Genomic DNA, 288358 nt, shown 5'->3' with positions numbered 1-288358 from the left:
GTGAAGGACAGGGAAGCCTGGTGTGCTGCAGTCCATGGGGTTGGTCACAGAGTCGGACAAGATGTAGCAACTGAACAACAACAAAAAGTAAAAACAAAACCAAACTTTCATTTGAAACATTTGCCTTGTTTCCACGTCATAAATACTCCCACCGTGGCCTATTTCCAGTCACAACCTGACATCACTGAATGCAGAGGAAATGCATAATCGAGTATTTCACCATACGGATTTGGTCGTAAATCACCCCAAGAGCTTACGTAACAGTAAAATGTAATAAAATAATTAGGAAGGGCTGAGCTTTGAGTATTACCTTTGTTTCTAATGTAATTTATTTAAAGTTTATATCATTTAATTTTTAAAATAAGCAGTATTTTAGCAAAATTCCTGAAAATCAGCTCTCCTGAGCTGATCTGAGCCAGTTTGCAACTCACCACTGCTGCTGCTGCTAAGTTGCTACAGTCATGTCCAACTCTGTGCGACCCCATAGACGGCAGCCCACCAGGATCCCCTGTCCCTGGGATTCTCCAGGCAAGAACACTGGAGTGGGTTGCTATTTCCTTCTCCAATGCATGAAAGTGAAAAGCGAAAGTGAAGTCGCTCAGTCGTGTCCAACTCAGTGACCCCATGGACTGCAGCCTACCAGGCTCCTCCATCCATGGGATTTTCCAGGCAAGAATACTGGAGTGGGGTGCCATTGCCTTCTCCTAACTCACCACTACTCCATACCAAAGAGCTAAGGCCACTGAGCTAAGGCTGGAGATGGAGGGCAGGACCAAGCCTCGAGAGGGAGATGCTGACAGGAGCTGATGAGATAACTCTCATGAAAAGACTTTCTGAGGCAGCTGTCAGGCAGACAGCAAAGCCTTACTGTGGGGTTTTCTTCCTGAAGTCAGCTGTCCACTGAGCATGAAGTGGCCACCTCTCTCAGCCCTCCCTGAAACCCTCCCTAGAGCTGGGAGCATGTGGATTTCCAGTCAGATTTCCCTGTCTAGCACCCTGTGAAGTCCATGACCCATAGAAGGCATCCAATGACTACTCACTGTGGAATGAATTACATGGCCCAGAATCCAAAGAGCTGGGTCTTGGGTCTGCCATTACAAGCTTCTGCAGATCTGTGGTTTCTGGGCTTCTGTTTCCCATGTATAGGAGTAGAGCATCAAGCCACATGACTCTGAAGGCTCTGCCAGGGTCCCAGGACTTTCTCTCCACAGCCTTTGGCTCTGACACCGCCCCCCCAAGTCTGGGGTCCTATCCTGGTTAACTCATCCCCAGGGCTTGACTTCATCATGGGGCCTGGAGTCTCCAACTTCTCATCGGTTGACCTTGGTGACACTGATGTAAGAGCTTCTGATACATAAAGTGAAGTCGCTTCAGTCATGTCTGACTCTTTGAGATCTCATGGACTGTAGCCCACCAGGCTCCTCTGTCCATGGGGATTCTCCAGGCAAGAATACTGGAGTGGGTTGCCATTTCCTTCTCCAGGGGATCTTACTGACACAGGGATCGAACCCAGGTCTCCCGCATTGCAGGCAGACTCTTTGCTCTCTGAGCCACCAGGGAAGACCCTAGCTAAGAACCCACGTGTCCCATCAATGGCAGGAATCCAGCTCCACGGACAGGATTTCCTCAGGGATTCCGGAGAGGGGTGAGGCTGTGTCACGAGGCTGGAGCAGCCTTAGGATGCCAGCTGCCAGGGCGCCTTGGTGCACATCAAGGAAACTTCCAGCCCCAGCTTCCTTCCTCTGCCTGCCAGGGAAGATGTCAAGGGGATAAGATCCCACGAGGAATCACGTATACACTAAAAGGAACTCCACTGAGGATTTTAAAAAGGTGAATTTTATGTTGGGTAGATTATACCTCAATTTAAAAAGCCTTTGAATACTTATGGAGGAAGGAGGAGAAGGGGAAGGAAAGGAGGAAGAGGAGGAGGGAGAGAGGGAAGAAAGGAGAAGAAATCCGAGTGACTCTTGTGGGTAGTGAGAAGGTACAAGAATGTTCCAGGATTCCCTGGACCAACCCCCATCTCAGGGATTTCCTTTCGGAATAGAAATTCAAATTGAAGGTGTTTTCTATTCCTTGGTTCAGTATGTTGGATAGTTAGGGTGCAGGTGCAACCCTAGTGCTGGGTCTTAAAAGAGAACAAGTCGGGGCGTGAGCCTCCCTAACCCTAAACCTAACCCTAGCGGGAGGTGATGTGGGGGAGGGGAGGCAAGGTGTCCCCAGTCCAGCCCCTCCAGGAGTCCCTTCCGATCCACCAGCTCTTGATTCTTCGCAGCTTTCAAACAAGGGTCAACTGGGGCCTCTGGGTTCACCCGTCAATCCAGAACCCCTTCTGGAAAAACCCCTTTTTTCTCTTTCATTTAGCAGAGACTGAGCTGGAATTTTCCATGAGGAACTTTGCCTCAGAAACTTAGGGAACCAAACAAGCCCAAAGGTTTTAGAAGAAAAAAAAAAAAACCTATTCTACCAGAGTGTAGCTTTCCACTGTGATCAAAGCACAGATTGAAGGTGGGGGAAGGGCTGGTGGGACCCCCTCCCCCCACCACATACTTCTTGCATCTTCACTTCCTGCCCTCCTCTGCGGCCTCCTTACCGCGCTGGGGGCCGGGGAGCCCAGCCCTGGGCCTCCTGTGAAGCCACATCCAGGCTGGGCACTGGAGGAAGAAGAATCCTGAGCAGCCTTCCTGGGTGCTAAAGTTCATCCCAGAATTTCAGAAGGACAGACCCAGTAGAAACTGTGTCCAGTAGCCAGATATCTCATCCTTCTAGTAGAAGTAGCCTGCCCAGGGTGCCCAGGTATCAGGGTGCCAGGCTTCTGTGGGGGCACAGAGCGGGCCGCCTGGCACTGGGCACCTGGGAAGCCAGACCCACCCAGGCCTTCCTGTGACTTCAGAGAGGACTCTCCCTGGAGCTGAGGGGAGAAACCCTCGTCCCCACTTGGAAGGGGAGAAACCCTTCCAGGAACCTTGGAAGGTGGTATGGCGTGTTGGGAGGAGAGGAACCTCACCCAGGACTCTGCCCTCCAGGGAGTGGAGGGTGTTTTGCCCTTGGTAGAGCTGGAGCTGCTGGATAGGGACCACGGAGCCTGAGGGCTGGCCACCCCTATGGATGAGACACCTAGAGGGGCGCTCACCCCAGGCCACCAGCTTCCTCAGCCTGCGATCACTGACCAAACTACACTCACGTTATACCCCCCACCCCTGAGTCTGGTCTCCCCACAGACAGCCTCACCCTGTGGATCTCTGAGTTTTGCTAAAAGTGCTCACAAGTGTCTGTGACTCAGTCCTGTGGTCTCCTTGGTGCTTGCACTCCTCACGCCTCTGGCAGTCCGAGGCCCCCGAAGGTCCTGAACCCACCATGACCTGTGCCTGTGACCTTGGGACGGCCCCCGGCATGTCTGACTACAGTCCTGAGAGCTGAGTGGCTCTGCTGGTGGCCTCTTGGTCCTCCCTCAGGGGATTCCTCAGCTGGCCTGGCCAGGCCACGAGTGCTGCAGCTCTGAGGGTACTGCTCTCTCAGTGTCTCTCTCTTTTACACACACACACACGTACACACACGCATTTACACATGCACACACATGCGCGCACACACACACACTACACACGCATGCACACACGTACACACACGCATTTACACATGTACACACATGCGCACACACACGCACACTACACACACATGTACACACACGTGCATATATGCACACACGCATACACACATACACATGTACATACATACACACATGGAAACACATAAACACACACAGCCATTTTCTCAAGGCCGGTGAGCAGGGTGATAAGACTGAGATTCCAGCCCCCCGACCTCGGCCCACCCCCCTGACCCAGGCACCTGGGTTTTACAGGGTCTGGCTCCGGCCACAGGCCACTCCCTCCCTCTCTCTCAGAACGTGCCCTGTGGTCTCTCTCAAGGGTTTTTCAGTTTGGCTTTGTCTGGGGGCACAATATTTCTTCCCTGGTGGCTCAGACGGTAAAGCGTCTGTCTGCAATACAGGAGACCCGGATTCGATGAATTTACCTCCATTTTTTGCCCAGGGAATTTGTTTTAGTCAACCTGTGAATTCATACATGGGACAGGGACTCATGAGGACTCCACACCCAGCAGCATACAAACTCCAGCCTGGATGCTGCAGGAGGGTGCCAAATACCCCCCACAGAAGTAGCCCCCCAGGTTCAGCTCCCCAGACGTTCTCAGAACCAGGCAGGGGAGACTGGGGTGTGAGGTCTTCTCTCTCCATTAGCATCTGAGCCTGCCCAAGTGCCCTGGGGTTTTAAGGAAATAGCCCACTAGCCATTTTCCTATACCTTTATTATTATTAAAACTTTGATATTGGTCTTGGGCTCTTGAAGCAGGGACATTAGTGGTTAAAAGAGACCTGTAGCAGCATCTGACCCCCCTCAAAGGACCGTGAAGCCACAGTGGTGCCTGCCCACGGAATCCTGTCCAGGCACTTTCTCACTACAGGCCTGAGGCAGGCTTGGTGGAGCCAGGCCACCAGAGGAGGAAGTGGAAGGAAAAGATAGAAGCCCACAGTGATGGTCCCTGACAAGCCCCTCCAGAAACCAAGGCTCCAGGGAGACTCCCCTCTGGAGGGCATGGCTCTTCATGGCCAGGGGCAGCTGGGGTCAGCAATCCAGTCCTGTCAGCCCCATGGGACACAGCAGGTCTACCTGTGGGACAGATCAGAGTGGCTTGGCAGAAATGTGCTTCCTCTGGATCAGAGATCCCCATCAGGTAGGGTCTGACTCTCAAATAGACCAGTCTGGCTCCCCTCAGAGATACTCTGAAACTTGCCTCAGAACTTGATTGGCGTGTGTGTGTGTGTGTGTGTGTCTATGTGTGTTAGTCTTTCAGTCGTGTCTGACTCTGTTGACCCTGTGGACTGTAGCCTACCAGGCTCCTCTGTTTCTGAGATTCTCCAGGCAAGAATACATGAGAGGGTTGCCATTTCCTTCTCCAGGGGATCTTCCTGACCTATGGATCAAACCTGGGTCTCCAGCATTGTAGGCAGATTCTTTACCATCTGAGACACCGGGGAAGCCCGGTTGGCACAATAGCTGAGTGCAAACTTTTATTTAAGGCTGGATCTTATCCCATCCCTGCTATGCCACCTTCTGGAGTCACCTTGGTTTTAGACCTGCTGGTACCCAGGATCTTGGTATCTTTTTTACACACAGTTGCCAAGTAATTGATACAGACATGAGCATCTTGGGTCCAGAGAAGGGGACTCCTGTGGGCTGGGCTGTGAGGAAGCATGGCCAATGAAGGTGGGCATGACTTTGGAAGGGGTAAGGGGGATATTCCAGGGAGAGGGACCATAACTCAGTCACCAAGATGAGGCATGCCTGGCCAGGTGAGGCATATCTCTGCCATGGACATCTACAGGAATTTCCATCTGGCCTGCAGGGACAATGTGTCTGACAATTTGGCCTTATCACAGAAGGGCACAAGATGGGCAGAGAAGGCCTGAGGCCAGCTCAGAGGACTGTGCGTACAGCAGTCATCATTCCAGCTGACAACCATCCACACCAAGGCATGCAAAGCATTTTCAGAGCACTTACACATGCCAGGAAGCACCCTGGGCTGTTTGAACATGTTATCTCGCCCAATCCTCATCACAGTTCTAAGGTATTATTATAGCCTTCATTTTACAGATGGTGAAACTGGGGTACAGAGTGGCACAGTAACTTGCCCAAGGATCTACCAGGAAACCCAGAAGTCTGGCGCTGGAGTGTAGCTGACCATGAAGCCACACTTCCCTCCATCTAGGGCCTGGGCAGTGGGTGGTGACGTGAGGAGCTGAGAGGAAATTCCTTGCTCTTGGGATGTTGGAGTGGATGCTTTCTACATGGATATTGTTTTGGGGGTGTGGGTGTTTTTTATTATTGAGTTAAAAGAAACCTTTATCCAGGATGCAAGTTGCTTACCATGTAATTTGTAAATACTTCCTTCTGCTATGGGGGTTGTTTTTCACTTTATTTTATGATCAGAGTCTACATGGATGTTTGATTCATTTCCAGTCAAGGGTTGACCCTGGAGTTGCAGGGAACTCCTAAACCAAGGGGAACAGTAGCATCTAGGGTTCACTGTAGTGCTTGGTACATAGTGTGATGTAATGACTGCTGGCAGTTCAGACACAGGCGGGGGGAGCTGGCACTGGGCCCAGACCAGGAAGATAGGGAGGCACTCACCAAAGCCCAGTTCCAGCCTGGGGGCAGTCCAACCCAGGTCCATTTGGACCCAGAGAGCCAGGCAGGTACTGGCTAGCCCAGGTGTACAGGCCAAGTTCCATCGTGGAAGGAGGACCAGAGGTCGGGGATGGGGTCAGGGGGGGTCCACTGTGTAGGTTGCTTTCTCCTTGGCTCTCAGGTTTGTTCCTGGATGGCAGTTAGGCTTGGAGAACATTTTCCAAGTGTGGCTCCCATGCCCCGACCTCCATCAGCATCAGCGCCATCTGATTCCAGAGCTGCACTCGGATTTCTGGGGGGAGCCCTGGAGCTTGAAAAACACTGGGTTCTAGGGGTTCATAATTCCCTGTTTTTTCCCCACTTTTCTTCCTCCCAGTAAATGCTGATTCTAGGAACATAGGAAGAAGAGTAGGTTGCAGAGGGAAGATAATGTTTGGCTTTAAAGGGGTTTGCAGACATGGTGCTAGTGGTAAAGAACCCGCCTGCCAATGCAGGAGATGTAAGAGATGTGGGTTCGATCCCTGAGTCAGGAAGATCCCCTAGAGGAGGGAATGGCAACTCACTCCAGTATTCTTGCCTGGAGAATCCCATCATTCTGGCGGGCTACAGTCCATGGGGTTGCAAAGAGTCAGACACAACTGAAGAAACTTAGCATGCATGCCCTTAATAAGCAGTGAGGTGGTAAAAGCTAGAATTCAGAGAATCCCAGGGACAGGGGAGCCTGTTGGGCTGCCGGAGCCGGACATGACTGACGCGACTTAGCAGCAGCAGCAGCAGCAGAGCTCAGAGAAGCCATTGGGCTGGGATGGGTCTAGAGATGTAAGCATGTAACTGCAAGAATGATTTGAAAAAATTGTATGTGATTTTGTCTTTTGTTTTCATGAGTCTACGACCTTTTCACACAGTCTGCCTAAGGCAGACGCATGTCTGGTTAGAGACAGAATTTGTTACAGAAGGATTGCCTAAAGAAAGGCCAGGTTGACATTCAACTTTTGACACTCGATATAGGAGGATGTGGCAGGACAAGAGTCTTCAAGCCAAGACAGTGTCTTGATGTAGGATTTGCCAGATGCTTTCAGTTCAGTTCAGTCGCTCAGTTGTGTCCAACTCTTTGCGACCCCATGAATTGCAGCACGCCAGGCCTCCCTGTCCATCACCAACTCCCGGAGTTTACTCAAACTCACGTCCGTTGAGTCGGCGATGCCATCCAGCCATCTCGTCCTCTGTCGTCCCCTTCTCCTCCCGCCCCCCAATCCCTCCTAGCATCAGAGTCTTTTCCAATGAGTCAACTCTTCGCATGAGGTGGCCAAAGTATTGGAGTTTCAGCTTTAGCATCAGTCCTCCCAGTGAACACCCAGGACTGATCTCCTTTAGAATGGACTAGTTGGATCTCCTTGCAGTCCAAGGGACTCTCAAGAGTCTTCTCCAACACCACAGTTCAAAAGCATCAATTCTTTGGCACTCAGCTTTCTTCACAATCCAACTCTCACATCCATACATGACCACTGGAAAAACCATAGCCTTGACTAGATGGACTTTTGTTGGCAAAGTAATGTCTCTGCTTTTGAATATGCTATCTAGGTTGGTCATAACTTTCCTTCCAAGGAGTAAGCGTCTTTTAATTCCATGGCTGCAGTCATCATCTGCAGTGATTTTGGAGCCCAGAAAAATAAAGTCTGACACTGTTTCCCCATCTATTTCCCATGATTTGATGGGACCAGATGCCATGATCTTAGTTTTCTGAACATTGAGCTTTAAGCCAACTTTTTCACTCTCCTCTTTCACTTTCATCAAGAGGCTTTTTAGTTCCTCTTCACTTTCTTCCATATTCCCTCTTTTCCATGCTGGCTCATCAACAGTGAGGCTCCTGCCTTGTCTCCAAGGCTCAGGTGGAAATCTAAAGGAACAGTAAATATGACAGAAGGGAGGTATAGGAAAGGCATGTCCTGCTGTCTTCTCCTTCCCTTAAGGAGACTTAAGGGAAGAAGAGAAGATGGGAGAGGTAGGATGGGGTGGGAGAACGAGGATTCCCCAGCCAGTGACAGTTAAGATAGGACCCTGTCATCCAATGACCTCGCCAGGCTCCATATGAGCAGAACTCAAGTGAGACAGCAGATAGTCAAGATCTGAGGCCATACAAGCATATGAGAGGCCAGCAAAGGGCATAGTCCTGGAGAGCAAGGGACCCTGCTGGAGAGCTGGGCCAGCATACCACAGGCCAAGGGCCTATTCTCCCAGCAGAAATAGACCAGGCTAGCTGAACAAGTGAGCATTTTAGACCAGGAAAGACTGGAGACACCTAACGGGCTTTTTGAGTTATCCCACCTGATTAAACTTCATCAGTGACAGGTCTCATTGAAAATTGCATTTTTGAAAATACTTTTTATTTGTTCATTTATGTATTTATGCTGCATTGGGTCTTCATTGCTGTGCGTGGGCTTTCTCTAGTTGTGGCGAGTGGGAGCTCCCCTGTAGTCGCAGTGTGCTGACTTCTCATTGCGGTGACTTCTCTTGCGGAACACAGGCTCTAGAACTCAGGATCAGTAGTTGTGGCACACAGGCTTCATTGCTCCTTGGCATGTGGGATCTTCCTGGACCAGGGATCAAACCCATGTCCCCTGCATTGGCAGGTGGGTTCTTAACTACTGGATCAATAGACAAGTCCAAAAATTCCATTTTTAATCCTGCACATCCAAGGGGTTCAGTTCAGTCACTCAGTCATGTCCGACTCTTTGGACCCCATGAACCACAGCACGCCAGGTCTCCCTGTCCATCACCAACTCCTGGAGTCCACCCAAACCCATGTCCATAGAGTTGATGATGCCATCCAGCCATCTTATCCTCTGTCGTCCCTTTCTCCTCCTGCCCTCAATCTTTCCTAGAATCAGGGTCTTTTCAATGAGTCAGCTCTTCACGTCAGGTGGCCAAAGTATTGGAGTTTCAGCCTCAACATCAGTCCTTCCAATGAACACTCAGGACTGGTCTCCTTTAGGATGGACTGGTTAGATCTCCTTGTGGTCCAAGAGACTCTCAAGAGTCTCCTCCAACACCACAGTTGAAAACCATCAATTCTTCGGAGCTCAGCTTTCTTTATAGTCCAACTCTCACATCCATACATGACCACAGGAAAAACCATAGCCTTGACTAGACGGACCTTTTTTGGCAAAGTAATGTCTCTGCTTTTTAATATGCTGTCTAAGTTGGTCATAACTTTCCTTCCAAGGAGTAAGCGTCTTTTAATTTCATGGCTGCAATCACCATCTGCAGTGATTTTGGAGCCCCCCAAAATAAAGTCAGCCACTGTTTCCACTGTTTCCCCATCTATCTGCCATGAAGTGATAGGACCAGATGCCATGACCTTAGTTTTCTGAATGTTGAGCTTTAAGCCAACTTTTCCACTCTCCTCTTTCATCAAGAGGCTCTTTAGTTCTTCTTCACTTTCTGCCATAAGGGTGATGTCATCTGCGTATCTGAGGTTATTGATATTTCTCCTGGCAATCTTGATTCCAGCTTGTGCTTCCTCCAGCCCAGCATTTCTCATGATATACTCTGCATAGAAGTTAAATAAGCAGGGTGACAATATACAGCCTTGATGAACTCCTTTTCCTATTTGGAACCAGTCTGTTGTTCCATGTCTAGTTCTAACTGTTGCTTCCTGACCTGCATATAGGTTTCTCAAGAGACAGGTCAGGTGGTCTGGTATGCCCATCTCTTTCAGAATTTTCCACAGTTTATTGTGATCCACACAGTCAAAGGCTTTGGCATAGTCAATAAAACAGAAAGAGATGTTTTTCTGGAACTCTCTTGCTTTTTGATGATCCAGCGGATGTTGGCAATTTGATCTCTGGTTCCTCTGCCTTTTCTAAAACCAGCTTGAATGTCTGGAAGTTCACGGTTCACTTATTGCTGAAGCCTGGCTTGGAGAATTTTGAGCATTACTTTACTAGCGTGTGAGATGAGTGCAATCGTGCAGTAGTTTGAGCATTCTTTGGCATTGCCTTTCTTTGGGATTGGAATGAAAACTGACCTTTTCCAGTCCTGTGGCCACTGCTGAGTTTTCCATATTTGTTGGCATATTGAGTGCAGCACTTTCACAGCATCATCTTTCAGGATTTGAAATAGCTCAACTGGAATTCCATCACCTCCACTAGCTTTGTTCGTAGTGATGTTTTATAAGGCCCACTTGACTTCACATTCCAGGATGTCTGGCTCTAGGTGAGTGATCACACCATCATTATTATCTGGGTCGTGAAGATCTTTTTTGTACAGTTCCTCTGTGTAATCTTGCCACCTCTTCTTAATATCTTCTGCTTCTGTTAGGGCACTACCATTTCTGTCCTTTATTGAGCCCATGAAATATTCCATTTGGATCATGTGGCTCAGATCATGAACTCCTTATTGCCAAATTCAGACTGAAATTGAAGAAAGTGGAGAAAACCACTAGACCATTCAGATATGACCTAAATCAAATCCCTTATGACTATACAGTGGAAGTGAGAAATAGATTTAAGGGACTAGGTCTGATAGAACCTAGTGCCTGATGAACTATGGATGGAGGTTTGTGACATTGTACAGGAGACAGGAATCAAGACCATCCCCAAGAAAAAGAAATGCAAAAAAGCAAAATGGCTATCTGAGCAGGCCTTACAAATAGCAGTGAAAAGAAGAGAAGCAAAAAGCAAAGGAGAAAAGGAAAGATATACCCATTTGAATGCAGAGTTCCAAAGAATAGCAAGGAGAGATAAGAAAGCCTTCCTCAGCAATCAATGCAAAGAAATAGAGGAAAACAACAGAATGGGAAAGACTAGAGATCTTTTCAAGAAAATTAGAGATACCAAGGGAATATTTCATGCAAAGACGGGCTCATCCAAGGGGTAGCATGAGTTAAATATCCAATTCCATGGAGGCATCATTAGGTGATAGTAGAAGTTCTGAGAATAATTGGATGTAGCTAAGGATTGTAAATAGAATGGAAACAGTGGGCTGAAGGAACAGAAAAGTGGTTAAAGATATGACAGAGAAATCAGAGAGAGGCTGGAATGCCTAGAAGTATGGGTTATAGGCTGATGATGTTGAACAGTGCAACTCAGTGTTGCAAAAGCAAGGGAGGATGGTCATTCGATCTGACCGTCAGGAGATCAAGATGACATTTCAGAGGCCAAGATGAGAGTAGTGATGGGAAAGAAAGGTAAATCACTGGTGTTAAGGAGTGATGAAATGAAAATAGCCGAGTCAGTGTTTCCTTTGAGGGAAACACTTCCTTTGTTAATGGGGTAGGCAAGTAAGAATACATCAGATGGCAATATGAGAGGATAGCGTGAATGGGAGGAAGTAAGAGGACCTGGGTGTGACTATAGGTAGAAAGAGGATACAGTCAATGCAAGAGGATTAAAGATGCTAGAAGAAAAAAACGAGGACACTGGAGTGATGGCTGAGCAGGACATTGTGTGGAGAAGATGAGAAAGGTGATCAGGAAAACAAGATGGAGAGATTGACGAGGTTAAAGAAGCAGGGACCTCTCTCTCCAGGAAGACAAGTGAAGACACAGGTGTTCTCAGATGGAGACGAGGGTTTATTAATACATGAGACATGTCCCCATCTCCATCTCCCTTTACTAACTAAAAAGCAAGGTCATCTGTAGATGAGGCCATCCAACTGGGGAGACATCAGTGACAAAGAAATGGGGGGGACAAGATGCACGGGAAATGCACCTGCCCGCCGGGTGCTTGGGCTTTGGCTTTAGGTCCACTTCTCAAGAGGAGGGGCAATGCTGATGAACTGGGTTAAGCTTCTGACAACTGCCAGTGAGAACAGTGGGATCTGAGAAATGGAGGAGCCAAAGGAAGTAGGGGCTTTCCTGAGAAGAATTTCTGAAGCTTTGTCAGCTTCACTCCTTGTTCACATAATTTTTATTAATCATTTTTACTCATTACCCAAATCATATTGCCAAAACAATCACAGGATTTCTCTTAAAGCAGGATTTCATTTTTCCATGTTTCTTCCTAGTCTTTAATCCTAATGGTTTTGTGACTTTTATGTGGTTCTAACCAGATCATAGATTTCAGCAGACTGTATTTTCTGAAAAACAGCCACAGCAGCATTTTGAGTCTTGCATGCTTGTTTGGAAACTGGTCCCTCTCCCATGACAAGGTAGTCTCTTTTCCTTCTCCTTTGAAACCACCAGATGGGACTTTGTGACTGTCTCCATGAATGGAGAAGGAGTTAATGCTGCATCATTACCAAAGCCAGGGCATGTAAGGTGAGTTGACTTCTGCCAGGCTCCCTCTCTGGGGACTGTTCACCCTGGGAGCCCAGATACCATGTTCTGAAAGAGCTCAGGCCACCTGTAGGTATTTCAGCCAAGAGATCCAGCTGAGGCCTCAGCTGATGGCCAGTGTCCATTGCCAGTCATGTGATCGAATGAGCCATCCAGATGTGTCCTGTTTGAATTCCTAATCCATAATAAATGGTTGTTTCATGCCACTAGGTTTCAGGGTAATTTTTTATGCAGTCATAGTAACGGGAACTTTGATAACTTCTGCATTTGTTAGCATGAGCATCTACTCAGGTTGCTTCATAATCATAATTATCATTTTATTGGCTGAAAAATATTTTGCATTGATGCAGAATAGCTAATGTAAATATGGTGCTATTCTTGGCTATTTAGACTGCTTCTCATTTTTTTACTACTTAGGTACTGATATAAAAAGTTGTTGCGTAGAGATTTTTCTTTTTCTTTGAGCTGCTTCACTGGGACAAATTCCCAGAAGTGAAATTACTTTTGGGTACAAACATTTTTATGACTCCACAAATGTACCACCAAATTGCTTCTCAAAACTGCAGCGATAGATTCTACACTCCATTGTATTTGGCAGTTTCAGTACATAAAACCACCTCAAATTCATTTTGAATTAAAGTGGGGTATAAATAACTGCATTAAAGAAAACCCTTTACTCTAACGCCATTAATTTAATCAGTGAAATTGTGTTTTATCACTGCTTTATAATTTGTATATCTTGGGTGAGTACTGAGGCTGAGATTTTGCTCAATTTAAAAATGGTTTTGCCGTATTTTAAAAATTGCAAAGAATTATTTTATACATAAAAAATCTTTGTATATTCTTTACCCAATAATGTATTTATAAGAGCACTTGAGATCACTGTTTCTTCAGCTGCAAGTCACAATTCATTAGTAGATTATGAAACTGATTAAGTGGCTTGTGACCAGCATTAAGGGCTTCCCAGCTGCTATTGGTGAAGAATCTGCCAGCCAATGCAGGAGACACAGGAAACACAGGTTCCATCCCTGGAGTAGGAAATGGCATCCCATTCCAGTATTCTTGCCTAGAAAGTTCTATGGGCAGAGGAGCCCGGCAGCTATAGTCTGGCATGCTGCAGTCCATGGGGTCACAAAGAGTCAGACACAACTTAGCAACTGAACAACAACAAAAAGAATAGAACAGAATAAAAATACAAGAAAATTACATAAAAATAAAAATGCCACTCCACACATGATGAGTTTCCTGTGTGTGAAAATTTTTGTTTTAATGTCCATAGTGGTAACGTTATGATGTAAAATGTTTTTTCTTAGCAGAGGAGGCGACCAAAGTGTTTTTAAAAATCGGCCTTATAAAACCATATTTATTAATCTCTTTTCACATTGACATGAACATTTCCAAAGCTATATCTTCTCTTTTTATTTTGAATTTTCTTCCTTTTTTACCACTTCAATTTTTTACGCACTCAGGCCCAGCAGTCTTCCGTCATTTCTTATTTCAGTTGAAAGCAGAAATTCATCTTGTTTCCACGAAGGTGATAAATGATCCATCCCATTTTTTTGTCAACTCAATTTATACTGAAGCATTCTCCAGACACCTCCGAACTTAAAAAAATTCATGTCGGCTCAGCAAAACCCGAATGAAATGCTTGGACACAAATGCTATTACGGAGTGGGCAAATCGAGAAGATGTGATAAACTTGAGAACGTGTAGCCCTGGTCTCACTTCCAGCTGTCAGAGTTTTCACTGCATCAGCAACATAAGTTCTGGCACAAATGCTACATTAGCACACGTGCTCACAATCACCCAAAGATAGCTACAGAATGGTGGAAGAAAGGTGAAGAGGAAGCAGAGCAGAAGATTCCAGAACACTCAGAAACACTCTGAATAATAGAGAGAGATGAGTTTGGGAACAGAATGGCTAGAGACTAATAAAATGATAATCATAATAATTGCTAGCCTGTATCACATACTGAGAGGCGCTGCTGCTGCTGCTAAGTCGCTTCAGTCGTGTCCGACTCTGTGCGACCCCATAGACAGCAGCCCACCAGGCTCCGCCATCCATGGGATTTTCCAGGCAAGAGCACTGGAATGGGTTGCCATTGCCTTCTCCGCTGAGTGGCGCTAGTGGTAAACAACTCGCTTGCCAATGCAGGAGAGTTAAGAGACTCGAGTTCAATACCTGGGCTTGGAAGATCCCCTGGAGAAGGGGATGGGAACCCACTCCAGTATTCTTGCCTGGAGAATTCCATGGACAGAAAAACCTGGTGGGCTTCATGTCCATAGGGTCTCAAATAGTTGGATACAAGTGAAGTGACTTAGCACACATGAACATCACATATTGACCAGGCTCATTGATTCCTCACCACCACCTATGAGGTTTATCATTATTTCCATTCTTCAGATGAGAAAAGTACAGTCCAGAAAGCTACATAACTTAGCCAGGGCTACGTGACTTAGCCGGGGCTACGTGACTTACCCAAGGCTACTTGGTTTGGTAATCAGTGCCCAAAATTTCAACTTCAAGCCCATGTTCTTGATCCTTGCCTCTCCTACAGGAGCCCTCTGTTGCAATCAAAGGAAAACGGTGAATGCCTGGGGAGAGATCCTTATAATTTAGGAGTCTTAAAGGAGCACGTCTACTGCTCACTATCCAGATTCCTCCTTCTCTGGAGAATGTCTTTCAAATAACTGGATCTTGTCACCTAGAAAAAAGGCTGCTTCTACCTTACACTGCGCTGGAGATAAACAAGACTAATCTGCCATGTTCCATCTGTTATTTTGCCGGTTTCCTTTCAGATAGTGAGATTTCCTAATGTTACAAAGTCTCAAAGTGAAGAACAAGGCTTGGAGCACAGACACAGCAGTCAGTGTACCTGTGGATTTGTGACTCAGCCCCACTTCCTTCTCGCTGTGTGATGCTGGCCAAGTTTTCCTCGTTTATAAGTGAGGATAATAATACCAATTGTTGTTGTTGTTTAGTCATTCAGTCTTGTCCGATTCTTTGCAACCCCATGGTCTGCAGCATGTCAACCTTCCCTGTCCTTCACTATCTCCCAGAATTTGTTCACACTCATGTCTATTGAGTCGGTGATGCCATCCAACCATCTAATCCTCTTGCCATTTCAACCCCTTCTCCTCCTGCCCTCAGTCTTTCTCAACATCAGGGTCAGTCCCTACCAATTAGGACAGACAGTGCTTGGTCCACAGTAAGGGGTACATTTGTATAATTTGTAATATATTTATATATTGTAATTATTTATTTTGAATTCAGTATACTTTATATTCCCTAGAGGAGGAAATGGCAACCCACTCCAGTATTCTTGCCTGGAGAATCCCATGGACAGGGGAGCCTGGTGGGCTATAACCCATAGGGTAACAAAGAGTCAGACATGACTGAGCAAAGGAGCTTGCATGCACGCATACTTTATATTAGTTATATTTTATGTTCTGGTTGGATTTTAGGAGATAATTTAACTTTATCAGCAGCATATTTATAGATAGGGTGAGTTTTTATGTTGATGTAAGTTACATTTAATCACATGGCATTTTCTTATCTAATTCCTTGGTTTCCAGAATGCATGCTATTTGGGTGGGGTGACCTTACATCTCAGTTTGCACTTGTCCGGACATAATTATTAATAGTGCCACCTTTCAACTCAAAAGTTGAAAGTGTCCTGGTTTACAAAATAAGTCACGTGGTCATCCTATTTGGAGAACTGCAGTTGTTCCTATATCTCTGGTCACTGCTATGTTATATGATCTGGGTCAGAAGCCCCAAAGCCTGGCATAAAATCAAGGGCAGCAATCCTAATCATTTTTCATGCCAGGACCCCTTGGCATCCTGCAGAAGCCTTTAGACCCCTGTCTAAGAATTCTTTAATACATAACATTAAATGTACAGGATTACCAAGAAATTCCATAATTTTGAAAGAATGCTAATCAAAATATTGAAAAAACAAATTTGTGATATAGTAACAAATATGTTTTAAAATTAATGATTAAGTAATATCAATAACCTCAGATATACAGATGACACCACCCTTGTGGTAGAAAGCAAAGAGGAACTAAAGAGTCTCTTGATGAAAGTGAAAGAGGAAAATGAAAAAGCCAGCTTAAAACTCAACATTCAAAAAACTAAGATCATGGCATCTGGTCCCACCACTTCATGGAAAATAGATAGGGAAACAATGGAAACATTGAGAGACTTTATTTTCTTGGGCTCCAAAATCATTGTAGATAGTGACTGCAGCCATGAAATTAAAAGACACTTCCTCCTTGGCAGAAAAGCTATGACAAACCTAGACAGCATATTAAAAAGCAGAAATGTTACTTTAACTGACAAAAGTCCGTCTAGTCAAAGCTATGGTTTTTCCAGTAGTCATGAATGGATGTGAGGGTTGAACCATATAGAAAACTAAAAATCGATGCTTTTGAACTGTGGTGTTGGAGAAGGCTCTTGAGAGTCCTTTGGACTGCAAGGAGATCAAACCAGTCAATCCTAAAGGAAATCAATCCTGAACATTCATTGGAAGGACTGATGCTGAAGCCGAAGCTCCAAATACTTTGGCCACCTGATGGGAAGAACTGACTCATTGAAAAAGACCCTGATGCTGGGAAAGGTTGAAGGCAGGAGGAGAAGGGGACGACAGAGGATGAGATGGTTGGATGGCATCACTGACTTGATGGACATGAGTTTGAGCAAACTCCATGAGATGATGATGGACAGGGAAGCCTGGCATGCTGCAGTCCATGGGGTCCCAAAGAGTTGGACATGACTGAGCAACTGAACTGAACTGAACTAAGTAATAGGATTAATGACAGGTGTAGTAAATATTATAATTTTATTTTGAGATATCTGTAACAATAGTGACATGATATAGAAATGCCTGTGATTTCTGTTGGCAACAAAATCATAGCTACCATTTCTGTTTGTTTTCTATATTCACAGTAGAGTGTAATTTTTTCCCCCATCCAAGTTCACAGACCTCTTGGATTCTATCCAGAGCTCCGTGGGCCCCACCTTAAGAACTCCTGGACTCAGGTGGATGTTTATGGCCAGCAGGAGGGATATAAATTGCACAAAGATCAGGAAGGAAAGAAGAGACTGTAAAAGTTGTGGGTGTGGTGATGGGGGAGAAAGCTGTGTGGGAGGTTGTCAGGATGTGGACAGATGGAATAAAAATGAATGTGGGTCTATGGCTTGTCATTTTTGACAGAATATGGGAAAGGTGAGCCTATTCAAGATATAGCCTGCTGGAAACAAGAATTTGCAGAATGGCTTGGAATGTGGACTTTGAAGTCTGACACCACTGGCTCTGAATCCAAACCCTGCCATTTAACAGCATGCATTTTGCTTGAGCTATTTATTTGTCCTGTGACTCAGTTTCTCCTCTGTTTAGGAATATTAATATTACTACAATTGATGCTTTTGAACTGTGGTGTTGGAGAAGACTCTTGAGAGTCCCTTGGACTGCAAGGAGATCCAACCAGTCCATTCTAAAGGAGATCAGTCCTGGGTGTTCATTGGAAGGACTGATGCTGAAGCTGAAACTCCAATATTTTGGCCACCTCATGCGAAGAGTTGACTCATTGGAAAAGACCCTGATGCTGGGAGGGATTGGGGGCAGGAGGAGAAGGGGACGACAGAGGATGAGATGGCTGGATGGCATCACTGACTCGATAGACGTGAGTTTGAGTGAACTCCGGGAGTTGGTGATGGACAGAGAGGCCTGGTGTGCTGCGATTCATGGGGTCGCAAAGAGTCAGACACGACTGAGCGACTGAACTGACTGACTGACTGACCTACCTCTCAGAATCACTTTGAGGATTAAATCAGATGATGTATGTAAAAAGCTTAGTATAGTGCCTGATACTCTTTTATAAGTTCCCCACTGACAGTATCGGCCAGAGTACTATGGCTATTGGGCATCCCAGGTGGCGCAGTGGTAAAGAATCTGCCTGCCAATGCAGGAGATGCAAGAAACACAAGTTTGACCCCTGGGTCGGGAAGATCTGTGGGAGGAGGAAATGGCAACCCACCCCAGTATTCTTGCAATTGTTCCTATGAAGGTCTACCGGCCAGCAGTAAACACGGGCTCCCCAGTCACCAGGGGTTATTAATACTAAAACATGTCTTGACTCATGTGTGGCCGTAGGGGGCAGCAAGCATCACACAACAGCCTAAGCTTAGGAAGAAAAGAAAATGCAGTGGGGAGTATGGATGGAGCCTTCCCTCTGCTCACAGGCAATGAACTAGAGGAACTAGTTTCCTTCCGAACCACCCACCCAGCTCCGTTTGGCCCACAGTGCCTAGAGGGGTGTCCAATCCTTGTTTTAGGATCAAGCCCACCCAGACCACTGAAGTACTGTCAGGAATGTTCTGGGGGAGGCTGCAGGCCAGCGATTGGGCTGAGAGCAGAGGTTTAGATGTGCCCCCATGCTATCCAAGCAGCATTTTAATATAACTGAGGGACATGGGTGCTGGGTCTGGGGAATTCTGGGTACAACATCAATTCACTCTCACATGAAAGTTGTTCAGTCGACTCCTTGCAACTCCAGGGACTATACAGTCCATGGAATTCTCCAGGCCAGAATACTGGAGCAGGTAGCCTTTCCCTTTGCCAGGCGATCTTCCCAACCCAGGGATCAAACCCAGGTCTCCCACACTGCAGGCGGATTCTTTACCAGCTGAGCCACAAAACTTCCACCTGTCCTCCAGGTAGTCCCAGGGGCATCAACAGGGCTACACAGGCTGTGCCCAACTTAGGAACATCAACCTAGAACATCCTTCCTTATTTCTCTGTGAGGAAGTTATTGCCTTATGTTACCCTGTACAGGAAATTGCCTGGAAACTTGTGAAATAGAGCTCCCATGCACACATAGAAAAAAGTCATCCCTACTATAGTAGCAGAAAGTTGGCAAGTTGTAGGCGCCAAGGTCTTATCTCTTTACCCTTTGCAACCTTTCTCCAGGATAGCCAAGAAAAGGGATGCAACTAAACAGGATGATGGTAGGAACATGGTATGTGAAATAGGCAAGCTGAAGTATCATTTGAAAATGCTTCCTCAGACTTTGTGGCTCAGTGGTAAAGAACCCGCCTGCCAGTGCAGGTGATTCAAGTTCAGTCCCTGGGTCGGGAAGATCCCCTGGAGAAGGAAATGGCAACCCACTCCAGTATTCTTGCCTGGGAAATCCCACGGACAGAGGAGCCTGGCAGGCAACAGTCCATGGGGGTCACAAAGCACAACTGAGCAACTGAACAAAAACAAAGCATAGAAAACAAACTTATGGTTACCAAAGGGGAAAGGGTGGGGGATAAATTAGGAAATTGGGATTAACAGAAAGACACTACTATGTACGATGTATATAGGCTTTCCCAGCCTGTAGGCTGCAGTCCATGGGGTCGCGAAGAGTCAGACACTGAGTGACTTCACTTTCACTTTTCACTTTCATGCACTGGAGAAGGAAATGGCAACGCACTCTAGTGTTCTTGCCTGGAGAATCCCAGGGATGGGGGAGCCTGGTGGGCTGCCGTCTATGGGGTCGCACGGAGTTGGACACGACTGAAGCGACTTAGCAGCAGCAGCAGCATACATACAGTAACAGTCCATGGGGTCGCAAAGAGTTGGACGCAACTGAACACCCATGCACTGCACTACTATATATAAAATGAACAAAAAGGACCAACTGTATAGCACAGGGAACTATATTTCAAACTCTAGTAATAACCTACAATGGAAAAGAATCTGAAAAAGAATATATATAACTGAATCACTTTGCTGTACACCTGAAACATTGTAAATCAACTTATACTTCAATAAAAATAGTAATTTTTAAAAAAAGGCTTCCCTCCTCCAAGTGACAGAAATCCGTTGTGGATCTATGCCTTGAGGATGGAGTGATCTCCCTCTCTGTGCCCCTTAGCACGTGCCACAGAGCTGAACATGAAATGAGGAATCTAAGAATTCCTACTGAAAGGTACTAAAATTGGGGAATGAGCAGAGAGACCCCAAGAGATACAATCTGGTTTTCCACAGAATGATTTTTAATCTTTGTGATCTTTTTTCCTAAGGTTCAGAACCCTTCTCCGCACATGAAATCTTAACAATTCCAACAAACAAAACAGATAAAAAGGAATTTGCTCCAGTTGAGGCGAGAAGGAGAGAGGAGACCTAGACACCCCTTCCCAACCCTCAGCCCAGGGGCACAAATCCAGACTTCCTCCAAATTCAGTTTGGACCCCTTGGCTTTGCACCCCACTTGGCTTTGCAGTCAGTCTAGCCTCTAGTCCAAATGAGGCCACAGATTGAGAGTTGGGGGTTTCCAAAATGATGTTTTCTGGCTAAGAGGACACCAGTGTAGGTGAGCTAGGGAAAAAAGAACACTGGATGAACAACCAAGACATGAGTTCTAATCCTGACTGTCCCACCCATTGGCTGGCTTGTCTTGATGGAGTCATTTGGTCCGTTCTGGACAAAGAAGGCTGTGACCATGTGACCTCTGAAAGCCCTAGCAGAGCGGACATGCTTGTCCAAACCTGCTGACTCATGGTGACTGAGAGGGAAGGCCACATAATTCTCCTCGGGTCCCAGGTCCAAGCTGGGGGCCTCTGCTGCCGACCCAGGAGAAGCCCTGCAGCAGGCGTTAAGTCCTCTGCTGTTCCCCCTCCTCGTCCTGCGCTGGGCCTCTGTGCTCTCCCTGCCGTACTGAGCCGGGGGGCCTGCCCCTGTGGTTTGTGTTCCTGTCTCTGCTCCTCCATGACCCTCGGCTCCAATCCACAGAAGCATGTCGACTTCTGTCTTGGGGCCTCAGGCTGACTTGCCCTCCAGGGTCCCAGCTTTAATCCATATACCCTGAGAATTCTCTTCCAAAATCTACTGTCTCTTGCCTGACCGTACCTCACTTTTCAGTACCACTGCAACGATTCCTGAACTGCAACTCTTGCATAGTTTGCTTATCACTAGTGAACGGCTGTGTTATCTACACAGCACAGAAAATCACAAACACGATAGGAGAGAACAGAAATTTCTAAAGGGTAATTCTATTAAAAGAATCTGATATCTTTTGCTCAATAACTGCAGTTTGGTACTCTAGGTTTTCGTGTGTAGAGTTAAGACAGCAACAGAAACAGTCATAAAAATTAGTTTCAGTGAAATTCAGTGGAAAGATCACAGAACGAGAAGGAGGAAACATTGACTAGATATTTGGCACATCAATGAATTTTTTCTGATTTAAGTTCATCTGCAAAATGAGAATTGTGGTGCATGTCTAACAGGTTTGTTGTAAGGATCACATGAGATCATGTGTTGATTCAGCAAACATTTACTTTTATTTGAAGTGCATATCCAAAAAGGTATATAAAATCTGTGTATATCACTTAAAGAAGCAAAATAAGCAAATATGTTCTAGAACCCATGTTAAGAAATCAGTGGTACATTAGAAGCCCTTGGTCTGTTCCTCCCTGATTGCAAAATTCACCCCAAATCCCACCCTTTATTTGGTCATAATTTTAGTTTTCATTTTTCCCCGAGACTGTCTTTTCCCCCCAGCTCTACTGAGATATCATTAATGTATAACTTGGGTTAAGTTTAAGGTGTACAATGTGATGATTCAATGTATGTATACATTGAGAAATACCTACCACAATAAGGTTAGCTAACATATCCTTCACCTCATGTAATTACCATTTTGTTGTTGTTACGGCGAGAACATTAAAGCTCTATTTTCTCTTTCAAGTATGCAATAGAGAATCATTAACTAGAGTCACCGTACTGTACATTATGTCCCCAGAACTAAAGGAAGTTTGTACCCTTCGACCAGCGTCTTCCCATCTCCCTCACCCCCGGTAACCACCACTCTACTCTCTGTGTCTACGAGTTCATTGTTTCCTGATTCCACATTAAGCAGACCATCTTCCTTTGTCTGACTTACTTCACTTAGCCTAATGCCCTCGAGGTCCATCCATGTTGTTCTAAATGTCAGGGTTTCCTTCCTTCTCATAGATGAATAGTATTCCATTAATGTATATTAATCTGGAGGAGGAAATGGCAATCCACTCCAGTATTCTTGCCTGGAAAATTCCATGGACAGAGGAACCTGATGGGCTGCATGGGATTGCAAAGAGTTGGACATGACTTAGCAACTGAGCCCAATGAACAGTGTATATTAACATACTGTTGAATCTGCCAGCCAATGCAGGAGATGTGGGTTTGATCCCTATATGGGAAGATCCCCTGGAGAAGGAAAATGGCAATCCACTCCAGTATTCTTGCCTAGAAAATCCCACGGACAGAGGAGCCTGGCAGATTACTATACATGGGGTCGCAAAGAGTCAGACATGACTTAGTGACTAAATAACAACAATAATTGATACATGAATATATTTAAATAATATATCAATAATCAATATCAATAAATATATTACTTTTTCCATTCAACCATTGGCTTTCCCTGGTGGCTCAGATGGTAAAGCGTCTGCCTACAATGCAGGAGACACAGGTTTGATCCCTGGGTCAGGAAGATCCTCTGGAGAAGGAAATGGCAACCCACTCTTGCCTGGAAAATCTCATGGATGGAAGAGCCTGGTAGGCTACAGTCCATGCAGTCATGAAGATTCGGACACAACCGAGCGACTCTACTTCTTCAACCATTGGTAGACACTTAGGCTGTTTCCATGTCTTGGCCATTAGGAATAAAGCTACAATGGACTTGAGTTAGCAGATATCTTTTTTTTTTTTTAATTTTATTATATTTTTAAACTTTACATAATTGTATTAGTTTTGCCAAATATCAAAATGAATCCGCCACAGGCATACATGTGTTCCCCATCCTGAACCCTCCTCCCTCCTCCCTCCCAGCAGATATCTTTTTGAGATAGTGATTTCATTTCCTTCAGGAAGTATACCAGAAACTAATAAAACATTATAAATCAACTGTATTTCAATAAATTTTTAAAAACTTGCATTGTGAGCTTTGACTGGTCTCTTCACCTCTCTGATCCTCAGAGATTTTTGTTGTTGTAAAACCAAAAGTTTGCTTGGCTGGAAATGCCAATCTGATCATATATTCTTTTGAAATATGTGCATGTTTGTTACTTCTGAGGGCTTCCCTGGTTCTACACAAGATGCAGTTCTAGGTTTGTAACTTGTGGGAGCCAGCCTCCATGGTGTCATTGGGGTTGACTTTTGGTGGAAATGATGGTGTCTGACTTCTGAGTTTAGATAGTGAAGACCTGTGGCTTCCCCTTTGTGCCCTCTTGGGTCACTCACATCAGGGAGAGTCAGCCACCATGTCATGAACAGCAGATTTATGGAAAGGGGCATGTGGGGAGAAACTAAGGCCTCCTGCCAATAGCCAGTACTGACTTGCCAGTGGTTGAGTGCACCATCTTGGAACTAGACCCTCCAGCCTCAGTCAAGCCTTAGCATGATGAGTCACAGCTGTTGTATTCACTGAGTGATTCCTCCATCCAAAACCACCCAGCTAAGCCCCTCTGAAATTCCTGGACTCTAGCAACTAACTGTGTGAAATAAATGTTAAATGTGAGGTTGCTCAGTTGTGTCCAACTCTTTGAGACCACATGGACTGTAGCCTACCACACTCCTCCGTACATGGGATTTTCCAGGCAAGAGTATTTGAGTGGGTTGCCATTTCCTTCTCCAGAGGGTCTTCCCGACCCAGGGATAGAACCCTGTTCTCCCTCATTGTAGGCAGAGGCTTTACCGTCTGAGCCACCAGGGAAGTCAAAGGAAAGTTGTTCCATCTTGTCTGACTCTTTGCGACCCCATGGACTGTATAGTTCAATGGAATTCTCCAGGCCAGAATACTGGAGTGGGTAGCCTTTCCCTTCTCCAGGGGATCTAGCTTCCCAAACCAGGGATCGAACCCAGGTCTCCCGCATTGCAGGCGGATTCTTTACCGGCTGAGCCACAGGGAAGCCCAAGAATACTGGAGTGGGTAGCCTATCCCTTCTCCAGAGGATCTTCCCGATCCAGGAATCAAACCAGGGTCTCCTGCATTGTAGGCGGATTCTTTACCGACGGAGCTAGAAATAAATATAGTTTGTTGTTTAAAACACACATACACAGAGTTGAATCCCAAGGCTTAGAAACTGTGTTCCAGGGCCCTCACGGCTGGGGCTGTGTGTAGGGGGGTAATAACTGATTTGGTTCCCAGACTCCTCCCTCACTTAAACCACAGCAGCTCTCTTCTTATCTAGTGTATATATTGAGGATAGAGAGAGGGTTTATTTTAGAGAAAGGAGCCTACTGCCAAAAACAGGTTGGAAAACCCTGGGTTATTTGATCTCCAATGCTCTGTGATTCCATCAGTACAGGGAAAAAAAAAAAAAAACTTCTTAAAACACGTGGGCAGCGTTTTCTTCAGGGCTCACTCTTCTTGCCAGGAAGCACAGTCCTTGAGGCTGGAAGCAGAAGTTCACAGTGTGCTGCTCACAGATAAAGGTACTAGGAGTGGCCCTTTCTGTACCTGAAGCTGGACTGAGTCCAGGCAGTGGAGAAAGAACTAGTCGTGCAGAGCAAACAGCCTCACTCTGGACACAGCTCCAACCCTTGGGGCACCATCCACAAACTGGGGAGGTGGGGTGCTGGGGGCTTGCTTCTGTTGCAAAATATAGTTACAGTAATAATAATGATATTAACAACATCATGTTAACATTAATTAACATGCTAAAGCTGAAACTCCAACATTTTGGCCACCTGATTAGAACTGACTCCTTGGAAAAGACCCTGATGCTGGGAAAGATTGAAGGTAGGAGGAGAAGTGGGCAACAGAGGATGAGATGGTTGAATGGCATCACCAACTCGATGGACATGAGTTTGAGCAAGCTCCGGGAGTTGGTGATGGACAGGGAAGCCTGGCGTGCTGCAGTCCATGGGGTCCCAAAGAGTTGGACATGACTGAGCGACTGAACTGAACAACATCAACGATGATGACTAGCATGTATCAAGGGCTGTGTGCAAAGCCTGGGAGGTAAATTTCACATTCACAGTCTTAATCCTCCTGACTGCTAGGAGGGCAGCACTTGTATGAATAGAGGTGAGTCATGGATTAGGAAGGACACAGCTGCAGTGAAGTCTCGGCACATCCAGGACTTCCTTGGTGGTCTGGTGGTAAAGAATCTGCCTGCCAATGCAGGGGACACAGGCTCCATCCCTGGTCTGGGAAGATCCCACGAGCTGCGGGGGAACTAAGCCCATGCACCACAACTCCTGAGCCTGCGCTCTAAGGCCTGTGAGCTGCAACTGGAGAACAGCCCCTGCCTGCCACAACTAGCGAAAACCCACGTGCAGCGACGAAGACTCAATGCAACCAAAAATGATAAAATAAATTTTAAAAATAATAAAGCCAACCTTATTTAAAAAATACAAAGACACTGTCTATATTTATACAACTCTGCTACCTCTCATGTATTTTGGGCCACTAGTCAGAACTAAGCAGCCCCTCTTTGGTCTAAAATACACTGATTTCACTCTAGGTTTTCACTGCTAGTTGTTATAAGCTCTTCATGTGTTAACTCAGTTGCACACACAGCTGCCGTCACCAAGTGCCCACTCTGTGCCCAGGCACGGTTCTAGGCACTGCGGACAGGAGGGCAAGGGAAACCAACACTGGTGCTCCCTTGGGCTTAGCTGGGAGTTGGGCTGGAGGACCTGAGAAGCCAAACTCTGGGGAGGAAAAGAAAAGAGGCTCGCCTTGGGGATCCTGAGCCCCACGTCTTCCTTGCAGCACAGCTGGAAAATGCCATCAAGGGTCAGAAAGACTAAGCGTGACCCAGAGCTGGACCCTAGGAGCCATGAACCCCCAGAGACAGCCCCTCGCCAAAGCCTTGCCGGGCTGAGCCCAACATTGACTCAGAAGCCCAACTTATTTCTCCTGGAGGGAGAACCCCCAGGACTCTGCCAGATGCTGCACTGAAACAGCTCATTTGGGAAGGATGTTGTGTTGAGAAACGTGAAATCCTAGACCTTCAACTATGCGGTCTGCATTCAACCTGCGCCACTATTGTTCAGGGCAGGTTTTCAAGCACGTCTTAATCACCCATGCGATTCAAATTCTGTTCCATCTTTCAGCTGGCCTCATTATCTGAACAATACTACTCTTTGCCTGGAACTTTGTTTTGGTCCAACTCTAAACCTGTGAATATATTTCAGGGCCCCAACAGAGCTCCACAAAGCAAAGACCTGCACCATTGTTCTGTAACTGCCACTAACTTGGCCTCTAAAGTGTCACTGCATTTGGGACCAGGGGTTTACCTGAGTCCTGAGGCTGGGCTGCAACCCGCCTGGGGATGGGTGAGAGGAGGGAGGTGGGGCGAGAAGCAGCATCTCTATCCATAGAGACCCTCTGGTGTCTATCAGCTTGGGTCTTATGCTGCAAATACTCTATTTCACCTTCAACATGCAGACCCAGCCGTTCATGATAGGTTTTGATCCCCCTCATCTGATCCCCCTCCTCAACCTCCACACCAGCCAAGTGAGAGTTCTTAGATACAATTGGAAAAGAAAAAAAAAAGTGAAGTTGCTCACTCCTGTCCAACTCTTGCGACCCCATGGACTGTAGCCTGCCAGGCTCCTCCACCCATGGAATTTTCCAGGCTAGAGTACTGGAGTGGGTTGCCATTTCCTTCTCTTGGGGATCTTCCCAGCCCAGGGATCGAACCCAGGTCTCCAACATTGCTGGCAGACTCTTTACCATCCGAGCCACCAGGGAAACCAGATACAAGTCGAGGTAGGTTAGAAAGTGGGAGGGGGACCAGCAGAGGGAATTTTATCTGGTTTGTGCTCCTGGCTGGCTTCTAAATGGTCTTGTTTTGAACGTGTTTTTAAGCAGGGACCTAGAAGGCAGGCATCTGATTTTAAATCTTACTAGCGATGACCCCAAAGCTTTCCCAGAGAGCACTTAAGCCAGCTCTTGCTACCTGGAGAAACAGGGTTTGCGAACTAGTTCTCAGAGGACTTGCCATAACCGTTTATAAAATGATAGTCTGCTCTTGGTGGCTGGGAAGATCCCTTGGAGGGCATGTGCACCCGCTTCAGTATTCTTGCCCAGAAAATTCCATGGACAAAGGAGCCTGGTGGGCTACAGTCCATGGGGTCACAAGAGTTGGACATGGCTGAGCGACACACACACAGTTCTTGGTGATTGGAGGGTGACGCAAGAGATTTGCAGTTCAACTTGGGATAAGGTGGGACCTGCCTACCAAGCAGGGGGAACACAGTGATGGGTAGGTTTCAGTAAGTGAGGGATCCAGGCGCAGGGCTGCCAGCTGGTGAGCTGGTGGGCCCCCCACCTGGATCCACCCCAGCCACTCAGGGGCCGGACTGTTCTCCTGCATCCCTGAGTGAGACCCAGCAACCAACGCTGCCGAACTAAATACTATCCATCTGACACATGGATCATCTGCAAAGCAGCTCTCACCGAATGAAAGTGGCTAGTCATCCAATTAACAGAGCCAGGAGCAAAGCAAAGCAACTTGTCTTTTTAAACTTGAAGTCAACACTTGTCTATCCAATCTCCTTCCTGGCCTTTGTTATTTTGATCAGTTAAGTTAGTGTTAGTCGCTCAGCCGGGTCTCCCTCTTTGTGACCCCCTGGATTGCAGCACTCCAGGCTTCCCTGTCCTTCGCTATCTCCTGCAGTTTGCTCAAATTCATGTCCATTGAGTCAATGATGCCATCCAACCATCTCATCCTCTGTTGTCCCCTTCTCCTCCTGCCTTAAATCTTTCCCAGCATCAGGGTCTTTTCCAATGAGTTGGCTCTCCTGAAAGCTTTCTTTCATTTCTATCACGGGAAGATATAGTGAGAAGGTAGCCATCTACTTGCCATAGAGGGCCCTCATAAGAACTCAACCACGCTGGCACCCTGATTTCTGACTTCAGACCTCTAGAACTGTGAGAAATACATTAAACCACCCAGTCTCTGGTTTTTTGTTATAGTGGCCCCAGCTACCGATTACTGCTGCTTTTCTTCCCTCTGCCCCAGACAAGGAGCTTCCTGAGAGCAGTCTCTCATGAATGGTGCTGTTTAGTAACCACAGGACTTTGGCCTTCACAAGTAGGAGAAAAAACCAAGTAAATCTGTGAAATTACAAACGGGTTTGTGTTCTGGTTCGGTCCTAGAGCTTTGGCTCTCAGCTTGGCTGCACAAGGGTCACCTTGGGGTCCTGCAAACTCCTGATGTCCTGGCTACACCTGCACCAATCAGATAAGTTTCCAGGGATGAGGACCAGCATGCTCGCGTTCAAAGCCCCCCGGGTGTCTGATGTGCAGTCAGATGTCCAGCCCCCTAAAGCCAAGTGGATGTGGTACTGAGGTCCTAAGTGCTAAGATGCCAAGTCTTTCCTCCTGTTGTGGAGCTGAGCTGTATGGTATCTGGGGAGGAAGGTCGAGGGGCACAGAAGGCAGTGTACTGTTTCAACAAACAGATACAAAACAGACAACATCAAACTCATAAGAGCACTTTTTATTTGAGGCAAAGAAAAGCCTAGCTGAAAGGATTACAGTTCCAAGCAATCAAAACCCCACTGTTAGAGGCACTATTCTGATTTTGTGAATTCAATTTAGAAAAGAGTATTTGGGTTGCATGTTCCCCAGATCCCCAGACTAGAAGGGCAAAGGAAAACTGAAGAGACTTCTACTAATCTACTGATTCTGCTCTTTGGACCCGACACCAAGCTGGCCGAGCCCTCGCGGGTTTGTCTAGAAGTTGCTGACCCACCACTGAGGGACACGGGCCAAATTACGCTACACACAAAAGAGCGAGGTGGGAGACGGCGGGTCACCTGGGCAAGGGCAGGCGCCCGCAGCTTCAGAACGCCTTCAGAACTCCTCGTGGAAGGGGTAATCCCTGTGGGAGGCACAGCTGTCAGGAGGAAACAGGAACACATTAGCCTTTCCTGGCTGAGACTGCTACCGTAACCAATTTCAAATAGAAACGATGTCTTGAGTGTTGTACATTAATGCGTATACACGGAATCTAGAAAAACGGAACTGATGAACCTGGTAGAACATGGATTTGTGGGTACAGCGGAGGAAAGTGAGGGTGGAACGAAGGGAGAAAGTAGCACTGACATATATATATACTATCATGTGTAAAACAAAAAGTCAGTAGGAAGTTGCTAAATAACACAGGGAGCCCAGCCTGGCGCTCTGTGATGACCTGGAGGGGTGGGGTTGGGGGAGGGCAGGGAGCCTCGAGGGAAGGGATATATATACACACAAAACTATGACTGATTCTTACTGGTGTACTGCACAAACCAACACAAAATTGTAAAACGATTTTCCACCAATTAAAAAACAAAGCAGACTCAGATACACAGAACACACATAACACAGCAAGTGCTTGGAACACAGGGGGCAAGAGGCCACTGTCATCTCCAGAAGTCTCCCAGGGCCAGTGGGAGCTGAAGTGAACAACTAAAGATTTGCTATAGGAAACACAGGGAGAGGGGACAGGCTGGACGTTGAGCTGGGGGTGGAAAGATACAAGAGTTGTTTGCCAAGGTTCACAGTCTTATGGCCTGTGTTGGAGGTATATAGTGTTGGAAAGCCTGGCTGGGAGGAGTGTGAAAGGCCTCAGGGTGAACCCTGCTTGGGGAAAACAGCTCTTTCCTAATCCATTACACATCAGTGGCCTCCAGCAGCTGCCCTGCCACATGCTGTGTCAGCAGCTGGAAGGAGAAAGGAAACTGAATGATGAGCGGTTCTCAAAGGAGAACAAGGATGGAACCTGGTGACTGATTCACTTCTCTTGTCTCTCTCCTTTGCCCACTAGATCAAACAAGCCTTTAATGTCTAAAGGGTCAGTGCCATTAACACATACAGGGACCTCAGAGAGGGCCAGTGGTAAACTCGCCTGTGGCCACAGCATGGCAGCCGCACGCTCACAGGCGAGAGTTGTTAATCAAGAAGCAAACCTGGGGACACCTGCCGGAGGAGTAGGGGGACCACCAGGGATGCCAGCTAGGAGCTGGAGGGAGAGAAAGGGCTGGAAAGACAGCTAGCACCCGGGCTGGCCTGAGGGAACACTCAAACTCTGCTTAGGATGGTAACTACCAGAGGGGACAGAGAAGAACGGTGAGGTCGGACAACACAAACAGGGACAGGCAAGTTCTTAGTCTCCGTGTAAAATGGGGAGAGTCTCCTTGAAAGCAGGAAATGTGTTTTAAACTTTCCTGAGTTAATGTAGTGGAACGAAAAGGAAAAAGAAAATAAAACCAAACCCTACTTCCTTGTCATCTCCTTCCAAACTACAAATCAGAGGGAACACAAGGAACCAGCTCATGTCTACTGGAGGGGTCTAGTGGCTCCAGTGTCAGAGCTGGGGTGCTGGTGGGCCCCGAGCACACAGTCTTCCGACCAAAACCCTCTCATGAGTCCTTATGGATAAAGAGTCACGGGGAAATTCTTCCAGGAAGGTGGGGCAGGAGCCACCTGGAATCATCTGGTTTCATATGAGCCACTTAATTTTGAAAAGGAAAAGTTAATATATCTAGATGGGTGGGACAGGGTAGGAGGGAGGGGATCTATATAGACATAGCTGATTTACTTCCTTGTACAGCAGAAACTAATGTAATGTTATGAAGCAACTATACCCCAGCTTAAAAAAAAAAAAAGGAGCTGTTTGGCCCCCAGGTTACTGCAGGTTAGGCCAACAGTGCACAGGGTGAGGAGAGACTAGGGCAGGGCGCCGGGCATTTCCCCGGAGCTGAGTGCAGCTCAGCTGACATGCTGTAAATGCTCCCTGCTGCACACGGAGAAGGCCAGGTAACATGAACAAGCCAAAGCTGCTGCATGAGCAGGACCTGGGTGGTAAGGCCTCCGGCAGTTATTCTTTCGTCTGCATCCCTCCAGGGGCTCTCCCGGCACTCACCTCACCAAGGCACAGGCCCTCCAGTCCCTGTTGTAGCTCAGCAAGGTGTTCATATCCTCCTTGTCCAGTTCAAAGTCAAAGACCTAAAAAGAAAACAAAACAGAAACCACAATCCGGTAAAGCTCTGTAAATAGCTATCCAACACAGGTAAGGGCTTCCCTGGTGACTCAGTGGCAAAGAATCTGCCTGCCCATGCAGGAGACTCAGGTTCGATCCCTGGGTCAGAAAGATCCCCGGGAGAAGGAAATGGCAACCCACTCCAGTATTCTTGCTTGGAGAATCCCATGGACAAAGGAGCCTGGGGGGCTACAGACCATGGGGTCGCAAAACAGTCAGACATGACTTAGCATCAACAAAATCCAACACAGAATATAAAAGCATATGATCAGCTCCAGGCAGGACCACTGGTGAGATGTTGCCTGCTATGCGGAGGAGCAGGAAGGTAGACTAAACTCAGAGAAAGTTTATTACATGGCCACTCAGAATGCACATGTTTTGTCTGGGTATGATACGAACGATGAAAACAGACCTTTGCCTTCCAGATCCTCCAGGCAAAATGATACTTCTTTTTTTTCCTATTTAGTTCACTTCAAAACCTCTGCCCAGGGAATTTCCTGGCAGGCCAGTGGTTAAGACTCTGTGCTTCCACTGCAGGGGGCGAGGGTTTGATCCCTAGTCAGGAAGCTAAGATCCCACATGCCATGTGGCCTGGAAGCTTAAAAATGAGGGAGGGGGATGTATGTACACCTATGGCTGATGTGTGGCAGAGACCAACACAATATTGTAAAGCAAGTATCCTCCAACTGGGCTTCCCTGATGGCTCAGATGGTAAAGAATCTGCTTGCAGTGTGGGAGACCAAGTATCGATCCCTGGGTCGGGAAGATCCCCTGGAGAAGGGCATGGCTACCCACTCCAGTATTCTTGCCTGGAAAATCCTATGGACAGAGGAATGTAGGAGGCTACTGTTCATTGGGTCGCAAAGGGTCAGAAAGGGTCGGACACGGCTGAGCAACTAACACATCCTCCAATTAAAAGTAAATAGGTTTGAAAAATAACAAAAGTGGGTCTTTAAAAAAAATTTTTAATGAAAATTTTTCCAACGCTTTGAAAAAATAAAACAGGAAACAAAAAAATCCATCTCTAGCAGAATATGTGGTTCTCATGCTGTTTTATCACTTTATCTATCTCCTCCACCCTGCCCAGGCCCCAGGTGGACAGCAGCTGGTGTTACAGCCGCAGCCTCCAACCAGTGGAACAGGAGTGATCAGTCGCTCTCCCTGGAAACAGAGTCACAGGAACCAGGGCTTGGGTGAAGACTGAGAGCTGCTTGCCTCAGGGTGAGCAGAGGCTCAGGGGCACTGGCACTGGGACCCTCCTGGTGAGCTCGTCTCCTGACCCGGCCCCCGACACTGGTGCGGGAGGCAGGCAGGTGGGCAGGAGGGGCTGTGGAGTCAGAAGGCCTCCTCGGCTCTGGCAGGTGCCCAGAGGACCGCACAGGACACCTCACTGGAGCCCTGCAAGGTCTCTGCAGGCCACGGAGCTGTCAGCACGGCAGTGTTTCCTGAGTGCACCAGGTGCTGTGTGCATCTTATTTCATCTTCGTGATAACCCTTGAAATAGGTTATCAATTTTACAGATGGGGAAACTGAGCCCTGATGCAAATCCGGGCAGCATCACTCAAGAGCAACATTTCTCAGGCAAATGACAAGTCCCAGCACAGGTGTGTGTGCGTACAACGAGGCCCAGGGCCCACCCTGGCACAGCACTGCCACCCACGAGGAACCAGTGTCCTGTGTCTACAGTGGGCTCCCTGTCTGAGCGGAGACGGCGGGGGGCCCACACTTGACCATCCAGAGGCCTGGTAAAAAGCTGGCCCCTCCTCCACCGAGGGGGCCCCGGGGCGACCAACCAGGGCTTACCTGGAAGTTCTCAGCAATGCGTTCAGGTGTCACTGACTTGGGGATCACGATCAGGTTCCTCTGTATGGGGAATCGGATCAGCACCTGTGCAAAGAGATGTCAAGGGCGTACGTCCATCAGGAGCTCTGCACTTTCCACTCGCCCAATCTGACCCCCAGCCCGGCCCACACCCTAAGAGAGAAACCCCAGAACTTCACAGTGAGGAGTCCAGCTCAGGGGTGATGCCTCACACCCTGCAAGGAGGAAGGGAGGCGCTCAGTCCCCCAGCCCAGCTCTCAGCCTCCGTGTCTCTCTGTATGTTACTCCCTGTCTAGGAGCTCCTGCTAGCCTTTGGGAGCACACAGCTGAGCCCTTCTGCAAGCAAAGATGGGCTTTCCTGAACAAGGGTGAGTGTGGACCCTCATAGTAGCCTTCAGAGGTAGCGGGGCAGGTCTGATCATCCCCAGCCCCATATGGTCTTCTAAGGGTCCTCTGTGCCCTTTCTACCACGCTTCAGGACCCAAGCCATACGTCTGGGGAGGGCTGACTGGGCTTGCTCCTCCAGGCTAACGGGAACCACCACAAATGCAGGAAGTTCTGGGAACAGTCACGAGAGCCTGGAAACGGCCGTACCTGGGCTGTGGTTTTATTGTGCTTGTCTGCAATCGCTTTGATCCTGGGGTCCTCCAGTATGGAAGGGTCCTCGGGCTTGGCCCTGGAGATAGACAGCAAGATGGTCTGCGTGAGCGACCACCGTCACCACTGCTCAAGGCAGCCATGACCCTAATCCTAAGGCCCATTGACCTCAGAGGGCAGCCCGCCAGTCTTCTCCTCAGAGCTCAGTTATAAACTTACAACCCTTTGAGGAAAAAAGGAGGCATCCTGCTACTAAAAATGCCAACCAGGAAACCCAACAGGAGGCTCCCAGGAGATCTGCTGATCACCTCGGAAGCACTCTCCTTGATGCTGAATTTTCCTTTTTCAGCCATTTCTAATCTCTGCCAACAGATAAGAGAACATGACCCCATGGAGACTCACCAGGGCCTGTCAGGAGAGCCGAGGGGACTATAGGCAGTCACCACAATGCCTTTGGAGTTGCAGTACTGGATTAACTTCTCCTGAGTGAGGTATGGGTGGCACTCGATCTGCAGATACACACAGGAGGGTTGATGCTGCCCATGGGCACGGGCCACACCGGAAGTCCTCCCTGGCTAAGACCCCTCCCTCCAGACAGAAAGTTATGGGCAACCCGCGTCCCATCTCCTGGCTGGGCGGTGACAACTCTTGCTTCCCAGCTAGTGTTCTTGACATTAAGGATCCTAGTCTTGTTACCATGGCCATGGGCCTCGAGGTTTTTTTCTGGCTTTGGCCATTTATCAACTGTGACAGGTCTGAGGATGTCAATGTCTGCACACAGCTCGTCTCAAGACTCTGAGTCATCACAAAACCCTTTCTCTCCTGCAAGTTTCACTCAGATGTGGCACCGTCTTTTCTGAGCCATAACTCAGGGTGTTATCCACACCAGGTGGTGTGGATAACAAGGAAGTGCTAGCATCAGAGTGTCACAGAACAGTCTCCCATGCACACCAGCTCCCCTGCTGACATTACCTGGTTAACCGCCGGCTTGTATTTTAAGCCAGGTTTGTTTAAGATCTTCTCCACTTGGAGATGGTTGAAGTTGGAGACTCCAATAGCTTTCACCAGCCCTTCGTCCACCAGCTCTTCCATGGCCTAGAAACCAAAGAGGGTCTGCTTGCTGCTGACATGTGCCCAGAAGGACAAGGACCAGAAGCACCTTTTGTACCAGCCAGCTTAACAGGTCATGCCCTTATTATTCAGTGCCAGCAAGTCAGATCTTTGGGAAGACAAGAGGCATCAAGACAAAAGCCAGGATGGCTTTAATGAGGCAGGAAGAGCCACAGCAGTGACAGAATAACAATCATGGTGAAAGAAATGGTGGAGCAGATCATTCACGCCTGGTCCCTTACGAGGAGGCCGGGGAGCCAGCAAGAAAGGGGAGGCCAAGCCAGGGGCCGCCTTACCGTCCAGGTATCCACGAAATCTTTCTCACTGGGAATCACGTTGCCGTCCTCATCCAATGGGAAGAAGTCCTTCCCAGGCTGCAGTAACAATCAAAAACAATCACAGACCTGCAGAGATCTGCTGGGGCAGACGCACTATGGAAAGCAAAGTTCTAAAACAATTACTCTAAGCTGTAACAGCTGTCTGTTTGCAGAGGATAATCAAGGGCAAATTCATATCATTGGGAAAAAGAAATAGCAGACAGCTCCTGAAGCCTCTAGACCCCTTTTCTATCAGATGGGTGGGCACTGACCATTGTGTGGAGATGGACAATTCTTGGTCAGTGAGATGAAGCCTGCCATGGATGCGGGTGTGTGGATAGCAGGGGACCCAGGGCCCATGTTCTGGCTAGACCCAAGCCTACAAAACCACCACCTCGCTGAGCCTTCCCAGCTTATTGTGAAAAAAACAAAGGATGTAAGTCAGGCCCAGATACACCACAGTGCAATAAAATAAGAGCTTCAGGGTAAAACCCACATGCTTTCACACTGGTTGATGAAGCAGAAAACTGAGCCTGTGGCTAGAATGGAGGCTAAGGATGGAATAACTCTAGAGTTCTTTTGTGTCAAGAGGTAGGTTGCCGAGGTTTATCAAGCTTCCACAGATGTCATGTGTATGGAATACGGGAAAACGCATGCATTAAGTGCAGGGTGCAGGCGTGTGTATATATATGTGTGTGTGTGTATGTGTGTGTGCGTGTGTGTATATATATGTGTGTGTGTGTGTATATGTGTGCGTGTGTATGTGTGTGTGCCTGTGTATATATGTGTGTGTGTGTGTATGTGAAGGTGCCTGAAGTGGTGGGGAGTGGTGGCAGCTGATGACGCTGCCTTATGGGCAGGAGTGTCACCTCAGCTGTGTTCACTGTTGCAAAGGTTGAAATTACCCAATTACCAAATAACAAAGAGTGGTGCTCCTCCAACTCTGAAATGTGCACGTGAGCCACCCTTGGTTTGGGTCAGAGGGCTGGGTGGGGCCCGAGGCGGACTTCTAACAAGCTCCAAGGCGAGGCCACTGCTGCTGGTCTAGGGACCGCACCTCGAGTGCAGCGGCAGGGACACACAAAGAGGGTCTACCCGCTTGCGACCTGCTAACAGCAGAGGGCGATGCCACTGGAGACCGCTGAGCCCCTACCTTGAAGCCTGTGGGCCAGTGGATGAGGTAGAGGTCCAGGTAGTCCAGCTTCAGGTCGCTGAGCGTCTTCTGGCAGGCACCTTTCACCAGGTCCTTGTCGTGATACGTGCACCACAGCTGAAGCCGGGGAGGGAACATGCCTTAGCCCGCAGGCCGGAAGCCAGATGGCTCGGGGACAGGGGACTCGCTTTCCGCACCCACAACCCACAGACTTCACCGTGATGCTGTCAACGGTGGGGACAGAGATTCTATTGCACACGTGAATCCTACGTTCCCAAAGGAAGGGAGGATAATCAGGTCAAGGAACCCTTTCAGGAGGACCAAACTGAAGGCACAAAATGCAACGGGCAGGTTGGCAAGCCAGCCCCAGGCCCTGAACATAGTTCCCACCAGGCTGGTCTTCGTGGGGCCAGCCTCACCCTCCCACCCGGTATCTCTTGGATACCACCAAGAGAGCTCGATCTGCAGAGGGGAACCAAGTCCTGTCCTCAGAGATAACCCTCTGGAAAGGGGATGCTAACCCATAGCCTCAGCCTCATCAGCAAGGGGCTCCAGCCAACGGGTCCCAGTGGAATGACCATCCAACAGACAGGCGAGCCCTGGAGCCCACATGGCCTTGGGTATGGCCTTGAGTCAACACCTTTGCCCAGGAAGAACTGCCTGCTGGGTGATAACCCTAGCCATGTTCAGAGACCCCAGAGTGTGGTCTTGGCCCCTAAACAGATGCTGCCCTGGATGAACATGGACGAGAACCCTCCCTTAGGCTCCCCTGCAGGGTGGGGTACCTTGCTGACGATGAAGAGGTCCTCACGCTTCACCACTTTCTCCTGCAGCTTTGCCTGGAGGGCCAAACCCACCTCGTTCTCATTCTGGTACACGTGGGCACAGTCAATGTGACGGTACCCAAGGTCGATTGCCACCTTCACAGCCTCCGTCACTTTGCCTGGAGGGGACTGAAAGAAACAGGAAATGGAAGACAAGGGGTAAGACCAAAAATGAAACAAAACACAGTCTGCACAGAAGCCAGGAGGAAGGGAACCCAGGCTTCTCAGCAGCTCTTGTTCCTTCAAGGCCCCCGCAAAGCCAGGCCACCCGAGGTGAGATGCCACAGTGCTTCACTTTAGGAAAATCTGACCACCCTTTACTAGCAGCACAGATCACCTTAACTAGATGGACCAAAGCCCCTCGCTTCCTTGTTTGTTCAGCATCTGTTGATTTACAAATCACTGTGGTGGTAGAGAAGACTCCTGAGAGTCCCTTGGACTGCAAGGAGATCCAACCAGTCCATCCTAAAGGAAATCAGTCCTGAATATTCATTGGAAGGACTGATGCTAAAGCTGAAGCTCCAATACTTTGACCACCTGATGCAAAGAACTGACTCACTGGAAAAGATCCTGATGCTGGTAAAGATTGAAGGCGGGAGGAGAAGGGGACAACAGAGGATGAAATGCTTGGATGGCATCACCAACTTGATGGACATGAGTTTAAGCAAGCTCTGGGAGTTGGTGATGGACAGAGAAAGCCTGGAGTGCTGCAGTCCATGGAGTCGTAAAGAGTTGGACATGACTGAGCGACTAAAGTGAACTGTATAAACAAAAGCCCCCACTATCTCAATCTATTAGGTTCCTAAGATAATGAGGGAAACCACTGCTTTCAAACAACTCAAAATACTTCAAAATCACTGTTAAATATTCATTCCAATTACTGTTTGGTTCACGAGTTTCGTCAATGAATGCCTATGACTTATTTTATCCTTTTACAAGTGGATTCTGGTATTGGTCATCACTTGTTTTTATGCAGTTTGGGGAGTATCAAAGTCAAAAACGACTGCTGCAGGTTCAAAGGCTTGTGCTCAAATCTCACTGTGCAGGAATCTGCTTTAAGAGGTGGAGGCGGGAGGTGGCCGCTCAAAGGCACTTAGCGGACAGAAAGGAGTTGACAGGAGGGGGAAATGGGATTCATGGAAGACCACCATATGGTTTGTGGTCAGAGCTGCATAAAGACTGAACGCTGCCCCTGCTTGGACCATGTGCACATCTGGGTGAGCAGGAAGGCACAGAAGCACCCCGCCATCCAGCACCCAGCCTGACTGCGCACACACCATCCGCACGACACTCCTGTTTGGACCAGAGAGGTGGAAAACAAACACATGCATGGGACTGTTGGGTGAATAGGGCGCGTTCCTCCGGAGAGCTGGGGTAGAAAAGAATGAGCAGGGAACTCCCCGGGGGCCGTGAGCAGCTGCAGACATCTGCTGTTTTGATATCAGCTGTTGCGAACAGAGGAAGGCGGAGGAATGCAAGACCGAGCCATGAGCTCGCTCGCCACCATGGAGGGAGCAGGGTGGGCAGACGGGCAATGCTGACCTCGGGTGTGACATCAGACATCTTCAGACGACCTGGCCATCGCCTAGGTCCCCGAAGGACCCAAGCTGTTCCTGCAGTCTTCCCCGCCCTTCACGGTGAGAAGAACAGGGCAGGGAACCTCAGCATAGCCAGAAATGCCACAGCGTCCCTGGGGCCCCCTGTCGCTGATGAGAGCAGGGCACACCCCTTCCCAGGAGAGAGAGCCAGGTGGAATGTAGAGACCCAGGAAGGGGACTCCAGCATGCCATCAACTTTCTTCAGGCTTGAAGGTACCCTGGCTGGACTTTCTCTGTGGGGCCCTGTACTGTGCTGGCCTAGCAGCTCACTGCCCTCAACCCCGGGCAGAGGGCTGGCACCTTTCCGAGGCCTGGCCACGCACTGCATCTGCCACAGTGACAGGTACAGGGCCCGAGATGTAATCCCAGCAGGCCCACAAGATTCCACCTTTGGACTTCAGCTGGCACTCTCAGGACACGGTTTCATTCTGCTGGCGACTCTGTGCGGGGAGCACGTGTGCCAGGAGGTGCTAGACGGAAGTGGGGTTTGAGGGGCAGATGAAGAGTGGAGGAGAGATAGCTCCTGGTCACGTGCTTCATAGCCCTGGATCTGGTACTCCTGACATCCTCTAAGTCAGTGACTCCCCACCCCCAACACATTTTCTTTCCTGCTTAAGATTAAATTGGTTATTTGGTTCCTTGGGACCAAAAGAGTGCCGAGTAGGATAATCAAGGCTGCTGAACAATGGACCCAAAACTGGGAAAAAAAAAAAAAAAGTTCTTATGATGCTTGTGTAGATGAGCCAAGGACAGAAATGACCTACAAGAGGTCACCAAGAAGCTGTGGCTCCCTGACCCTTGCCCGGACAGAGAAGACTGATTAGTTGGGAAGCAGGTGCTGAGAAGCTGAGTCCAAACTGCTTTCAAAGGACAATGAGGAGCAGAAGCAAGGACTGTTGGGCATTTACAAATTCAATACGTACAAGCTGTGGCAATCCATAAGAGGACTACAGCAAACGGATACTACATGCTGGCTTCCCCTCTCCAGAGACACCTTCGCAGTAATGGGAGGGAAGGCTGTGGGGGGCCTCCAGCCCTGTGTGCAGTGGGGACAACGGCTCTCACCTGTGCTGGGCAGGCCAGGACCAGCCCGGGGACAGGCATGAGGTTACTAGAAGGCTTGTGCCAGGGCAGGTCCTATCACAAATGGAACCTGACCCACGTGGTGTGCAGCGCACAATGGCTCGGAGAGAAAATAACAACAGCTCCCACTTATTATGGATCAGTCTTCACTAGTTTTTAGTATATCACTGAATTGCATCTCCACCACAACCCTGGTTATCTGTGATCTCTGGATTAGGGAACGAAGGTGTGGAGTTTACGAAACTGGCCCGTGATTAAGCAGTGAGAAAGAGATGTCGGGGTTTGAACCCTGGCACCAGGACCTGAGGGCCAGCCTTGGCTCAGAGGTCTGTCCTTGGAGGAAGGGAGATGCTGGTCAGGGAGAGGACAAGTCACCCGGGCTTGGAAAACCATCCTGAGATGAAAATGTACTGGAATCCACAAACTACGTTCAGTACTAATTACCCAGAACCCTCCCCCGAAGGAGGCTAAACTAACTTTCCTCATCACTAATGAAGCAGCCACTTTAAGATCTGGTGGGGGGCGGGGTAAGGCTCAATAAACTTGGGAATGCCAACACATGATTACACCATCTTCTCACCCCCTGGCCACACTGAAAACTGCAAACACAAGTCAGGGGTCCAGACTGAGACTTTGAAAAGAGGATAAGTCATGAAAATATGTTTCTATACATCTAACAGGAAATCCACAGAAAACCAGTAGAGGAAACACCCAAGTTATAAGTAACCAAATTATACAAATCATATAGGCGAAATCATGTTTGAAACTCACTTCTGCCACCAATCTGTCCTGTGACTTGGGCACATCTGCCCATGCCCATCCCCTCAGAACTTAGAGCTCTGAGCTTGAGCAGCAACTGGACAACATTCTAGCTGATGGTACCAAGTGACATCGCTGACACATCTCTACCCGAGACCCCCCAGTCAGTTCCACAAACTGGGCCTATTTCCTTTTCATGTAACACACGAGGCCAGGCAGTCCCAATTCGAATAATTACTATCCGTGTCTCTCTCTCTCCTCTCCTCTTAAAACCCAATCATCTTCCGCTCTGCATGGAGCTCGTGCAGCTAGTTACCTTAATATCCTTCCCTCTGTTCCCTCTGCAAGTCAGAAACAAACAAACAAACAACAAAAATACTCCAGCTCCAAACTTGGAGAAGGGAATGGCAATCCATTCCAGTATTCTTGCCTGGAGAATTCCATGGACAAAGGAACCTGGCAGGCTACAAAGTCCATCTAAAACAGTATCTCAGACATTGACTCCTTTGTAGTTTTAACATGCAGATGTCTGGAAAGAGAGGACTGTGTTCTTTCTGACTTTTTTAAAATATTTTCTTCAGTTAGCAGGTATCACTTTTGTAATGAAGAGGGGGGATAGGAATAAAGGAAATTTTACTTTGAGGGGAAAAAAACCTGGGTAAGAAGTTTAACAGTGTGCCAATGATAAACTTGGAGCAAAAAATAGGGAACCATAACTTCTGATGTAAACTGATAAAGAAACAGGGCGTCAACCTCTAAGGCCTTGAAAAGTAACACATCAGAAAAACGTTGTCACTGAAAAGCATTGTTTAACCTCTTCTGATTAAACCAGCTTCACTTCAGAGAAGCTCAACCTACATTTAAAAAAAAAAAACTAACCTTACTTTTTAATTATCGGTTTTGTTCAAAATATTAGTGATGTCATGATATGATTTTCTGCTTCTCATTGTATATAAAGCATTTCAACTACATGTATGCTAAACAGACATCTGTGACCTAATTTCTCAAAATGTATTCCAACTTCCAGTTAATTTATTTAGAATCTTCTGGAAAAGAAATTTGCAAACTTTTTCTGTTAAGTGGCCAGACAGAAAATATTTTAGGCCTTGTGGGCCAAACAGTCTCATCACACCTGTTCAACTCTGCTGCTGCAAAAACAATATGTAAAGGAGTGAGATGTGTTCTAATAAAACTTTGCTTATAAAAACGTGCTGCGGTTTACTAACTCTGGGGGTTGCTGGAAAAGCACACAAAGTAATGGGCATTAGGCAACAGTCCCTGTCTTGATTTGTCCTATTTACAAATAACATTCTCGTTTGCAATTAAGCACCTTAATAACCAAAAGGTGAGACTTCCTTGAGATTCAGTGGTTAAGACTCTGCTCTTCCAATAAAGGGGCACTGGTTCGATCCCTGGTCAGGGAACTAAGATCCCACATGTCATGTGATACAGCCCAAAAGCAGACAAACAGAAACCCTCCCAAAACAAAACAAAATAAAGGTATCCTGATATTGAACGTAAAGATATTCTGGAGACTGAAAGGGTTTATACCCTGCTCCAGTTTAATCAATGGACAATAAGGTCCGGGGAAACCTGAGCAAGCTGGGCCAGCTTGCCTGCCCTGTGCTTACACATGATGCCCGTATCCATCGATTTTGTACCAAGAAGTCTTCAAGTCTGCCACACTCATAAGACTCCAATAGAATAGGCATCTGGGAGAATCCAGAGAATGACAAAGTCTTTCACCTCAACAGAGGTGTTTTTATTGCTTGGTGCAGATAAGCCAACCTCATTTGGCTCATGTTCAATTACGCCCAAATCTACAGTTTAATAATGTAAAACATAATTTCATATGATAAAGAGCAGACTGCCGAAGAAGGATCTTTTTCATTGTCTTATCACATGAAAACAGTCCATTTTGGCTATTTTTTTACACCAAAGCTCACAACCAGGTCTGGCCACAAACACAAACCAACAAGAAAACTGAGATTAACTTTCTCTCCAGCTGTCCTAAATTACACCACTGTCTCCACTTGGTTGTAATGGGGGTGGCCCAGGGCTGGCCCTGCGCAGGCAGGACTTATTTAAGTATCTTTGCTCTTGAAGAGCTGCAGGTGGAGGCCTGCAGGGAGATGAAGTAGGTGAACAGAAAGACAAGCTACTGGTTTAGCTCCGACGTTTCTAGCCCAGGATCCCAGGCCGGCAAGAGCTTGGCCTCAGTTCTTTCTCAGCATTTTCTCCTAAAGGAAGTGTTCATCAACCTCAAAGAGGCAAAAACCGGTTTGTTGGGGGCAAAAACAAAAACACTTAGCTTATAAAATGTTCTGTGGCCTGTCAAAGGGTCACAAGACACACACAGATGTACTGTCTATCTGTGATGTTGAATTTTCATTGGGTGGGGGACATTTAGGGGGAAGTGTCTCAAAGGCTCGTGGGTGTGGGCAGAAGACGATGGAAAAGCAGCGGAGAAAACTGTCCTCTACTCCTAGGCTTGGAGTATGTAGGTAAGTTACAATGGCCATTTACCATCAAAAAGTTTCCAGCTAGTTCCACACATTTATCAGCAACAGGACACTGGTCAGCATCAGAAGTAATCTGTTTTAGCCGCTTCCTGGGAATACAATACCCGTGGCTTATTTATTGTCCACTGGGGAAGGCAAGCCTGCCAAGGGGAAATGGCCTCTAAGCCACATGGGCTTGGAGGCATAGGTGTTCTTCCAGGGGACTGAAACCGTCACCTCCAAGGAGAGGAAGGGGGAGTCTGAGGACCTTCAAAGTAACTGACTGGAGACTCCCAGAGCCCTGCCAAGGGTCCGAAGGATACAACAGAGCCACCATGATACGGAAGATGCATGGGAACCAAGAACTGCCCTCACTCCCAGGGCTTCCCCCAGTTCTCACAAAGATAAGCAAATGGTATTTGGGTCACCCCATTTTTGTCCGGCATCTGTGAAAATATATATTTTACACATACAGGGGAAAGGTATCAAACACTATTCATATACTTCTCCTTATAAAGAAGGAACTCTACTCCAAGCCCATACTTAAACCATTTATCTCCCTGTCACCTCCCCTACCATGCCTCTACAAGGTTCCAAACAACTTCAACTCCTCACCCACTGCCCCACATCTGAAATTATCTTACTTCTTCATATTAATTCAACATGTTATCCTCAGGATACCTACCATTTCCAGGCTCTGTGAGCAGTTCTGTAAATAGTTTGTGACCAAGTCAGTCGCTACCCTTACACTCAACGAACTTACTGGAGTGAATGATCTAAACACACCAATTTATAGAGCTATCTTAACTAAATATACATCCTTGGGAGTAGGTTTTAAGAGTTCAACCAAATGATAAAGCCCTAGTTTTAAATCAACTTTTACTCCTTATTTAACCCGAGAGTACTGATTTTGAAACAATGGACCTAAGGTCCCAGTTTTTAAAACCACAAACTTATAAGGCTCAGAGAGGTGGTGGTTTTGTTCCAGAGACACGTGTCTGTCTGTGTGCTGCCTCAGAAATTGTAATTTGCCACTGCCAAGGAAGTGTCTGTTCACATCCATTCCAAGAGAATAACCTGCGACAGACCGAATTTTACTTGGTACAATGGTCATAATTCAATTACACCCTTAGAGCCACCACTGGATTTTTGGAAGGAAACACAAGGCACATATAACTGATTCCTTTGTCCAAGAAATACTTTTCCTGGGAGGCAACTCCAGGACAGTGAACGTTTACAAGATTTCAGCTGCTGATGTTAGGGTACAGATAAATAGCATCTTCTGTCTCTTTCAGACCGTTTCAAGGTGCCTTTAATCTCTATAGTCTTTTCTTTTCTTAGTGTGCAAATGGCTAATGCCCAGTCCTATATTTAAAATTCCTGGAAAACCCGATTCATAGCCGTGGAATGTAATGTACAAAATACCCCAAGATAACTTATAAGCTGTTTAAAATTTGGGGGTTTTGCTTCGGCTTCCGTAACATCACTCGGTGCTCCCCAACTGTCAGATACTCAAGACTACCATTTTTACTCCTAACCTTTTCCTGGGGACGCTGTGAAGAGGTTCCAGAGGTGCCGAGGTTTCAGGAGGCAGTTTTAACTACCGATGCCAGCCCTCAGTTTTGCATGGGCGGGAACCTCCCCTCACCACCCGCACCCGCGCAGATTCCTTCGTCCAGCACAGGACACTCCGAGGGGCACGCCGGCCTCCGGGAGTTCAGCGACCAGCGCGTTTGGAGACAGTGTAAATAAAAAGGTCCTAGGCACACTCGTGCCGCCTAATTCAATTACCTGCAGACTCCAGGCTTACCTTGGGATCCTTATTCCTGAGGGAGCAAAGCCGGAAACGGTTAAGGATCAACTATTGCGAAGAAAGACAGAAGGCGCGGGGGCCCGCAGGTGCGGTTAGGCAGGGACGCCGGCGCCCCACGCCCCACGCCCCTTTTAGCTCTATCTCTGGGAACGCCCCTCCTAGACCTTCATCCACCGAGCCACAGCGACGGAGACATGGGAAAATTTCCCTTCGATCGGCGCCCCCTAGTTGCCTTTCCAGCTGAGATCGGATTCCAGCGGATCGCATGCACGAGGAGTTATGGGGTCGGCCACCCGCGAGCCGTTCTCAAGCACCCTTTCCCCACCCCACCGTAAGTCCCCCGGCCCGAGACCGAGGCGAGCGCCCCGCCCGCTTCAGCGCCCGGGCTCCCGAACCTCAGGCCCAGATCCTGCCGGTACCCGACCAGCCCAAGCGTGACTCCCTCGAGGCCTGGTGTTCTCCGCGGGGGGCACTGCTCAGGGTCACTCTCGGTCTCTTCCCGCCCCAGGCCGCGCCGAGCACTTAAGCGAACCCCGGAGCACGGTCGCCAGAGTACTTACCTTCCAGGTGCCCAGCCCCAAGATGGGCATCTTGGCGCCAGTGTAGAGCACGATGTGGTTGGCCATGATTGCTTGAGCTCTGCTGACCGGGATCAGAGAACCGTGCCGAGCAGGCTCAGCGCGGTTCTTTAAATAGCGGGTGAGGCAGGCCGAAGGGGCGGGTATGATGGGTGTCTGGCTCGGCAAGCGCAGCTTCTGATTGGCCGCCCCGGCAATCAGGATGCCGCACGTCTGTTAGCCCGGGGGGCTCTGCGAGGACGTGCCTCCTGCTAGGTCCTAGCGGCTCCGGATTCCTTTTGAGTAGGCGGTTTACCCACGCCCCCACGCCCCGCAGCGAGCTCCGCCAGCAGCTGTGGCGCGTGGAAACGCGAATGCGTTAGCAAAAGTAACAGAATTCCCATAAATAATAGCCTGGGAAGGAGTTTTGGTTTTTCTCTCTCCTTTTTTTTTTTTTTGAGAGCGCAAAAGGATAAGTTTATTGTTCAAGCCTATTAGCATGGTTTTTTGGGAATTTGACCAAAGCCAGGACTTTAATTTGTAGGAACACACTGGTGAGATGGTTGGCTGTCATCACCGACTCAATGGACATGAGTTTGAGTAAACTCCAGGAGTTGGCGATGGACAGGGAGGCCTGGCGTGCTGCAGTCCATGGGTCGCCAAGAGTCAGACACGACTGAACTACTGAACTGAACTGACTACTACTTCTGGAGTTTAGCGCCCTTTGCTCTTAGTAAGGTGCACCCCAGAGAAATGGTTTGTATCTTGTTGCAGAACATCAGCTTGAGATTTAGGTGAGCCTGAGTGAACTCCGGGAGTCGGTGATGGACAGGGAGGCCTGCCGTGCTGTGATTCATGGGGTCGTAAAGACTCGGACACGACTGAGCGACTGAACTGAACTGAACTGAGCCTGTAGAAGGAGGTAGCAACCCACTCCAGTCTTCTTGCCTGGAGAATCCCAGGGACGGAGGAGCCTGGTGGGCTGCCGTCTATGGGGTCACACAGAGTCAGACACGACTGAAGTGATTTAGCAGCAGCAGCAGCAGCCTGTATGTAGCCTCCTAGGGCTATCTTCACACTCCGCCCTAGATGTAAGCTGTTTGTACATAATGTAATTCAGCAACCCTTTCTCCTAAAGCCAGCCTCTCTTGAGGTTAGGAGTCCCTGATGAGCTTAATCTAAAACACGCAGAGGACATTGAATCTTTAGAAAGTAAGGCTCTATGGAAGCAGCACATTTCATACACAGTAACTTAGCAAAGCTCTCTAGATGAATAAGACAGAAACCCACAAAAGAAAAGATAACTTTAATATTGTAGCTTCAAGTATGCCAAATTAGGAGGAGTTAGATGAATTGGGCTTCCCAGGTGGCGCTAGTGGTAAAGAACTTGCCGGCAAAGCAGGAGACAAAAAAGATGTGGGTTCAGTCCCTGAGTGGGAAAGATCCCCTGGAGGAGGTCATGGCAACCCACTGCAATATTCTTGCCTGGAGAATCCCATGGACAGAGGAGCCTAGTAGGCTATATAGTCCATAGGGTCGCAAAGAGTTGGATATGACTGAAGGGACTTAGCAGCAGCAGGTAATGAGTTAATCAATCCTAATTGGCAGTCCTAACACATTCTTTCCCAGGATAACCAAAGGAAAGTTGCTGAAAGAGTTTTGTGGACAATTTTGGTTTCTTTTAAACAACCCCTTTCCATTATACCATACTCTACCTCAACCTTGCTCTTTCTGCTCTATCTCCCTTTAATATTTCCCCTAATTATGTGAGATCGGGAACTACATTTGCCTGGGGATGACTCAGAACCCAGACCTTTCTGAATTCCATTCTGGTAATTTTCCTTTCAGTGCCTTTTAAAAAGTGCCCTGCCCCCCCACCCCCACCCCCGCCCCCAGGAAAAAAATGTGTACAAAACAGACTGGGCCAGAGATTTTTCCATTTACTTTTACAGAAACTGTTGTGGGTAGGCAAATTCTGATACTATTTGTCCCCCAATAATAGCAATTTCATTTGAGCCCTACAGCTAGGAACCTGGTTTGTGATAAAATAGCAGTAGTCATACCACTCTTCATGCATGACTCTGTTGGCATAGAGGCTGCTGTCCTAAGGGCTAGTCTCATAGAGAAATTATACACCTGGAGTGAGCAGGTTGGTATACACAGAAGGGTCATCTGCTAGGGACATACATTCAATATGAATGGCTTGTTGTGGTTACTTTGATGATTGAGTTTAACAGTTGACTGCATTAAGGCATAACTGGCTAAAAATGGAGTATTCTGACTGGGCTAGCACATGTAAAAAGTCAGACCTGTGGATCTTCTATAGCAATGGCTGTACTATAGTGGGGACATACTGTTGTCATAATCACTTTACTGCTCTGTTACGTCTGTAATCTTTGTAAAATGCTGTGGTGCACATATCAAAATTATGTTTTAAAAAAAAACCGTCAATGGAATTCTTCTAAGAAACCTTCTAGTAATCCCTAGCAAGAGCAATAAGAACTTTAAAGGACTCTAAACCAATAATCCTGTCATGAGAACCAGTAATCTCATTCTGAGGGAATAATTTAGAAGGAAAACACGCATACCTGCACACAGACACCTCGCTATAAGTGTAGGGCTGGGACTGGGCAAGTGAGGCACTTAGGTGAAAAATTGCAGCCTGAATGTGGATACTTCCTTAATTTTTATACCCTTGGCATTTCACTTGAATCACCCTAGTCCACACACACACATGTATGTTTGAAAAACAGTTCTATACACACAATGGAAAACTATAAATGTCCAACAATAGCAAGAGACACGGTGTAGCTTAAGGGAAGACAGGGGTTTCCTGGTAGCTCAGTGGTAAAGAATCCACCTTGCAATGCAGTGACACTGGTTCAGTGCCTGGTCTGGGAAGATTCCACATGCCTCGGAGCAATTAAGCCCTAACGTGTGCGCCACAACTGCTGAGCCTGTGCTCTGGAGTTGGAGAGCCGCAAATGCTGAGCCTGAGAGCCACAGCTACGGAAGCCCACACACCCAGAGCCTGTGCTCTGCACCAAGAGAAGCCACTGCAATGAGAAGCCCATGCGTGGCAACAAAGAGTAGCCCCTGCTGTCTGCAACTAGAGAAAGCCCACGTGCAGCAACGAAGACCCACCACAGCCAAACAATAAAATTAACAAATCTTTAGAATGAAGACAATCTAGATATAGAGAAAAATATATATGAAATAACCCTAATGTTACCACAGAAAACAAAGTCATAGATAGGACATGGTTACAAACATGAAAAAAATAATGTGACATATGGATAAAACTAGGAAGAAGCCGAAAGTAAGGGTAATACTGTTTGTCAGATTATTTAATTAGTAAACATTTTTTTTATGCAATTAAAAGAATTTCCTATTAACTCTCCAATTTCTGTAGGATAAAACTGAAACTCTTTAGCTTGGCATTCAAGGTCCTGTGAAATCTGGTATAACTCTGTAAATATATGAGAAACTACCAAATTGTACACTTAAAATGGTGAATGTTATGGCATGTGAATTATATCTACGTAAAGCTGTGATCATCAAGCACACGGAAGTTACATGCGACCTGTCTGCACAGGTTAGTTGAGGTGAATGGAGGCAGTGGGCTCTAGTCACACCATCCCTCAAGGACCCAGGCTAGAGCTTCCACCACCTCGTTCACAGATTGCCCCAACCCAAGTCTTCAGGGTTTGCCTCAGGAGAGTCAAAGAGCACCGAACAATCACAAATGAGCGATGAATTGTTTAGGCCTGGAAGTGGCACACGTCCCTTCCATCTACAATCTTGGCCAGACCTAGTTGCAAGGTCCTATTTGTCTTCACTGAGATGGGCAAGCATCATCTTCTCGTGTGCAGAGGAGAACAGAATACAGTAGAATACAGTGATAAACAAAGTGTATTCCACGAGGACAAATAACTATTGAGCCCATATTATGTCTCAGGCACTGCTTCAGTCACTTTGTGAGTGCATACTTGTGTGCTAAGTCGCTTCAGTCGTGTCTGACTCTTTGTGACCCTATGAACTGCAGCCCGCCAGGCTCCTCTGTCCATGGGATTCACCAGGCAAGGGTACTAAAGTGGGTTGCCATGCCCTCCTCCAGGGGATCTTCCTGACCCAGGGTTCATACATTATATGCAGGTGCTGCTGCTGACAGGAATAATATAATAGCTCATTTCTGTGCCTGGCACTATTCTACAAACATTGTATGCATTAAATCATTTAATCTTCACAAGTATCTTCGCAGTGGGTAGTATTAGTCATGGATTTTACACATGAGGAAACTGAGGCATAGAGAAGGGGGGAAATATTGCTAAGGTCTCATAGCAAGTTGAGGGCTTCACAGGTGGTGCTAGTGGTAAAGAATCTGCCTGCCAGTGCAGGAGACACTAGAGACAAGGTTTTGATCCCTGGGTCCGGAAGATCCCCTGGAGGAGGAAACGGCAACCCATTCCAATATTCCTGCCTGAAAATTCCCATGGACAGAGAGGCCTGAAGGGCTTCTGTCCACGGACTCACAAAGAGTCTGGCATGACTAAGCATGAACGTGTAATAAGTGGCATGGTCAAGATTTAAACCCAAAGAGTTTGACTATAGCACCTGAACTCTTCACTGATACACAGGTGGCTTTCAAGTCATTTTACTGTGACTCACAGTAAGGAATAGATTGCATTTGTTGACTGAAAAAAAAAATGTACAACCTAAAAGTTGAGAATTATGTTTTATTTGGCAGACTTCCTAAGGATTTATGCCTGAGAGTCAGCCTCTTAGATTGCCCTGAGGGACTGCTCCTAAGGAAGAAGCTAGCATACTAGGAGTTTTTGCAACAAAGATCAGATGGAGAGATCAGTAAAAGATTACTGTTAATTAAAGGAAACCAGGTATCTCAAGCTAAGGAATTTAGCGATTTTCTTTGTATGGGAAGATGCAAGGCTCCGGCTCATTGAAATCATTCCTTTGATATGCACCTCAGCTATCTTTGGTCAGTATCCTGGTTTTTTTCCATCCTGAATCCCTTCAAGGTACACTGTTGAGGGGTGGCTGCAGGGGCTGATGGCTTGCTGGCCACAAATTCTTTTTTTTTTTTATCGATATGGCAGGTGAAAAAGCTGGCATATGTGTATATATAACAGAAACAAAAGACCTACAAAAAATTTCATCCTTATTATGTGTGGCATACTCTGATAGTGCATATTGTTTTATTTTTCTAGTATTGATTGCAACCATGATTCACTCCCAGTTCCGTGATGAATGATTTTGTGATCCACTCTTGGGTCATGGTCTCCAGTTTGGAAAACTCTGCCCTCCATCCACACCGTGGCCTCACCACGACTCCTCATTTCAGGTAGCAGGAGAACTGTGATAACCAGACTCTGAACACCTGACCAGAGCAGCACCCAGAGAAATCCACAGTGTGCGCATCCCCAACAGGCCAGCAAAGGTGTCTTTTATCCTTCGGTACCCTTGGAGGAGCAATCATCATTTTGGAATGAGAACACCTGAGACTGGCCCTCTAGAAATGGGAAGCAAGGAAAGGCAAAAGAGAAAGTGTGGAGGTCACAGGAAAAAGACAGAGACTTCAGCCCGTGTCAGGGAATGGGCTGGACGTAAGAGACTCAGGGAACTTGTCTGATGGAGGGCTCCTGTCAATACTTAATTGTGTTTGTTTGCAAATGAGGTTTAGATGGTAAACAGCATTGGAAGAACTGTCACTATTAACCTTCCTCATAGATATTGCAGGATAGCAAAAAAAAAAAGAGAGAAAGCGAGACAAACATCATGTCACCCTTAGCACAGTTCAATAAATTCTTGTGAATAGTAATATCCATGTGAGAAGTGAAGGTGTTAGTTGCTCACTTGTGTCCAACTCTTGGCGACCCCAGGGACTGTAGCCCACCAGGCTCCTCTGTCCATGGAATTTCCCAGGCAAGAATACTGGAGTTTGTAGCCATTCCCTTCTCCAGGGGATCTTCTCCCCAACCCAGGGATCGAGCCCAGGTCTCCTGTACGGCAGGCAAATTCATTACCATCTGAGCCACCAGGAAAGCCCAGTAATATCCATGGGTGCCTCCTGTGTATCAGGTGCTTCAAATTCATTTTCTGATTTGATCCGTATGGCCTCCTGGCCAAGACAACTGACTATATTCCTTTCTCATTTGGGGCATCAAAGAAACTTGAGGTTTGGTAATATTAATTTTGCAAGACCAACAAGTTAGTAAGTGGCCTTCTTTTAAAATTTTGATATTTTTGTTCATCATGGATTTTTTTGGCATTAATATAGGTTTTTAAAAATATTGCATTAAAATATAATCTATCTTGGTTACTAAAATTTTTGGTGCTCTCCTCCCCTTAAATTCTGTGTAGAGGCAAATTTCCCCCTCACCTCACATTGCCTAAGAGCATCCAAATAGGAAGGAACCAACTCCCAGAGGTGGGGTTACTGGCACAGAGCATTCATTATCCTCCCCGTGAGCATTCATGCTGTCTACACTCTTACAGTGCATGTGTGAGAGCACGTGAGGGCCTGTGCGGCCTTCAGCACAATTTCCCGTCCCTGCAGCTGTGACGCCACCCTTTTTCTTCGCCTCAAAAAGCCTAAGAGAAAGGAGACGAGTGAGGGAAGCACTGTAAGAAATGCCTAAGACATTAAAGAATTCTTTATCCTGGGGTGTGGTGGCTCTGTGGCTGAGAACCTCTGCTGCCCATGGCTTCTCTTTTCTGAGTGAGAGGACTCAGGATGCTTGTGGCAAAAGGAGAGACTTAACTCATACATCATTGCCAGCTGAGGGAATGAATGGGCCTCGTATGCAAATAAATGTCTCCTGCACTCCGATTTAGGAATGGATTACTAGTGAGATTGACGGGTCTCCTGAGGTGGGGATGGAGGGTATCAGGTCAGTGATTCTACAGAATTGATAACACAGGTGTTGGTATCTTCAGGAAGCGTGTCATTCCCCATGAGCATGGATTTGGATGAGGTGATTGATAACTTCCTGGCTGCCTGCCCCTGTTTCATCCTCAGTGCATACTTTTGCTCAGAAAATCTTCTAGAAGAAAAGGTTTCTGTGCACAGATAAAGCACACGCAGTATTAGCAAGTTTGGCATCTTTATGGGAGAGGTATATTCAGTCAAAACTTCATTCACTTATACTATAGGTATTTACTGAATATTTACTGTCAACCCACTCCAGGATTCTTTGCCTGGGAAATCCCATGGATAGAGGAGCCTGGCAGGCTACAGTCCATGGAGTAGCAGAGAGTTGGACACAACTGAGTGACTAACACTTTCACTTCACTTTCTATGCCAATAAGTTCTGTTTTAGGTTCTGTGATTACAAAGATAAACGGGACAGTCTCTGGTCATATGCAGCTTCCTCTCTAGCCTGGAAGAGATAGTAAACATACCTAAAAGCAAGCTAATGTAATATCCAGCTGCTGCTGCTAAGTCGCTTCAGTCGTGTCCAACTCTGCGAGACCCCATGGACGGCAGCCCACCAGGCCCCTCCGTCCACGGGATTTTCCAGGCAAGAGTACTGGAGTGGGTTGCCATTGCCTTCTCCAATATCCAGCTAGATAAGGATAAGCCATGTGATAAAAATAAAGGAGGTGATCAGGATAAAGAAGAGGGCTAGGTTGACAGTCTGGACAAGGAGGATGGAAAGTGAGGTGAGCCATGTGCATACTTAGAGAGACACATTCCAGCAGGTGAGAAGAAGCCTCCATGGACCTTGAGAGTGGTTGAGTTGTTTTGCGTATATGAGGAGGGGCAGAGAAGCAAGGAAAGATGGTGACTCTTCTTATTTGCTGAAGAAGACACCCCAAATACCTAGGCAGCAGTAGGAGCTTATCATTTAATGACACTCCTGCTATGTCTTCTGTACCTTTGTTTTGATGGTTTCAAGATGCTATAATTTGTGCTTTCCTTTACTTTGGTGGGGGCTTCCCAGGTGGCGCTAGTGGTAAAGAACCCGCCTGCCAACATGGGTTCAATGCCTGGGTTGGGAAGATCCCCTGGAGGTGGGCACGGCAACCCACTCCAGTATTCTTGCCTGCAAAATCCCATGGACAGTGGAAGGCTATAGTCCACGGGTTGCAAAGAGTTGGACGTGACTAAAGCCACACACATGCACATTACTTGGGTGGGCTGTTCCAGAATGTGCCAACCACCAGACCCCTAAAAACTTTGTTGATGTGGCATGCGTCCTGAGTCTTGGTGGGGTTTATTTCCCACCCTCTGGAGGACATGCTTCATTCTAAGGTCTCCAATGTACTAACCATTTCTTGCTGGGACAGTCCAATTAGTGTGCTGTGGTTGGTATAGTGAATCCATGGGGGATGTCCTGAGGTCCAGATATCTTTGGACTATGACAGAAGACAAAACAATTAACTTAATCCTGGGGAAAACCTGTAAATGCATACTATTGTCCGTTCTGTCTAAATGGAAAAAGCCTTTGATTCTCCTTATTGGTGGGAACAGAAAAACTCTTATTTGCCAGGTAAACATAAATGCAACAATTATTGCGATAGACCATGGAATCTAAGCTGGATAAAGAGGGAATCAAGGATGAAGGGATGTTGACTGTCTAGTGAAGGTGGAGGTGAGGGACAGAGAAATGAGATAAAATTAGTCGGTCAGAGGTCTTAATGGTGCCAAAGAATTGATGAAATATGAGTGTGAGAGGAAATAAATGGGATAAGAAGTATTGGTCAGGATTTGATGCTTAAATTTGAGATTTAATGGTAATAGGTTTATTGGTAAGTAACAGTTGGAGAAGGCAATGGCACCCCACTCCAGTACTCTTGCCTGGAAAATCCCATGGATGGAGGAGCCTGGTGGGCTGCAGTCCATGGGGTCTCGAAGAGTCGGACACGACTGAGCAACTTCTCTTTCACTTTTCACTTTCATGCATTGGAGAAGGAAATGGCAACCCACTCCACTGTTCTTGCCTGGAGAATCCCAGGGACGGGGGAGCCTGGTGGGCTGCCGTCTATGGGGTCGCACAGAGTCGGACATGACTGAAGCAACTTAGCAGCAACGGTAAAGAAGGGGAAATTTCATAACAATTGAAGGGGGTCAACTAACTGAGATATTAGAATTATGTGGATATTGAAGATTACCTAGAATAGTTACAGAAGCCCTAGAGAAATGTGGAAAAGTGACCCTGAGGTCAGTAGAAGGGATCATGGAGCTTACAATTTGATGCCATGTGCTGCACAGTATATGAGATGTTGAGAGAGGAAAAGAACTAAAAGCTGCAATATGCCAGGAGTGTATTTTCAATTTTAGGCTCAGTGGAATGAAGATTGGCAGAGGAAAAACGGCCCCCTCTTAAGAGAGCTCTGGGAGTTTGTGATGGACAGGGAAACCCCGGCCTGCAGCAGTCCATGAGTTCGCAAAGAATCGGAGGCGACTGAGCGACTGAACTGAACTGAACTGAACTGAACTGAAATTATCCCCACTGAACTGAACTGAACTGAAATTCTCCCCACTCCACACCGTCCCACCTCTTTCAAACTGCCTCAACCTCCAGGGCCAAGATCAGGGTGAGCTCAGGGAGGCATTCGCCTCAGGCTCGACGTTTCTCGCAGCGCCAAAAAAAAAAAAAAAAAAAAACCTCAGTAATCACGATGCATACCATTTTAACACTTGAAAAAAAAAAAAAAAGGAATAAATTCATTAACCAAATGGATATGATGATTTCATAGACTGATCACAAGGTTGAAAGAGTTAGAATGACGGGTAGGGAGTGCCTGGGGGTGGGGGAGGGCCCCACATTTCATTGTAATTTTTGAGGACTCTGCGAAAATCCTGAAAGAACTCTTGTCTGCTGCTGCAGGCATCATCAGTTTCATCAGAATCAGGGCTTTGAATGCCTGTTTGAATCACAAGATTTTGTTGAGAAATGGGAACACAGTCCCAAGAAACTCACGGACTTTGCAGAGGCAGCACATGCTGAAACTTGAGGCAGTTTTTTTTTTTCTTTTGTTAAAAGAAAAGGAAATCCCATTGTCAACACAATTCCCCAAGCTTCCACATTTATGAGAGTGAATGAGTTATAAATCTTTGTACATGTTAAAATGTTATTTCTGAGAAAGAAGTACATTTTTAATGCAATAAAAAACCATTATATATGTACAATTAGGAGAATATATTTTTGTGTGCATCTTTTCAGGGAAGGCTTCCAAGCTTCTTTTTTTTTTTTTTCCAAGCTTCTTTTAAGATCCTCATATAGTCTAGTCAAAGCTATGGGTTTTAGTCATGTATGGATGCGAGAGTTGGACTATAAAGAAAGCTGAGGGCCAAACTGCAGGGAGATCCAACCAGTCCATCCTAAAGGAAGTCAGTCCTGAATATTCATTGGAAGGACTGATGCTGAAACTGAAACTCCAATAGTTTGGCCACCTGATGCGAAGAACTGACTCAGTTGAAAAGACCTTGATGCTGGGAAATATTGAAGGCGGGAGGAGAAGGGGACGATAGAGAATGAGTTGGTTGGATGGCATCACCAACTCAATGGACATGAGTTTGAGTAAACTCCAGGACTTGGTGAAGGACAGGGAGGCCTGGTGTGCTGCAGTCCATGGGGTCCCAAAGAGTTGGACACGACTGAGTGACTGAACTGAACTGATGGATTTCTAACTTCCTCAAAAGTTAACAGAGGGCTTGTTGTTGTTCAGTCACTAAGTCATGTCCCACTCTTTTGTGACTCCTTGGAATGTAGCCTGCTAGGCTTCTCTGTCCATGGGATTTCCCAGGCAAGAACACTAGAGTGGGTTGTCATGCCCTCCTCCAGGGGATCTTCCCAGCACAAGGATCAAACCCGTGTCTCCTGCATTGGCAGGTGGATTCTTTACCACTGAGCCACGTGGGAAGTGCCCTTATAGAGGGCACTGTCCATAAAATGTAAAATGACTGATATTTACACTATAAATCCATTGACTGCAGCTTGTCTATACATACATGCAATTTGTTTCATATATATACATATGTACATGAAACTTCTTAAGGAAAAATGTTTTCTGAAATTCTGAGATTTGTTTCAATTATGAATGTAGAAAAATCACCAGCAGGTGTCACGTAACCAGGAAGGGTTAATTTTGAATTCACACTGGATCCTCTCTGTGACTTTAACCCTCATCTTGCTGCTTTTGTTATTATAGGCATACAGAATAGCCTGCTTCAGGGAGATAAACTGACCCTGCCCACCTGTGAAGGACTGTGACATTCTTAATTCTTTGTGCGGTAAATGGCGCAGAGCCCCTAGTCTGCTGCTTACCAGCGTGGCCTAGAAATTCACTTTTGGGGAGGCCAACATCAAAGATAGATGTGGCATCTTTGTTTGTTGATATGACAGGAGATATTCCATTTCACCACCACCCATGAAAATGACTGTTAAGGAAGTGAAACTGAGACATCCCCCTGCATGAAGCTCGCCATTCTAGGGACGTTTGTAAGGACTGAATAGTCTTCTTACTTTGTTTCCTCACCTTCCCCCATCTCTTATCCATAAAAGAACCTAGCATCTAGGTCCCAGCAAGATGGTTGTTTTGAGGTGCTAGCCTGCCATCTTCTTGGTCATTCGGCTCCTGAATAAAGTCCCTTCCTTGTCTTAACACCCCATCTTGGATTTATTGGCCTGTTGCACAGCGAGCAGAGCAAGCTTGAACTTGGTAACACAGGTTTTATAGGAAGTAAAATTATAGTTGAGAAAAGGTTCTAATTCCATGCCAATCAAGCGAAGGGAATTGAGTTTTCTAAGAGAACATTTGGTAAACCTAACAACTAAGTAAATTGTTAAGGGTATACCTTTCCTTCTTTTCCTTTCTGTAGCCTGGAATGTAGATATATGAGACCTGGAGCTCAAGCAGCCAGCTGGAATCATGAGACAGCCTGGATAAAGCAGCAGGAGAGAAGGAGCCTAGGTTCTTTTAATGGTGCAGCTGTCATGTCCGTCCTGGACTGTCTTCCTTCAGTCTTCTCTTTTGGGACTTCGCTGGGGGTCCAGTGATCAAGACACTGCATTTGCACTGCAGGGGCACGGGTCCCATCGCTGCCTGGGGAACTAAGATCCCACCTGCCCTACAGGGTGGTCAAAACAATAGGAAAAAAATCTTTTTCATGATAGAAAGATATCATGCTTATTTATGCTCCTGTTTGCCACAAACTCTGCACAGATGTTCTTACTTATGCGTCATACTCACCAAGAGGTGAGTATTGTTAAACCAGTTTTATAGATGAGGAAACGAAGACCTACAGAGGTTGAGTAGGTGGCAGGTTGAGTTATGCAGTCTGGTCCCAGAACCAGTGTTCTTACTCTGTGCCAGGCATCATTACAAGCCTATTAATATAAGTAATCCCCACAGGAAGCTCAGAAGACAGTTACTATTAATAATAATTCCCTCAATTTGTGAAAGAAGAAATTGAGGCATGGGAAGGTTAAAAGGTACCATAGATCACAGCGAGGAAGATGGAACCTGGTAGAAGGCAGGTATCTGACTCTGGGATTCGTGGCCAACACTCTGCAATACAGCCTTCCTTAGAGGGCTGCTTCTGTCCAGCGAACGAATATCAGTCATCTGGTCACCTGATTTACGGCCATGTACCCAGAGTTGACCCTGACTTAACTCTGGTATTGAAGAAGCATCAGCTTTGTAGCACTGCCAATGCCAAAACTACATATAGGCATTGATTTTTAAAAGGCTGAAATAAAAGTCAATATTTGCAAAAAAAAAAGAAAAAACTTTCTTCAGTAGTCATTTAAAAAAATCTCAAAGAGAGTTACCTTTGTAACAAAACCTAGAAAGATATTTACCCGGGGACTTCTCTTGGCAGTCAAGTAGAGTGGGTTTGATCTTGGTCAGGGAACTAAGATCCTGTTTGCTGCACAGTGTAGCCAAAACAGAAAAAAAAAAAAAAAGAGAGAGAGATTTACTCCAACCATAATCTGATTTAATGCACCCAAACACAAAAGTTGGATTTATCTATTACAAAAGTATCAGAACTTGCTTGACAATCACTTATCTGACGTTCAGAAAAAAATGGCATATTGCATGTTCCTAGCATGGAAATGCCTGTGCAATCAAAAGTCAAAGTAATCGTCAACATGTATTCATCACATTCTATTGGAGTCTAAGGGTGACTGCTTTTCACTTCGTGGGGTGAGAATAAATTGAGCCAGAGCTACAAGAATCAGATACATGGAACCCAAATATCAGCTTTGTTTCTGACAAGGCTGAGCTGGAGAACAGGGTTTGAACTTTGCAACCAGGCTCCACCATGTGCCCTCCCCTGAACTTCTGATTAAATGTTCCTACCAGAGCCATGCAAACCCGGACCACTGTGTCCAGAGGTTGGTCATTTACCTGGTGGAAAATGCATACAATCCAAAGACAGGTTTTCTCTGAGACACAAAGGGAGAGAGAGAAGATCTGGAAAAGGCTGCCCCAAACAGGCACAATTCAAATTCAGGAAAAGTCCTGGATTCACTGAAGAAGTCACTCCACCACCCACAAGGAAGAGTAAGTGAAGCTGGAGGAGGTGAAAGGGAACGAATGGTGTCTTGTCCTCTAAAAAAGTTCCCAGAGAGCAGGTTGTCCTACTTTATGGGGGCAGGGTAGAACCTAGAGAAATACAACAAACAGGTCCTGCTAAGATGACTCAAGTGAAAGGCAGTGTGTTAAGAGTTTTACACGACAAGGTGACGGGAAGCGAACTGGTCTGACTCTGGCTGCAGAAGCCCATATTGCATGGGTATTCCCAGTGCATGGAGAGCAGTCACCAGGGTCCATCTCGTCGAAGGAATGTCCCACGTGCGTCATTGTTCAATCACATTCTCTCTACCCTTAAAGTGGCTATCTGGGCAAAGATGTTCAAAAATGAAGGAGGAGTGTGTGAAGTCAGCTTCTCTGTGCAGCTATTGACACCCAGATTTTACTAATCCAGCCTGCAGGTGGGTATTAACGCTACCTTACAGGTGAGGTCTTTAAGGCTCAGAGGGGTTAAGGGACCTGCCCCTGACCATATAAAGCTAAATGGAGGATGGAACCCAGATGGAATACTTTAGAAAGTCCCTTTACTTTCTCTCTTATCTCACTGCCAAGGAGAAAATGATCTACGAAGAGCTTGAACCAGGTTGAGGAGTAGAACATGAATGATCTGTACCTTAAGACTTTTCAGGAAGAGTGTTTATAAGATCTATAAATAGAGAAGGCTCATGGTGAGGGATCTATGAATATGTAATAAGTTTATTAATAGAACTTCTTCCTTTTTCTAGCTGATTTAAGTGTTCAGAGCAGAAATTGCTTTCTCTTTCTTATGAAATCTTCAGAAAGAAAGCTCGTAACTATGTAATAGTCTTGAATACCAGGTAACTGGGAGAATGCGTATCTGTCAGCTGTGCATCTCGACAACTTTTTCTTGTGGTTAAAGGTTGGGGGCCTTGTGTTTCACAGTTACAAGTTCACAATGGGCCAAGAAGGGTTTAGGACAGGAAGTTTTGTGGAGCTGGAAGAGGTGATAATGACGGGTGACAGTGAAAGATGCAGGTAGACATCATTTGTCAGAACTTGAGTGGGGGCAGTTCTTTGATTTTTCTTTATTTAAAAATACACACTTCGAGTAACATTTAAATAATGATGGTTTATTAATTTAAGAAAGAGTTATGCTTTTGCAGGAAGCACATGCATTGCCATGGTTTTTGCTAGAGGCAGTTCATACTTTATCCTCTTTAATCCTTACAAGAAGCAGCAAAAGTAAGTTGCAATCTTTTTATTGTTTAGTACATGAAGATCCTTAGGCTCAAGAGATTAACTAAACTAAGTACTCAAGTCCAAAACCCAAACTCCTTTCAACATAAAAGAATACATTCCAACAACTAATATTCTTAAAATGCTATTGAGTTACAATGAGCAATTCACATATATTGTCCTCTTAAAAGTCTTTCCCAGACCCCTCTGAGCCAGGCTTTGTTATGCTCACTTTGCAGGTGAAAAAGCCAGAGCTCAGAAAAAGTTACTTCTTACTGACAGTAAATACCAGAGTTGGAATTCAAATGCAGGTCTTCTGACACACCATCTCAATTTCTTCCCAGGACAATGCCACTGAGATCAGAGACACATTCCTTTTCACCCACAGGGAGCCTTTCTGTTTGAGTCATGACCTCACAGACAGAACAAAGCTGGCTGCCTAAAGACAGACTGGGGGATTCTAATGCTTAGACTTTGAAAATCTAAATCTAAAAGTGATGAATAACACCATTATCTTAAAAAACACACACACACACCTTATGAACAATTATGGGTCGCAGCTCCAGAGTGCATCTACAGGGAACTAGAAGCTTTGGCAACCATCTCTGTATGAGTCAGTGTTCTAGTACAGAACCAATAGTGTGTATATATTTCTCCCAATAGATACATGCATACATATATACATACATATACAGACATGCATTCTTTCTGTCTCTCTCTGTCTTGCTGTCTCTGTTTCTCTCTGTCTGTCTGTCTGTCTCTCTCTATATATATATGTACACACACACATAGTCTTTCTTTTCCTCTTTCTATACATATCATATATATATATCATCTCTTTTAATCCTCACAAGAACCTGTAAAACTAGGCTATAATGTCCCTATATCTCTCTTTTTGCTCATTAGCAGGATGCTTTAGCAGGATCAATAGAGAGAATTTATATAGAGAGATCTCATTTAATCCTCACAAGGGTATCTATACATCAAGTATTTATATCTACATTTACCTAGATATAGATGTCCATGCATGGCTAAGTTGTTTTAATCATGTCCAGCTCTTTGTGACCCTGTGGACGGTAGCCCACCAGGTTCCTCTGTCCATAGAATTCTCCAGGCAAGAATACTGGAGTGGGTTGTCATGCCCTCCTCCAGGCGATCTTCCAGACCCAGGGATCAAACCCAGGTCTCTTATGTCTTGTGCATTGGCAGGCAGGTTCTTTACCACTCATGCCACCTGGGAAGCCCTAAAAGTAGATGAGAGGGGTTTATTATAAGGAATTGGCTTATGTGATTATGGAGACTGCATGGAAGTCCCAAGATCTACAGTCTGAAAGCTGGAGACTTGGGAGAGCTGGTGCTGTAGATTCCAGGCAGAGGACAAGACTGGCATCCCAGGTCCAGCATTCAGGTAGGTAGAATTCTTTCTTACTCTGCCCTTTTTTATTTTTCTACTCAGGTCTTTAACTGATTGGATGCAGCCCACCCTCATTTGGGAGGGCAATCTGCTTTACTCAGTCCACCAATTCAAATGTAATCTCTGGATGAGATTACCCAAAATAATGTTGATCAAATATCTGGGCACCCCATGGCCTAGTCAAGTTAAAATTGAATATAAAATTAATGATCGTGTTACCTAACCAATGACATTGACATTAAGAAAGAGAAGTGACATCTACCACATATAGCTCATGGCTCTTATGAGAGGCAGGCTGACTGGACAATCATTATATTTATAAAATCTAGACATTTGCACCAAGCCCATAAGTTCTTTTTCTCTCCCACTCTTACTCTTTGTTCTTTTCACACATCTCCTGTATTAAGCTGCCCCATAGTTCCACTTGGCAGCACTTGTCTGTCAACTGAATAAAAGGCACACAAAGTAAGAATTGTGAGTTAAGTTTGATTTGGTGTCCTTACTGACAACGAAGGGCTTCCCAGGTGGCGCTAGTGGTAAAGAACCCATCTGCCAATGCAGGAGACACAAGAGATGCGGGTTCAATCCCTGGGTGGGGAAGATCCCCTGGAGGAAGGCATGACAACCCACTCCAGTATTCCTGCTTGGAGAATCCCATGGACAGAGGAGCCTGGTGGGCTATACAGTCCATGGGATCGCCAACAGTCAAACGCCACTGAAGTGACTTAACACGCATGCACAGAGGACTGTAGTCCAGAGACAGCCTCTTAGATAGCCCTGAGGAACAGCTCTGAAGAATTAAGGGTGAAGCCAAGATAAATAGCAATTTTTTTCTTTTTTGCTGGGAAAAAACATGTAGCCAAACATCAAAAAGACTACTGTTAATTACAAAGAATAGGCATCACAAGTTAATGATTTTAGTGCTTTTTTATGTAAAGGGAAGATGTAAGAACCTAGGGTCATTTGACATTTTCCCTAGATACGCATCTTAACCATCTGGGGGCTGGTATATCCAAAGCACAGAATGCTTCCTGTTTTTCTCCATTCTGAATTCCTTTCAGGGCAACTGCAGTGGCTAATGGCTTGAACCTTGTAGAACTGGAATGGTAGGCAATGTTTTTTTCTTTACCTGTCCAACTAAAAACAAGTTTTACTGACAGCAACAGTTTGAAAAGTAAGGAAGTACTAGGGGCTGGGACCCAGAAGGCTTGAGTTTGGATTCTAGGTTTGCATCTTACTAGCTAAAATAAGATAGAACCGTAGTAATGTATAAATATTCAGCTTTTTAAAATACAGAAATGTCATGTGACTCAGAGAGAAAAAGGAACAAAATTATGCTATTTGCAGAGTTGTGGATGGACCTATAGTCTGTCATACAGCGTGAAGTAAGTCAGAAAGAGAAAAACAAATATTGTCTATTAACACATGTAGGTGGAATCTAGAAAAATGGTACAGATGAGCCTATTTGCAAAGCAGAAATATAGACACAGGCACAGAGAACAAACGTATGGACACCAAGGAGGGAAAGGGGGTGGGATAGATGGGGACACTGGGGGGTTGACAAATACATATTACTATGTTTAAAATAGATAACTATTGAGAATGGATTGTATAGAACAGGAAACTCTACTCAGTGCTCTGTGGTGACCTTACTAGGAAGGAAATCCAAAGAAGAGGGCTCTATATGTATACATGTGGCTGATCCCCTTTGCTGCATAGCAGAAACTAATACAACATTGTAAAGCAACTATACACCAGTCAAAAAATAAACACAATACAAAAATGTCAAGCTCATGTGGTTTAATGTAATAATGATATAGGAAGGGAGCGACACCTGCTATCCCGTGTAGCTCTTCCAAAGCCCACATTCTACTGATGAAGAGACAGAAGTTCGGAGAGTGTGACCAAGGCCACAGAGCTGTTGTGTGACTGAACTGAGATTTCTAAACAGGTTCTCCTTGTTTCCAGAGCCAACACTCTTCCAGGCTTCCCTTGCCCTTTATGTGTATCACTTAAGCATAGTAGGCCTCAGGCATTATCTTTTTATTTATCCTATGCAAGAAGAAACTCAGGGTTTTCTTTTTGTCCATCAGTATTAACAAAAGAGGAAAACCATACCAATTATCAGAATTCATAAGTAATGAAATAAAGGTTAAAGTAGGTCAGGCAGGCAATGAAAAGAGTAAAATCTGGCTGCATGCAAGAATCAGAAAGTATTACTTGTGAAAGTAATAATGATGAATATGAATGTGTGATGCCATCTGTATTTGAGCCATTGCATGCATGCTAATTTGCTTCAGTCGTGTCTGACTCTGTGCAACCCTATGGACTGTAGCCTGCCAGGCTCCTCTCTCCATGGAATTTTCCAGGCAAGAATACTGGAGTGGGTTGCCATGGCCTCCTCCAGGAGATCTTCCTGACCCAGGGATTGAACCCATCTCTTAGGTCTCTTGTATTGGCAGGCGGGTTCTTTACCACTAGAGCCACCTGGGAAGCCCAACTGAAGTTACTGAAAATAAGGGTGTCATTTTCAATGACTACAGTCTATAAATTGTTATAAACAATATAGAGGAATATTGGATTCCTTTCTAGGTTGTTATTTAGCTCTGTGTTTCACTCAGATTACAGCTTTCTTGTCTATATAGAAAATGGAGCTGAAGACCAATCTTCCCCCTCTCACTCGCTAGAAGAAGGAATTTTGCAAAGCAATGAGTGTAACATGAGAGGGAGACCTGACCTTCAGCCTCAATGGCTGGGACTGTATCCTTCCTGGAATTCAAGGCTTGGGGAATCCCAATGAAGGCCTGCCTCTGCCTTGGCCAGTCTATGGGTCCTTCCACTTGCGGTTGGCAGGGCAGTAAGGAGCCCTCTTCCCAATCCCATGTCTGCCCCAGCTGAGACAAAGCACCATAAAAAATGTATGTCTCCTCCCCTTGTACTCCCTAGACCCTCTTCCAAGGCTGCCCACATGGCAGCTACACTAAGCAGATGATACATAGCAGTTAGGGGCTCTGGAGGTTATGGATTCACAAGTACTAGAGACAGAACCCAGAACCCAGGAAGGCTGGCAGGGGTTCCCAGAGATGATGGTGGAAATGAGAGACATGGGAAAACCTTTTTTTTCTTCCATAATAAGAAACATCATGATCAACCTGGGAATGCCTTTCTTGCCTGACATGCCTCCCCAGCCTCAGGTAACTCTATGGAGGGAAAGAGCAGGGGGCCATTCATGGATCTCAGATCACATAAAATGGAGTCTACTCTCTGTCCTTGGATCGAGTCTTCTTTTTTTTACAAAAAAGATCTCCCGGACTTTATTGGACATTGTCAACAAATCTTTTTTTCCAAAAAAATAAAAAAAGTGCTACCAAATGGAAGGTTGAAAGAAATCATTTCGTCTAGAACCAGGACTCCTGGTAATGAAGCGTGGGTCCATTGTTCTGCCTGTGAAGATACACTTCCTTATAATTAACATAGGACTTGTCTTGTTTACCTGAATTCTTCCCGTTTGATACCCAGCGGGTGACTCCTTTACAATACTGGTCTAATTTTAACATTTTAAATGACTTCTTTCTTGGATCGATTCTTAACATCCAAAATCAATTGTCTATAGGAGGGAGATGTTTATTATACTTTAGGTGGAAAAAACAGAGTAATATTTCAAATATCTATTTTAAAATAAGATTCTATTTGTCTCCTGCCTGGAAACCAGAAGCAAGAGAAATACAGCTTGGACAGGGAGTTGCTCTCATGACACTTAAAGTTTAAACTGATTGGATGTTTTCCATTTCTCTCATGCATCTGCTTAGTCTGTAATGCAACAAGGAAACCACCACAGGGGTTGAAAACACAGCAAAACTATAGAGGTGTGTGTAGTGGCAGGCTTATGTCAAGCTAAATGAAACCAAACCAGTTCAACCAACATGAGTTGAACTGTGTACCAGCCACCTGCTTAAAGCAAAGGTACAGAACTGTGACATGACGGGGGAAGGGCAGGAAGAATGCAGAGGAGGGGGGATGGGAAAGTTTTCACAGAGTGGGTCTTATTTGGAGTAGGTTTTGAAGTTGAGCAACATCCCCAATGGCTCAGCAGGTAAAGTACCCGCTTGTAATGCAGGAGGCATGGGTTCAATCTCTGGGTTGGGAAGACCCTTTGGAGGAGGACATGGCAAACCACTCCAGTATTCTTGCTGGGAAAATCCCATGGACAGAGAAGCCTGGTAGGCTATGGCGCATGGGGTTGCAAAGAGTCAGACATTACTGAAGCAACTGAGCACACAGCATCATACAGAGAGTTTAGGAAGGACATTCTAAGAAATAGTTACCTTGACATTAATGAGGATGCTGAATCCAAAAAATGGCAAGTATCTTGGCATTGATAGTTGGGGAGGCATTGGGGAAAGAAAAGAGATGAGAATGTGGCCAGAAATGTAGACTGATCCAGACCATGAACATCTTGTTGTTCAGTCACTCAGTCGTGTCTCTTTGCGACCCCATGGACTCTAGCAAACCAGGCTTCCCTGTCCTTCACAGTCTCCCAGGACTTGTTCAAACTCATGTCCATTCAGTTGGTGATGCCATCCAACCATCTTATCCTCTGTCATCCCTTCTCCTCCTGCCTTCAATCTTTCCCAGCATCAGGGTCTTTTCCAGTGAGTCGGCTCTTTGAATCAGGTGGCCAAAATATTGGAGCTTCAGCTTCAGCATCAGTCCTTCCAACAAATATTCAGGATTGGTTTCCTTAAGGATCGACTGGTTTGATCTCCTTGCAGTCCAAGGACTCTCGAGTCTTCTCCAACACCACAATTCAAAAGCATCGATTCTTTGGTGCTCAGCTTTCTTTATAGTCCAACTCTCACATCCATACATGACTACTGGAAAAACCATAGCTTTGACTAGATGGACCTTTGTAGGTAAAGTAATATCTCTGCTTTTTAATATGCTTTCTACATTGGTTATCAGACCACCTGATCGGCCTCTTGAGAAACCTATATGCAGGTCAGGAAGCAACAATTAGAACTGGACATGGAACAACAGACTGGTTCCAAATAGGAAAAGGAGTACATCAAGGCTGTATATTGTCACCCTGCTTATTTAACTTATATGCAGTGTACATCATGAGAAATGCTGGGCTGGAAGAAGCACAAGCTGGAATCAAGATTGCTGGGAGAAATATCAATAACCTCAGATATGCAGATGACACCACCCTTACGGCAGAAAGTGAGGAGGAACTCAAAAGCCTCTTGATGAAAGTGAAAGAGGAGAGTGAAAAAGTTGGCTTAAAGCTCAACATTCAGAAAACTAAGATCATGGCATCTGGTCCCATCACTTCATAGCAAATAGATGGGGAAACAGTGGAAATAGTGTCAGACTTTATTTTTGGGGGCTCCAAAATCACTACAGATGGTGACTGCAGCCATGAAATCAAAAGATGCTTACTCCTTGGAAGGAACGTTATGACCAACCTAGATAGCATATTCAAAAGCAGAGACATTACTTTGCCAACAAAGGTCTGTCTAGTCAAGGCTGTTTTCCAGTGTTCATGTATGGATGTGAGAGTTGGACTGTGAAGAAAGCTGAGCGCCAAAGAATTGATGCTTTTGAACTGTGGTGTTGGAGAAGACTCTTGAGAGTCCCTTGGACTGCAAGGAGATCCAACTAGTTAAAGGAGATCAGCCCTGGGTGTTTTTTGGAAGGAGTGATGCGAAAGCTGAAACTCCAGTACTTTGGCCACCTCATGTGAAGAGTTGACTCATTGGAAAAGACTCTGATGCTGGGAGGGATTGGGGACAGGAGGAGAAGGGGACGACAGAGGATGAGATGGCTGGATGGCATCACTGACTCAATGGACGTGAGTTTGAGTGAACTCTGGGAGTTGGTGATGGACAGGGAGGCCTGGCGTGCAGCGATTCATGGGGTCACAAACTGTCGGACACGACTGAGCACTGAACTGAACTGAACATTGGTTATAGGTTTTCTTCCAAGGAGCAAATATCTTTTAATTTCATGCCTGCAGTTACCATCTGCAGTGATTTTGGAGCCCAGGAAAATAGTCTGTCACTGTTTCCATTGTTTCCCCTTCTATTTGCCATGAAATGATGGGACCGGATGCCATGATCTTGGTTTTTTGAATGCTGAGTTTTAAGCCAGCTTTTAACACTCTTCTCTTTCACCTTCATCAAGAAGCTCTTTAGTTCCTCTTCACTTTGTGCCATAAGTGTGGTGTCATCTGTGTATCTGAATTTATTGATATTTCTCCCGACAATCTTAATTCTGGCTTGTGCTTCATCCAGTCCAGCATTTCTCATGGTGTACTCTGCATATAAGTTAAATAAGCAGGGTGACAATATACAGCCTTGATGTACTCCTTTCCCAATTTGGAACCAGTCTGTTGTTCCATGTCCAGTTTTTTCTTAACCTGCACACAGATTTCTCAGGAGGCAAGTAAGGTGGTCTGGTATTCCCATTGCCTGAAGAGTTTGTCAAGGGCTTCAGTGTAGTCAATGAAGCGGAAGTAGATGTTTTTCTGGAACTCTCGTGCTTCTTCTATGATCCAACAGATGTTGGCAATTTGACCTCTGGTTCCTGTACCTTTTCTAAATCCAGCTTAAACATCTGGAAGCTCTTGGTTCACATACTGTTGAAGCCTGGCTTGGAGAATTTTGAGCATTACTTTGCTAGCAAGTGAAATGAGTGCAACTGTGCGGTAGTTTGTTTTATCCTCAAGATCTTGACCTTGCTGGATCCACCAGTCCTAGTCTGTTATCTCCTAATTCTTCCCTAATTCTAATCAAGCTCCACCTCTGCCTGCTTCTCCTTTAAGAGACCAGACATCAAGAGTCTCAATAAATATTCCAGTTTTGCCTGCCCCCCCGAGATGCTAATGAGACTCCCCAGAGGTAGCATTCTCCCTTACTTCTGTCCGGTCAGCATTCTCTTATCAGCAGATTGTTTTGGTATTATCTGGGGGACTAGCATTCCAAAGAAGAGTTTCCCTTAAATTAGTAGAAATATGAAGGTTTGAGCTGGAAAAGTTTATGTGGGAAGAACTTTTAAACAATTGAATTAATGGATGGGCAGCCTCACCAAGGAATTAGACCACAATAGTAGGAAAAAAATCAGATGACTAGGTAAAAAAAGAAAGTGAGAGATACATGGAAACAGGAATTTGCTAGCAACAAATGAGAAAAAGCAAATGAGTTTAGGAAGTTAGATCTTTTTGAGAAATGATTAGTCAACTTCATCTTTTACTAAACAAATATCGCAGTTATTATCTAATTACTAAGAATAAGCTGTGGGCTAGGCAATAAATTTGGCTTATTTTGAGAATAAAATGAATATTAAAGCAGTACTAAAAATTCCTGGTGGCTCAATGGTAAGAATCCACCTGCCAATGCAGGAGACACAGGTTCAATCCCTGGGCTGGGAAAATCCCCTGGAGAAGGAAATGGAAGTGTACTCCAGTGTTTTTGCGTGGGAAGTCCCATGGAAAGAGGAGCCTGGTGGGCTACAGTCCGTGGGGTCGCAAAAGAGTTGGACATGATTCAGCAATAAACAACAACAATGATTGAAAATTAGAGCAATGAATTTTGTTTGGCTATTGTGGAGAAGGCAATGGCACCCCACTCCAGTACTCTTGCCTGGAAAATCCCATGGACGGAGGAGCCTGGTGGGCTGCAGTCCATGGGGTCGCTAGGAGTCGGACACAACTGAGCGACTTCACTTTGACTTTTCACTTACATGCATTGAAGTAGGAAATGGCAGCCCACTCCAGTGTTCTTGCCTGGAGAATCCCAGGGACAGGGGAGCCTGGTGGGCTGCCGTCTATGGGGTCGCACAGAGTCGGACACGACTGAAGCAACTTAGCAGCAGCAGCATTGTGGCTTTGTAATATGGTACCACAAAAGCAAATATTTAGACTGATTGATTTAATAGGGTCAGTGGGATAAGCTTTTATTGTTTATAAATTGGCACAGTATTTTACTCTCAATCTGCCAGAAGTTTAACACATAGTGTGTAAGTACATGTTTTTGCAAATTTATAAAAATAGAAATGTTGCTTTGCATAAGAAAATGCATTCTCATAAATATAATCTGAAAATTTTTAGTGTTATGAAAACGTGTAAGTGTAAATTTAGTTTAAAAAAAACATAGTGCAAGCTGGAGTGTTCTTATTTAATTACAATTTTGACTTTGTATCTATCTCAACAGGTTTGAAGCATAGTTGTTATAAAGCTCATGTGGAACTGAAAAAAGTAGGGAAATTACTCAGAAATTAAAAATTCACTTTGCTATTAGATTTAGGAATCAAAAAATTACTCTTTGGACAACGTCAAATTTAAATTTCCTCATAACTGTGTCAACTTTGACATGACACAGTTGTGAATTTTTTTTTAGATAGATTCTTTGCAGACGAATCATTTGAGTTTTTAATAACCAACGATATGATGCTGTCAAGAGGATTGAACTTCTCCTGGTTGAAGATTGATAGATCTTGATTAGGGGGGGAAAAATGAACAGTCCTTTTGTATTTTGATGAATTCACCCGTGGATACTTTCTTCCAATCCACTCAGTCCTAACTGAAAGAGGAGCATCTGGCTTATTCATGTAGTATTAGTTCAATAAATTGGGTTGATGTTATTAGACAATAAAAGGGTTAAAGTGTGACTAGCATTGTGCAAGATGTTTCTAAGTGGTTCATGAGGCCAAAACTATTTCAATAATACTTCCAAGATAGCACTTTCCTTTTTTGACTGTCATTTTCTTATAAGCATATGGTGGAGTTGCCAGAGGCTATGTGACATGCAGCATTGCAACAGAGTGAATGCCCAAGATATGAGAATTCAACTGTCTTCTCTTAAAACATACATTACAGAGGTGGTAAAATAAAAAATAATGTTGCTCTTCTCTTTTGTATTGCAAAAGAGCCATTTTCACATAAAATATATGTATAATATGTAATGAGTTTACTATTGTTATTATTATAATTATCTCTGGCTAAATCCCGTGGCTTTTGGAATTCTAGTTCCCCCACCAGGGATTGAATCTGGGGCCAGGACAGTGAGAGCACTGAGTCCTAACCACTGAGCCACCAGGGAATTCCATATTATTGTTATTTTTAAATGAACTAATATATTAATATTTCTTAACTCTCTCAGTTCTAATTTTTAATATAGCAAAGATGAGTTAATATAGCCCACATTAAACTAGAGCTCTTCAGGGTCCTCAATAATTTTTAACAGTACAAAGGGGTCCTGAAACCAAACAGTTGGAGGACTCCTGCCACAGAGTTTTACTTCTACTCAGCATTCAATGAGGAATCATTTTCAGCAACCCTAATCGTTAGTCACCCAACCCGGGAAAAGATGCTGAATTCAGAGATTTGGGAGGCAGCTTGCCAATGTGCCAGACAATGGTATTGTCTTAACGTCTGTTTTGCACCCCATAGAACTCCTGGCAGCATCTTCTTTTTGGTCTTTGTGCTTGCAGCCTTGAAAGTTCCATATGACAGTTCTTCAAGTTCTGAAGACAGTACCATCTCTTGTACAGTTTGTCTCCAAGCGTATTCCTAGTCCTATCTCTTTTGCGTGTTCTCTGTCTGACTTGATTTCTAATCTGCTCGACAGCACACTTTGGTTTGTCCTGGTCTTAGCACACATAGGAAGAAAAGAGAACTTCTCTGGAAAGGATCTTGCCAGAGCCAAGTGCAATGAGGCAATAGCTTTCTTGATTGGTCATTCTATTGTTTCATACAATTTTTTTTCTTACTGAACTGCTGGAAGCAAACCATTTTTTAAATTATGAATTTCTCCAAGAATTAGGTACCTCCTATGCTGTATTTGGAGAAGGCAATGGCAACCCACTCCAGTACTCTTGCCTGGCAAATCCCATGAATGGAGGAGCCTGGTGGGCTGCCATCTATGGGGTCGCTAGAAAACACGACTGAGCGACTTCACTTTCACTTTTCACTTTCATGCATTGGAGAAGGAAATGGCAACCCACTCCAGTGTTCTTGCCTGGAGAATCCCAGGGACGGAGGAGCCTGGTGGGCTGCCATCTATGGGGTCGCACAGAGTCGGACACAACTGAAGCGACTTAGCAGCAGCAGCAGCAGCAGCATGCTGTGTTTGACCAACAGAGCCCTTAAACCCTAACCCTCATTCAGACATCATTGGATTTGGTCTCAAATTTTAGCATAGCATATGTTTTATCTTCCCTTAGATGAAAAGTGGCAAAACTTTATTCCACTAGTATTACTTTCTTCCATTTTTGAAATAAGGAATTGAAATATGAAGTTTTATTCTGTTTATTTTTTTATAAAACATTTTTATTGAAATATGGTTAATTTACAATATTGTGTTAATTTCGGCTGTACAGCAAAGTGTTCAGTTATATATACATATATGTATATGTATTCTTTTTAATATTATTTTCCATTACGGTCTATTAACAGGATATTGAATATAGTTCCCTGTGCTACACAGTAGGACCTTATTGCTTGTCCATGCTATATTTGATAGTTTGTATCTGCTAATCCCATACTTCCAATCTATCCCTCCCCAGCCCCCTCTCCCTGGGCAACCACAAATCTGTTACCTGTGTCTGTGAGTCTGTTTCTCTGTCATGGATTAGTTCATTTGTGACATATTTTGGATTCTCCATATAAGGATATCATATGGTATTTGATTTTTTCTGACTTACTTCACTTTGTATGATAATCTCCAGGTCCATCTATGTGGTTGCAAATGGCATTGTTTCATTCTCTTTATGGCTGAGTAGTATTCCATTGTGTTTCTGGGTCACATCTTTTTTATCCATTCATCTGTCAATGGGCATTTAGGTTGCTTCCATGTCTTGGCTATTGTAAATACTACTGCACTGAACCTTGAAGCACATGTATGTATAGCTTTTTTTGGGATATATGCCCAGAAATGGGACTGCTGGGTCATATGGCAACTCTAGTTTTAGTTTTTTGAGGAACCTCCACACTGTGTTCCATTGCAGCTGCACCAAATACATTCCCACCAGCAGTACAAAAGAGTTCCTTCTCCTTGGGGAGAATGCTTTAGTGAAAAAGATTGAGATGAGCATGGGAATCCATTAAAAGCAGTCCAGTGTGTGACAGTCTCCGGCTGGCAAGGGCTGCTTGGAATACTTATGCAAATTACACTTGATTTCTGGGATATGGGTTCTGCTGCTGCTGCTGCTAATTCGAGTCAGTAGTGTCCGACTCTGTGCGACCCCATAGACGGCAGCCCACCAGGCTCCCCTGTCCCTGGGATTCTCCAGGCAAGAACACTGGAGTGGGTTGCCATTTCCTTCTCCAATGCAGGAAAGTGAAAAGTGAAAGGGAAGTCGCTCAGTGTCTGACTCTTCGCAACCCCATGGATTGCAGCCTACCAGACACCTCCGCCCATGGGATTTTCCAGGCAAGAGTACTGGAGTGGGGTGCCATGGCCTTCTCCTGGGACATGGGTTCAGGAAGCTTTTTATCTGATCTAATGAATTCTTGTTTTCACAGAAAAAATCTAGAAATACTTGTGTGAGCATGGCCAAGGACTTTTTTTAGTTCCTTTTGGTAACTCTTCTGGGTTTTCTCACAGGGACATCCAGGACTGTCTGTTGGGACATGACTAAAATAAACTGAATGATCCCAGCTCATAGCAAGCGCCTATATATACCATGACTTCCCAAGTGACAGTAGTAGTAACGAATCTGCCTGTCAATGCAAGAGACTTAAGAGATGAGAGTTTGATCCTTGGGTCGGGAAGATTCCCTGGAGTAGGAAATGGCAACCCATTCCAGTATTCTTGCCTGGAAAATTCCATGGACAGAGGAGTCTGGCAGGTTACAGTCCACGGAGTTGCAAAGAGACAGACAAGACTGAGCACGCACACACACATATATACCATTGTATATGAATCATTCATTTAAATTTCACAGTAAACCTAGAAATTAAATATGACTATCCCCTCCTCACAGTTAACAGAGAAGGACATTTGGAGAAAGTCACACAGTAAGGTACAGCTAGGACTCTGAAGTCTTCATACGCAGCCACTCTGCTTTCAGTGTTTAAAGTACTTGATGTAAAGTATTCCTGTTTCTGAGATATGTGATTTTTAAACTTATTAAAGAATATAACAGTTGAAGATTTGAGAGGAATCCAAAATGGATCCTATTAGGCAGTCTGCCAAAAACAAAATTAAACATAACATTTTTTTTTAATCATTTATTTATTTATGGCTGCACTGGCTCCCCATTGCTGCATGCAGGCTTTCCCTAGCTGCGGCGAGCAGGGGCTACTCTCTAGATGCAGTGCTCCGGCTTCTCATTTCAGTGGCTTCTCTTGTTGCAGAGCGCAGGCTCTAGGGCGAATGTGGGTTCAGTAGTTGTAGCACATGGGCTTAGTTGCTCTGCGGCATGTGGAATCCTCCTGGACCAGGGATCTAACCCATGTCCCCTGCGTTGGCAGATGGACTCTTAACCACTGGACTACCAGGGAAGTCTAGGAATTGGATATGAATTTTAAAGCAAGTAAACCAGCCAAAAATTGAAGTTATATTAAAAAGAAAGTGAAAGTGAAAGTTGCTCAGTTGTGTCCGACTCTTTGAGACCCCATGGACTATACAGTCTATGGAATTCTCCCGGCCAGAATACTGGAGTGGGTAGCCTTTCCCTTCTCCAGAGGATCTTCCCAACCCAGGGATCAAACCCAGGTCTCCTGCATTGCAGGTGGATTCTTTACCAGCTGAGCCACCAGGGAAGCCCATATTAAAAAATAGAAAAGTTAAATAATAATGATAATTATGACCTACCTATTCAGTGCTTTTGGAAAGGGTAAAATCTGGAGTGGGAAGCAGTTTCACATATTTTCAGAATTATCTGAAATAATCTTCTTTTTAGGCAAATTGCCTGAAATGACTGTACCAGGAAAAAGTCTGTTATTGGCTTTTACCCCTGAAGAGAAAAATCTGTTATTGCCTCTATCTCCAAAGAGAATGCTAAACAAAGCATCTTACTTCACCCTCCTTCCCTGTTTTAATGTTAAGCACTGAATGTACTGTATAAGTATAGTTATCTTGACCCCTGGATGAATTTATCTCACAGGAATTATTAAATTAACCTTTTGGTCTCACTGGCTTTGTTGTAGGGCAAGTGAAAGTTATTTGGTGCAATCACCTGTCAAAGACAAAGTGTACAAACTCTTCAAAGTATCTCACAAGGGCCAGGTAGCAGAGGATAACCCTGTCTGTCCACTGAGTGGTGAAACTCAATAACTCAAGCTTTTAGATTGAAACTCCAGACTATATATATACATGTATGTGTGTGGGCTGCCCAGGTGGCTCAGTGGTAAAGAATCCACTTGCTAGTGCAGGAGACCCAGGTACGAACCCTGGGTTGAGAAAGCCCCCTGGAGAAGGAAGTAGCAACACCCCACTCCAGTACTCTTGCCTGGAAAATCCCATGGATGGAGGAGCCTGGTGGGCTGCAGTCCATGGGGTTGCAAAGAGTCAGACATGACTGAGCAACTTCCCTTTCACTTTTCACTTTCATGCATTGGAGAAGGAAATGGCAACCCACTCCACTGTTCTTGCCTGGAGAATCCCAGGGACGGGGGATCCTGGTGGGCTGCCGTCTATGGGGTCACACAGAGTCGGACACGACTGAAGTGACTTAGCAGCAGCCAGTATTCTTGCCTGGGGAATCCCACGGAGAGAGGAGTCTGATGGGCTACAGTCCATGGGGTTGCAAAGAGTCAGACATGACTGAGTGACTAAAGAACAACATGTATGTGCGCATGGTGTCAAAGAAAAATGCCCACCATGAGAGTTATGAGTTTAAGTTTTACTCAGGGACTTATTGAGGGCTATAGCCCAGGCGACAGCTTCTAGTAGCTATGAGGGAATTGCTCCAAAGAGGTAAAGAGAGAAGTCAATTTACATATGAGTGCTTTTTTGGGCCAGGAAATACATGTAGTCAAGTATTTTGTTGTTGTTTAGTTGCTAAGTTGTGTCCAACTCTTTGAGACCCCATGGACTGTAGCCTACCAGGCTCCTCTGTCTGTGGGATTTCCCAGACAAGAATACTGGAGTGGATTGTCATTCCCTTCTCCAGAGGATCTTCCCAACCCAGGGACTGAAAGTGTCTCCTGCATTGCAGGTGGATTCTTTACTGCTGTGCCACCAGAGAAGCTCACAGTAGGATATACATCTTGGTAAAAGATTATCGCTAATCACAAAGAACAGATACCTCAAGTCAAGGATTTTAGTGCTTTTCTATGTATAGGAAGATGCAAGAATCTAGAGTCATTGAAATTCTTCCTGACATACATTTAGCTATCTAAGCGCCTGTTTTTCCAGAGCACAGAGGGTCTGAGCCACTGTTTCTTCCTCTCAGGGTGCGCAATCTGGCGATTGCTGTGAACCTGACCCTTGTAGAAATGGAGTGTGAGTAAAAAGTAAACGCTCTTTGCTTTTCTATGTTCACAATAGCAGCTTTTGAAAAAAGTCTAGCTAGTGTGCTATATACTCTGCACATTTGGATAAATTACTCTGAAGAATAATCTCACACTAAAACTACAGTTGGTAATGTTTTAGTGAACCTGAAACTTTTTTCAAAAGTTGCACTGAGACTATGATAGATTCAAAATGTATACTTTAAACCCTAACGCTACCACTAAAAAAATATAACTTAGAGTTTCAGCTTACAATCTCATGAAGGAGATAGAATTCATAAAAGTCACTCAGTTCACCTAAAAGATGCAGGGAAAAAAAAAAAGAGAACAAAAACCATGAGACAAACAGAGAACAAACAGCAATCTAACTTCACCTCAATAGTTACATTAAATGAAGATGGTCTAAACATCCCTGTTAAACGGCAAAGATCATTAGATTGGATAAAAAAGCATAATGCAACTATATGCTGTTTATAAGAAGCATGCTAATTATAAGGAAGCAACTGAAAAAGGATGAGAATTATATTCCATGCTAACACAAATCAAAAGAAAGTATGAAGGGCTTTATTAACCAAACAAACTTGCCATCAGAGCAGATGATATTTCATGAATAAAGAAGGTTATTTCATAATAACAAACTATCAATTAATTAGGAAGATATAACAACACTGAACATTTATGTACCCAATAATAGACTTAAAATATGTGCAGCAAAAACTAATAGAACTGAAAAGTAAACAAATCTGTAATATAAGAGATTTCAATAGTTCTTTAGTAATAATTGTTAGCACAAGTAGAAAATCAGTAAGGATATATAAAACTCAAACAACACAATCAGTCAACTTGATCAAAAAAACATTTATATAATATTCCATCCAACAACAGCAGATATATATTCTTTTAAAATGCATATGGAATATTTACCAAGATAAACAGCAACCTTGTCCATAAAACAGGTCTCAATAAATTTAGGATTCACATCATACAAAGTATGATACACAACTTGATGTCGTGTATGTATGATACACGACAAAGTATGATACAAAGTGAAGTGAAGTCACTCAGTCGTGTCCGACTCTTTGCGACCCCATGGACTGTAGCCTACCAGGCTCCTCCCTCCATGGGATTCTCCAGACAAGAGTACTGGAGTGGGTTGCCATTTCCTTCTCCAGGGGATCTTCCCGATCCAGGGATTGAACCCGGGTCTCCTGCATTCCAGGCAGACGCTTTAACCTCTGAGCCACCAGGGAAGCCCATAGTATGATACAAATACACGACTGAGCGACTAAGCACCCACACTACAAGGACGGGCTTCCCGGGCAGCTCAGTAGGTAAAGCACCCACCTGCAGTGCAGATGTGGGTTCCATCCCGCATCTGGAAGATCCCCCAGAGGAGGACATGGCAACCCACCCCAGTATTCCTGCCTGGAGAATTCACGGACAGAGGAGCCTGGTGGGCTACAATCCACAGGGTTATAAAGAATCAGACGCAGCTGAAATGACCGAGCACACACGCACACACTATAAGGATAAAGCGTTTTCTACCCAAAGCCCTAATCTAGTTTTGCTCATGCAATTTATGTGTGTGAACGCTCAGTCGCTTCAGGCATGTCTGACCCTTTGTGACCCTGTGGATGGTAGCCTACCAGACTCCTCTGTCCAAGGCATTCTCCAGAGAGCAATACTGAAGTGGGTTGCTATGCTCTCTTCCAAGAGATCTTCCTGACCCAGGGATGGAACCCAAGTCTCCTGTATTGCAGGCAGATCCTTTACCACTAGGGGAAGCTCCATAATTAATGTGTGAAAAAAGTGTAAGTGTTAGTTACTCAGTTGTGTCCAGATCTTTGCAACCCATGGACTGTAGCCCACCAGGCTCCTCTGTCCATGGAATTCACCAGGCAAGAATGCTGTAGGTAGCCATTCACTTCTCAGGGGATCTTCCTGACCCAGGGATCGAACCTGGGTCTCCTGCAATACAGTCAGATTCTTTGCGGTCTGAGATGCCAAGGAAGCCCATAATGTATGTGATTATATCCTAAAGAGAGATGTTAGAATTACAGAAACTCCCTGCACTGATTATTTGCTTACTTGTCTAAGACAGCAGGGATGAGCTGCTTCTTTATTCTGTAGTAAACACGGGACTGTCTTCATTTCTTGACTCTTCTGTTAATCTCTGTCAGTTTTTGGATCATAGGAAACTATGTTCAGGCCTCTGAGACTGGGCCCACCCCGACCCAAGGAGCAGCTTGGTGGGCTGCAGAGGACATGATGGAGGCGCTCACTTCCTCTTTCCTGTGCCCTAATCACTCAAACATAGAAGCTTTGAGCCTTTATTCTACACCACAAACAATCCCCCATAAATTAAAACACATCACTGTCTTTGTGGACAGTGTCTCTTGAGTCTGGGCCAGTCTTCCCCAGGATGGGGGGGATACCCACACTTCTAGGGGTGTCCTGAGGTTTCTATCAGAAAGGCCTGCTCAGCATCTTGGATGATCTTAGTTTTCTGAATGTTGAGCTTTAAGCTAACTTTTTCACTCTCCTCTTTCACTTTCATCAAGAGGCTCTTTAGTTCCTTTTCACTTTCTGCCATAAGGGTGGTGTCATCTGCATATCTGAGGTTATCGGTATTTCTCCCAGCAATCTTGATTTCAGCTTGTGCTTCATCCAGTCCAGCATTTCGCATGATGTACTCTGCATAGAAGTTAAATACGCAGGGTGACAATATACAGCTTTGATGTACTCCTTTCCAGATTTGCAACCAGTCTGTTGTTCCATGTCCAATTCTAACTGTTGCTTTTTGACCTGCATACAGATTTCTGAGGAGGCAGGTCAGGTGGTCTGGTATTCCCATCTCTTTAAGAATTTTCCACAGTTTGTTGTGATACACACAAAGGCTTTGGCGTAGTCATTAAAGCAAAAGTAGATGTTTTTCTGGAACTCTCTTGCTTTTTTGATGATCCAGCAGAACTTTTGATGATCCAGTGGATGTTGGCTGCAGGTAATTGCCCCTCCGATAAGAACTCTTTTCACACACCCAACACTTAGTACCCCAGTGAAAAGCCACCAGGGAATCCCAGGTGGCTCAGTGGTAAAGAATCTGCTTGCCAGTGTAGGAGTTGCCAGAGATGTGGGTTGGATCCCTGTGTTAAGAAGATTCCCTGGAGAAGGAAATGGCAACGCACTGCAGTATTCTGGCCTGGGAAATCCCGTGGACAGAGGAGCCTGGTGGGGTAACAGTCCATGGAGTCCATGGAGTCGCAAGAGTTGGGCACGACTGAGCATGCATGCAAAAAACCTCTCCAGACATCCAGGAGAGGTCTGGCTCTAAGTCAGCCCCTAGCCACCGGTTACTCTGTATTTCTTTGAAGAACCGATAACTAGTCAGGGTGCATCTACTTGGACCCAGGTGCTGGCAGACGAAGCAGAGCCATCTTGTACATAATGTGCTGTGCTTGCCAGTGAAAATGACTTTGAACGTGGTGTACCAGGTGACTCATAAGATGAATGAGATAAAAATCAGAGTCAGTAGGACAGCCATGGAGATGCGGAACAGAACTTCAGAGCCAACCTGTGTCCATAAAGGGGCCCAGAGTTTTTATGTAAAAGCACTGGTGGTATATATTAACCTCAAGCATGTCCGCTGTTGAAGAAGGATCAGTTAACTGCCTTGCCAGCATCTTCCCAGCTTCCTTCTGTAAAGCCTTTAAAGATCACCTGGAAAGGTCTCTGGTCTCTTTCCCACTTGTGCTTGCCATGGAAACTGTACCATTCATTGCTTCACTTGTTGAGATAAAATGGACCGATTTCATGGTAGGCGGAGCTGAGTTGGGAGAATGGAACTGTACATGGTTCCTGCTCCTAGGAAGCTTCTGGCTAACAGCTTTTACCATGGCATGGGTGGTTTCATAATGCTATGAAAGCACAAAGTGTTTTCCACAAAGAACTCTGGGCTCATTCATTCCCCAAGGGCTGTACTTACTGTACTTGAGGTCCTGTCCCAGGCCCTCTGGGGGAGCAAAGAACACAAGGTCCTAGGTCTGTGCAAAAGAGCTTACAGTTGTGTTAGGGGCCACACAAAGGTGTCAGTGGGAGGCACAGAAGCAAAGGCGGTGGGTTTGTCATGGGTGTGTGGGGCTTTCCACGTGTCATGGCACACAGACCCTAAAACTACCTTTATTAACTTTTCTCTGATTTTCTTCCAGAAATTAGACTTGTTTCCAAGTCATGTGTTTACCCCAACAAATCTTAGGCTCAGAGAGCCAGTGTCTAGGGTTGCTGTGCAGATGGCAGTGAAAAGTGTCAATGACCATCCATCTCTGCGTGCTCAGTTGCATCCACCTGTTTGTGACCCCAGGGACTGTAGCCCACCAGGCTCCTCTGTCCATGGTGTTTTCCCGGCAAGAATACAGGATTTGGTTGCCATTGCCTTCTCAAATCCATCTCTGATCAATAATTCAGTGTTCACAGCGTCAGTGGTTTCCAATGTCAATATTTACCCAAGAACGCATCATCACCACTGTGACTAGAGTTTTGTGGCCCCTATATATTCCATTTTCTTTTTTGTTTGTAATATCGTCTGAGTGCTTACCCCAGGTCCAGACCTTTTCCAGGTGGGAACATTCAAAAGCAGGGGCCATAGGAAGAAGCAAGTACCCTTGAGATGAGTGACGAACTCAGGACCATATATACTCCCTTGGAATCCAACCTTCCCTGCAAATGGAGTAACAGATCCGAGTTACTTCTCAGACCTTCTTTAGCAATTCACTCTTCAAGAATTCAGCTCCGCTTCAGGCTTTTAAATGCAAATCGCCCAGAAGAACTTAGCTCCAGGACCCAAGGAGCATTTGTGACTCAGTGTGAATACATTTTCAACAGGTTTGATTGAAGAAAGGAGCAGAGCATCCATGGGGGCTAAGCTTGAGAGACCCAGAACGTGCAGGGAGGAACATGTAGGGAGGAGGGACTGGGAAACGATGCGTGAAGGTGGATCCTGCTAGAATCATGAGTTCATGTTATAATTGCTTCTTACTGTACAGGAAAGAAGGAAGTGTGCTGTGTTGAGGGCGCAGGGACACAGAGGGGGAGGGAAGAAGGGCAGGAAGATGTAAGGCAGGAAATAAGGAAGGAAGGGAGGTGGGAAGGAAGGAGGGGAAAAGGAAAAGAGGAAGGGAGGAGGGAAGAGGGGAAGGAAGGAAAGAGAGAGGAAGGAAGGAAGGAAGGAAGGGTTCCTATCTCACAGACACTCCAAGTCTGGACCTGGAGCAGGCTTGTTACCTGGGGCTTCCCTGGTAGCTCAGATGGTAAAGAATCTGCCTGCAGTGCAGGAGACCTGGGTTCGATCCCTGGGTTGGGAAGATCCCCTGGAGAAGGAAATGGCAACCCACTCCAGTATTTGCGCCTGAAAAATCCCATGGACAGAGGAGCCTGGTGGGCTCTACAGTCCATGGGTCTCAAGGGTCAGACACGACTTAGTGACTAAACCACACCCCTTCTCCAGCATGTACCCCCTTAAGGAGGGGAATTAGGGAATTCAAATGGTGGCTTTCTTCCTGTCCTGTGCTCTGTTTCTCCACCCCCCCCCCCCGCCCCCACCTCCTCTACCTCCCACCAAGGAAGAGGAAGGTTAGGTGATTAAGAGGAAAGTAAGGCAGGGCTGAGAGGTCTCTCAGAGAGACAGCAGTGAGGGATCCTGAAGAGAGATCTTAGTTTCCCACCCAAAGCTTCCCTAACGGCTCAGAGGGTAAAGAATCCGCCTGCCAATGCAGGAGACACAGGTTCGATCCCTGGGTTGGGAAGCCCCCCAGAGAAGGGAACGGCTACCCACTCCCAGTATTCTCGCCTGAAAAATCCCACGGACAGAGGAGTCTGGCGGACTACAGTCCAAATGGTCTTAAAGAGTTGGACATGACTGAGTGACTGAACATACACACAGCCTGGATGAAAACCAGGAATCCTGGCCACTAGAGCATCAGGGGCCAGAGGCTAGAAGCAAAGTGATCCTGGCTCTTTCCCCCATTTGAAAGCAAGAATGTTTCAAGGAGTCAAAAACTGTAAAAATGGATACAAAGTTTATTATTAGAGACATAGTACAACCTATGGGAGAGCATGCATAAAAGTGGTTTGTTTATTTAAGACAGAAGCTATGAGTGTCCTGAGTGATGGGTGTCCTGAATGAGGACACAGGAAAGAGGGGATTTAAATCGCTTATGTAGGACAGTTCTTTGACTCTTTGTTTGCGTGTGTGTGTACTAGGTCACTTCAGTCGTGTCAGACTCTTTGAGACCCTATGGACCAGAGTCCGTCAGGCTCCTCTGTCCTTGGGATTGTCTAGGCATGAACACTGGAGTGGGTTGCCATGCCCTCCTCCAGGGGATCTTCCCGACCCAGGAACTGAACCCTCATCTCTTACATCTCCTGCATGGGCAGGCGGGTGCTTTCCCACTAGCATCAGCTGGGAAGCTCCGGGTCTTGGTTTACTTTTGACCAATTATCTGGTTTCTTTTTTCACATCTGACTTGTCCTAGGACCCTCCCCAACTGATCTGTCCTAGGACCCTCCCCAACATGTGTGCGCAAATTTTTTCTAAGATGGATCCCAGTACAGCGGCCTGTGGGTACTTGTCCACTCTTATTATGGGGTGGGGTCCCTCCCTTTTTGAGCCCCAGAGAGTCTTCCTGCACATGTGCAGACAGGGAAGCTTTCCTTGACCTCAGAAGTAGCCACCTTATCTCTTTACTCTAGCAGAGCTCAGCTTCTGCCACTAGCTTTGTCCTTGGAGTGTCTGCGTAAAAGCAAAGCTTCAATTTTACCCCATTTGACAAACACCAGCTGTCCAGCCCAGGGGCTCATCTATCTCCTACCTCAAGAGGAGTAGGGGTGAAGAAGCCTGGGAGGCGTCAGAAGGTTTTTGCCTCTGTTATCTGAGCACAGCGTGTCTCATTCCCGTGGGAGCATCTTCCATCCCATGGTGCTTCCGGGAGGCTGAGTGGGTTCCCAGGCCAGCTCCCTGCACTCTTACAGCATCGGCATCAGCTCCCATGGTGGCAGTCATTCTTCCCAAAGAGCCCTGGAGCTGGGCACCCACATCCAAGGACCCATCTGACAGTCCTGGGGAAGCTCTCATTCACCCAAATAAATCTGAGGCCACGGCTCAAAAGCCCTTATTCTTCAGAAAGACAAAAGTGGAGTCACTTAGTCACGTCCAACTCTTTGCGACCCCATGGACTGTAGCCTACCAGGCTCTTCTGTCCATGGGATTTTCCAGGCAAGAATACTGGAGTGGTTTGCCATTGCTTTCTCCAGATCTTCCCGACCCAGGGATTGAACCCAGGTTTCCCACATTGTAGGCATATGCTTTATCGTCTGAGCCACCAGGGAGTCCAAAAGACAGAAAAATCTTTGCAAATCAAAAGACAGATTTGCAGAAAGACAAATCTCTCCCCAAAAAGCTCTTGACAAGCATTCACCCCTCAAGAGGAATTTGTTTCCAGTTTCCTTTCTCCTCCACAGCAAGCTAATGGCAGCTTTGGACTGGGAGAGGAAACTCTAGACAGAGCTCCTTCCTCAAAGAGGCACTGAGCAGCCGGGGAGAAGCCTGAGATACGAGACATGCTCCCTGTGGAGACATAAGAAAGAGGAAGGGGCTGGCTTATTTCTTTTCACTATTTCAAGGAATTAAATACCAAATATGAATACATAATGGAAACAGTGACAGACTTTGTTTTCCTGGGCTCCAAATTCACTGCAGATGGTGACTGCAGCCATGAAACTAAAAGATACTTGCTCCTTGGAAGGGAAGCTATGACCAACCTAGACAGCATATTAAAAAACAGACATTACTTTACTGACAAATGTCTGTCTAGTCAAAGCTATGGTTTTTCCAGTAGTCATGTATGGATGTGAGAGCTGGACCATAAAGAAAGCTGAGCACCGAAGAATTGATGCTTTGGAACTGTGGTGTTGGAGAAAACTCTTGAGAGTCCCCTGGACTGTAAGGAGATCCAACCAGTCCATCCTAAAGGAAATCAGTCCTGAATATTCATTGGAAGGACTGATGCTGAAGCTGAAACTCCAATACTTTGGCCACCTGATGCGAAGAGCTGACTTATTGGAAAAGACCCTGATGCTGGGAAAGATTGAAGGCAGGAGGAGAAGGGGACAAAGGATGAGATGGTTGGATGGCATCATTGACTCAATGGACATGAGTTTGCATAAACTCCGGGAGATGGTGAAGGACAGGGAGGCCTGGCGTGCTGCAGTGCATGGAGTTGCAAAGAGTTGGACACAGCTGAGCGACTGAACAGCTGCTGAGGTCCTGAAGAGGACATCTCACAGCTGCTCACCTCAGGCCCACTGCCTGGCCTCCTGCCTGAAACCAACGGGACACCCTCTGTGGTGCTGTGGGTGAAAGGGTGGGAGAGGGGAGGAAGGTTGGGGTCTAGGAATAGGGTGAGTTTCTGGGTGCCATGTGTCTGTAGAGAAGGGGTTGTTATCCTAGCACTTTTCAAACTTCCGTGTGAACATGAATCTCCTGGGAATCTGGTGAAAATGAAGATTCTGCCTTAGTGGAATCTGCCCCAAAGACAGATCCTTATTGGATCTGAGGTGGGGCCTGAAATTCTACATTTCTGATAAACTCCTACTTCAGGCTGTTGCTGCCAGGCCCCCAGCCATACTTTGAGAAATAAAAGAGGGACAAAAACAGGAGGTGGTGAGGATTTAAAGACAAAATTTTCCTGGGCTTGAGTTCCAGATTGCGTTTTATTTTTATTTTATTTTACCATTTCTAGTTTTTTTTTTTTTTGGCTGTGCTGGGTTTTGGTTGCTGCGTGGGCTTCTCACTGCAGCGGCTTCTCTTGGTGCCGAGCACAATTTCTAGGAACTCGGGCTTCAGTAGTTCCAGCTCTCGGGCTCAGTAATTGTGGCTCCCGGGCTCTAGAATATAGGCTCAGTAGTTGCAGTGCGCGGGCTTAGTTGCTTTGATGCATATGAAATCTTCCTGGATCAGGGATCAAACCTGTGTCTCCTGCATTGGCAGAGGGATTTTTTTTTTTTTTTTTTAACCACTGAGCCACCAGGGAAGCCCCAGATTGTGTTCATTTAAATGGCTTTTAATTGATACACTGGAGTAGGCTTTGTGAAAGTTAGTTTTTTCTCCCTGGAAACACCACCTGAGAACCAGTTTTGTATTACGTGTCTGGAAAGCCAGGTATGTAGGTATGTGCTGCCCTCTGCTGGTCATACTCTGGCATCGTCCATTCTGCTGGATGGGGCAGTTCTGGGTCAACGTTTAATAAAAGTCATTGGACTCACTCCAGACTCATAGTTTCATTCTGTAGCAAGCCTTTAGACAGCCGCGTTTTCAAACTTTAACACAGCTTGTTATTGCAGAGCTGGTTCTCCAGACTACATGTTAGATCTGTTAGGGGTTCTTTATGGCCATTTAGTACTGGGTGGTGTGTATGTTAGTGACTTTGAAGCTTTTTTTCATTTGTTGTTGATGTTCAGCCACTAGTCACCTCCAGCTCTTTGTAACCCCATGGACTGCAGCACGCCAGGCTTCCCTGTCCTTAACTATCTCCCAGAGTTTGCTCAAATTTGGTAACTCAACTGTTAAAGAATTCTCCTACAATGCAGGAGATCCCGGTTTGATTCCTGGGCTGGGAAGATCCCCTGAGAAGGCTATCCACTCCAGTATTCTAGGGCTTTCCTGGTGGCTCAGATGGTAAAGAATCTGCCGGCATGGCTGGAGACCTGGATTCAATCCCTGGGTTGGGAAGATCCCCTGGAGAAGGGAACGGCTACCCACTCCCATATTCTTGCCTGGAGAATCCCATGGACAGAGGAGCCTGGCAGGCGACAGTCTATGGGGTCACAAAGAGTCTGACATGACTAAGCGACTTTCACTTTTCACTTTTTTCAAGTCTATTGAGTCAGTGATGCCATCCAACCATCTCGTCGTCCGTCACTCTCTTTTCCTCCTTCCCTCAATCAGGAGACAAGAATAGCATTCCAAGCTCTTCTGGCAGGCAACCCCTCCTATCTGCTGAGAATGACCACAGCATTGTTATTTTTCATATAAAGAAACTGGGGGCTCAGAGAGGCTAAGTGATAGAACACACTGACCTTGGAAAAGCTGGCCCTGAAACTGTCAGAGCATCTGCCACCTCACATTTGCGTCCCAGGTCATGACTCTGGGAGAGGAGCCAGTCAGTCCCCTTCAAAAACAGGAGGGTGGTTCTTCAGAGCTCCACCAACCCCTCCTGCCCAATAAATCAGTTTGATCAGAAGGAGGGGAGAGAGGGCAATGGAGCAGCCTCTCCTAATACAGCTACTCTGGGAATAATCCGGCTCTGGCTGTCCCCAGGCTTTCCCCTTGTCGAGGACAAGGCCTGTAATGTCCACTGAGAAACCCTAGAACCGGGAACTTAAGCCCCAGGGCCTTACTCTATATTGAAGTCCTTATTGAATTTTTTACAATACTGTTTCTGTTTTACTTTTTTATCTTTTTGGCCATGAGGCATGTGGGATCTTAGTTCCCTGCCAGGAATCAAACCCACCACCCCTGCCTTGGAAGATGAGGTCTCAACCAGGGGACCAACAGACAAGTCCCTAGGACTTCCCTTTAAAGATTACTGTGAAAGACGGGGATGGAAGGCATCATGAGAAACTTCTACATGATGAAAACAGTATCCTTCCAATTTCTGTCTAATCCTTCCAATTCCTGACTCATCCTTCCAATTCCTGACTCATCCTTCCAATTCCTGTCTCATCCTTCCAATTCCTGTCTCATCCTTCCAATTTCTGTCTCATCCTTCCAATTTCTGTCTCATCCTTCCAATTCCTGTCTCATCCTTCCAATTCCTGACTCATCCTTCCAATTCCTGTCTCATCCTTCCAATTCCTGTCTCATCCTTCCAATTTCTGTCTCATCCTTCCAATTTCTGTCTCACAATGGAGGGCAGCTTCAGCTGTGATCTTAAGGTTTCTGCACGTAACCCACCTAATAGATTCACCAGAAGGCCACTCGGGGCCTGTTAGCTGATGGAGGGGAAAGGGCCAAAAAGAAAAGTACAAGGCAATGAATGGCTCCCAGCGGCCATAGAAAAAAAAGAAAGAGAACATTGATTGGTGGGAAAATACCCAAGAGGCCAGTTTTGCTCTGTCTTTTTCTACTTTATTGTTGTTTTTCAGTTGCTCAGTTGTGTCCAACTCTTTATGACCCCATGGACTGCAGCACACCAGGCTTCCCTGTCCTTCACCATCTCCTGGAGTTTGCTCAAACTCATGTCCATTGAGTCAGTGATGCCATCCCACCATCTCATCTTCTGTCATCCCCTTCTCCTCCTGCCCTCAATCTTTCCCAGCATCGGGGTCTTTTCTATTGAGTCTTCGCATCAGGTGGCTAAAGAACTGGAACTTCAGATTCAGCATCAGTCCTTCCAATGAATATTCAGGGTTGATTTCCTTTAGGATTGATTTGGGCTCCTTGCTGTCCAAGGGACTCTCAAGAGTCTTCTCCAAAACTATCTCATGCCTTCTCCTAGAATCATCACACTTTTCTTTTCCCATTTAGTGGATGATCTTCATGCATATTTAGAGACATCGAGACACAGAGAAAATGGACAAGCACCACTTCATTCTTCCCATGGTTACGCCCACCATCTCCCCGCTCTGCTGTCCTACACCCACAAGAAGCTTCCCTCTGGTTACAAAGGAGACATGACTGTGGTCCTGATGAGGACTTTCTAAGGAATGAGAAAACAACGATAGTTTAAGGCAGCAGTCCCCAAACTTTTTGGCACCAGGGACTGATTTCATGAAAGACACTTTTTCCACAGGGATGGGCGGGGATCGTTTCAGGATGATTCAGGGCCGTTACATTTATTGTGCACTTTATGTCTACTCTATGAGGTACCTTTGTGCACCTAGAGATTTCAGACCCCGCCCCTGGTTTAAGGAAATCAGTTCCCAGATTCTCATGGAGCCCCAGCGTTGTCTAAGCAGGTCACACAGGCATTCTTGCTCTGTAACCAGCCCTGGTGCTACACTCCTCTGGGGCCCTCACCAACACGAGGAGCAAATCATGCATATCATCACAGAGTTACATTTCTTATTTCGTAAGACTGTTCAGCCTGGAATTAACCCTAACAGCACAGCTTACCCCCAATCTGCACCCAAAGCCTTTTTATGATAAAACAAACACTCTTCGTTTGACAGTACCTATTTGTCTTGTAACATTGCCTAATCAGATAGACATCAAACGGTCCATACAGATTCCAAACATTTTTGATAGCCGGTGAAGGGTTACTTTAAACAAATAGCTGAAGCCTTCAGGGATTCAGGCACAAACTATCTTTTATTTTTGTAGTACATTTACAAATCTTTTACTTCCCTGATCTATAGCCATATGCACTTCATGCTATACATCTGTTGAATGATTAAGAACTATAATCAATCATTAATTAAATCAAATCTTCAGACCAATTCTCCATAGAGATAACATCCTTTGGGGGCTTTAATTCATTTTCCCAGTAAATGTGATTATCAGCATCAGTATTATGATGTCTCATTAGCTTCAATGACATTAATTTCATTTATTCTGCCTAAATTATGTTGCTGTTCAGTTGCTTTGTTGTATCCGACTCTGCGACCTCATGGACTGCAGCATACCAGGCTTCTCTTTCCATCACCAACTTCTGGAGCTTGCGCAAACTCATGTCCATTGAGTCAGTGATGCCATCCAACCATCTCATCCTCTGTTGTCCCCTTCCCCTCCTGCCTTCAATCTTTCCCAGCAACAGAGTCTTTTCCTAAATTAGAGCAACTAGTACTCTGGAGGTATAGTTACAACCTGAATCAGATATTATCACAATATAATTATTTTTTCCCTCTCAGCAAAATCTAACTTTGCATACAGTATGTGAATTACTTTCCAAATACTACTGGGATAAATGACTACAAACTTACTGGCTTAAAGCAATGCAGATTTGTTATATTCTACTTCTGTAGGTCGCACATTTGACATAGTTCTCATTGGGCTAAGAACAAGGTGCTGGCAGGGCTGCCTTCTTGTCTAGGGGCTCCAGAAGAGACCTTGTTTCCTTGCCTTTTCTAATTTCTGGAGGCTGCCTGCATCCTTAGCTCATGACCTCCTTCCTCCATCTTCAAAAGCCAGCAGTGCTAGGCTGAGTCCTTCTCATGTTGCCATCTCTGACTTTCTCCTCATCTCTCTTCCTAACCTCTTCCACTTACAGGGACCCATGCTATGACACTGAGCCCACCTGAATAATCCAGGATACTCTCCCCATTTTCTTGGGCTCCAAAATCACTGCAGATGGTGACTGCAGCCATGAAATTAAAAGACGCTTGCTCCTTGGAAGAAAAGCTGTGACCAACCTGGACAGCATATTAAAAAGCAGAGACATTACTTTGCCGACAAAAGTCCATATAGTCAAAGCTATGATTTTTCCAGTCGTCATGTATGGATGTGAGAGCTGAACCATAAAGATGCCTGAGCTCCAAAGAATTGATGCTTTTGAGCTGTGGTGTTGGAGAAGACTCTTGGGAGTCCCTTGGACTGTTGCTGCTGCTGCTGCTAAGTCACTTCAGTCGTGTCCGACTCTGTGCGACCCCATAGACGGCAGCCCACCAGGCTCCCCCGTCCCTGGGATTCTCCAGGCAAGAACACTGGAGTGGGTTGCCATTTCCTTCTCCAGTGCATGAAAGTGAAAAGTGAAAGTGAAGTCGCTCAGTCATGTCCGACTGTAGCGACCCCATGGACTGCAGCCTACCAGGCTCCTCTGCCCATGGGATTTTCCAGGCAAAAGTACTGGAGTGGGGTGCCATTGCCTTCTCCGTCCCTTGGACTACAAGGAGACAAAACAAAAGTCAATCATAAACGAAATCAGTCTTGAATATTCATTGGAAGGACTGATGCTAAAGCTGAAGCTCCAATACTTTGGCCACATGATGTGAAAAGCTGACTCATTAGAAAAGACCCTGATGCTGGGAAAGATTGAAGGCAGAAGGAGAAGGGGATGACAGAGGATGAGATGGTTGGATGGCATCACTGACTGAATGGACATGATTTTGAGCAAGCTCTGGGAGATTGTGAAGGATAGGGAAGCCTGGCATGCTGCAGTTCGTGCAGTCACAGGGAATTGGACACGACTTAGCTACTGAACAATAGCAAAGTTCATCTGGAAATTTAATTCCCCTGTGCTGTGTAACCTAACATATTCACAGGTTCCAGAGATTAGGGTGTGAATACCTTTGAGGGGCTCATTTTTTTCACCTACCATTCCCCATATATTATTTCTCAACAGAGTATGAACTTGAGGCCATTATAATCCTTTGTTATTCCAGGATTCAAAATATCTGAGTAAGGAATTAGAGAGTCTTGAGTACACAGCCAAATTCCTTTCCCCTGGGTATATGGCTTAAATAAATACTGCTTCCCAGTGAGAAAGGTCCAGAGCAGGGACCATGGGAAACACTCTAGTCCTGTTTAAAACGTGTCCAGTGGAAAGGGTAATAAAAAGGGAAGAGAAAGTCACTCAGTTATGTCTGATTCTTTGCAACTGTATAGTCCATGGAATTCTCTAGGCCAGAATACTGGAGTGGTTAGCCTTTCCCTTCTCCAGGGGATCTTCCCAATCCAGGAATCAAACCCAGGTCTCCCGCATTCTTTACCAGGTGAGCCACAAGGGAAGTCCAAGAATACTGGAGTGGGTAGACTATCCCTTCTCCAGAGGATCTTCCTGACCCAGGAATTGAACCTGGGTCTCCTGCATTGCAGGAGGATCCTTTACCAACTGAGCTATGAGGGAAGCCCGAGAGTAATAAAACAAGTACCTGTAAGAAGAGCGCCAGGTCCAGACAATAAGGATGAGTTTTGTAAACTTCCGAGGAACAGATCATTTTCATGTTGTATATATAGTCCCACAATATAGGGAAGAAAAAAGAGATATTGAGAGAAGCCAGCCAATTGTTTCATCAAACTAGCAAACCCAATAACAAATAACCACTCTTCAGTACACAGCACATTCCTACTGGCCCATGCAAGGCCTCTCAATTTGTCATCTGTTTCCACTTCCATTTTTCCCCTTTACCCTTCAACTGTGCTACACGCGCCCTGTCCCTTGTCATGGGCCAGTACTGTAATATAATTAATTACAACCTTGTAAAATGAGTTTTGATGCTTGTGCTTTTAAACTTTGTAAATAACGTGCTGTTAGCAAGAACAAAGAGTGTAGGGCAAGAAACAAAAACTATTGGCTAACCTCATGCATGAATTTAGGTACAAAATTCTATTATAACAACTTTTCTGCTACACACCTTGTTATTATGCTTGTTACTCATGCTATTATGTTCAGATGTCCAAGATACTGCTCAGCAAAAAAGTTTCCCCCGAAGTGCATGATATCTTCCAAAAATAAAGAAATAAAATGTGTCCAACTGCCATGAGTTGCAGGACGGGGAAAAGAATGGTTGGTACTCAGTCATGGTGCTGACCCTTGGAAAGAGGGTTTCAATAGGTTGCATTCCCCAATTAAATTGCATTCCCTTTTCATAGACGGGAGCAGGAGGAGCCTATACGTCTCTGTAAGTCCCTGTAAGTCCCCCAGGAGCATTCACTTGGGAGCTCTACCCTGAGCTCCCCTGGTCGTCGTGCCTGGGATGCCTCAGACGCCATTCACAGGAAGATATCTAATAACCCAGCGTGTGTGGACCTGCCAGTTCATTTTCAACGCTGGGTCTCGGTATGTTGTCTTCATAACCGCCCTTATTACAGGGCCCTTTTTATGAGTGCTGTGTTTTCATCACAGGTGACTTGCTACATTTTCCCTTCTCCCTGGAATAGGATGCCTTCTTGGTGCCCTATTTATGTTAAAATGTCTTATCCTACAATATGTCTTTACTCATGAAAAGTGCATTCTGGACTTGCCTGGTGGTACAGTGGATAAGAATCCGCCTTTCAACTCAGGGGATACAGGTTCGATCCCTGGTTCAGGAGGATCCCACATGCCATGGAGCAGCTAAGCCCATGCCCCACAACTACTGAAGCCCATGTGCCTAGAGCCTGTGCTCCAAAACAAGAGAAGCCAACACAATGAGAAGTTTGTGCACTGCAATGACAAAGAGTAGCCCCAAGTGACAAGTGAAATCATTCAGTCGTGTCTGACTCTTTGCAAACCCATGGGCTATAGTCCATGGAATTCTCCAGGTCAGAATACTAGAGTGGGTAGCCTTTCCATTCTCCAGTGGATCTTCCCAACCCAGGGACTGAACCCAGGTCTCCCTCATTGCAGGTGGATTCTTTACCAGCTAAGCCACAAAGGAAGCCCAAGAACACTAGAGTGGGTAGCCTATCCCTTCTCCAGGGGATCTTCCTGACCCAGGAATTGAACTGGGGTCTCCTGCACTGCAGGCACATTCTTTACCAACTGAGCTATGAGAGAAGCCCTTGCCTGCTGCAATTACAGAAAGCCTGCACAAAACAACGAAGACCTAGTGCAACCAAAAATAAAAATAAATTAATTAAAAAAAATTGGCCCATTTCTCCTGTCTCCGATTCTAATTCTCTCTTTTTCTTTTTGAAGATTTTTTTGATGTGGACCATTTTTTAAGTCTTTATTGAATTTGTCGCAACATTGAATTGAATTGAAGTCGCTCAGTCTTGTCCGACTCTTCGTGACCCCATGGACTATAGCCTGTCAGGCTCCTCCGTCCATGGGATTTTCCAGGCAAGAGTACTGGAGTGGGTTGCCATTTCCTTCTCCAGGAGATCTTCCCTACCCAGGGATCGAACCCAGTCTCCTGCATTGTGGGCGGACTCTTTATCCTCTACTTCTGGTTTATGTTTTGGTTCTTTGATCTTGAGGCATGTGGGATCTTAGCTCTATGACCAAGGATCGAATCTGCACCCTCTGCTTTGGAAGGTGAAGTCTTAACCACTGAACCGCTAGGAAAGTCCCCTCCTAATTTCCCTAAGGTCTGTTATTTTGAATGAGCCAAATGCTGTTTGATCCTCCAGACACGTTGCCGCTGGTGACTACTGTTTTAGTACAGTTAGGAAATAAAGCGAAGATGCCAAAAAGTTGAGTTCCTCAGGCTACGATCACAGGAGTAGCAATGACGGCTGAGTGAATTGTTTTGTGTGTCCTGCCGTGTTTCTCATAAGCATCCATAGTGAAATTTTGTCTTTTCATCCTGAGGCATGTGGGCCCGTCAAGTTACACCTAATTGTTTTCCTTTGTCAGTAACCCGAGAATGCTGATTGAACCTCTACCTCAGCATGGATTTCTTACCCACAACAGTTATTTTTATAAACGATATTCTGGCAGGTGAGACACGCAGTGGATAGACTTCTACCATTATATGCCAACACCTTACTTAAACCTTCATTATCACAATTAATGGTCCACATTAGCAGCACTCTGCATGTCTCCCTAAATTAATTCTATCTTTTCAGATAGCTCATTTTAAGGCTCAGGAAGAAATATATAGTGTACCCTTGCATCCAGTAAATCTGAAAGAGTATCTTGTCCACTCCTAGGCTATTTTACTCTCATGTTTGTAAAAGCCCTTGATTTCCACAGCCAGATGGGTTTCAAATGGTAAACAAGATGCAAAGGATCCAAAATGACAACGCAGGAATCTATGGGTTCTTGTAGAACAAGGACTCAATATAGAATAGCATTAAAGTAAGAATATCCATCACAGCCAAAGGCTGCCTCACAGCAAAGGATCTGGGGAGACTCTTGAGCTCCCATTTCTCCCTCACGGTAAGGGCTGTGCCAGGGCTTCCCTGGTGGCTCAGCGGTAAAGAATCCTTCTGCCAGTGCAGGAGATGCAGGTTCCATCCCTGGGTTGGGAAGATGCCCTGGAGAAGGAAATGGCAACCCACTCCAGTATTCCTGCCTGGGGAAATGGACAGAGGAGCCTGGCGGGCTACAGTCCATGGGATGGCAAAGAGCTGGATGCGACTTAGCGACTAAACAACAACAACAAAGGGCTGTACCAAGACATACTTTGTCTCTTGAATCAGGAACCACCAACTTATACATGAGCTTCCCTGGTGGCTCAGACGATAAAGCGTCTGTCTACAGTGTGAGAGACCTGGGTTCGATCCCTGGGTTGGGAAGATTCCCTGGAGAAGGAAATGGCAACCCACTCCAGTACTCTTGCCTTGAAAATCCCATGGATGGAGGAGCTTGGTGCAGGCTACTATCCATGGGGTTGCAAAGAGTCGGGCACGACAGAGCAACTTCACTTTCAACTTATATATGAATCCCGTGAAATGAGGGGGTCCAAATGGGATCTCAGTGTTCCTTATTCTTCACTGGCCATATCAGCATTTTCTTGCTTACCTCAGTTCAGTTCAGTTCAGTCACTTAGTCGTGTCTGACTCTTTTCGACCCCATGAATCGCAGCACACCAGGCCTCCCTGTCCATCACCAACTCCTGGAGTTCACTCAGACTCAAGTCCATCCAGTCAGTGATGCCATCCAGCCATCTCATCCTCTGTCGTCCCCTTCTCCTCTTGCCCTCAATCTCTCCCAGCATCAGAGTCTTTTCCAATGAGTCAACTCTTCACATGAGGTGGCCAAAGTACTGGAGTTTCAGCTTCAGCATCATTCCCTCCAAAGAAATCCCAGGGCTGATCTCCTTCAGAATGGACTGGTTGGATCTCCTTGCAGTCCAAGGGACTCTCAAGAGTCTTCTCCAACACCACAGTTCAAAAGCATCAATTCTTCGGCACTCAGCCTTCTTCACAGCCCAACTCTCACATCCATACATGACCACAGGAAAAACCATATCCTTGACTAGACAGACCTTTGTTGGCAAAGTAATGTCTCTGCTCTTGAATATGCTATCTAGGTTGGTCATAACTTTCCTTCCAAGGAGTAAGCCTCTTTTAATTTCATGGCTGAAATCACTATCTGCTGTGATTTTGGAGCCCAAAAAAATAAAGTCTGACACTGTTTCCACTGTTTCCCCATCTATTTCCCATGAAGTGATGGGACCGGATGCCATAATCTTCGTTTTCTGAATGTTGAGCTTTAAGCCAACTTTTTCACTCTCCACTTTCACTTTCATCAAGAGGCTTTTGAGTTCCTCTTCACTTTCTGCCATAAGGGTGGTGTCATCTGCATATCTGAGGTTATTGATATTTCTCCCAGCAATCTTGATTCCAGCTTGTGCTTCTTCCAGCCCAGAATTTCTCATGATGTACTCTGCATATAAGTTAAATAAACAGGGTGACAATATACAGCCTTGACGTACTCCTTTTCCTATTTGGAACCAGTCTGTTGTTCCATGTCCAGTTCTAACTGTTGCTTCCTGACCTGCATACAAATTTCTCAAGAGGCAGGTCAGGTGGTCTGGTATTCCCATCTCTTTCAGAATTTTCCACAGTTTATTGTGATCCACACAGTCAAAGGCTTTGGCATAGTCAAGAAAGCAGAAATAGATGTTTTTCTGGAACTCTCTTGCTTTTCCATGATCTAGCAGATGTTGGCAATTTGATCTCTGGTTCCTCTGCCTTTTCTAAAACCAGCTTTAACATCAGGAAGCTCACGGTTCACATATTGCTGAAGCCTGGCTTGGAGAATTTTGAGCACTACTTTACTAGCATGTGAGATGAGTGCAATTGTGCGCTAGTTTGAGCATTCTTTGGCACTGCCTTTCTTTGGGATTGGAATGAAAACTGACCTTTTCCAGTCCTGTGGTCACTGCTGACTTTTCCAAATCTGCTGGCATATTGAGTGCAGCACTTTCACAGCATCATCTTTCAGGATTTGAAATAGCTCAACTGGAATTCCATCACTTCCACTAGCTTTGTTCGTAGTGATACTTTCTAAGGCCCATTTGACTTCACATTCCAGGATGTCTGGCTCTAGGTCAGTGATCACACCATCGTGATTATCTGGGTCATGAAGCTCTTTTTTGTACAGTTCTTCTGTGTATTCTTGCCACCTCTTTTTAATATCTTCTGCTTCTGTTAGGTCCATACCATTTCTGTCCTTTATTGAGCCCATCTTTGCATGAAATGTCCCCTTGGTATCTCTAATTTTCTTAAAGAGATCTCTAGTCTTTCCCCTTCTGTTGTTCTCCTCTATTTCTTTGCATTGATCACTGAGGAAGGCTTTTTTATCTCTTTTTGCTATTCTTTGGAACTCTGCATTCAGATGCTTATATCTTTCCTTTTCTCCTTTGCTTTTTGCTTCTCTTCTTTTCACAGCTATTTGTAAGGCCTCCCCAGACAGCCATTTTGATTTTTTGCATTTCTTTTCCATGGGGATGGTCTTGATCCCTGTCTCCTGTACAATATCACGAACCTCAGTCCATAGTTCATCAGGCACTCTGTCTATCAGATCTAGGCCCTTAAATCTATTTCTCACTTCGCCTGTATAATCATAAGGGATTTGATTTAGGTCATACCTGAATGGTCTAGTGGTTTTCCCTACTTTCTTCAATTTCAGTCTGAATTTGGTCATAAGGAGTTCATGATCTGAGCCACAATCAGCTCCTGGTCTTGTTTTTGTTGACTGTATAGAGCTTCTCCATCTTTGGAAACCTTATGGTCATAGACAATATGCTCAGATACTCAGTCATGTCTGACTCTTTGCAACACCATGGACTGTAGCCCACCAGATTCCTCTGTCCATGGGATTTTCCAGGCAAGAATACTGAAATGGGTTTCCATTTCCTCCTCCAGGGGATCTTCCCTACTCAGGGATCGAACCTGGGTCTCCTGCATTGCAGGAAGATTCTTTATACGAACTGAGCCTACAGGGAAGTGGTCACAGACAATAAAACATTAAAAGTTTAAAACTCGATTTTTGTTGGAGAGAAACAAGGTCTAGTTAACAAGAAAAATATTTCGAGCATAAGAAGGTACTACATTAGATAAAATTCTGTGAGTGGAGCCTGGAGATATGAGTTAAAGGAGCAAAAGGCAAGATGTAAATTTTCTAAATGTCAAAGAAAAATCTCAGGAGTGATGTTTTATTTTTAAATGGCAATATTGATAATCAAGAATCTCTTTCAAAAAGTAAATATTTTGCAAAATTTATTTGGACAAAAATATTAGATTTCAACATAAAGAGTAAGGTTTATGTAAGAAGGTTCATATTTTTTTTCAAACCCTTTTAGGAAAAGTGCGAAAAATTAGAAGACATTGCCTTAAAGAAATTTATTTAGGTCTAGTAGAAGAACTGTCGAAATTTTTCACAGTAGCATTTTCAAAATAGCAAATAAAAATTTTTTAAGTGTAACAAATCAAATGTCCATTAAGAGGGTTAACCCTTGGCATGAACGAAAGGAAATCAACTCTGAAGCTGAAACTCCAGTATTTTGGCCACCTGATGTGAAGAGCATCATTGGAAAAGATCCTGATGCTGGGAAAGACTGAGGGCAGGAGAAGAGGGTGGCAGAGGATGAAACGGTTGGATGGCATCATCAACTCAAAGGACTTAAGTTTGAGCAAATGCTGGGAGATAGTGAAGGACAGAAGAGCCTGGCATGCTGCAGTCCGTGGGGTGGCAAAGAGTAGGACACGACTTAGCGACTGAACAGCAGCACCAACAAATGAGCAGAATATGCCAGAGGGGAGGCACACACAGGTGCTCCAGTGGAACTGGGCCAGTGCAGCGGCTGGCAGACTCCAGCCCCTGCACCAGATTTAGTCTGTCACCTGGCTTGTAAATAGCACTTTATTGGAACGTGTGAATTCATGCTGCACAGCAGGGTTGACTGTCTGGACACCACATGGTTGGCAACCCTTCATTCTCTTCTCACAGGAAAGAAGGCCAAGCTAATTTGCTCATTTGAGAAGTTTTGGCTTTTTACAGAAAAAGTTTTCTGACCACTGGTTTAGTTCATCAAGCTGGGGCAGAGGGCAGGGTGGGGAGCACAACTGTCCTTTATAATATTCTGTACAAAATTGAAATATAGTTTATTTACAATGTCATGTTCATTTCAGATGTACAGCACAGCAGTTCAATTATATAGATACCCTTTTTCAGATTCTTATATATTATGGATTTATTTACAAAATACTGAGTATAGTTCCTTGTGCTGTACAATATGCTTTTTTGGTTATCTATTTCATTTTTTATAAGTTATTCATACATTATGTTTATTCTTTCATAGGTATGAAATATGGCATAAATTTTAATTTAATATAAAATATCTAAGAATATTTTTCATTTCCATGCAACACAAAATTCTAAGTAGGTAGGAAAAACACCCTGGACTATTAACACATAGTTTTTGAGGAATAAGTTTTCTTTAGTATTGTTTCTCATTGTGTGCTCTGCAGTTCACTCGTGTCAAGGATGATCTACTAACAAAAGTACATCAGAGTGGGAGGATGGTCTTCCAGGACTGGAAAAGTTTAGAAAAATCACAACTATACTTCCACTTTAAGATTCACAATACATATGGTTAGTGTATTAAAGGCCCTGACAAGTCCTGCACAGAAAGTGGCCTGCTTACGTTTGCTTAACCCAGAATTTTCCAAGCTGTTTTGAATACATCCATTTCCCCCCTGCCCCCCCATATGACATCTATTCCCTGGAACACACTTTGGGCAGCTCTCTACCGGCAGTAGGGAGGAGGAGGAGAGGGCCAAAGGGAAGCAAAGGGCCATGACATTGATTTGGGGGTGATTCTATATGGTTTTGAACTAAAGCTGGGACTGTGGAACAGAAAAGTACTGATTGAAACAGAAAACACTTTAAAGAACTGGTAATGCTAGAACTCTATTTGAATATGAGGAAGAAGACAGGGAGATAGAGCATGACCATTCTACACATCTTCATAATGGGATGTGTGTTAGTCACTCAGTTGTGTCTGACTCTTTGCAATCCCATGATCTATAGTCTGCTAGGCTCCTCTGTCCATGGAATTCTCCAGGCAAGAATACTGGAGTGAGTTGCCATTCCCTTCTCCAGGGGGTCTTCCCAACCCAGGAATTGAACCTGGGTATCCTGCATTGCAGACAGATTCTTTACTGTCTGAGCCACTAGGGAAGTCCATTCATATTGGAGTGGCTGGGAACACCTGAAGGGGAGAAGATATTGGTGACAGAGGCTGGGCCAGTGCATCCATGGGGCAGACTAAATGCCTGTTGCTGCGTTTGATGAGGCTGCTGCCTGTGTTCCTGACAGTCAAGGAAACGCAGAGAGGGAGCTGGACAAGAACTCCAGTAGATCAGTGTGAGATTCAGTTCAGTTCAGTTCAGTTGCTCAGTCATGTCCAACTCTTTGCGACCCCATGAATCGCAGCACGCCAGGCCTCCCTGTCCATCACCAACTCCCAGAGTTCACTCAAACTCACGTCCATCAAGTCAGTGATGCCATCCAGCCATCTCATCCTTTGTCGTCCCCTTCTCCTCCTGTCCCCAATCCCTCCCAGCATCAGAGTCTTTTCCAATGAGTCAACTCTTCACATGAGGTGGCCAAAGTACTGGAGTTTCAGCTTCAGCATCAGTCCTTCCAAAGAACACCCAGGACTGATCTCATTTAGGATGGACTGGTTGGATCTCCTTGCAGTCCAAGGGACTCTCAAGAGTCTTCTCCAACACCACAGTTCAAAAGCATCAATTCTTTGGTGCTCAGCTTTATTCATAGTCCAACTCTCACATCTATATATGAACACTGGAAAAACCATAGCCTTGACTAGACGGACCTTTGTTGGCAAAGTAATGTCTCTGCTTTTGAATATGCTATCTAGGTTGGTCATAACTTTCCTTCCAAGGAGTAAGCATCTTTTGATTTCATGGCTGCAATCACCATCTGCAGTCATTTTGGAGCCCAAAAAAATAAAGTCTGACACTGTTTCCACTGTTTCCCCATCTATTTCCCATGAAGTGATGGGACCGGATGCCATGATCTTCGTTTTCTGAATGTTGAGCTTTAAGTCAACTTTTTCACTCTCCACTTTCACTTTCATCAAGAGGCTTTTGAGTTCCTCTTCACTTTCTGCCATAAGGGTGGTGTCATCTGCATATCTGAGGTTATTGATATTTCTCCCAGCAATCTTGATTCCAGCTTGTGCTTCTTCCAGCCCAGAATTTCTCATGATGTACTCTGCATATAAGTTAAATAAACAGGGTGACAATATACAGCCTTGACGTACTCCTTTTCCTATTTGGAACCAGTCTGTTGTTCCATGTCCAGTTCTAACTGTTGCTTCCTGACCTGCATACAGATTTCTCAAGAGGCAGATCAGGTGGTCTGGTATTCCCACCTCTTTCAGAATTTTCCACAGTTTATTGTGATCCACACAGTCAAAGGCTTTGGCATAGTCAATAAAGCAGAAATAGATGTTTTTCTGGAACTCTCTTGCTTTTTCCATGATCCAGCATATGTTGGCAATTTGATCTCTGGTTCCTCTGCCTTTTCTAAAACCAGCTTGAACATCTGGAAGTTCATGGTTCATGTACTGCTGAAGCCTGGCTTGGACAATTTTGAGCATTACTTTACTAGCGTGTAACAACAACACAAGAGAAGACTCTACACATGGATATCACCAGATGGTCAACACCAAAATCAGATTGATTATATTCTTTGCAGCCAAAGATGGAGAAGCTCTATACAGTTAGCAAAAACAAGACCGGGAGCTGACTGTGGCTCAGATCATGAACTCCTTATTGCAAATTCAGACTGAAATTTAAGAAAGTAGGGAAAACCACTAGACCATTCAGGGATGACCTAAATCAAATCCCTTATGATTATACAGGGGAAGTGAGAAATAGATTTAAGGGCCTAGATCTGATAGACAGAGTGCCTGATGAACTGTGGAATGAGGTTCGTGACATTGTACAGGAGACAGGGATCAAGACCATCCCCATGGAAAAGAAATGCAGAAAAGCAAAATGGCTGTCTGGGGAGGCCTTACAAATAGCTGTGAAAAGAAGAGAAGCAAAAAGCAAAGGAGAAAAGGAAAGATATAAGCATCTGAATGCAGAGTTCCAAAGAATCGCAAGAAGAGATAAGAAAGTCTTCCTCAGTGAACAATGCAAAGAAATAGAGAACAACAGAATGGGAAAGACTAGAGCTCTCTTCAAGAAAATTAGAGATACCAAGGGAACATTTCATGCAAAGATGGGCTCAATAACGGACAGAAATGGTGTGGACCTAACAGAAGCAGAAGATATTAAGAAGAGGTGGCAAGAATACACAGAAGAACTGTACAAAAAAGAGCTTCACGACCCAGATAATCACGATGGTGTGATCACTGACCTAGAGCCAGACATCCTGGAATGTGAAGTCAAGTGGGCCTTAGGAAGCATCACTACGAACAAAGCTAGTGGAAGTGATGGAATTCCAGTTGAGCTCTTTCAAATCCTGAAAGATGATGCTGTGAAAGTGCTGCACTCAATATGCCAGCAAATTTGGAAAAGTCAGCAGTGGCCACAGGACTGGAAAAGGTCAGTTTTCATTCCAATCCCAAAGAAAGGCAATGCCAAAGAATGCTCAAACTACAGCACAATTGCACTCATCTCACACTCTAGTAAAGTGTGAGATTACTGCAGGATAAAACCACCTCCATTCTCTTCTCACAGGAGGGAGGGCAAAGCTAATTGGCTCTGTTGATAAGTTCTTCAAGAAACTTGTCAGCAAGCACGCTTTGCTTTGGTTCACAGCAGTTTCAGTTATTGTCTGTTATTTCAGAACAGGGCAGCCTGTGAGTTTCCCTTCAAGGTGCTCATGTACTGTGGCCTGAGCCAGGGTCAGTGTTGGTATTTTTGCAAAATGTTGTAAGAGGGCTTTGCATCGGCTGCTGTTTGTACTTGGTTTCTGAGCAGAATGGTGGAAGGAAGGACAGATTCTTCATTTGTTGAACTTTAGTCTTGACACATCAAGTGGGCCACAAACTCTGAGCAAAGTCAGGCAGGAGTGAGGTAAGGACAAAACCGGTGAGAGAAGAAAGAAAGCACAACAACAAAGAAAGGGTGCTTCTGGCTGTCTTTGATCCTGGCCAAATGAGAAGTGGAGAGGAGGTAAGAGGTCGTGGGGACAGCACTGGGAAATACCCTTATCAGCCTCGGGTCCAGGCCCCAGGACAATCACTGTCAAAACCCCAGAGCCTATCCCTGTCCCATGGAGCCATCTAATCTTCCTAGGCACAGCCTTTTCATTTATTTTCTTCTGAACTTTGAGGTTGCCCCTGAACCATTTAGAGAGAATACTTGTTTTTGAGATTCTTAACAAAATAACAGCTTAGTTAAAGTCACGCTTTCAGTTCAACTGCACTGAGTCACGTAGGCTAAACTTCAAGGCCTCAACAGCTGAGCCCGGGGCCTGCTCAGGCACCTGGGGGCCCTCGGGCTCCTGCCCTGGCCTCCCTGGCCTGTCCAGGCGGCCCTGTTCAGTGTGAATGTTGTCCTGTCCTCACAGCTCTGCTCTTGGTGGCCCCCAACCCTTGAAGTGCCAAAGCCACAGTGTGGCATGCGGTGGGGGATGGGCCCTGGGCCTGAGATCATCCTCCTCCTTCTCTGCCACCTGTGCAGACAACTGTGGCCTTCTGGAGGGCTGGGACTGTAGCCGGGCCTTGAGCTCAGTGGCTGGCCCATGCCGGACACATAGTGGCTTAGTAGTGCTCAGTCCCTCGGTCGTGGCCCACTCTTTGTGGCCCCATGGACTGTAGACCACCAGGACTGTGGCCTGCCAGGCTCCTCTGTCCATGGGATTTTCCAGGCAAGAATACTGGAGGGGATTGCCATTTCCGTCTCCAGGGAATCTTCCCGACCCAGGGAGCGAACCTGGGTCTCTTGTGTCTCTTGACTGGCAGGTGGATTCTTTACCACTAAGCCTCCTGAGAAGCCCCAAGACATCTGAACTTTTACACTATTACAAGGCGATAATTCTTTGTAAGGTGGCAAGGGGGCCGACATCTTGGTTGAGGTGGTCTTTGTGCTAAGTGCTCTTCCTAAAGTGGAGACTTTCCTTCATTGAACTCAGATACTCAGCGCAGGAAATGTTTACTCATTACCAAGAGTGCTGAGAGGAGGGCAGTCTGTTAGTAATATCTTATTTCTCAGCCTGCTCCATTTCTCCCACCTGGGTCTTCTCCAGTCATCATACTAATGGCTATCAAGTCACCTCTGACCTCTGACCATCTTGCCCCAGCTTCCATGCTAGCACTATCAAGGTGGCAGGGTTTCTGTGGAATATACCAAAAGCCGTGGGCCCCCAGCACCGTGGCATGGAGGTGCCTTGCTTCTCCCAGGCTGGAACTGCTCCCTGCTTCTTCAGGTTGCAGCCAGCCTGAATGGGTTTTGCCTCTTCCCCATTCAGTGCTGCGGTGTTCTCTGAGAGCTCTGGACACTTTGTCCTGTTGCTCATCCTGGCCCCTTCACTTTCAGCCACCAGATCAGACTGGCTTTCTCTGCTTTAGCCCGTAAATGCATGATCTAAGAATGGGACCTCCTTTGTATCATAAGGTAGCTTTTTGAATAAGTGTTGTTAAATTCTATGTTTTGATATTATTAAAATTTTTACTCCAGTACCCATGAGTGTATTGGTTTGTAGCTTTTTTCCCCTGCCAGTTTTATTGAGATATAATGTATATCTTGTGGCATGATTACTTTAGTTAACATCCATCACCTCTCATAGTTACCAAAATACAAAAAAATACTTTCCATGTTGAGAGCTTCTAGGATCTACTCTCTCAGTGACTATCAAATATATCATAGAGCAATGTTAGAGTCATGGTGTTGTACCTTACGTCCCAGGATTCATTTATCTTATAACTGAAAGTTTGCACCTTTGACCACCTTTACCAGTTCCCCCACCCCCACTCTCTGCCTCTAGTGACCACAAATCTGATCTCCTTTTCTGTGGGCGTTCTTTTTTTTTTTTTAGATTCCACATGTAAGTGAGATCATATAGTATTTGTCTTTCTCTGCTTATTTCACTAAGCATAATACCCTCAAGGTCCATCCACGTTGTCACAGAGTCTATAGTTTTCTTGTGGTGAAGTATCGTGATGCTTTGGTAACAGAGCCACAGGGAATTCATAAGAGAAATTGTGAAGCTTTTCTTACTTGGAAGGAAGTCAAAGAAAATCAAAACATAGAGTAATTATTTGTTCATTAAAGGTTTGAAGAAACTTGGTCTATAAACCTGTTTGGATCTTTAATTTTTTAGAGAGTGGGAGGGAAAGAGATACTGCTCTTTGACAAATTTCTCATCTTTCTCCACATATGCTTATGGGTTTAGTAAGTAGATACTTCTACTTTTGAAGTACATTTTAGCAACTTAAACACACAAATGTTCCACAATTCAAAATGCAATTGTATGGACTTATATAAGAGAATTGCAAAAAATTTAAAATTTCTCCTATATCCGTGATGATTTTTCCTTTTCTATTTTTGGGGATAAGTATTTGCGACTTTCTTGTTGTTTTCCTCATCAATCTAGTGGGAGGTGTTGTTCTTTTGTTATTGTAGCTCATCTTTATTTATCTCTTAAAAACATGTTATATAGATTCAGCTTTTTTACCCAATTTGATAAATTTTGATCATGAACTGAATTAATCATATTGATTCAATAACTATTTATTATACATAATCCTCAAAAGATACCAGAGGATTGTTGTAAAGATTGCTTCATGAACATTAGCACAATTGCGGAAGAATCATAGGTGCTCAGCCAAGGTTATTCAATGTAGTAATAGATTATGAATAAGACAGTGTCCCTGTCCATAGAAACATGACAGTTTTCTTTGATTTTTAATAGGTAAATTCAACAAATTCATATTATTGTAATAAGTCTTTTCAGATTTCTATTATCTAACCTTATTTTGTTTTTGTCATGCTTTCCCGACTTTTTCCAGATTGAGAGGTTTCCTTTAATTCTAACTGTTTCTCTTTCTATTGGTTTGGGTGTTCTACAATCCACTCATTCATTCAATTATTTGCTCTTTCTTGGATAATCCTTCCTTCACCTTTTATCCCCAATTTTCCTCTAGGATCTTTCCACTATAAGCCACGAACTCAGAGAAGAAATGGGAGAACCAGTTCCGGGGGTAAACAGTTCCCTCTGATTGTGGAGAAAATGATAAATGACAGATACAGAGTAGAGCAGCAGGAAGACAGAGCTGTTGGTTAACTTTTTAAAATTTGCACTGACTCAAACTTTGAAGGAATGTAACAGGCTGCGTAGCCCACTCCCTTAAAGATGAAGGTGTTCACCAGCCACAATCATTCATTCATTCATTCATACACAAAGTTGTGCTGAATACCTGCTATGTACCAGGTACTCCCCAGGCAGTGACGGTGGTGAACAAGACAGGTAAGGTTTCTTCCATGTGGAGTTCACATTCTTGAGATGGGAGAAAGAAACAAGTAAACAAACACTAATTCAGGCTGTAATGAGTTGGCATGAGAAATAAATTGGATGGTAGAGAGCAGTTGTGGGGGGAGAGTGGGTAATCATACCACTTTACACAAGTTGGTCAAGAAAGGAAGCTTCATTTCAGAGGAGACAATTTGCTGAGACATGCAGAGATAAGTCAGCTCTGCGAACAGCCAAACAAGAAGATTTCAGGCAGAGGGCACATGAATTTATGCATATGTTAGTAATCAGAAACCTGTACATCTAAAGAGTCTGTGTGCTAATTTTTAATAAAATTAAAACCTAATTATGCCAGTTAAAAAAAAAAAAACAAAACGGACAACCATTATCCTATACTCTAATCTCAATCATAACTTTCCTTCCAAAGAGTAAGGGTCTTTTAATTTCATGGCTGCAATCACCATCTGCAGTGATTTTGGAGCCCCCCAAAATAAAGTCTGACACTGTTTCCACTGTTTCCCCATCTATTTGCCATGAAGTGATGGGACCAGATGCCATGAGCTGAGTTTTCTGAACGTTGAGCTTTAAGCCAACTTTTTCACTCTCCTCTTTCACTTTCATCAAGAGGCTTTTGAGTTCCTCTTCACTTTCTGCCATAAGGGTGGTGTCATCTGCATATCTGAGGTTATTGATATTTCTCCCGACAATCTTGATTCCAGCTTGTGCTTCTTCCAGCCCAGCGTTTCTAATGATGTACTCTGCATAGAAGTTAAATAAGCAGGGTGACAATATACAGCCTTGACGTACTCCTTTTCCTATTTGGAACCAGTCTGTTGTTCCATGTCCAGTTCTAACTGTTGCTTCCTGACCTGCATATAGGTTTCTCAAGACCACCCTAGATTGCATATTCAAAAGCTTTGCCAACAAAGGTCCATCTAGCCAAGGCTATGGTTTTTCCAGTGGTCATGTGTGGATGTGAGAGTTGGACTGTGAAGAAAGCTGAGTGCCAAAGAATTGATGCTTTTGAACTGTGGTGTTGGAGAAGACTCTTGAGAGTCCCTTGGACTGCAAAGAGATCCAACTAGTCCATTCTAAAGGAGATCAGTCCTGGGTGTTCTTTGGAAGGAATGACGCTAAAGCTGAAACTCCAATACTTTGGCCACCTGATGTGAAAAGTTGACTCACTGGAAAAGACTCTGATGCTGGGAGGGATTGGGGGCAGGAAGAGAAGGGGACGCCAGAGGATGAGATGGCTGGATGGCATCACTGACTCAATGGACGTGAGTTTGAGTGAACTCTGGGAGTTGGTGATGGACAGGGAGGCCTGGCGTGCTGCAATTCATGGGGTCGCAGAATCGGACACGACTGAGCTGAACTGAATTTCCCTGAGAACGGACACCTTAAAATGTTTTTCTTAAAATGCTGAGCACAAAACTCAGCATCCATAATGAACTAAATAAAAATTCATATTAATGGTATTAATATATAACAATTTTAAATTAAATATCTTAAAAATTAAAAAAACAAATCAAGTGCCTATGTCCTGTGTTGACTAAAAGCAAAATGCAGCATGTATAAGTAGTGAGTTAAACTTTATCCACAGGCCTTACTGAAGACTGTGGCCTGGGAAACAATGTCAGATACCTCTGAGAAACTGCTCCAAGAGGTAAAAGAGGAGCCAGGATGTCTCTGAACTTTTTTTGCTTGGAAAAAAATGTAGTCAAGCATCAAGAGATTACTGCTAATCATAAGGAACAAACATGTCAAGTTAATGATTTTAGTGCCTTTCTCTGCGTGGGGAAATGCAAGACTCTGGGGTCATTTGACATTTCTCCTTAGATATGTATCTTAACTATCTAGGAGCCATCCTGAATTCCCCGAAGGTGACTGTAGGGGCTAATGGTTTCATCTTTAAAGCACTGGAATGGCAGGCAACATTTTTTTCTTTACCCCTGGGACAGGAAAGAACTTAGAATCTTTGAGGAATGGCAAGGAACTCCAGTATTCTTGTCTGGAAAATCCCATGGACAGAGGAGCCTGGTGGGCTACAGTCCACAGGGTAGCAAAGAGGCAGAGAGGACTGAGCGACTTCACTTTCACTTTGACTTTCACTTTGAAGGAAGGCTGCAAGTGTGACACATGATAAGCCAAGGGAGTCACAAAATGAAGGGAAAAAAAGGTAGAAAAAGGACAAAGTGCAGAGGCCTTGAAGGTTCTAATGCAAGCCTGTGTTTCCCTGTGAGTGCAGTGGGAACTCCATGATATGATCCATTTTCATTGTTAAAAAGGTACAGTGAAGAGAGTGGTTTGCAGCAGCGGTTCTCATACTTGAGCACGCATCAGTACCACCTAGGTAAAATATAAATCGCTGGGCCCCACCTCCAGGGTGTCTGAATCAGTAGGTTTGGGGCAAGGCTTGAGACTGTGCCTTAAAACAAGTTCTAGGTGCTGAAATGGAGCAGGACTCTATGTCCTTGCCCCCGCATATCCTCGGCCTTCCGTTTGTCTATGGAAAACTTCAGCCAAAGAATAAGTTTAATCAGAGAAGTGAGAACGTGAAGAAACAAAGGAAAATAGTCAAAGGAGACTAAATAATGACAGTCCAGTCATTAAGCATAATCAAGGACCTTTTGTTCCTTTTTCAAGGGCTAGAGATAATATTCTGAGCCATATCCTGTGAGCTGTGTTATAGAGACTGAAACCCCTACCAGGATGAGAAGTTAATTACATGATGACCAGACTAAAGCCAAGACATAAGCTGCCACAATTCTGAGAATTGGCTTCAAGAAATGAAAACAAACCGACCCTGGAACTGAAGATTAACTGTTGTTGTTCAGTCACTCAGTCGTGTCCAACTCTTTGCAACCCCATGGACTGCAGCATGCTAGGCTTCCCTTTCCTTCACTATCTCCTAGAGTTTGCTCAAACTCAAGTCCATTGAGTTGGTGATGCCATCCAACTATCTCGTCCTCTGTTGTCCCCTTCTGAAGATTAACTGTGCTTAAAACAATCAAGATGACCTGATGCTGGTTAGACCACTGATGACCAGTTTCAAAATGATTGTCAGAGCTGATTATGTTGTTTCTGCATGTAGTTCCTCCTTCAGCCTGTAAAAGCTCTTACCCAACTGATTGTCACTGGGAGAGTCAGCCTTTGGACAGACACCTGGCCCCCTCACACTCCCCACTGCGGTTGCTGTCGTTCAAAATAAAGCAAACTTTTCTTTCCACCAACATGGCCTCTGTATCGGCTTTTGAATGGTGAGCATCCAGATGTGGGTTGGATAAGAGGGATATTGTTGCAGTGAAATAAGAAAAAATTTTATTTTTCTCTTTTGCCTTTTGAGTCCTTCTGTACTTTAATTGTTCCTAATCTGTAGTCTGCATTGGTAACTAAGTTTTCTTCTTTTCTGTTAGTCTTCTGAAAGACTAGAGAAATTCCAGATGTTCAAGCTGCATTTAGAAAAGGGAAAGGAACCAGAGACCAAATTGCCAACATCCGTTTGATCATCAAAAAAAGCGAGTTCCAGAAAAACAACTGCTTCTGCTTTATTGGCTATGCCAAAGTCTTTGTGTGGATCACAATAAACTGTGGAAAATTCTTCAAGAGATGGGAAATACTGGACCACCTGACCTGCCTCCTGAGAAATCTGTATGCAGGTCAAGAAGCAATAGTTAGAACTGGACATGGAACAACAGACTGGTTCCAAATAGGAAAAGGAGTACATCAAAGCTGTATATTATCACCCTGCTTATTTAACTTTTATGCAGAATACATCATGTGAAATGGTGGGCTGGGTGAAGCAATAAGATGGAATCAAGATTGCTGGGAGAAATATCAATAAATTCAGATACGCAGATGACACCACCTTTATGGTAGAAAGCAAAGAACTAAAGAGCCTCTTGATGAAAGTGAAAGAGGAGAGTGAAAAAGTTGGCTTAAAACTCAACATTCAGAAAACTAGGATCATGGCATCTGGTCCCATCACTTCATGGCAAATAGATGGAAAAACAGTGGAAACAGTGACAGACTTTATTTTTGGGGGCTCCAAAAAATCACTGAAGATGGTGATTGCAGCCATGAAATTAAAAGATGCTTGCTCCTTGGAAGAAAAGTTATGACCAACTAGAGAGCATATTAAAAAGCAGAGACATTATTTTGTCAACGAAGGTCTGTCTAGTCAAAGCTATGTTTTTTTCTAGTAGTCATGTATAGATGTGAAAGTTGGACTATAATGAAAGCTGAGCACTGAAGAATCGATGCTTTTGAACTGTGATGTTGGAGAAGACTCTTGAAAGTCCCTTGGACTGCAAGGACATCCAACCAGTTCATCCTAAAGGAAATCAGTCCTGAATATTCATTGGAAGGACTGATGCTGAAGCTGAAACTCCAATATTTTGGCCACCTGAAGTGAAGAACTAACTCATTGGAAAAGACTCTTATGCTGGGGAAGACTGAAGGCAGGAGGAAAGGGGGATGACAGAGGATGAGATGGTTGAATGGCATCACTGACTCAATGGACAGGAGTCTGAGCAAGCTCTGGGAGTTTGGTGATGGACAGGGAAGCCTGGCATGCTGCAGTCCATGGGGTTGCAAAGCGACGGACATGACTGAGTGACTGAACTGACTAACTGAACTTGTTATGTAAACTATATCCTGCACCTATGCATCTGTCACCCTCTAACTCTGCATGAGCCACACTCTGCATCTATTATCTTCTAACTGTATGCAAGTCACATCCTGATGCTTAACTTTACAGAGCTCTTTCCTCAAACCACCATTTGTAGTTTGTTTTTCCTTTTTTTTGCATTACAGAAAGAAAGTTGCAGTGCAACCACAAAGGACAATGGATCCAACTACCAGACTGCCAGACACAAATTACTGGGCTAACTGACGCCAGTCTATTGAATGTTTTGAAACAATGCAAAAAGAAAGAAGAATACAGGATCCTTACACCTTGGCTCTTTATCTCCAACCCCTGAGTGTGAGCCCTAACTATATGATCCCCTTGATTCCCCAAGGAGGGGAGATAAAATGCTTGAGGCAGGAGGCTACTGCGCTCTCTCTGCTGGCTTGAGGATTAAGGCTATCTTCCTACTTCCTCCAAACTCTTATCTCTGTATTCTCTTATTCAATGCTGGTAGGCAGAGAAAGCCAAAATTTTGGTAGCAGCACCATGGGCTGAATTGTGTCCCTGGCAAATTCACCTGTTGAAGTCGTAACCCTCAATGTGGTGATATCTGGATGAGGAGTTTTATGGAGGTAATTAGGTTTCAGTGAGGTTGTGAAGGTGGGGGTCCCCATGAGGGGATTAGTCTCCAAACTACAGCACAATTGCACTCATCTCACACGCTACTAAAGTAATGCTCAAAATTCTCCAAGCCAGGCTTCAGCAATATGTGAACCATGAACTTCCTGATGTTCAAGCTGGTTTTAGAAAAGGCAGAGGAACCAGAGATCAAATTGCCAATATCTGCTGGATCATCAAAAAAGCAAGAGTTCCAGAAAAACATCTATTTCTGCTTTCTTGACTATGCAAAAGCCTTTGACTGTGTGGATCACAATAAACTGTGGAAAATTCTGAAAGAGATGGGAATACCAGACCACCTGATCTGCCTCTTGAGAAATCTGTATGCAGGTCAGGAAGCAACAGTTAGAACTGGACATGGAACAACAGACTGGTTCCAAATAGGAAAAGGAGTATGTCAAGGCTGTATATTGTCACCCTGTTTATTTAACTTCTATGCATCATACGAAACGCTGGGCTGGAAGAAACACAAGCTGGAATCAAGATTGTCGGGAGAAATATCAATAACCTCAGATATGCAGATGACACCACCCTTATGGCAGAAAGTGAAGAGGAACTCAAAAGCCTCTTGATGAAAGTGAAAGTGGAGAGTGAAAAAGTTGGCTTAAAGCTCAACATTCAGAAAACGAAGATCATGGCATCCGGTCCCATCACTTCATGGCAAATAGATGGGGAAACAGTGGAAACGGTGTCAGCCTTTTTTTTTCTGGGCTCCAAAATCACTGCAGATGGTGATTGCAGCCATGAAATGAAAAGAGGCTTACTCCTTGGAAGGAAAGTTATGACCAACCTAGATAGCATATTCAAAAGCAGAGACATTACTTTGCCAACAAAGGTCCGTCTAGTCAAGGCTATGGTTTTTCCTGTGGTCATGTATGGATGTGAGAGTTGGACTGTGAAGAAGGCTGAGCACTGAAGAATTGATGCTTTTGAACTGTGGTGTTGGAGAAGACTCTTGAGAGTCCCTTGGACTGCAAGGAGATCCAACCAGTCCATCCTAAAGGAGATCAGTCCTGGGTGTTCATTGGAAGGACTGATGCTAAAGCTGAAACTCCAGTACTTTGGCCACCTCACGCGAAGAGTTGACTCATTGGAAAAGACTCTGATGCTGGGAGGGATTGGGGGCAGGAGGAGAAGGGGACGCCAGAGGATGAGATGGCTGGATGGCATCACTGACTCGATGGACGTGAGCCTGGGTTAACTCCAGGAGTTGGTGATGAACAGGGAGGCCTGGCGTGCTGCGATTCATGGGGTCGCAAAGAGTCAAACACGACTGAGCAACTGATCTGATCTGATCTGAAGGAGAGACTTCACTTTCTGTGCTATGTAAGGACACAGGTAGGATGCAGCTGTCTACAATCCAGGAAGCAAGCTCTTATCAGAACCCAACCATGTGGGCACCTTGATCTTGCGCTTCCAATCTCTTGAATTATGAGAAGTAAATTTCTGTTGTTTGAGCCACCCAGGCTGTGGTACTTTGTTATGGCAGCCAAGTTAAGATATTAGGTGATGCTGATACCGGGCTGGGGTCACTTGGCAGGGAACCGCTGCTCAGAGAGAGACAAGAATAGGTCTATGGAGACAAGTTAGAAGTTATTTCAGGGATCTGGGTGAACATGGACACCAAGGTACGGCTTCAGTGGAAAGGAAAGTGAGAGGGAATCAGTCAACTGATCTGTGAAAAGCATTTACCGTCATATAAGCAAGAAGAGTTAATGTAGTTCTCCACTAAATTTTTTCTAAAGATTGCAAAGAAGTTATCTCAAATTTGTTTCAACATTATTCTATTTTTCTTTTAAGTATTTTAAAGTCACAAATAAAAATGTTCAGCAGAGAGTCAGACGTGAATGAGTGACTGAGCATACCCACACAAAGTGGTGAAACTGAGAACTGAATGTTTTCTCTGACTTAGGTCATACATGGGCATCATTAGGGCTTCCCAGGTGGTGCTGGTGGTAAAGAACCTACCTGCCAATGCATAAGTCATAAGAAAGGTAGGTTTGATCCCTGGGTCAAGAAGATCCCCTGGAGGATGGCCTGGCAATCCACTCCAGTATTCTTGCTTGGAGAATCCCATGGGCAGAGGAGCTTGGCAGGCTATGGTCCATAGTGTTGCAAAGAGTTGCAGACGACTGAAGTGACAGCACACACATGCACACACACACACACACACACACACACATATACAGGAAACCTTAGAAAAATGTACAATCCCACTGTGGTGTTGGAGAAGACTCTTGAGAGCCCCTTGGACTGCAAAGAGATCCAACCAGTCCATCCTAAAAGAAATCAGTCTTGAATATTCATTGGAAGGACTGATGCTGAATCTGAAACTCCAATACTTTGGCCACCTCATGTGAAGAACTGACTCATTGGAAAAGACCCTGATGCTGGGAAAGATTGAAGGCGGGAGGAGAAGGGGACAACAGAGGATGGGATGGTTGGATGGCATCACCAGCTCAATGGACATGAGTTTGAGTAAACTCTGGGAGTTGGTGATGGATAGGGATGCCTGGTGTGCTGTAGTCCATGGGGTCACAAAGAGTCAGATACGACCGAGCAAGTGAACTGAACTGATAATCCTCATGTCAGCATAGGATGTCCCTTCTTTTTGTCCATGTTAAAAACACCTAATTAGGCCTTCATCCATGAATAAAAACACCTTGTGGACCTTGTGGGATCCAGGACTATACACCAAGGGACCCAAGAGGACTCTTGCCTACCTGTGCATCTATTAATAGGCAGACAGACTTCAGAAAAGGCTGTGGGACCAGAAGAGCCAGCAAACCTGCCCCAAACCCTCTTGGCTGTGGCCAGGGAAGATGCGGAGAGTGTTAACTTGGGCAAATAGCCAGTGTTGGAAGAGAATTCTGGCCTTCTGAAAAAAAAGATTCAGAAAGCTGTTAGAAAAAAAAAACAAAAACACAAACACATGAGTTTGCACACAGTGGAGAAAATAAGAGGAACTCTGCCAGTGCTGCCCCTTCTTCACACTGACACAGAGGGGCTGAGCTGTTCCACGGACACCTTGCCCAAGGGGAAAGGGAAGTGAGTCTCTGGCTGAGTACAGAACACAGCTGGAGAAACCCATTTCTCTCCAGCAGTGTCCCTAGCACTGAGACAGGACTTTCGTGATGGGTGGGTGGGAGGAGATCAGGAAAGAGGCAGATTAAAAATACCAAAGGACAGTAAAGGGATGCAGTTCCTGCGGACTGAGCTCAGGACTCCCAACAGGAAGCTCGCCCACAAGCCACTGGGAGGACCTCACCTGAGGGTCTCCCCACCAGCCTGCAGGCACCCCAAGTGCCCCAGGACTAAAGGCACATCACCCCGCACTCTTTAGCTGGCTTGCCTCTGAGGGCAGTGGCAAGAGAGTCTGGTAAAATCAGTGCAATCAGAAAAACAGACCAGGATCTGTGGATGAGGGAGAAGCCACAAACTTGAGCTATAGCTCCACCTTCTGGAAAACAAGAGATTCCAGCAGTCAGCCGAAGGAGTTGAAAGAACTAGAGACAACCTAAAAGCTTGAGAATTCGGCAATAAAAGAAAGACGTGTGGAGCAGGTAGACCTATACAAAGGCAGAGGGGAAAGCCCAGATATAATAGGACCAATAAAAAAATACACCCCGTCAGAAGGCAACTAGTAATCTTTTGAGAAGACTGCTACTTCAAATGCAAAAGCATCAATGCAAAGCTATAAGGAACACAGAGAATCAAGGAAATGGCACCAAAAATTAACAATAATCCTCCAATAACTGAGCTCAGAGGCGTAAGCCCTTCTGATCTAGCTGCTGAAGAATTAAAAATGGCTGTTCTGACAAAGTCAATGAGCTACAAGAAACAGACAACTCAAAGATATCAGGGAAAAAAGTAAACAAAGTGAGAAATTTAACTAAGAAATATAAAGCATAAAAAAGAACCAAGCAGAATTTCTGGAGCTGAAGAATTCAAGAATGAAATGAAAAATGCAATAGAGAAAATCTGTACCAGAGTAGATCAAAGGGAAAACAGAACAAGTTACCTAGAGGACAGGAACTTTGAAATAACCCAATCAGAGGGAAACAAAGAAGGGTGGAAGAAAAAGAGCAAAGAAGTCATACATGATCTATGGGATGCAAGGAAACATACAGATATTAGAATAAACAGGTTTCCAGGAGAAGAAGAGAAAGAGGAGGCAGGAAGATTGTATCAAGAAATAAGAACTCAGGTGATGAAAATGCTCTGGAATTAGTGGTGATGTTGTGGCTCAGATGGTAAAGCATCTGTCTACAATGTGGGAGACCTGGGTTCCAGCCCTGGGTTGGGAAGATCCCCTGGAGAAGGAAATGGCAATCCACTCCAGTACTATTGCCTGGAAAATCCCATGGACAGAGAAGCCTGGTAGGCTACAGTCTATGGGGTCGAAAAGAGTCGGATACGACTGAGCGACTTCACTTCACTTTCACTTTTGCAATTACTTAGTCATTAAACACTGTGCACTTTAAAAGGGAGGAAAAAAAAGAAATAATAGCTGAGAACTTCCTGACCCTGAGGAGAGATTTGGACATCTGTATTCATAATGCTATTATACCTTATCTCAATGCAAAATGACCTTCTCTCAGACATATCCTAGTGGTCAACAGTAAAGAATCTGCCTGCAGTGCAGGAGACACAGAAGACTCAAGTTCAATCCCTGGGTCGGGAAGATCCCCTGGAGAAGGAAATGGCAACCCACTCCATTATTCCTGCAGGGAAAAATCCCATGGACAAAGGAGCTTCGTGGGCTGCAGTCCATGAGGTTGCAGAGAGTCGGACATGACTGAGCAACTGAGCATTCACTCACGCAAGATATATTATAATGAATCTATCAAAAATAAAAGATAAAGACACCATGGCTGCCATCAGGAAGACAGGACACAAGGCAAGGATGTGGAAGGAAGAGAACTCTGACACATTGTTGATGGGAATGTAAACTGGTTATCCAAATAGAAAATGGTCTGAAGGTGTCTCAAAAATTAAAAATAGAACTATCGTATGATTCAGGAATCTCACTTCTAGGCATATAGCCAAAGAAAATGGAAACAGGATCTCAAGAATATATCTGTACTTGCATGTTTATTGCAGCAGTATTCATAATAGCCAACATATATAAATAACCGAAATATATGTCAACAGATGGATGGATAAAGATGTGCTATGTACATGCAATGGAGTAGTATTCAGCTTTTAAAAGAAGGAAATCCTGCCATTTGTGACAACATGGATGGATCTTTAGGGCATTAGGCTAAGTGAAAAGACAGAGAAAGACAAATACTTCATGGCATCACTTACACATGGAATCTACAAGAAAAGTCAGACTCATAGAAACAGAAGAGAATGATGGTTGCCAGGGAAATAGGGAGAAGTTATTAAAAGGGTACAAAATTTCAGTTATAAGGTGCATAAGTCTGAAGATCATTGTGTAATATGGCAGCAATAGTTAACTGTATTGTATGCTTAAAATTTTCCGAGAGAATAGAACCTAAATGTTCTTTCTTTCTCATACACACACACATGTACACATACAAAGGGCAAATATGTGAAATGAGGAATGTGTTCACTAACTCAAAGTGGGGGGGACCACTTTCACAATGTGTACATATATCAAATCATGTTGTGCACTTTAAATATCTTAGAATTGTGTTTGTCCATTATACCTCAATAAAGCTGAAATATAATAAGTAAAAACCTATTGGGCTGTGTTGTGCTTAGTAGCTCAGTCTTGTCCGACTCTTTGTAACCCCATGGACTGTACCATCAGGCTCCTCTGTCCATGGAGATTCTCCAGGCAAGAAAACTGGAGTGCACTGCTGTGCCCTCCTCCAGGGGATCTTCCCAACCCAGGGATCGAACCCAGGTTTCCTGCATTGCAGGCAGATTCTTTACCGTCTGAGCCACTGGGGAAGCCTTCTACTGAGAAAAAAGATTAGGGCAACTGAAACTTAAGTTTCATGACAAATCTACCTTTGTGGGCATGGCTCTGTAGCTCTGCACCATCTGGTTTCCATATACTTCTCTGGCTTCATCCTTAGCTCTGTTCTTGGATCATCCACTCTGTTCTGTGTCTCACCATTTTGGGAATTGTTCTTTTCCTCCTTGTTCCCATCAGATACATGAGTTGCTGCTTCCTCTCCCTCTTGGATATATTGATGTGGGAATATTGGACAGGTGAAAAATGATCGCTGCCTGTCACTTATTCTTCTGTAAAGTATTGGATTGGCCAAAAAGTTCATTTGGGATTTTCACGTTACTGAAAACTCAAATGAAATTTTTTGGCTAACCCGATCATTTTCTCTTAACTTTTATCTTACACAAAGTAAAACATTGTACATACATATTCCTCAGACCAAATGAAAGAGAAATTCAGCTTCTTAAAGTATAAAACCAAGAAGCGGGAAGGTACCTAATCAAAGCTCTTACTAAACCTCCTGGGGTTGATTAAACGCAGCCACAAATTCTTCGTAACAACTCTCATCAAGAAGTAGAGTTTGTTTTCCCACATCTTGACTCAGTGTTGGCCCTGTGACTTGCTTTGACTAATAGAATGTGGTGGAATTAATACTGCAGACGTTCTAAGAATAGGTCGTAAAATGCCTCGGTCTGGAAACCTGGCGAGGATGACGGACAGGCATGTGGAGAGGGGTCTCGGCTGTCATAGCTGGCAGCCACCTCAGTCAAATGAAGCTGGAGGTGTGAGCCCAGCTGACACCATGTGGAGCAGAAACAAGTTCGCTGAGGAATTGCAGCCCGAGTTGCCAACCCATAGACTCATGAGCAAATAAATGGTGGTTGTTATGACAAGCTCATTCACACAGAAACAGCTGATACACCTTTCTAATCCCAGTTATCCAATAAAGATCTTTTTCCTTCTCATTGGATCATCGGTTAAGTGGTTCTAGAAGAAACATTGTGAAGGCTAAGTGAGACACATTTCAGTATTCTGTGAGTCACAAAGAACTTACTAATTCAACAATACTTGCACTGCCATGGCATCAGTATGTGCTGGGACAATAAGATGGCCCTGTGCGATTCATGAGACTTTCTACTATGACCTAGTGGCCACAGTTATGAGACAGGCGTATGTTACCTGTTATTGAAGTAGACCATTTAACAAACATTATTGGAGTCTGAAGATTTTCTATTCATAGGTGCAAATGCCATGTCAGTTGGCCTCAATAAGTTATATCATAATCCACAGTCTAGAGGTTAATGTTCACTTCAAGAGTCAATCAGAGGATTTCCCTGGGAGCGGCTAAGACTTTGCACTCCCAATGCAGCGGGCTCAGCTTCAATGGGAACTAGATCCCCCATGCTGCAAGTGAAGATTCTGCACGCCACAACGAGGATCAAGGATCCCTCATGCGGCAACTACAACCTGGCACAGCCAAATAAAAATAAATAATTAAAAAAAAAAAGTCAATCAAAGCCAACTCACAAACAAGTGAGACCACAAAGACAGAAACCCCACTACCTGCAGGCTGAAATCTATGCTGTGCCATGCCACGAGACTCTGTCATGTCCTCTGTATTGCAGACTACCCAGCTAGTCACAACCGACTTGAACAAGATCAGGATCTGGCCATCTTGCAACTAAACCTAGAATTGCAACCCTCATTACTGAGTCACTGCTGCTCCCCTCTCCTTTTCTAGACCCCATTCACAGTGGAAACAATTACGAGGTAAGAGAGTCCCTTTATCCTCTTCCTTTCTTTCTTTTCCTCTCTCCCTCCCACCTCGCCGTTCCTCCCCATGTCTCTCCTCTAGCTGAGATCCTTTTACACAAAAGAAGTGCACCTTTCCAACTTTCACATGTGCTGACTTTGTTACCTCACCGTGAACAAACAGAAACTTCTATTGCACTTGTGATCTAGGGCTCTGAAACTTAATTCGGGGCTATTAGCAGGCACTTGATCAAATAGTTTAGTTTCTGCTAATAGACCTAAAGCTACCCTCAAAATGAACCCTATTAACGAAAAAAAAAAGTCACACAAAAAAGGATGAGGCTGTCCCATCTCAAAATGAGCTATGTGCAGGGCCCATAGGTCCATGAAACCCAGTAGGCATGGGGTCTAGGGTCTATGATATTTTTTACGGACCTGCAAGGATGTTTTAATTTTCGTATCTTTAAAACTCAGAAGAAAAATATGTAATATAATAATGTGCATGTGTGCTCATTCAGTCCTGTTGGACTCTTTAGCGACGCCACGGACTGTAGCCCACAAGACTCCTCTGTCCATGGAATTTTCCAGGCAAGAATACTGGAGTGGACTTCCATTTCCTCCTCCAGGGGTTCTTCCTGACAGGGATGGAACCTGCATCTCCTGCATTGGCAGGCAGATTCTTTACCACTGTGCCACCTGCTGTTGCTGCTGCTGCTGCTAAGTTGCTTCAGTCGTGTCCAACTCTGTATGACCCCATAGACGGCAGCCCACCAGGCTCCCCCCATCCCTGGGATTCTCCAGGCAAGAACACTGGCGTGGGCTGCCATTTCCTTCTCCAATGCATGAAAGTGAAAAGTGAAAGTGAAGTCGCTCAGTCGTGTCGAACTCTTCATGACCCCATGGACTGCAGCCTACTAGGCTCCTCCGCCCATGGGATTTTCTGGGAAGCCCCTAATACAATAAACTGCGTAAACTAATACATCAGTTCAGTTCAGTTCAATCACTTAGTTGTGTCCGACTCTTTGCGATTCCATGGACTGCAGCATGCCAGTCCTCCCTGTCCATCACCAACTCCTGGAGTTTACTCAAACTCATATCCATTGAGTCAGTGATGCTATCCAACTATATCAGCCATCCCCTTCTCCTCCTGCCCTCAATCTTTCCTAGCATCAGGGTCTTTTCAAATGAGTCAGTTCTCCGCATAGGTGGCCAAAGTATTGGAGTTTCAGCTTCAACATCAATCTTTCCAATGAACACCCAGCACTGATTTCCTTTAGGATGGACTGGTTGGATCTCCTTGCAGTCCAAGGGACTCTCAAGAGTCTTCTCCAACACCACAGTTCAAAAGCATCAATTCTTTGGTGCTCAGCTTTCTTTATAGTTCAACTCTCACATCCATATATGACTACTAGAAAAAAACATAGCTTTGACTAGACAGACTTTCATTGACAAAATAATGTCTCTGCTTTTTAATATGCTCTCTAGTTGGTCATAACTTTTCTTCCAAGGAGCAAGCATCTTTTAATTTCATGACTGCAGTCACCATCTGCAGTGATTTTGGAGCCCCCCCAAATAAAGTCTGTCAGTGTTTCCACTGTTTTCCCATCTATTTGCCATGAAGTGATGGGACCAGATGCCATGATCCTAGTTTTCTGAATGTTGAGTTTTAAGCCAACTTTTTCACTCTCCTCTTTCACTTTCATCAAGAGGCTCTTTAGTTCTTTGCTTTCTGCCATAAAGGTGGTGTCATCTGCATATCTGAATTATTGATATTTCTCCCAGCAATCTTGATTCCATCTTATTGCTTCACCCAGCCCACCATTTCACATGATGTACTCTTCATAAAAGTTAAATAAGCAGGGTGATAATATACAGCTTTGATGTACTCCTTTTCCTATTTGGAACCAGTCTGTTGTTCCATGTCCAGTTCTAACTATTGCTTCTTGACCTGCATACAGATTTCTCAGGAGGCAGGTCAGGTATTTCCCATCTCTTGAAGAATTTTCCAGTTTGTTGTGATCCACCTAGTCAAAGGCTTTTGACATACTCAATAAAGCAGAAGTAGATGTTTTTCTGGAACTCTCTTGGTTTTTCGATGATCCTATGGGTGTTGGCAATTTGATCTCTGGTTCCTCTGCCTTTTCTAAATCCAGCTTGAACATCTGGAAGTTCACAGTTCACGTATTGCTGAAGCCTGGCTTGGAGAATTTTGAGCATTACTTTACTAGCGTGTGAGATGAGTGCAATTGTGCGGCAGTTTGAGCATTTTTTGGCATTGCCTTTCTTTGGGATTGGAATGAAAACTGACCTTTTCCAGTCATGTGGCCACTGCTGAGTCTTCCAAATTTGCTGTCATATGGAGTGCAGCACTTTCACGGCATCATCTTTCAGGATTTGAAATAGCTCAACTGGAATTCCATCACCTCCACTAGCTTTGTTTGTAGTGATACATCCTAAGGCCCGCTTGACTTCGAATTCCAGGATGTCTGGCTCTAGGTGAGTGATCACACCATCGTGATTATCTGAGTCATGAGAGCTTTTTTCTATAGTTCTTCTGTGTATTCTTGTGGACTTCCCAGGTGGTACTAGTGGTAAAGAACCTATCTGCCAATGCAGGAGATGAAAGAGATGCAGGTTTAATCCATGGATTGGGAAGATCCCCTGGGGGAGGAAATGGTAACCCATTCAAGTATTATTGTCTGGGGAATCCAATGGACAGAGGAACCTGCCAGGCTACAGTCCATAGGTTCAAAAAGAGTCAGATATCACTGTCGTGACTTAACAACCAGGCACAATATGTATAATATAATGCAATATATATAATCATAAATTCATCCTTTATACCAGCTTACTCATAAAATATACTTTAAAATATTTTTATGGGTTCACAAATGTCATAACAAGGCCCTTGCTGTGTGGGGGTGAAATATAACACCCAGTGAACTTGGCTGTGAGCCTGTTCCATGGCTGGGGCTCAGCTGGAAATGAGCTAAGAGCTTTAAACCGAGCTGGGATGTTAAGAAACGAAGGGGCCTAGGGCCTAGTTTCAGAAGAAGCTTGGGCAACCAGCCTACTGGAAAAAAAAGTAAAAAGCAAGTTAGAAGCAGCGTGAACAGGAGCAGAATGAGGCTGGTGGTGGGGTATGGGGTGGGAAGCTAGAGTATTTTGTGTTTGGGATAAGAAACTGGGCCCTGAGGAACAAAGGCATATGTGTGTACTAAGTCACTTCAGTCATGTCTGACTCTTTGCGACCCTATGGACTGTAGCTCGTCAGGCTCCTCTCTCCATGGGATTCTCCAGGCAAGAATACTGGAGTGGGTTGGAACTATGGCATTAGGTACCAATTACATGGGGAACTGCCTATGGATGCTGTGTTCCTGGAGACAGGGCCCAGGTAAGACAGAAGAGTCCTGTTCTCAGGGTGTGGGGACACCAGAGCGGGGACCCCACTCTGGCTGGGCAGAGACTAAACAGGCCTGGAAAGCACTTCTGTTACTTGTGTTTAACAAAAAAAAGAAAAAGAAAAGAAAAGAAACTAAACAAAACAGGAAATCATTCCTGTTCTCCTGGTGGAAAACTGGTGTGTCTTTATCTGTCACAGATAAGAATGCTATGGCCTTGACTTAGATCCATCTCATGAATCCCATTTGATGTGAATAAAGGAAACATATTCTATCACCCCCAGGGATAAGCAATCTAACCAAAGAGTGCTTTCACGAGTTACAGAAGTATATAAATGTCTTTAAACTATCCCTATGGAATGAGGTTCGTGACATTGTACAGGAGACAGGGATCAAGACCATTCCCATAGAAAAGAAATGTAAAAAAGCAAAATGGCTGTCTGGGGAGGCCTTACAAATAGCTGTGAAAAGAAGAGAAGTGAAAAGCAAAGGAGAAAAGGAAAGATATAAACATCTGAATGCAGAGTTCCAAAGAATAGCAAGAAGAGATAAGAAAGCCTTCTTCAGCGATCAATGCAAAGAAATAGAGGAAAACAACAGAATGGGAAAGACCAGGGATCTCTTCAAGAAAATCAGAGATACCAAAGGAACATTTAATGCAAAGATGGGCTCGATAAAGGACAGAAATGGTATGGACCTAACAGAAGCAGAAGATATTAAGAAGAGGTGGCAAGAATACACAGAAGAACTATAGAAAAAAGCTCTTCATGACTCAGATAATCACGATGGTGTGATCACTCACCTAGAGCCAGACATCCTGGAATTCGAAGTCAAGCGGGCCTTAGGAAATATCACTACAAACAAAGCTAGTGGAGGTGATGGAATTCCAGTTGAGCTATTTCAAATCCTGAAAGATGATGCCGTGAAAGTGCTGCACTCCATATGACAGCAAATTTGGAAGACTCAGCAGTGGCCACATGACTGGAAAAGGTCAGTTTTCATTCCGATCCCCAAAAAAGGCAATGCCAAAGAAAGCTCAAACTGCCACACAATTGCACTCATCTCACACGCTAGTAAAGTAATGCTCAAAATTTTCCAAGCCAGGCTTCAGCAATACGTGAACTGTGAACTTCCAGATGTTCAAGCTGGATTTAGAAAAGGCAGAGGAACCAGAGATCAAATGGCCAACATCCGCTGGATCATAGAAAAAGCAAGAGAGTTCCAGAAAAACATCTATTTCTGCTTTATTGACTATGCAAAAGCCTTTGATTGTGTGGATCACAATAAACTGTGGAAAATTCTGAAAAAGACGGGAATACCAGACCACCTGATCTGCCTCTTGAGAAATTTGTATGCAGGTCAGGAAGCAACAGTTAGAACTGGACATGGAACAACAGACTGGTTCCAAATAGGAAAAGGAGTACGTCAAGGCTGTATATTATCACCCTGTTTATTTAACTTATATGCAGAGTACATCATGAGAAACGCTGGACTGGAAGAAACACAAGCTGGAACCAAGATTGCCGGGAGAAATATCAATAACCTCAGATATGCAGATGACACCACCCTTATGGCAGAAAGTGAAGAGGAACTCAAAAGCCTCTTGATGAAAGTGAAAGTGGAGAGTGAAAAAGTTGGCTTAAAGCTCAACATTCAGAAAACTAAGCTCATGGCATCCGGTCCCACCACTTCATGGGAAATATATGGGGAAACAGTGGAAACAGTGTCAGACTTTATTTTTGGGGGCTCCAAAATCACTGCAGATGGTGATTGCAGCCATGAAATGAAAAGACGCTTACTCCTTGGAAGGAAAGTTATGATCAACCTAGATAGCATATTCAAAAGCAGAGACATTACTTTGCCAGCAAAGGTTTGTCTAGTCAAGGCTATGGTTTTTCCTGTGGTCATGTATGGATGTGAGAGTTGGACTGTGAAGAAGGCTGAGCCCCGAAGAATTGATGCTTTTGAATTGTGGTGTTGGAGAAGACTCTTGAGAGTCCCTTGGACTGCAAGGAGATCCAACCAGTCCATTCTGAAGGAGATCAGCCCTGGGATTTCTTTGAAAGGAATGATGCTAAAGCTGAAACTCCAGTAATTTGGCCACCTCATTCGAAGAGTTGACTCATTGGAATAAACTCTGATGCTGGGAGGGATTGGGGGCAGGAGGAGAAGGGGACGCCAGAGGATGAAATGGCTGGATGGCATCACTGACTCGATGGATGTGAGTCTGAGTGAACTCCAGGAGTTGGTGATGGACAGGGAGGCCTGGCGTGCTGCGATTCATGGGGTTGCAAAGAGTCAGACATGACTGAGCGACTGATCTGATCTGATCTGACCTGATTCTTGTAGCAAGCTTTCAAAATTAACGATGCCTGAGAGAAGTAGTACTTATCTATAAATCCTCCCTGAAGGCAATTAAAGTCATCATTCCCTTTAGTTGTTGTATGTTCATCAGTTTCAAAAGATCTTGGATGGAGAAATATATTACCGAGTCTGGATTGACTTCTTTGCAGCATGGCATAATGCATTGGTTCTTCAACTTAGGTGTATGTAAGAACCACTTGGATGGTGGTTGTTAAAATAGTAGACTCCCAAGGACCACATCCCCGCTCCCCATTTTAGTTCACTGGATGCTGTTATCTGCATTTTTAACAAAGAAATCTGAGTTGGTTTAGGTGCCAGTGATGGTATTATGAGAAACATCTTCATAGTGCTGCAGGTATACTCTCTAATGGAAAGAAGAGTGTCTCCGCCTTGGGAACACCTTGAGGACCTCCCTAGGGAACTTTTTACAATGCCACTGTTTTACCCTCAGGCTTAGCAGTTCAACTCCCATGTAAATACCCACCAAAAATGTGAACATATAATCACCAGTACATACATACAAGACTGTTAATATCATCATTAGTTCATAATATCCCCAAACTGGAAAGATCCTAATGTTTATCAATAGTTGAACAAAATGTCATAGAGTGGAATACTACACCACAATAGGAATAAACAGACCACAGCTTCATTCAGCAACACAGATGAACTTTACAAGCATACTTTTCAGTGAAAGGGACGAGGCACAAAAGAATATGCAATGTATGAAAAAAGTAAAGTCGCTCAGGTGTGTCTGACTCTTTGTGACCCCATGGGCTTTTAGCCTGCAATGTATGCATGCTTGCTAAGTTGCTTCAGTCATGTCCGACTCTTTGTGACCCCATGGAGTGTAGCCCACCAGGCTCCTCTGTCCGTGGGATTCTCCAGGCAAGAATACTGGAGTGGGTAGCCATTCTCTTATCCAGGGGATCTTCCTAACCCAGGGACGAAACACGGGTCTCCTGTATCGCAGGTGGCTTCTTTACCATCTGAGCCACCAGGGAAGCCCACACAATTAGTTCAGAACCAGGCACAACTGCTCCGTGGTGTCAGAAGTCAGGAGAAAGGTCATCCTTGAGGATCTGGAGAGTGACTGCAAGAAGGTGTGAGGGAGTTTCTGTGTCTGTAGTGTTGTTTCTTGTTCTGGTGTGTTTACATGGGTGTGTTCACTGTGTGAAACTCACCAGCCTCTGCTCAGGTTCAGAGCACTTGTCTTGAGGGGCATGTTAAACTGTGACCAAATAACTGCGTGCTAAGTCTCTTCAGTCGTGTCCAACTCTGGACGACCCTATGGACCTGAGCCCACCAGGCTCCCCTGTCCATGAGATTCTCCAGGTGAGAATACTGGAGTGGGTCGTCATTTCCTCCTCCAGGGGATCTTCCTGACCCCAGTGATCGAACCCCATTTTCTTACATCTCCTGCATTGGCAGGCAGGTTCTTTCCCACTAGCCCCACCTGGGAAGCCCCACACTTAAGACTAAAAATTAAGTTCAGTTGGTGTCTGGGTTCTCCTGGAGCCAAGCTAAATCTGAACTTGAGTGAGTGTGGGTGTGTATAGGTGGGTGGTTCTGAGTGTCAGTGGTTATAAGTTCCCCAGGTGATGCTAGTGTACAGGCAAGGTTAAGAACCACTGCTCAAGGAAAAGCCTAATCTGGGTCTATGTGTGACCTTTAAGGTGACCAATGTTCCTGCAGATAAATTGACCTGAATAATTTACCTAATCTCCTTGAAGCTCTTTCTCTACCATAGGAGGATGATAATGATGTCCACTCAGTAAAGTTACCTGGGATGAGAAATGGGAAAATAGCCCACAAGTGCTTGGCCTCGTGGCAACAGCATCCTTCCTTTCCCTCTCTCCTTTTCCAGGGTGTTTCCTCTTCTACCTGATCTCTCCCTTGCTTGACAGACTGTCTCAGGGAATCCTATACTCCTGAGCTGTCCTTCTCCTTGAGAAGGAAGGGTCTCTTTACCTGGATAAAGATGGAGATTGTAAGCAGAATGCACAGCGCAGAGCACTGTGTGGAGACTATGGACTAAATGCTCATAACACAACACTGTTTGTATAAACTCCAAACGCAGGCAGATTTCACATCAGTATCACGAAAGCAATTCACCAAAATGTTAGCATATGGCCTCAGCATGAGGAACAGAAATAAAACAGGGTGAAGACATAAATCCATGGGCTTCCCAGGTGGCTCAGATGGTAAATTATCTGCCTGCAATGTGGGAGACCTGGGTTCGATCCCTGGGTCAGGAAGATCCCCTGAAGAAGTGAATAGCAACCCACTCCAGTATTCTTGCCTGGGGAATCCCATGGACAGAGGAGCCTGGTGGGCTACAGTCCCTGGGGTTGCAAAGAGTCAGATACAATTAAGCGACTAACACTTGGCATTTTATCAATACTCAAACATTGGGTGAAGCAATGATGTTCATATGCCATGGATGGAGTCAGTTCATGTGTCTGACCACTCCCCAAGTACATGAATGAAAAACATAGACATTGATATCTAGAAACATGTATTTTTATGGAAACAAAGACAAAACCCCATCTGACTTCCTTCTACACTCCAGGGACCCCTGAACCTGAGGACCCTTTCTCGTGATAACATGGTTTTATGGGTAGCAGAAATGAAACTTGAGAGCTTTTGCCTGTTTTGGCAATCTTGCCTCAAAATATGTTTTCTTTTATGCCCTAGATGACTCATATTTCCTTAATTTACATAGCTGAATACATGCTTGATCAGTCTGGACGTCTGGGTTTGCTGGTCATGGATCACTGTGACTCATCAATCCACACAAACTATGAGAAAATAAATGTTTGTTGTTTTAAACTGTTATTTTGGGAATAACTTATCATGCCGCAGTAGGTAACCACTGCACCAGAGAACGGCCTTCTCATGCTCATGGACGCACCCTGTTGGCCATTGTCTGCCATGTGCTGGCACCACCACCCCTTCCAATGAGTGTGTAAGACCTACAGATACTGGCATCATATGTCAGCCACCTCCACTGGTTGTCAGTGTCCCCAAGAATCCCCACTGCCATCCCCTACCAGATGCTACAGCCTCTCTCCTGCTCTGGTGTTTGCTTATGTTTAGTTGCTAAGTCATATTCGACTCTTTTGCGACCCCGTGGACTGTAGCCTGCCAGGCTCCTCTGTCACACTGGCTTTGGCTTTAGAGCCCAATAACCAGTATTCATATCCTAGCTCTACCATTTACCTTGAACAAACTACTGAACATCTCAATGTGTCAGTTCCTCTGTTATGAAATGGATAGTAATAGTATCTACCTCATGAGGCTACTTGAAGAATAAATGAGAAAATGTGTTAACACATGCACTATTATGTATTGCACATGGCTACTAGTAGTAATAATAATAATAGTAAATCAGAATCAGAATTACCTCTCTTCTCATCTGACAGTGAAGGTTTTTTGTTTGTTTTAAGCTGAGTAAGACTTGTGGCTGGATCATTCTTCCTGTGAGATAAATTCTGAACCAGATATTCCTCAGTTCATCATGGGACTAAAGCTTGCTTTTATTTGTAAGTGAGACTGAAATTAATTTTTGATGGCATGAATGAAAAAATGGACTGCAAGCAACTGCTTCTGGCTGATGATATCCACTTCTGAAAATGTTCTGTGTTACACTTTCAGCTTACACGGCCTTTCTTTTTTGCCGGTCTTTACTTTTAGTTTCTTGTATTTCAGGATTAAAATCCACTAATTTAGGATTCCTTCTCTGTAGGTATCAGCAGGGTTTAGAACAGACTTGCAAAATCCAGCAGTGTGGGAAAAGTACCTGGTGTGAATCACCATCTATACATTGACTTTCCCTGAAATGGGATTCGTATATCTGGTCCTTAGGTGTGATCATCCATCCTTTTGTATAGTTATCTGAGATAGCCTTATTCCCATCGAATCCTTAGTTATACAGCCCACTCTACAACCTCCATCCAGCTCTCCTGAATATCATATGCATGACGAACTTGTGTTCATCACAACTTTCACAGTCTCTGACTTGAGACGTTCAGGGGCTCACTGATTCCTTCTGAAACCTTACCCTGTAATGTACACACTCAAGGATCATAAGGTAGAAGCAAGACAATTAACAGAGACCTCCCCCTAAGCTTGTCTCACAGAGCACCAGGGAAATGAGGTACGGAAACACTTACTAACTAACAGCACTTTCCACTGGCACATTGAGGGACTAAAATGCTCGATCGTGAACTTTGTACATCGTTCGCCAAAAATCTACCATGTATAACATGTGGAACTATCCTGATACTGCACATGCCACCTGTGAAGAGACGTGAAGGACAGTCATCCCGTGCACGAAATTCCTGAAACTTCTCCTTCATTTCCACCAAATATTTAAGAGCCGCCTCCCCATCTTGCTCCCTACTTCCACAATAAATACCCAACACAAAAGCCCATCAGGGAGACAGATCTGAGCTTTGCTTCCTGTCTCCTTGCTTGGCTGCCCTGCAGTAAAGCCTTTCTCCTTCTGCAAAAGACCTTTGCCTCTTTTGGTCTTGTGCAGGGCAATGGTCTCACTTGTTTGGTTTCACTTCCTTTCAGCCAGCTTTGCCAGTGGACGTGAGTAATCAGGCTGCTCTCCCAGCCCCTGGGGCTCATGGGACACTCTGAGACTACATTTAGCCACTCATCCGGACACCTCCTGTGGTCATGAAGACCCTACAGTTTTGGGAACCAAGAGATCCCATCCTAGACTTGATGCCTTCTCCACAGCCTCACCCTGGGAAATGAGGCACAGTTCTCCTCCACTTTGGGGCATCCAAACTCAACTGGGTATCCATAGATATGCTCCAAAATATTAACAATAATCATTTCTAAATGTGGGACTATGTGTGGGTTTTATTTTCTTAATCTATCCTGTGTTCTCTACTGATTTTTCTTTTTATATTTTATAAAGAATATAATATTAAAAAAAAACGAAAGTTGCAAATAATTACTGAAACATCACAAACGGTGGAGTGTGTTATTGTATAAATGGTGTTGCAAAAATACCCGTCAATTTTGGGACTTTCCTGGCGGTCCAGTGGTTAAGAACCTGCCTGCCGGTGCAGGGGGACACAAATTCGATCCCGGGTCCAGGAAGATCCCGCATGCGGCAGAACAACTAAGCCCTTGACCCACAACTACTGAAGCCCGAGTGCTCTAGAGTCCATGTGCCACAGCTACTGAAGCCTGAGTGCCTAGAGCTCATGCTCCCCAGCAAGAGGAGTCCCTGCTCACCGCAACTAGACTAAGCCTACCCACAGCAATGAAGACCCAGCGTAGTCAAAAATTAATTAATTAATTTAAAAAATCACTATTAAAAAAATTCGATTTTGAACCACATTTCACATGGTAAACAAAAACAGATTTCCTTTGACTACATACTCCCCTTTCTGGAGAAAAGCACAGAGACCTCAGATTAGTTGGAACCAGAAGGCTGGGGATGTTGACTTCTGATTACCTCACCACCAACCAATCAGAAGACTGTCCATGAGCTGAGCCCACACACCCCATAACCCTCTCCTAAGCATGTGGTCTCTTCCTCTTTTCCCTCTGTTATCTCAGAGCAAAACCTGGGGAGTCATGAGTTGGTTTTTTGGGACATGAGTCCACCTTCTCCCCAGAACTGTGGGCTTCTGCAATAAAGCTATCTTTCCTTTCCACCAAACCAATACTACTCAGTATTGGTTACTTAAGTGACTAGCAGTTAAACCTGAGTTCGGTAACATATGCAATGTATTAACTATATATTTTGAATGTGTATACACACACGTGAACATACATTTACATATATACAAAAGTCTGGAGGAAACAGTACTTACTCTTGTAATGGTATCATGAGTGGTGAGAATATAGGTGATTAATATTTCCTTATTTATAACCTATATTTTTCAGTTTTACTATAATGAGTATAAATCATTTTTTCTTGATAAGAAATTACTTTAACAATTTCACTAACCCAAATTAATTTCTTGATCAGTTTTCTATATAGCACACTTACATTATTTCCAATTTTTTCAGGTGAATAAAAATATTGAAATTAAAAGAAAAAGAGGAATCTCACATGAACATTGTCTTAAGGGAAAAGAAGCCTAAAAGTTTAGGGCTTCTTAGGACTTGAGTACATAGCATTTTTTTTCAATCACAAAGTTTGTTTTTTAAGAAAGTGACAAGAATCACTAATATATGATGAATATTAGCATACAAGGATCCTGTCCAGGTGGTTAACAGACAAACATATTCTTATACTTCGATAGTTTCCATGCTCTGAGGGGAAAAAAAAATTTTACAACAGTTGAGTAATAAGATAAGAACAATTAAAATAGATGCACATTTTAATTTTCCATGTGCATTATTTTAATTTGTTGATAAAATTTCACTCTTATAAAATAATTCATGCATTTTTTTTATCAGGGAGAACTTTCTCGAGGTAACAGTGTTTGATGTTCATTAACTTGAATCTTATGAAAGGATGAAAGGACTTTCCTGCTTGTGCCAGGGCAGGGTGCTTCCTCTGCAGCCAGCACATTTCAGTGGGGCAGAAGACCTCTAACTGGCTCCCTCGGGGCTGTTTCTGCACGCACCATGGTCTCCTTTGTGGAGCTCAGTACCAAGGCTAAGGTGCCCATCTTGGGCCTGGGCACCTGGAAAGTAAGTGTGCACATATTTGGACACCTTCTTCCCTTGAGGGCCTTTGGGCATTTCCTCCTGTCCTGAGGGAAAGCCCAGAAACAAGGGTTTTGGGGAAGTAAATATTGGGCGCTGGAGGCAGGACTGAGTTGCTTTCTCAGGGCTGATTCAGCGGTAGTGCTCCAAGACTGACTTTTTCCAGCAGTGGTGAGAGCTTTCTTAGCAAGTATCAAGTTTTAAGCGGTTTAAGTGGAAGTGTTAGTTGCTCAGTTGTGTCTGACTCTTTGTGACCCCATGGACTGTAGCCCACCAGAAGAAAGGATAGGTTGATCAGTCGTAAATGTTTCTTTTTCTTTCATTCTTTGGCTTGGCTAGATTAGACAGAATGTGGTATTTTTAATGCCCTTCCTTCCTTCCTTCTCGCTTTTTTCTTCCTCCCTTCCTTCCCCACTCCCTCTCTCTCTTTCCTTCTCTCTTTTCTTCGAAGAAAGAAAAACTTTCTGCCTTCGAGTGAGGGGAGACATTCCATTTTTACAAGGTTTTCTATTTCTCCTTTTCTGAAACAATAATTATATAATGTCTTTTATCTACTGACTCTTAGGTGTATGCCTGGTGCTGTACTTCAAATTTGACACTCACTATGGCACTTACCACAATCACCTCATGTATATTCATGCAAGTGCGTGCTAAATCACTTCAGTCTTGTCCAACTCTTTGTGACCCTATGGACTATAGCCCACCAGGCTCCTCTGTCCATGGGGTTCTCCAGGCAAGAACACTGGAGTGGGTTTCCATGCCCTTCTCCAGGGGATCTTCTTGATCCAGAAATCAAACTCTCATCTCTTACATCCCCTGCATTGGCAGGCGGATTCTTTACCATTAGCATCACCTGGGAAGCAGCAATAGCTTCACGAGGCAGATTCTCTTGTCATTATTCCCATTTTGCAGACAAGATTTAGAGAAATTAAGCAATCTTCTCAGATCACACACCTAGCATGAGATAAGCCTGAATTTATCAGGTAATAACTACTTTCTCTCTGGAAATTCCTTTAGTTTATTTCAAAATCCAGTGTGTAGCCTGGTCATTAGAAAAAGTTTTCAGTCTCTTTTACGTACCTTGACTTCCCTGGTGGCTCAGATGGTAAAGTGTCTGACTGCAATGCGGGAGACCTGGGTTTGATCCCTGGGTTGGGAAGATCCCCTGGAGAAGGAAATGGCAACCCACTCAAGTACTCTTGCCTGGAAAATCCCATGGATGGAGGAGCCTGGTAGGCTACAGTCCATAGGGTCGCAGAGAGTCGGACATGATTGAGTGACTTCACTTCACTTCACTTCTGTATACCCGGAGACATTTCTGGGCTGGAGCATGAACCTGAATCAGAAGGGAATAGGCTTGAGCTAGGATGGGACATGATGCTCTAATCATAAAGTTAATTCACTTTTCTTCCTTCTCTTTTGAAAAGTTTTCCAAAGCATGCTTTCTTCCTAGGTATCCCCTAGAAAAAGGGATCTCAGGGAAATCTTGGTTTGGAGAAGCTGGGCTGAGTAAGACAGCCTGTTGAAGGTGGTCTGGGGAGATGGTTTTTTCTTTTTCCTTCCAGTCTGGCCTAGGAGAAGTCAGAGAGGCTGTGAAGGGGGCCATTGACATAGGATATCGCCACTTGGACTGTGCTTATGCCTACGAGAATGAGCATGAGGTGGGGGAAGCCATCCAAGAGAAGATCCAAGAGAAGGCTGTGAAGCGGGAAGAACTCTTCATAGTGAGCAAGGTACCCAGGGCTCACCTGGTGGGAAGACTGCACTTCAAAGCAGGCAGAAGTGTTGGATCTAGTCAGCACCCAGAATTCTGTCTTTCCGTACTGTTCGAGGGGTTCTGGAGGCAAGAATACTGAAGTGGTTTGCCATTCCCTGCTCTAGTGGATCACATTTACTATCTAGAGTCTCAGTGACCCTAGCACAAATATATATAATTCATCTCACTATATGGCGCATCCCTGTTGGCTCAGAACTCTCCACTATGACCCATCCATCTTGGGTGGCCCTGCACAGCATGGCTTTGTTACACAAGGCTGTGATCCATGTGATCACTTTGGTTAGCTTTCTGTGATTGTGGTTTTCATTCTGGAGGCTTTGGGATTATAGTTTTTGCTTCTGGATGAGGTTAAGAGGCAAGCTTCATTATGGGAGGGACTGGCTGTGGGGAAATCTGGGTCTTGTTCAGGTGGGCAGGGACATGCTCAGTTAATCTTTAATCCAGTTATCTGCTGTGGGTGGACTGTGCTCCCTTCCTATTAGTTGTTTGGCCTGGGGCAACCCAGTCCTGGAGTTTACATGCTCTATGGTAGGGCTACTCAGCTCAGTTTAGCTTAGTTGTGTCCAACTCTTTGCGACCCCAGGGACTACAGCACGCCAGGCTTCCCTGTCCTTCACCAACTCCCAGAGCTTGCTCAGACTTCTGTCTATTGAGTCACTGATGCCATCCAACCATCTCATCCTCTGTCATCCCCTTCTCCTCCCTCCTTCAATCTTTCCTAGCATCAGGGTTTTTTCCAAGGAGTCAGTTCTTCGCATCAGGTGGCCAAAGTTTCAGCTTCAGTATCAGTCCTTCCAATGAATATTCAGGACTGATATCCTTTAGGAGGGACTGGTTGGATCTCCTTGCAGTCCAAGAGACTCTCAAGAGCCTTCTCCAACACCACAGTTCAAAAGCATCAATTCTTCGGTGCTCAGCTTTCTTCATAGTCCAACTCTCACATCCATACATGACCACTGGAAAAACCACAGCTTTGACTAGACGAACCTTTGTAGGTAGGGCTACTGGAGACCTTCAAAAAGGAGGAGATACCAAGGGAACATTTCAAGCAAAGATGGGCACAATAAAGAACAGAAATGGCAAGGAACTAACAGAAGCAGGAGCAATTAAGAAGAAATGGCAAGAATACACAGAACTATACAAAAATGATCTTAATGACCCAGATAACCATGATGGTGTGATCACTCACCTAGAGCCAGGCAGGCATCCTGGAATGCAAAGTCAAGCGAACCTTATGAAGAATTACTACAAACAAGCTAGTGGGGGTGATGGAATTGCAGCTTAGCTATTTCAAATCCTAGAAGATGATACTGTTAAAGTGCTGCACTCAATATGCCAGCAAATTTGGAAAAGTCAGCAGTGGCCACAAAACTGGCAAAGGTCAGTTTTCATTCCAATCCCAAAGAAAGGCAATGCCAAAGATTGCTCAAGCTACTATATAATTGTGCTCATTTCACATGCTAGCAGGACAATGCTCAAAATCCTTCAAGCTAGTCTTCAACAGTATGTGACCTGAGAACTTCTAGATGTGCAAGCTAGATTTAGAAAAGGCAGAGGAACCAGAGATCAAATTGCCAACCACTGTTGGGTCATAGAAAAAGCAAGGGGATTCCAAAAATATATATATACTTCTGCTTTATTGACTACACTGAAGCCTTTGACTGTGTGGACCACAACAAACAGTGGAAAATTATTAAAGAGATGGGAATGCCAGACCACCTTACCTGCCTCCTGAGAAAACTGTATGCAGGTCAAGAAGCAACAGTTAAAACCAGACATGGAACAAAGGACTGTTTCAAAATTGGGAGAGGAGTATGATAGGTTTGTATATTGTCACCCTGCTTGTTTAACTTATATGCAGAGTACATCATGTGAAATGCCAGACTGGATGAATCACAAGCTGGAATCAAAATTGCCAAGAGAAATACCAACAGCCTCAGATATGTAGATGATACAGCCCTAATGGCAGAAAGAGAAGAGAAACTAAAAAGCCTCTTGATGAAAGTGAAAGAGGAGAGTGAAAAAGCTTGCTTAAAACTCAACATTTAAAAAACAAAGATCATGGCATCTAGTCCCATCACTTCATGACAAGTAGATGAAGAAAAAAATGGAAACAGTGGCAGACTTTATTTTCTTGAGCTCCAAAATCACTATGGACAGTGACTGCAGCCATGAAATTAAAAGACACTTGCTCTTTGGAAGGAAAGCTATGACAACCCTAGGCGGAATATTAAAAAGCAGAGATATCACTTTGCCAACAAAGGTTCATATAATCAAAGCCATGGTTTTTTCAGTAGTCATGTACGGATGTGACAGTTGGACTATAAAGAAGGTTGAGGACTGAAGAATTGATGCTTTAAATTGTGATGCTGGAGAAGACTTTTTAGTGTCCCTTGGACAGCAAGGAGATCGAACTATTCAATGCTAAAGGAATTCAACCCTGAATATTCGTTGGAAGGACTGAGGCTGAAGCTGAAACTCCAATACTTTGGCCATGATGCAAAGATCTGACCCATTGGAAAAGACCCTAATGCTGGGAAAGATTGAGGACAGGAGGAGAAAGGGTTACAGAGGACGAGATGGTTGAATGGCATCCCTGACTCAATGGAGCAAACTCAGGGAGACAGTGAAGGACAGGGAAGCCTGGCATTCTGGGTCCATGGGGTCACAAAGAGTTGGACATGACCGAGTGACTGAACAACAAGAACAATTCAGGTCATTTCCCCCAGCTGTCTTCATCACTGCCTTTATAACATCCCTGGACGCAAACATCCACATTATCATCCAGTGTCGTGCACTGATGCTGATGCTACCCACCCTTCTCGAGTGGGTTCCCCCCAGAGGAGTAGTCTCCATTGAGCCAGGGTGGTGTCTTTAGCATCCCTGTTCCCTATTGGTGGGCTCCATCTTCCCCCTGGCAGCCAAGAGCTAAGGCTACAATTGGATCCTGAAGCTCCACCTTTCAGCACTGTGGTCTCAGTGGTTGTAGCCCAGAGGTTCTCAGCTGGCAGGTACTTTGGAAAATGGTGGGACATACTTATTGTCATATATGAATTTCACTTCAGTTCAGGCTAGTAAAAGGCAAGTTACAGAATGTTATAAAAAGAGGGAGGGGTGGGGTGAGAGAGGGTTGAGAATCACTGAATATGCATTATACCCAATTTACTAAAAGGGACTAGTTACAGGTACTTGGAAAGTGCATGTATCTAGTGGGACAAATAGACCCCACTGGTTGCGCCTGGATAAATTCCTTATAGAGTTATTATTGGTGGCCCATGGGCTCAGAGACATAGGAGAGCAGTAGAGGACCACCTGTTCCCAAAGGCTTAGGAACTTAAATCCTGGCCACAATCCATGACTTCAGAAACCCTACTGCTGAGGAAGAGAATAGTGCCTGTAAACAAACACTGAGTCTGTGCCCAAATATGGTACCTGATGTAACAAATACATAGAATACCAGGTGAGTCAAAAAGATAACTTGCCCTTGACACTTGAGATGTCAGTGACTTTCAGAGCGACCTGGTAACCTTGCATCCCTGGATGATACATCTTAACCAGCTGTGCTGTAAATGGCCTGCCCCTGGGGTTAGCTCAAGCTGAGGGTCAAAAAGCAGGGAAAGCAGAGAAAGGTAGCCCCTTCTCTGTCCATTGCTGATTTCTCCCTGCTCTGCTCTCTGCAGTTGTGGCCCACCTTCATGGAGAAGCATCTAGTGAGGGAATCCTGTCAGAAGACCCTCAAGGATCTGAGACTGGACTATCTGGACCTCTACCTCATTCACTTTCCACAGGCTTTACAGGTTGAAGTTCCTCCCCGTCCCAATCTCTGGTTCCTGGGCACGTGTTGGAAGATAGCAGCTGTGTCAGGAGTGGGGAGGGGAGGGTTGGGGGCTGGAGGCTGGGGACCAAGGGGAGCTGAAGCAAGAGGCCTTGCACTTCAGGACTCCACAGGAAAGTTTTCAGGATGAGACGGTGGAGCAGAAAGACACTGGCCTGAAAAGGAGTCCAAGTCCATGGACCAGTGTGGAGGTGACCCCACACCTTGGCTTTCTCTGTTACATTTGAGAAAACCATGATTTCTAGCAGCCCAGGCAAGCTGCAACTGCCACTCTGCTTTGGTCCTGATTCCATGCCAAGGGCTCTCTTCCCAGGGCAGCTCTTACTTAATGCTGTTTCAGGGTTCAATCCTCTCATTAACTGATGCACTGGGAATGCCGTTTTGGAGAAGAGCCCAAGTATGATCGTGCTGAAAGGTAGCCAGTGCTCAGTGAGGAAATAGGACTCTGCTCCTGCCAGAGAGCCTGAGGGACAGGAATTCCCAGCTCTCTCACCTCATGAAATTGAACTTTGTCCCCAACTGTTTGTGAGAAGTCCATGTCCCCGGGGCTAATGGTGGCTTCTGGAATGAGTTTATGATAGATTTTAAAATCAGTCCAGCAATTTCTGGGAATTCTTTGAGGGTCCAATGGTCAGGACTCCATGCTTTCACTGCCAAGGGCATGGGTTCAATCCCTGATTAGGAAACTAAGATCTCAGAAGCCGTGTGGCATGGCCAAAAGAAGAAGAAAAAAAAGTCCAGTAATTTCTAAAATATAAGAACTTATGTTTTATACTCTAGCAGATTGATCTAGAGATTTTATTTCAATTCAGCTTCTTGAAATTTATACTGTGGAGCTTGGAAAAAAAAAAAATGGTATGCAGATGTGGGTGTTTAGGATGAGTCAGGATCCTGAAACCTCACTTGACAGAATCAAGTGTTCAGATGCACACTGCACTAAGCTTCTTGTTTCGCATTTACAGCCTGGGGAGGACCTTGTTCCCAAAGATGATAAAGGCAATACCATCATCAGTAAAGCAACATTCTTAGACACTTGGGAGGTAGGTTCTGTCTTATTCTCAGTGGGCTGGAGTGAAAACTTGCCTTCAGTCATCTACAAGGGTCTACACCAGTGTGAAGGAGCCCAGGTGCTCAATGAGGTTTTACCTCATCATGATTTTCTCCTTCCTAATCACCTTAGACTTTTGGGGTTCACCTGACACTTCTTATATTTTTGAAAACTAAGACCAAATCCTCAAAGGAGACTACAACATGCCTGACTTCAGAGGATACCCAGTTTATTCTTAAACCAGGGTTTGAAACAGTGTTGCCCTGGGATTGCAGGTATTGATTAAAATAATTTCAGTCAGTTCAGTTCAGTTCAGTCGCTCAGTCATGTCCAACTCTTTGCGACCCCATGAATCACAGCACGCCAGGCCTCCCTGTCCATCACCAACTCCTGGAGTTCACTCAAACTCATGTCCGTCGAGTCAGTGATGCCATCTCATCCTCTGTCATGCCCTTCTCCTCCTGCCCCCAATCCCTCCCAGCATCAGAGTCTTTTCCAATGAGTCAACTCTTTGCATGAGGTGGCCAAAGTATTGGAGTATCAGTTTCACCATCAGTCCTTCCAATTAATACCTAGGACTGATCTCCTTTAGAACGGACTGGTTGGATCTCCTTGCAGTCCAAGGGACTCTCAAGAGTCTTCTCCAACACCACAGTTCACAAGCATCAATTCTTCGGTGCTCAGCTTTCTTCACAGTCCAACTCTCACATCCATACATGACCACAGGAAAAACAATAGCCTTGACTAGACGGACCTTTGTTGGCAAAGTAATGTCTCTGCTTTTGAATATGCTATCTAGGTTGGTCATAACTTTCCTTCCAAGGAGTAAGCATCTTTTAATTTCATGGCTGCAATCACCATCTGCAGTGATTTTGGAGCCCCCAAAAATAAAGTCTGACACTATTTCCCCTGTTTCCCCATCTATTTGCCATGAAGTGATGGGACCATATGCCATGAGCTTAGTTTTCTGAATGTTGAGCTTTAAGCCAACTTTTTCACTCTCCTCTTCTTTCACTTTCAGCAAGAGGCTTTTGAGTTCCTCTTCACTTTCTGCCATAAGGGTGGTATCATCTGCATATCTGAGGTTATTGATATTTTTCCCAGCAATCTTGATTCCAGCCTGTGCTTTTTCCAGCCCAGCGTTTCTCATGATGTACTCTGCATAGAAATTAAATAAGCAGGGTGACAATATACAGCCTTGACGAACTCCTTTTCCTATTTGGAACTAGTCTGTTGTTCCATGTCCAGTTCTAACTGTTGCTTTCTGACCTGCATATAGGTTTCTCAGGAGGCAGGTCAGGTGGTCTGGTATTCCCATCTCTTTCAGAATTTTCCACAGTTTATTGTGATCCACACAGTCAAAGGCTTTGGCATAGTCAAGAAAGCAGAAATAGATGTTTTTCTGGAACTCTCTTGCTTTTTTTGATGACCCAGCGGATGTTGGCAATTTGATCTCTGGTTCCTCTGCCTTTTCTAAAACCAGCTTGAACATCTGGAAGTTTACGGTTCACATATTGCTGAAGCCTGGCTTGGAGAATTTTGAGCACTACTTTACTAGCGTGTGAGATGAGTGCAATTGTGCGGTAGTCTGAGCATTCTTTGTCATTGCCTTTCTTTGGGATTGGAATGAAAACTGACCTTTTCCAGTCCTGTGGCCACTGCTGAGTTTTCCAAATTTAGTGCAGGTTATTTAACTCCTCCAAACCTCAGTTTCTTGTGCTTTTTAAAAGAAAGATCTTCCAATAGATACTAATAATATAAAGCTTCCTGGGTGACTCAGTGGTAAAGAATCTGCCTGCCAATGCAGGGGACATGGATTTCATCCCTGATCTAGGAAGATTCCCTGTGCCTGGGAGGAACTAAGCCGGTGCACCGCAATAATGAGACTGTACTCTAGACTGTACTCAGCAGCAACTACTGAAGCCCATGCGCCCTAGAGCCCGTGCTCTGCAAAAAAGAGCAGCCCCTGCTCACCACAACTGGAGCAAGCCCTCGTGCAGCAATGAAGACCCAGTGTGACCAAAAATAAAAATAAATTCATCAAAAAACAACAGAAAGACATTTAAAAGTTAGCAATAATAAAAGAGCAGTGATTATGTGATTAAAAGCCATTCTAAATAATAAGCCATTGGCAATATCTCATGAGCAAGAGCGTATACACACACACACACACACACACACACAGTTGCTTCGGTTGTGTCTGACTCTTTTCGACCCTATGGTCTGCAGCCCACCAGGCTCCTCTGTCCATGAGATTCTCCAGGCAAGGATACTGAAGTGGGTTGCCATGCCCTCCTCCAGGGATATATGTGTGTGTATGTATGTGTGTGTATATATATATATATATATATATATATATATACACACACACGTAAATCAAGTTCTCTTGGGAAAATCTTATGAAGGCATCATTCTGTCAAACATTCTGCTATCTTGAGCATATAATTAAGTATAAACACATAGTAAATGTGACAGAACATCACTGCTGTACTAGCCAAAAGCTGGTTGAGCCCACATACATGAAGGTGGGTTCAAACTTCAAGTTTAAAAATGCTGTTTTTCTTAGATTTACATATTCTGTTTAACCTAACGACCACACAAGTCTTTATCCAACTACATAATCTTAAACACTTGTTTGATATACTCAATAAAACAAATTTATGAAGCCTGAATTTTCAAGAAAATATACTACTTTCTTTCTGCTAGTGCCAAAAGAGTACCCATAAAGAGAAAGGTGAATTCTGGTACTTAGCTAGTTTTTAAAAAAGTCAACATGTTTATTTTCCTACCACAAACAACCTCCTGTGAGAGAAATATTTCAGGAGGAAGATTTCATGAACCATCTAATGGTGGGAAATCAATCCTGAATATTCACTGGAAGGACTGATGCTGAAGCTGATGCTTCAATACTTTGGCCACCTATTGCAAAGAACTGACTCATTAGAAAAGACCCTGATGCTGGGAAAGATTGAAGGCAGGAGGAGAAGGGGACAACAGAGGATGAGATGGTTGGATGGCATCACCAACTTGATGTACATGAGTTTGAGCAAGCTCGGGAGTTGGTTATGGACAGGGAAGCCTGGTGTGCTACAGTCCATTGGGTTGCAAAGAGTTGGACGTGACTGAGCGACTGAACTGAATTGAATGTTTTATGTGCATGGACTCAATTCAGTGAATGTTTTATTCCTGAGAATGGAAGTTATGATAAGACCTACCACAGAGCCTACGATTTCAATAGACTAAGCTTTTGCATTAAATTTGACAAGAGGGCTCTGTCATATACATTACCTTGGTAAAACAAGACCTCTGAAATATCTTAGGGATTATTCTTTGTGAGATATGTGTTGTTTCCACAAAAGTTTTGACCTTATTCTTATTTTCTATTTCTTTTTTTTTAAGTTATGAAATTATGAGAACACATTTACATGAGACTTGGAAAACACAAGACAAAGTTACATATAGTTCCACTAAATGTTATGATGTTTTCAAGTAGATAAATTGAGATTTTTAGTTGGAGTTTCAATATCAAACTCTCAAAAATTAATAGAATGAATAGACAGAAAAGTAGAAGGAAATAGTAGACCTGAAAAGTACCATGAACCAATTCAACATAATTAAGATTTACAGAATTTTCACACAACAATACGATACGAATTCAAGTTCTCATAGACTATCAACTGGGAGACACTGGAACACATCCAGGGATATAAAACAAGTTGCAAAAGTTTTATGGTCTAAATGTATTGAAATCATACAGAGTCTGTTCTCTTCATCACTGTGGATTTATGTTAGAAATCAAGATATGTGAATATAACCCACATATTTTCAAGTGCAGTGTGACATTTACCAGGAGAGAGCTCTTTGACTTATCCATTGAAAGCCTCAATAAGGTTAGAAGACAGAAAGAACACAGAGGGCGAGTGCAGGGAAGAAAGCATTTAAACGAGAAAGTAGTATCAAAGGTACTTTTAAAACTCCATGTATTTGGAAATTAAATGTCCACTTTTAAATGATGTTGCCCTCATTCTTAACGAATACTTAATATATTGTTTTCATTGTGACAACTATATCATTGTTCTCTGCAAAAAGTACCCTGATTTTCACATTGCTGTATCCTTAGAATGGATTTGAGAATGATTACTAAATGAAAGATTTTGATGATCAGGTTCAAAGCATCTAGGAAGAAAAGGCAGGACTGAAGCAATCAACGTTTATGTGGACCCATAACCAGTTCAACAGAAACCTTCTTGAACACCCTGAAGCAGATGGGAGAAAAAGAGTGGAACAACGTCAAGATGTATCATGCACCCACCTGTACCTGCCCCACGGTACACAGAAACAGTTACACTGCTTCATGGCCCAACTCAGGCGGCTTGGGGACTTTGCAATCTCATCAGTTCTAAATTTTATTTGTCCAATTTAAAGACTACATCAGCTACCCTAGTGGTTCTCTCTATGCATTAAAATCACCTGGGGAGTTTTAACGATCCCAGTGCTGAGGCCACATGTTACACAAATTTGGTAAGAAACTCTAAGGGTAGAATCTGGGCATCAGTGTATATATATATATATATATATATATACACACATGTATTTTTAACTATTTATTTTTGGCTGCCCTGGGTCTTCATAGTTGCCCTTGGGCTTCCCCTAGTTATGGAGAGCACGGGCTACTCTCCAGTTGCAGTGCACCAGCTTCTCGCTGCTTCTCTCCTGGGACATGGGCTCCAGGTGCACGGGCTCAGTAGTTGTGGTGCACGGGCTCAGTTGCTCCACATGCAGCATGTGATATCTTCCTGGACCAGGGATCCAACCCGTGCTCCCTGCACTGGGAGGCGGATTCTCAACCATTGGACCACCAGAGAAGAGTCTAGGCATCAGTTCAGTTTAGTTCAGTCGCTCAGTCATGTCCAACTCCTTACAACTCCATGAATCGCAGCACGCCAGGCCTCCCTGTCCATCACCAACACCCGGAGTTCACCCAGACTCACGTCCATTGAGTCAGTGATGCCATCCAGCCATCTCATCCTCTGTCATGCCCTTCTCCTCCTGCCCCCAATCCCTCCCAGCATCAGAGTCTTTTCCAATGAGTCAATTCTTTGCATGAGGCGGCCAAAGTACTGGAGTTTCAGCTTTACCATCAGTCCTTCCAAAGAAATCCCAGGGCCGATATCCTTCAGAATGGACTGGTTGGATGTCCTTGCAGTCCAAGGGACTCTCAAGAGTCTTCTCCAACACCACAGGTCAAAGGCATCAATTCTCCGGCGCTCAGCCTTCTTCACAGTCCAACTCTCACATCCATACGTGACCACAGGAAAAACCATAGCCCTGACTAGACGAACCCTTGTTGGCAAAGTAATGTCTCTGCTTTTGAATATGCTATCTAGGTTGGTCATAACTTTCCTTTCAAGGAGTAAGCGTCTTTTCATTTCATGGCTGCAATCACCATCTGCAGTGATTTCGGAGCCCCCCAAAATAAAGTCTGACACTGTTTCCACTGTTTCCCCATCTATTTCCCATCAAGTGACGGGACCGGATGCCATGATCTTCGTTTTCTGAATGTTGAGCTTTAAGCCAACTTTTTCACTCTCCTCTTTCACTTTCAGCAAGAGGCTTTTGAGTTCCTCTTCACTTTCTGCCATAAGGGTGGTGTCATCTGCATATCTGAGGTTACTGATATTTCTCCCGGCAATCTTGATTCCAGCTTGTGTTTCTTCCAGCCCAGCGTTTCTCATGATGTACTCTGCATATAAGTTAAATAAACAGGGTGACAATATATAGCCTTGATGTACTCCTTTTCCAATTTGGAACCAGTCTGTTGTTCCATGTCCAGTTCTAACTGTTGCTTCCTGATCTGCATATAGATTTCTCAAAAGGCAGATCAGTTGGTCTGGTATTCCCACCTCTTTCAGAATTTTCCACAGTTTATTGTGATCCACACAGTCAAAGGCTTTGGCATAGTCAAGAAAGCAAAAATAGATGTTTTTCTGGAACTCTCTTGCTTTTTCCATGATCCAGCGGATGTTGGCAAATTGATCTCTGGTTCCTCTGCCTTTTCTAAGACCAGCTTGAACATCAGGAAGTTCACGGTTCACGTATTGCTGAAGCCTGGCTTGGAGAATTTTGAGCATTACTTTACTAGCGTGTGAGATGAGTGCAATTGTGCGGTAGTTTGAGCATTTTTTGGCATTGCCTTTCTTTGGGATTGGAATGAAAACTGACCTTTTCCAGTCCTGTGGCCACTGCTGAGTTTTCCAAATTTGCTGGCATATTGAGTGCAGCACTTTCACAGCATCATCTTTCAGGATTTGAAAGAGCTCAACTGGAATTCCATCACCTCCACTAGGTTTGTTCGTAGTGATACTTTCTAAGGCCCACTTGACTTCACATTCCAGGATGTCTGGCTCTAGGTCAGTGATCACACCATCGTGATTATCTGGGTCATGAAGATCTTTTTTGTACAGTTCTTCTGTGTATTCTTGCCACCTCTTCTTAATATCTTCTGCTTCTGTTAGGTCCATACCATTTCTGTCCTTTATCGAGCCCATCTTTGCATTAAATGTCCCCTTGATATCTCTGATTTTGTTGAAGAGATCTCTAGTCTTTCCCTTTCTGTTGTTTTCCTCTATTTCTTTGCATTGATCACTGAGGAAGGCTTTCTTATCTCTCCTTGCTATTCTTTGGAACTCTGCATTCAGATGCTTTTATCTTTCCTTTGCTCCTTTGCTTTTCACTTCTCTTCTTTTCACAGCTATTTGTAAGGCCTCCCAGACAGCCATTTTGCTTTTTTGCATTTCTTTTCCATGGGGATGGTCTTGATCCCTGTCTCCTGTACAATGTCACGAACCTCATTCCATAGTTCATCAGGCACTCTATCTATCCGATCTAGGCCCTTAAATCTATTTCTCACTTCGCCTGTATAATCATAAGGGATTTGATTTAGGTCATACCTGTATGGTCTAGTGGTTTTCCGTCTAGGCATCAGTATGTTTTAAAGCTGTCAGGTGATTCCAAATTGCAGCCACGTTTGAGAACCACTGGCTCGACTGTCCCCCGGACACCTCATGCTTGTCCTCGCCTCAGAGGCTTTGCTCCTACTTTCCTCTCTACTCATGGGCTGGATGGAAAATTCCTTTCCCCCCCTTCTTTCTTATTTTTTAAATTATGGACGTATGATAACACATTTACAGGAGAGTTGGAAAATACAGAACAAGATTACATATAGCTCCACCATATATTACAATTATCTTTTTAGTAGATAAATTAAGATTTTTAGTTGGAATGTCAATTACAAGCTCTCAAAAATTAATAGAATGAATAGTCAGAAAAGTAGAAGGCTATAGTAGATCTGAAAAGCACTATCAACCAATTCGATGTAATTAAGATTTATGCAATTTTCACACAACAGCAGGATACAGATTCTATTTAAGTTCCCACGGACTATAAACCAGGAGACACTGGAACATATCCAGAAGCATAAAACTGGGTACAAAAATGTCATGGCCTTTTGTAATCATGCAGAATCTGTTCTCTTATCTCTGTGGGTTTATGTTAGAAGTCAAATTCTTTTTATTAGTTCTGCTAATCCACACACATATTCCTGTCCCAGAGAGGACTAAGCCAAACTAGGGTCCCTCTGGCAGTGGCCAAAGTTGTCCCTTTCTATGACAGGCCATGGAGGAGCTGGTGGATGAGGGGCTGGTGAAAAACATTGGGATCTCCAACTTCAACCACTTTCAGATCGAGAGACTCTTGAACAAACCTGGACTGAAATACAAACCAGTGATTAACCAGGTAAATTGTTTAGTAAAGGGTAAGGGTTCTGCTCTATTATTTCTTAGATGTCTGGAGGCAAGTTCAATGATTTGCACTAAGTCTCATCTTGAAGGTCAGGCATCACATACTTTGTGGGTCATGGGAGAAGGGTCTTGGGGTCTGGTTTAGCCAGCCTAGCAGGGGCCAGGATTTGGCCTTTGCTGATAGACCTTTTTCTCTGTGTAGAACTCCCTATGAGCAGCTCAAAGAGCAGGTGGATTTTCCCAGTGATGAGAATTCTTGCTTTTACAGATTGAGTGTCACCCATATCTCACGCAGGAGAAATTGATCCAGTACTGTCAGTCCAAGGGCATCAGTGTCATGGCTTACAGCCCGCTAGGCTGTCCAAATAGATCTGGGTAAGGCATCTGATCTTTCTCTCGACATTGTTTTAAGAAAGCCATCAGAAAGAAAAATGCATGTAAGGCAATGTGCCTGGCATACTCAAACAGCGGGGAAAATATGGGAACTTAAAGAAAAAAAAAAAAAAAAACCGGCAACCCTTTGGGAATACTCCAGTTTAGCCACCCAGCACTGGACCAGCCTTTGCAAAAATTCCTGAGGCTTCAGAACCCATGGGTGGACCCATGGGTAAGACATGAAGCTTTCAAATCCTTTTGCCTTATCTACCGCATGAGGAAGACTGAGATCAGCATTGGGCCCATCACTGGAGTAATATTCATCTATATATGGTAGCCATGGTGATTATGCACACCAACCATCTTTCTCTCCCTAGGGCTAAACCAGAGGACCCTTCTCTACTGGACGATCCCAAGATTAATGAGATTGCTGCAAAGCACAAAAAATCCACAGCCCAAGTATAATGTGTAGTTTCTTAACCTGCCACAAACTAGTCTTGTGTGATTCTTAATATTGTCTTCATTTAACTCCTGTATTTATTTTATTTTGGGGGCTATGCCGGGTTTCCATTGCTGCGAGAGGGATTTCTCTAGTTGGGGTGAGTGGGGGCCACTCTCTGTTGCCATGCATGGGCTTCTCACTGCAGTGGCTTCTCTTGCTGAAGGCTTCAGTAGTTGTGGTGCATGGGCTTAGTTGCTCTGAGGCATGTGGGATCTTCCCAGATCAGGGATCGAACCAGTATTCCTGGCAAGGCAAGGAGGATTCCTAACCACTGGACCATTGGGAAAGCACCCATTTTACTCCTTGAAGGGAAAGCGAACAAGAGAGGAAGCCCTCTAAGGCCTTTCCTTGAAAGTCTGTTTGTTTGGACCTCCAGGAAATAGCATGGTTATCACTGAAACAGGGATGGCCTCTAACAAGTTCTGTTGAGACTGGAGGACCAAGAATAAGAACATGGCTTTGCAGCCAAAACTCTTGGGTTCAGATCCCAGGTCCGCTACTTATCAGCCTCACGATCCCAAACACTATCCCAGGTCACTTTATTTTTTAAAAAGGAAGAAGACAGGGTTGTTGTGAGGATTAAGGGAGAGATTGAGCAGAGGACTGAGAAGTTATCTGATAGCTATAAAGTGCTCAGTGTATATTAGCTATTGTAACTTAATAAAGACATAGTGAATGGCAGAGATGTTTCATTTTCTGAAAAAGTAGAGGGAGTGGTCGTTGCAGATGAGTGTAAATGAGAAGTCCCCTTCTGCACAGGTTCTGATCCGGTTCCATATCCAGAGGCACGTGATTGTAATTCCCAAGTCTGTGACGCTCGCACGCATTGCTGAGAACTTTCAGGTAAGGTTCTGGCTGGTTCAGTTCAGTTCAGTGGCTCCGTCGTGTCTGACTGTTTGCAACCCCATGGACTGCAGCACACCAGGCTTCCCTGTCCTTCACCAACTCCCGGAGCTTGCTCAGACTCCTGTCCATCGAGTCAGTGATGCCATCCAACCATCTCATCCTCTGTCATTCCCTTCTTCTCCTGCCTTCAATTTTTCCCAGTATCAGGGTCTTTTCAAATGAGTCAGTTCTTCACATTAGGTGGCCAAAGTATTGGAGTTTCAGTTTCAGCATCAGTCCTTCCAGTAAATATTCAGGACTGATTTCCTTTAGGATTGACTGGTTTGATTTCCTTGCAGTCCAAGAGACTCTCAAGAGTCTTCTCCAACACCACAGTTCAAAAGCATCAGTTCTTCGGTGCTCAGCTTTGTTTATAGTCCAACTCTCACATCCATACATGACTACTGGAAAAACCATAGCTTTGACTAGATGGACCTTTGTCAGAAAAGTAGTGTCTCTGCTTTTTAATATGCTGTCTATGTTGATCATAGCTTTTCTTCCAAGGAGCAAACTGGTTTTCTCAGTGGAGGAGGGGATGGGAGAGACTCCGTCACCAGGTCTCTCATGCTGTCCCTGTGTTTTCTGTGGGCTTCCACCACCTTCTCACCACCTTGCCATCTCTCAGGCCAGGGAGCTGACCTCAGGGCTGAGATGAATGACCCATGACCAAGGGTGGGCTAGGGGAGCAGCCAGTGATGTCCTGTCAGGTCTGAGCACAGCTGTACCTCTCACCACTGACCGAGAAGGTCTTGGCTGTCCCTAAGCAGTTATGTTGTGGGCCACACACAACAGCAGACTGTCCTGCCTAAGCCTCTGCCTCCCAGCAGCAGGAGAGGTATAGATCGTACTAGAAGACCTGCCTTCCTGGAGGAACCCACATGTCCATCGGGGGCATGTGCACTGTGCAGTTCAGAGCCTGTAAGGCAAGGAGGCTTACAGGCTTTGGAACACAAAACCTCAGAAACACGGCAGTCTCTGTGTAGCACCCAATTTAGAGCCATTCGTGTCTGGTGGACATAAGGGGAGAAACTCCCTTGGCTAGTTACTGCTGTGGATGTGAGCTTGCTCCCTGCTAGTGTGGCTGGAGATCTCAAATTGCACTGGCTTGCTGATGATGTTCTGGAACTCTCACTTTTCCAGGTCTTTGACTTTAAACTGAGCAAGGAGGAGATGGCGACCCTACTCAGCCTCGACAGAAACTGGCGGTACTACACCTTTAACTCGTGAGTGGCGCCGGGCTGAGTTAATTAGGAGGATTGCCAGGAGTCTGTCTCAACTGGTAGAAGTTTAGCTAGAAGGATTGAAAGACAACTGGAACTACTTTTATTTCAAATGTCATTTTCTGGCGGTGTTGAAAATCAAAACTGGAATACCTAGACTCATTGGGAGAAAAGAGTGGGCGTGTGTGCTCAGTCACTCAGTTGCATCTGACCCTTTGCGACCCCACAGGCTGCAGCCCACCAGGCTCCTCTGCCCATGGGGATCCTCCAGGCAAGAATACTGGAGTGGGTTGCCATGCCTTCCTGCTGGGGATCTTTCCGACCTAGGGACTGAGCCCAGGTCTCCTGCATTGCAGGCAGATTCTTTACTATCTGAGGCACCAGGGTAGACATATCCTTAACTGCTGCATATTGTTGGAACTCCTGGATGTCGAAGTGGAATCTTAAGAGAGAACATGTTGTCAATAGGTAGAAGGCAGAGGCAGTCATTCACCCTTTCATCCACTAAGTATTTATTGAGCATTTACTATGTGCCAGGCACTCTCTAGTGCTTGGGATATCATCTAGACAAAGTTCCTGCCTTCACAGTCTTACATTCTAGTAAGGGCGTGCAGAAACAAACTCACAAATGAATATGTTGAGTAAGTGTGAATCCTACAACTGACAAAGAAAGTGAATTGTAGGAAGGCGTTGTCTACCTTCTCTACTCCATTCCATTCCCTGTTCTATCTAACTTCTCTATTTTCTATTGAGAGAATACAGAAATAAGCTCTCTCTTTATATGTATGTATACACACACACATATATATATCAGACTGCAATAAAGGCTATGCAGAAAAATCAAGTAGGGTAGTAAGGGAATAGGGACTGGAGAGTGGTGGGGGAGTGATCCCTTACAATAGGGGGAGTCAGAGGAAGCTTTGCTGATTGGTGACAGTTGAGCAGAAACCTGAAGGAAGTGAGGGATGAGCTGTGTGGATACCTGGGGAAGAGCATTCTAGGCAGTGAGGAGAGCATGTGCAAAGGCCCTGAGGTGGAATTGTGTTTAGAGCACTTGAGTAAGATGGCGAGTGGGGCTGGAGCAGAGAGAGTGAGCAGCAGAGGGAGAAGAGGCAAGGTCAGCAGTGTCAGGGGCTCAGAGCAAGCAGAGCCAGGTAGACACTGTGAGGAAGGCCTTTGGTTTGGGCTCTGAGGGTGCTGAGAAGCCAGTTGAGGATTCTGAGCCAGGGAGTGGCATGATGGGGCTTGTGCTTTAAAAGCCCCACTCTGACTTCTGAATTGAGAGACTACAGGGAGACTGTTGTGATAACCCAGGGGAAAAGACGACAGTGGCTGGACCTGGGTAATGGTAAGTAGAGAGAACCATCTTATTCTAAATACATTGGGAAAGCAGAGCCAATCGGATCTGAGCCATTAGGATTCAAAGGAGGCTCCAGATCTTTGGTTCTGGTGTTGCCTGAATCACACACAAGATGGAATTGCCATTTGGGGGAAAGAAATCAGGAGTTTGCCTTGGGAAATGTTTACAATACCCAGTAAAGTTCTAAGTGTGTGAAAAGTGAAAGTGTTAGTCACTCAGTCGTGTCTGACTCTTTGCAACCCCATGGACTGTAGCCCGCCAGGCTCCTTTGTCCATGGAATTCTCCAGGCAAGAATACTGGAGTGAGTCGCCGTTTCCTACTCCAGGGGATCTTCTTGACCCAAGCATTGGACCCGAGTCTCTTGAGTCTCCTGCATTGGCAGGTGGATTTTTTACCACTGCGCCACCTGGGAAGCCCTTACTTCTGTTGGAGAACAACAAGCAGCAGCTACTTAGAATGAAAAGGGGTGTCAAAAGTAAAATGAGGGAGGTGGGAGGGAGGCTCAAGAGGAAGGGGATATATGTATACTTATGACTGATTCACCTTGTTGTATGGCAGAAACCAACACAACATGGTAAAGCAATCATCCTCCAATTAAAAAAAAAAAGTAAAAACAGCAAAAAAAAAAAAAAAAAAAAGTAAAATGAGGGACTTCCCTGGTAGTTCAGTGGCTAGGACTCCATGTTCCCAATGCAGGAAGCCTGGGTTCTATCCATGGTTGGGCAACTATTAATAAATCCCACATGCCACAATTAAAGATTCCACATCCCCAAATGAAGTTTGAAGATCCTATGTGTCGCAACGAAGACCAGAACAACTAAATAAAATAAAATTTTAAAAGTAAAGTAATATCTTCCTGGAGAGGAAACTGCTTTTCCCCCAGAGGCATTAGAGGGGTGGGACTCAGGAATGAATCCAGATCAGATCAGATCAGATCAATCACTCAGTCGTGTCCGACTCTTTGTGACCGCATGAATCGCAGCACGCCAGGCCTCCCTGTCCATCACCAACTCCCGGAGTTCACTGAGACTCACATCCATCGAGTCAGTGATTTTATCCAGTCATCTCATCCTCTGTCGTCCCCTTCTCCTCTTGCGCCCAATCCCTCCAGCATCAGAGTCTTTTCCAATGAGTCAGCTCTTTGCATGAGGTGGCCAAAAGTACTGGAGTTTAGCATCATTCCTTCCAAAGAAATCCCAGGGCTGATCTCCTTCAGAATGGACTGGTTGGATCTCCTTGCAGTCCAAGGGACTCTCAAGAGTCTTCTCCAACAGCACAGTTCAAAAACACCAATTCTTCGGCGCTCAGCCTTTTTCACAGTCCAACTCTCACATCCATACATGACCACAGGAAAAACCATAGCCTTGACTAGACGGACCTTTGTTGGCAAAGTAATGTCTCTGCTTTTGAATATGCTATCTAGGTTGGTCGTAACTTTCCTTCCAAGGAGTAAGCGTCTTTTAATTTCATGGCTGCACTCACCATCTGCAGTGATTTTGGAGCCCCCCAAAATAAAGTGTGACACTGTTTCCACTGTTTCCCCATCTATTTTCCATGCAGTGATGGGACCGGATGCCATGATTTTAGTTTTCTGAATGTTGAGCTTTAAGCCAACTTTTTCACTCTCCTCTTTCACTTTCATCAAGAGGCTTTTGAGTTCCTCTTCACTTTCTGCCGTAAGGGTGGTGTCATCTGCATATTTGAGGTTATTGATATTTCTCCTGGCAATCTTGATTCCAGCTTGTGTTTCTTCCAGTCCAGCGTTTCTCATGATGTACTCTGCATAGAAGTTAAATAAACAGGGTGACAATATACAGCCTTGATGAACTCCTTTTCCTATTCATTCCTTTTCCTATTCCTTCTAAATAGGAAAAGGAATGAATCCACCCAGTTCAAATCCCAGCTCTAACACTTAATGTTATTAGACTTGTGACCTTGGGTAAATTTCCCAGGCTGGTTTCTTTATTTACAAAATTGGAATGATAGGATTAAATACAGCTCAGATCTCTTGAGTGTTAGCTTAGAATGTGCCAGGCACCCTAAGCCCAGTGCATGTATCATTAACTCATTCAGTGATCATAACAAGCCCAAGTTATTCTATGAAGCTTTCTCAGAGAAGGCAATGGCACCCCACTCCAGTACTCTTTCGCTTGGAAAACCCCATGGACGGAGGAGCCTGGTGGGCTGCCGTCCATGGGGTCGCTAAGAGTCGGACATGATTGAGCGACTGCACTTTCACTTTTCACTTTCATGCATCGGAGAAGGAAATGGCAACCCACTCCAGGGTTCTTGCCTGGAGAATCCCAGGGACGGGGGAAGCCTGGTGGGCTGCCATCTATGGGGTCGCACAGAGTTGGACAAGACTAAAAAGACTTAGCAGCAGCAGCAGCAGCAGCAGCATGAAGCTTTCTGGTATCCTGGTCACCGTCCCCCCACCCTCCCTCCTAGCACACCCTTCAGATCTGTTTGATGGAAGGTGGAGGAAGACTTGGGTTCTTATAAAATCTTGGGGGAAGGGGAGAAGCTGAGAGGGCACAAAGCTCATAGGATCCATGAGGAAGAATGCTGTTTAACCCAGAGTTTAACATTGGCATATCCTTTACGACTGTTTTCTCTGCAGGCTGAAAAGTCTGGAGGAGTATCCCTTCTATGCAGAATATTGAAGCTGAATCTCTTAATGCACATTCTCCTTCTTCATCTTACTGAAGTGTAATTCTCTCCACCAGTGTCCTGTTGTAGCCAAGCTTGTCTGAAATCACACCGAGCCTGCCCTGCTGAAGTCCAGGGGTTAGGCAGTTGCTGTATCTGGACTGATTTGTTCAACCAAAGGAACAGAGTACAAAGGGGAGATTCGACTTAGATAAGCCACTTACACGTTTTTTTCTGCTTCTTAGATCTGATCACGGAGACTCCACTAAACTTGAGGATACTATGACTGAAAATAATAAAGAATAATAATAACCAACAGGTATTGAGAGTTTACTATGCGCCAGCACTATTTGGGTGATTTTTGTATGTGTGATTCACTGAATCCTGCCCCTTAGAGGGAGATATGCTTACATTTCTCAGAAGATGAAATGCAGGAATGGGGAGGCCAAGGCACTTCGTCAGGGCCACTCAGGTTATAAGTGGATGAGCCAGGTTTCAAAGGCTCTGGGAGATCTTCGGTTTCACTGGCAATCAAAATGTCATCTACATACTGAAGAAAGGCTCCCTCATATAACTGTAGGTCCTTTAGATCTTTGGCTAGGGCTTCCCTAAAACTGGGAGAAGCATTCTTGAATCTCTGGGGAGGCACAGTCCACCAGAACTGCTGTTTCAATTTGGTCTCTGGGTCATCTTATTCAAAAGCAAAAAATCCCTGTGATTCAGGACTTTAGGATGTGCAATAAAAGGTCTCTTTGTGACCCCATGGACTGTAGCCCACCAGGCTCCTCTTCCATGGGATTCTCCAGGCAAGAATACTGGAGTGCGTAGCCACTGTCTTCTCCAGGGGATCTTTCTGACCTAGGGATGGAACCCAGGTCTCCTCCCTTGCAGGTGGATTCTACCATCTGAGCCACCAGGGAAGCTATGTAGGCCCAAAACTGTAAGCCAGCAGAAATCTCCAAAGAAAGTAAGGTATAGGGGTTGGGTGCCACCAGATGAATGTCCTCAGCTACCTGATTTATTGCTCTCAGGTCCTGTATAAAGTGATATTCTTGGGTCTCTGGCTTTTGGACTGGAAAGATGGGAGTGCTGTGTGGTGACTGGCAAGGACAGATGAGGTTATATCCATGAAGGCGCATATTACTGGCTGGATTCCCTCTTTGACATGTTCCCTTAAGGTCTATTGTTTTAAGTTCAGAATGTTAGACCTTGGATGGAGTTCTGCCTATGCAGGGTGTTGCTAACTTTTCTCTTTGTGGGTTCCCATCTGCCCAAACATCCCATCTTACCTTCTGCAGGCTCTCTTCAGGTAATTTCAGGCACTCAGCATTTCCTACCTATAGTAATGCTGCTTGAAGCAAGTAAGATTATCCTGGCAGCACCTTCATGTCCATCCTTTCTTGGGAAAAAGTTCCTCTTGCATTTAGTTTACTCAAGAGGTCTCTCGTCCCAGCAGACGTACTGGACACTCTGGCATGTACAGGAAACTGCTTCAGATAAGTCTCTCTCATCTGACATTCCTATGGTTTCCAAAAGGGCTTTTGGAGAGGTTTAGGAGACAGTCTTACTTGGGCTTCTCTTACCTTGGATGTGGGATATCTCTTCATGGCTGCTCCAGCAAAGTGCAGCCGCTTGCTCCTTACCTTGCATGTGGGGTAGCTCCTCTCGGCCACTGCCCCTGACCTTCGACATGGGGTAGCTCCTCTCAGGCGGTGCTGTGCTCCTGTGCCATTGCAGCCGCCACATCCGGTCCCATCACTTCATGGCAAATAGATGGGGAAACAGTGCAAACAATGGCTGACTTTATTTTTCTGGGCTCCAAAATCACTGCAGATGGTGACTGCAGCCATGAAATTAAAAGACGCTTACTCCTTGGAAGGAAAGTTATGACCAACCTAGACAGCATATTCAAAAGCAGACACATTACTTTGCCAACAAAGGTCTGTCTAGTCAAGGCTATGGTTTTTCCTGTGGTCATGTATGGATGTGAGAGTTGGACTGTGAAGAAGGCTGAGCGCCAAAGAATTGATGCTTTTGAACTGTGGTGTTGGAGAAGACTCTTGAGAGTCCCTTGGACTGCAAGGAGATCCAACCAGTCCATTCTAAAGGATATCAGTCCTGGGTGTTCATTGGAAGGACTGATGTTGAAGCTGAAACTCCAGTACTTTGGCCACCTCATGCAAAGAGCTGACTCATTTGAAAAGACCCTGACGCTGGGAAAGATTGAGAGCAGGAGGAGAAGGGGACAACAGAGGATGAGATGGTTGGATGGCATCACTGACTCAATGGACATGGGTTTGGGTGGACTCCGGGAGTTGGTGATGGACAGGGAGGCCTGGTGTGCTGTGGTTCATGGGGTCGCAAAGAGTTGGACACGACTGAGCAACTGAACTGAACTGAAGGAGACAGTCATTAACACTGAGGAGGTGTGGCCAGTTTAGACTTAACACAGAGAAGTTAGCTCTGATATCAATCAAAATATCAACAGCTTATTTCCCCCAGTAATTTTTACCCAGGGCTCCAGGTGGAAAATATCAGAGGAGCCAGTGGTTCCTAGGGGAGCCCCCAGGCCCTGTCATTCTTGGCCACAGTCTGGGGCATCCGTGGAAGGAGGAATGAGCCTACTGTTTCTGTATCTATGGTTTCCCTGGCACTCTGCTAGAGAGTTTGGGGGTCTGTTTTTACCTCATGAAGCTTGTAAGTTACAGAGTATGGTATTACACTTTACATCCATATTTTTACATTCTTGCTATTATACATTCATAATCTATGAGATTGTTTTGAGTGCTTTTAAAAATTAAAAATTTTTTCCTTCATGTGATTATGATTTCCTTAATTTAAAATCTTAGGTATAGGATAAAAAGATTATATTCCTATTAGCAAGTTATATGACATTTTTTGTTTCACTTGATTTTAACCAGAGGTGAATTAAAATGTGGATATGGAGAAATATTTTAAAAAGCAACTTCCTCGTTTTTTCTGATTTTATTTTTCACATTTATATCTCAAATAATGAGAACTTTTCAGACCTTAGATTCTTCAATTTCATAATTCTAACCAATACAATGATTCCATTTTAATATTTTTTCATTGATTTTGGATTGCTGGGAATAAAGCCACACTAGGCAATGGCAACCCACTCCAGTACTCTTGCCTGGAGAATCCCATGGACAGAGGGGCCTGGTGGGCTGCAGTCCATGGGGTCTCGAAGAGTCGGACATGACTGAAGCGACTTAGCAGCAGCAGCAGCAGCAGCAGCCATCAACTAGGTGGCTCAGTGGTAAAGAGTCTGCCTACCAAGGCAGGAGACTCATGTTTGATCCTTGGGTCGGGAAGATTGCCCAGAGGAGGAAATGGCAACTCACTTCAGTATTCTTGCCTGGAAAATTCCACGGAGGACTACAGTCCATGGGGTTGCAAAGAGTCAGACACAACTGAGCATGCGGCATCCAGTCCAATGTATACACTACAGGTGTGTTAACTCTGTCTACTCTATGATTATGTCATTATGTAGTGAATTTTCCTTTTCTTACGGGGAGAGAGGATGAGGAGTAATGGAAGGGGAGGATGCTGAGGCAGGATATGGAAAAGGAAGGAAGCTTGTCACAGGAAGTAGGTGAACAAGAAGTGGTCCTCATGTCCCAAGTATGTCTCTCCAGCCATATTTTTCTCATTGAGCTGGGAAGATGGGTACCAGCCAATATGGAGATCTGCAGACAAGTCCCAGGGACTCTCAGGACCAGACTGAACCCGTTAGTATTTAAGCATGGTCTGATAAGGGCTTCCCAGGTGGCTCAGTGGTAAAGAATTTGCCAGCCAATGCAGGAGCTGCAGAAGATGTGAGTTCAATCCGTGGGTCAGGAAGATCCCCTGCAGAGGGGGATGGCAACCCACTCCTGTGTTCTGACACAGGAGTCTGGTGGTCTACAGTCCATGGGGTCTCGAGGAGTTGAACATAACTCAGAGACTAACACTTTCACCTCACTTTCAAAGTAAAGTCTATCTATAAAAATATATATACAAGATTTTTTCCTAGGTGGTAACCAGTGAATTTCATTTTTTGTTATTCTCTTGCATAATTTTCACATTTTCTAAAGTAAAAAATTCATGTTTATAATCAGAAATGTATTAAGTATTAAAAAAATAACAAACATCCAACTCAGTTATTTCACACACTTATTGGGAAAGTCAAATCATAGAAACACTTACACTTTAAATTATTTTCATTCAATTGGCCTTTCAACTTCAGAAAACAAACACACTTAATATACTACAGGTGGAGTTTGATTGTTGTCGTTCATTCACTCAGTCTTGTCCAATTCTTTGCGATGCCATGGACTGCAGCAGGCCAGGCCTCCCTGTCCCTCACCATCTCCCGGAGTTTGCCCAAGTTCATGTTCATTGCATTGGTGACACCATCCAGCCATCTCACCCTCTGTTGTCCCCTTCTCCTTCTGCCCTCAATCTTTCCAACATCAGGGACTTTTCCAATCAGTCATCTGTGCACATCAGATGACCAAAATACTGGAGCTTCAGCTGAATATTCAGGGCTGATCACCCTTAAGACTGACTGGTTTGAGGTCCTTGCTGTCCAAGGGACTTTCAGGAGCCTTCTCCAGCACCACAGTCCAAAGGCATCAGTGCTTTGGTGTTCTGCTTTCTTTGTGGTCCAGCTCTCACAACTGTAGTGACCACTAGGAAGACCACAGCCTTGACTATACGGACCTTTGTCAGCAGAGCAATGTCTCTGGTTTTCAACACACAGTCTGGGTTTGTCATCGCTTTCCTGCCAAGAAGCAATCATCTTCTGATTTTATGGCTGCAATCACCATCTGCATTGATTTTGGAGCCCAGGAAGAGGAAATCTGTCACTACTTCCACGTTTTCCCCTTCTATTTGCCATGCAGTAATTGGGCCATGATCTTAATTTTTTTAATATTTAGTCTTAAGCCAACTCTTTCACTCAACTCTTCACTCTCATTAAGAGGCTCTTTAATCCTCTTCACTTTCTGCTGTTAGAGTGGTATCATCTCCATGTCTGAGGTTGTTGATGTTTCTCCTGCCTATCTTGATTTCAGCTTGTAACTCATCTAGCCCAGCATTTCTCAGGACGTGCCCAATGTATTGGTTAAACAGGGTGACAGAAGATAGCCCTGTCATACTCCTTTCTCAATCGTTGAATCAACCGGTTGTTCCATACAGGGTTCTAAGTGTTGCTTCTTGACTCGCATACAGGTTTCTCGGGAGACAGGTAAGATGGTCTGGTGTTCCCATCTCTCTAAGAGTTTTCCACAGTTTGTCATGATCCACACAGTCATAGTCGATGAAACAGAGAGCCGTTTTTCTGGAATTCCCTTGCTTTCTCTATAATCCAGCAAGTGTTGGCAATTTGATCTCTAGTTCCTCTTCCTTTGCTAAACCCAGCTTGGACATCTGGAAGTTCTTGGTTCTCATAATGCTGAAGCCTAGCATTCAAGATTTTAAGCATGACCTTACTAACATGGGAAATGAGTGCAACTGTCCAATGGTTAGCATTCTTTGGTACTCCCCTTCTTGGGAATTGGGATGAGGATTGACCTTTTCCAGTCCTGAGGCCACTGCTGGGTCTTCCAGATTTGCTGACATATTGAATGCAAACGCTTTATAAATTTGATTACATCGTGTTTAAAATTCTATCCAGTTTGTATTTTCTCTTCTGTTGTCATCAGGGTAAATGTTTTCCCAGCAACTCTGGGGAAGGTTTTCACCTTTCACCTTTCAGGGCTGGCTTTCAGCACTTTTGTTGGTTCAGAACGGTCAGGGCCCACACAGGCAGAAAGGACCAAGAAGAAGACTTTGACCATTGTTTAAAAATTACACAAGAGGGGTGGTTTGAGATTACCACTGAGTGTGCGCTCCAGGGCCTCAGTCCTGGTGGTTCTCACTGCCCGGGATGTTCTATCTACCCTCAGACAGTGCGAGCCATTGTGTGTCTCAGATTCTTTGGGTCTTTGCTTGTTTGTCATCTTCTTTGAAGGCCTTCCTTCACCACACTATTTAAAATTAATCCATCTTCTCTGGTGTTCCCTCTTTCTCTTCTCTGTTTTCTTTTTTTCCCTATGGCGTTTATTTATCTAACATATTACATATTTTATTTATTTGTTGTTTGTTTGAGGAAACACCAGACAATCCCATCATAAGAGCTGTTTGACAGAATTAGTGGTCATGTATCAAAATGGTAAGGCTGAAGCTCAAAAGGACAGAAAGAGTGTTCCTTTTGATAGTGTATTAAGAATGTAATTAATGTTTTTTAAAGCACACAGAAATGCCAAGGGTTTTGTCAAGGTCCCAGGCCACTCCTTTATATAGCAAGAAGCAGGGGTTTTAATAGTTTGCTTTTAATTTTAAAAGGAATTAATATTTGCTGATTATTTTTACATATTTCTCCTAGAATTCAGCAAGCAGTAAATACAGAGGGCCTACATTTTGGTTTCTGGTTTTTAAAAAAAAATCACCCTGGACTTTTTTTCTTTTTTAATTAGTTGTCTTAACAAACTTACAAACATCAGTCTCTGGACATAACCAGAAACAAGGTCAGCAGTTTCCACTTTCTGAGCAGCCCCACTGCCTTCTGTGTGTTTGTTTCTCTGCACTTGGCACTACCACGTCCAAATACAATCTTATCAATTGTTACATGGTTGGCCAAGTTCCCTGCACCATGACTTTGCATATGCATCCTCCTCATCCTGTCTTTGAATCTGGGCTTTGGCCTTTTGTTGACAAAAGACATATCACTGTCTCTTTCTCTCCCACCAAGGCAAGGGCAGTGGAGTTAGAGGGGGCAGGCTTCTGAAAATCAAAAATATCCACAAACCCCAGCTCATTTATTTCTCTTTACAACCTTTCTTTTTCCTGGTGTTAGTTATCATAATAAAGTGACACACACATCACCTAAATATATTCTGCAGAATAAATCAAACACCAAGTATTTTTGTAAGTCCAGAAACAGGTTAGTAGAATGAAGTTAGAACCTACAGCTCTTCTGAAAGTATTAATAATCGCGCAAGTGACAAAATAAAGCTCCTTCCCTTCTGCCTGCCTCTCAGAAGACATGGCTTTTCCTAGACCCACTCTTTCCACTTCCTGGCAACAATTTGAAAACCAGCTAGTCCTGAGGGCTCTTGAACTCTTGAACAAATTCCTTAATTTCTGCTTGAGAGTGCAGAGGGAAAACATTATGTCAGGAAAATACATGTCTCTACGCCTTTCTTCTCTGATTCCAGAACTTTAAATGTGCCTCTTCTTTCAGATTTGGTTGACTTATTTCTGAACCAACTGGTGATATTCAAAAGTGGAAAATACTGCTGCAATTGCTGTTTTCTAATTTTTTGTAATTTATTACTTTTCTGCCTATAAGCTAGAAGCCAAGCACCCAGACAGGAACTTAAATATTTGCTTTCTGTGCTGTATGCCAAGTCACTTCAGTCATGTCCAACTCTTTGCCACCCTATGCACAGTAGCCCGCCAGGCTCCTCTGTCCATGGGATTCTCCAGGCAAGAATACTTGCCATGGCAAGTGGGTTGCCATGCCTTTTTCTAGGGGATCTTTCCAACCCAGGGATCAAACTCAAGTCTCCCATGTCTCTTGCATGAGTAGGCAGGTTCTTTACCACTAGCGCCGCCTGGAAAGCCCACATATTTGCTTTGTGTGCACACTCAGGTTTGTCTAGCTCTTTATGACATCCTGGACTGTAGCCAGCCAAGCTTCTCTGTCCATGGGATTCTCCAGGCAAAGATACTAGAGTGGGTTGCCATTTCCTTCTCCAAGGGATCTTCCCAACCCAGGGGTCCAACTGGTATCTCCTGGGACTCCTGCATTGGCAGGCAAATTCTTTTACCACTGAACCACCTTTGCTTCATTCTAATTATCAACCTTGCAAATCTATCAACTGAAAGATAACTGCGCAACATGAGGGTTGTGAGTTAAGTTATATTCAGCGTCTTACTGAGGACTATAGCCCAGAAGACTATGGCCTCTTCATAGCTCTGAGAAACTACTTCTAAGAAGTAGGAGGGATGATAGTTCATATATGTTTGTTTTTTTTTTGACTGGGGAATCCATGCAGTCAAGTACATCTTGGTAAAAGATTGCTGCTAGTGTTGCAGTGAAATAAGAAAACAATTTTCTTTCTCTCTTTTGCCTTTTGAGTCCTTCTCTACTTTAACTGTTCCTGATCTACTGTCTGCATTGATAACAAAGTTTCCTTCTTTTCAGAAGACGAATCTATTGTGTAAACTACATCCTGCACTTACACATCTGTCACCCTCTAACTCTGCATGAGCTGCACTCTGCATCTATTATCTTCTAACTTTATGCTAGTCAAATCCTGATGCTCGACTTTACAGCACTCTCTCTGCAACCCCCCAGCTTGTAGTTTGTTTTTCCCTCTTTTGGCATTACAGAAAGAAAGTTGCTGTGCAAGCCACAAAGCACAATGGACTTACTACCAGACCAACTGCCAGAGCCAAATTACCAGGCTAACTGGTGCCAGCCTATTGACCATTTTGATACGATTCAAAAATAAAGAAGAATACAGGATCCTTACAACTTGGCTCTTTATTGCCAACCCCTGACTGTGAGCCCCAACTATATGATCCCCTCGATTCCCCAAGGAGGGGAGACACAGTTCTTGAGGCAGAAGGCTACTGTGTTCTCTCCTCTGCTGGCTTGAGGATTAAGGCTATCTTCCTACTTCCTTCAGACTCTGTCTCCATATTTTCTTATTCTGCTCTGGTGGGCAGAGAAAGCCAAGATTTTGGCAGCAACACTAGTCCAAACAACAGATATCTCAAGTCAGTGATTTTAGTGCTTTACTATGTACGGGAACATGCAAGACGCCGGATTCATCAAAGTTCTCCCTGAGATATACATCTAACTCTCTAAGGGGCCCGTTTGTTGCAGGCACAGGACATCCTATTATGGTCTTTGTTTCCTCCGTCTGGAGCACAGAGTGCGTCCTCCTGCTGTCGTCTTGATCTCTTCTATCTGAAGTATAGGATGCACTGTTGGTCAGCCACTGCAGTGGGTTAATCTTTGTAGAACTGGCTGGTGACCTGGTGACCCAAATGCTCTTTGCTCTTCCTCTGTTTGCAAATCTACCAGACGTTAAGCAGTCTATTCACAGCTGTACGCTCTACAAGTTCTGCTGAATAAATAGGTTTGTCTCCCTGGAGTTATGCCCTGCTTCTTTGTATGAGGTAGGCCAGAGCCAGCAGCCGAGGGAGCCCCAAGGCTAACATGCATCTGTGTGTTTTGGGCTGTGGCGGAAACGATAGGACTGATTTAAGAGATTCACCTGGTGCCAGCCAGACTAGACTTACAGGCTATCGAGGCTGGTGGGGCTTTAGAAGCACTGAACATCTTCCAGGTCTTCAACATCACAGTCTGGCTAATGCCCAGCCTCCTCTGGTGGCCAGGAATTCACTTTTGACAACTAGTATTCAGGAAAATCTTGTGTTAAGAGAAGTCTTTCTTATGTTGAGGCGTAATATGCCTTCCTATATCTTCTGAGGGCTTCCCTGGTGGTTCAGATGGTAAAGAATCTGCCTGCAATGCAGGAGACCCAGGTTCTATCCCTGGGTCAAGAAGATCCCATGGAGAAGGGAATGGCTACCCACTGCAGTATTCTTGCCTGGAGAATTCCACGGTCAGTGGGCTACAGTCCGTGGGGTCACAAAGACTGGACACGACTAACGGTATATATCTTCTACTTTCAGGTCTCAGTTTGGTATACTGTGATCACATGCCATTCTGATCCTTTTGTAATAGGGAAAAACAAATCTGACTCCATATTGAATCTGTTTCTTTTACTTTAACCTTTGTATTCTATTGCTTTTTCTGCAAGGTTATCACAGAGGAATGTTGCCTATAGCTTATAGTATACACAATGGCTCATCTCTGGGACACCTGCCTCCCAGGCCTGAGCATTAAGCTAAAATACCATTGTTTAGCTCACGGGAAACATCCTGACCAGGCCCACTTATGAATGGCTGCAAAGAAATTAATGCAATGCCTCTGCAGTCTGGCCAGAACCAGGAAATATTTGTAAATAGTTTTTGCCTCTTTTTTTTTACTTTACTTTCTTCACCTTCCCCTCTTTAATCTATAAAAGAAACTAGTATCCAAACCTGGGTAAGGGGCTTCCCTGGTGGTCCAGTGGTTAAGAATCCACTTGCCAATGCAGGGGACACAGGTTCGATCCCTGACCCAGGAAGATCCCACATGCTGCGTGGCAGCTAAGCCCATGAGCCACAGCTACTTAGTCAGCGACTGAGCCCCAAGCTGAGCATACTGACCTATGCCTGCTGGCCATTGGGTGGATCCTCTTTCCATAATGCTGGATGGAGAGTCTGGCAAATTCTGGATGACTCTTCCTTTTAAATATTCTTTATCTGCTTCAAATGTGCTCCATCATCATGTCTGTACTTGGCAGTATGAAGCAGATAGGAGTCTTGGCTAAGTCAATACTTGTCAATTGAATGATTGAATAAATGAATAAAAAATCATTGAATAAGAAGAATGATGTAAATTAAAGTTGGAGAGAATAGAATATATTTTATGTTGGTTTGTGAATTTTTTAATGAATATTGTTAAAAACACTGTCTTTGAAGATGAGATTTGTAAGAGCTACCACCCCAGCAGATTAGATTATGCCATTGAAGCAATAATGGGATTGGTGGCTTTATAAGAAGAAAGGGATCCCTTTTGTGTTCTGTATGCATTCAGGGAAAGACCATGGGACTTCACTGGTAGTCAGTGGTTAAGAATCTGCCTGCCAATGTGAGGGACACAGGTTCGATCCCTGGTCTGGGAAGAGTCTACATGCTGTGGGGCAACTAAGCTCATGAGCTGCAACTACTGAGCCAGTGCTCTAGAGCCGGTGCTCTGCAACAAGAGAAGCCACTACAATGAGAAGCCTATGGACACAGAGTAGCCCCAAGCTCACTGCAACTAGAGGAAGCCCAAGCACAGCAACGAAGACCAAAAATAAATAAATGAAAGACCACATAAGGATGTAGGGAGGAGGTGGCGCTCTGCAAGCCAGGAAGAAAGTGCTCACCGAGAATCAAACGTGCCCACATCTTGGAATTCCCAGCCTCCAAAACTGTGAGAATAACTCTGTTGATTCAGCCACCCGGATGTGTTGTTCTGTCGGCCTGAGCTGACTAAGAGAGTAACATACCATTCAGAGGAGTAAGTTAATTCTGAGATGAGATGTAGGTGGTCTGTTTTCTTACTTTGCCTTGAAGAAGATGGGATTTCTGACATCTTTCCCATTCAACTCAAGAAATGTAACACAGAGAACTCTGTTGGTCCTGTGCTCAGTCTGCTGTGGAGAGGACCTGCACAAGAGGATGGGATGGATGGTCTCAGTTCTCCAGACAAGGGAGGATGTGAGATCACCTGCTGTGGTTGAGGAGCCGAAACGCAGAACAGGATTTCTGGGAGTGGCGAAGGCTTGTAATTGCTCCTATGGGCAATGCCCCAAGCAGTTAACAAAGGATGAAAGAAGCAAACTTGAGCAGCCTTGAGGTTGCCACCGAAGTTACATATCATGGATTTAGTGTTGATTCAATGTGTAGACTTTTGTAACTTTCTGCAGGAGCACCTGGCTGTCCAAAAGGAGAGAGACAAGAGGGTTGATTCCACCTAGCAATAGGAATTGGAAAGGCAGTTAAGAACAAAGAATTCTGGAGGCTTGTTGGCATTAAGTAACTAACTCTTAACTAGAAGCAGCTTCAGAGCCATTGGGCAGGGGATGTCTCAAAGCAGGAGGAGACTACCCATGTAAACAGGTATGAAATGATTACAGACAATGAACCTGGGAGAACCCTGCCATCTCCATCATAGCTCAGGTCTGGCCACTTCGCTGGTTTAGTTATATGAAGCTCAAGTTCTTCTTGTCCCCCGCTGACTGACCTTCGGCATGATCTATTCTTTGTTTAATTCCACTGCCCCATCAAACTTGAGGGTCCCAATATAAGCAACAGTTACCATACCCTACTTGGTGTCCAATTTGGTGGACAGTTGAGACTCTACTGCCACCTGGTGGCCATTGGTCACTTCAGATGTCCATGGGATCCAAGCTAGGAAAGAGGCCAAGTGAAAAACCAAGACAGAGCTGAATACTTGGATATGAGCATTCAAGAGGTCTGGAGTTCATGATGAGGGTAAGGAAAATATTAATAGGTATAAGAAAGACAGAAGAATAAGAGTTTGTGGTTTAAGAGAATTTCAGAGTTTTAAATTTTGAGTATTAAATGAGGTCCCCTTCATGGATCAGAGCCTTGTTCTGGTGAAGGGGCTTGCATAACTCAGTGAAGCTATGAGCCATGCCATGAAAGACCACCCAAGATCAATGGGTCATGGTGGAGAGTTCTGAACAAAACATGGTTCACTGAAGGAGGGAATGGCAAACCACTCCAACATTCTTGCATTGAGAACTCCATGAACAGTATAAAAAGGCAAAAAGATATGACACCAGAAGAAGAGTTCCCCAGGTCGGAAGGTGTCCAATATGCTACTGGAGAATAGTGGAAGGCAATTACTAATAGCTCCAGAAAGAAAGAAGTGGCAAGTCCAAAGCAGAAAAAATGCTGAGTTGTGATTGTGTCTAGTGGTGAAAGTAAAGTCTGGTGCTATAAAAAACAATATTGCATAGGAACCTGCAATGTTAGGTCCATCAGTTCAGTTCAGTTCAGTCGGTCAGTCGTGTCCGACTCTTTGCGACCCCATGAATCGCAGCACGGCAGGCCTCCCTGTCCATCACCAATTCCTGGAGTTCACTCAGACTCACGTCCATCGAGTCGGTGATGCCATCCAGCCATTTCATCCTCTGTCGTCCCCTTCTCCTCCTGCCTCCAATCCCTCCCAGCATCAGAGTCTTTTCAAATGAGTCAACTCTTCCTCTTCGCATGAGGTGGCCAAAGTACTGGAGTTTCAGCTTTAGCATCATTTCTTCCAAAGAACACCCAGGACTGATTTCCTTCAGAATGGACTGGTTGGATCTCCTTGCAGTCCAAGGGACTCTCAAGAGTCTTCTCCAACACCACAGTTCAAAAGCATCAATTCTTCGGCACTCAGCTTTCTTCACAGTCCAACTCTCACATCCATACATGACCACAGGAAAAACCATAGCCTTGACTAGACGGATTTGTTGGCAAAGTAATGTCTCTGCTTTTGAATATGCTATCTAGGTTGGTCATAACTTTCCTTCCAAGGAGTAATCATCTTTTAATTTCATGGCTGCACTCACCATCTGCAGTGATTTTGGAGCCCCCCAAAATAAAGTCTGACACTGTTTCCACTGTTTCCCCATCTATTTGCCATGAAGTGATGGGACCAGATGTCATGATCTTAGTTTTCTGAATGTTGAGCTTTAAGCCAACTTTTTCACTCTCCTCTTTCCATAATTCAAGGTAAACTGGACATGGTCAAGCAAGAGATGGCAGGAACATCAACATCTTAGGAATCAGTGGACTAAAGTGGATGGGAATAGGCAAATTTAATTCAGATGATCGTTGTGTATACTACGGTGGGCAAGAATCCCTTAGAAGAAATGGAGTAGTCCTCATAGTCAACAGAAGAGTCTGAAATGCAGTACACAAAAATGACAGAATTATTTCGGTCCATTTCCCAGGCAAAGCATTCAACATCACAGTAATTCACAGTTTTTGCCCCAAACACTAATGCTGAAGAAACTGAAGTTGAACAGCTCTATGATGACTTACAAGATGTTCTAGAACTAACACCAAAGAAAGATGTCCTTTTCATCATAGTGGACTGGAATGCAAAAGTAGGAAGTTAAGAGATACCTGGAGTAACAGGCAAGTTTGACCTTGGAGTACAAAATGAAGCAGGCACGGCAAAAGCTAACAGTTTTGTCAAGAGAACACACCTATTCATAGCAAACACCATTTTCCAAAAACACAAGAGGAAACTCTACACATGGATATCACCAAATCAGTTCAGTTCAGTTCAGTCACTCAGTCATGTCCAACTCTTTGCGACCCCATGAACAACAGCACACCAGGCCTCCCTGTCCATCACCAATTCCCGGAGTCCACTCAAACCCATGTCTATTGTGTCAGTGATGCCATTCAACCATCTCATCCTCTGTCATCCCCTTCTCCTCCCACCTTCAATCTTTCCCAGCATCAGGGTCTTTTCAAATGAGTCAGCTCTTCACATCAGGTGGCCAAAGTATTGGAGTTTCAGCTTCAACATCAGTCCCTCCAATGAACACCCAGGACTGATCTCCTTTAGGATGGACTGGTTGGATCTCCTTGCAGTCCAAGGGACTCTCAAGAGTCTTCTCCAACACCACAGTTCAAAAGCATCAATTCTTCGGCACTCAGCTTTCTTCACAGTCCAACTTTCACATCCATACATGACCACTGGAAAAACCATAGCCTTGACTAGACGGACCTTTGTTGGCAAAGTAATGTGTCTGCTTTTTAATATGCTGTCTAGGTTGACCATAACTTTCCTTCCAAGGAGTAAGCGTCTTTTAATTTCATGGCTGCAATCACAATTTGCAGTGATTTTGGAGCCCAGAAAAATAAAGTCAGCCACTGTTTCCACTGTTTCCCCATCTATCACCAAATGGTCAATACTAAAATCAGATTGGGAGAAGGCAATGGCACCCCACTCCAGTACTGTTGCCTGGAAAATCCCATGGATGGAGGAGCCTGGTAGGCTTCAGTCCATGGGGTCACTAAGAGTCGGACACCAATGAGCGACTTCACTTTCACTTTCCACTTATACGCATTGGAGAAGGAAATGGCAACCCACTCCAGTGTTCTTACCTGGAGAATCCCATGGACAGAGAAGCCTGGTAGGCTGCAGTCCATTGGGTCGCACAGAGTCGGACACGACTGAAGTGACTTAGCAGCAGCAGCAGCAAAATCAGATTGATTATACTCTTTGCAGTCAAAGATGAAGAAGCTCTATACAGTCAGAGAAAAAAAGACCTGAAGTTGTCTGTGGCTCAGTTCATCAGCTCCTTATTGCAAAATTCAGGCTTAAATGGAAGAAAGTAGACAAAACCAATAGGCTATTCAGGTATGACCTAAATCAAATCCCTATGATTATACAGTGGAGGCGATGATTCAAGGGATTAGATCTGGTAAACAGAATGCCTGAAGAACTGTGGACAGAGGTTTGTAACATTGTACAGGAGTCAGTGACCAAAATCATTCCCAAGAAAAAGAAATGCAAGAAGGCAAAGTGGTTGCTGAGGAGACTTTACAAATATCTGAGGAAAGAAGAGAAGCAAAAAGCAAAAGAAAGGGAAAGATATACCCAACTGAGTGCAGAGTTCCAGGAAATAGCAAGGAGAGGTAAGAAGGCCTTCTTAAATGAACAATGCAACGAAATAGAAAATATTTCTTTATTGGAAATATTGGAATAGAATATTTCAACTACCATAAAATTGGATTCATTTCACATGTTAGCAAGGTTATACTCAAAATCCTTCAAGCTAGGCTTCAGCAGTACATAAACTGAGAACTTTCAGATGTACAAGCTGGATTTAGAAATGGCAAAGGAACCAGAGATCAAATTATCAATATTTGTTGGATCATAGAGAAAACAAGGGAGTTTCAGAAAAACATCTACTTCTGCTTCATTGAGTAAAGGCTAAAGCTTTTGTGTGGATCACAACAAACTGTGGAAAATTCTTAAAGAGATGAGAATACAAGACCATCTGACCTGCCTCCTGAGAAATCTGTATGCAGGTCAAGAAGCAACAGAACTGGACATGGAACAACAGATTGGTTCCAAACTGGGAAAGGAGTACATCAAGGCTGTATATTTTCACCCTATTTATTTAATTTATATGCACAGTACATCATAAAAAATGCTGGACTGGATAATCACAACCTGGAATCAAGATTTCCAGAAGAAACATCAACAAACTCAGATATGTAGATGATACCACTCTAGTGGCAGAAAGTGAAGAGGAACTAAAAAGGCTTTTGGTGAAGGTGAAAGAGAGTGAAATAACTGGTTTAAAACTCAACATTCAAAAAATGAAGATCGTGGCCTCCAGGCCTATAACTTCATGGCAAACAGAAGGGGAAAAAGTGGAAGGAGCGACAGACTATTTCCTTGGTGTTAAAATCACCGCAGATGGTGACTGCAGCCAATAAATCAAAAGACGCTTGCTCCTTGGAAGCAAAGCTATGGCAAACCTAGACAGCACATTAAAAGAGCAGAAACATCACTTTGCTGACAAAGGTCCATCTAGTCAAAGCTACGGTTTTTCCAGGAGTCTTGTACGGATGTGAGAATTGGACCATAAAGAAGGCTGAGCGCTGAAGAATTGATGCTTTCAAGTTGTGGTGCTGGGGAAGACTCTTGAGAGTCCCTTGAACTGTAAGGAGATCAATCCAGTCAATCCTAAAGGAAATTAACCCTGACTCTTTATTGGAAGGACTGATGCTGAAGCTGAAGTTTCAATACTTGGGCCACCTGATGTGAACAGCTGAATCATTGAAAATACACTGATGCTAGAAAAGATTGAGGGTAAAAGGAAAAGAGGGCATCAGCTGATGAGATGGTTAGATAGCATCACCAGCTCAATGGACATGAGTTTAAGCAAACTCCAGAGATAAGGAAGAACAGGGAAGCCTGGGGTGCTGCAGTCCAGGGGGTCAAAAAGAGTTGGACCTCACTTAGCAACTGAAGAGCAACAACAGTTAAGTGAGGATCAATACAAAGGAGTGGCCGTAGTTGTGTACGGCTAAAAATGTTCTGAAGAAAGACAATAAAATTGAGAGTCAGAGAATCCAGGGCCAGGTTTTTGCAAGCATCATTCACATTCCCCACTTGAAGTGATTATTCCTGTGATAGAGTCCATATTTTAGTAATATATTCATCTACTGCAGTTCAGTTCAGTGGCTCAGTTGTGTCCGACTCTTTTGCAACCCCATTGGCTGCAGCACGCCAGGCTTCCCTGTCCATCATCAACTCCCAAAGCTTGCTCAAACTCATGTCCATCGAGTCAGTGATGCCATCCAACCATCTCATCCTCTCTCGTCCCTTTCTCCTTCTGTCTTCAATCTTACCCAGCCTCATGGTCTTTTCCAATGAGTAAGTTCTTTGCATCAAATGGCCAAAATATTGGAGCTTCAACTTCAGCATCAGTCCTTCCATTGAATATTCAGGACTGATTTCCTGATCGACTGGTTTTAGAATCGACTGGTTTGATCTCCTTGCAGTCCAAGGGACTCTCAAGCGTCTTCTCTGACACCACAGTTCAAAAGCATCAATTTTTTGGCACTCAGCTTTCTTTATGGTTCAACTCTCAAATCCATACATGACTACTGGAAAAATCATAACTGACTAGATGGACCTTTGGTGGCAAAATAATGTCTCTGCTTTTTAATATTCTGTCTAGATTTGTCATAGCTTTTCTTCCAAGGAGCAAGTGTCTTTTAATTTCATGGCTGCAGTCACCATCTGCAGTGATTTTGGAGCCCAAGAAAATAAAGTCTGTCACTATTTCCATTGTTTCTCCATCTATTTGCCATGAAGTGATGGGACTGGATGCCATGATCTTTGTTTTTTGAATGTTGAGTTTTAAGTCAGCTTTTTCACTCCTCTTTCACTTTCATTAAGAGGCTCTTCAGTTCCTCTTTGCTTTCTGCCATAAGGGTGGTGTCATCTGCATATCTGAAGTTACTGATATTTCTCCCAGCAATCTTGATTCCAGCTTGTGCTTCATCCAGTTCAGCGTTTCTCATGATGTACTCTGCATAGAAGTTAAATAAGCAGGGTAACAATTTACAGCCTTGACATACTCCTTTCCCAGTTTGGAATCAGTCTGTTGTTCCGTGTCCAGTTCTGTTGCTTCTTGACCTGCATACAGATTTCTCAGGAGGCAGGTCAGGTGGTCTGGTATTCCCATCTCTTTCAGAATTTTCCAGTTTGTTGTGACCCACACAGCCAAAGGCTTTGGCATAGTCAATAAAACAGAAGTAGATGTTTTTCTGGAACTCTCTTGGTTTTTCGATGATCCTATGGATGTTGGCAATTTGATCTCTGGTTCCTCTGTCTTTTCTAAATCCATCTTGGACATCTGGAAGTTCTTGGTTCATGTACTGCTGAAGCCTGGGTTGGAGAATTGTAAGCATTATTTTGCCAGCGTGTGAGATGAGTGCAATTGTGCAGTAGTTTGAACATTCTTTGGCTTTGCCTTTCTTAGAGATTGGAATGAAAACTGACCTTTTCCAGTCCTGTGGCCACTGCTGAGTTTTCCAAATTTTCTGACATATTGAGTGCAGCACTTTCATACCATAATCTTTTAGGACTTGAAATATTTCAACTGGAATTACATCACCTCCACTAGCTTTGTTCATAGTGATGCTTCCTAAGGCCCACTTGACTTCACATTCCAGGATATCTGGCTTTCTATGTTAGTGATCACACCTTCATGGTTATCTGGGTCATTAAGGTCTTTTTTTGTATAGTTCTTCTGTGTATTCTTACCACCTCTTCTTTTTTTTTTTTTTCCACCTCTTCTTAATATGTTCTGCTTCTGTTAGGTCCATACCATTTCTGTCCTTTATTGTGCCCATGTTTGCATGAAAGATTCACTTGGTATCTCTAATTTTCTTGAAGAGATCTCTAGTCTTTCCCATTCTACTGTTTTCCTCTATTTCTTTGCATTGATCACTGAGGAAGGCTTTCTTATCTCTTTTTGCTATTCTTTGGAACTCTGCATTCAGATGCTTATATCTTTTCTTTTCTCCTTTGCTTTTTGCTTCTCTTCTTTTCACAGCTATTTGTAAGGCCTCCCCAGACAGCCATTTTGCTTTTTTGCATTTCTTTTCCATGGGGATGGTCTTGATTACTGCCTCCTGTACAGTGTCACGAACCTTCATCCATAGTTCTTCAGGCACTCTATCAGATCTAATCCCTTGAATCTATTTGTCACTTCCACTGTATAGTCATAAGGAGTTTGATTTAGGTCAAACCTGAATCGTCTAGTGGTTTTCCTTACTTTCTTCAATTTAAGTCTAAATTTTGCAATAAGGAGTTCATGATCTGAGCCGCAGTCAACTCCCAGTCTTGTTTTTGTTGATAGAGCTTCTCCATCTTTGAATGCAAAGAATATAATCAGTCTGATTTCAGTATTGACCATCTGGTGATGTCCATGTGTAGAGTTGTCTCTTGTGTTGTTGGAAGAGGGTGTTTGCTATAACCAATACATTCTCTTGGCAAAACTCTGTTGGCCTTTGCCCTGCTTCATTTTGTACTCCAAGGTCAAACTTGTCTGTTGCTCCAAGTATCTCTTGACTTCCTACTTTTGCATTCTAGTCTCCTATGGTGAAAAGGACATCCGTTTTTGGTTTTAATTCTAGAAGGTCTTGTAAGTCTTCATAGAACCATTCAATTTCAGCTTCTTTGGCTTTAGTGGTTGGGGCATAGACTTGGATCACTGTGATATTGAATGGTTTGCCTTGGAAACAAACAGAGATCATTCTGTCATTTTTGAGATTGCACCCAAGTACAGCATTTTGGACTCTTTTGTTGACTATGTGGCTACTCCATTTTTTCTAAGGATTCTCATATACCACAGTTGTCTACAAAATGTTGGCTGTATCAGTTTGGATGTTGGAAAATCAGAAATGGTGATAGTAGGAGATAAAAGTGGAGATGACAGGAGTGGTAGGAGGTAGGAGTGGAGATGACAGTTAGGAACTGGTTGAGCTATACTTTTAAAGAAGATATAGTTTCAAGTACTTGGTTTTCCCAAGCTAAATAGCTGTTTTCAACCTTTCAACCTTTAACACATGGCCATTGTGAAAATCTCCCCATTCCTGGTACTTCACAGTTTTATGCATGTCCTCCTAGGGTGGGAAAGCATCCGTGATGTTGTTACGTGTTCATTGCCTGAATTAGGCACACCACACTCAGAAATGCCCTGCATTATAGTAAGTGAAATGGAGAATGACAAATACTGTATGATCTCACTTTATGTGGCATCTAATTTAAAAATAACTCACAAAAAGAAGAGATCAATTTTGTAGTTACTGTAGGTGGTGTGTGGGGGAAGGGGGAATTAAAAAAAGGAAGAAAGAAAGAAAGAAATGCTCTGGACAGCAGGTTCAGCTCAGTTCAGTTCAGTCGCTCAGTCGTGTCCAACTCTTTGCGACCCCATGAACCACAGCACGCCAGGCCTCCCTGTCCATCACCAACTCCTGGAGTCTACCCAAACCCATGTCCATCGAGTCGGTGATGCCATCCAACCATCTCATCCTCTGTTGTCCCCTTCTCCTCCTGCCCTCAATTTTTCCCAGCATCAGGATCTATTCAAATGAGTCAGTTCTTCACATTAGGTGGCCAAAGTATTGGAGTTTCAGCTTCAACATCAGTCCTTCCAATGAACACCCAGGACTGATCTCCTTTAGGATGGACTGGTTAGATCTCCTTGCAGTCCAAGGGACTCTCAAGAGTCTTATATTTCACATGGAAGAATAGGAGTGGTTGACTGAAATTCACATACTTTCCCCAGTATTTTTCAAATAATTTCCTGAATATGACCTTCAAGCTCTTATTTATAAGCTGAATCCTAAGATAAAGCAAGTGGGAGTAAGACTCTGCTAAGGAACCAATGAACGGGTAATTGCTAAAGAAGACAGTGAAGGGTAGGGTGACTAGCTGTATCATACACTTGGAGGGATCGACTTGGCAAACAAAGAGAACCTTAAAGATCTTACTCTGACTACCAGCCAGCAATAGCAGAAGTGGAAACAAACAGGTGCCTCTTACTCAAGCACTGTTTCTAGCTTTGGCAGCTTCTGATAAACCCTTTGTTCCTTGACATCCACTTACTGCCCTGCCCTAGTCTACTCCTGGTCTGAGTACAGAAAGTAAATGATACACCACTGTGTCAGACCCTGGGAGCAAAGGGCCTTCTTCTTCTGAAGTTGACTGCTTAAACTTCAAGTTGAATACTGGAGCCCAGTACCTAAAGACTATGCTTACGTTAGCAAACATATGCCTGATCTTCAAATGGAAGCAAGTTATTAGAATGCTGCTAGGAAAAGGAGTACGTCAAGGCTGTATATTGTCACCCTGCTTATTTAACTTACATGCAGAGTACATCATGAGAAATGCTGGACTGGAAGAAACACAAGCTGGAATCAAGATTGCCGGGAGAAATATCAATAACCTCAGATATGCAGATGACACCACCCTTATGGCAGAAAGTGAAGAGGAACTCAAAAGCCTCTTGATGAAAGTGAAAGTGGAGAGTGAATAAGTTGACTTAAAGCTCAACATTCAGAAAACGAAGATCATGGCATCCGGTCCCATCACTTCATGGGAAATAGATGGGGAAACAGTGCAAACAGTGTCAGACTTTATTTTTTTGGGCTCCAAAATCACTGCAGATGGTGATTGCAGCCATGAAATTAAAAGATGCTTACTCCTTGGAAGGAAAGTTATGACCAACCTAGATAGCATATTCAAAAGCAGAGACATTACTTTGCCAAAAAAGGTCCGTCTAGTCAAGGCTATGGTTTTTCCTGTGGTCATGTATGGATGTGAGAGTTGGACTGTGAAGAAGGCTGAGTGCCAAAGAATTGATGCTTTTGAACTGTGGTGTTGGAGAAGACTCTTGAGAGTCCCTTGGACTGCAGGGAGATCCAACCAGTCCATTCTGAAGGAAATCAGCCCTGGGTGTTCTTTGGAAGGAATGATGCTAAAGCTGAAACTCCAGTACTTTGGCCACCTCATGCAAAGAGTTGACTCATTGGAAAAGACTCTGATGCTGGGAGGGATTGGGGGCAGGAGGAGCAAGGGACGACAGAGGATAAGATGGCTGGACAGCATCACCGACTCGATGGACGTGAGTCTGGGTGAACTCCAGGTATTGGTGATGGACAGGGAGGCCTGGTGTGCTGCGATTCATGGGGTCACAGAGAGTCTGACACGACTGAGCAACTGAACTGAACTGAAGACATCAATAACTGTCTCAGAGAGTTGGTGAAAATGAAAGTATTAGTCAATTAGTTGTGTCCAACTCTTTGCAACCCCATGGATTGTAGCTCCCCAGGTTCCTCTGTCCGTGGGATTCTCTAGGCAAGAATACTAGAGTGCGTAGCCATTCCCTTCTCCTGGGGATCTTCTGAACCCAGGGATCAAACCCCGGGTCTCCTGCATTGCAGGCAGATTCTTTACCACCTCGGCCACTGGGGAAGCCCAGAGAGGTGGTGCAGGGAAGTAATGTGACAACACATGTAAAGTGGTTATCACTTACTGGCCCAGAGGAGACACTCAACAGTAAGTTCCCCTTTGGTCATTTCTATAGAAGGGGGTGGCACAGAGTAAGTAATTTATCTCTTCTAAACTCCCTGTGGAATCTCCCTGTCCAGCACAGATATACCCCTCACTATATTCCCCATTCTTGCAGGCACACTTCAAGCGGATGGTTTCAGCCTTGCACTTTCCCATCCCTTTCCTCTGGACACCTGTGGCCTGACGCTGTCCCCCCATGGTGCAATGCCTGGGGCAGTACTCAGATCCCCAGGTATGGGCTGATTAGTGCAGGAGAAACAAAATGATTTCTTCACTTTGGCCCAGGTACTACAATTCTGTTTTCCCAAGCTAAGATGTCTTTAAGGTTTTGTTTTGCTATGTTTTGTTTGGTTAAGAAGCCACAACTTGCTGTTGACTCATATTCAGCTCCTAGCCAACGGAAACCCCAGAGCCTTATTTTTCCCCGTGTGATACTGTTAAACCATTTTTCCCCAAGCCAGATCTTGGATGGCTGTTTGCTGTTCTAGATCTGAGGAAAGGACTTCTCATGTCTGCTAAGTTCCATCTTGCTAGATTAATTTTTTCCATTCTAGCCTATTGCAATAGAAAATTCTTCAGTAAGTGAACAAATAAATCCAGTGCATTGCCGTACAGTCGTCAGACCAAAACCCAAAACATCCAACTCTAGCAGCAGTGTATAGTAAAAACAAAACACCATAGCCAAGAGAGACACTCTAGTTTTAACATAAATGAGTCACAAGTCATATAACTTACCAGTGTTATTCTCTGTTAAATTTCCAACATGTTAGACTCAAAACCTTTTTTCTCAGGAGAATATACTGAATCCCTAGAACATATGATTTCTTATTACAGTCCAGTACTTAAATATTTCATTTATTTATTTTTTATTAAATTATTTTTAAAAAATTCTACAGTGTTTTATACTTTTCAAAAACTTCACACAGATGATTTCATATAATCACATAATAACCCTTTTTTTCTCCTACCCCTATATTATCCCTCATCCAACCCTCTTCCTATCTTATATTAACAAACATAAACTTTCCTCTTCCAAGAGAATAATTCAGTGACATTTAATACACTCATGCTGCGGTACAGTCATCACCTCTCTCTAGTTCCAGAACATTCTCCTCACCTCAAAAGGAAACTCCAACCCATTAAGCAGTTTCTCCCAACCCCCTCTCCTACCAGGCTTGGGCAACCGCCAATCTGCCTTTTGTCACTGTGGATGTCCCTGTCCTGGATATTTCATATAAATGGAATCACATAAGGTGTCCCTTTGTGTTTGGCTTCTTTTAGTTAGCATAGTGTTTTTGAGGTACATGCATGTTGTAACATGTATCAACTTCATTGTTTTTATGGCTGAATATTAGTCCATTATATGAATATGACACAATTTTTTTATCCACAATTTGTCATTCACTGACGGAAACCAGACTGTCCTACCTTTTGGCTCTTGTGAATGGTGCTGCTATGAACATGTATGCACATGCATCTGAGTACGTTTGGTTGTTTGGGGTATATACCTAGCAGTGGAATTGCAGCTTCATGTGGTAATTCTATGTTCGGTTTTTTGAGAAAGCACCAAACTGTTTTCCACAGTGGCTGCACCATTTCAAATTCCCACCAGCATGGTAAGAGGGTTTCAATTTCTCTACATCTTTGCCAACATCGATTATCAATATTTTAAAAGTTATAGCCATCCTAGGGGGTGTGAAGTGGTATCTTATTGCAGTTTTGATTTGCATTTCCCTAATGACTAATGATACCGAGCTTATTTTCATTTACTTGTTGTCCATTTGTATATCTTCTTTGGAGAAATGTCTACTCAAGTCCTTAACCTATTTTTAAATTAGGTTATCTTTTTTGTGTTGAGTTGTAAAGATTCTTTGTATATTCTGGATATTAGATTTTTATTATTTGTATCAGTAGCAAATAAATTATCCCAAATAAATTATGTTGTATCATTAGCAACATAAATTATAAATATGTTGCTCATTCACTTCTCAGTAATGTTTCTTGGTGCACAAAGGTTTTTTAATTCTATGAGGTCCAATTTATCTATATTTTTCTTTTATTATTTATGCCTTTGATGTCCTACCCCAGTCCCTAGCCAAATCTAAGTTCATGAAGGTTTATACCCATGTTTTCTTCTAATAGTTTAATGGATTTAACACTTATACTTAGATTGTTGATATATTTTTAGTTAATTTTTTTGTATATGGTGTGATGTATATGGTCCAATTTTGATCTTTTTGCATGTGGATATCAAATTACTTCCCTACCACTTGTTGAAGAGATTTCCCCACTGAATGATCTTGGGTACCTTTGTCTAAAATTGATTGGCCATAGATGTAAGGGTTTTATTACGGATTCTAAATTCTATTACATTGGTCTATCTGTCTATATTTATCCTAATAATACAGATTTGATTACTGGAGCTTTATAAAAGTCTCGGAATTGGGAAATATGTGTCCTCCAGCTCTATCCTTCTCTTTCAATATTACTTTGGCTATTTGGGACCCCTTAAATTCCATTTAATTTGAGAATTAGATTTTCCTTTTTTGTGAAAATCATCTCTAAAATTTTTATAGAGATTGCATTGACTCTGTAGATTGCTTTGGGTAATTCTGCCATCTTAATATTGTCATTTATCAATGAACACAGAACATGTCTTTCCACTTATTTAAATATTCTTTATTTTTTTCAACTATGTTTTAGTTTTTGGTGTGCAAATTTTTAATTTCTCTGGTTAAATTTATTCCTAGGTACTTTATTCTTTTGGATGCTGTAGTAAGTGAAATTGTCTTTTAAATTTTTTTAAATAAATTGTTCATTGCTGGTGTATAGAAACACAACTAATTTTTTAGTGTTGATCTTGTACCTTGCAACTTTGCTTCATTTATTAGATTTGGTAGTTTGTGTGTGTGTATGGATTTTTTTGTAGATTCTGTGACTAGCCAGGAGTTTCTGTACACCCATTATTGTTTTTCTAACACCAAACCAACACTTATGTGAAGAATCTTTTTATTAAAATCTCTTCAAATTACACATTTTCTTTTGGAACGAAAACTGATAAATTTTCAGTCAGGATTCAATGAGTAAAACAGAAATAGATCTGAGTATTTTAAAAGAGAGAAGTTTAATGAAAAGAACTGGTTATATGGATATTGAAGATCTGAGAAGCCAAATAAGTAACAGCAAAGGAACCCAGAAATCAGCAACTGCTGGAAGCCACTACCATCCTATGGTGGGGGCACAAGGATTCTGTGCTGTCATATCCTGAAGGCTGGAAGACCTCAGTTCAAAGGGAACAGGAGCCACAGAGAGACTTGCTGCTGCCTGGAAATGCAGCCTGAGGCTGGAGAAAATATCCCTCTCTCTCTTTTCCGATGGAGAAGGAATAGGTTACCCACTCCAGTATTCTTGGGCTTCCCTTGTGGCTCAGCTGGTAAATAATCCCCCTGCAATGTGGGAGACCTGGGTTTGATCCCAAGGTTGGAAAGATCCCCTAGAGAAAGGAAAGGCTACCCTCTCCAGTATTCTGGCCTGGAGAATTCCATGGACTCTATAGTCCATGGGATCACAAAGAGTCAGACACGACTTCACTTTCTCTTTTCCTTCTTCCAACTCTCTAGTCTCCTAAGTTGACTGAATCTAATCAGAAGCCAACTAATATTGGAGTGTGAGAAAAGCAGCATGCAGGAGAAAGCAGAGTTGGATAAGGGCATGATCAGATAACATGTACCTCATACCCTACAAAGAAGGCCCTTCTAAATAAGGTGACATTTCAGAAGGGACTTTAAAGAAGAAGCAAACTATGCAGTTATTTGGAATAAGAATGTTCCAGATTTCAGGGGAAAAAAGTGCCAAGGTCCTCAGAAGGAGCATGTATAGGGGCACATGGAATCACTGACCCTAAAGCAGAAAGAGTGGGAGAGTGGCAGGAGATGAGATCAGAGGGAAAGACAGGCAGCAGACCACAGAGGGCTTTCTACGCCATATCATGGACTTTGGCTTTTGCCCTGAGATGAAGTCATTGGCAAGTTTTGATCGGAATGACATGATCTGACTCTGGCTTAAGAGGATCCTTGTGGCTACTGAGCAAAAGAAACCTTAATGGGGCAAGAGGCCAAGAGAGAAAACAGTTTGGACATTATCTCAATACACAGGGTAAGGCAGCTTGAATGGGGGCTTAATAGGTACAGGAAAGGTAGGATTTGAGCATAAGATGGAGCCAACAGACAACGTTGTTGGGTTGTATGTACACGTGAAAGGAGTGACCTCAACTTCAGCAGTGCAGGTTTGGAGGGGAAATCGGGAACTCACTTATAGACACATTAAGTGTGAAATGGATATTAGACACCCACACAGAGCTGCGAGGGAAGGCTACTGAATATAGTGATTTTGGAATCTGACAGATGTTTGAACTGGAGATATAAATATGAGAGTCGCTGGTATACAATTAGTATTTGTCTTAGTTTGGGTTCCCCTGGAAGTGTGCATGCTAAGTCGCTTCAGTCGCGTCTGACTCTTTGTGACCCTATGGTCTATACTTCCAGGCTCCTCTGTCCATAGAATTCTCTAGGCAAGAATACTGGAGTGGGTTGCCATTTCCTTCTCCAGGGAATCTCCCCAACCCAGGGATCGAACCTGAGTCTCTTACATCTCCTGCATTGGCAGTTGGGTTCTTTACCACTAGTGCCACCTGGTAAGCCCCAAGCAGACCCTGACAAGAAATTGAGTGCAAATCGTTTATTTGTGAGGAGAGTCCAAGAATTATCAGTAAAGAAGTGAGATGGGGAAAGGAAGAGAGTTAATAAAAGGTGCATTATGAAATATGTTTTCTCTGTCAGCAACTGAAATTTGCCCCATCGTGGGATTCTTGGAGAGAGGGTAGGATAGGCTTCAAAGGAATGGAATGGGGCAGGGCAGGTGCCTGGCAGTTAGGGAGAGACCGTTAGCAGTCCCGCTCAGTCATTGGCCAGCATTGCAGTGGGTCCCTCCTCCCAGGGAACGACCCATAGTGAGTGACAGTTAGCAGTTCCACTCAGCCACTGGTTGGGATCGCAGTGGGCGCCGCCCCCTTCCGTTCTTCTGTATAGAAGGAGCCGGAATTTGGCCTGAGAAGATGGTGTTTTAGAGGCACTACTCTGTCATCTTCTTTGTCTGCTAGCTTTTTGATTAAAGTCATTGTTCTTTGCCTCAACAACTTGTCTCACAATTTACTGGCCTGTTGTGTGGTGAGCACAGTGAGCCTGGACTCCGTGACAGGGATCCTGAGGGGCTGGAAAGCTACCCGAGAATTACCTGCTAAACCAGCGTCCATCTTGGGCTGAGGACTGCTCTGGGGGCATTAAGGCCGCAGCACTCCCAGCTTCCTCGCGGGAGAACCCGTGCTCCCCAGGCCGCCAACCCCCTCCCCCCACCCTGGGAGAATGAGAAGTAAAGTTCCCAGCAATAGCCTTCTGTGTGGAGAGGTGAGTCCTAAAGGAATACTGGTGGGGCAGCCACAGCATGAAATGATCTAGTATCACCCCAAGAGTGAGTGAAGTTAGACACAAGAGGTGTCCTGTGTCTCTAGCATTCTGCCATTGAGAGGTCAAGAAGACGAGGAGGAAGCAGCAAAGGAGACTGAGGAGAGGTCAGTGAAAAACAATGGAGTCCTGGAAGGCAAGTTTGAAAAGTGCTGAACGAACTTACACTTCCCAGGGTGGAAGGATTGGGGGAAGGGAGGGTTAGGGAGTTTGGGATGGATATGTACACTCTGCTGTATTTAAAATGGATAACCAACAAGGACCTACTGTATAGTACAGGGAGTTCTGCTCAATGTTATGTGGCAGCCTGGATGGAAGGGGAGTTTGGGGGAGAATGTGAAAGTCACTCAGTCTTGTCTGATTTTTTGCGACCCCATGGAGTATACAGTCCACGGAATTCTCCAGGCCAAAATACTAGAGTGGGTAGCCTTTCCCTTCTCCAGGGCATCTTCCCAACCCAGGAGTTGAACCCAGGTCTCCCACATTGCAGGTGGATTCTTTACCAGCTGAGCCACAAAGGAACCCCAGGAATACTGGAGTGGGTAGCTGACCCCTTTTCCAGCTGATCTTCCCGACCCAGGAATCAAACCGGGGTCTCCTGCATTGCAGGTGGATTCTTTACCAATTGAGCTATCAGGGAAGCCCTTGAGGAAAAATGGATACATGTATATGAATGGCTTACTCCTTTTGCTGTCCACCTGAAACTATCACAGCACTATTAACGGGCTATAATCCAATATAAAATTGAAAGTTATAAAAAAATTTTTTAAAGTGCGCCTAACAGGAGGAAGACAGTAACAGTGTCAAATACTGTAGAAGGACCAACTAAAGTGAGGACTGGAGATTGTCCATTGGATTCAGCAATTTGCAAGCCATGGTAACCTTGACAGGATCAATTCTGGAGGTGTAGTTCAGGACAGAGAGTGAGTTCAAAAGAAAGAGAGGACACAGCTGTATAGACAACTTTTTAAAATAGTTTTGTATAGAAACACTGAACAGTGGAGAGTCAAAATAGAGGTGTATGTGTTTAAGATGGTAAGTGTTGCAGCAGGTTTGCATGTTGACGGGACATCCAGTCGAGAGGGAAAAAAGCTGATGATGCAGGGCTAAGAGGGAGAACAACAGACGTGATGCCCTCAGTAAGGGAGAGGGAGTGGGGCTGGGGCGCAGCTGGAGGGAGCTTCCTTGGGAGCACACATTCTAGAGTAACCGAGAGAAGGCAGAGGGTCTGGTCATGGGTGTGGATAGCGAGGGAGTGTGTGGAAATTCTCTTCTGAATTGCAGTATTTTTCACAGAAACAAGGAAGTCAATTGCTATTTGAGAACTGAGGAGAAAGAGCTGTTGAAGAATTGATAGAGAAGAAGGTGTGAAATTGTCATTCAGGATTGGGAGTAGATGAGACATGTGGAGAGAAATGGCCAGGTAGCACCAAAAGACTGCTTGAGCTTAGTGATCACTAATTTAAAATCAGAGGAGTCAGCACGGGGCAGTCTTTCTCCAGCCGTGGTCAGCTGCTTGCATGCAGGCATGGAGTAGGAGAAATTAGATTTGACCAAGCTTGAGTAGGCTTTATTTACAATCCCAAACCTATAATTTTGCTTCTGGAAGACATTAAATTTGCTAAGAAATAAAATTTTCTTGGGAAAGTCATCCTAAATTCCAAAATTCTTGGGAATACATTATAAGCCAACAGAAAAAAAGTGACTTTGGGGAAGCAAAGCAGAAGTAGTTTTACTCAACCCATTTTGAAAGTGTTGCTCTGCAAAAACTCATCAGGGATTGAGCAGGAAACAATCAGCGAACCCCTCTGCCCTCAATAAAAGTTGTGAACTGACCTTCCTTGCTGAGCCTCTTGGCTCTGGGGGACTGTGTAGCTACTGATTAGCTAAGGGATCAGAACCCAACTTGCCATTTAACTGTTAGTGTCGTAAATAATCTGTTCTCATTCACAAGAGGCTGAATATATGACAACCATAGAGATTGTGTAAAAAAAAAAAAGGAGGGAAAAAAAGGTGTGTTTGAAGTAGCCCCACATTTTTCCAATAGAAATTTTTACTCTGAACCTTTTGCAGTTAGTGTTCACATCTTGGATGAGTTTCTGGTCAAAAATTCTAGTAAGAAAAGTCTTGGAGATCTAGAGCTGGATAATCTGTACCTTTGTTTTACTCCTTGCCAGTGGGAGTTACGATACTGTGTCTTTCCATCCCAGTGCCCAGTTTCTGCACAGGGTCTAACAGCTCATAAACAAGTGCTCAGAAGACATCAATGTGGGCTATAAAAGGGGGAGACATAGTAAATTGAATACGGTTCCCCCAAAAGGTATGGCCAGGTTCTGAATCTTGGAAACTGTGAATGCAGCCTTGCTTGAAAATAGGATCTCTGCAGATGTAATTGAGAATCTTGGGATGAGAGCATCCTGGATTTAGGATGGGGCCCAAAGCTAATGACTGGTATCCAGATAAAAAGAGGGGAGAAGGAGCTTTGAGACACACAGAGACATAGGGAAGAAGGCATTCTGAAGGTGGAGGCAGAAGCTGGAGTGCTGGGATTTCTGGTATTACCAGAAACTAGGGGAGCAGCACAGAACAGATTCTCCCTCAGAGTTTTCATAAGGAATCACTCCTGTTCACACCCTTGTCTCAGACTTCAGGTCTCCTTAACTACCAGAGAATAAATTTCTCTTGTATTAAGCCACTTTTGTGGCTTAATGGTAGCCCTAGGAAACCAGTAAGGGGAATGAACTCGCAGTTTAGTAAAGGGAAGAGTGCATGTTCAGGAAAACCACAAGGGACTATAGAAGGAGGCTGGGACCACTCAAAGTTCCTAAAACCTTGGGGCATTTCCTTTAGATTCTTTCTAAAAGAATATGGCTCCTCCTCCAGAAATCGTGTTTCCTGATAGTTTGGGAAACCTGCAGTTATCTTGAGTCCATTGTCCCATCTCCATGAAAATGTTTGCAAATATTTTGCTCCCCAGGAAGTCCTGCCCTATGATTTAATCAGCCTGATTCTGCAGTCCTGAAATTTCTGCTTGCAGCATGTCTGAGCTGAGAAGAGCATCCTTGAGGAGGGCAAACTCCCAGACACTTGTCTCTCCCTGGATTTTTGACCTGTGTCTTCCGGAATGAAAAGAAATAACAGCCAGCACTGCACTTTGACGTTCCGGTGTTTTTACTCATTATGTTCTCACCTTAAGTGCTCTTACTGGATTTAGGGAGCCCCTGCTCATCCTTTGAGACTTGCCCAAATGGCTTCTGCTCTGTGACAGCCACCCTAGAACCACAGAGTGGTTTTCTTCACCGGTACCACAGAACTCATGCATTTCAGTTAAAGGACTTATTAAATTTTATTATGGCTTATTCGCTATATATTTGTCTTACCTGAAACACTCCAGGGAAAGTGTTATTCATGTCTGAATCATCAGCACTTAGTCTGGAAGCTAGCTCAGTAGATTTTTTTTTTTTTTTAATATAAACTGAGGAGAGCAATAGCTTAGAAAATCTATAGTAACTAAACTCAGAGTTTCTCAAAAATATACAACTGCTCTTATTTAACCTCATCTATTTTGGATTTCAAGCCATTGGAATTTGGCAAAGGAACAAAGTGACATGGAAATTAATGTGTCCTCTATGAGTAAAAAGTTCAGTAAGTGTTTGCTGATTTGCTGTTATGATCAGAGGAGAACTTCTCTCCAGGAGATGAAAAGGGCAGTGTTACTCCCAGCATTGCGAGCTTCATTCACGAGCAAGGGAGATTCTATTTTGGATTAGAATTTAGCAAACGCTTTCCAGAATTAGCTACCAAAGAAGCTCACTGAGCCATCTTTCCTTCATCTGATCACTTCACAAAGCTAAAATTTTTACTGAAGATGGTGTTCAAAGTGACATTACCACTCCACGGTCTATCCAAATGCCTCCTTCCATCATATTTGGTTTGGAGTTTTATGTATTTGAAGATGTGAATCCTCAATTGTGAAAGAAAAATAGGCTGTGCTCTAAGCTTTTATGTGAATATGCCCCATAGAAGAGATGAAAACATCCAAGTGAACAAAGCTGAGGGCATAAATAAAAGAGGAAGGTTTAGACAGGTAAGTATGTGTGTTCCCATGGGAACATACAGCTGCTGCCAACAAAAATCATGGGAAAAGGCTTCAGACTCTTTTTGTGATTCAGGCTCAAAACAAATTTGTAAAGAAGTCAAAATACACATGATTCATCTCCTGTTTCATTGACCACAGTCATTACTATCAAGTCAGAAGCTGTCCTAGAGTCACAGGGAAAACACCAGAGATGTTTGCACTAAAATAATTTCCTCACCAAGAAATCCAACAGTTTCAAACATCCACCGCGTAACATCGAAATGCCTTTGCCTATTAAGACCCTCTTAACCTGGTAGTACAATCTCTGTCTCACCTAATTCATGACAACTTTCCCGTCTTGATCAAGATTATCTTCTCACTATCCCCTACAGGCTACTCCACATATCCTGTTCATTCCTCACTCCAAACTTTACTCACCCTCTGTTTCCTGGTGCATTTTCCTTTTCCTTTATTCAATCTGATTTATTCCTGAAATGCAGTCCCAGTATCATCTCATCTGCATGGTTTGTCATGACTCCAAGCTATATTAATATCTCTCTACTGTCAATTTCTATACTGACCCTTGATAGCTAGAATACCAAGCTAATGTTTCTTTTGAAATTAACTCATCATTTATAAACACTCATTGGGTTGACACACTGTGCTAGGAGAATAATGAAGATTTCTTGCTGATTTTCTAGCTGGTTTTTCTTTGCTGGGTTCACCATTTTAAACAATGCTTTCCTTCCCAAAGATGACCAAGATAATTAAGGACTTTTTGCTCCATTTCAATCCTATGCAAGGGATGCACTTCCCCACCTCCTTGGGCTAAAAAGATTAGTAGGTATTAAACTGGTGAGAGTTATTAGAATCTTCAACTTTAACCCCTTCCAAGTTGAATAAATCTCAAAGTACAAATCAGTCACTAATTAAGAAGAGCCTGTGCAGATAAGGAAGTATTCATTTTAGACCCTTTGACCTTTTTTTTGGATATCCACATTGTGGAATTACTAGCAAGCATATTCAGTAGGATGTGCTGATTCTCATTCCAGGATTCAGAATGAGAGTAATTCTTTTGATATTTGAAACTTGCAAGGAAAAAAAAAAATAGACAAGGCTAGATTCAGGTGTCAAGTCTGGTAATCCCAGTTTAGTCATGAACAGATCATGGAATCTCCATAACATTAATACCCAGAAACTCCAAATGCCTCTGTTTCTAAGGCAATATCATCTCTGCATTAAGAAACTTTGTACAACTTCCCTGGTGGTATAGTGGTTAAGAATCTGCCTACTAATGCAGGACACACGGGTTCAATCCCTAGTCTGGGAAGATTTTGCGTATTATTTCATGTAACTAAAACCTGTAAATCTCAACTACTGAGCCCAAGTGCTGGCAGCTACTGAAGCCTGAGCACCTCGAGCCAGTGCTCCATAACAAAAGAAGCCAACCCAATGAGAAGCTCTTACACCACAATGAATAGTAACCCCTGCTCACGGCAACTAGAGAAAGCTCATGCAGCAACGAAGACTCAGCCCAACCAAAAATAAATAATTTAAAAAAAGAAAAAAGAAACTTTCAAGATGCCAAGAAATTTAGCCTGCTATTTTAAAAAGTCACTCTAGTTCACTTTTGATGCATAAGAGGTAAACAAACCCAAATTCTCCTCCATTTTATTGAACAAATTGTAGCCTGCCTTTGAGTGAATTTTCTGTAGTTTACCTGCTGTGGTAGATTTTCAAAAATATTTACGCACTCTCCCTTTCACTCCTTGACCTTGGCCTTGGCCATATGACTTGCTTTGGCAGATGTGCCACAAACAGGGACTTCACACTTGCTTGAGTGGTTGGACTTGCCTCTTGCACTCTGTCATTGCCGTGAGAACGTGTCTTAACTAGTGACTCATCTAAGCAAGATGAAGAGCCACTGCCCAGCTGACCTGCAGTTTTGTGAGATTAAATGATTAGTTTTGGGGTGGTTTCTTACACAGAATAGGGGGGACCATAGCTAAGCATTATATATATACCAGTAGTTCCACAAATGATCAGATTTTCTCTAGTTCTGTTTCAGTTCCCAGAAAATACCATTCTTGACCCTAGAAGATGCAAACCCTTTTTTTATGAGCTTCTAGATCAAATGGCACAGTGTGCTTCTGACAAACACTTCTGTATTTTTATTCTTTTTTTATTTTTTGACATCAAGTTTCCCTCTGAGTATTGGGAGTGCTCAGAGGGAAATGTGATGTCTTTATCTGCATCGGTACTTACTTGATTCCAGGTTCAGAGAGATGACTGTGATCCCTAGACCTGTCACTGCATCATAGACTGCTGAAAACTAGAAGGTAGGAGGCTGTATTAGCCAGGGGCTAAGCAACAAATAGGGGGTTTTCCAGGTGGCTCAGTGGTAAAGAATCCACCTACCGATGTAGTAAATGCAAGAGATGCGGGTTCGGTTCCTGTGTTGGAAAGATCCCTGGAGGAGGAAATGGCAACCCACTCCAGTATTCTTGCCTGGAATATCCTATGGACAGAGGAGCCCATCAGGCTACAGTCCATGGGGTCACAAAGAGTTGGACGCAATTTAGCGACTGAGCATGAACATGAGAGCAACAAATAGACAGCATACTCAACTTTGTTGTGCAGAGGCTTTTCTATAAAGGAACCATTTATTGAGCCAGGAGCCAGTGACGGATACTGAGACCCCCAGAAATGAGACAGAGAGGGCTGTTGGAATCCCCAGCCTGAACAACAAAGGGAGACAACACTATTACCAGAGCCTGGTTGACAGCTGGAGTCAAGAGGGATTGCCCAACCATAACTGTAGTTTGGATGATAAGGCCATTGATAGAACCACAGTGGAGCAGAGAGTGGGAGGGAATAAACACCCTGGCATCTCTCTCTTCCTACAGTCTCGTCTTTTGCTGGTATCTCCCACTGGTCAGAGGGTGACATAGTTCACAGAGGCCAGCCTCCCAGAACAAAAAACATATCAGAGGAGAACAGAGAATGGATCTGGGGACAATCAAAGAATAACCAGAATAGGTGTTTATTAAAGCTTGTCCCAGTTTCCTCCCATGGGTGGGGAGGGAGGGTGAAAAAGGTATTACATTTACAAGGATATTGGTTACAGGAAGTGTACAAAGTCTTTCGTTAAGAATTGATGAGTAAGGAGATGGAGGATTAGAAAGTCTGTTGTTCAGTTGATCAGTTGTGTCTGACTCTTTGAGACCCCATGGACTGTAGCATGCCAGGCTTTCCTGTCCTTCACAATCTCCTGGAATTTGCTCAAACTAGGGCTTCCCTGATAGCTCAGCTGATAAAGAATCCACCTGTAATGGAGGAGACCCCAGTTCAATTCCTGGCTCAGGAAGATCTGCTGGAGAAGGAATAGGCTACCCACACCAGTATTCTTGGTCTTCCCTGGTGGCTCAGCTGGTAAAGAATCTGCCTGCAATGCAGGAGACCTGGGTTTGATTCCTGGGTTGGGAAGATCCCCTGGAGAAGGGAACAGCTACCCACTCCAGTATTCTGGCCTGGAGAATTTCATGGACCATATAGCCCATGGAGTCACAAAGAGTTAGACATGACTGAGCAAATTTCACTTCATATGTCCATTGAGTCAGTGATGCTGTCCAACCACCTCTCCTTTGCAGTCCCCTTCTCTTGCCCTCAATCTTTCCTAGCACCAGGGTCTTTTCCAAAGACCTGGAAAAAGTCTAAGACTGGATCAAAATATATCTTTGCATTGCACTATGTTGAATCAAGGATTTCTCTAAAATGATAGTGAGACAAACCTCCAACACTAGGTTCTTTATATAAACCATAGAGTATATTTAATTCAATTAAACATGAAATTAGAACAAGGTTCAGTCCTTATCAAGAAAGAATTACAACATTTTTGAAAAAAAAGAACAGTGAAATTAATAGTGAATTACCTGGAAGACACTTATTTGAATGGGGGCTATGGAGCCAAGATTCAGGTCTGAATCTCTGGATTTGGGATTAGGATTTAAGAAGAAATACTTTAATGGCTAGAGAAGTAAAATTTATCTTGATGCCAGAAGATTTCTAGCATCTTGAGCTATGGGACCCTGACATTTCAATTTTGTGATACTCTTCTGATTCTTGACCTTTAAAAATATTAAGGGGAATTGTTTACCAAACTTTTCAACCCATGCCACATCCATAAACCTGAACTTGCCAGAATATTTTAGTTGTTGCTGTATTCATGTTTTTGAAGGAGGAGAGTGTGAGAGCAAAGAATGCACAGGTCTCCTGGGTCCACACATACATGCATGTCTATATACACACCAGCATCAGCCATCTTTCTTTCTTCAGCAAAATTATCCTTGCTTTCCATTTTTGGTTCCTAAGATGGGCAAAGGTGAGTAAAACCAAAACATCAATACATTAAGGATTTTTTTTTATTATACACAGAAGTATCTTAATATACTGGGAATAATATACATGATATCAGTTTGCTTTGAGAAAGCAAGTAGCTGACTATTTGAACTTAAATATGAGGGACAGAATTCCTTGGTTTTGGGTATTATTCCTTAAATTCAGTCTTTACCTGAGAATTCTCTAACAACATTAGTTACTCAGTCGTGTCCAACTCTTTGTGACCCCAAGGACTGTAGCCTACCAGGCTCCTCTGTCCCTGGGATTCTCCAAATAATACTGGAGTGGGTAGCCATTCTCTTCTCCAGGGGATCTTCCTGACCCAGGGATTGAACCCAGGTCTCCTGCATTGCAGGCAGATCCTTTACCATCTGAGTCATCAGGGAACACTTTGGGGATAGCTCCAGTGAGAGGGTAACAGGTAGGAAGGCCAGATTTGGGGATAGCTCCAGTGAGAGGGTAACAGGTAGGAAGGCCAGAGGTCCCCAAGCGGCAGGAAGAAATAAAGGAAGAAATAAACTGCAAGTGGCAGATGTTTTTTTCTTCCTTCTCTGAAGTGCAGTGAAGTGAAGTGGCTCAGTCTTGTCCAGCTCTTTGCGACCCTATCGACGGTAGCCTACCGTTCCTCTGGTAGGAAGATTCCATGGAATTTTCCAGGCAAGAATACTTGAGTGGGTTGCCATTTCCTTCTCCAGGGGATCTTTCCAACCCAGGGATCAAACCCGGGTCTCCTGCACTGCAGACAGATGCTTTACCTCTGAGCCACCAGGGGAGTCAAAATTAAAAGAGGCTTCTTTTAATTCTGTGTTGATGACACCTGGTTCTGCCTTGAGTTAACTAATGTGTTTTTCTAATGGAAATGTTTTTCTTAAGATATGTTAGTGAAACTATGTATTTGCTTTGGAATTTGCCTTTCTTCATAAAGGTTCCACTTAAGACTAACTTTTTTCTTTCCTCAAACCTTGGGCTGCTAATGGCTCAACAAACCAGTATTCCTGTTAATTGTTTTATGGCTGGGGAATGACACATGTCATGCTATCCTATCTCAAAATTGCATATTGTGGGAGAGGGGCCTGGTGAAACTCCCTCAGCCTTGAGGTTGTCTCTCTTATCTGATTAATAGCTTTCTAACTTATATGAGAAACGCTGGGCTTGAAGATGCACAAGCTGGAATCAAGATTGCCGGGAGAAATATCAATAGCCTCAGATATGCAGATGACACCACCCTTATGGCAGAAAGTGAAGAGGAACTCAAAAGCCTCTTGATGAAAGAGAAAGAGGAGAGTGAAAAAGTTGGCTTAAAGCTCAGCATTCAGAAAACTAAGATCATGGCATCTGGTCGCATCACTTCATGGCAGATAGATGGGGAAACATTGGAAACAGGGTCAGACTTTATTTTTTTTGGCTCCAAAATCACTGCCGGTAGTGATTGTAGCCATGAAATTAAAAGATGCTTACTCCTTGGAAGGAAAGTTATGACCAACCTAGATAGCATAAGGTTAATGTCTCAAAAGCAGAGACATTACTTTGCCAACAAAGGTCCGTCTAGTCAAGGCTATGGTTTTTCCAGTAGTCATTTATGGATGTGAGAGTTGGACTGTGAAGAAAGCTGAGCACCGAAGAATTGATGCATTTGAACTGTGGTGTTGGAGAAGACTCTTGAGAGACTTCTTCAAGGAGATCCAACCAGTCCATTCTAAAGGAGATCAGTCCTGGGTGTTCTTTGGAAGGAAAGATGCTAAAACTGAAACTCCAGTACTTTGGCCACCTCATGCAAAGAGTTGACTCATTGGAAAAGACTCTGATGCTGGGAGGGATTGGGGGCAGGAGGAAAAGGGGACGACAGAGGATGAGATGGCTGGATGGCATCACCGACTCGATGGACGTTCAGTTTGGGTGAACTCCGGGAGTTGGTGATGGATGGGGAGGCCTAGCGTGCTGCAATTCATGGGGTCACAAAGAGTCGGACATGACTGAGGGACTGAACTGAACTGAACTGAACAGACATAAAACACCTTGCTAAAAACTAGCAAGGGAGCACTCTTTCTGTCCCCTTCTGATGTCTATGTCAGAAGCTTTCCCTATCTCTCTTATACTTTAATAAAACTTTGCTACACAAAAAGCTCCAAATAGTCAAGCCTCATCTCTAACCCCGGATGGAAATCCTCTCCTTCTGAGGTCATGAATCCCGGCATTACACACAGCTCACAGCAGCAACCTTTCACCAGGTAAACTCAAAAGAAGTGAATTCTAGGTCTTTAGAATTCTAGGTCTTTTGTTGGATGTCAAGTGAAGCATTTAAAGTGTTAGAAGATTTATTAACAGTATGTTTATTCTAATATAATTTTATCAGTTTGCTTGATATTATACTAGCCTAGAAACCTATTCTAATAGGTTCTCCAGAACAGACCTTGAGACTAGGATTGAGGCTAGTTTGTCTGGAAGGTGACCTCAAGAAGCAGCAGTAGAAGAGGAGGGCACAAGGAGCCAGGGAAAGGAAGGCAGCCAGTGAAGGAGGATGTATTCATGAGTATGTGACTGTAGTGGGGACCCTGGGCTCATTTCTACTGTGCAGCCCTGGGAGGAGGAGAGCATGCCTGAGAATTGTCCCACCCAGAGGATGAGAACAATGGAGAATTTGGCTACTGACTCTCATCTGTCATTAGCTTGGGGGCTGTTCCCAGAGATGTTAACTTCCCAGCACTTCCAGTCAGCCTGGCACCCAGCATGTTCCTGTGGTCAAAGAAAGCTCTTGGGTACAGGGAGGCAGGTATGGGCAACAGAAAACTACCAGTGTGTACAGGAATGTTGAGTGCCAAGGGGCTATGAGTGGTGCCAACAGTATCTACTTCAGAGACATAGCTGACTATACAGACACTACTGAAGCTTCCTCTTAATGCGAGGAAACCAAAAGACCAGCACCCAAGGGTGGCAAGATACAGAAAGTATAAACTGTTACCATTGCAGTAGCAGCCCTAGTTTCTTCCCAGACAGATCTTTGCATTCTTCTCCTCAACCCCCAGGTAGTCATTGAAGGTCAGGCTAAGGGAGGCTTGAGAAAATTCCTGCCTATCTTCTTAGAAGACCCTGGAAACAGTTCAGGGGAGGAGTTTTACAGAGCACAGCCAGCAAGAGAATATAGTGCCTTTCTCATCAATGGGAACTTCATGCCTGTATTCCAAGAAAGTAATATTTCTTTCTCATGCTGTAAATTTGAACCATCCTATTACTGTACGGGCTTGACAGCCACAGGATTATCCCTTCAAAGGGAAAGATTGAAGCTGAGGTCCTTAATATTCTTCAATAAACTTCCACATAGTACTTTCCTTTTAGAGTTTATGATATGCCCCAGTCTCCATTTAAGTCCCAGCCAGAACTCTTAAAATCAAACTAGAGTTCTGCCAAGAGAATGCAATGGTCATAGCAAACACCCTCTTCCAACAGCACAAGAGAAGACTCTACACATGGACATCACCAGATGGTCGACACCGAAATCAGATTGATTATATTCTTTGCAGCCAAAGATGGAGAAGCTCTATACAGTCAGCAAAAACAAAACCGGGAGCTGATTGTGTCTCAGATCAAGAACTCCTTATTGCCAAATTCAGACTGAAATTGAAGAAAGCGGAGAAAACCACTAGACCATTCAGGTATGACCTAAATCAAATTCCTTATAACTATGCAGTGGAAGTGAGAAATAGATTTAAGGGCCTAGATCTGATAGACAGAGTGCCTGATGAACTATGGAATGAGGTTCGTGACATTGTACAGGAGACAGGAATCAAGACCATCCCCAAGAAAAAGAAATGCAAAAAAGCAAAATGGCTGTCTGAGGAGGCCTTACAAATAGCTGTGAAAAGAAAGGAAGTGAAAACCAAAGGAGAAAAGGAAAGATATACCCATCTGAATGCAGAGTTCCAAAGAATAGCAGGGAGAGATAAGAAAGCCTTCCTCGGAGATCAATGCAAAGAAATAGAGGAAAACAACAGAACAGGAAAGACTAGATATCTCTTCAAGAAAATTAGATACCAAAGCATTGAGCAAAGATGGGCTCAATAAAGGACAGAAATGGTATGGACTGAACAGAAGCAGAAGATATTAAGAAGAGGTGGCAAGAATACACAGAAGAACTGTACAAAAAAGATCTTCCTGACCCAGATAATCATGATGGTGTGATTACTCACCTAGAGCCAGACATCCTGGAATGCAAAGTCAAGTGGGACTTAGAAAGCATCACTACAAACAAATCTAGTGGAGGTGATGGAATTCCAGTTGAGCTATTTCAAGTCCTAAAAGATGATGCTGTGAAAGTGCTGCATTCAATATGCCAGCAAATTTGGAAAACTCAGCAGTGGCCACAGGACTGGAAAAGGTCAGTTTTCATTCCAAACCCAAAGAAAGGCAATGCCAAAGAATGCTCAAGCTACTGCACAATTGCATTCAACTCACACGCTAGTAAAGTAATGCTTAAAATTCTCCAAGCTAGGCTTCAGCAATACATGAACCATGAACTTTCTGATGTTCAAGCTGGTTTTAGAAAAGGCAGAGGAACCAGAGATCAAATTGCCAACACCCAATGGATCGTCAAAAAAGCAAGAGAGTTCCAGAAAAACATGTTTCTGCTCCACACATTTAGTCATTAAGGAAATGCAAATAAATATTGACACGCTACTCTACACTCTGGCTTCCCTGGTAGCTCAGCTGGTAAAGAATCCACCTGCAATGCAGGAGAACCTGTTCAGTCCCTGGGTTGGGAAGATCCCCTGGAGGAGGGCATGGCAACCCACTCCAATATTCTTGCCTGGAGAATACCCATGGACAGAGGAGTCTGGTGGGCTACAGTCCACCGGCTTGCAAAGAGTTGGACACAACTGAGCAGCTAAGCACAGCACAGCACTCTACACTCCCTAGAACACCTAAAATTTAAGACAGACAATACCAAGTACTGATGAGAATGTGGAACAATTAGAAGTCACATGTATTCCTAGTGGAGAGTAAAATGGTATAACCACCTTAGCAAAGAGTGTGGTAGTTTCTTATAAACATATGCTAACCCAGCGATCCAGTCCTTTTAGTTCATTGATTTTTAAAATGTTGGTGGTCACTCCTGCCATCTCCTGTTTGACCACTTCCAATTTACCCTGATTCATGGACCTACCATTCCAGTTCCTATGCAGTATTGTTCTTTGCAGCATCAGACTTTACTTCCATTACCAGTCATATCCACAACTGGGGGTTGTTTTGGCTTTGGCTCTGTTTCTTGTTTCTGGAGTTATCTCTTCACTCTTTTCCAGTAGCATATTGGGCACCTACTGACCTGAGGAGTTCATCTTTCAATGTCATATCTTTTTGCCTTTTCATACTGTTTATGAGGTTCTCAAGCAAGACTACTGAAGTGTTTTGCCATTCCCTTCTCCAGTGAACCAGGTTTTGCCAGAACTCTCCACCATGACCTATCCATCTTGGGTGGCCCTACACGGCATGGCTCATAGTTTCATTGAGTTAGACAAGGCTGTGGTCCATGTGATCAGTTTGGTTAGTTTTCTGCGATTGTTGTTTTCATTCTGTCTGCCCTTGATGAATAAGGATAAGAGGCTTATGATCTTAATGGCTTATGATCAAAAAAGATCATAATGACCAAGATAACAATAATGGTGTGATCACTCACCTAGAGCCAGACATCCTGGAGTGCAAAGTTAAGTGGGCCTTAGGAAGCATCACTAGGAACAAAACTAGTGGAGGTGATGAAATTCCAACTGAGCTATTTCAAATCCTAAAAGATGATGCTGTAAAAGTGCTGCACTCAACATGCCAGCAAATTTGGAAAACTCAGCAGTGGCCACAGGACTTGAAAAAGTTAGTTTGCATTCTATTCCTTAAGAAAGGCAATGACAAAGAATGCTCAAACTACCACACAATTGCACTCATCTCACACACTAGCAAAGTAATGCTCAAAATTCTCTAAGCGAGGCTTGAACAGTATGTGAACCGAGAACTTCCAGATCTTCAAGCTGGATTTAGAAAAGGCAGAGGAACCACAAATCAAATTGCCAACATCTGTTCGATCATAGCAAAAGCAAGAGAGTTCCAGAAAAACGTCTGCTTTACTGACTATGCCAAAGCCTTTGGCTGTGTGGATCACAACAAACTGTGGAAAATTCTTAAAGAGATGGGAATACCAGACCACCTGACCTGCCTCCTGAGAAATCTGTATGCAGGTCAAGAAGCAACAGTTAGAACTGCACATAGAACAACAGACTGGTTCCAAATTGGGAAAGGAGTACATCAAGGCTGTATATTGTCACCCTGCTTATTTAACTTATATGCAGAGTTATAAGTCATGTGGAATTCTGGGCTGGATGAAGCACAAACTGGAATCAAGATTGCAGGAGAAATATCAATAACCTCAGGTATGTAGATGACACCACCTTTATGGCAGACAATGAAGAGGAACTGAAGAGCCTCTTGATGAAAGTGAAAGAGGAGAGTGAAAACCCTGGCTTAAAACTCAACATTCAAAAAACGAAGATCATGGCATCTGGTCCCATCACTTCACGGCAAATAGATGGGGAGACAACGGAAACAGTGACAGACTTTCTTCTCTTGGGTTCCAAAATCTCTGCAGATGGTGACTGCAGCCATAAAATTAAAAGACGCTTGCTCCTTGGAAGAAAAGCTATGACAAACCTAGACAGCATATTCAAAAGCAGAGACGTTACTTTTCTGACAAAGGTCCATCTAGTCAAAGTTATGGTTTTTCCAGTAGTCATGTATGAATGTGAGAGTTGGACCATAAAGAAAGCTGAGTGCCAAAGAATTAAAGAGTTTGAACTGTGGTGTTGGAGAAGGGTCTTGAGAGCCCCTTGGACTGCAAGGCAATCCAACCAGTCCATCCTAAAGATCAGTCCTGAATATTCATTGGAAGGACTGATGCTGAAGCTGAAGCTCCAATACTTTGGCCACCTGATGTGAAGAACTGACTCATTGGAAAAGACCCTGATGCTGGGAAAGATCGAAAGCAGGAGGAGAAGGGGGCAACAGAGGATGAGATGGTTAGATGGCATCACCGACTCGATGGACATGAGTTTGAGCAAGCTCCAGGAGTTGGTGATGGACAGGGAATCTGGCATGCTGCAGTCCATGGGGTCGCAAAGAGTTGGACACAACTGAGCGACTGAACTGAATTGAACTTACCCTAGTGATCCAGCAATTGCAGTTGCAGGTAATTATCCAAGATAAGTGAAAACACTTATTTATAAAAGAACTTGTATAAAAATTTTATAACAGCTTTATTCATGATAGCCCCAAATTGAAAACAACCCAAAAATCCATCAACAAGGATGGCTAAACAAGTTGTGGTATATTACCACTTGGCAGTGAAAAGGATGAATTATTGTACCAATACATGCAACAGCATTACTGAATCTCATAAACATAACGTTGAGAGAAAAATCTAAGCGCCAAAAAGATGTAGAAAATTGTATGTTTCCACTTAAATAGAAAAAGCAAAACCAAGGTCAAACAAAGTCAGTGGTTGCTTTGTGGAAGTAGGGGGACCATCTGGGAAGGGAGGAGTACCCTTTTTTTCAGGAAATTCAGGAGATCTGGTAAGGGTGTAGGTACACAGGTATGTCTAGTTGTTAAAATTGTTCAGTATGTAAATCTCACCTTAAAAACTAAGAAAATAATGATAATCAAATGGAGGAGTTGGAACTGGATGGTATAGATGAAACGTGTGGTAGAATATTAATAGTTGAAGTTGAGTGATGAATTAGTGGGGTTCATTATACTACGTTATTTATCTATGTTTGAAATTTTCCACACACAAAAAATGACTTTTTAAAAAATACAGTAAGCAAAAATTATCAAAAAGCTTTTGGTGAACTAAAAATAGTTTAGTACAGCTGGTATGGGGAATGTCTTTTCCACTGTTTCATTTCATAGGAATCTTTCCAGACAGTGGTAGACTGCCGATACCAAATCTCTTAGTCATACCTCATCTGAGACAATGGAAGGTTACAATGACTAGCTAATAAACAAATAATTGTGGTGGGAAAAACAGCCACGTGTCTCTCATGTGTAAACAAAGCTTACCAAATATTGTTCACTGAGGTACCTTGTAGTAATTGGAAAAACAGTTAAATGGCAACAGCCATTTAGTTGCCATGGAATATGGGTATGTTTACTGGTACATACTCAGATCAGTATAATCCCTTTTCTTAACTTAGTAAAACTCCCAAAGTGGCAGTAACTAAAACACACCACACCCAATCAACAACTAATTAAGAAAAAAGTATGAACATCTTATAAATTAACAATTATATCTGAAAAAGTATAAAAATATGCTCCATATATCACTTTCTATTTTAAAATAGATTAATGCCAATGCTTTTGGGTATTTCTTGAGAGTCTACATTAAATTTCCTTCATCTAGATGCAACACATTTGTACATGATTATGTGTAAGTGCATGAAATCAGGGGTCTCCATAGACTTGTTAGAGTGAATACAGATTTCTTTTTTAGGAAAAACATAAATTTCCCTTCAATTTTACAAATAAGGGAACTGAAACCAGGATAAATGAAATGACTTGTCTAAGGTAGCAAGGGATAAGACCACCACTCAGATCTTCTGATTTCCTCAAATTGAGGTAGACTGTTCTGCAATGTTCATGGATAAGAAATGCTTTCCATCAGCTGTAGAAATCCATACTGAATAACTCAAGAGAACGTTATCTTGGCAATTCATTGAATACTATTCAAATGCAGAATTTTTCAAAAGGTTTCCAATGCACTAGTAGAAACACTTTGCCTTAAGGAGATTCCAATCCTAGAACAGGGTGATATCATCAGAAGATTTTGAAAAATACTGGCAGTTCATCATCTGCTGATGCTTGTGGATATAGCATCGTAGTCAACATTGAACTGCTCAAGACCCTTTCTTCTCTTATTTTCTCTTCTTTGTTGTTGTTGTTTAGATGCTAAGTCATGTCCAACTCTTTTGCGACCCCATGAACTGTAACACTCCATGCTCTTCTGTCCATGGGATTTTCCACGCAAGAATACTGGAGTGGGTTGCCATTTCCTCCTCCAAGGGATCTTCCTGATCCAGGGATGGAACCTCAATCTGCAATTGCAGGTGGATTCTGTAGTTGAGCCACCAGGGGAGCCTTCACTGGGTGTCACCACATGCTCTTTACATTAATTTTTTTCAAATGGTGTATTATAATCCATTTAATGGGTCATGAAATCAATTTAATGGGACATGATTAGCACTTAAAAAATGAAATTAATTAGATTAGAAAATATCAGTATATAACACATTCAACCAGCATTATTTTGTGAAATTTTTGTTTCAGTCATATACATATTTGTGTGCACTGGGTAGCAATTTCTAACTGTGGATTACAGTCAAAAACACTTGAAAGTCAATGGCTCTCATGGGGTCTCATAGGAACTGTAAAATACTTTAACTCTGATTACCCGTTTCTCAACTCATGTTTGTACTGTGCACTATTTTTTAATCTCATTTTAAGAAAAACACATATAATCATTTATCATAATATATAATATACAATGTCTGGTTTTACTCATGTTTGCTGATTTCTTTATATCTGTGAACTTTTTTATTACAGTAAAACTCACATAAAAATTCAGTTCTAACCAATTTACAGTGTACAATTCGGTGGCATTTAGTGCATTCACAATGATGTGCAACCATCATCACTATCTGGTTCCAGAACATTTTGATTACCCCACTAGGAAAATCCATGCCAATTAAGCAGTTACTCTCCTTTCCTTCCTCTTCCCAGCCTCTAGCAGCCAGTAACCTGCTGTCTCTGTGGATCTGCCTACTCTGGACATTTCAAATGGAATCATACAGTATTTGATTTTTGGAGTCTGACTTTTTTCACTTAGCATAATGTTTTTGAGATTTATCCATGTTGTAGCAAGCATCAGTACTTAATTATTTTGTGTGTGTGTATGGGTGAATAACATTTTATTGTATTAATATAGCAGATCTATTTATCCATCATCCATTGATGGACATTTGGGTTGTTTTTACCTTTTGGCTATTGTGAATAATATTGCTATGAACATTTGTGTCCAAGTATCTGTTTGAATATCTGTCATCAGTCTTTGGAGCAGGAAACGGCACCCCACTCCAGTACTCTTGCCTGGAAAATCCCATGGACGGAGGAGCCTGGTAGGCTACAGTCCATGGGGTCATGAAGAGTCAGACACAACTGAGTGACTTCACTTTCACTTTTCACTTTCATGCACTGGAGAAGGAAATGGCAACCCACTCCAGTGTTCTTGCCTGGAGAATCCCAGGGACAGGGGAGCCTGGTGGGCTGCCGTCTATGGGGTCGCACAGAGTCAGACACAACTGAAGCGACTTAGCAGCAGCAGCAGCAGCAGCAGCAGCAGCAGCATCAGTCTTTGGGGTTATATACCTAGAAGAGGAATTGTTGGGTCGTATGGTAATTCTTCATTTAACTTTTTAAAGAACTATCAAACTTTTTTCCATAGTGGCTGCACCATTTAAACTTTCTAGCAACAATGTACAAGGGCTCCAATTTATCCACATCCTCATAGATATTTGTTTTAAAAAATTTATTTATTGGAGTGTAGTTGATTTACAACATTGTATTAGTTTCAGGCATACAACAAAGTGAATCAGTTATCCACCCAGTTTTTTAGATTCTTTTCCCATATAGGTCATTACGAAGTACTGAGTAGTTTCCAGTGCTGTACAGTATGTCCTTATTAGTTATCTATTTTATATATAGTTATGTATATGTCAATCCCAATCTCCTAATTTATCCATCACCCTTCCCTCCTGATAGCTATAAGTTTGTTTTCTGTATCTATGATGTTTATTTTATATAAAAAAAATCAGTCATTCTACGGGGTATGAAGTGGTATCTCCCTGTGGTTTTGACTTGAAGCTCCCTAATAACTAATGATGCCAAACATTTTTTGTGTGCTTATTGGCCATTTGTATATGCTGTTTAGAAAAATGTTTATTTACCTCATTTGCTCACTTTTTGATTGTTTTGTCTTTTTGTTGATTTATAAGAATTCTTTATAAATTCTGGATACTAGATACATCATTTATATAATTTGACAATAATAGTTCCATGTCTGTAGGTTGTCTTTTCACTTTCTTGATAATGTCCTTTGATGCAGAAAAATTTTTAATTTTGATGAAGTCCAGTGTATTTTCTCTTCTGTTTCTTGTGCACTTGGTGATATCTAAGAAACCACTGCCAACTCCAATATTATGAAGATTTACCTCTGTGTTTTCTTCCAAAGGTATGCTTTTAATTTTCACATTTAGGTCTTTGATCTATTTTTAGTTAATTTTTGTACATGGTGTAAGATAAGTGTCCAACTTCTTTTGCACATGGGTATCCTGAAATTGTTTTTAGAATCATTTTTCTTCTTTCAAGAGTGCATTTGTGAAAATGTCCCTTTAGGGAAGGTTTGTTGGAGGTAAATTCAGTCTATGTCAGCCCGACTATGTTTCTGTTTCCCTTGTCCTTGAAAAATAGTTTTGCTAAATCTAGAAATCTAGGATGATGGTTATTTTCTCTTCAGAACTTCAGAAGATATAATTCTCCTGTGTTCTGTCTTTCATAATTGCTATTGAGAAACTAGATATCTACTTGTTGTTCTTTGTAAATTATTTATCTTTTTTCTCTGCCTGTTTAAGAACTTCTCTGTCTTTGATATTCTTTGCTTTTACTAAAATATATCTGGGTATAACTTTATTTTTATGTATCTATTCTGTCTTGGACTCATCTGTGGATTCGTGTCCTTTTATTGGTTTGGGGAAATTCTCAGCCTTTGTGTCTTCAAATGTTGCCTTTTTTCTATTTTTTCTTCCTGGAACTCCAATTAGATGTGTTACACTTTCTCATTATATCCTCCATGTGGCTGACTCTCTCTTTCATACTTACTGCTCTGTCTCTATGCATTACAGACTGAGCATTTCCTTCAGACTTAATATTTTCTTCACCTGCATATATTGTGTTGTTTAATTCATCCAGTGACTTATTAATTTCAATAATTATGTTTTATTTATAAAGGTTCTAATTTATTTATTTTTTCCAAAAATGCTTGGTATTTTTTTATTGGCTCTATATTTTGGTCCTTTTCCAGTTTTTATTCCATCTTTAATTTCTTAAAACATTTGATTCATAATTACTTTATACTCTATGCTAATTTCAATATATAAATTCTCAAGAATTTAAAGGTATTGTTACTGTTTTCTCCTATCTTCCATTCAGGATATGTTTTAAATTTTCTAATTATATATATATATATATTTTTCTTCTGCAGAAAGTCCTCTGGCTTTGTGCCTCAACACTGGGTGGGCCACTATGGAGTGACTGTACAATTTATCTTGAGACTAGGGCATTTCTGAAAGTGAAAGGGAGAGCTAATTATATTTGATTATATTTAATCTTTGAAAAGCAGAAGTCCTCAATGAGGGACAGAGATTTGTTTCTTCATGAATACGAAGGAGTTGGGGGGACAACTGATCTGAAACTACTCTGGTCCCCTTCAAAGAGCTTGGCTTAATGGAAGAGTCTCATTTTCCATTTTGGCGAAAGCCAAAGGTTTAATTTTCTAATCTCAATGCTGGTATTGACATTTTCCCTCAAGGCAGTCCTAGCCTTTTCATTTGTTTAAACTGCTCTTCATTGAGATTTAGTTGTTTTCATTTTCCATTTTTGACATGTAGGGATATCACTTTGTATGTTCAGTTCAGTTCAGTTGCTCAGTTGTGTCTGACTCTTTGTGACCCCATGAATCGCAGCACACCAGGCCTCCCTGTCCATCACCAACTCCCGGAGTTCATCCAAACTCACATCCATCGAGTCGGTGATGCCATCCAGCCATCTCACCCTCTGTCGTCCCTTTCTCCTGCCCCCATTCCCTCCCAGCATCAGGGTCTTTTCCAATGAGTCAACTCTTCACATGAGGTGGCCAAAGTATTGGATTTTCTGCTTCAGCATCAGTCCTTCCAATGAACACCGAGGGCTGATCTCCTTTAGGATGGACTGGTTGGATCTCTTTGCAGTCCGAGGGACTCTCAAGAGTCTTCTCCAACACCACAGTTCAAAAGCATCAATTCTTCGGTGCTCACCTTTCTTCACAGTCCAACTCTCACATCCATACATGACCACTGGAAAAAACATAGCCTTGACTAGACGGACCTTTGTTGGCAAAGTAATGTCTCTGCTTTTGAATATGCTATCTAGGTTGGTCATAACTTTCCTTCCAAGGAGTAAGCGTCTTTTAATTTCCTGGCTGCAATCACCATCTGCAGTGATTTTGGAGCCCCCAAAAATAAATTCTGATATTGTTTCCACTGTTTCCCCATCTATTTCCCATGAAGTGATGGGACCAGATGCCATGATCTTAGTTTTTTGAATGTTGAGCTTTAAGCCAAATTTTTCACTCTCCTCTTTCACTTTCATCACAAGGCGCTTTAGTTCCTTTTCACTTTCTGCCATATGGGTGGTGTCATTCTGCATATCTGAGGTTATAATGTATTAAAAACTATATTTGAAATTTATTCAATTTTTAGTCATCTATCTAGTCCATCATAGTCCTGGCTGTGAAAGTGTGAGAAATATTTTAAGTCTATATTCTAATATTTCTATTCTATTCTATTTGTTCTGTATAATTGAACATTATTAACTTTGGAAGAAAAAAGAAGTGTGAAATAAATAATAAGCCATGTAGATGTGTTACATAACAGGATTTACTTCTTGGGCCATGATTATATCCTGTGTCTTTTTCTGGGGGCTAGAAAGAGGGACTGGAAAAGGTCAGTTTTCATTCTAATCCCAAAGAAGGGCAATGCCAAAGAATGTTCAAACTACCATACAATTGCAATCATTTCACATGCTAGTAAAGTTATGCTCAAAATCCTTCAAGCTAGGCTTCAGCAATATGTGAACTGAGAACTTCCAGATGTACAAGCTGAGTTTAGAAAAGGCAGAGGAACCAGAGATCAAATTGGTAACATCAGTTGCATCATAGAGAAAGCAAGGGAATTCCAAGAAAACGTCTACTTCTGTTTCATTGACTATGCTAAAGCCTATAACTGGGTGGATCACAACAAACTGTGGAAAATTCCTAAAGAGGTGGGAATACCAAGACTACCTTACCTGTCTCCTGAGAAACTTGTATGCAGGTTAAGAAACAACAGTTAGAACTGGACATGAAACAAATGACTGGTTCAAAATTGGGGAAGGAGTAAGACAAAGCTGTATATTGTCAAGCTGTTTATTTAACTTATATGCAGTGTACAACATGCAAAATGCTGGGCTAGATGAATCACAAGATGGAATCAAGACTTCCAGGAGAAATATTAACAAACATATGCACATGATACCACTCTAATGGCAGAAAGGGAAGAGGAACTAAAAAAACTCTTGATGAGGATGAAAGAGGAGAATGAAAAAGCTGGCTTAAAGGTCAGTATTCAAAACATTAAGATCATGGCATCCAGTCCCATCATTTCATGGCAAATAGGAGGGTAAAAAAGGAAACAGTGACAGACTTTATCTTCTTGGGCTCCAAAATCACTTCAGGTGATGACTACAGCCATGAAATTAAAAGATGCTTGCTGCTTGGAAGGAAAGCTATGGCAAACCTAGACAGCATAAAAGCAGAGACATCACTTTACCAACTTTCCAGTAGTCATACACAGATGTGAGAGTTGGACCATAAAGAAGGCTGAGTGCCAAAGAACTGATGCTTTTGAATTTTGGTGCTGGAGAAGATTCTTGAGAGTCCCTTGGACTGCAAGGAGATCAAATCAGTCAATCCTAAAGGAAATCAAGCCTACATATTAATTGGCAGGACTAATGCTGAAGCTGAAGGTCCAATATTTTGACCACTTGATATGAAGAGCTGACTCACTGGGAAATATCCTCATACTGGGAAAGACTGAAGGCCAAAGGAGATGGGGCGGCAGAGGATGAGATGGTTAGATAGCATTACCGACTCAATGGACATGAGTTTGAGCAACCTCTGGGAGATACTGAAGGACAGGGAAGCCTGGCGTGCTGCAGTACACTGGGTAGCAAACAGTCAGACATGACTTAATGACTGAACAACAACAAGAATGAGAGATATTAGAATAGATGAAGAAAGTTCAGTTCAGGTGTTCAGTCGTGTCCAACTCTTTGTGACCCCATGGACTGCAGCATGCCAGGCTTCCCTGTCCATCATCAACTCTGGGAACTTACTCAAACTCACGTCCATTGAGTACGTGATGCCATCCAACCATCTCATCCTCTGTCGTCCCCTTCACCACCCACCTTCAATCTTTCCCAGCACCAGGGTCTTTTCAAATGAGTCAGTTCTTCACATCAGGTGGCCAAAGTATTGGAGTTTCAGCTTCAGCATCAGTCCTTCCAATGAATATTCAGGATTGATTTTCTTTAGGATGGACTGGTTGGATCTCCTTGCTGTCCAAAGGACTCTCAAGAGTCTTCTCCAACACCACAGTTCAAAAGCATCAATTCTTCAGTGCTCAGCTTTCTTTATACTCCAACCCTCACATCCATACATGACTAATGGAAAAACCATAGCTTTGACTAGATGGACCTTTGGTGGCAAAGTAATGTCTGCTTTTTAATATGCTGTCTAGGTTGGTCATAACTTTTCTTCCAAGGAGCAAGCGTCTGTTAATTTCATGCCTGCAGTCACCATCTGCAGTGATTTTGGAGCCCAAAAAAATAAAGTCTGTCACTGTTTCCATTGTTTCCCCATCTATTTGCCATGAAGTGAAGGGACCAGATGCTATGATCTTAGTTTTCTGAATGTTGAGTTTTAAGCCAAATTTTTCACTCTCCTCTTTCACTTTCATCAAGAGGCTCTTTAGTTCTTCTTCGCTTTCTGCCATAAGGGTGGTGTCATCTACATATCTGAGGTTATTGATATTTCTCCCGGCAATCTTGATTCCAGCTTGTGCTTCATTCAGCATTTCTCATGATGTACTCTGCATATAAGTTAAATAAGCAGGGCAACAGTATACAGCCTTGATGTACTCCTTTCCCAATTTGGAACCAGTCTGTTGTTCCATGTCTAGTTCTAACTGTTGCTTCTTGACCTGCATACAGATTTCTCAGGAGGCAGGTCAGGTGGTCTGGTATTCTCATCTCTTTAAGAATTTTCCACAGTTTGTTGTGATCCACACAGCCAAAGGCTTTGGCATAGTCAATAAAATAGAGTTTTCTGGAACTCTCTTGATTTGTTGATGATCCAGTGGATGTTGGCAATTTGATCTCTAGTTCCCCTGTCTTTTCTAAATCCAGCTTGAACATCTGAAAGTTCTCAGTTCACATATTGTTGAAGCCTGGCTTGAAGAATTTTGAGCATTACTTTGTTAGTGTGTGAGATGAGTGCAATTGTGTGGTAGTTTAAACATTCTTTGGCTTTGCATTTCTTAGAGATTGGAATGAAAACTGACCTTTTCAAGTCCCAAGGCCACTGCTGAGTTTTTCAAATTTGCCAGCATATTGAGTGCAGCACTTTTACTCCATCATCTTTTAGGACTTGAAATAGCTCAACTGGAATTGCATCACCTCCACTAGTTTTTTTCATAGTGATGCTTCCTAAGGCCCACTTTACTTAGCATTCCAGGATGTCTGGCTCTAGGTGAGTGATCGCACCTTCGTGGTTATCTCGGTCATTAAAGTCTTTTCTGTATAGTTCTTCTGTGTATTGTTGCCACCTCTTCTTAATATGTTCTGCTTCTGTTAGGTCCATACCATTTCTGTCCTTTATTGAGCCCATCTTTGCATGTAAATGTTCCTTTGGTATCTCTAATTTTCTTGAAGAGATCTCTAGTCTTTCTTATTCTATTGTTTTCCTCTATTTCTTTACACTGATCACTGAGGAAGGCTTTTATATATCTTCTTGCTATTCTTTGAAACTCTGCATTCAAATGGATATATCGTTCCTTTTCTCCTTTGCCTTTCACTTCTCTTTCTTTTCACAGCTATTTGTAAGGCCTCCTCAGACAACCATTTTGCCTTTTTGCATTTCTTTTCCTTTGGGATGGTCTTGACCCCTGCCTCCTGTACAATGTCATGAACCTCTGTCCATAGTTCTTCAGGCACTCTGTCTATCAGATCTAATCCCTTGAATCTATTTGTCACTTCCACTGTATAATTGTAAGGGATTTGATTTAGGTCATACCTGAATGCTACTGGTTTTCCCTACTTTCTTCAATTTAAGTCTGAATTTGGCAATAAGGAGTTCATGATCTGAGCCACAGTCAGCTCCTGGTCTTGTTTTTGCTCACTGTATAGAGCTTCTCCATCTTTGGCTGCAAGGAATATAATCAATCTGATTTCAGTATTGGCCATCTGGTGATGTCCATGTGTAGAGTCTTCTCTTGTGTTGTTGGAATAGGGTGTTTGCTATGACCAGCGCATTCTCTTGGCAAAACTCTATTAGCCCTTGCCCTGCTTCATTCTGTACTCCAAAGCCAAATTTGCCTGTTACTCCAGATATTTCTTGACTTCCTACTTTTGCATTGCAGTTCAATATAATTAAAAGGACATCTTTTGGGGGATGTTAGTTCTAGAAGGTCTTGTACATCTTCATAGAACCATTCAACTTCAGCTTCTTCAGCATTACTGGTCAGGGCATAGACTTGGATTATTGTGATATTGAATGGTTTGCCTTGGAAATGAATAGTGATCATTCTGTCATTTTTGAGATTGCATCCTAGTACTGTATTTAGAACTCTTTTGTTGACTATGATGGCTACTCCATTTCTTCTAAAGGATTCTTGCCCACAGTAGTAGATATAATGGTCAGCTGAGTTAAATTCGCCCACTGCAGTCCATTTTAGTTCGTTGATTCCTAGAATGTTGATGTTCACGCTTGCCATCTCTTGTTTGACCACTTCCAGTTTGCCTTGATTCACGGACTTATCGTTCCAGGTTCCTATTCAGTATTGCACTCTACAGCATCAGCCTTTACTTCCATCACCAGTCACATCCATAACTGGGTGTTGTTTTGCTTTGGCTCTGTCTCTTCTTTCCTTCTGGAGTTATTTCTCCACTGGTCAGTAGCATGTTGGGCACCTACCCCCCTGGGGAGTTCACCTTTCAGTGTCTTATCTTTTTGTCTTTTCATACTGTTTGGCAGCTGCATAGCACTGGAGCAGACACCCCACATCCAAGGGCAAAGGATCAATTTAATTAAAAAGAAATAAATAATAAAAATAAAATAAATTAAAAAATAAAAATTTAAAAAGTATTAAAAAGGTGGGGGGGGGGCAAAGGAGCAGCCCCAGCAAGATGGTAGGAGGGGCAAAATCACATTTAGAATCAAACCCCATACCCACCAGAGATGCTCAGAGAGCTCAAACAAATGTGCACACCAGGACCCAGAGACCCCACAGAGACTGAGCCAGAACTGTGTTTGAGTGTCTCTTATGGAGGTACAGGTCAGCAGTGGACTGCTGCAGGGACACAGGCTCTGGGTGAAGCAGACTTGGGTATGGTATAAGCCCTCTTCGAGGAGGTCGCCATTAACCCCACCATAGAGCTGCCAGAACTTACACAGGACTCGGGAAACAGGCTCTTGGAGGGCATAAACAAAACCTGTGTGCACTAGGACCCAGGAGAAAGGAGCAGTGACCCCACAAGAGACTGACCCAGACTTGCCCCTGAGTGTCCAGGAGTCTCTGGTGGAGGCGTGGGTTGGCAGTGGCCTGCTGCAGGGTTGGGGGCACTGAGTGCAGCAGTGCGTTCATGGGACCTTCTGAAGGAGGTCGCCATTATCTTCATTACCTCCACCATAGTTTGGCCTCAGGTCATATAACAGGAAGGGAATAGAGCCCCTCCCATCAACAGAAAATTGGATTAAAGATTTACTGAGCATGGCCCCGCCCATCAGAACAAGACCCAGTTTTCCCCTCAGTCAGTCTCTCCCATCAGGAAGCTTCCATAAGCCTCTTATTGTTCTCCATCAGAGGGCAGACAGAATGAAAATCACAATCACAGAAAACTAACCAATCTGATCACATGGACCACAGCCTTGTTTAACTCAATGAAACTATGAGCCATCCTGCATGTAGAGCTACTCAAGATGGATGGGTCATGGTGGAGAGTTCTGACAAAATGTGGTCCACTGGAGAAGGTAATGCAAACCACTTCAGTATTCTTGCCTTGAGAACCACATGAACAGTTTGAAACGATGAAGAAATAATAGCTATAAATGGGGCTAAAATGATTTGAACCAAGTTCACCCTAAAGATTGAAAAAGAAAACTGTCATCTTATATCTGACTACTTAAAATAAAGTCACATTTTCATGAAATGATACGTTTCTTGAGAATAAAGACTATATTTTTCCCATACTACTCAGGGCCCCCAACATAAGATAGTTACTCATGTACTTTTGGGGATTTGAAACTGCTGTGTTTAAAAGATCTTTGAAGGTTATATAGTTTAATATCTTAAATTTACAGACAAATAAATTAGATAACAGTTTTATGCAATTTATCCTGAGGTCATATGAGTTTGAGCAAACTCTGGAAAATAGTGAAGGACAGGGAAACATGGTGTGCTGCAGTTCATGGGGTCACAAAGAGTCAGACACAACTTTAGTAACTGAACAACAACAATGCACAGCTACTATAACAGATTGGGGAGTAGACCCAAAGTCTCCTGACTCCAGGCCATGTTTGTGCATTATACAACACTGTACCGCTGAATTGGGTCAATGTGAATTGTTCAAGTGGGTGGCTTTGCATTCCAGAGAAAAGGGAGAAAATTCTCTTTGAATGAATTGTTTTTCTTCTTTTTCTTTTACAGAACTAATGACTTCATACATAACCTTGTTTGCTGAAAGAAGCACTATTATTGGTGCTAGTGCTCAGTTCATTTCAGTTCAGTCGCTCAGTTGTGCCCGACTCTTTGCAACCCCATGAATCGCAGCACGCCAGGCCTCCCTGTCCATCACCAACTCCCGGAGTTCAGTCAGACTCATGTCCATCAAGTCAGTGATGCCATCCAGCCATCTCATCCTCTGCCGTCCCCTTCTCCTCCTGCCCCCAATCCCTCCCAGCATCAGAGTCTTTTCCAATGAGTCAACTCTTCGCATGAGGTGGCCAAAGTACTGCAGTTTCAGCTTTAGCATCATTCCTTCCAAAGAAATTCCAGGGCTGATCTCCTTCAGAATGGACTGGTTGGATCTCCTTGCAGTCCAAGGGATTCTCAAGAGTCTTCTCCAACACCATAGGTCAAAGGCATCAATTCTCCGGCGATCAGCCTTCTTCACAGTCCAACTCTCACATCCATACATGACCACAGGAAAAACCATAGCCTTGATTAGACGGACCTTTGTTGGCAAAGTAATGTCTCTGCTTTTGAATATGCTATCTAGGTTGGTCATAACTTTCCTTCCAAGGAGTAAGCATCTTTTAATTTCATGGCTGCAGTCACCATATGTAGTGATTTTGGAGCCCCCCAAAATAAAGTGTGACACTGTTTCCACTGTTTCCCCATCTATTTCCCATGAAGTGATGGGACCGGATGCCATGATCTTCGTTTTCTGAATGTTGAGCTTTGAGCCAACTTTTTCACTCTCCACTTTCTCTTTCATCAAGAAGCTTTTGAGTTCCTCTTCACTTTCTGCCATAAGGGTGGTGTCATCTGCATATCTGAGGTTATTGATATTTCTCCCGGCAATCTTGATTCCAGCTTGTGTTTCTTCCAGTCCAGCGTTTCTCATGATGTACTCTGCATAGAAGTTAAATAAGCAGGGTGACAATATACAGCCTTGACGTATTCCTTTTCCTATTTGGAACCAGTCTGTTGTTCCATGTCCAGTTCTAACTGTTGCTTCCTGACCTGCATACAAATTTCTCAAGAGGCAGATCAGATGGTCTGGTATTCCCATCTCTTTCAGAATTTTCCACAGTTTATTGTGATCCACACAATCAAAGGCTTTGCCATAGTCAATAAAGCAGAAATAGATGCTTTTCTGGAACTCTCTTGCTTTTTCCATGATCCAGCAGATATTGGCAATCTGATCTCTGGTTCCTCTGCCTTTTCTAAAACCAGCTTGAACATCAGGAAGTTCACGGTTCACACAGTGCTAAGTAGTGCTAAAAGGAGCACTATTAAAGAAGGATTATTTTCTATGAATATAAATCCTCTATTATATTTTTAAAAAATAATTTATATCATAAGGGCAATTTTTCTGGGGTAATAGTTCAACTCCTAATCTCAGTGGTTAAGGATATACCCAGGAATAAGCAAGAACTACAGCTTTAGTTAGAGATCAGGAAAGATCTGACCTGTGCATAAGAATCAAGGTGTATCAGACAGAGGTGTAACTAGCAAAGAAGTGAAGAGGGAAAGAAAGAGCCGTACATGTGTGAGCTGGGTCAAGTTGGGACCTAAAATCCTGAAAGATGGATATGCTTAGCTGATTTGGGGGAGGTTTTGATGAAGGGAAGACTAAATGTGTACTGTCTTTGTCTACTTTTCCACCTCCCTTTAGGGTGAGGCTGAGTAGAATTGGATTGGAGTTTCTATAGTGATTTATTTAGTAAAAGGCTGCCATACAGTTGAGGGTTTGCCTGTAGCACTATAAACTTCCTTTAGACCACTGACTGCTCAGTTGTTTTATGTAATGTTAGGAATTCAAGATGATATATACAGGGTATCTTAATTTTCTTCCCCATAACAGAGGTGAACTATGGGGGCAGGGTAGGGAGGATGTATAGGATAGACACAGCTGGGCTTAACAGAGCAGGGACCCATGAAAGACAGGTGTATGTATATATAGGTGAGGAGAGCAAAAGATGTAAGCAACATAATGACAACTCTCCATGGCCAAGAAAGGCTGTCCATAGCTCACAGATCACCTAGAAAGGGACTATACCTGTTTTGTTACTTAAATAGTCCCTTTGGGCCATTGATGGATACAGCAGGGAATGATAAAAGATGCGGTGGATACATGAAGAGAGAAGGTGGTTAGAGTGGGTATGGGAGACTGTCAGTCAGGAGCTGCAACCCCATCTACTGTAGCCCACCAGGCTCCTCTGTCCATGGAATTCTCCAGGCAATAATACTGGAGTGGGTAGTCACTTCCTTCTCCAGGGGATCTTCCTGACCCAGGGATTGAACCCGGGCCTTCTGCATTGCAGGCGGATTCTTTACCATCTGAGCCATCGGTAACTTCAGCCAAAGTAAAATGATACCAACTTAAATAACAAAAGGGTTATAAGTACAGTCAAAAAGACATTTGAATGTTCTAAGAAAACTTTACATAAAATTTTGGTGCCACAAACTTGAAAATCTAGATGAAATGAATGTTACATAGGAAACATGAGTTACTGATACTGACCTAAGAAAAAGAAAACTTGAGTAGACTGGTTTGTACCAGGGGTGAGAAGTGGGACTGAGGATAGACATCTTTACATGTTTTTTACCACTTCACTCCTATCTTTCAAGCTAGGATGATTAACCAAAAGGATTCTATCAAATATTCAGAATGAAGGTAATATGTATGATATTCACATTTTTCCAAAATCAGAAAAGAAGGAATTTTCCCAATTCATCTTACAAGGTTAGAATAACCTGGGGACCAATATCTCACCAAGAATCATTCAAAACTGTAGACCAACCTCTTAAAATACATAAATAATAAAATATAACAACTGGTTGTAATGCCATATTTGTAAACTATATTGTGCCCAAATATGCTTTATTTCAGATATGAAAAGTTATTTAAATACTAGAATATGTATTTATTAATAGAATAAAAGATTTAAAAAGCAGAAGGCCAAGAGCCAGTCATTATAGCATAAATCAGAGGCTGAAGAAGAAGCCAGTGTGGGCTCCAGTCAAGATAGGTAAAGAGGATTATTCTAAGCAAAGAAGAGGGACAGTGAGTCAACTGAAAAAAAATAGGTTGAGTCTGTAAATTAGAAATTTGGTGATCTTTCCTGTTTTGGTTTTTTTTTTTTTCTGAAGGGTCCTTCAACTACAATAGGAAGGTCCATCGCGTTGTGTGCTCAGTCGCATCCAACTCTTTGAGACTCCGTGGACTGTAGCCCACCAGGCTCCTCTGTCCATGGGATTTTCCAAGCAAGAATACTGGAGTGGGTTGCCAATTCCTACTCCAGGGAGTCTTCCCCACCCAGGAATCGAACTGACTGTCTTGCGTTTCCTGCACTGACAGGCAGATTCTTTACCACTGAACTACCTGGAAAGCAGGAAGATCCTCCCTAAGCACAAATAATTCAAGCTCTTTAGTATTCCCCATGAGGCTCCCACTGGTGTGTTACCAGTAAAGCTGGAATTTAAAAACAAAATTAGTAGTATCTAATAAAATCACAGCTTTATTTGTGCAATTGGCTGGTGATGAGAAGTCATATCAGCCCAGAGATTATACCTGCGAAATGTAAAGATCTCTCAGGAGAACTCAGTTGAGCAACAGACAATTGGGTTAGATAATACATATGGGCTTTGGCTGCAGATGGCCCTGAGGAGGAAATTGGCCCTTGTCACTCATTTGGTGACCTTGGGTCATTTACTTCAACTGTCCAAGAGTCTATATTCTCATCTGTAAAGTGGGGATAATATGACATATCTCTCAGGGCTGTTATGAGCATTAAATGCGATCATGAAAATGAAGAAGTTAGAACAAAGTCTGGCATGTAGTAAGGCATAGTAGCCCTTACCTTATACAGATTATCGTTGCATTTGTTGAAACTGAGGCTGATGGCCAACCTTTCTCGTGTGCTTTCTCCTCTGACCACCAGGGAGCACATTAAAGTTGCCCTTTCCAGGTGAGAAACACCTTAGTTCTCCAGTCTGAGACCTCATAAATGCTCTGGGTAAGTCGCTCAGAAGAGCAAACCAACCTTCTGGAAAGGCATAAACAAATACCTGCTCTCCTCCTGATATGTTAGTTCAGCAAGGAGTGTGCAGGATAGAAGTTAAATAGTGGCTGAATAAAAAATTATATATAAACATCAAGGTACACTAGGTTTCTGGCATTGGGAAGCAAGGTGATTTGAGGTATTAACTTTCTTTTTCCTTTATATTTCAGAATACTTTATTACTTCTTTGAAGTACTATTCTACACGTAGTTTCATTTTCTCCCTCAAAAGAACACTGTGAGGCATACATGGCAAAGAACAAATTTTACCTATTTAACTGGTATGAAAACGGAGGCTCTGAAAAGTTTAGTGACTCACTCAAAGTCAAAGAGGTATTTGGTGTCAGAATCTGAACCACCCAGATCCTAAGATACTGTGTTCAGGGATGCTCTTTTGTTTCTTTCTTTCCCTACCTCCGTCCATCCATGTTTCCTTCCCTCCCTTCTTTTTTTCCTTCTTTTCTCTTCCTTCCTTCCCTCCAGCTCCTCCCCTTTTCTTCTTCATTATGCAGTATTTCACACATACATATGTCTGATCTAAACAAAATGAATGCCCATTAATCCACCATCCAGCTTAAGGAATATGGTACAACCAATACTTGTGAAGCTCCACACATTCCACCCCTAACTGTAATCACGCTCCTGAATTTTGCCATAATGGTTGCCTTTTCTTTCTAGTTCGATCATCTTATCACTTATGCATCCCTACAATATCTATATTGCTTTATTCTGCCTATTGATGAACTTTCTATAAATGGAATCATACAGTCTGTATTCTTTTTGGCTAATATTATACATCTGAGATTTATTCCTGTTGATATGTACAGCTGTAGCTCATTTTCACTGCTTTAGAATTCTCCATTGTATGAATATACCACAGTTTATTCATCTGTTCTCCTACTGATGGGCGTTTGGGTTGTTTCCCATTATGTGCTAGTCTAAACAAAACTGCATACAACTCTTGTACACGTGCAAGAGTTCCTCCAGTGAAATTACTGACTCATGGAATGTACCTACCTACGCTTTAGTGGCTAATGAAAAATTGTTTTCCAGACTGCTTGCACCAGTTCCCATAAGCCTATGAATTTCGATTAGCCCTTATTTTCATCAACTTGAAACTGTCAGAAATTTTAGCCAATTTCACACCTTGTGCTCATATGTTGGATTCTAAACTGCTCTCTAATAAAACGAACCAGAGTTTCTTGGAGAAATGGTTGATTCCAGGGTCAAGGCAGGTAATATAAAGATGAGCTTAGAATATCTTTTCCCAGATGGTAATAACATGCTCCAAAAGCAAAACAAAATACAGGGGCCAATCCAAAGTAGCTCCTAAGTGCCAGAGCTGGAACAATTTGAGCAGTAAAATAAATAATTATAGAGTTAGATTATAATTCATAAGTATAATAAATGAGCCAATACTGATAAAATAATCAAATAAATAAATGGCAGAAATAGGACAACTCTTCTTTATGATATAATTTGAATTAACATAAAAGGAAAGAAAAAAATAAAATCACCATGCAATACCACAAAAATAACTTGAAGACAAGTTGCATCAATAGATGATAAAATTGGTGGGTAAAAGTTTGAGGAGAAGTGAAGTCTGCATGATTACAAAAAATCTCCCCCAACATACTTTTTAATTGCAAAGGGAAAGACATGACTTTATGGTGGAGAAACTTGGCAGAAACCATATTAACCAACTGGGTTAACACCACCAATAAGAAGACATATCAACATCATGAACCCTGTGATATATGATGCACTGAGGATAATAGTATTTCATGGTATTCTCACATTACCAGAGAACCTCAGTCCAATCATGAAAAAACATCAGACCAACTCAAACTCATAGACATTTGGCAAAATCACCTACACTCTTCAAGAGTATCATGGTCATGAAGGACAAGGAAAGACTGAGGCGCTATTACAGACCTCAGGGAACCAAGGACAATTAACAATGAAATGCAAAGTGAGATCCTAGATGAAATCCTGGAATAGAAAAAGGACATTAGTGGGAGATTCGTGGCAAAACTTTAATAAGCTCTTCAGTTTAGCTAGTAGTGCTGTACCTATGCTAATTTCCTGGTTCTAATGATTATAGTATGCTTATGTCAGATGTTAACACTGGGGGAAGCTGGGTGAAGGATACATGAAACTGTACTAATCTGGCACGTTTTCTATCAGTCTAAATGTAGTTCAACATAAAAAGTTTTTAAGACGGTTCTTCACTAGTCCAAATTTGTAAAATTGGTAACTAATCACGATGGTGTGATCACTGACCTAGAGCCAGACATCCTGGAATGTGAAGTCAAGTGGGTCTTAGAAAGCATCACTACGAACAAACCTAGTGGATGTGATGGAATTCCAGTTGAGCTATTTCAAATCCTGAAAGACGATGCTGTGAAAGTGCTGCACTCAATATGCCAGCAAATTTGGAAAACTCAGCAGTGGCCACAGGACTGGAAAAGGTCAGTTTTCATTCCGATCCCAAAGAAATGCAATGCCAAAGAATGCTCAAACTACCGCACAATTGCACTCATCTCACACGCTAGTAAAGTAATGCTCAAAATTCTCCAAGCCAGGCTTCAGCAATATGTGAACTGTGAACTTCCTGATGTTCAAGCTGGTTTTAGAAAAGGCAGAGGAACCAGAGATCAAATTGCCAACATCCACTGGATCATGGAAAAAGCAAGAGAGTTCCAGAAAAACATCTATTTCTGCTTTATTGACTATGCCAAAGCCTTTGACTGTGTGGATCACAGTAAACTGTGGAAAATTCTGAAAGAGATGGGAATACCAGACCACCTGATCTGCCTCTTGCGAAATCTGTATGCAGGTCAGGAAGCAAGTTAGAACTGGACATGGAACAACAGACTGGTTCCAAATAGGAAAAGGAGGATGTCAAGGCTGTATCTTATCACCCTGCTTATTTAACTTACATGCAGAGTACATCATGAGAAACGCTGGACTGGAAGAAACACAAGCTGGAATCAAGATTGCCGGGGGAAATATCAATAACCTCAGATGTGCAGATGACACCACCCTTATAGCAGAAAGTGAAGAGGAACTCAAAAGCCTCTTGATGAAAGTGAAAGTGGAGAGTGAAAAAGTTGGCTTAAAGCTCAACATTCAGAAAACGAAGATCATGGCATCCGGTCCCATCACTTCATGGGAAATGATGGGGAAACAGTGGAAACAGTGTCACACTTTATTTTGGGGGACTCCAAAATCACTGCAGATGGTGACTGCAGCCATGAAATTAAAAGACGCTTACTCCTTGGAAGGAAAGTTATGACCAACCCAGATAGCATATTCAAAAGCAGAGACATTACTTTGCCAACAAAGGTCCATCTAGTCAAGGCTATGGTTTTTCCTGTGGTCATGAATGGATGTGAGAGTTGGACTGTGAAGAAGGCTGAGTGCCGGAGAATTGATGCTTTTGAACTGTGGTGTTGGAGAAGACTCTTGAGAGTCCCTTGGACTGCAAGGAGATCCAACCAGTCCATTCTGAAGGAGATCAGCCTGGGATTTCTTTGGAAGGAATGATGCTAAAGCTGAAACTCCAGTACTTTGGCCACCTCATGCGAAGAGTTGACTCATTGGGAAAGACTCTGATGCTGGGAGGGATTGGGGGCAGGAGGAGAAGGGGATGGCAGAGGATGAGATGGCTGGATGGCATCACTGACTCAATGGACGTGAGTCTGGGTGAACTCCGGGAGTTGGTGATGGACAGGGAGGCCTGGTGTGCTGCAATTCATGGGGTCACAAAGAGTTTGATACGACCGAGTGGCTGAACTGAACTGAACTGTGAAAAGAAATAGATGTAGGTGTATGAAACAGGTGTATGAAAATAAAGGTAGAAACAGAATATCATCTGTATGCTTGATTAAGAGCCTTGTGATGAGTGTGAGAGAGTGAAAAAGCTGGCTTAAAACTCAACATTCAAAAAATGAAGATCATGGCATCTGGTCCTATCACTTCATGGCAAGTAGAAGGGGGAAAAGTGGATTTTCTTGGACTAAAAATTCACTGTGGATGGTGACTACAGCCATGAAATTAAAAGATACTTGATCCTTGGAAGAAAAACTACAACCAACCTAGACAGTGTATTAAAAAGCAGAGACATCACTTGTCGACAAAGGTCCATATGTTCAAAGCTATGGTTTTTCCAGTAGTCATGTATGGATGTGAGAGCTAGACCATAAAGAAGGCTGAGTGCTGAAGAATTGATGCTTTTGAACTGTGGTGTTGGAGAAGACTCTTGAGAGTCCCTTGGACTGCAAGGAGATCCAACCAGTCCATTCTGAAGGAGATCAGTTCTGAATATTCACTGGAAGGACTGATGCTGAACCTCCAATACTTTGGTCACTTCATGTGAAGAGCTGACTCATTGGAAAAGGCACTGATGCTGGGAAAGATTGAAGGCAAAAAAAGAAGGGGGTGGCAGAGGATGAGATGGTTATATAGCATCACTGACTCAATGGACACGAGTTTGAGCAAACTCTGGGAGATAGTGAAGGACAGGGAAGCCTGGCATGCTGCAGTCTATGGAGTCACAAAGAGTCGGATATGAATTAATGACTGAATAACAACAATGCTTGAAAAAGTTGTTAGATAATGTGGCTCAAGTATGAATAAGGCAACAGTAAGCTTCTTAATTGGAGAAGGAAATGGCAACCCACTCCAGTGTTCTTGCCTGGAGAATCCCAGGGACGGGGAAGCCTGGTGGGCTGTCGTCTATGGGGTTGCACAGAGTCGGACACGACTGAAGCAACTTAGCAGAAGCAAGCTTCTTAATACCATCCCCAAACCTAGACAGACTGACTATCCACCTAGATAGGCAGCACCATAACCTAAGATTTATCCAGGAAGGGCAGCGCCTTTATAAATAAGGTCACTCATGCACTTTCTGTCTGAAACAAGCCAATTAAAGGAGGTAGAGGTCAGGTGAACTCAAGCTTATTCTCCTATATTTACTAATGAGGCAGTTTTTCCCCTTTCCCCTGAAGGTAAGTAACCTTGAGAGCTAGACAGATGCCAGCTATGTTAGGCCAACACAGTTCCTTCCACATGGTAGCAAATATCAAGCACTAGGAATAAGCATTTCCTGCAATCCTCAGCTACAGAATGTTCCAGGTCAGTGATTTTGGTAGGGGAAGATTTTATACTGTAGATTCCATTCCTTTATTGATTATGGAATGATTCAGGTCTTCTGTTTCTTCTTGAGTCAATTTTAGTAACTTATGTAGTTTTTATATACTTTTTCATTTAATCTGTATTTTCAAAATGTATTGTCATAAAATACCACCACCTCTGCCCCATTTCTGGAAGCAAGTGTCACCTTCTGGGCCTGGGGAGGCCGGGGTTGGCCAGTGGTGAGCATTTTATCTTTTGCCACCTATGATGATGGCTATTCCTATCCCCACATGGGTGGCAAGCTGTGGCTTGACCTCACAGACAAGAAGAGAGCCTCTAATAAGAGACAGGATTGGGGAAGTAGGAGATCCCAACATCTGTATGTTTGAAATATTACATAATTTTAAAATTCTAAAAACTAAAAGAATGATTAAGGGTTAGTTAAGTGAAGGAGGTAATAAACACATCGCAGGTGGAAAGCGCAGCATGTGCAAAGGCATGGAGAAATACCATTGGAAGTACGGGTAACACGCTTGGTGAAGGTGCTTAGCAAGCAGTGGAAGAAGAGAAATGGGAGAATATTGGGGGAGGGGCGAAACCATGTAACTCAGACTGGGACTTGAACCTACAGTCCTTTAATTGTGATCACACACCTGGTTCCAGGACTTAATGAAGCTCAGGTTCTTGAGGTCTCATTTATAGGAAAAATTCAGGGAGAGACAAAGTTATAGGTAAGAAGCCAAATTGTTTAGAGAGAAACACACTCCACAGAATGCAGGCCATCTCAGAAGGTGAGAGCAGCCCCAGGGTATGGGGTTGTCAGTTTTTGTAGGAGTGAGTAATTTTATAGGCTAATGTGTGGGAGGAATATTTCAGCTATTTGGAAAAGAGGGTGGAGATTTCCAGGAATTGGGCCACCACACCCTTTTTGACCCTTGTGGTCTGCTTTGACATTGTCCTTGCACCTGTGGGTATGTCATTTAGTTTGCTGATATGTAACAATGATTGTATACTGAGGTTCAAGTCTAGTGGAAGACAATTCATCTGCCATCTTGGAGCCATTTGGTTCTAGTCATCAGGCTATATAATTCTTTTTTTTTTTTTTAACATTATTTATTTTTGGTTGCACATCCCCACGCCCGAGGCCAGGGGCGGCGGCCGGGAGGACCAACCACACTTCCAAGGAGCGGTGGCTGCACAGGCGCAAGAGGGCCTAGAGAAGCTATCCCACATTGAAGGTCAGGAAGGGCGGCGGTGAGGAGATACCCCTGGTCCAAGGTAAAGAGCAGTGGCTGCGCTTTGCTGGAGCAGCCGTGAAGAGATACCCCACGCCTAAGGTAAGAGAAAGCCAAGTAAGATGGTAGGTGTTGCAAGAGAGCATCACAGGACAGACACACTGAAACCATACTCACAGAAAACTAGTCAATCTAATCACAATAGGACGACAGCCTTGTCTAATTCAATGAAACTAAGCCATGCCCATGGGGGAACCCAAGATGGGCGGATCATGGTGGAGAGATCTGACAGAATGTGGTCCACTGGAGAAGGGAATGGTAAACCACTAAAGTATTCTTGCCTTGAGAACCCCATCAGATCAGATCAGTCACTCAGTCATGTCCGACTCCTAGCGACCCCATGAATCGCAGCACGCCAGGCCTCCCTGTCCATCACAAACTCCCGGAGTTCACTCAGACTCACGTCCATCGAGTCAGTGATGTCATCCAGCCATCTCATCCTCTGCCATCCCCTTCTCCTCCTGCCCCCAATCCCTCCCAGCATCAGAGTCTTTTCCAATGAGTCAACTCTTCGCATGAGGTGGCCAAAGTACTGGAGTTTCAGCTTCAGCATCATTCCCTCCAAAGAAATCCAAGGGCGGATCTCCTTCAGAATGGACTGGTTGGATCTCCTTGCAGTCCAAGGGACTCTCAAGAGTCTTCTCCAACACCACAGGTCAAAGGCATCAATTCTCCGGCGATCAGCCTTCTTCACAGTCCAACTCTCACATCCATACATGACCACAGGAAAAACCATAGCCTTGACTAGACGGACCTTTGTTGGCAATGTAATGTTCTCTGCTTTTGAATATGCTATCTGGGTTGGTCATAATTTTCCTTCCAAGGAGTAAGCATCTTTTAATTTCATGGCTGCAGTCACCATCTGCGGTGATTTTGGAGTCCCCCAAAATAAAGTGTGACACTGTTTCCACTGTTTCCCCATCATTTCCCATGAAGTGATGGGACCGGATGCCATGATCTTCATTTTCTGAATGTTGAGCTTTAAGCCAACTTTTTCACTCTCCACTTTCACTTTCATCAAGAGGCTTTTGAGTTCCTCTTCACTTTCTGCCATAAGGGTGGTGTCATCTGCACATCTGAGGTTATTGATATTTCTCCCGGCAATCTTGATTTCAGCTTGTGTTTCTTCCAGTCCAGCATTTCTCATGATGTACTCTGCATGTAAGTTAAATAAGCAGGATGATAAGATACAGCCTTGACGTCCTCCCTTTCCTGTTTGGAACCAGTCTGTTGTTCCATGTCCAGTTCAGAATTTTCCACAGTTTATTGTGATCCACACAGTCAAAGGCTTTGGCATAGTCAATAAAGCAGAAATAGATGTTTTTCTGGAACTCTCTTGCTTTTTCCATGATCCAGCGGATGTTGGCATTTTGATCTCTGGTTCCTCTGCCTTTTCTAAAACCAGCTTGAACATCAGGAAGTTCATAGTTCATGTATTGCTGAAGCCTGGCTTGGAGAATTTTGAGCATTACTTTACTAGCATGTGAGATGAGTGCAATTGTGCTGTAGTTTGAGAATTCTTTGGCATTGCCTGAGGACCCCATGCCCGAAGGGCGGCGGCCAAGAGGAGTTACCCCACGTCCGAGGTCAGGGGCAGCGGCCGAGAGTGCAGAAATGCAGTACTTGGATGCAATCTCAAAAACGACAGAATGATATCTGTTCATTTCCAAGGCAAATCATTCAATATCACAGTAATCCAAGCCTATGCCCCAACCAGTAACGCTGAAGAAGCTGAAGTTGAACGGTTCTATGAAGACCTACAAGACCTTTTAGAACTAACACCCAAAAAAGATGTCTTTTTCATTATAGGGGACTGGAATGCAAAAGTAGGAAGTCAAGAAACACCTGGAGTAACAGGCAAATTTGGCCTTGGAATATGGAATGAAGCAGGGCAAAGACTTCTAGAGTTTTGCCAAGAGAATTCACTGGTCATAGCAAACACCCTCTTCCAACAACACAAGAGAAGACTCTACACATGGACATCACCAGATGGTCAACACCGAAATCAGATTGATTATATTCTTTGCAGCCAAAGATGGAGAAGCTCTATACAGTTGACAAAAACGAGACCAGGAGTTGATTGTGGCTCAGATCATGAACCCCTTATTGCCAAATTCAGACTGAAATTGAAGAAAGTAGGGAAAACCACTAGACCATTCAGGTATGACCTAAATCAAATCCCTTATGATTATACAGTGGACGTGAGAAATAGATTTAAGGTCCTAGATCTGATAGATAGAGTGCCTGATGAACTATGGAATGAGGTTCGTGACATTGTACAGGAGACAGGGATCAAGACCATCCCCATGGAAAAGAAATGCAAAAAAGCAAAATGGCTGGGGAAACCTTACAAATAGCTGTGAAAAGAAGAGAAGCGAAAAGCAAAGGAGAAAAGGAAAGATATAAGCATCTGAATGCAGAGTTCCAAAGAATAGCAAGGAGAGATAAGAAAGCCTTCCTCAGCGATCAATGCAAAGAAATAGAGGAAAACAACAGAATGGGAAAGACTAGAGATCTCTTGAAGAAAATTAGAGATACCAAGGGAACATTTCAAGCAAAGATGGGCTCGATAAAGGACAGAAATGGTATGGACCTAACAGAAGCAGAAGATATTAAGAAGGGGTGGCAAGAATACACAGAAGAACTGTACAAAAAAGATCTTCACGACCCAGATAATCTCGATGGTGTGATCACTCACCTACAGCCAGACATCCTGGAATGGGAAGTTACGTGGGCCTTAGGAAGCATCACTACAAACAAAGCTAGTGGAGGTGACGGAATTCCAGTTGAGCTATTTCAAATCCTGAAAGATGATGCTGTGAAAGTGCTGCACTCAATATGCCAGCAAATTTGGAAAAGTCAGCAGTGGCCACAGGACTGGAAAAGGTCAGTTTTCATTCCAATCCCAAAGAAAGGCAATGCCAAAGGATGCTCAAACTACTGCACAATTGCACTCATCTCACATGCTAGTAAAGTAATGCTCAAAATTCTCCAAGCCAGGCTTCAGCAATATGTGAACTGTGAACTTCCTGATGTTCAAGCTGGTTTTAGAAAAGGCAGAGGAACCAGAGATCAAATTGCCAACATCCACTGGATCATGGAAAAAGCAAGAGAGTTCCAGAAAAACATCTATTTCTGCTTTATTGACTATGCCAAAGCCTTTGACTGTGTGGATCACAGTAAACTGTGGAAAATTCTGAAAGAGATGGGAATACCAGACCACCTGATCTGCCTCTTGAGAAATCTGTATGCAGGTCAGGAAGCAACAGTTAGAACTGGACATGGAACAACAGACTGGTTCCAAATAGGAAAAGGAGGATGTCAAGGCTGTATCTTATCACCCTGCTTATTTAACTTACATGCAGAGTACATCATGAGAAACGCTAGACTGGAAGAAACACAAGCTGAAATCAAGATTGCCGGGAGAAATATCAATAACCTCAGATGTGCAGATGACACCACCCTTATGGCAGAAAGTGAAGAGGAACTCAAAAGCCTCTTGATGAAAGTGAAAGTGGAGAGTGAAAAAGTTGGCTTAAAGCTCAACATTCAGAAAATGAAGATCATGGCATCCGATCCCATCACTTCATGGGAAATGATGGGGAAACAGTGGAAACAGTGTCACACTTTATTTTGGGGGACTCCAAAATCACTGCAGATGGTGACTGCAGCCATGAAATTAAAAGACGCTTACTCCTTGGAAGAAAAGTTATGACCAACCCAGATAGCATATTCAAAAGCAGAGACATTACTTTGCCAACAAAGGTCCGTCTAGTCAAGGCTATGGTTTTTCCTGTGGTCATGTATGGATGTGAGAGTTGGACTGTGAAGAAGGCTGATCACCGGAGAATTGATGCTTTTGAACTGTGGTGTTGGAGAAGACTCTTGAGAGTCCCTTGGACTGCAAGGAGATCCAACCAGTCCATTCTGAAGGAGATCAGCCCTGGGATTTCTTTGGAAGGAATGATGCTGAAGCTGAAACTCCAGTACTTTGGCCACCTCATGCGAAGAGTTGACTCATTGGAAAAGACTCTGATGCTGGGAGGGATTGGGGGCAGGAGGAGAAGGGGATGGCAGAGGATGAGATGGCTGGATGGCATCACTGACTCGATGGACGTGAGTCTGAGTGAACTCCAGGAGTTTGTGATGGACAGGGAGGCCTGGTGTGCTGCGATTCATGGGGTTGCAAAGAGTTGGACACGACTGAGCGACTGAACTGAACTGAACTGGGGCATGTGAAATCTTAGTTCCTTGACTAAGGATTGAATCCATGCCCCCTGCATTGGCAGCACAGAGTCTTAACCACTGGACCACAAGGAAGTCCCTATGGCGTTTTTTTTTTTTAAAAGGTTGTGCTCTGTCCCCTTCTCTCCTGTTTCAGGAGGGGGTTTCATATTCAAATTCTACTGAAAGGAAGTCAAAAGAAGCTATAGCTGCTGCCAAACCATTTGAAAAATAGAGCAAAGAGAGGTGTTTAGTAGACCGCACATACGAACTTTCATTAAGCATCCCAGTGAGAGGGAATATTTCATACTGAGCATAATAATGTAGCAGGAGCTTTACATACTCCATCCCATGTAATCTTTGCAACAACCCTGAGCTAGAGAGAGTAGATCATCATTCCTCCTTCACATTGAGGTTAACTAACTTGACCAAGATCACACAGCTAGTAAATTACAGAGCCAGGAATCTGTCCACAGGTATCTGTTTCTAAAGCCAATGTTCTTAAGAAAAAAAAATATATATCATAAAATTCAGCCATTTTTAGCATATAATCCAAATGAGTTTCAGTGAGTTTAATACAATTGTGAAACTATCTCCACAATCCAGTTTTGGATTCTGGCTAGAAGTCTACTCAATTTTTTTTAACACTGCTCACTTTACCTCTTCCCCTGTGTATTTAAATTTCTCACATCCCATCAACTCTTCTCACCCCTAACCCCTCCCCTCACACATTTAAGAACTCCCCCTCCCCCACCCACCAAAACACCTTGAGTCGTCAATAATTGCACTTGCATTTGTTGGACTGTAATTCATAGTTCATGAGTTCTGTCTTACTGGGCCATGCTCCTTGAGGACAAGGACTATGTTTCACTTTATTTCTCTTGCTCCTGGTGCAGTTTATGGTCAGTACTAAAAATACTGTTAATTCTCTTTCTTCAAAACTTCAAAATTAGGAAGTTTAAGAACTTCTTGGGTTTCCCTGGTAGCTCAGCTGGTAAAGAATCTGCCTGCAATGCAGGAAACCTGGGTTCAGTCTCTGGGTTGGGAAGATCCCCTGAAGAAGGGATAGGCTACCCACTCCAGTATTCTGGTCTGGAGAATTCCATGGACTGTATGGTCCGTGGGGTCGCAAAGAGTCGGACACGACTGAGTGACTTGCACTTCACTTCAATTCAACAATGTCTTAATACAATCTCTTAAACACTAGGTGACATTCAATGACTAATTGGTTACTTTTTAGTTTGATTTGCTGTTTAAGACCAGATCCTGTGTATTTCTGATGGTTTCACTTGTTTTCTCCTTCCTTTCCTATTTTTGTTCTTCTTTCTCACCCATTTTAGAGAAGGCAGAAAAACAAAGCATAAAGAAATTAAATGTTTTTAGGCAAAGAGGAATGTATATACATACACACACACTTATGATTTTTGGATAAAAAAATGAATCATCTACCATAATATTTTGTTAAAAGTTGGCCTGTTATTAATATCCTGCCTAATATGGTTGGATCTGAGAACACAGGTTTTTTTTTCCCTCAGTTTAGTTCAGTCACTCAGTCATGTCCGACTCCTTGCGACCCAATAAATCATAGCATGCCAGGCTTCCCTGTCCATCACCAACTCCTGGAGTTTACCCAAACTCATGTCCATTGAGTCGGTGATGCCATCCAGCCATTTCATCCTCTGTTGTCCCCTTCTCCTCCTGCCCCCAATCCCTCCCAGCATCAGGGTCTTTCCCAATGAGTCAACTCTTCGCATGAGGTGGCCAAAGTACTGGAGTTTCAGATTCAGCATCATTCCTTCCAATGAACACCCAGGACAATCTCCTTTAGGATGGACTGGTTGGATCTCCTTGCAGTCCATGGGACTCTCAAGAGTCTTCTCCAACACCACAGTTCAAATGCATCAGTTCTTCGGTGCTCAGCTTTCTTCACAGTCCAACTCTCACATCCATACACGACCACTGGAAAAACCATAGCCTTGACTAGACAGACCTTTGTTGGCAAAGTAATATCTCTGCTTTTGAATATGCTATCTAGGTTGGTCATAACTTTCCTTCCAAGGAGTAAGCATCTTTTAATTCCATGGCTGCAATCACTATCTGCAGTGATTTTGGGGCCTCAAAAAATAAAGTCTGACACTATTTCCCCATCTATTTCCCATGAAGCAATGGGACCAGATGCCATGATCTTAGTTTTCTGAATGTTGAGCTTTAAGCCAACTTTTTTACTCTCCTCTTTCACTTTCATCAAGAGGCTTTTGAGTTCCTCTTCACTTTCTGCCATAAGGGTGGTGTCATCTGCATATCTGAGGTTATTGATATTTCTCCCGGTAATCCTGATTCCAGCTTGTGCTTCTTTCAGCCCAGAGTTTCTCATGATGTACTCTGCATAGAAGTTAAATAAGCAGGGTGACAATATACAGCCTTGACATACTCCTTTTCCTATCTGGAACCAGTCTGTTGTTCCATGTCCAGTTCTAACTGTTGCTTCCTGACCTGCATACAGATTTTGCAAGAGGCAGGTCAGGTGGTCTGGTATTCCTATCTCTTTCAGAATTTTCCACAGTTTATTGTGATCCACACAGTCAAAGGCTTTGGCAAAGTCAATAAAGCAAAAATAGATATTTTTCTGGAAGTCTCTTGCTTTTTTTCCCTACTGGTCCTAAAAATAATTTTCAAGGGAAGTTTTAGCAAGCTATAGACGCCTGGCCTTTATACACTTGCTTAACATTTCAAAGGTGAAGAAACTAGGTCATTTGGCATTATAGTTCACCTCAGCTGTCACTGAGTGACCATGGCTCACAACCACCCGAGTTTCAGCACATCATCTCTCCAAGAACCATCAAGTGGTAGAGCCTTTGCCATAACTCATAAGTCTGATAATAGTCTACGGAACACCACATACGAGGATAGCTTTTCTTGCTAATTTTTACATCCTGTGGCCTACAACAGGTGATTTACCTATTCCCTCTTCTTATCTGACCTCACAGAGAGATGGTGGCAGAGACTAGTCAGGAGATTCAATGGGCATAAGGAGGTCAACAAGTGGCTGGAACTCACTCATGGTTACCAAACTCATAACAAATCCTGTATTCTCATTATTCTTTACTTGAAAACTCACTAGTAAGTGAAGCCAGTCAAACTATTTTCTAAATTTAATTAATAAAGACTCTGTGAGTCATTAAATGGGGGATACAAAGAGCTTTGTCTCACTCAAGTTGAAGTCTCAGATCCACAGTAAGTAGAGAGAAATAGGAGAGTAATAAACAGGAGAGTAGCTTCTCTCCTGTAGATACAAAATAGTACCTAGAAGTAGCTAGAAATGATGGATCTCAAAGCTGCCAGAGAACATTCTGGTAAGAAGTTCTGGGACCTCAGATAGCCTCCAAAATGTTTATCACGTAAGTAGAAGATATTTTACATGATGGGGCTTAGTTGAGAAGCTGAAACTGATTTCATCTGTAAATATATTATCTTTTTGCCTGCTGTTGTGATTTTTTAAATTTCTTTTTTTTCCTTGTGTATTTCTTAACCCCTTTTAGGCTTCATATTATCTCAGTTCACTGGTATCTGTGGCCTGGCACCTGTTTTGACTAAGTCATCACATGTCTTTCCCTACATAGTGCAGCCCCTGAAGCCTTATCTGCTAGGACCAGCCTTTGGCTGCCCTGGGAAGGCCTCCCAGTTGCTTGCTGTATCTGTTTTTCTCCAGAAGAAAACAAGAGAAAATTAGCAATGTTGATTTTACCTTCCACATAAGGAATTATATTGGGGCCTTCATTTATTGTTGAGACTTTAAAAAATTTACTGAGTTCTTTCCATGTATTAACTTATTTAAATAGTATAACTTTATGAGGTAGATACCCTTGTACGTGCGTGCTAAGTTGCTTCAGTTGTGTCTGACTCTTTGTGACCCCATGGACTGTAGCCAGCCAAGGCTCCTCTGTCCATGGGATTCTCCAGGGAATACAGGAGTGGGTTGCTATGCCCTCCTCCAAGATACCCTTATAGTGGCCCATTATATAACAGAAGAAATAAAGCAAGGGTGTTTAAAAAAAAAAATTTGCCCAATATCATGTGGTTAGTACAGGATAGAACCAGGACTGGAATCCAGGCAGACTGACCCTAAAGCCCACACTCTTACCCACTGTGCTACTGAATTTCCTTTGAACCTCCAAATCATATATTCCCCCAGCTGGATAACAACAAATCCCCAGGAACACACTTACGTTAGAGATTCAGCCTGGGAATTATGAAACTTGGATTCGTCTTCTGCGCTTTAACTACCTGTAAAGGAAGAGCATTCTAGGTTGGGAAAATGCTCGTGCAAAGGTCTAATGGCCATAGGGGAGAAGAAAGGCCAGTATTAGGAACAGTGGGAAGCTGCTGTGGTGTTTCAAGCTGGGGGAAGGAGGGGATTAGCTGTACCACAATGACAAAGCTCACCCTGTCTAGCTAAAAAGGAGCAAAAGTGGATTCCGGGAGATTTGTTACTGATAAAATCCAGCCATGAGGCGATGGTAGCTTGGGTTAGGGTACTGCTATAATATGTGTGGCGGGGTGGGGGTGGGGGATGCAAAAAGCTATCTTTTTTTTTTTTAAAGTATTTATTCAGCTGCATGGGGACAGCTTGCAGGATCTTTAGTGCAGCATTTGAACTCTTAGTTGAGGCATGCAGGATCAAGTTCCCTGAGGGGCTGAACCTGGGCCCTCTGCATTGGGAGCACAGAGTACTACCCAGTGGACCACCAGGGAAGTCCCCCAAAAGTTGTCTTCCTGGTTAAAACTGTGATTTGATGATGCATACAGCCTTTAACAAAACATTCCAGAAATTACACTTCCAAATATGTGTTACTGCCTTCAAAGTGTCATATTGGGAGGTGATACACCCATTTTAATGATGCTGCATGGCTCTAAACAATTTTGTAAAGCCTCTTTTAGAACTTCCTTCAGAACCAGTTTATAACCAAACCAAAGAAAAAGACTTATTACTCTCTATACAGTCATACTTCATAACTCCCCAAAGCTAAGGGAACTATGCAATATTGTTAAACTGATGCAGCTTGAAAGAACTTCCCTTTATGAGTCTGACTTCCCAACATATATAGTGAGAATGCTTCAGTAAGAAAACAAGCAAATATATGGGTGGGAAAAAGGTAAGTTGTCCGATTCTTCATCAAAGAATGAGGATACATTCTTTAGGCAAAGAAGGAGCCAACTTGGGAAACTCAGAGGCAGAAGAAATTCTTGGACAGTCAGGAGGGAATATTTTTTTTTTAAGGGAGCAGATAACCAATAAATCTTAGGAGACTGACAACACATTTCTCACAGGAAAAAAAAAAAAGAATGAAGTTATAGCCATCAGTTTTTAGAAGAAGTAGGAGCTTGGTGGGGAAGAGTTCAAATTTCAGAACCAAGTCCAGGAATCAAACTCAGATGCTCTAATTAGCAGGTTTGCATAGATTCTCTCTGTGCCCTACTTTCCCCATCTGTAAAATGAAAACACATATGCCAGGAGTTGTGTAAGGTTTTATTAGTGGAGCCCAAGTCAATCACTCCCCCAGTTTCTCTCATCTCAACACCTTTTCTTCAGGTTAAAGAATAGGAAACTTAGGGGAGGGAGGCAGGGCTGAAGGGGCAACCCTCCAGGAACCTTCAGGCTTCCCTGGCTTCAGCTTTCTTAGCTCTGCAGTGCCAGGGCACAGAGAGAAAAATGCCTGGCAACTTTATCAGCTTCTTTTCAACAGACATTCCCAGAGCACCCTGTTATTTAAGGAAAGTAGCAGCCCGTTTAAGTCCCTGAAACTTTGAAAGTAACTGAAACAACCTCAACGCACAAGAGTAGGAGACTGGTTGAACTGTGAGACGGAATACCCAAAGGTAGTCACATGATGGAATTGTAATTAGAGACTATTAAATGACATGAGGAGATGTTCATAATGAATTAATATTGCCATGAAACAGTATATATACTATAGATTCCCCACTTTAAAATAATTGGTTTATAGCGGAAAAATTAGAAGGAAATAAGAATTGTGATTAATCCAAAAGGCCATTTCCAGTTTTTGGCTTCAGTAGAGGAGTTGTGTACTGACTGGGAAAATGGTGAAGCCAAACATTTTGGGTATGTTACCCCAGATGATGAGAAGCAGCTTGTAATCTGATCTTGAAGAAGGCAGGGTGTGGCAGGAGACCAGCAAACAACCAGATCATGGTGGTAAGATTGCTAAGAAGATAAACCTGTACAGAGGATATAGGACCAGATACTTTGGAGCTTCTGGAAGAAAGGAGAGAGCTAAGGCAGAAGAGCCTAGGTTCTTGAATGAATTTGATGAATGGTGCACCAGCTCAACCCTACCTGTAAAAGGTAGTGGCTCCATTCACATAGTGGTGAAATAATTTTGGCCCAGTGTGTAGGTTACTATAAAATTGTATTTTATTCAGGTCCTGAATAAGACACTCTGCTACTAATTCTTAACGTACTATATGTGCTAATATTGACTTTTTGATATACTCACATAACAGAAAGAAAGACAACATGGCTATAATAATTTACTGCATTTTCATTTCTTATTTGAGACAACACCAAACGTTGTTTGAAGTAGTGAACTGGTACATTGAGTTATTTGCATACTGTCTATCAGATCAGATCAGATCAGTCGCTCAGTCGTGTCCGACTCTTTGCGACCCCATGAATCACAGTACGCCAGGCCTCCCTGTCCATCACCAACTCCCGGAGTTCACTCAGACTCACGTCCATCGAGTCAGTGATGCCATCCAGCCATCTCATCCTCTGTCGTCCCCTTCTCCTCTTGCCCCCAATCCCTCCCAGCATAAGAGTCTTTTCCAATGAGTCAGCTCTTTGCATCAGGTGGCCAAAGTATTGGAGTTTCAGCTTCAACATCAGTCCTTCCAATGAACACCCAGGACCGATCTCCTTTAGGATGGACTGGTTGGATCTCCTTGCAGTCCAAGGGACTCTCAAGAGTCTTCTCCAACACCACAATTCAAAAGCATCAATTCTTCGGTGCTCAGCTTTCTTCACAGTTCAACTCTCACATCCATACACGACCACTGGAAAAACCATAGCCTTGACTAGACGGACCTTTGTTGGCAAAGTAATGTCTCTGCTTTTGAATATGCTATCTAGGTTGGTCATAACTTTCCTTCCAAGGAGTAAGCATCTTTTAATTTCATGGCTGCAGTCACCATCTGCAGTGATTTTGGAGCCCAGAAAAATAAAGTTTGACACTGTTTCTACCGTTTCCCCATTTATTTCCCATGAAGTGATGGGACCGGATGCCATGATCTTAGTTTTCTGAATGTTGAGCCTTAAGCCAACTTTTTTACTCTCCACTTTTACTTTCATCAAGAGGCTTTTGAGTTCCTCTTCACTTTCTGCCATAAGGGTGGTGTCATCTGTATATCTGAGGTTATTGATATTTCTCCCGGCAATCTTGATTCCAGCTTGTGTTTCTTCCAGTCCAGCGTTTCTCATGATGTACTCTGCATAGAAGTTAAATAAGCAGGGTGATAAGATACAGCCTTGACGAACTCCTTTTCCTATTTGGAACCAGTCTGTTGTTCCATGTCCAGTTCTAACTGTTGCTTCCTGACCTGCATACAGATTTCTCAAGAGGCAGATCAGGTGGTCTGGTATTCCCATCTCTTTCAGAATTTTCCACAGTTTATTGTGATCCACACAGTCAAAGGCTTTGGCATAGTCAATAAAGCAGAAATAGATGTTTTTCTGGAACTCTCTTGCTTTTTCCATGATCCAGTGGATGTTGGCAATTTGATCTCTGGTTCCTCTGCCTTTTCTAAAACCAGCTTGAACATCAGGAAGTTCATGGTTCACATATTGCTGAAGCCTGGCTTGGAGAATTTTGAGCATTATACTATTTATTATATCAGAAGTAAATGCTCATGACTGGTCTTAATGGAAGTAAATTTTCAAAATTTTTGTTGTTTAGTTGCTAAGCTGTGTCCGACTGTTTTGCAACCTCATGGACTGTAGCCTACCAGGCTCCTTGGTCCATGGGATTTCCCAGGAAGAATACTGAAGTAGGTTGCCATTTCCTTTTCTAGGAGATCTTCCTGACCCAGGGATCGAACTCACATTTTCTGCATTGGCAAGTGGGTTCTTTACCACTGAGTAACCAGGGAAGCCCCAAATTTTCAAATTAGTGATCTTGGCAAATTTTCAACTTAGTAATCTTGACTTTTTTTTTTTAATTGCTTTGTGTGTGTGTGTGTGTGTGTGTGTTAGGAGAAGGGGAGAGGCAACAGAAGAGGAAGCATTTTCCCAGAATCATGAATTAGCAACCTTGGATCCTTGTCACTCCAGTATTCTTGCCCAGAAAATCCCCTGGACAGAGGAGCCTGGCGGGCTATAGTCCATGGAGTTGAGAAAAGTCGTGTTGGACTGAGCATGCACGTGCAGATCCTTGTCTAGGCTCTGCCCTCACCTAGCTAAGTAATTCTGAATAAATCTCTTAATCTTCAGATTACTCACCTGTACAATGAGATTCTAAAAGGCAGGTGATGTTTGGTGTTGTTAATATTCTGTGTGACAAGCTAGCATTCCACAGGTATCTATAACAACAGTAAATAGACTTTAAGTCCAGAGTAAGTATCCCTAAATGTCAAATGCTATAAGACAGACATTTGTGAATGGCTGTCTTTATTCTCCATTGGTGGGCACTCTAGAGAGCTTTGATGTCAACCTGTAGGAAAGTTTCCCCTCACTTTGTCCCCACCTGGTGTGGAGAAAAGGAAGAGGAAGTGGGTAAGAGTATAGGATTTGGAAGCTACATTCTTGGGAGTCCGGACTGGAAGTCACCTCCTCCAGTTGCTTAGATCTGACCTCTAGTTAATGACAAATACAAGCTGAATTCAACTATCCCTGGATGTTATCAACCCCTTGCTGAGATTTGTCAAGCCTTGGATTTGTGCTCTCCCAGAAGGATCTGTTCTTTGAGATCCTAGGAGAAACTGTTATGCTCTAAGGATAAATGAGATAATAGAACTAACTACAAATGCTAAGGTCTTAATTCAATATAGTGGATCACAGAGTTTAAAATGTGGAAATTACCTTTTCAAATGTATGTTTAATTATTCTGAGGATCTGGTTGCCTGTCGGATATCTACTGGACTTGTTATGAGGATGAAATAGGAAAAACTCAAAAAGAAGACACTGAACACTAGGAAGGACAGCTTTCAGAAATACAGGAAGGGAAATTTCCCATGTGGTCAGGCAAACACACCAATCCTTACTATCTTTCTTGCCCACCTAAAAGCTCTGACAGTTATGCTTCAAAGGCTTGTGTGGTGGTTCAAGCTTACTTAGAAGTTTACAGGGCCCTATGCTAAGCTTCTGGAGAAGGCAATGGCACCCCACTCCAGTACTCTTGCCTGGAAAATCCCATGGACCGAGGAGCCTGGTAGGCTGCAGTCCATGAGGTCGCTAAGAGTCGGACACGACTGAGCGACTTCACTTTGACTTTTCACTTTCATGCATTGGAGAAGGAAATGGCAACCCACTCCAGTATTCTTGCCTGGAGAATCCCAGGGACGGGGGAGCCTGGTGGGCTGCCCTCTATGGGGTCGCACAGAGTCGGACACGACTGAAGCGATTTAGCAGTAGCATGCTAAGCTTCGGGTATTTTCATAGGTTCTTCTTGTTCAATAATTGCGGCCTCCAAATTTATAACTGTCATTTCACTCCATGCTCCCTTCATCTGTCCTCTAAGCTCTCAAGTGCCTTCCACGAAACATTTTTCTACCTCCAACCAAAACAGTGTAAGAGGACTGCCTAAGTGAAAGCGATAGTCGCTCAGTCGTGTCCCGACTCTTTGCGACCCCATGGACTGTCCACGGAATTCTCCAGGCCAGAATACTGGAATGGGTTGCCATTCCCGTCTCCAGGGTACTGTCCCAGCCCAGGGATGGAACCCAGGTCTCCTGCATTGCGGGCGGCTTCTTTACCAGCTGAGCCACAAGGGAAGTCCCTGAGTGCCTACGGGGAATCTACAAAAGTATTAGGAGAGAGTGAGGGCCAGTTACTGCCCATATGTCGGGCACTTTAAAGGCTTTTACTTTAATCACCGTTTAGGATTTAAAACACCAGGAAAGCAGGAGCTTTCCTCCGCGAGGAGTGCCCACCTTCATCCCCAAGCTGCAGTTTCACATGAGTAAAGGGAGGCATCACCTCATCACTTCAAGATTCCGTCGACACTTCACTAGGTTGGCAGATAGTTCCTTTTCGACGCGTAAGCGCTTTCAAGCACCTCAACCTAAGAGATTTCAAGCACCTCAGCCTAAGAGTTCCCGAGGTTTACCCATTGCCCAGGCGACGCGCCGGGTTTTGTTTTTCTACTTCCCCGCCGGAACAAGCCCGCCCACTAGCGTCAGAGCTAGCTCCTCACTGGTCCGGAAGTGTGCTCGTCTCCTCAAAGAGCCAATCAGAGCCTCATTTTCTACTCAGGGGATTTGAAAAACGGAAAAGACCTTGACCTGTTCCTGGGAGTAGGGCGGGGGTGTGAATGATTGACAACTCGACTCTCCAATAGTCAGAGCTCTAGGACCTGCCCCTTCTGGCTCGGGGGCTAGAAAAGAGAGTCGATGCCGGGCCGCAGTGATGAGCCCTGGGAGACGCTGGCTGTTCGGTTTTCCGAGGAGCGGCTGCTACTGGTGGCCTTTTTGCAGGTGAGTGGTTGCTGTTGTTAATAGTGCTGTTGCGAAGGTTTTCCATTTGTCAATGATGTGGTGGTTTATTTCAGCGCGCTGGAGGGCCAGTTTCTTTCCTCCCCAGGTTCAGTCTGTGGTGGGAGTCTGGCACTCGCACGCCCACCCCTCAAGCTCCGACTCTCACTTATCCCGCAGGTCCCGTTCAGCTGTCCCTTTCTCAGAATAAGCCTGTCTAGTCTGCCAAAGGAAAGGAGGACCCCGCGTTGGTAGTGGTGTCTTGACGGCAAGAATAAACAGAGAGTCGAAGGGAGTGATAACTCTACTCCCCTGGACGTCTCAGGTACCGGGTGTCAGTCAGCCCCGTTCATCGTAGGACTCCCCCTGAAAGGGCGCTTCGGTGTGTTTTCAGGGCCTTGGCGCTATATTGAGGGCGATGGCAGACTTGGCCCTTGAAGGCTCTGTAGATAGAAAAAACCTGAACGTCATGAAAGGAGAAAGGTAAATATCTGCAGTGGTTTCATGGAGGGTTCAAATCTGGAACTAAATCACAGGTTCTTTGAACCACTACAAATGAAAAAGTAAGTGTATTTCTTCTTCTTGCCAAGGGATGAGCGCCATGTTACTGGAGAAAGACAGTAGGAATGCCAAATGGAAGTGAAATTCACAGTTGAGTTGCGAGGAATAATTGGTTGTTGGCTAACTTACTATAACTCTCATTACCTTACCGCCTCCCAAATTATGGAGGCTTAATGGCTTATAAGTGGTATCAGAATGTTAACTGCCCACTTTGGGGGAGAAAAAATCCGATGCAATCTTTCACCAGTAGTTTCTAGGGGTTTCTATAATGAAAGCAGAACACATGTCATTTTGTGTTTTAAAACTGCCTCCCCTGAGGCCAAGGGACTAGGTTTGTTCCATCCTTGTATTCCTATGCACCTCACATACCACAGATGCTACTCAATTGTGGTGGGGTTTAGAGAGGCATAATTCAGTCAAATGGTGTTGTGGAAGGAGCTCTGAGTTGGCAGTCAAGACACCTGGGTTTAGTCTTGAAGTTGTGTGATCTTAGTGAAGTGAAAGTCACTCAGTCATGTCCAACTCTTTGCAACCCCGTGGACTAGACAGTCCATGGAATTCTTCATGCCAGAATACTGGAGTGGGTAACCTTTCCCTTCTCCAGGGCATCTTCCCAACCCAAGGATTGAACCCAGGTCTCCCACATTGCAGGCGGATTCTTTACCGGCTAAGCCACAAGGGAAGCCCAAGAATACTGGAGTGGGTAGCCTATCCCTTCTCCAGGGGATCTTCCTGACCCAGGAATCAAACCAGATTCTCTTGCATTGCAGGCAGATTCTTTACCAACTGAGCTACCAGGTGTAATCTTTCAATTCTCTGACTCTTAACTTCTGCCTCTTTAAAAAGTGGATGTTGCATTAGATTATTTCTGAGGTTTATGCCTGTGTTCAAAGTCTGTTTTAAACTAAAGATTCTTAAACATTTTCCACCACAAGTACATCTGCAAAATCTCATTACAGTAAATTCCTAACCAGTCTGTTAGCAAACAAAAGCTCCCAGCTACAAGGGTCGTACCTGGTTCTTTTGTGTCCACATTTAAACCAAACCAAGTGGGTCATTGTAGAAAATTTGGTCGTTGTCCAGAATGAACATTGTACAGAAGTAAAACAGAAAATGTCATCCTTTATTCCACTACTCAGAGACAGCTGCTGTTGGTGTCTGGGTAGATCTTTCAGTCTCTTTTCCTCTTTTGCCTTCTATGGTTGGTTGAAATTAAGTGGCACATTTCATTTTAAATTTATATTAAGTAATGACATCTAAATTCAGCCACACCTTCATCTTTGTCTTGTGCCTAGAGCACAGAGGACACGCCAGTGTCTGAACTGATGATGGGTCACTTGAACATCCTTGGAATGAAATCTGGTGTGAAGGGATATTTATATGGGAAAATAGGACTAAAAGTATCACTGAATAACAAAACTCTTTAACTGAAACGTGGCCACAAATATGAAAAAAAAAAACATAGTTTATAAAATGTAAAATAAATGTTAGCCACTTTACCAAAGCATGTGAATTATAGAATATCACTTAGTATTTGGTATGCTTCTAGGACTGTATGTTACCATCAACACCCCTGCCCTGAAACACATACAACAATTGATTGCATTCCTCCTTCCCCTATCTAATTTAACCTTTTCTCCTTACCCCCACCCTCATTTTATTTTATCCCCAGCTTTTGTTTCTGCTCAAACCGTCAGCAAGGTAGGATCACTTTCAAGGGCCTGAGGTCTGTATCAGTCTTCATGTGTTAGTCAAAGTCTGCGCCATTCAACCCAGAATACCTTGCATTCTTTGGTAGCGTGCTTCACCATCATCTCATTTAGTATTCCTCATAGCCCCTTGAGAAACAGTAATTTCATTATCCTCATCTTTATGGACAAGGAACCTGAGGTGCAGCAGATAACTTAGTCAAGATGACACTGTCATTAAGTAGCAGAGCTGGGACTAAAGTCTAGGTTTCTTGACTTCACACTTTTGGGATTTGGTGGAAATGGTTTGTTTTGACACAAATGCTACTACTGTAGGGGAATAAGTAACCAGAGATAGGAAGGAGAAGTCTTGAATGGGTATTCCGCACATGAGTGATGCCATGCCAGCTGGAACAGGCCACATGCCCCACGCACACACATCTCGTTGCTGGACATTTCCCTGTGAATAAGGGTCTACCTGCTATGGTTTGTTACCTCTGTAACATGGGGTCAGTCAGGGCTGTTAGAAGGTATAGAGTTGGAGAATGACAGGGTAGTAGTGTCTGGAAAACACCGATAAGTAATAGAGTTTGCTCCTGGTAAAATAGTTGTTCTTATAATGCAAATACAAATGGAAAAATTACCATCAAGCTTTTGGAAAAGTAATAAATGAGGAACAGGAGGTACTTTTGAATACAGGCATCTTTGAACTTTTCATATTGAGCTGGGCTCGGAGAATCTTAGGAACTGAGCTCCAGATTTCATTTCCCTTAAGAACTGTTCCTTTTTAATTTATTAGAAACTTGATTAACCTCTCTTTTTCCTGTCCTCAAGTCTAGCCAGTCTGTCTTCTGTAGAGCTAGCTCCCTAATGCAGTGGGGTTGAGAGTCATTCAAAGCTGCAAGTGAGGATTCAGACCTCCAAATGGTCTAGGGGAGCATTTGAATATTTATTATTGAAGAGAAGGCTTTGGATCAAAGCAACTCTGGCTCTGTATTCCTTATTTTATATTGCTTCAATATTCTATCATTGATCACGTTTCTTACTCAATTTTTGGAAACGGAAAACAAGCTGAGACTGGACTTTATCCTATAATTTCCCCCACCTGTTCATGAGTTGCCAGTTCAAGTTCACTTGAAGTGTGAAGCACTGTGACAATTTATAAAGATGTCTAATAAAAGTAAAGCATGTCAAAGTGACATATTTTTGAAGTTGGTTAACAAGATGAATAATTTTTTCCTTATTCTGTCTTGAACCCATTATTAAGTAATTTGATGAAGCAAAATAAACTACTCAGACTGATGTAAATGTGCTCAGTATTGTCTTATGTGAAGGATTAAAAACAGTTATGAATGGGATTCCATTATTCACAGTACTTGCAGTGCTGGCCAAGAATAAAATAAGGTGATTTTAATAATGTTGGGATTATCCTATGACAGGATGCTTAAATGTTCAAAATGCTGATGTGATTAGTAGATCCAGTAATCTCAGCTAGACCAGGGTTTAGGAAGCTAAGACCTTCTGGCCTACTATCTTTCCAGCCCACAAGCTATGAATGGCTTTTACATTTTTTTAATGGTTGAAATAAGTCAAAGAATAACAATATTTCATATGCATGGAAATTATATGAAATTCTCATTTCTTTATCCATATGTAAAAGACAAAAAGTTCCAATATGTTTATTGGAACATAACCTTATTTGTTCATATATGCATTGGTTATGACTGCTTTCAGCTACAGTGGCAGAATTGAGTGATTTTAAGAGTGACCATATCACCCACAAAGCCTAAAAAATTTACTCTTGGACCTTTTACAGAAAAAGTTGCCCCCCCCCTTTTTTTTGCCTCCAGCTAAGCTGGAGTGTCTCTCACATCATTACCTTCATCCCATTTCAACAGCAATTATGCTGCCCCAAGTCTTCATTAAATGTTGCCAGAATAGTTGCAAAAGATTCATAAGTATTCACATACATTTCCCTTACTTGTAAATGCTGCCTGATCCTCCTAAAATACACATTATTAAAGCTTTAATGATGTCCCAGTACTTGCAGAATAACCTGTGTTTTTTGGCACAATGTCCTTTCAGGGCCACTGTTCAGCCTTATCTTTCTAGAGTAGTGTCCTCCTACTTCCTTATTATACCCTATACTTAGTATAGGGTGATCATATAATTTTCTAGATGGGACTTTCAAGTGTGAAAGGGGCCCTATAATAATTATGTTGGGGAAACAGGTCTAAAGCAAGACTGTTCTAGGCAAACCAGTTTGAATGGTTCTCCATAAATACCCATTCCCTTACCTCTATTCACTGTTCCCTTAGAGCAGAATTCCTTTTCTTTTTTCTATAAATCTTAAACATCCTTTCAAATCCAGCTTAAATAGTGCCATGTCCACGAAGCATTATTCAAAAAAACAAAAAAACTGCTTTTCCGTCTCCCTTATACATCAAGTGCTTTCTCATGCTGTGGATTACTTTCTGCTGTCGTGATACACACACGTCACTTTTCCCCCATTAGTCCCTTGGAGGCATCATTCAAGTTCGATTCTCTGTTCCCCCCAGGCCTAGCTTTATGCCATGTTCAAATGAGATTTGCAGCATATGTTTGAAGAATGAGTTGTTTGACCAGACTGGGCAGACTGATGAGTATCTGGGGCTGTCAATGGATACATCATCCATTTTAATGTAATTAAAGTCATGAGAAAAGTTGGGTTTCCAGGGTAGGAAGACAGAGCCTTGGGTGCCAATATGGTAGTAAAGCAGAGTGGGTCAGGGCATATGTATAGGCACTGCGGTCCAGCTGGCCTGATATTGAACTCCTGCTCTGCCACTTACAGTCTTTGTCCTCTTGGGCAAGTTAGCCTCTCCTGAGTTTCTGCATCTATAAAATAGGAGTAATTGTAGTAACCTGTCCATAGAATGGTGGTTGAGAATTCAAATCGTCCCAAGCACACGATGAGCACTCCAAGAAAGGTAGCGGCCATGGCGTCATACCGGCTTCCCTGGTGGCTCAGATGGTAAAGAATCTGCCTGCAGTGCAGGAGACCCAGGTTCAATCCCTGGGTAGGGAAGGTACGTGATGATACATGCTTCACCATCCTAGTACTGTTGCCAACAGGTGGGCAGCACCAGGACGTAACAGTAGAAGAGGTGGGAGAAATGCAGCCCTGAAGTCTTAGAAGAATTTTTCTTCCCTTGATGGAAGTGCTTAGCTTCAGAGGGGTCAAAGCAGTGGGAGTCCTGAGTGAAGATGGTCTCCACTTACTAAGAAGTGACTAATCAGCAGTCTTTTGAGAGACTGTTTCAGTAGAGTGGGCAAGGTACAAGGGAGGTGTCAGACGACTAAAAAAATAATGGCCAGAAGGAAGGGAAAAACAGCCAAGAGGAAGGGGCAGGAAGAGGAGATGCAGAGTCATGTAAAAGATATGTTTGCTTAGTATTTTTTTCCTTTGAGCCACATCATATTTTAAAAAGGAAGGCACCCTGAAGTGTGGTCACTCAGTGACCTGTGTGGCCCCTTGGGGGTATGAAGTAAATCGTTGACGAAAATCAGCACTTAATTCAAGTGCCAATAACCCTTGTTGAGAGGGTAAATGAGCACCTTTAAAAAGAATAGTTTTTAATTCTTAGCATGGCCCCTCTTTCTAAGTTGGGGGTGTCTGGTGCCTGATTTGACATTGTGCCTTGAGGTTCACACGAGCAGTTACACGCCGAGCCCTCCTTTATACTCACCTTGTTTGTGAGCATCTCATGAAATGTCTGCCTGGGTTGGAGAGACAAGCTGTGACTGGAGATGCTCCTGTGAAGTGAAGCCAAGTGAGCCTAGATGCTCACACCCAGACTCGCAAGTCTTCCATGATGAGGTAGAAAGAGCATGGGTGTCAGAGGCACAGGGCCTGGATGACAGCTCCAGTCTCATTTAGTGCCTCTGTGTGTTTGAACAAATCAATCTCTTTTCTCTGTGCATATTGTTAAGGCCATTTAGGAACATGCTAAACTGTAACAGATACAAAAATATGATGGATGATTGTTCTTGGCTCTGCCTTTGCCATAAAATACATTGGAATTCTTGAGTTAAATCTTCCTAACATCTTGGACCTGCCAACTGACTGTTGATATGTTTTTTTGGCCATACCATGTGACATGTGAGATCTCAGTTCCAACCAGGGATGGAACCCACACTGCCTGCAGTAGAAGAGTGGAGTCTTAACCACTGGATTGCCAGAGATGTTCCCCACTGACTGTACTATGCTTTGGCAGTTACTACAAAAACTACTGGACTTCCCATCTGGCATAGTGATAAAGAATCTGTCTGCCAATGCAGGAGATGTCAGAGATGTGGCTGGGAAGATCCCCTGGAGTAGGAAATGGCAACCCCCTCCAATATTCTTACCAGGAAAATTCCATGGGCCGAGGAGCCTGGCATCCAGCAGTCCATGGGGTCCCAAAGAATTGGACACGATTCTGAATACTCGTTGCACCACGCTTAGCCTTATTACACAGTCTAATCATTTTTGCTTGTCTTTTGATTCAGTCAACACACCTACTAAGTACCTAGTATGTGTCAAGAGTCATGCTGGGTTCCAGAGATAGGCAGTGAGTCATCAGCTCTAATGCAGGTTACAGGGCACACGGACGGGGAACAAGCGATCCGTCACAGTGACCCATCACAACTGTACCCAATGTCATAAAGCAGGGGGCCTTGGGAAGGCACCTCACCACTTTCAATGGGTGAGAAAGAAGGGCATACACAGAAGTCTGAAAGCATCATCCTTAAACCAGCAGCATCAGCATCACCTGGAATCTTGTTATACCCACCCCAGACCTACTCATTCAGGCTGTGGAAATGGGGCCCAGTAATCTGAAACAGTTCTCTTGGTGATTCCAATGCACATTAAAGTTTGAGAAACCACCAGCCTAGAGGAAATAACATTTAAACTAAGCACTATAGTCATACCATTCAATATAGTAACCACTGGTCATGGGTGGCTATGGAGCCCTTGAAACTTGGCTAGTTCAAAGTGAGTTGTGCTTTAAGTATAAAATGCAGATCAGGTTTCAAAGACTTACTAAGAAAAAAAAATACCTCATTAATTATTTTATATAGATCATATGTTAGAATGATAATCCTTTGAAACTAAAGGGTTAAATAAAATGAATTATTAAACTTTCACCTACTTTTTTCTGCTTAATATGACTTTTAGAAAGTTTAAAATGACCAATTTTAAAAAGCCGATTATATGTGGCTTGAATTACATTTTGATTGGACACAGCTGATGACTAGTGGGTCCAAAAACCAGAGTGGGATTGAAGTGGCAGTCAGAGGGGAGGTGATGATGGGTAAGGGTTCTGTGTAGAATACAGAGTATGCAGAGTTCCTGAGGCCAGAAAGAACATGGTATGTTAAGGAAATAAAACCAAAGCCTTACTGGTCACATTAAGGATTTTGAGTTTTGTCCTAAGATCAACAGGAAGTAATTTGAGGGTTTTAAACAGGGTACTCAATTTTCAGGAAGTTTGTAGCTAATACATGAGGGTAAGATAACTATGGCTGAATATTGCACGACTCTCAGAATCAAAGCTCCCTGCTCCTGCCCAGAAGATGGTGGGGGTGGAGGCATTTGGTCAGGCGGTACCATCAAGAGGGAGGGAGCAGGACCCTGACCATCAGCTGCCTCCACCCCAGGATATGAGGCACAAATAACCCTGCTAAAGGGAAAAGCAGACACCTGCGAATAGTTTTGTGCTCAGTTCATTTTCAGTTTGGTCAATGTTGAGAGCTGGAGGAAACATTCCAGAAGAGTCCAAAGTTGAGTAGGAGTTTGATTACAGAGCTGGGACTCTGCAAGGCACTGGCAAGGGTTTGGTGAAAGGAGGGTCAGGAACAAGGGAGCCTGGCATATGTGGGGATTAGCAGGTCTGTCCTTTGAAAAAGTGCACTGGACAACCACAGAGAAAGGGCCCAGATTAGAGCCTGGAGGCCTGGGCTCTGACCAGCTCCAGGAGGTGGGGGTGGGGCTTCCCATTCACCTGTGACCTGGAGGAACTTCCCCTTTAAGTCACAGGTCATACACTAGCAGACTCAAGCTACCCTCAGACAGGTCTTGTTTAGCTCATGTTTTTTAAAATGTATTCTAGTTAGTTGCTAGTATTTGTATCAGTTATCACATGAAATTACATTTCCAGTTCTTTTGAAAATTGGAAAATTGAAGACCTCAGTTCCTCAGTCTCACAGAGAAATGGGCTGGAGCTAAGTAGTAGTTACTCCTTTCATTTTTCCTATGAGCTTCTAAGCTGAAATGATCATGTTACCAAAAAAAAAAAAAAAAAAATTATTTATTCTTCAAAACAGAATCCACAAGTTTTTTCTGGTCTGAGTCTTGCATTCTTTCCAGTCTTCTGTTTCCAGCAGCCCTCAGCTTCTCTGTGTTCTCCAGAAAAGTTCTAGAATGGTACCCTTAGCTCAGCAAGACTAGATTATACAGATGCTCCATCCATGTGTCAATGTGCATGAGTTGCATCCATCAGAGAAGCACATATGTTCTCTGCAGTTCAGCAATGTTCCCACTACCCCTGCAGCCCCGCACAGATCTGCAGTCCCTGCCTGAAACTTTAAATGAAACTGCAGTGTTGTATTTGTTGGTAAACACTTGGCTTACCAGCTCCTACAGAGATTGAATCATAAAGATTGCAAGCTGTAAACCTCAACAGTTCCTTTGTAAATACTCAGCCATTAATTAAATGGCAAAGGTTAGTTGATAGCAAGGAGGAGAGAGGGAAGGGACTTTATTGACCTGAAGTAGATGTTCCAGTTCAGTATCTTACCCTGTGTTTGCCCTCTGTGCACCATAATAAGGGTCTGGTGTATTTGTAGAGTCTTTGTGGCTGTAGCACTATTTCTCTGCTCCAGTGTATATATTTTGAGAGGGAAGAAACAGAAAGTGTCTTATTTCTTAAAGTAAACAAATAGAGCTGATTAAAATACTGTAAAGCTTTGTGATAGGTGCCTGAGTGTTTATGATATTGCTACACTTTTTTCCCCCTCAGAATAGTTCATCATCAAAAGATGTTGAAGAGGTGCATCTGCCTACAATATTTGTGCATCACACTCTTCATTTGAAGTGAAAAATAACTTCTTTGCTATAAGGAGCTTCTTGCTTGACAAGACACAGTAAGGGCTGAGGTAGAGAACCATTGACAGCTTCTCTTTTCTCCATCCCCCTCCAGCACCACCACCAAAAACAGGGCAGTAAATAAAATGTTGCATGGGCATGAATCCAGTTTTTGATGGGCCAGAAGCTTCTAGCACTTAGTGGATTGGGGTGGGCTGTTCAAAAAAACAATACCCAAGTGTCTTTGTTTTGCTGATTAAACACACATACATGTTCTCATCCATGTGAATTCATTAATTGGTCTCTCCCAGCACCTTAGAAGTAGCTTGTTCAAGTGAGGGGCCCTAAAGCTTGAGCTTCATTCGTTTCATGGATACTCCACTTCCAGGTACCAGTAATCACCTAGCCAAACACTGCCTAGCTGCCTTTCATCCCATTTTGAGTTTTCTGCCCCTTGATGCCCATCTGGGTTGAGGGGAGAGGCATCGTTCTCCCTCTGGAAAGTCTCGGCTCTGCAAGGTACCTTCACCTGCGTCCTGAGCCCAGGCTCTTCCGATAACCTGATGCTTCCCTTTGCAATGCACTAAATGAAGGTCAGACTTCACTGACACCCGATGAGAAGGGAAGGTCATAAACCTAACTGCTGTCACCTTTCAACCACTTGCAGATCATCTCCATCTGCTTCTTCCCTCAGGTCCGCTCTTGACCCTCTGAAATTGAAAGCTTTGTTGTAAAGACTTTCCTCCGACTTCAGAATCTCTCGGAATTAACTAAAGAAAGGAAGAAATTAGGTCCAGATTCCAATTAACTTCATCACTGATTATTATATAACTGTGGGCGAATCACAGTTTAAGTGGGACAGAGTATCTCCAGTTCATGGAAGTTGCCAAGAATGGCAGAATACCAGGCCCTGATGTTTGTATAATCTGTGCCCCCTGGTGTGGAAAGTGCTGGGTGCACAAACCGAGTAGCATTTGTCAGTGTGGATGTGTCCGGTGAAAGGCCAGTGAGGCAGGCTGGTGCAGCCAGGCTGCAGATTTTCTCCAGGGGACTGAGTGGGTCCAGATTTCTGGGCTAGCAGCTTCAGTTAGGGGGTTCAGGAACACTCTAGGGTTGCCTGTCCCACCTTACTAGAGTCTTCCTCTGCGATGTGGCTGGCATGGATAGGACAGCTGAAGGGTTGCGAGGAGGAGCTGTGGCCTCCCTATCTGTGTGCTCCTCTCACTCCTGCAGACCTGCTTCTGGTAATCTGTTCCTACAGGCAGCATCTCTCAGCTGCTTGATTTGATAGCTTGTTTTGTATCCAGATTTATTTCTGCCAAAAACTGTCATCTTGAGTCAGGTGAGAGATTATTTAAGTGACTACCATATTGAATGCTAAGGTTGGTTGAAATCATCTTCAGTTCAGTTCAGTTGCTCAAAGTAATGTCTCTGCTTTTGAATATGCTATCTAGGTTGGAATCAAGATTGCTGGGAGAAATATCAATAACCTCAGATATGCAGATGACACCACCCTTATGACAAAAAGTGAAGAGGAACTAAAAAAACCTCTTGATGAAAGTGAAAGTGGAGAGTGAAAAAGTTGGCCTCAAGCTCAACATTCAGAAAACGAAGATCATGGCATCTGGTCCCATCACTTCATGGGAAATAGATAGGGAAACAGTGGAAACAGTGTCAGACTTTATTTTTGGGGACTCCAAAATCACTAGAGATGGTGACTGCAGCCATGAAATTAAAAGACGCTTACTCCTTGGAAGGAAATTTAGACCAACCTAGATAGCATATTCAAAAGCAGAGACATTACTTTGCCAACAAAGGTCCGTCTAGTCAAGGCTATGGTTTTTTTCCTGTGGTCATGAATGGATGTGAGAGTTGGACTGTGAAGAAGGCTGAGCGCTGGAGAATTGATGCTTTTGAACTGTGGTGTTGGAGAAAACTCTTGAGAGTCCCTTGGACTGCAAGGAGATCCAACCAGTCCATTCTAGAGGAAATCAGCCCTGGGTGTTCTTTGGAAGGAATGATGCTAAAGCTGAAACTGCAGTACTTTGGCCACCTCATGTGAAGAGTTGACTCATTGGAAAAGACTCTGATGCTGGGAGGGATTGGGGGCAAGAGGAGAAGGGGACGACAGAGGATGAGATGGCTGGATGGCATCACTGACTCGATGGACGTGGGTCTCAGTGAACTCCGGGAGTTGGTGATGGACAAGGAGGCCTGGCGTGCTGCGATTCATGGGGTCGCAAAGAGTTGGACACGACTGAGCAACTGATCTGATTTGATCTGATCTAGGTCGGTCATAACTTTCTTTCCAAGGAGTAAGGGTCTTTTAATTTCATGGCTGCAGTCACCATCTGCAGTGATTTTGGAGCCCAAAAAAATAAAGTCTGACACTGTTTCCACTGTTTCCCCATCTATTTGCCATGAAGTGATGGGACCAGATGCCATGATCTTCGTTTTCTGAATGTTGAGCTTTAAGCCAACTTTTTCACTCTCCACTTTCACTTTCATCAAGAGGCTTTTGAGTTCCTCTTCACTTTTTGCCATAAGGGTGGTGTCATCTGCATATCTGAGGTGATTGATATTTCTCCTGGCAATCTTGATTCCAGCTGTGTTTCTTCCAGCCCAGAGTTTCTCATGATGTACTCTGCATAGAAGTTAAATAAGCAGGGTGACAATATACAGCCTTGACGAACTCCTTTTCCTATTTGGAACCAGTTTGTCGTTCCATGTCCAGTTCTAACTGTAGCTTCCTGACCTGCATACAAATTTCTCAAGAGGCAGATCAGGTGGTGTGGTATTTCCATCTCTTTCAGAATCATCTTAGTATTGTTTAAATGTTGAAACTTAGATTTTCTTGTGTGTGTGGTGTAGACTATGGCATTGAAGAGCCAGTTTTCTCCACTCGGTGATTTACATACCAGCTGAATGTGGTTTATTGAATTAGCATGTTTAATAACTTCTATAATAAGATAAGACTGTAAATATTTCTTTCTTCACCAGAGGGAAAACAGAATGAGAAGGGTGTTCCTTCCATCTTGAATCAGCTTCTCAAAGCTGGGAGTTCCCAGTTCTAAAGTCATCATTTTAGACATGTACAACTCATTCTATTAAATCGTCTCTTCTGTAAGCAGGAACTGCCTTTTTATCTGATGGAAATGTAGCATGCCATTAGAATGAAGTGTTCTGTTGTTTTATGTCATCCAATTAACGTATACTATCTAACCATCAGAAAATTTAAGTCAGCTAACTAGGTTCCATGTAATTATCTGTAGACTCTGCCCTTATGTGCCATAGTGTGTATGCGTTGCTGGATGCCTGATGTCAAAACAGTTCAAGGAATCATTCCAGTGTATTTTAGAAACTTGCTGTTGGAAAGTTGTGCTTCCACTCCCAGGTAGTCATTTGAATGAAACATGTAACTTTCATACTTCTTCTTTCTTCTCCATCTAGATATATTGTTGTCACTGAACACTGGCCCTAGAGAAGCTCAGCCATCAATATGTCCAAGTACAAACTGATTATGTTAAGACATGGAGAGGGTGCCTGGAATAAAGAGAACCGCTTTTGTAGCTGGGTGGATCAGAAACTCAACAGTGATGGACTGCAGGAAGCGCGGAACTGTGGGAAGCAACTCAAAGCACTAAACTTTGAGTTTGATCTCGTGTTCACATCCATCCTGAACCGGTCTATCCACACAGCCTGGCTGATCCTGGAAGAGCTGGGGCAGGAGTGGGTTCCTGTGGAGAGCTCCTGGCGTCTCAACGAGCGTCACTACGGAGCCTTGATCAGTCTCAACAGGGAGCAGATGGCATTGAATCATGGCGAGGAGCAGGTGAGGCTGTGGAGAAGGAGCTACAACGTGACCCCTCCTCCCATCGAGGAGTCCCATCCTTACTACCATGAAATCTACAACGACCGGAAATATAAAGTGTGTGATGTGCCTTTGGATCAGCTGCCACGATCCGAGAGCTTAAAGGATGTTCTGGAGAGACTCCTTCCCTATTGGAATGAGAGGATTGCTCCTGAAGTATTGCGTGGTAAAACCGTTCTGATATCTGCTCATGGAAATAGCTGCCGGGCACTCCTGAAATATCTGGAAGGTACCATCTTCATGCTATTACTAACCAGGTCTTAGTCTAGAAAGAACATGGTTTCTAAACTAATAATGCACAGTTTACATTATAGACTTTCCTTCCCTAGCACCTTCTGTCACTTCAGCCGTTTAAGGATTGTTTTGTTCTATCAGAAATCCTGGGTATTTTACGTTTGTATTATTTGCTCTAACTTCAGGAAGCCTCAGAATCACCTGAAGGGAGGGAGCATTTGGACCACCCCTGGTTTCTGGCCCCACTCTTGGAGCCTGTAGGCCCAGGGTGTGGCTCCATAATTTGCTTTTCCAAAGAATTTTCAGGTGATGCTGATACTGCTGCTTCGGCTTCTCCAAGTGCTTGAGAAGCACTGATTTAAAAGATTATGTGTCTTTTGTAGTAACCAGGTAAGAGGAGGCTGGGGAGGGAAGAGGTTTCTGTAGAAATGGTATGCAAGGTACATTTTTTTTGTTGTTGGTTGTTTAGTGTTTCACGATAAGTAAAATTATATAGATTTTAGTCTTGCTCATGTTCTTCCAGCTTTAAACAACCATTGCTATATTTTCAGACGTAGGTTTCCTGGATAATTGTTTTGCTCCAGTCTTCTCTTTCCAGACCAGATTTAGTCATCGACTGGGAGAAAGTTCAGGAGAAGGAAAAGAAAATGATGGCTTATTAGAGATAATCAGTAGCTTTAATTTTAATTCCTTGATGTTGTGTTCTAGAAAGTACTGTTGTTACCTATCTCTTAAGTAACATGAACTCTTCAAAGGACTCGAGCTCACCAGTTTGGGGCACCGTGATTGCACTGTAACATCTTCAGGGGTTTTCTCTCTCCTTTCTCCCTTCACTCAACAATCCCGGTTGTTGTTCAGTCGAGTCCGACTCTTTTTGCGACCCCATGGACTGCAGTACTCCAGGCTTCCCTAACTTTCACCGTCTCCTGGAGCTTGCTTAAACTCACGTCCATCGAGTTGGTGATGCCATCCAACCATCTTGTCCTCTGTCGTCCCCTTCTCCTCCTGCCTTCAATTTTTCCCAGCATCAGGGTCTTTTCTAATGAGTTAGCTTTCACATCAGGTGACCAAAGAATTGGAGCTTCACCATCAATCCTTCCAGGACTGATTTCCTTTAGGATTGGCTGGTTTGATCTCCTTGCAGTCCCAGGGACTCTCAAGAGTCTTCTCCAACACCACAGTTCAAAAGCATCAATTCTTTGGTGCTTAGCCTTCTGTATGGTCCAACTCTCACATCCATACATGACTACTGAACAAACCATAGCTTTGACTATATGAACCTTTGTTGGCAATGTCTCTGCTTTTTAATACACTGTCTAGGTTGGTCATAGCTTTTCTTCCAAGGAGCAAGTGTCTTTTAATTTCATGGCTGCAGTCACCATCTGCAGTGATTTTGGAGCCCAAGAAAATAAAGTCTGTCACTGTTTCCATTGTTTCCCCATGTATTTGCCATGAAGTGATGGGACCAGATACCATGATCTTTGTTGTTTGAATGTTGAGTTTTAAGCCAGCTTTTTCGCTCTCCTCTTTCACCGTCATCAAGAGGCCCTTTAGTTCATCTTTGCTTTCTGCCGTAAGGGTGGAGTCATCTGCATATCTGAGGTTATTAATATTTCTCCCTGCGTTCTTGATTCCAGCTTGTGCTTCATGCAGCCCAGCATTTTTTGCATGATGTGCTCTGCGTGTAAGTTAAATAAGCAGGGTGACAATATACAGCCTTGATGCGCTCGTTTCCCAAATAATCCTGATGGTTGTGCATTTTGTGTGATGGGCTCTGTCTGGTGTTCTCCTGTCTCTTGTCACTGTCAGCAGTTAGCTCACTGGCATTAGAATGTATTTCTCCAACATTCCCTTTTCATTCTGCTTTGCTTTTCTATTCGAGGCTGTGAAAAATGAAAAGGTTGACATTGCACATGAAATAAATGAAAATAGGTTATTGTTAACAAAATGAAGTGATCTTTATGAGATTTTAATGTAAACCTTTAGCATGTGTTTTTTTCCCCTCTAATTTTTATAACATGGCCAAGAGCCAAGTCATAACTCGTATACCTGACATCCATTCCTTGTGCAGAGATCTGAAATCTATAGACTTTATTAGCTGTTAAAAACTTTATTGGCCAGGCATGGTGCTTGATCTGTTTATGTGTGGGTATGTATGTGTATCTTATTTACTCAACTGTATAAAGAGTTTTATTCTTCCTTGTTCAGAATAGTCAGATATTTGATTAATATGTATATATAACTTCATCATTACTGGGTTTATTATAGTACTTTATTGTTTGAAGAAGAGTTGAGGCTCCTTTCAGGAGAACAACAAACCAAAATTCAGAATTTCAAAGTTTCTTCCAGAAGATATATTCTCTTCTCCCCAGACTAATTCCTTTTTTCCAGAGATGGAATTTAGATCTTTCTGTGGCCAGATTCCCTTCGTTCAAGAAACTGCCATCATCTCCTTATGGATCCTCTTCTCTTCCCCATCTCAGCTTGGAAATCCTCCTTTTAAAGACAATTTCCTGCTGTCTGGTACTACTTATTTGCCTGTCTTAACGTTTAGAGTGCTTAGATTATTCTACAGCCCCAACTATAGCTTACTCTAATACCCCCTTCTATTAGTGCATTGGTAATTTAACCATGTTATTATTCTTTTTTGAAAAATATGGGAAGGCTTAATAAATGGTGGTTAGGAGGATTGCCATCTTGGTGGGGTTGGAGAGAGAATTACTCGTCAAGGACAAGGTAACACACAGAAGAGCTGACTGTATTTGAGGGAGGTTTTGAAATCACTAATAATTTATTGAAAACAACCAAATGATACAGCTTTTTGAGAAAACAATCTGGCAGTTCCTTTATGGTGAAACAATGATCCAACAGTTCTACCCCTAGATACATTCCTGTATTCATTTCCTAGGGTGACTGTAACAAAGGGCCGGTAACTGGGTGGCTTAGAAAAACAGATAATAATTGTCTCACAGTCCTGGGAGCTGGAAGTCCTAAATCAAGTATTGGCAGGGTCCTGCTCCCCCTAATGGCTGTAGGAGAGAATCTTGTCTTGCCTCTTGCATTTTCTGGTGTTTGCCAGAAATCTGTAACATTCCTGGTTTGTAGATGCATCAGTGCAACCCTTCATCTTCACTTGGGGTTCTACCTGTGTGTCTCTGCATCTTGTCCAAATTTTCCTGTTTATAAGGATACCCAAAATATTGGACTGGAGCCTAACCCAGTGACCTCATTTTAACATGATTACCTCTATAAAAACTCATTTCTAAGTGAGATCACATTCTGAGGTGCTGGAGGTTACCTTCAACATACGTTTTTTGGGGGAAATACAGTTAAGTGCATAACAATACCTAAGAGAAATGAAAACATATGTCCAAACAAAAACTTGTACACAAACTTTCAAAGCAGCATTATTCATAAAAGACAAAATGTAGAAGCAACCCAAATGCCCATCAGTGGATGACTGGACAGATGAAATATGTAGTATGTCCATACAATTAAATAGTATTCGGCATTAAAAAGTAGCTAGTGAACATTCTATAATGTGGATGAGCTTCGATATCATTATTACATGAAAGACCCCAATCAAAAAGGATCACATATTGTAGGATTGTACTGGTATAAAATCTCCAGGATAAGCAAATCTATATAGACAATAAAATAGATTGTTTGTCTCCTGGGACTGAGTTGGAGGGGAAGAGGGTGGAGTGAAGAGTGACTGCTTATATATGCAGGGTTTCTTTTTGGGGTGGTGAAAATATTCTAAAACTGATTGTGGTGATGTTTGCACAACTCTGAATATGCTAAAAGCCATTGTGTACGTTCAATGGGTCAGTTGTATGGGTCAGTTGTATGTGAATTACTAAAGCTACAAAATAATCAATGAGATTTAAAAATGAGAGGATTTGATATAGCCCTGGAAAGCAGTAGTTTGGGGCAAATACATGGAAGTGACAGGTAACAAAGGAGAAGTGCATGGATGTGGAGTATAGAATAAATACAAAAATTAAAACACAGCTTTGACCATTGGGGCAGAAATGGATTTATAGGCATTACTGAGGCTTCCCTGGTGTCTCAGATGGTAAAGAATCCACCTGCAATGCAAGAGACCTGGGTTCAGTCCCTGGGTTGGGAAGATCCCCTGGAGAAGGGAATGGCAACCCATTCCAGTATTCTCACCTGCAGAATCCCCATGGACAGAGGAGCCTGGTGGGCGACAGTCCATGGGGTCACAAAGAGTCCAGACACGACTGAGTGAGAAATTAGTGGGCATTTGTTCTTAGGCTTCAATTAACTTTTCTTGTGAAGGTCTTTCTTCCTTTAATATGGATTGTATGGAACTAACTTACCTTTCAGTGGAAGCAGTGTCAGACTTTATTTTTTGGGGCTCCAAAATCACTGCAGATGGTGACTGCAGCCATGAAATTAAAAGATGCTTACTCCTTGGAAGAAAAGTTATGACCAACATAGATAGCATATTGAAAAGTGGAGACATTACTTTGCCAACAAAGGTCAGTCTAGTGAAGGCTATGGTTTTTCCAGTGGTCATGTATGGATGTGAGAATTGGACTGTGAAGAAGGCTGAGCACCAAAGAATTGATGCTTTTGAACTGTGTTGGAGAAGACTCTTGAGGGTCCCTTGGACTGCAAGGAGATCCAACCAGTCCATTCTAGAGGAGATCAGCCCTGGCTGTTCTTTGAAAGGAATGATGCTAAAGCTGAAACTGCAGTACTTTGGCCACCTCATGTGAAGAGTTGACTCATTGGAAAAGACTCTTATGCTGGGAGGGATTGGGGGCAGGTGGAGAAGGGGATGACAGAGGATGAGAGGGCTGGATGGCATCACCAACTCGATGGATGTGAGTTTGAGTGAACTCTGGGAGATGGTGATGGACAGGGAGGCCTGGCGTGCTTCGATTCATGGGGTCGCAAAGAGTTGGACACGACTGAGCTACTGAATTGAACTGAACTTACCTTTCAGAGATTAATGAAGTAGGAGCAACTTTAAATTATAACTCCTATCCCTATCACTGTAAACAAGCTGTATAAAAAATGTTTTCATTTGGGGAATAACTGATTTAAAACAGGAGTGTTCATGCTCGAAGAGGTCAGTTATACAAAGAATAGAAGGTACGTGTAGAGAAAGGTATAAGGCTGGCTGTTGTCTGCAGGAGAAGACAAGGGAGGTATATGGAAGGGAGATAGGGAAGGTAGAAATGGTAGGATTGGTAACCAGGAAGTATGGCAGACATTCAGGGGGAAAAAATTGGCAGAAAAACCAGAATATATCATTAGGCACAAGCCAATAGCTGGGGAAGCAAATGAGTGAAGATTGCAGTTTGTCCATAGGAAGTCTTTTTTTTTTTTTTTAATTTAATTTAATTATTTATTTTAATTGGAGTCTAATTACTTTACATTGTTATGGTGGTTTTTGCCATACATTGACATGAATCAGAGGAAGTCTTAAGAGTGGTTTGTGATCTTGGCTCCTCGATCCTTGGGGAGGAGAACAGCTTTGTTCCCTTTTGGTCTATAGTACCCCCTGGTGGTACTGTTGTTAAGATTCATCAAGGTTCTTTGCTGCTGCTAAGATCCCCTGTAGTGACGTCCATGCCTAACGTGGAAGAAAAGGACTTCACGTGCTGGAAACAGACTGGACTAGGCTTTAGGGTCACATCATAAATATTTGTTATCTCTTGTTTTAGGAATCCTCTAAATGCTAATTCCCTCTACTAAAATTTCTCTTACAGTGTATGTTGAAAAAGAAGATCCAAGTATTCTATGCCACAGCTCCAAGAATTAAGCATAAGTCACTTTTTAAAGATCAGAAGAAAGTGTTTATTTCTTCCATGTCATTTCTGATAATTTAGTGAGATCATAGCCCTTTAAAAAATTTATTGTAGATGTATATGCTCACAAATAGGAATACCAACATTAGTTATTTTATATGTCATTAACCTTCATGAGTTCATGTATGAAGGCTACATGTGTCATGTTAGTCGCTTCAGTCATGTCCAACTCTTTGTGGCCCCATGGACTATAGTTTTCCAGGCTCTTCTGTCCATGGAATTCTCCAGGCAAGAATACTGGAGTGGGTAGACATTGTTTTCTCCAAGGGTTCTTCCCAACCCAGAGATCTAACCAGGGTCTCCTGCTTTGCTGGTGGATCTTCTTGGAAGGTTAGGAAACCTAATTTTCATGTGGTACTTGATAAATTCTCAATCTAAAAAAAAACAAAACATTCTATTGAATTTGGAAAATATCTTGATTTGGGAAAGATAGAAGGCAGGAGAAGGGGATGACAGAGGACGAGGTGGTTCGATGGCATCACCAACTCAGTGGACATGAGTTTGTGCAAGCTCCCGGAGGTGGTGCAGGACGGGGAAGCCTGGCGTGCTGCAGCCTGTGGGGTCACAGAGGCGGACACAACTGAGCCCCTGAGCAACAACAAATTGAATTCAGATACTGACTTTCCAAGATTCCAAAAATTAAGTGAATCTCGCTTATTTAAAGGGCTTCCCAAGGGGCGCAATGGTAAAGAATTCGCCTGCCAATGCAGGAGATATAGGAGACGAGGGTTCAATCTGTGAGTCAGGAAGATCCCCTAGAGTAGAAAGTGGCAAACCTGCTCCAGTATTCTTGCCTGGAAAACTCCATAGGCAGAGGAGTCTGGTGGTCTACAGTGCATGGGATTGCAGAGAGTCAGGCATGACTGAGCAAGAGACACACACCCCCTTACTTTAAGGGGAAAATACAAGATTTTTCTAATAGAAAAAGATGACTGGCCAATTTATTTGTGTTTATATGTGTTTATTGTGTTAAAAAAATGTAAAGGACTTCCCTGGTGGTCCAGTGGTTAAGAATCTGCCTGCCAGTGCAGGGGACACGGGTTCAATCCCTGGCCCAGGAAGATTCCGCATGTGGTGGGGGCAACTAAGCCCATGCACCACAACTGCTGAGCCCATGTGCCTAGAGCCTGTGCTCTGCAACAAGAGAAGCCACCACAATGAGAAGTGTGTGCACCAGAACTACAGGGTAGGTACCACTTCCTGCAACTAGAGAAAGCCCTCATGCAACAGTGAAGATATTTTTTTGAAAAACCATAAAATTTACCATCTTAATTGCTAATTTATTTTTTCTGTGAATTTATATTTCTATACATCCCCCTGTTTTTGACTAATGTCTATTACCCTAGTACAGTTATTCACAGCATCTCCTTTCACTTTCTGAAGTGCCCCAGCTTGGATGATAAATTATATGGTCATCTTATTATAAAGGTTATTCACCTGTATTAAGAATGAACCTTTGAAATGGGTGTGACCCGATTCCATATTCCCTGTAAGTACAAAAGTTGCTAAATTCTTTGCATTGGTCACAAAGGTAACAATGAATGTTGTTGTAGACTGATCTGATTCCTAGTCCTGTTTTCTAGATATGTTTCTGTAAAATTCTCCCCTTCAAACAGGATCTTTCAAGGAAGTGGGCAGTTTTCCCCCATACTGTTCTTAAATTGTTTGACACACTTAAAGCATCTTGCCTTCTGTTGGGCAGAGTACGATAACTGAGAGGATCAATGACAGCATACTGTCAATGACAGCATACTGTCGTATACAAATACCTTATTGTAACTTTGGATTGGAAAGAATGATAAGCCAGTCACGGAACTAATTGGGAAATTGGTCTGCCCTGAAGTCTCCAAGGGCCTTAAGATCTTTTGGCTAAGAGTGTACACGTGTTACTCATCTACTCTAGATTGTACGTACCCTGATAATGGAGAAAGTTCCTAAGATGTTATTTTGTTTCTCAAATATTTGGTGCTAAGTCGCTTCAGTCGTGTCCAACTCTGTGTGACCCCATAGACGGAAGCCCACCAGGCTCCCCCATTCCTGGGATTCTCCAGACAAGAACACTGAAGTGGGTTGCCATTTCCTTCTCCAATGCATGAAAGTGAAAAGTGAAAGTGAAGTCGCTCAGTCGTGTTCGACTCTGTGCGACCCCATGGACAGAAGCCCTCTAGGCTCCTCTGTCCACGGGATTCTCTAGGCAAGAATACTGGAGTGGGTTGCCAATTTCTTCTCCTGATTCTGTCCTAAAGTCAGTCAAATCCTGCCTGTGGGAAAGAAGGCAGGTGCTGTTGAATTAAAGTAAAACCCAGACAGACCTCAGGGCTTAGCCATGACCATGATAAGTGAACAAAGCCCAAACCCAGTTCAGTGAGTCTCCTCTTACTACCTGCTGCTGCTGCTAAGTCGCCTCAGTCGTGTCCGACTCTGTACAGCCTCGTAGACGGCAGCCCACCAGGCTCCTCTGTCCACAGGATACTTACCACCTGAGCTGTTTTAATTTTTTTCCTGAAAAGTAGCCCTTCCCTTGATCTTTCTGTTTGGAATACTGTTATGAGAAGCTGACTTGAGTATCTTTGGCAAGTAAAGTATAAAAAGGTAATTTCATGCAACTAATTGAGTCTTATATTATTATGGTTTTACATTGTGGTTTGTGAATGACACTCCCTGGTACAGCTATATGAGATGGCCCTTTTTTGAGCGCATGCTGTGCGCTAAACACAGTTCTGGGCATTTTGCATACATGTTTCTGGTAGGAATTAGAACAAGTGTTTGAACTTACTGGAAAACTGTGGTTCAGTATTTTGTTTTGCTTTGTTTCTATGTCTTACTCTGCTATTAGTATAGCCAAATCATGTTTTTTTAATTTTTAAAATGTATTTTTGGCTGTGCGGGGTCTTTGCTGCTACATGGGCTTTTCTTTAGTTGTGCAAGAGGGGGCTGCTCCCCTTGCAGTGTGTGGGTTTCTCATTGCACTGCATCTCCTGTTGTGGAACACAGGCCCAAGGGTGCGTGGGCTTCAGGAGTTGCAGCACGTGGGCTCAGTTGTGATGCATGGGGTTAGTTTTTCCACTGCATGTGGGATCTTCCCAGACCAGGGATTGAACCCATGTCTCCTGCATTGGCAGGTGGACTCTTTACCACTGAGCCACCAGGGAAGCCTGTAAGTCATGTTTTTAAATTTTCATTTGAACAATCATTGATTGTTTTCATTTGTTTTGTTTGGTTGGTTTTTTAGGTTTCACATGTGAGATCACATGGTATTTGTCTTTCTCTGCCTGATTTCACTTAGTGTAATACCCTGTAGATCCATCCATATTGTCACAAATGGCAAGCTATCTTTTTTATTACTAAGTAATGTGTCATTGTGTATATGCACCACATCTTGTTTATCCATTAATTTATCAATGAATAGTTAGGTTCCTTCCATTTCTTGACTATTATAAATAATGTTCCAGTGAACATTGGTTTGTGTGTATTTTTTTTTTTGAATTAGTGTTTTTGTTTTCTTTGGATAAATACCCAGAAGTGAAATTATTAGAGCAACCCACTCCAGTGTTCTTGCCTGGAGAATCCCAGGGACAGGGGAGCCGGGTGGGCTGCCGTCTATGGGGTCGCACAGAGTCGGATATGACTGAAGTGAAGCAGCAGCAGCAGCATAGTGGCTCTATTTTTAATGTTTTGAAAAACCTGCATATTGCTTTCTATAATGGCTGCACCAATTTACAGTCCTGCCAACAGTGCACAGGGTCCCCTTTTCTCCACCTTTGCCAGAAGTGGTTATTTGTTGTCTTTCTGATGATAGCCACTCTGAGAGGAATGAAATGGTATCTCACTGTGGTTCTAATTTGCATTTCCCTGATGTTTAGTACAGCTGAGCGTCTTTTTATGTGTCTGTTGGCCATCTGCATTTCTCCTTTGGGAAACATCTATTCAGGTCCTCTGCCCAGGTTGCTTTTTTTTTTTTTTTTTAATGCTGAATTGTTTGAATTCCTTGTCTACTTTGGATATGAACCCCTTATCGGATGTATCACTTTGCAGGTATCTTTCCCCATTCAGAATGCTGGCCTTTGGTTTGTTGATAGTTTCCTTCTCTGTGCAAAGGCTTTCTGTTTGGTATAGTGACATGGACTGCTTTACTTTGAACTTTATAGTAGTTCTTAATTCCTTCAGAAGAAAGACTTAAATATATGAAATACTATATAGTAAGAAAGCCTCTACATGAAGGGCTGCTTTATTGATTTTTAACAGCATAAACAACTACCCATGCTGTACTAAGAAGTCGAGATTACAGCAGGGCCCACCTCTCACCAGCTACTACCACGATGACTCCTAGCCCAGGCTTAGGATCTAATAGCTCCCTGTTCCTTCGCATTCCAGACGGGTGTGTGTTTCTTTCTCTGTGGTTGGCAGAGCCACTTCCTGTTTGTTTCCTGAAGGCCCACATTGGAGGAGAAGCGAGGTACTGAACTGAAGCATTGGATGTAGTCTGCCTGTTGCCAGCGGAAGTGGATTGTTTAGTCTGGGTTCAAGAAAGGACTAGGCAGTTTCAAGTTTGGAGTAAAAGTGGCATGCAAGATGGGCTTGCCCCACTGAAGAACTGTGTGCAGCTGCACACGTAACAAGGCAAAGAAGGATGAAGTGAAATTAGAGACTTAAGGAGGAAAGGTCAGCTGGGACTTGCTGTGGGGACAGGGACTGACTGACCAGTCACCTTTGGCATTTTGTGGGATATTTTCAGAAGTAGCAAAGTCAGGCCTCTCTTCTGTGAAGCAAATGCTTATCTAGCGGTATGGTTACACTTTCTCTTATTGATTTATAGAAACCTTCCTTTTTTAAAATTGTAAAGCATTTAACTATAAAATTAGATGTAGGATGGATTCTACTCTCTGCCTTATTCTAAATCAGAGGCTGTTATGTTATCATCATGTTACACTACTCAAATAACCAATTTCTAATTCTCCCCTGGCCAGTCTTTTAAGTTGTACATGGATAGCATTCAAACCTAAAAGAAATAAAATTAAAAGTAGGTGGAACATATATGAAATTCAGAATCTTGTGTCAGCTCTTATTTTGGCAACAGAAGAATACAGAACTCTCATCACAAGTCCCCGTCAGTGGGGTTTTAATTGTGACTGATGTGATTGGGAAAAGGAAGGGGGGCGCGGCTGTCACCTCCCATTTGTATAATTTGATCGGAGTTTTGCCCTCTTTCTCTAATTCCCCAAAATATGCATCATGTAATTGGGGTTTCCCAGGACTTCCCAGGTTGCGCTTATGGTAAAGAACCCACTTGCCAATACAGGAGACACAAGAGACATGGGTTCTATCTCTGGGTCAGGAAGATCTCCTAGAGGGGGACATGGCAACTCACTTCAGTATTCTTGCCTGGAAAATCTCATGGACAGAGGAGCCTGGCAGGCTACAGTCCACAAGGTCACAAAGAGTCGGACACGACTGAAGCAGCTGAGCACGCACACACACGTTGTCCTGTATAGATCTGTCTCCCCAAACATCTTTTCTCTTGTTTCCTGATATTCAAAGATTTTGGGCAAACACTTTGGAGAAAACCAAAGAAAATATATAGAAGACAAATTTAATTTCAGTTATTTGCTGTTTGTGCACTAAATACAAATGACTTTTTCTTCAGCCTTTTTGACCGTCTCTCTTTTTTTTCCTTAAAAAGGTGATAAAGGAATCACAATCTTTAGTGAGAGCTTCAACAGTAAGGGACTAGATTTAATTTGAAAGCTTAGAGAGTTCAGGTTCATTCATTTCGGCCATGTGCCAAGGGTCCATTAAGTCAGGTGCCGTATATTCTTGGTGCAAGGATGCAGCACCTGGACCTGGACATGCAAAGTCTGTACTTCTGAGGCACACTGTGAGTCTCCGTTTCGATCTCCTGAAATTTGGCCGGTACTGTACCTCTGACATAGTCCTCTGAGGACTATATGTACAGACTATATGTCTTAGAGTTTTTGTTAACATTCTATTCCTAACAGCCTTTACTTAATTCATATAGTTGTAATATCGGATCATTAAGCTAAAAAAATTTCTGGATTCCAGCAGCCAACACATGATAAAATTCCTTACAGTTGAACAAACATTACTAAATTCTTGCATAAGGCCCCGTTCAAAAGCATGAGCATCACAAGAGTGGGTAAAACATTGCCTTACAATCCTGGTGGGAGAAGTGAGTATTTGCTCAGCCACCGCTGATAGAATGCAGAGGGGTAGTGCTGTATATCTGTGTGGGGATCTTCATGACTGTCCATGGTTCCTGTTCCTGCTCAGTGGTCAGGGGAATCATTGTAGATACAGTCTTGATTTTTTGAAGTCGGTCCTGTGTGCAGAGAATTAAGCTGTTAAGATTTCTTCCCATATTGGCTTTGAGTTACTCCTTTGACTTACCATCAAACTTTCATTATTTCTTAGTTGAAATATCCCAGTCATTAAAATGGATTGCAGTTAACTTTCAGATGCTCCTACGTGGAAGATTCAAGAATGAAAGACAACAGCTGGGAGTTGGAGAAGGGGTTGATTCGGGATTAGATATTTCCCTTCAGAACATTCTTAGATGTCGTTTAAAACAATCTAAACCCATTATCAGATGGAGGATGTGATATCTGGCCACTCATTATAACTTTCATATGATGTTCCCGTTAATGCATTTGTAATATGATATTGCATAATATAGTATTGATTTGGTTTGATTTAATCCAATGCAGATGCATTTTTTAGCCTTAGGAGTTCTGCTTGCTTAACTCTCTTAGGACAAAGAATGTGACTTATGCCAAAATTGAGGAATGAGTAATGGCTTCATTGTGGTTTTTTCTAATTTGCTTTTTTAAAATGTCAGTCACTAAGTCTGTTGACTGATTATTAAGTGGTCTAAGTATTTTAAATATTTGTAAGTAATTAGTCTGCTCTGTGAATGGCTTGAGTAGTCATTAAAGTGGAATGTCAACTTTATTTATTGGAAATATTTCTATTTTTGTTGAACTCTCCTTTCTTTATAGGTGAAATATTATAGTTCTCGTGGCCTTTGTTTAGTTTGCTCTTTCATTTGGTCCCACACAAAGCCGGGTTGTTATCTAAGCCATAAGCATGAGCTTGAGAGTAACGCTCTTAAAAATAACACTTGTTACACCTGGTTAGATCTGAGGCCATGGTCAGATGAGTTCCACGTGTGCCCCTTGACCCTTGCCAAAGACCTAGCACTTTTCTCTGAGGTCACATCATAACCCCTAACCCTGGCCCATGATAATCCCCGTGTGTTAGCTATTTCAAGGGGATCGGACAAGTCAGTTCATCCCTGTTGTTGTTGTTTAGTCACCAAGTTATGTCCTACTCTTTTTCGACCCCATGGACTGTAGCGTGCCAGGCTCCTCTGTCCATGGGATTTCCCAGGCAAGAATACTAGAGTGATTACCATTTCCTTCTCCAGGGGATCTTCCCAACCCAGGGATCGAGCCCTGGTCTACTGCACTGCAGGTGGATGCTTTACTGCTGAGCCGCAGGCGAAGCCCATTCATCCCTGTACTAGTCTTGAAAACATGAGACCTATAGGTTCTGGAGTTCAGTTAGCACCCAGCCCTTCACAAGGGCAGAACACGGACATAAACATTCTCCTCTCTCCTAGTACTGAGGTGGAAATAGCCATCGACGAGTCAGATGACCAGAGCTGAAGTCCTGGAAGTTGGAATTTTTTTTTAAAGTCCAATTTTACTACCTTAACTGTCTTGTGATTTGAACCATAAACTTCTCTGGATCTGTTCAGTAGTTTTTCAAACATCTTTCTAGAGATATAATTCACATGCCATACAGTTCATCCATTTAAAGTATATAATTCAGTGGCTTTTCACAGAGTTGTTTACTCACAGAGTTGTCCATCTATTAGCACAGTCAATTTCAGAACATTTTCATTACCCTCAAAAAAAAAAAAACAACACCCCGTACCTGGCTGTCACTGCGCAGTCCTCCCATCCCCTCTGGCCCTAAGCAACCACACACCTATTTACGTCACTGTTAGATTCGCCGGTTCTGGCCCTCATGCGTGCTTAGTTGTTCAGCCGTGTCCGACTCTCTGTGATCATTTGGATTGTAGCCTACCTGGCTGCTCTGCCTATGGGATTCTCCAGGCAAGGATACTGGAGTGGGTTGCCATGGCCTCTTCCAGAGGATCTTTTTGACCCAGGGATCAAACCCACGTCTCCTGTGTCTCCTGCATTGGAAGGCGGATTCTTTGCCTGCTGAACCATCTTGGGAAGGCACCATTTGGTATAAATGGAACCATGCAGTATATACTCCTTTGTGACGGGCTTCTTTCACTTAGCCTACTGTTTCCAGGGGTCATCAATGTTTAGCATGTATCAGCACTTCATTCCGGAGAAGACAATGGCACCCCACTCCAGTACTCTTGCCTGGAAAATCCCATGGACGGAGGAGCCTGGCAGGCTGCAGTCCATGGGGTCTCTACGAGTTGGACATGACTGAGCGACTTCACTTTCACTTTTCACTTTCATGCACTGGAGAAGGAAATGGCAACCCACTCCAGTGTTCTTGCCTGGAGAATCCCAGGGACAGGGGAGCCTGGTGGGCTGCCGTCTGTGGGGTCGCACAGAGTCGGACATGACTGGAGTGACTTAGCAGCAGCAGCAGAACTTCATTCCTTTTTATTGTCAAATAATAATCCATTGTCTGGATCTACCACATTTAATTCATCCATTCATCAGTTGGTGGACTTTTAGGCTGTTTCCATCTTTTATCTGTTATGAATGATGCTGCTCTGAGGGTTTGGGTATGGGTTTTTGTGTGGACATATGTTTGCATTTCTCTTGGGTGTGTACCTAGGAGTAAAATTGCTGGGTCCCCTGGTAATTCTGTGTTTACCTGTTTGAAGAATTGCCAGACTGTTTCCCAAAGATTCCACAGGATCTTATACTCTTAATTTACAATGTATTAGGATTTCAGTTTCTCTATATCCTTAGCAGTCAGCTGGCTCTAAACCACGTGCTGTTGCATTCTGCTCTGACTGTCTCCAGGGGTTACATGCGGCAGCTGCTGTGCGTCCAGCTGACAGATCTGACCTGACAGAGCCCGAGGGCTCTTAAAATCCAAGGCAGTCATCTCCCAGCTAAACAGCTGGCTGTCTGGTCTGAATTTATTTGTTCTTGCCAGCTTTAGTTAGGAGTGGTAATCATAGGTAGGGTTGCAGTGTGAGGGTGGGAGCTTCGCAGGACAAAGTAATGTGTTAGTAGCCTACTCTTTAAATCTTCAACCTAGAAGAGAATTCCTAGTGGAGAAAGAAGAAATACTTTTCATGCTGTCCTTTGTCATGTTTCTCTTTTTAAGTCCGTTCCTTCTACCTCACACCCTGTGTAATGGTGGTAGAGAAGAGTGTGTGTTTCTTTTTTTAATTAGACAGAGGCAGTGGAGGCCCAGAGAGGGCCTCCGAGTTATGACCATTAGTTAATAAAAACAACAGAGTGCATTGATAACTAACTGCCACTAACTTATTCTACCATTCTCACCTTCCAAGTAAAGGAGGACCCTTGAACTTGCCTCAGAACTTGCTCTCCCTAGGTCCTTTCTGTTAATATAGCACAGAAGCATATGGTTAGAGTTTAGAAGTCTATATAATAAATGTCTGTTTTTAAAGCAGATAATTTGAACACTTTCGGTTACCTTTTAATTAGCTTAACTCCATTTCTTCAGGTCTCCTCTCTTCTCTTTGTCCATTTTGAATCAGAAAAACTTGAAAAACATTGTATACTAATTACAGACACTTAGGTTTCAGTTCACCCACTCCAGTGTTCTTGCCTGGAAAATCCCAGGGACGGGGGAGCCTGATGGGCTGCCATCTACGGGGTCGCACAGAGTCGGACACGACTGAAGCAACTTAGCAGCAGCAGCAGTAGCAGGTTTCAGTTCAGTTTAGTCGCTCAGTTGTGTCTGATTCTTTGCGACCCCATGAACCGCAGCACACCAGGCCTCCCTGTCCATCACCAGCTCCCGGAGTTCACCCACACCCATGTCCATTGAGTCAGTGATGCCATCCAACCATCTCATCCTCTGTTGTCCCTTTCTCCTCCTGCCCTCAATCCCTCCCAGCATCAGGGTCTTTTCAAATGAGTCTGCTCTTCGCATCAGGTGGCCAAAGTATTGGAGTTTCAGCTTCAACATCAGTCCTTCCAATGAACACCCAGGACCGATCTCCTTTAGGATGGACTGGTTGGATCTCCTCCCAGGCCAAGGGACTCTCAAGAGTCTTCTCCAACACCACAGTTCAAAAGCATCAATTCTTCGGTGCTCAGCTTTCTTCAGAGTCCAACTCTCATATCCATACATGACCACTGGAAAAACCATAGCCTTGACTAGACGGACCTTTGTTGACAAAATAATGTCTCTGCTTTTCAATATGCTGTCTAGGTTGGTTGTAACTTTCCTTTCAAGGAGTAAGTGTCTTTTAATTTCATGGCTGCAATCACCATCTGCAGTGATTTTGGAGCCCAGAAAAATAAAGTCAGCCACTGTTTCCACTGTTTCCCCATCTATTTGCCGTGAAGTGATGGGACCGGACACCATGAGCTAAGTTTTCTGAATGTTGACCTTTAAGCCAACTTTTTCGCTCTCCTCAGCTAGGTTTAAATCCAGGCTTTGTTTACAGCCTGTGTGATCTTGAATTGTTTGCTTAAGCTCTCTGTGTCAAAATTGTTACATGGAAAAATAATAGTGCATATCTGATTAAACAAGTTAACACACATAAAGTACTTCGAAAAGTATGTGGCATGTGAAATGTACATTAGCTATTTATCGTTTAAAGCACTCATTAAAAAAAAACCAAAAAACCTATAACCACCACGGCTGCTACTACCCTTGCTACAACTCCAGCTCTTCTGGTCAAAGTTGAACAACCTATGATTCAGGTTCCTTAAAAAAGATCTGATGGAATTCCCTGGTGGTCCAGTGGCTAAGGACTCCATGCTTTCATTGCCAAGGCTGTGGGTTTAATCCCTGGTCTGGAAACTCAGATCCCACCACACCTTGCTCTCCCAGCAGTTGGAATGTTAAAGGGCAAGAGGACGAGACCTGTCAATCATTTAGTTAGGAAACAACCAGCAACAGGTTGCCCCAAAACATGTTTTCCTAAGATTTGATGTAAATTTCTGTCTCATCTTTCTTTCTTTTTTTTTTTTTTTTTTAAATCTTCTGGAATGTCCTTGGCTTCCAGTGACCATAGCTGGAATCTTTGAGTATCTGGCATGGTTCCAAACACACAGTTAATGTGGGACTAAGTAAGTGTGCACGTAAATACGTAACCAGAGCTTCCTCCTGGGTTGTCTTTAACACCTTGTTTCTTCCCCTCTTGATCTCCAGGTATCTCGGATGAAGAAATTATCAACATTACTCTTCCTACTGGAGTCCCCATTCTCCTGGAACTGGACGAGAACCTGCGTACTGTTGGGCCTCACCAGTTCCTGGGCGACCAAGAGGCTATCCAAGCAGCCATTAAGAAAGTTGACGATCAAGGAAAAGTGAAACGAGCTGACAAATAAAGTTTTTCCCACGTGCTGGCTAGGAATAGCTGCAGAAGGAATGGCATGCGGTGTGTTATGAGTGCTCATCTCCCACACCCCCCCCCTTTTTTTTTTGTCTGTCTTCCCACCTGATTTTTCCAGATCTAGGCTGTGGGGTAGAGTTTGTAGAGGTAATTAGGTCTTAACGTTGGCCCAGTTAAAGGCTTTAGGATGCCCATAGCCTTATGTGCTAACCCCTGCCAGCCTCCTTTTAATTAGTCACTAAGTTAATCACCAGTGGGGCTTAATCAATGTCCTAAGTTTCTGAGATGGAAAAGCAACAAGTGAAGCTTAAGTTCAAGGTCGTCCTCATTCAGTAAATCAGTATTGAGTCACTATTGACAGACCTTCACTTCAATAAGACGTTTGTATTTATAGAAAATTTCTGGGATGATAATAAAGGATATTAGATAATATGCTCTACTTAAGTATTTATTACTAGTCTTTTGTACTCTGATAGGTAAGACCAGAGGCCCATTAAATGGGAGAGTCACAGATGGGTTCTTCCAAAGCAGCCAGCTACAAACAGCAAGGCCTTTTGCTCGTCTCAAGTCCAGAGACATCCTGTTTGACATCTGGTGGAATTCCTCTCTAGTGCTGGAATTAGCAGCATATAGACAGCCATAGCTGTTCATGTTCTCTTTTGTTTTTAAACATTAATCTTGGGCTCCTTAAAATTGATTTAAAAATAAGTTCTGTGTCTGAAAATGGTACCTCCAAAGTATTTCCATATGATTCCTAAGTATTAAGTACAGGCTACTGAATTAGTCTCTGCTTTCATCTTCCTGTAACACAAAGAGTTGTACTTGTTTCAACACACAGACATGCTTAATTCTCTATAAATTGAAGTTTAGGTCAGGGTGAAGTTAGAATATAGTGGGTGTAATTTCATTCACTTGAACAGGGGAAATGGTATACTGGCACTTGTCAGTGGACATTTGTTCTTTATCTGCTGAGGGCAAAACATGGTACATAGTCTACAGTACTCAGGGTAGACCACAGACTGATTGATTGCTCATCAATCTTAATGATACAGGATGTCTTTAGATGCTGTAGACAGGTATGTCATCATTTCTTTAAGCTACTGCTGCTGCTAAGCCACTTCAGTCGTGTCCGACTCTGTGCGACCCCATAGACAGCAGCCTACCAGGCTCCTCTGTCCCTGGGATTTTCTAGGCAAGAACACTGGAGTGGGTTGCCATTTCCTTCTCCAATGCATGAAAGTGAAATGTGAAAGTGAAGTCACTCAGTCATGTCCGACTCAGCGACCCCATGGACTGAAGCCTACCAGGCTCCTCCATCCATGGGATTTTCCAGGCAAGAGTACTGGAGTGGGTTGCCATTGCCTTCTCCATTAAGCTACTGCCTTATATCAAAGCAAGTGACATACGTTTCAATGATAGAGTCATCTTAACAGTTTACAACTATAATAGCTATTACAGGTATCACGAGTTTTTCATGGTTTTCCATTGGTGGGTTAGTTTATTTGTATCCATTTTGTGGTAAAATTGGCATTAGAAGGAAACTAACTATAAAACCCTTGCCACTGCTTGGTCTCCACTGATCCTTAAATCAAGATTTAGAGGGACTTTCCTGGCAGTCCAGTGGTTATGACTCTGAACTTCCAATGTAGGGGACACGGGTTCCATCCCTGGTCAGGGAACTAAGACCCCATGTGCTGTGTAGCACAGCCAAAAGATAAAAAATAAAGAAGACTTAGAGCATCAGCTGATAAAGATGGCTGAAAAGAACGTGGTTTGCTCACACCTGGCCACATCTGCAATGTGTAAGGACGTGGAGTGTGGCTGCTTGACATTCCTGACCGACTACTGTCTTTTCTGCTGCCGTCCTTCTTTTCAGTCCTGTTGCCCAACCAAATAGCACTCTTTATGATAATTCAGAGATCAGGGTCACAGACACAACTACCGTCTTCCTAGAATTCCAAACCTATGGCTAAACTTCAACTCAGACCATTTTTGAACAGCTTTATCTCTGGAACTGGCATCTGAATTTTCCAGCCCAAGTGGTGACCATGTCTTAAAGCAGCTCAAGATCCCAGATTTGGATTCTTCCCTCACCCCACCTCTAGACGTCCACCTCCAGAGGACCCCCAGCAGCATGATTGCTCCCTTGCACAAAGCTGTGCTCACACTTAGTCACTTTGGAATCTCACAGACTTCCTCAGAGAGGGATAATTGTTGCTGACACATTCTGGTACAATTTTGGTTTTATTGTTTTTGAGATCTTGGCTGAAATAAAAGAGATATTTATGAAAACTTGATGTACAATTATCTTTAACAACTTTAGCACGTTAACCTCGAGACCACCTAGTGAACCTGTTTTCTTTGCACGGTTTACAAAGTATTCAGGATTTTTGATGTAGGTACCTCGAAGTATGCCTAACCTGGATCCTTGGTATCCTCTGTACTATGTCAAGCTGGGACCATAAAAAGGGGGAGTTTTTTAAATCTAAAAAATGATAGCTTATCTAGAAATTTGGTCCTTGGCAGGCCAGGTTTGGCTTGCCTTGGAACCACCTAGACAAGTTTTTTCTACCCAGGCTGTAATGCTTGTTATATGCAGGTCCAGTGTGGTAAGATAATAGCCATAGCAAGATGCTATGAATTTTCATTTTTAAATATCTCAAATGAATCCTGTATCCCAGTACATTGAGACTTTGTTTTTCTTAAAAAAAAAAAAAAAAAAAAAAACAACAAAAATTCTGCCTCAGGAAAAAAGGTTCTTAAAATCATCCAGTACAAATTTGAGCACTGAATTAACAAAGCATCCTCAGTTAGGATACGTTACATCATGTATATTTCCTTGATAAAGATGTGCAAGGAAAATTTCTTAACATGATCTGGCTATTTCCATGCTTAACCAGATTCTTTTGCCCCAAATTTGCAGACTATTTCTCATCTTGGGTCATGACCACTTTTATTAAAATGCAGCCCTTTGTGTGCACATTAATGGCAGTGGTTATTTGTCTTCTAGCCTGGGAAGCCTCCCCAGAGGCTCTGTAGCTTTGTTGCCAAAATGCTTTTTTTGGTTAAAGCCAATCCCTGTTGGGCTGCAATTGGCCAACTTGGTGGCCAGAAGCAGAAATCCTTCCAGGAAAGAGAAGACAGAGATCACATATGTTTACCCCCTTCCTACCATGTAGTTATAATTTTTTATTTTCCAGCCCCTCTCTGTTTATGACAGAATGAAGTAGGGGAACCGGCTTTACTGGACAGAAAGTTCATCATCCCCAGCATCATTTTTAATTCATTTTTATGCTCTTACAAGTGGCAAGTCTCTCTTCAAAGTTCAGGTTCCCTCTCACCTGGAAAGTCTTTCATATATTTCTCTTCCCTCAGAAACACAAAATTGCCTCAACATTTCAGACTCTGATCACTTTTCCTTTGATCACTTTTGTCTTCTGCGTGGTTGGGTTTTGCAAGTTTGGGGCTCACTTCTATAGCACTACTCATCTTATAAATCATGCCTTGCCTCTCAGCAGATCTGACTGTGGCAGATGCTATGTTATGCTGTATCCTGAGGGTTTCCACATTGGACTGTGAGGGAAATTTTGTCCCAAGGGAAATATGAAATGGCCATACTATAAGAATATTTTAATCGTGTAATATCCCTCTAGTGCCAAAGCTATTTAGCAAAATGATAGGCAGAATTAAAGTCACTCTTGCCTACAATAGGCGAAATTTTATTCATTGGAGGATAATCTCACTATACAGACTAGCTTTTAAGATGTGGAAATTAAGTCCAAAAAATGTAAGTTCCTTAGACAAAATCGTAAACATGAGCCAGATTGTCATCATCACGTTTGACTTTCACATAATAGAGCCACATTTTATTTGCCTTTTATTTAGTTGGGGCTAGCCATTTAAACTTATGCTTACTCTGATTTAACAGGAATATATTTTTAATATCTTTTTATTATAAAACATTTTAAACGTCCACAAAAGCTGAGACTAAATAGCACAAGCAATACTCATTTACTGATCACCCACTACCACTTCATTAACTTTGTTGTTGTTTAGTTACTAAGTCATGTCTGACTTTTTGCAATTCCAGAGCCCACCAGGCTCCTCTTCTTCCCAGGCAAGAATGCTGGAGTGTATTTCCCTTTCCTTCTCCAGGGGATCTTCCCAACCCAGAAATCGAACCGGTGTCTCCTACTTGGCAGGCAGATGCTATACCACTGAGCTACCCGGGAAACCTTCATTGACTTGTGACCACCATTATGTGGGTCTTCTCACTCTGCCCACTGGATTGCTTTGAAACAAATGCTGAATATCAAATAGGATAGATTTTGAGAAGGAAAACTCCTTTAATAGTCTTCAACCAGTTAAAATGGAAGCCCCAGTAATTTCTTCTGATATTTGTCCATTTTGGTACTCTTAAGAAACAGCCATTGCTAAGTTGTCCAATTCAGGTCCTAAATACAGTTGCATTATCTGTCCTTGCTCTTTAGAGAGCTGTTAGTCTGTTCTGTGTGACTTCTGCAGGATAATTTGGGATGATTTGGTAACACTGATGTTAAATTCAAGTATTTAAAGATGAAAGTGTTCCTGAGACTGTTTTAAAGAATTACTTAAGTAATTCTGAATTTCATAGGTTTAAAAATTGAGCATATTTGTTGATGTTATTGTAAATTAGGTTACTCACAAAGGGAGAAGAGAGAGAAGGTGGAGGAAGATAAAGACCACCATGTTACTAGTTTTTAACTGCAGATATTTGTATGAATGTGTATATAATTTCTTCTCCCTTTCCCCCACCCCAAGCTCTGGCTGTGTGCTCTGAAAGGGCCTGGAAGCCATAACCTAGTAATAATGAACACACCTAGTTACCTTGATCTTGTTTTCTAAATACTGTTTCACAGATCCAGCGATGTTTGGGAAAACACCGTTGATTCCAGGTTGGAAGCAGATAAAGTGAGCTTAGAACACCTTGAGTCAGAAAAGAAGAAAATGCCCAAAGACTGGTAGGACATAAACATTGGCTTCAGGTGTCAAATTTGGGGCAGTTTGAGATGAAAGAATAACAGTGATGGATTATAAAACCTTTGTCTTAGTCTGTTCAGGCTGTTGTAACAAAGCACCACAGATGACTTAAATAAACACCTCTCATGGTTCAGAAGGCTGGGAAGTCCAAGATCAAGGCACTGGCAGATTCAGTGTCTGATGAGAACTGTCTTCCTGGTTTTCAGACGGACATCTTCTGGCTGTGTCCTCACACGGTGGAGAGGGAGGGGGCTCTGGTCTCTTCCTTTTAGAATACTATTCTTATCATGGGGGATCCACCCTCATACCCTCATCTAAACCTGCTCACCTCCCAAAGGCCCCACCTCCAAACACCATCACCCTGGGGAGTAGAGTTTTACCAATCAGATTTGAACCTTAATTGGATATTTTGATTAAAAGTTACAAAAGACATTTTAGGGGCTGAAAAATTTAAGGGTGAGGTGTCATGATGCCTGCAATTCTCCTTCAAATGGTTCAGCCAACACAGTGTTCATACATATTTAAACAGACACAGAAAGCAAATTAGTAAATTATAATTGATAAATGGAGGAAAATTTATAACGCTGTACTATTCTTCCAGCTTTCCTGTAGGTTTGATATTTTTCAAAATAGAACCAAAGAAAAAGTAATGGGAAACATTGATAAGCAACCAAAACAGCCTCGTATTGAAAACATGTTTTTGCTATTTGCAATGACTGGATAAATGTGCCTGGTTTCTGTACTTTTTATTTCTTCTCAAAATTTCAGTCTTTGTTAGTAAAGGAAAACCTTCTTAAGTCTATATTGTCAAGAAACAAATAGTTGTATGCTTATTTTACTTCTGCTAGATCTAGTGCTACAGTTACATATTGGACCAACAATTATTAATACTTTCTCTGCTAATACAAGTCAGAAACAGGATTATGATTGCCATCACCTTGTAGCTGAAAAAACAGAATTTCTTTCTCCTGATGCAAAACCTTGGGCTTTAATCTTTTCCTGCCTGAGGCTGACATCCCTTCCTAATGACACCTGTTTGACTCCTAAAGTCCACTTAATCTCTGGGCCTCCATTTCCTTGGAATTTAGCTCCCCGAAGCAATCATCTCCCATGTCCCTTGTTTCACTCAGCTCAGTGTCATACCTCAGCTTGAATACGTGTGACCTCGAAACAGCTCTGGTCTCTACTGCTGCTCCATGCTTCATTCTACTAAGACTGCTGGGGGTCAGTAGCCTGTAATGAATGCTTCTCATTGGCACTAAAAACCAGCCTTTTATTTATATTGTGGTTGGCCACTTAAGCCTTAAGTCTATTCTTACTTTAAAAACAAGGTTCATGAAAACAATCCCTGTTTTCATGAAGGAAGCTCTACCTTTTCAAGACGGCTTCATTTAATTCTCTGCAATGCCACGTTCTTAAAAACTTCAGCATAGACCAGAATGCAACATAAGCTTGTGTCCAAAGAGCCAGTGCATCACTTCCAGTCTGCAGAAAACAGATGCCATCTGATAGCAACTGCAGCAACCACAGACCAAGATGTTAGGTGGTGCCTTTCTTTCCCTGAAGCACTTGCACCTGGAGGAGCTATTTTGCTTCAGAGTTTTTACTCAAGAATTTCTCATGAATTCACTCTAGCCACACAGATACTTAAAAGGGCACATTAGCCAACCACATTGCCCTGCATCCACTTGAGAGGAAATTTCATTTGATGTAATATTGACCCAGTGTTAGTCGCTCAGTTGTGTCTGACTCTTTGTGACCCTATGGGCTGTAGTTCACCAGGCTCCCCTCCAGTCAAGAATACTGGAGTGGGTTGCCATTCCCTTCTCCAGGGGATCTTCCCAACCCAGTGCTGGAACCCAGATCTCCTGCATTGCAGGCAGATTCTTCACCATCTGAGCCACAAGGAAAGGTCAGCGTTGACCTAGGTGGAGAATAAAACACAGCTGGAGTTTGTATCAGTCAAATTAATTGTGTAAAAATCTCCTCTTTTACAGAGAAGACTTTGGAGTATTTAAACCTGGACCTTGGAGCAGAGAGGGTCAAGACCATTATATCGTTGTACACTCATGTTTGAGGTCATTTAATCCATTCTGACACTTTTTCTATAGAACATTCACTGGAGTTCTCCAGGCAGCTACTAGCCATTGGTATAGTAAAATACTAGTCAGTATTTTTATTTCTGAAGCACCCCAGGATTCTGAATTGGATTGTAGGAAACATTATTTGTAGCTGGAATTCTAGGTACTCTCCCAAGAGTCTTGGTATTTTATAATCTTTATTTAATCTTTATTTCTGCACCTAGACACTGGGGGTCAGTATTTATTCATAAATGCCTCTCAATTTGACTGTAAGCCTAGCTCTGGCTACTTACAAAAGGTGATGTCTAGAGAGTCCTGGAGTTGATTGTGGGATTTCTTTCTCTGATTATGTAACTACAGAGCCCAGCCTAGGTAAACATAAAATGTAAATATAAACATTGTGGATCCCTGTAGGACTGTAACCAGAGAAGGAGGCAGACAGTTTTCAATCTGAAATACAAACTAACACCAGATCCTTTTCATTTCTGGAGACTTGTCTGGCAACATTGGTCCTATGGGTGCACTCAAATGCTCAGGCAGAATTTGGCCATCACCCTTAACTTTCCTTCTGATTACTTATTTTTTGTTGATTCTCTCTCCTCCTAGCTGTCAAATTCATCTCTATCCCCACCACTCACACCTTGAGTCACATCTCTACTTTTTCTCTCGTTATGAGACTCACATGCTGCCTTCTGCACTAAGAAGGCATTTTTCTCTCTCTAGACATTTAAGCAGTCTTCTAGATGATCTGCTTTTGTTCTACTTCAGTCCTCTCCCGGGTGATCTTTCAAAAGGTCTACCACACAGTACTTCACACAAACTTTCAGGGACACCAACATTTTTTAAGCCTCTGCCTTTGTACTCATTTCTCCTCCATCACCACTCCATCTTTTTATCTCCTGCCTAATATCTGCTTATCTCTCAGGGCTCTTAGGCTCTCAAGGATCCCTGTGATTTACCTGTGCTGAATCTCATCTGTTCCTTTGTCTTTTCCCTGGCAGGAAAGTGGAATGAATTTCAGTTCAGTTCAATTCAGTCGTTCAGTCATGTCTGACTCTTTGTGACCCCATGAATCACAGCACACCAGGCCTCCCTGTCCATCACCAACACCCAGAGTTCACTCAAACTCATGTCTATCGAGTCGGTGATGCCATCCAGCCATTTCATCCTCTGTCATCCCCTTCTCCTTCCCCCAATCCCTCCCAGCATCAGGGTCTTTTCTAATGATTCAACTCTTCACATGAGGTGGCTAAAGTACTGGAGTTTCAGCTTCATCATTAGTCCTTCCAATGAACACCCAGGACTGATCTCCTTTAGGATGGACTGGTTGGATCTCCTTGCAGTCCAAGGGACTCTCAAGAGTCTTCTCCAACACCACAGTTCAAAAGCATCAATTCTTCGGCACTCAGCTTTCTTCACAGTCCAACTCTCACATCCATACATGACCACTGGAAAAACCATAGCCTTGACTAGACAGACCTTTGTTGGTAAAATAATGTCTCTGCTTTTCAATATACTATCTAGGTTGGTCATAACTTTCCTTGCAAGGAGTAAATGTCTTTTAATTTCATGGCTGCAATCACCATCTGCAGTGATTTTGGAGCCCCAAATAATAAAGTCTGACACTGTTTCCACTGTTTCCCCATCTATTTCCCATGAAGTGACGGGACCAGATGCCATGATCTTAGTTTTCTGAATGTTGAGTTTTAAGCCAACTTTTTCACTCTCCTCTTTCACTTTCATCAAGAGGCTTTTGAGTTCCTCTTCACTTTCTGCCATAAGGGTGGTGTTATCTGCATATCTGAGGTTATTGATATTTCTCCCGGTAATCTTGATTCCAGCTTGTGCTTCTTCCAGCCCAGAGTTTCTCAGGATGTACTCTGCATATAAGTTAAATAAGCAGGGTGACAATATACAGCCTTGACGTACTCCTTTTCCTATTTGGAACCAGTCTGTTGTTCCATGTCCAGTTCTTACTGTTGCTTCCTGACCTGCATATAGGTTTCTCAAGAGGCAGGTCAGGTGGTCTGGTATTCCCATCTCTTTCAGAATTTTCCACAGTTTATTGTGATCCACACAGCCAAAGGTTTTGGCATAATCAATAAAGCAGAAATAGATGTTTTTCTGGAACTCTCTTGCTTTTTCCATGATCCAGCAGATGTTGGCAATTTGATTTCTGGTTCCTCTGCCTTTTCTAAAACCAGCTTGAACATCTGGAAGTTCACGGTTCACGTATTGCTGAAGCCTGACTTGGAGAATTTTGAGCATTATTTTACTAGCGTGTGAGATGAGTGCAATTGTGTGGTAGTTTGAGCATTCTTTGGCATTGCCTTTCTTTGGGATTGGAATGAAAACTGACCTTTTCCAGTCCTGTGGTCACTGCTGAGTTTTCCAAATTTGTTGGCATATTGAGTGCAGCACTTTCACAGCATCATCTTTCAGGATTTGAAATAGCTCAACTGGAATTCCATCACCTCCATTAGCTTTGTTCGTAGTGATGCTTCCTAAGGCCCACTTGACTTCACATTCCAGGATGTCTGGCTCTAGGTGAGTGATCACACCATTGTGATTATCTAGGTCAGGAAGATCTTTTTTGTACAGTTCTTCTGTGTATTCTTGCCACCTCTTCTTAATATCTTCTGCTTCTGTTAGGTCCATACCATTTCTGTCCTTTATCAAGCCCATCTTTGCATGAAATATTCCCTTGGTATCTCTAATTTTCTTGAAGAGATTTCTAGTCTTTCCCATTCTGTTGTTTTCCTCTATTTCTTTGCATTGATCGCTGAGGAAGGCTTTCTTATCTCTCCTTGCTATTCTTTGGAACTCTGCATTCAGATGCTTATATCTTTCCTTTTCTCCTTTGCTTTTCGCTTCTCTTCTTTAACAGCTATTTGTAAGGCCTCCTCAGACAGCCATTTTGCTTTTTTGCATTTCTTTTCCATGGAGATGGTCTTGATCCCTGTCTCCTGTACAATGTCACGAACCTCCATCAGTAGTTCATCAGGCACTCTGTCTATCAGATCTGGTCCCTTAAATCTATTTCTCACTTCCACTGTATAATCATAAGGGATTTGATTTAGGTCATACCTGAATGGTCTAGTGGTTTTCCCCACTTTCTTCAATTTAAGTCTTAATTTGGCAATAAGGAGTTCATGATCTGAGCCACAGTCAGCTCCCAGTCTTGTTTTTGCTGACTGTATAGAGCTTCTCCATCTTTGGCTGCAAAGAATATAATCAATCTGATTTCGTTGTTTACCATCTGATGATGTCCATGTGTAGAGTCTTCTCTTGGGTTGTTGGAAGGGAGTGTTTGTTATGACCAGTGTGTTCTCTTGGCAAAACTCTATTAGCCTTTGCCCTGCTTCATTCCATACTCCATGGCCAAATTTGCCTGTTACTCCAGGTGTTTCTTGACTTCCTACTTTTGCATTCCAGTCCCCTATAATGAAAAGGACATATTTTTTGGGTGTTAGTTCTAAAAGGTCTTGTAGGTCTTCACAGAACTGTTCAGCTTCTTCAGAGTTACTGGTTGGGGCATAGGCTTGGATTACTGTGATATTGAATGGTCTGCCTTGGAAATGAACAGAGATCATTCTGTTGTTTTTGAGATTGCATCCAAGTACTACATTTTGGACTCTTTTGTTGACCATGGTGGCTACTCCATTTCTTCCAAGGGATTCCTGCTCACAGTAGTAGATATAAGGGTCATCTGAGTTAAATTCACCCATTCCAGTCCATTTTAGTTCGCTGATTCCTAGAATGTTGATGTTCACTCTTGCCATCTCCTATTTGACCACTTCCAATTTGACTTGATTCATGGGCCTGACATTCCAGACTCCTATGCAATATTGCTCTTTATAGCATTGGACCTTGTTTCTATCACCAGTCACATCCACAGCTGTTCTCTGCCTCACAAAGCTGGGTGCCAGGCAAGGTCATGCAAACTTACTCTCCAGAATCCACCAAATTTATCACCCATGAGCATTAAACTGTCCAGTTTTTGTAGATATATTCTTTAAAATAGTTCTTGTCTAGAGATATTTGATCTGAAGCTGTACTATGCTTTGTGGCTGTCTTCCCACTGTGTGAATTCATGGAAGCAGAAATGGAAACCCTGCTGCTGGTGGAGTGGAAGGCAAGTGAGGCTGAGTAGCCCTTCAACTCAGAGCATTTCTCCATAGGCAGCTGCTATAATGGTGAGAAAACAGGTTAAGGAGCTATGTTCTTGCTTTTTATTCAAATTATAGAGTTAAGTATATCAGTCTAAATATGTTAAAAATAAGTAAACTCCTTAATCCTGCAATCTAGAGAGCTATTTTTTTTCCTTGTACGAATTTTCACATAGATATATTCTTAATTTGTATTCAATTTTGTATTCTTTTCTTCATCATAAGCATTTCTCTATGCTTCATAGACTTCAAACAATTGTATTATATAGATAAATACCATTCCATTATTTGGATAAAATTTAAATGTCCCAAAAGTAGGCAATTAGATGCTTTCAACATTCTGCTATAATAACCAATTCTGTCCCTATAACTTCTCTCCCAGACTCTTTTTGAATGTTTATGAGGTCCAATGAAAGAGCACAGTGGAGGCCCACATGCTTTTGTCCAAATATTTTAAAATATCCATCAAGCTAACAGACATTTTATGTACCTTGACAAATATACTTTCATAACAAAAATATTTCTAAATATGTAAAGGTATTTTTTTTATATAACTGAAAGCCACCACACTTCAGGAATGGTTATGGAAGTCTTCTCTGAAAAGAAGAGTGGTCCAATGGCTGAAGACCTTGTTGCCACTGAAGAGCTTCAGCTACATAACACACAGTCTCCCCAAAGCAACATTTACATTCTACTCAAGAAATACAATCCCTGTAAGAATCATAAATCCTTATTATTTTAAGAGAGATTAAGGCTCCCAAATATATGAATCATTGAAGAACCAAAGGGAGAAATGAACAGCAACACCATAATAGTGGGAGACTTTAATTCCTCCTTTCAGCTATGGATAGAACAGCTAGAAAGAAGATCAATAAGGAAACAGAGGACTTTAACAGCACAATTAGACCAATTAGACTTAATGGACATATACAGAACATTTCCCTCCAAGCAGCAGAATACAGTTTTCTCAAGTACACATAAAATATTCTTCCCACAGACCACATGTAATCTACAAGACAAGTTTTCACACATTTGAGAAGCTGAAATCATATAAAATATCTTCTTCATATAGAATGGAACTAGAAACCAACGGCATAAAGAAAACAGGAAAATCCACCAAAATGTGAAAATAATCAACTCTTCTACAACCAACAAGTCAAAAAAGAAATCACAAGGGAATTTAGAAGATATCTGAAGATAAAATGAAAATACAACACACCAAAACATATGACATACAGTGAAAGCAGTAATAAGAAGAACATTTATGGTGGCAAATGCTTACATTAAGAAGAAGAAAGCTCTCAGATCAACAACCTAATTTTACATCTCAAGGAATTAGGAAAAGACCAAACTAAAGGAAAAGTTCGGGAGAAGAAGGAAATAACAAAGATTAGAGCAGAGATAGAGAATAGAAATAGACAAAATTAAAATCAAGAGCTGATTTTTCTAAAATTTTTATTGGAGGATAGTTGGTTTAAATGTGCTAATGTATTCTGTACAGCAAAGTAAATCAGTTATATATATATATATACACACACACACATACCACTGTTTTTAGATTCTCTATTTTCCTATGACAGTGTATTGAGAAGAGTACTCTGTGTTATACAGTAAGTCCTTATTATCTATTTTATATACAGTAGTGTGGATATGTCAATCCCAATCTCCCAATTTATCCCTCCCCCACTTCTCCCTGGTAATTAGAAGTTTGTTTTCTCTATCTATGACTTTATTTCTGTTTTTGAAATAAGTTTATTTGTACCATTTTTTAAGATTTCACATATTAGCAATATCATATATTTGTCTTTCTCTATCTGACTTACTTCACTCAGTGTGACAAACTCTAGGTCAATCTATGTTGCTGCAAATGACATTATTTTATTATTTTCTATGGCTGAGTAGTATTCCATTGTATAGATGTACTACGTCTTCTTTATCTATTCCTCTGTCAATGAATATTTCAGCTGTTCCATCCCCTGGCTATTATAAATAGTTCAGCAATGACTATTGTGGTGCACATGTCTTTTTGAATTATGGTTTTCTCTGGATATATAAGCTAAAGGCAAAGGACAAAAGGAAAGATATACCCATCTGAATGCAGAGTTCCAAAGAAAAGCAAGGAGAGATAAGAAAGCCTTCCTCAGTGATCAATGCAAAGAAATAGAGGAAAACAATAGAATGAGAAAGACTAGAGATCTCTTCAAGGAAATTAGAGATACCAAAGATAGGCTCGATAAAGTACAGAAATGGTATGGACCTAACAGAAGCAGAACATATTAAGAAGAGGTGGCAACAAAACAGAAAAATTATACAAAAAAATCTTAATGACCCAGATAACCATGATGGTGTGACCTAGAGCCAGACATCCTGGAATGTGAAGTCAAGTGGGACTTAAGAAGGAAGCATCACTACGAACAAAGCTAGTGGAGGTGATGGAATTCCAGTTAAGCTATTTCAAATCCTAAAAGATGATGCTGTGAAAATGCTGCACTCAATATGCCAGCAAATTTGGAAAACTTAGCAGTGGCCACAGGACTGGAAAAGGTCAGTTTTCATTCCAATCCCAAAGAAAGGCAATGCCAAAGAATGCTCAAACTACCGCACAATTGTACTCATCTCACACACTAGCAAAGTAATGCTCAAAATTCTCCTACCAAGGCTTGAACAGTACGTGAACTGAGAACTGTCATATGTTCAAGCTGGATTTAGAAAAGGCAGAGGAACAAGAGATCAAATTGCCAACATCCACTGGATCATCGAAAAAGCAAGAGAGTTCCAGAAAAACATCTCCTTCTGCTTCATTGACTACGCTAAAGACTGTGTGGATCACAGCAAACTGTGGAAAATTTTTCATGAGATGGGAATACCAGACCACCTGACCTGCCTCCTAAGAAATCTGTATGCAGATCAGGAAGCAACAGTTAGAACCAGACATGGAACAACATTTTCCCAAATTGGGAAAGGAGTACATTAAGGCTGTATATTGTCACCCTGCTTATTTAACTTATATGCAGAGTACATCATGTGAAATGCTAGGCTGGATGAAGAGCAAGCAGGAATCAAGATTGCTGGGAAAAATATCAATAACCTCAATTATGCAAATGACACCACCCTTATGGTAGAAAGTGAAGAAGAACTAAAGAGCCTCTTGATCAAAGTGAAAGAGGATAGTGAAAAAGCTGGCTTAAAACTCAACATTCAAACAACTAAGATCATGGCATCTGGTCCCATCACTTTATGGGAAATAGATGGGGAAACAATGGAAACAGTGACAGACTTTATTTTGTGGGGCTCCAAAATCATAGCAGATGGTGTCTGCAGCCATGAAATTTAAAAAATGCTTGCTCCTTGGAAGAAAAGCTATGACCAAATTAGATAGCATATTAAAAAGCAGAGATATTACCAACAAAGGTTCATCTAGTCAAAGCTATGGTTTCTCCAGTAGTCATGTATGGATTTGAGAGTTGGACCATAAAGAAAGCTGAATGCCAAAGAATTGATGCTTTTGAACTGGTTGGAGAAGACTCTTGAGTGTCCCTTGGACTTCAAGGAGATCAAGCCAGTCAATCATAAAGGAAATCAGTTCTGAATATTCATTGGAAGAACTGATGCTGAAGCTGAATCTCCAATACTTTGGCCACCTTCTGGAAAGAGCTGACTGATTGGAAAAGACACTGATGCTGGGAAAGAGGCAGGAGGAGAGGGGACGACTGAGGATGAGTTAGTTGGATGGCATCACTGGCTCAATGGACATGAGTTTGAGCAAGCTCTGGGAATTGATGATGGACAGGGAAGCCAGGCATGCTGCAGTCCATGGGTCACAAAGAGTTGGACATGACTGAGTGACTGAACTATATAAGAGCTGTTTTGTTTTTTTTAAAGACCAACAAAATTGGAAAACCCTTACATAGAATAACTAAGAAAAAATGAGACTCAGTTAACTTAACCTGGAAATAAAATAGGGGACATTGCAACTGATGTCTCAGAAATAAAAAGGGTTATAACAGACTACTGTGAACAATTATATACCAACAAATTGAATAACCTGGAAGAAAATTATATATTCCTACCAACTAACCAACATAAGAATCATAAGAAATTAAACAATCTGAAGAGACCTAAAACTAGTAAGGAGATTAAAGCAATAATCAAAAGCCTCCCAACAAAGAAGAGTCCAGGGCCAGATGACTTCACAGCAGAATTGTACCAATCATTTAAAGAAGAATGAATACTAATCCTTCTTAAACTCTTCTAAAGAATTTAAAATAAGGGAATGCTCCAAACTCATTCTATGAGGTCAGCATCACCCTGATATCAAAAGAAGATATAAAAGGCACCCAAATTGACAAGGAAGAAGTAAAATTATCTCTGTTTACAGATAACGTAATCTTTAAGAAAACCCTAAAGATTTCACACACAAAAAATGGTTAAAAGTAAGAAATTATTTTAACAAAGTTGCAGGGTAAAAAATCAACATGTAAAAATCAATTGTGTTTCTATACAATAATAATGACCAAACTGAAAAGGAATTTAACGAAATAATCTCCATTTACTATAACATCAGAAAGAATAAGATACTTGGGAATAAACGTACCCAGGGAGATGAAAGACTTATATACTGAACACTACAAAATATTACTAAAAGAAATTGAAGAAGATACAATTAAATGGAAAGGCATCTGGTACTCATGGATTGGAAGGTTTAATGTTAAAATGGTCAGACTACCGAAAGTGGTCTGTAAATTCAGTGCAATCTCCATCAAAATCCCAGTGGCATTTTTGCAGAAGTAGACCAAAAAATCTTAAAACTGAATCTCATAGGACCTTCGGTAGCTAAAACAATCTTGAAAAAGAGGAGCAAAATCAGAGGTCTCACACTTCCTGATTTCAAACATACTACAAAGCAGCAGAAATCAAGGCCACTGGGACTGGCAAAGAGACAGATGCAGAGACCAGTAGAACAGAATAGAGTCCAGAAATAAGCCTGATCACATACGGCCAAATGATTTTTGACAATGGTGTCAAGACTACACAATGAGGAAAGGACAGGCCCTTCTCAAACGGCATAGGGAAAACATTGTCCATCAGGACACTGAGTGGAGCTCGTGAGCTGAGTTTTTTCAAACAAAATTGAAGTGTTTGCTTTTCAAGTTGGAGGAAGTAGAGTTTGCTTTCCTTCTTTTCTCAAGCCATCTTCGCTATTCAGAGAGTCCAGAGCTTGTATATGAAACCTAATTGGATTATATGAAGGTATACCGAAGAGTAGGTGAGCTAAACATTTTATTTGCAAAAAAATTAAAATCAAACATTGTGCCTTCTTCAGCATAGGGTATTTAAAGCCACAAACCCCCAGCCTTAGAAAATATCAGTGTCAGGATCCTTAGTCAGGAACAGTAGAAACCACTCTAGTCTAAACAGAAAAGGAATTTCTTCAAGGATATCAGATGCCTCACAGACTCTTTGGGAAGGCCAAAGAGTTAAGTTTGGAAGGCCAGTCAGTTGAGAATAACATCCAAAGCACTGTATGAGAATAACTCCAGCAAGGACTCCCCACTACTGGGCTCAGTTACTGCAGCTCCCACTGATGCTGTTGAAAAGCAGTATAGAGGTTCCTTTAAAACCTAAAAATAAAATTACCATGTCATAGTGTGAGAGCAGCCATCTACTATATGAAAATGAGTGGGTGTGGCAGTGTTCCAATAAACTTTACTTACAAAAACAAAGGCAGTGGGCCTGATTTAATTCAGAGACTAGAGTTTGCCAATCTCCACTCTGGAGCAATGTCATTGGTGATCTTATTAGACATTAACACCATTTTTTAAAGGTGAGAAACTTGGATGTCTTCACTTGGTGCTAGAAATACTGATATTGCTATCCTAATTGGCAATGGTCTGGTAGATGGCAAAAATGACCACACTCTCTCCTTTCATCCATGCTTCTTTACCTGGAGCTCTGTATCCCCTCCCACCTGATTCTGGGCTCAGCCAATGGGTTATCAGAAAAATGTGACACAAGCAGAGATTTGGAAATGTGCACAATGGGGCTTGTCTTTTCTTAAAACCCCTCCCGGATGATGTAATACACATGGCCCAGTCACTCCTGTTACCCAGACCTACAGCTTGACAAACACCAGCCCTGTGACGGAATTCATGCTAGACTGCCCATCCACTAGCCAGTTTGCCAATTCATCATGAACGCATGAGTGAGCCTAGCAATGATCAACTAAGCTGGCCCAGATCACACAGTCCAGCCAATTCACGAAGTCACAAGCTAAAGAAATAGTTATTATGAAAAGCCACTATGTTTTAAGGTATCAGCAGCAAAAGCTCCGAGCTATTAGTTTGCTATATTTTTTTCACTTACCTTACCTCACCTCACCTCACCTCACCTTACTCCCATAACGCAGGAGGAGCAGATATGTAATCCCCTGTTGCAAAGGAGAAGAAATTGAGCCCCATAAAAACTTAGTGACCTACCAAATATCAGTGAAAGTGAAAATCGCTCAGTCAAGTCCAACTCTTTGCGACCCCATGGACTATACAGTCTATGGGATTCTCCAGGCCAGAATACTGGAGTGGGTGGCTGTTACCTTCTCCAGGGGACCTTTCTAACCCAGGTCTCCTGCATCTCAGGCAGATTCTTTATCAGCTAAGCCACCAGGGAAGCCTGCCAAATATCAAACTGGTAATAAATAAAAATCTGGGTCTAGAATGGAGTTTGCCTTGACACCCTAGTCAAAATGTACATATTGACTATATTGTTTTGGTTGTGGAAAAGTGATAGAACAAATATTGCTTCAGCTCAGTCAATAGTTCTGCTAATATACTCTTATCCCCTCCAATTATCTTCTAAATTCTAATAATTCAAAGGATGGTCCCTTGTCAAAATTTGTCCTATCATTTACAAGAAATTATCAAGTATCCAGACTTGGCCAGAGAGACTTTCAGTTGACTGTAGGGAATAAGCAGCCAAACATCTCCTGTGAAAAGCATAACTTGGAGGAAATCAATGTCTGTTAATCTCTGCATATCTCTGCTATGGTTTCACACTTGCTGATAACTCTTATAGGTAAAAGAGCTCAGCACATTATAGGCAAAGTTCTTGGGAAATGTTTCCTGTGAAGGGCTGGCTAATAAATATTGTCATCCTAACTCTCAAAACAAACTCTCAAACTACTCAATTCTGAGTCATACAAACTCTCAAAAACTACTCAATTTTGCTGTCATCCATAGTTTAAGAGCAGTCATGGACTATTTAAAAATGAAAGGGTGTGGCTGTGTTCCAATAACTTTATTTACAAGGGGTCTGATTTGGTTCACTGGTCAGAGCTGACCAATTCCCACTTTAGAGCAATGTCTTGGGTGGCCTTATTAGGATGTGAATGTCCATAGATATTAACACCATTTTTAGAAGATGAAGGACTTGCATATTTAATGCACTATAGTTTAAGGGGACCAACCTACACTCAGGTCCTGTGATTCAATCATTACCCTGGCAAAGGACACCTTATTAGACCAGCCTGTTGAGTGCATGGGCTGCCTTGCTGTAGAGCATCATCTCCTCCCTAGCACTGTGCCTGGCACATGGCACAAGTGGCAGAGGCTGCTGGTTGCCCACTAAGACACATTCTCTCCCTGTGTAATAAACACTGCAGGCAGGGTCATAGCCAGCCAGCCAGAAACTGCTTTTCCCAGCCTCCCTTGCAGCTTGCGTGGCCCTATTTCTAAGTTCTCACTAGTGGAATGTGAGCTTAAATGAAGTGTTCAGCTTCCCACCCCCACATCCTTAAAAGGAAATTGCTGCTGTGGATTTACTTTCTCTCTTCCCTTCCTTCAAGCTGGCACAAAAACATGCCAAAGTCCTGGCTCTGACTGTGTGAAGGAGGACAATGCTAGAGACAAGGGCTTCTCACACCTAAAGGCATTAGCATCATCTGGAAAGCTACTTATTTGCAAAAAAACACAGTTAGACCTCTACCTAATATTATATATAAAAACTGGGGCTTCCCAGGTGGCGCTAGTGGTAAAGAACCTGCCTGCCAGTGCAGGAGACCTAAGAGGCTTGGGTTCAATCCCTGGGTTGGCAAGATCCCCTGGAGAAGGAAATGGCAACCCACTCCAGTATTCTTGCCTGGAGAATCCATGGACAGAAAAGCCTGGTGGACTATGGTCCACAGGGTCTTAAAGAGTCAGCGACTTAGCACAACATAGCGTATATAAAAATTAATTCAAAATGGCTCAAAGACCTAAGCATAAGACCTAAAACTGTAAAAGTCTTAGAAGAAAGCTTCATGACATTGAATTTGGCAATTATTTCTTCATATGACACCGAAGGCACAGGCAACAACAACAAAAATAGACAAAGCAGATTTCATGAGAATTAAAAATTTTGTGTAACAGAACACAGTATCAGCAGAGTAAAAAGACAACCCATAGAGTGTGAAATACTATTTGCATATCATATATCTGCTAAAGGATTCATATCCAGGATACATAGAGAACTCTGAAAACTTAACACAATAAACAACTCAATTCAAAAAAGGACAAAGGACTCGAATAGACATTTCTCCAAAGAAGATATACTAGTGGCCAATAAACACACGAAAAGATTCTCAACATCACTAATCCTTAAGGAAATACAAACCAAATCTATAAAGATATGCCACCTCATACTCTTTAGAATGGCTACTACCAAAAATAAAACAGAAACCTACAAGTGTTAGTGAGCCTGTAGGAAAACTGGAACTCGTGCGCTGTTGACGGGAATTTTACATTTAGCAGCTGCAAGAAAACGTTCAGTGATACAGCAGCTGTGGGAAACAGTACGGTGGTTTCTAAAAAATTAAGACTGGACCACCACATGATTCAGCACTTCTACTTTTAAGTACATACCCTTAATAACTGAAAGTGAAGTCTCGAAAAGATATTTGTACACTCATGCTCACAGCAGAATTATTTAAAATAGCTAAAACATGGAAGCAACCCAAGTGTCCAGAAGAATGGATAAACAAAATATGGTATGTACATACTCTGCAGTATTCAGCCTTAAAGAGGAAGGAAATCCTGACATATGCTACAATGTAGGTAAACTTTGACGATATTATGCTAAGTGACATAAGCTAGTCACAAAAAGACATGTGCTGTATGATTCCACTTATATAAGATATTTAGAGTAGTCACTATCATAGAGACAGAAAGTACAATGGTGCTTGCCAGGGGCTGGGGAAATGGAAAGTTACTGTTTAATAGGTTTCAATTTTGCAAGATAAAAAGGATTCTGGACATGGCTAGTGGTGATGGTAGTACAACATTGTGAATGCGTTTAATAGCACTGAACTGTATGCTTAAAAATAGCTAGAATGATAAATTTATGTGTATTTTACCACAATTAAAAAAAAAAAAAAAGAATTACCTGGAGAGTCTGGTAAAACAGATTGCTGGGCCCCACCACCAGAAGTACTGGTTCAACAGCTCTGAACTGGGGCCTAGAATTCAACTTTCTTACAAGCTCTCAGGTGATGCTGATGTTGCCTATCCCTGGACCATACTTTGAACAGCACTGCCCTGGCAGAAAACAGGTTCACAATAGTTAAGGAATTTGGGTCATCGAATGATCTTATGTAACTGGGAAGAGAAAGAAAGAAACTTTCTTAAGCCAATATCAGCATAGCGCATGCCTCGTTGTCACAGCAGCTTGGCTCCTGTCCTCCTTCAGTTGGTACTCAGTGGTCATTTGTTGGATGATTAAGTAGGCGAACCATTGCATGTATGGTGGTAAAAATTACTGATTGGTCTGGGATGTTTGGTTCTTCTGGTCTGCTTTATTCTATCCCTAGGGTTGATCCAAGGGGCATCCTACTCACTGTGAGGACTAGAGAGTTGGACCATAAAGCAGGCTGAACACTGAAGAATTGATGCTTTCAAACTGTGGTGTTGGAGAAGACTCTTGAGAGTCCCTTGGACGGCAAGGAGATCCAACCAGTCAATCATAAAGGAAATCAGTTCTGAATATTCATTGGAAGAACTGATGCTGAAACTGAATCTCCAGTACTTTGGCCACCTGACGCGAAGCGCAGACTCATTGGAAAAGACCCTGATGCTGGGAAAGATTGAAGGCAGGAGGAGAAGGGGATGACAGAGGATGATTGGATGGCAGAGATGGGGACAACAGAGATGGTTGGATGGCATCACCGACTCAATGGACAATGAGTCTGAGCAAACTCCGGGAGATGGTGAAGGACAGGGAAGCCTGGTGTGCTGCAGTCTGTGGGGTTGCAAAGAGTTGGGCATGACTGAACAACAACAAAAGAGTCCAATAACTGGGATGTGGGCAATTGCAGCAGTGATGCTCTGCAGGGAGGTCTGCTGCTCCCCAGAGCCAGGCCCTCAGCTCAGAGAGCTGCTGCGACTTCACATGCAGGTCCTCTGTGCAGGCCTGGATGGCTCCAGCTCCCTACGCCTCCAGCCGCAACTGTTTACCAACCATTCTCATACAGAGTTAAAGAATGGATTATCTCGCAGGGAATGCTGGGCACACAGGCTTGCTGAGAGAGCTGGATTCCAAGTTCAGGAGATGAAAAGCCAGATGGGCAGCATTAGACAAGGGAGGTGCTCTCATGGTGGGAAGGAATGCTGGTGGTGACCACTTCCTTCTCTTTATCCTGCATCGGAGTTAAGTGCTGGCCTTGCGCGAATCTCACACAGAGACCTGGACCTCAGTAATTCCAAAACACACACCCTTTTCAGAAATTTGTCATTTCATCATTTCTTAACCAAATGACTCCAACCGCAGAAAGCCACAAATTTTCCATTGGGACTTATTCCACTGCTCCCTTTTGGTGGGTATATTCTTTCCTGCTTCCTTTAAAAACCCCATTCATTATATGAAGTATAGGTTTTTTGAAACTGCTTTTAAAGTGAACTGGTTATTAAATATCCATATCTTGTCTTCCAGTCTTTCTCACTCCACTTTATAGATTTGAGAACTGAAACACAGAACAGTCTATGGCTTAGAAAAGCTAAGTTCCCTTTTTATTTGGCCCATGGACCATAATCTGAACTTTGAAGTCTAAAGATATAGGATTACCCACCCTCTTCCCCACCCTCAGTATAGCCAGACCCTGATGTAAAAAGCCAGGAACCTCGCTCCACAAGTGTGGGCAATCCAAGACTTCCAGTTTCTGGTTGCAATTGAAGGCCAGGAAATTTGGAGAACAGGATGGAATTGTTTCTTGTACAGGCAAACAATTTGTAATCATTAAGAAGTACGAAGCTAATGAAAAGCAATTCATCCAATGGCAAGCGTTGCCATAAATTTCATTCCTAAAGGGAACACATGATACAGGCATGATTCTTGATTTCAGATAAAGAGAAAAATGTGGAGCTATTATTAAATACAAAGTAAAACAACATAAAAAAAAAGCCAGATGATAGAAGGAATGCAAGCAGGAGCCCCGGGGCGGAGGGAGGGGAGAGCTCAGTGAGGGTGGGATGTGTGAAGGGAGAGAGGGCCCTGAGGTGGAGCTGTGCCAAGTGGAACCCATCTCCAGGCTGGCGAGGCCAAGGGGCAAGGACAGAGCCCATCCTCCCCCAGGAAGCCTGAGCGGGGCCTCTGCGGGCTCCGGCTGAGCCACTCACCCTCCCCACCCCGCCGCCCCCTGCCACAGGGAGTCACGTGGGGCCCTCCCCGTATGAAGCAAGAAATAAAGAATGACTCCTCATTTCCTGGAACACTTGAGACCACAGGGGAGTTGGCAGAAGCAGGCAAAGTTTCAGATTTTTGGTAGCATAGGAGCGGAGGTGGGGGAAGAAGGCACCCAAGCTACCTAGGTCTCTCTCCCCAGGGAGACATCTGGCAAATATACCTGTGAGGGCTTTTGAGGTAGCCTGCAGTTGAAAAAAAATCAGCCAGGGATACTGCAGGTTCTACTCAGATCCAGAGGACCAGGTAGAGATTTCTGCCTTTGAAATATCGATACATCCTTTGCCCTTCGAAGTCCACTTAAGGGTACCTTGAATGAATGAATACCTAGTATAATGACAAGATCTTCCCAACCACTAAGAAAAAGTGTCTTTCCTTTTTGCCACCACAGATGCCTGAAATTCCTTTCATAAGGGAC

General features: G+C 43.4%; 3 protein-coding genes and 2 long non-coding RNA genes across 22 annotated transcripts; 3 read left to right on the top strand and 2 right to left on the bottom strand.

Moving 5' to 3' along the window:
- Positions 1–28945: 28945 nt before the first annotated feature.
- Positions 28946–45732, bottom strand: AKR1B1 (aldo-keto reductase family 1 member B). 5 transcript variants are annotated; one of them, XM_086395569.1, is made up of 10 exons: positions 45629–45732; positions 37276–37443; positions 36491–36607; positions 35317–35394; positions 34883–35005; positions 34313–34419; positions 33908–33989; positions 33296–33379; positions 31376–31458; positions 28946–29365 (listed from the first exon to the last, which is right to left on the bottom strand). In XM_086395569.1, exons 1-10 carry the CDS (start codon positions 45692–45694, stop codon positions 29323–29325), a joined length of 951 nt encoding a protein of 316 aa, XP_086251695.1. In that variant the 5' UTR covers positions 45695–45732; the 3' UTR covers positions 28946–29322. The 5 variants fall into 5 exon arrangements, with proteins under 5 accessions (XP_086251695.1, XP_086251698.1, XP_086251694.1 ...); XM_086395572.1 differs by lacking the exon at positions 45629–45732 and adding an exon at positions 45066–45339; XM_086395568.1 differs by lacking the exons at positions 28946–29365; positions 31376–31458 and adding an exon at positions 32442–32986.
- Positions 45263–55784, top strand: LOC147373767 (uncharacterized). The gene is made up of 2 exons (XR_015162062.1): positions 45263–45399; positions 54927–55784. It is a non-coding gene; the product is annotated as an uncharacterized LOC147373767 (long non-coding RNA).
- Positions 55785–130815: 75031 nt separating this feature from the next.
- On the top strand, positions 130816–152777 carry LOC147373766 (aldo-keto reductase family 1 member B10-like). Of its 8 annotated transcripts, none has more exons than XM_086395553.1 (10): positions 130819–130995; positions 132576–132743; positions 136468–136584; positions 137585–137662; positions 145342–145464; positions 145738–145844; positions 146222–146303; positions 147106–147189; positions 148372–148436; positions 152433–152777. In XM_086395553.1, the coding sequence occupies exons 1-10, from the start codon at positions 130930–130932 to the stop codon at positions 152473–152475; spliced, it is 933 nt and encodes a 310-aa protein (XP_086251679.1). In that variant the 5' UTR covers positions 130819–130929; the 3' UTR covers positions 152476–152777. The 8 variants fall into 8 exon arrangements, with proteins under 8 accessions (XP_086251682.1, XP_086251681.1, XP_086251684.1 ...); XM_086395552.1 differs by having other exon boundaries at positions 130820–130995; positions 148372–148454; XM_086395556.1 differs by lacking the exon at positions 132576–132743 and having other exon boundaries at positions 130816–130995.
- Positions 152778–154092: 1315 nt separating this feature from the next.
- On the bottom strand, positions 154093–233807 carry LOC147373765 (uncharacterized). Of its 2 annotated transcripts, none has more exons than XR_015162061.1 (3): positions 233613–233807; positions 227632–227689; positions 154093–154219 (listed from the first exon to the last, which is right to left on the bottom strand). It is a non-coding gene; the product is annotated as an uncharacterized LOC147373765 (long non-coding RNA). The 2 variants fall into 2 exon arrangements; XR_015162060.1 differs by having other exon boundaries at positions 233567–233790.
- Positions 233808–234019: 212 nt separating this feature from the next.
- Positions 234020–265410, top strand: BPGM (bisphosphoglycerate mutase). Of its 6 annotated transcripts, none has more exons than XM_086395565.1 (4): positions 234020–234109; positions 234287–234431; positions 246914–247563; positions 264788–265410. In XM_086395565.1, the coding sequence occupies exons 3-4, from the start codon at positions 246963–246965 to the stop codon at positions 264964–264966; spliced, it is 780 nt and encodes a 259-aa protein (XP_086251691.1). In that variant the 5' UTR covers positions 234020–234109; positions 234287–234431; positions 246914–246962; the 3' UTR covers positions 264967–265410. The 6 variants fall into 6 exon arrangements, with proteins under 6 accessions (XP_086251691.1, XP_086251690.1, XP_086251692.1 ...); XM_086395564.1 differs by having other exon boundaries at positions 234287–234589; XM_086395566.1 differs by lacking the exon at positions 234287–234431 and having other exon boundaries at positions 246914–247295.
- The last annotated feature ends 22948 nt before the right edge of the window (positions 265411–288358 follow it).

This window comes from Bos grunniens, chromosome 4 (genome assembly GCF_055505025.1).
Source record: "Bos grunniens cultivar Pamir isolate PY7600 chromosome 4, Bosgru_T2T1.0, whole genome shotgun sequence".
In the NCBI taxonomy this organism is placed as follows: domain Eukaryota; kingdom Metazoa; phylum Chordata; class Mammalia; order Artiodactyla; family Bovidae; genus Bos; species Bos grunniens.
This window is presented reverse-complemented; position numbering and strand designations above follow the sequence as displayed.

Coding starts and splice junctions, on each gene's coding strand:
- LOC147373766 (XM_086395552.1), top strand. CDS start 130,930: ATGGTCTCCTTTGTGGAGCTCAGTACCAAGGCTAAGGTGCCCATCTTG. Junction 145,845..146,221: donor GGCTGTCCAAATAGATCTGG/GTAAGGCATCTG, acceptor TTCTCTCCCTAG/GGCTAAACCAGAGGACCCTT. Junction 147,190..148,371: donor GCATTGCTGAGAACTTTCAG/GTAAGGTTCTGG, acceptor TCACTTTTCCAG/GTCTTTGACTTTAAACTGAG.
- BPGM (XM_086395561.1), top strand. CDS start 246,963: ATGTCCAAGTACAAACTGATTATGTTAAGACATGGAGAGGGTGCCTGG. Junction 247,564..264,787: donor ACTCCTGAAATATCTGGAAG/GTACCATCTTCA, acceptor CTTGATCTCCAG/GTATCTCGGATGAAGAAATT.
- AKR1B1 (XM_086395568.1), bottom strand. CDS start 45,694: ATGGCCAACCACATCGTGCTCTACACTGGCGCCAAGATGCCCATCTTG. Junction 35,006..35,316: donor ATTTCGTGGATACCTGGACG/GTAAGGCGGCCC, acceptor TTTGGTTTCTAG/GCCATGGAAGAGCTGGTGGA. Junction 32,987..33,295: donor GCATTGCTGAGAACTTCCAG/GTAAGCCCTGGT, acceptor ACCTATTTCAAG/GGTTATCACGAAGATGAAAT.